Source organism: Rhamphochromis sp. 'chilingali' (assembly GCF_963969265.1).
Source record: "Rhamphochromis sp. 'chilingali' genome assembly, chromosome: 10".
Classification (NCBI taxonomy): Eukaryota; Metazoa; Chordata; class Actinopteri; order Cichliformes; family Cichlidae; genus Rhamphochromis; species Rhamphochromis sp. 'chilingali'.
Genome location: NC_137937.1, coordinates 8,138,544 through 8,426,901, shown reverse-complemented (window position 1 = coordinate 8,426,901; position 288,358 = coordinate 8,138,544). Strand labels below are relative to the sequence as shown.

The following is a 288,358-nucleotide window of genomic DNA, read 5'->3' as shown; positions in this document are numbered from 1 at the left end:
TCTCCCACACAATTAAACAACCAGCAGCCTGAACCACTGATACAAAGGACAGTTTATACAAAATTGCTGTTTATATTATCTTCTGTTGAACAGCTTCCCATTCTTAGCTGATAATATAGCACCTGGTGTGGTCTTCTGCTTCTGCATGTTTACTTTAGTTACTGTTGTCTTCCTTTTAGCTCAAAACAGTCTGTCTATTCTCCTCTGACCTCTGGCATCAACAAAACATTTTCACTGAGAGACCTGTCACTCTGGATATTTTATGTTTTTCAGACCATTCTCTGTAAACTCTAATGGTGATATGTGAAAATCAAAGTAGAAACACTTTAGCCAGTCCAACATTTACAATCATGCCACATTCAAAATCACTTAAATGCCCTTTCTTCCCCATTCTGATACTTGTTTAGAACTTTATCAGACTTTAATGTACTACATGCCTAAATGAATTAAGTTATTGGCATGTGATTGGCTCACTGGGTACAGATATAGCAGTTGAACAGGTGTACCTCTGAATGTTTTGAGTATTTTCAGCATTGAACTGTGTTGAAATGTATGTTCTATTAATTTCAGAAAAAAGTAAATATGGCAGCACTATTGATGTTGATGTTTATAATCTGATAATAAAGCATTTATAACAAATAAATGACGACAAAGGACTTTAACCCAGGGCTGTTTTAAATTCTTATTTCTGCTGTGGTCAGAGTAAGAAATCTAAACCTCTCTGATGTAGTCCACATGTTGTATCATTTGTTTCTGCAAGGCACACTCTCTAATAAGTGATTCAGCATTGAGCTTTCTTATACCTATTAGAATTCTTTTTCTTCTTATTAGGCGATCACATTTTGTAGGGGATAAAGATGCTTGAAAACTCTGATGAAGCTTGGTGCGTAGTCACTCCAGAAGCCCTTTGGAGCCTGTGCAGTAGTAAACAACTGCATTCTTTGTAATAATTATCGTGGGTTGGCATGTCTTCATCATAAGCATAAACTGAGTAAATTATGTTGGACCAGAGGCAAACATAGAACAAGTTATTTTTGTGCAGATAAGAATAAAGACATAGAAAACTGACTGAAATAGGGATGGTCAGAGCTATGAAAACCAGGAAACATGACATATCTGCACCTCTCTATCTAAACCCAAACACAGTTGTTGAGGTCTGCCTCGTCAGGATATATAGTTTTGTTTCTGGAAACGTGCATGTCAGGGATAAACTTGTTTTATTTCCTGGACCACATACAGCCCAATTTAATCAGAAGCAAGCCAGACCAATAAAACGACTTTGCTTAAAAAATAGGAATGTAAAGTACATTCTGAAGATATTCACCAGGGCCAGAGCCAAGAGCCAAAGACACTCCTTAGTTCATCTGTTTAAAAAATTACCAGACAGCAGGAAGTATTATTTCTTGAGAAGTTAATCTCCTTGTTTAATGAAGGATTTTATGATAAAAAATAAAACGTTAAAAAAGTTCAATGTCACAAATATAACCAAGCTTTTCCTTACATTACAGTTATCATTTGCAGCTCACAGGCACAAAAGCTCCACATGTAGGTTTTCACAACTTGACAACTCACTACACTAAATACTAATTTGTGTAAATACAAATTTTCTAGTTCTACAAATACATCCATACATTTTCACTTCTTTGTAGTAATTTTGACATCACCACAAAATAAATGGCAATTTAATTCTTTTAAGTAATGATAATGAAGTTCCTGTAATCTTTACACTTTGCAAAGCCAAGTGAACTAAATATGACACTTTGAAGTAACACTACTGGCCCCAGAGCCAGTTGTTTGACGTCACCAGCATGGAGTATAAGGACCCTGTACTTTAAATCAAGCTTAAAGAGTCTCTGAAGAGTGCAGTTCTTCAACCATTGCTTACCCCATGCCTAATCCAAACACATCCAGTGGTTGAGGAATGGCCAACATTTGATTGAGGAATGCTCTTTTATGTTCTTCAGAGACCTCTGCTTGGTGCAGGATACATGAAGCACTGGAGACAGCTTGTCTGAACAACAGGTGGCCAGCAGCAGTTTGAATACCACTTTGCCCATGGATGTATCAAGCACCACCAATTCTGCCTCACAGCCATTTTTCCATTGTGTCGCAAGTAGAAGAAAAACTACTGCAACCCAAAAAGCATTTTTCCATAGACCACTGTTATAAAACAGCAGGAACAATCAAGTTGAAGCAAAATCCTTTTGACTCTTGCACTTGATCAGTACCATGTCCAGCTTTCACTAATGGATTGACCCTCTGAGGTCTAAGTCATCACACGTGGTCAGCCTTACCCTATATTGTGAAGAAAACCCAAATGGACTCCCTGATGGCAACTTAGGCCTCAGAGCATTAAAGGCTTGTATTCAAGTACTGAACAGTAGTGCATACAGCTAAAGTCAAACAAAAACACGTAGCTCACAGCTTGGTGAGAGACGTAAGTCATCCTGCTTTCCAAAATTAGGATAGATATGCCATTAGGATAGACAACTGATGCCACGTTCCTGGATACCGAAGATCAGTCTTTCATTACTGTTTATGCTTATCTGGAGTCACCAAAGTGCAAAAGTTGCCAAGTGCAGCTTTAGACCTTTGAAATGTTTGGCTGATTGAACCCAAGGCCGAGTGAGCTGAGGATAATTACCCAATTGGAAATTAATACCATAAATTATGATGATGAATGGAACGCTGCCGGGGCTGCAAACAAGTCTATGTAATTGTACACAGATGGATGACTTTTAGCTGAAGTCCTCATCTTCTGACCACATGCACAGCTGCAGCACTTCACTCGCACAGCTTTTAATACTCAGTGTCTTACAGCATGATTATTTCTGATAGTTTTCTCCTGGACCTTTTGGCTAGAAGGTTGGGGAGCACAGATTTAACACTGATGAAACTTTCATTGCTATAGTGACATAAGTGCTGCAGACATGGTCAGCATCAGAAAAACAAGGCTGGCTCAGAACATGAAGGAGGGATGCACAGCTTTAAAGTGGGCTGGCCTCGTCTGCTTTCTGAGTCGTGCGGTTTAACAGAAATGCAGATGGTGCATGTGTATATTGTGGGAAATGGATAAGAAAAATGCAAGGACGTGTCTATTCGGTAGAATCTTTTTTCTGCTTATATCAATCTGTCATTTTTTGGCTTACAGATGTGGGTAAATGTGTGTTGAGAGCGAAGAAAAACACCACATATTAGCATGAGCCCTCATCTGGTGGATGGAGGTAGGGGTGAGGAGGCAGATTAACCGTTTAACATCCACCGGGTTGGTTTGTGATGTTAGAGTTAAGCTGCATTTTAGCCAGAAGGTTCCAAAGAACAGAAGCTATTTGCTTTCAAATTAATTCTCTTACATATATTGTGGCCTTATAGTTCCATCATGTCCACACAGGCACATATGAACCTAACCCTCATTTTAAACGAGCAGCTAGAGATTTGATGGAACTTTGTAGAGGTAACTTGAACTATCATAAGGTAAAGATTGCATAATATTATAGATGTCTAAGCATGTACAGTGATCCTGCAATCTCATTTTAGATAGCTGCAAATTCTGGATTTTAAAACTGGAGAAGTGGAAGGATATTTTGATGAGTATCTGCCAGGAGGCTCAGTTAGTAAAGCTTAGACACTAAAAACTACCTGGTCAAGATTAGGAAATGATTTTCACTCCTCAGCAGTAAGCTTTCCCACTCACAAACTGTCTTTTTGGGAGTGAAAGATCAATCTCATCAATGCCATAACCTGTTATGTCAGGGCACAGACGCCAAATGAGCCACACCAGTGGTTTTAACAAAACTGCACCAGTTGATGCCCTGGGGATGAGAACGAGCTGGAGAACCCCAACAATTAGATGATTTCATGTAGACAAGTACTTGGTGGTGCTAGAGAGGAAGAACTCTATACATCATGGGATGACCACAGCGGCCTGAGCCTAGATGTGTTTTACTGCTAATTTTTAACAAACAAAAGCACACCAGTGCAAACCTACAATGATCTACCTTGGAGTGGGTATATCTGTGGGCCAGAAAAGCATTCACTTCCCACTCCTGCTGAGCAATAATGCTGGCACCAAAGTGCAGGGTATGACTTATGTAGGAGGTATTTTGGCATGTTTTGAAACACACAGAAGCATCATTAAGCCGAAGTAACTGCCACGTTTTTTGTTTTTTTCCCCCCTTTCCTTCTCGCCTCTATTCTCTCCTGCATCTAAATGTCACAAATTGCCTGGATTAGTCATGGCGAGAGCAGTACATCCAGGCAAGTCATCACAGGCAGCTGTACAATGTGTTGCGAAACTCCCTCACAGAGTGTTGTTTGCTTTGATTTTCGAAATCACAAGTGGTAGCTGTACAGCAATACAAGGGGCATTCCAACAGACATCTCATATGGATTAACATACAAATTAATAGACTGTTGACTTAACATTTATCAACTACGTTTTCCTCTAAAGATAAGAACAACCTGGATGATGAATGACCTGCTTTTGACTGTTTTAGTTTCATTGAATTGCTGTTATCATGTTATCACTTCAGTCTATCACTCCCATAGATAGGGCCCATGGGCGCCCTGCTGGTAGTCCAGATAGTAGTTTATCTTCTAATTTAATCCATGATAAGAAGAAAGTAATTCAGACTATGTGGGAGGCTTCTTACGTTTGTCTGAATAATAACATCAAAGTTCAAACATTATAGCAGTTAGTAAAAAGCAAATCCAAGTAAAGCTTAAATCCAAGAGCCAGGTCTCGAGCATCAAAGTTAAGCATCACAGTCTAGAGTTATGTAACAAAAGTCTAAACAGAAAAATCAGGGGCTGACGAGTGAAGCACAGGTAGTCCCAAAAGCTGCAGTTTCACAAGTAGCCACTTGAGGCTGGCTCCAAAAGCAGGTCAATAATTAGACTTCAGTGTTAAAATTAACAGCAGAAATAAGCATGTTTACAGTCTGGTACAAAAATGATTTTGCTCTTTCTTTCATAAAATCAGCACAACACTAAAATGTCTTTACATTTTTTATTAAGGCTTCAAGTTTGCATTATTCGGTGTTGCTATCATTTACTGGACCTCTTGACTGTTTCTTGTGTTGTCTGTCTTTGCAATGCAATTACCTGGCAAACAGCACCACTTACTATGTGTTTAATTGTTCCAACACTTTGTACTCTCCAGCTTTGGTGTGTAAAATTCTAATTAACATTGGTATGTTACCAACATCCTTGTAGAAATAGGTCTTTTGGTAACTCAGTAGTGAGGGAGTAGTGCCATCTATATAGGAGGGAAAAAAATATAATTTATTAGCTGGAAAACTGCCAAGCTAACTCATGATACAGATAATATTAGCCAAGAGAAGGAAGTATATGTAAAGTACACTTATCTAAAATGTTACTACAAGAAAAAGCTACCGCATCATGTAATTGAAACTATAACAATCTATATCAGTAAAACAGCAGGACTAGCTCATTTATTTTACAGTTCACCTAATGGCAGGAGGGCACAGCCTCAAATTCTCCCATGGATTTTAACTAAGAATTCACAAAGTGTTCTCGGTCTTCCTAACATTGCTAATGTTAGTTTTACTAAATAGCACATGTTAGCTGATAATTGTTATCCCTCATCAAATCCTCTCAGATATGGTCATGTCAGGCTCCAAACCTCCCTCCCTCCACCAAAGAACAACAAAAAAACAAACAAAACCAAAAAAATGGACATAGCAATTCATAGTTTTTATGTGACAACAGGGTACTGGGTCCAAGTCCTTTACCCTCCAGGTATCCTCTGAATGTCTTTGAATTTGCCTTAGCCTAAATGCCAGATAGCTACTGTGCTATCAGAATAAATCATCTCTGTTTACTGAATGTGTATCCAGAATGGTGTAGATTATGGCACCGACATGTGATCACACCTTCTTCTATCCCTGCCATACAGACGAAAATCACAGCTATCCCTGCTTCTCTTCAGCAACCCAGGCTTTCAGTGGAAGCTCATTTAAACTGTGGGAATAATTTAACTGACACTAGAAACATAGTCAGTCAACTTTACTGTTATGACATGACACTAATGTGACCAGAACTTTTCTGGGCCTAGACTGCAAATTTCTGAGTAAACAAAGCATAAGATTTACGTGTGGTAATAATTGAAAAATAGGAATAGGTGATTTTACGGTGGTTAGAGCCATCTGTTACGGTCTATGTGTATGCTCCCACTGCTCCTTCCTCCTTCATGGTGTCCCATTGTTGTCTTTAAATGAAAAGCTTATCATTTTTCATTTAGCAGCCTACTAAGGGGAGGAGTAAATGTGGAGGTGATGTCTAAGGAGGTCATTACAACTGATAAAGGCTATTCAGCAGGCAAATATAATTTGAAATGGTTGGCTGGATAAACTGTAAGATGTTTTTTTTTTCTGATTTGCACAGATTATATGGTATGGTATTTTCTCTTTCTTAAAGCAAAGCCAGTTAAAAGTCAGATTCTGTTCCTGACATAGGTTTGATCTTTTTAAAATAAAAATTGTAAAATTATTATTCTAGGTCTCTTGACAGCAGGAAGCAAAAAAAAAAAGTTATGTTTTTCACCTCATGGCAAGAAATTTCATGTTCATTTTGGGGAAATTGTGCTTAGCAGTGATCTGGGTGACTCCATGGTGTAGTGAAAAGGCATCTTGTGTAAAATCTGTGCCAACTCAAATATGCAGGTCCATCCACTGTGGTGACCATTTGGAAAATAAGGGAGTAGTCAAAAGTACCTTTCTATGGTAAAGATCAACTAGAGGTCTTCACAAGGCAAGTACAGGCATCTGATTAGAGCATTCCATTTGTGTAGTCCCTGGTTTGATTCCCAGCTGGTCAGACCATTTGCTCCATGGGGAAAGAGTTGCTCTTTTCCCCATGTTTCATTTCTTACTCCCCACCGACTAATAAAACCATGAAATAATATTTTTTTAAATTGTAGTCTAGACACGAAAGGCCAGTAACACCCCTGCTGACATAATTAATGACATTTTACAACTTGACAAAGATCCTCCAGAGTCACAGAAGACAGTATATAACTGTTTTCACTGGATGAGCTGATCTCTGGATGGTAAATAAACTGAGCTTGATGTACTAAAAATAACTGTAATCTGCTTCTCAGCTAACCATCTGGGGCAATTACTAATGAAATGCAGAGAACAACAAAAAAGCAAAAGGCACGCATATCTAATTGGCTCCATGACCATGTTCTGTTTTAAGTCCCTCTCCAGCAGTATCATCCAACACATCGGCCTATTGCTCCACTGTTCAATAAGTGCTGAAAGCATATACTGACATACAAGCATGTTGAAATAATAAAGTAATAAAGTTGTAATAAATGCATGTACTAGTTTTTCAGCATCACTCTGAGACAGGATGTTTGTAATTTTAGAGATATTGAGCAAATGGAATAAAAAAAGTCCTACATATTTGTTTAATACATGCATTGAAGGACATATCCTGGTCACAAAACAACTCCAAAATTCCTCATAGTTCCTTGGGGACAATTTCATCCATAGTAAGCATCTGGTTAGATACCAGATTTATAAGGTTATCAGGACCAAGTACAATAACATTGGTTACATCTGAATTTAGAAGCAGAAATGTCATCCAGGTCTTTATGTCTTTAAGACATTCCTGAAGTTTAACTAATTGGTTTGTGTTATCTGACTTCATGGATAGATAAAGTTGGGTGGCATCTGCATAGCAGTGAAAATGTATGCTATGCCTTCGAATTATACTGCCTAAGGGAACCATGTATAATGTAAACAGGACTGGTCCTACCACGGAACCCTGCGGAACTCCATAGTTAACTTTAGTGTGTGAAGAGGACTCTCTATTTACATGATCACATTGGAGTCTGTTAGCTAGACATGATCAAACCACTGCAGTGCAGTACCTTTAACACCTACAGCATCCACTAATCTCTGTAATAAAATATTATAGTCAACAGTATTGAATGCTGCACAGTCCAGCGAGTCATGTCAGAGGCCATAAGAAGGTCATTTGTAAGCTTCACTAATGTTGTTTCTGTAAAGTGATGAGCTTTGAAACCAAATAGACCAAATAAACCATTCCTGTGCAGATGATCAGTTAGCATTTTTCAATATTTTTTTTAACTAAAAGGTTGGAGATTGGCCTATAATTAGAAAAGAGGCCTGGGTCAAGTGATGGCTTTGGGGTTTTTTTACAAAGCAAATCATACACTACTCAAAAACTGAGAGGAACACAGATCCCAATGGTGAAAATATGCTGTGTATCTATACTGATATGGACAGAGAAATGTCTTAGGAATGAAAGAATGCCACATCATCTGGAAATGAAAATGATCAATCTAAAAAGGACTGAATTCAAAGACACCCAAAAATCAAAGTGAAAAAAATAATGTGGCGGGCTAGTCCATTTTGCGGAAATTTCTTTGCAGAAACTCAAAATGATCCTCAGTAATTTGTATGGCCTCAACGTGCTTGTGCGTATGTCTGACAATGTTAGTCAGACAATGATATCAGTTTCTTTATCCTCCATAAATTGCCTGCATAATATTGTCACATGAGGCAGGGCATTTTTGTGCACCAGGAGACACCCAGGACCAACCAGCGTAGGGTCTGACAGTGAGTCCAAGGATCTCATTCTGATATTTATTGACAGTCAGGGTGCTGTTGCCTAGCCTGTAGAAGCCTATATTGTCACGGACCCGGCTCTGGGGACTCGGGGTCCGTGGGCAGTGGGGACTGTGACTATTATTGTTATTGTTATTATTATTATTTGGTGTGTTGTCTGCACTGCCCCTATGCACATCTGTATGTAGGCAGGTATGTGTGTGTGTTTTGCCTTTCTGCTGTGGCCAAGTTACAGGCACCTTCAGCCCTGGGGGCGTGGTCTAACTTGAGGGCTGGCCACACCCGAAGTCCTGGCCGCACACCTGCTCCTCATCTGGGCTCGTCGGGGGAGCTATTTAGATGAGCGATGGAGCTTCCACCGACGCTGGATTATTGCGTTTGACTACACGTCAGTCTTCAAACAAGTCAAGTGTGAGTGTATGCCTGCTGGGATAAGTGTTAACGGCTGCCTCTATTGTTTTCCCCTCAGGAGGAGTGTGGGACGAGAAGGAGCAGTGAGCACGGGGAGTGCAGGGACACTGGGGCAGAGAGCACTACACGGGGACTTATGGGAAGAAGACACTACACGGGAGTCTGGGAAACTGGGGATTTATTGTTGTTTACTTCACCACCTTGGAAATAAACACTGTTGCACTGAAGAGTCCGGCGTTTGGGTCCTATTTCCCCATCTCCCCACGGTCTGCCAGCCTCAATATGCTATTGAGATGCATGCTCAATCATCTATCCAATCATCATGCTCTTGACACGATGCTGGAAGACACAGCAAACTATCTGGCAATGGTATATAATGACGTGCCATCCTGGAGGAGTTGGATTTCCTGTGGAACCTATGTACGGGGTCCTCGAGTCCAGGTAGTTCCAAAGTCGCTGAAACTGATTAACAACCTCCTCTGCTGTTTAACCAACTAGATTAGTGTCCCGGAGGTTTTATTGGTTTGATGGTACACTCTGATTAAAAGATGTTCCTTTAATGTTTCTTTTCTTTTTTAGTAGTGTATAACCTCTGGCAATACAGTATAAAGTTATGCAAAATCTTTATATTACCTTTATATTTACCTTTACCTTTTTATTTAATCCTTCATATAATAACTAAATAAATACATTTTTATTTATATAGCACCTTTCAAGACAGAATCACAAAGTGCTGCACATAAGATTACAAGTCATAAAAAGATTTAAAAAGAGAAAATAAAACAGGCAAAAATTAACCAAAAGCAGTTTTAAAAAGGTGAGTTTTGAGTTGTTTTTTAAAAACAGCTACTGAGTCTGCAGTTCTTAATGTTTGGGGGAGAGAGTTCCACAGTCTAGGGGCCACAGTGGCAAAAGCTCTATCACCCTTAGTCCTCCTCTTAGTATTTTTTAAAGCAAGTAAGCCCTGATCAGATGACCTCAAAGACCTGCTAGGGACATAGGGCTGTAGCAGATCAAAGATGTAGGCTGGTGCTAGTCCGTGCACAGCTCTGTAAGTCAAGATCAGGATCTTAAAATTGACTCTAAATTTAACAGGAAGCCAGTGTAACTGAGATAACAACGGTGTCGCATGTGAGTACTTGGAGGATTTTGTCAAAAGTCATATTTCATATGGAGGATATCTGCATGCATGAGCCAAGTCCTCCAGCAAGACAATCATATTGGATGTTTGGCAGCCCAACAATGCAGTGGTTATCCTCACATTAAGACAGTTCCTGGTTCAAACCTCTTGGAACATTTGCATGTTCTCCTTATGCCTGTGTGGGCTACTCTGAGTACTCTGGCTTCTTCCCACAGTCCCACAAAGAGATGCTTCTTAAGTAACTGGTGATGCTAAATAATGTCATAAATAATTATTCCTTTATGGAGTTAAGAGGAAGAGGCCTGGTTTTTTTACTTCAAACCAAACAGAAGTTGGAAATTATGATGCAGATACTACATGGAGGGATGGCTGTGGCTCTGGAGGAAGAGCAGGTCATCTAATTGTGTGTTGGACCCAGGCAGTAATTATGATCCATCCAACATTAAAAGCCAGAACGTCAGTTTCAGTGATTATTGGGATCATGCACAGACTGATTGCACAGAATCACCAGTCAAATCTGATAGAAACCACTTCATAAACTCTGACTTTGCCCCAAAATATGGTTTAGAAAACTTTTCCCCCCATGCAGGTTATACTTCCACTGCAAATGCACAAAGTTACACAACATTATGACTTCATTAGCAGCTTAGTCAATTCAGTCCCATGTCCATGTTAATTCATGTTATTGTTTTATTGTCTTTGCTTGCAGTATCCTAGCAGACCAGCAGATACAGGATACAGCTGAAACTGGCACGAAACTCTGCTGTTTTGCATATTTTAGAGCAACACGTGGTTCGTATATTTCCAGATTTGGCTGTCGATCAGCTCTATGGGGGCAGGACAACCACTGTCTTTAGCATTGTGGAATTTCTCCCAATGATTTCTATCCAGAATTCATGCAGTGCCATGTCTCCTCCTTCCAATGTTTCTGATATAATACAGCTCCAAAAATGCAAAGAGCGCTATCCATCTTCGTCAGAAACACTGTAAAGAAAAGGTCATAAATAAGATACGCCACTTTCAGTTCTTGGAAGTCTACACACACACACACACACACACACACACACACGCACACACACACACACACACACACACACACACACACACACACACACACAATCATTCTCCAATCACCGATTGGTGCAGCAATTATGATTTTTCCAAGACAATCTTTCTAAAGCTCTGCTCATGGAAAAGTCAAGCACACCTCATCCATCATAAAGGACTTCTCATGAGACTTTGGGCAAAGCTAAATGAAACCTTGCAGGCCGTTGCTAAATAAAATGATGCCAAATCAAGAAGCTCTCCACTCTCTCCCAGTGTTACCTGACAAAAAGCAGGTGTGCTTGTTTCTCCAAACCTTGACAGTGTTATAATGAAGCTTTTTTTTTTTCAGCGTCCGTCATGCACCTCATCAGCGCACGGCTGACGTCGTGTTCTGGAGCAGATCCATTGTTTAGCCAGGGCTCGCTGGTGACAGATGACTCTAAATGAACATATATGTTCATTCTGCCAGGGCCAAAAATGCCCTTTCAAGGCAATACATGCACATTCACCCCCAGATGCAGACTGTGGCTTTAAACCCTGGTGAATATAGATGGATTGGTGGTCTTTAAGAAACTCTGTTCTCCTGCAGGCCTATAAGTCCAAATATTTAGTCTTTCTTGTGTAAGTCACACGCTGTTAAAGCACCAGAGCCTAATGGGCCAAAATGCTCTTGTTTGTAGGACCTTTTTTTTTTTAGTATCCATTTCTCTGCTCTGTTCTCAAATGGAAAGTCACTGTAGACCTCTCCTCTTGCAGCCTTTCTTTTGTCTCGCTCAGTTTTGTTGGCTTGCTGCTGTGCTGACGGTAGTTTTTAGCAGGCCCGTCACGCTGGATGGGAGGCTTCCCCATGCATTTGAGCAAAGCCAGGTCTCGTCTGGAGAAGAAAAAGAAAACAAGCCTCCTGTCTCCAAAATTTGGAATTTGCTTTAGCAACCACCTATGCACAAACTGTTGTTGGATGCCATCAGCCCATAAAGCAGTCTGTACAGCATCGCCTCAAACACAGCCCTGCTTGTTAAACCTTCACCATTAATTTAAAATGTTAACTGAGGTGTCATCTTTAAAGTGCTTCAGAGAATCACTTGGCCTTCTTTTGAGCACACATCACCACTCTGGCATGCAGATTGCAGCACAGAGGTCTGAGTTAATGGATAATTTAACTCATGAGCAATCTGAAGTTGGATTATTTCTGATTTGATTATAACTCTGAGATGATTTACAGTTTTCTTTCAACATCTTTATTTTTCATTTCAGCTTTTGCACCCAGTAAATCGTGTTTTTTCTTTAAAGTGGTACCATCTGTCACTGTCCATCCATCCTGCACATGATGTACTAAACATTCTGCGTGCTGTTGCAGAACATTTTCTCTTGGCCTCAGTTCAATGAGAGGAAAATGTCTAGGTGAGCGGCGTCTCTTGCAGCAGAGACAGCTGTAAAACACATTTATTCTATAAGTTCAACTAGGCCGTTCCTCTCAAAGGCCTCTGTTTGCTATGTGCACACTTAAAATCAAATTAAATCCTCTGTTTTCTTTTTCCTCTTGCTCTACAAGGGCTGTTAACATCACAATGGAATGTAAATTGACCTCCATTTAAATAGAGGGATTTCACACCTTTGCCCTTATCATTGGATATGGGCAGGCTGGGAGGAGGGAGGAGATGGACACTTGGGGCTCAGCAAATTGACTTTAGCCTCAAGTGTTAATCTGAGCTGGATAAGGAAAGTGTTCCCCAGCAGGTTGCAAGTACAACAAGCACAAACAGAGCAGTATTAAATCATCAGCTCCCCATTTGATAAGTTAATGTACCCAAGAACTCCCAGAGGCAGCTTATCGGGTATTTTCCTTCAGAACCTTTCTCCTGCAGAGATAATTATTATGAATGAAAACACTATTTCCTGTCTTTACTTGGGAGGCTTCTTATCCTCTGTGTCTCGGCGTGTTCCCTGCAGGACATTTTAGAAGCAGTGGAATTAAAAGAAAACCTCTAAATAAGTGTTATTATTATCATTATTATTACTCACTAAGTCTTGGCTCAGACTCTTAAATTCAAAATCCTCAAAGAAACTTCAACCTTCAAGGAAATAAAGTGATATAAAGTAAGAATAAAGTGATATAAAGTAATAATAATAATAATGTTATTTTTTACTGAGTTTTTTGCTGAGTTTTTGCTGAGTCAAAGATGACACCCAAAACTGTCATGTTTCTTCAATAAAGTTATAAAAGTCGATTTTTTTTTATTTGTCTATCATATTTTCTGAACCAAATAATGTGTGCATCAGGCAGGCATTACAGTGGATATGCTTTAGGAGATGATCTGGGTTTGTGCTCCATTATATGGAAGAACATAAATTGCCAAAAGAATAAATGAGTTAAAAAGAATACAACAATGAATACGTAAATATGTACAGGTGTAAAAATGAAAGGAAAATAACAATAGATGAAAATAAAAGAAAGGAAATGCATTTGGAGTTGTTTCTGCGTTTAGGCTGTTTCAGGCCTCCGTACAGTAACAGCTGATGGCAACAAGCTTATAGAGCTGCTTTATTTAATATGAATGAAATCAGGATTTCCTCACATTCGGGGATGCGAGGGGCTCGTGTTGTTCCCTGCACCACGTTCTTGTTACAGGCATAAAACAAACCCAGTGTCACACTTTAAAGCTTATTCCTACACCCCAGTCAGTCTGAAAGTATTCCCAGTTTATGCGCACATATCCAAATATATTTATTATTATTATTACTTTATATCGACAAATGAAGCGCAAAGGGAACGCTGGGGAGTCTCCCGGAGAGTTTTTACACACGCGGTCATTAAGCGCTTTGACTGACAGCCGAGTGCCAAAAGGCGCAGACGCGCTCCGATTGGTCAGAGCGCACTTTACAACCCCCTCTTGTTTCCGAGCACCGCACAGTCTCAGCGCATTACCTCCCCAAACTCTCGCAGGAGCCGCACGCAGCCCAGCAGCGGGACTACAGCCAGAGGAGATAGTGGACTTATTGCAGAGCGCCTTTCTCCTGCGTCGCTGTCGCTGTGCGTTTCTTCATGAACTGAGTGTTGCCTGGCACTCCGGTTAGCAATCATTCAGTGGCTGCAAAGACACATCATGAGCTCTACTTGTGAGTGCTTCTGCAGGATGTTCCGGCTGCTGGTGACGGTGGCACTCCTGTCAGGGTGCAGGGCGTCAGAGTACGAGTACTTGCCCTGGAATACGCCCGTCTACGGCAAGTCGCCCCAGTGCGTGGACATTCCGGACGACCTGCGGCTCTGTCACAACGTGGGCTACAACCGGATGATGCTGCCCAACCTGCTGGAGCACGAGACCATGGCCGAGGTGAAGCAGCAGGCCAGCAGCTGGGTGCCTCTGGTGCACAAGAACTGCCACCCGGACACGCAGGTCTTCCTGTGCTCGCTCTTTGCTCCCGTGTGCCTGGAGCGGCCGATCTACCCGTGCCGCTGGATGTGCGAGGCCGTGAGGGACGGCTGCGCCCCCATCATGGAGGCCTTCGGCTTCCCCTGGCCGGAGATGCTCACCTGTGACAAGTTTCCCGAAGGTGAAGTGTGCATTGCCATGACGACACCCAACGCCACGGAGGTTACAAAACCCACAGGTAACTCACCTAACAGCAACTTCAAAAGGTCAAACACACACACACACACACAGACACACACACACTGTATATTTGTGAATAAATGTTTGACAAGGAAATATGCAAATTAATAGCTGAATATTTCCTGGGCATAAACCTGCCATTTAAAAGGTTTATTAACATGTTGTCTATATGATGTATATTTTTATTTATTTATTTATTTATTTATTTATTTATTTATTTATTTATTTATTTTTGTTAAATAAACAAACTTTCTCAAGGTGAAATTTAAATGTAGAAATTTGAAGTCAAACTTCAATATAAAGTTGAAAACCTTTTAAGAGAATTATACTTTTTATATATATATTTATATATTCTGTATAAATAATATATTACCCCTGCAACCCTGATAAGGAAAAGCGGAAGAGGACGGATGTTTAAATAAAGAGTTCAGGTGAGGGGTTTATATTAAAATTTTTTAAAGGCATTCCCTTAAAATTCCAGTGAAAGAAAACAATCTTCAAGTTGTCTCATAAGGAAGAAGTTGAAAACGAGATATTTTGCAGTGTAGCTTGATGAATAAATATTCATTCTTTGAATCAGTTCCAATTTCTTAATATAGTATTAACTACCTAACCCTGACTAACTTGCTCACTTAGAAAACAAACAGCCAGCACTTTTGCCACCGTGTAAAAGACGACACCCGTGCAGTTAAATGGGCATGCAACTGTTGTTTCAGGGGTGAAAAGTGTGTTTGCAGATGCAAATCCGAGCACAAACAAAGCAAATGCGACCTTTTGGGGGAGCAAATTCAGCCATGAAAACCTGGATTTGATCCTGTTTTAACACCCACCACCCCTCGTGTTTTTTAAAGAAAGTCTATCACGTTTACGTTTTCCTTTCACTCTATAATCCCCTGGCTTTAATGTGCAGGTGAAGTTGCTTGCTATTGACAACGAGTGATGTTGTAATATTGCAAAAGCTCAAACAGATGTTAGTCATTTATTTCAAGGTGTTCGCTGAGCTGGAGGACAATGCTGGGAGGAAGTCAAGTAGCAAAAAAACAAAGAATAAAAAGGTTGGAGGAAAAAAATGTGAATACCTTAATATATTTAAGCCCTGTGCTCTGGCAAATGTTGTGCATCTGATGAAAAGATGGAGATCTGGAAAATCGGCGTCCAAGTTGACGTCGGGAGGGCGGTTTGTAAACAGAGCTCCCAAGGACATTCTTTTACCCCTATCATCTATCACTAATGGGTGCTTTGGTGCAGATTCCCCAAGACGCTGCATCAGCAAATGGGGTTGTAGAGGGCAATAGCATTAGTCCAGCAAAACTGTCTTCCAGCACTAACCTCTGCAAGCCAAGTTGAGAAATGCCAGAGAAGCCCATAAAAATCGCAGAAAATAACAATTCTCTGGATGATAAAGCTGAGAGCAAGGCTGCAGTGCCAGGTTCTCTATCGGTTGCTCAGGCGAGGTGAGGTGTACGCCGAGGGGTGGGGGTGGAGGGACTACAACTGCCTCATTCACTTGAACCATAAAGTTAAAGGGGTGGGGCCTCTACTTATATTTCAATCTAAAGCCCCTTACTGAACATGTTGGCCATAAATGGAGGGACTGTGGATCTTCCTGCGATAACACAGAGCTCACTGTATCTTTGGGGGAGAAGGGACGTGTTTGTGAGTGTGTGTTTTGTCGGGGGGGGGTTGTTGCTGACTGACATAGTGGTATGGATGGAGGCCTGTTTTTCTGAAAAAGACTCCTTTTTCAAGGTAAGACGAAGGGACCACACAGAGCTCCATGCTCTCCAGACTTCACCTGTTATCATTTGTCAGCACTGGGGTTAAATAAAGCCAGCCTGTTCCCACAGGTCGGCTGAAGCTCGGCTACTCAGAGTTTTGTTTTCTGGAGAGTCTCTCAGTATCTGATCTTCAGGGTGATAAACATTAACAGAGGCAAGCTAATCTCCTCAGCTGTTAATGATTGTTAATAGAGGCCAGCTAACAGTGCTTGAATACTGCAGCATAGGGACCCGTGATAAGTGATTTAAAGATGAACCAGGCGCTCAGAGGCAAAGGGACCCAGTGACTCTGTAAACATTGTCTGTTTTCACAAGCTCTTCACACCCGAGCGATGCTTTCACAAGCATTCGTTAAACACATGTAAATGGACAACTGGAAGAGAGTAGAGTGCTGTTACCTTCCCCTTTGGTTGATCGATCCAGGCCCACAGTGGGACACCGCAGTGTAGTCGGGGTTAATGTTGCAAGGACGCTGCGATCGCAATGCAGGTCCAAGTTTGTTTGGAAGGTCGGCTCAGCTGTTTGGCATGAAACGATCGTTTGTGGTATTCAAAAGAATTGAAAAATTGTGTCAGTAAAAAGTTCGCAGATATGCCTCAACTGAGTTACTTTTTGGCAAAAACACTTTTTGGCTCTTTTGGGATTTTTGTCTTTGAGCTGGCTATTATACACCTCTACACTCAAAGCCCCCTTTTAAACTCTGGAATCTCAGAACATTCTTTTAAGGTTGAATTGAATATCTTTACCATTTATTCCTTCCATATTTCTAATACTTTTTTAAAGGTGTATAGATGAGTGTTGAGCAGATGCATTTTGAAAACTGCCTTAGTGTAGCAAAAAGTAAAGAAGAGCGGCTCTTAGTTACAGCTGGCTATAAAAGCTTAAGGCATTCCTCACTGACATCAGGTCATCAGAGTGTACGAAACCCAAGGGAGTAGGTGACTGACTACTGACAGTAAACAGGATCTGTGCATCCTCAGAGATGTTAAGATGCGTAGAAGTCTGCAGGATAACTGACTGAAGTTGAATATGAGCACACCTGACCTGGTCACCAAACGGGCAACATAAATTCCATTTGACATTTTGTCTTCTATTTGCACCGATTTCTTGTCCAATTGTTTCTTTGTTTTTTGTGTGTGTGTGTTTTCATCCACAGGTTACTCTCCCATCTGCCCTCCATGTGACAACGAAATGAAAACAGACACCATTCTTGAGCACATGTGTGCCAGCGAGTTTGGTAAGCGGCGTCCCAACACCCACAAAACACAGACAGTTGGATGCACTGCATAAAATCAAAAGAACTCTTTACTGTATTTCCCATCTTCAAAGTTCATAAAGTTTTATAAAGTGTGCAACTTTTATTTTTCCCCCCATAGTACACTGTGTCCTGGCGGTACTTGGTCATATTTGGCAGTTCAATTTAATGTGACGTTTTATCTCTTGGTTAGATATACTATCCCTGTCTGGTCTGGTGGACCATGATGTTCTGTGACTAATGAATTGGGGTCATTGAAGTCTTTAAGTGGCAGATCTTTGCAGTTGTAAACTGGGATGTTTGTTCTGTTGTCTGGGCTGACTGATGTTACAGATTACCTTCTTCATATCCTAAATGGAAAAAAAAGTTAATGATAAACCATCTCCAAAAACAATTCTTAAATGCTAATACCATTTCTTCATGGAACAAGATAAGAATTTGTTTCTCATTGTGTTGACATTGGGTGTTTGACTTGTGTTAATATTCTGCAACTGTTATCTTGTAATATAAAGAGCCGAGGTAGCTGTTCTAGTGAACTGGTTCTATGGTAATAAAATCTAACTGAGCTGGAAGGTCTTTGAGTGAAATAGTTCATACATCTAAGCTAATATAGGCTAATAAATATTCTATTTAATACGTGGTATCACTTTCAACAAGAAATTTCCACTCAGAAGCACAACTAATATCCTGGTTAGCATTCAAGAGTGATAGGTGTTCTGAAAACTTGCTCTCCAACATTTGTCTGTTTGTTTGTTTTGTTTTTTTTAATAGAATTTTAGCGTTCTATTCATCTATAGCTTTTTCTCAAACTGTTATTTTAAATCTACAAATGGTCAACTGGAAGGGTAGGCTAACAAGAACCATTAGCAAGCTTAATTGCTGTAGTTGTAAAACTCCAGTGCACAGGCCACAACTTAATACAATGCAGGAAACCCTGCTGGGTTATTGTTGGAGAATTGCAACACAGAATTATTGGGTAAATGAGAATTAACACACGTAATTATTTGCTACATGCAAGGCATTGGATTTTATTCAGATGTTAAAAAAAATGCTCGTGTTTACTTTAGTGTTAGCTTTATGGATTTAAAATTTTTAGTTCAGGTTGTTAGGTGATTTCCCAAATACAAACCTGTTTCCAACAAAAATGGGACGCTCCTTAAATGTCATTCCTAGTAGTGCATGGGTTTTTTATGTTTTTTTCCATAAACATGAAGTGAGTAGAAGCCTGATTGGTATCACCGTTTTTGGTCAGAATAAGATCTGAGTGAAAACAGAATGCAGAGAATTACTAGCTAGTTTCAACTTGCATTTATGGACACAGTGACGGACTGTGTTTCCTTACAAAGGTTTTCAGAAATGAGCCTGTGTGGTGATTTCTGCCAGAGAACTTGCTGTTTTAAATGCATTGCTTCTCGAGGATCTAAAATTCACGGCTATTCTCAACTGAATGGCTGACGAATAGCTCAACTGCCAATTTTTGGCCTTGTTTATTGGGATTCTTCTAGATACTTTTAATCTTTCAATCATATTGCATACCAAAGATATGAAACCTCCAAATGTTTCACAATGTTAGGTTGAGAAAATTTTAAATTGTGGAGCTATTTTTCCCATGAATCTAATCTTTTAAGGGAGAAGTACTCTCCGTCTTCCCATCTGAATTTCAAGAAACCCATTCTGGGATGTTCTTTCTTACGCCAACTGAATCTAGTATTGACAGTTAAGTCAGTGTCTCATGTTCCACCTTGAGGGTTCTTTGCCATTACACAACTTTTCCAGTCTTTCGTTGACCTTTTCTCAACTTTGTAAAACATGTTTCCTGCTGAAAGACAACACAATTTCTTATTTTCTGCAGTTAATATGTCAACTTTTTACTTTAAGAGTAGTTGTAAGATCAAAAGCTTGGTGATGATCAGAAGATCAGTTTTAGAAGGATGTTGTTCATTTTGAAAGGCCATTCTTCAGCTCTGCAGTCATGTTCTGAGGTCGTACCAGAAATGTTCTTTTGGAACATTATCAAATCTAAAGACATATTCTGAAGGGGATTTGGAAGTGGGTTTTGAACACGTCAGAGCCTATTTGGAAATATTAAGAGATGGCTCAGAATCTGCTGCAGCCAGCTTCACACATTCTTTTCATTAGAGGATCCTCAGTCCAACTTGAATGGAAAACAACATTAAAAAAAAAACAGGAAGGAAGGACGATCTTAAGCTGAGTAGGGCACTTGTTTTAATTGTGGAAATTTGGAGGTCTTACATGAGGAATCCAGTATAAACCATATGTACTTAAAAAAAGGAAATTGAAAGCTTTGAGTTCAATTAATAACACAAACACAGATTGAACTGCAGACATGAGAACGTTCAGAAATAATACACACATGATGCACACAAGATGCAAGTTGTTCTACTTTCATCTTTTATTCACCAAAGCTTGTGGCAGCACGAATTCCAGGTGCCAGGCTAAGCAAACATAGACTGGACGCACATTGAAAACACACATTCTTCCAGTTCTCAAGAAAAAGTTTAAAGTTACATTTGTTTAACAAATTGCATCGGTGTTTATGCTGCGGTGATGAGACTTGCCCCTTTGAGTCTGCGTCCCGGTTTGCCAAGGGAGCGGGCTGCATTATTGGCTTGTTTCATCTTGGATGAAGACAGATGTTGTTTTGCTTGCTTGTCATAAGTCACCTAACCAGCTGACATATGAGGATACACAGACAGATTTAGTGTCAGGCTGAGGATGAGACCTTGTTGCTTGTGTTGACCCTGCGAGGGAGGGACATAGTCTGGAATGCAACAAACTTCTCTATTGCTTCAGTATGGCTCGATTGTGGCGGGTAAACGACTAATGCGTAGCCTGACACGACACAGCGCTGCAGCTTGCCAAAGATTTGTTTGTTAATTTTTTTTTTCAGCAGACCGACGGAATTCAGTTTTGGTCTGGAGAGAAATGCTATAAATACATCCAACAGCAGCTAAACAGCAGAAGCTAAACATGAGTTAATGCCTTGTCTTGAGCAAAAAGGAAAATGTGCAGATGGAAATATCCCACGCTTTAATCATTATGTGTTTTATCCCACAAGGTCATCCCGATATCTTTCTTGAGTTCCAAAAAAAATATTTGGACAGTAAACTTTAACAAGGCAGCATCTTAAATCCAAGCCTGTTTTGTTTGGAGAAGACTGCAAAAATAGATGTGATGGATTTCTTTGCTTTTCTCAGTGGAACACAGGGATGGAAAACCATAGAGGGGCTTGAGGGATGAACCAGAGACTGAAGCCTTTGTTAATCTGCGTGGACCAATCATGTGTTCATTAAAAAAAAAAAAAAAAACTCAACCTAGCAGTGAATTAGAATTTTTGTCCATCTCATTTACTTGAAGCTGCAAAATGAAAGATGCCAAAAATAGTGTCTATCATGCATTGCACTGCAGTGCTTCCCAGCATTTAAATTGAGCATGTTTGATTTTTCCATGTGGTTTGATAAAAGTGGAGAATTCTGTGGTGAAACTTTTGACTTGTGTCCCCTGGATGTGGAGTTTTTCTGGCACAGGAGGAAGGATGGCTGTAAGTTGTGTGTTGTTGAGCTAATGCATCAGAGTTAGAAGAACGAGTAACAGGTTTCCCTGGTGAGGACAAATATCGCTTATTTCCCTGAAATCCTCATGATTAATATAGCTGTTGGGCATGTATTTATGCACACACGTCCTATTTGCCGCACTCAGCTGTAAATGATTTCAAACATCATCACAACATCAGCTTTTTCTTCCCACTGCAATTTTTCTCCGTGCTTAAGGTTTTATGGTACCTCATTGTCCCAAAACCTCCAGAAGCCCTTCAATTAAATCTCCTCGGCTTCCAACTGTTCACTTTGTCCTTTTCCGAATTGCTCCCTCCCTTTGCAACAACAGGGCATTCCTGTGCTGGATGACTGTTCAGTCTAGCTTGGACCACTTGCCATTATTGTGAATGAGGAGCACTGCTCGCCCTCCTGCTGGGTTTATGACACGTTGGGCACTTAAGGATCCCATTAATACATCTGACCCAGCAGAGGTAATCGAGTCAGGTTTCAGAGACAACATCACAAAAAGAAATCTTACAATAGAAGTCATTTTATTTTAGTGTGCTGGCATGCGTAAAAGCATCCAAATCACTGACAGTATATCTTCCTTTTAACTTTTGTACTGTAACAAAGGTGCAGCATGCACATATATTTGATTCCACTGAAGACGTTCCCATTTTATTTAAAGAATCGTCTATTTTTGACTCCTAAAAATGAAAACCCTTGTTATAAGCTGCATATATGTACTAGTTCTGACCTTTTGGGGTTTTTTTTACACTGTAAAACTGGTGGGTTAATACCTTGACACTGGAGTAGGAAAATAATTAGTGACAGTAACTTTAATCTCTTAACATCCAACTAATTGACAGTGGACTTTTACCCAAAAGTCTTACTCAAATAAATATCTTGTCACAGGAAAACTGTAAGGCCCAAATGCATCTAAGAGCATTGTTTGATCTTCTGATCCAGGAAGGGCTTCTGAAAACACGGTCACGTCAGTGTGAACATATTCATAGCTGTTTTACAGTTAATATGCTAATGTTATAGGTTATGACATAAGAATTAAGTGGGCAGATTTGAGAAATGCTTTCTCACAGAAAGGCTATCTTCTCTTTTCTTTTCTTTCTTTTGCTCACTGTATAAGATGAATTTATTTTTTTGTTTGGTAACTTTAAAAATTGAAAATATTTTAAAAACTAATGTAGGAAGAAACACAAACAAGGGCAGTTTCACTGACCATGAGAAAAGAAACACTGTTGTCAGTTATTTGATCATTTGAACGTCTTATTGTATTCTGCTGCTGAAGAGATTAAGCCCTCAAACAACGCGAGGTGCAAAGAAAGTTCAGGGCGTTAAAGGATTATCGAGGTTGGAGGATTTATCAAGATGAAGTCCTTTCAGTGGTGGGCCAGACCTTTTCTTTTATTACACACTAATTATGACCGCTGCATTTTGACTTCTCTGAACACTAAGCCCCCTCACAGAGACTGTTTGACGGGGGATAAGTCTTAATCCGTACCATGTGCACTGTTAATACAGGGGGAGGCTCTTTATTTATTTATTTTTCAACACTTTAATTAGCAATTAGCAATACGAGTGCAACTGGAGAGCAAGGATCCAGTACAGGTTTTTCTGTCTACTATAATTCTGTAAAAAAGCAAGTGATCTGGTGTTTAAAATCGTGGAGAAAATTAGATTGAAGCCTAAGTTTGTTCTCTTCTTACTGGAGTGGGGAAATGCTTGGTCAGGCTGTTCCGCTACTGAAGGTCACAAGGCTTTATTCCCAGCTTGATCGTGATTTATCCTGACACAAATGTCAGTTAAGTCAGACATAATGCACCTAGATATACTATATGACAGGTCATAATGTGTGTGTGTGTGTGTGTGTGTGTGTGTGGGGGGGGGGGGTAATGGACATTTGGACCACCAAAGTCCAACTCGTGCTCTGTTTCAGAGGAAACTTAGAAATTAGAAGGTTAAATAGAGTTTAGTGAAAGATCAGGGGTATTTTGGTCAATCTGAAAAACATACTTGGACTTAAATGAAGGTGAAAAAAAATTATATTGCATTGCTAATTGTGATAAAGATATATGCTTTGTCTATATTTACACCTTAACCTCGTAACATCCGCCAGGTCACTAGTGATGTGTTTGTGATGCGCAGGTAAGAGGCTGGATTTTAAGGGAACATTTAGTTTCTGAAACATTGGTTGTTCACCATGTGGCTAAAATATAGCCTAACCCTAACCCTATGTGGTTCACTATTGACAAGCTGGAAGCCCAGCGCAGTATTCCTGAGAATTTATTTGTGCTTTGTTTGTTTGTTTGTTATGTCGTGAAAAGCAGAAAAATTAAGTGGCTTTGTCCATAATTGGATTTGGTCTTTGAACATCAGAAGTCACTGAAAAAACATACCGCATTATTTATTAGTATTAGGCTAAACCCCAGAATTAAGAGGATCATGGATAAGTTCTTTTGCATGAACAGGATTTGCAACAATGCACTGTTTGTGGGAAAATGAGTTTCAGTCTATGTTAATTAAATTACTTATGTATTATTAATAAACGGTGATCCAATTTTTAATCAAACATGAGTAAACAGCAAATTGTATAAGGCGGTATCTTGGCTAGCTATTCGTCATTAATCCATGTTATTGTGCAATACTGTTGACCTGAGCCACCAATAGTATTAAGATTATGAATGTACTTTGATTGTGTATGCATTCTGAAATAAAACACACATTTTTGTGCTTTAGCAGTCGTGCGCTTCACACGACTTTTTAACCTCATTCTTACTGATTATTCCCATTATTAGACTTACTGCCACACTGTTCAATAGTTGATTTGAATAATGGGCCCATGATGTACATAGACCACTTTTACTTAGCAAGTATGTTATAAGTGCTACTACTAAAATAAACATTGCTACTTTGGCAATGTTAAGAGTGTGGTAATGTACTTCATATTGTATTAAGTATGGCAGCGATTGAGACTATAACTGATTCAACAAGAGTTTTTTATTAATGTCAAATAAAAAGTATTTTCCCATATACTTCTATACAACAGGAAGTCATGTTTTGCAAATTGAAAATGCAAGTTTAAAGCACCAAAAACATTCTCTTAAAGTTTAATATTACACTCATTCTATCATTGTACTGTAAAGAGTACAATGATATATTTTTTTATGGGTTTGATTCCTTGAATTTTAATGGTTCTCATTTGGAAAAATTAGTTGTGTATATGAGGTAAAAATGATTAAGAATCATCTGTAAAGGATGGGGAACCATAGTGGCATGTTTCCTTATATCTGATCTAGTATATCTATATCTATTATTGTGTTATTGTTTTATTTATATTTTGATATTGCTAGGGATGATGCAATGATCGGGGACCATTCTTAATTTCGTTGTTCTCATGAGATTGACAATAAAGTTTCTGATTCTGATTCTGATTCTGATCACGGGAGACTGACCTGCCTAATATCCTTCATGATGATTAATTTTACTAGTGCACTACACTACCAGGAGCTGTCAGACGCAGCACTGTACAACACGTTGAGTTCAAAATGACATTCACATTTTAGAGTAAACTCATCTTTCTGTTGTTCCTCCGCCCACAGCTTTCAAGGCCAAGATCAAGGAGGTAAAGCGAGAAAACACGGACCGTAAGGTGATCCTGCAGAAGAAGAAGAAGATGTTGAAACCGGGAAACCTGAAGAAGAAGGACACAAAGAAGTTAGTGTTGTACTTGAAGAATGGTGCTGACTGCCCCTGCCAGCAGCTGGACAACTTGGGAAACCAGTATCTAATCATGGGCCGCAAGGTTGATAAGCAGTACCTCCTCACAGGCATCCACAAGTGGAACAAGTCCAGCAGAGAGTTCAAAAATGCCATCAAGAAAATGAAGACCTACAAATGTCCCGTATTTGAGAATGTTTTCAAATAATGTGACCTACCCCTTCATCACTGGTTGCATCTCATCATACATATGAACTTGCACAAGCATTCACAAACTTTCTGTTGTTCTCTTAATATATCTTTATGTCTTTGTACATTTGCAGATAGCCGATACTGTGGACTGTCTGTCGTGTTATGTTGAAGATGTGACGACAGGGTTGGGTTTTCTTTTTTTCCCCGCTTCAACTTAAAAGGACATTGTAGTAAAAGCCCTACCTTGCTGAAATCATTTCCAGTATATAGATACTTCATTCACATGCTTTCTCAAAAGGTCTGTGGATTTGTTGTGCATTTTGGGAAAATATACATACTTCTTTTTTTTTTTGCTAGCAATTAGAGGAGATGTCTAACACCACTTTCCAAGAATGTGTTTTTGTGTGTGTAAATTTGAAGCTAAAGCCAGTAAACTGTTAGCTTACCCTTTTTTTCTGAAAAAGGAAGAAGAAAAAGTGTTAGCTCAGCAAGAAGGAAACTGCTAGCTTGTCTCTGTCTAAACCTTTTAATAAAAGAAAGCATAAACTGTCATTTTACATTGAGTTTTCTGTGTATTACAAATAAAATGTATTATTTTAAACAGGGGTAGAGTCAAGCTAGCTGTTCCCTTTTACTTTAAGGCTTTGTATTAATGTAGGCTAACAATCTGCTGGCTAACTGTTATAAATACATCCAACAGCCTTTTATAAAATGGCTCTTTCTGATCATAAAGAAACTCTTAAAATCAGTGTATTTTAAACTTTAAAAGCCAATAAAGGTTTGTTGTAGAATAACTTATTGACAGAAGTCTGAATATGCTGCCATGATTATTCTGTCTAACTGAAGACTGCACTATCAGCAGTTATGAACATTTCTCTGAAGCTCATTCATTTCATCATTAAACATTGTTGTTTGAAATCCATAAGAGAAGCATTAACACCAATCACAGAGTAATTTGTAAGCCTGGGTGGCAGATTACTTGATTTTGCCTTTTTTAAATATTTCTTTTTATGTTGGTATACGTTTAGTCTGCAGTATTCATTATTCTTTGGTCATGGAATACGCCTTGTAGTCGTACAGTTTTGCAAAACTTATCAAAGAGCAAGTATTGGCAATTCTGTTTTTCTCGTTTGTTCTGCTCATGTTTCATTTTCAGCACTCTATTATTGCAAATTGGAATGTCAGCAGTACATTGTTGCCTATTACATGTACATACAAATTTTACATAAATGTATAAAAAAAAAAAACAAACTAAATGTGTTGCCGAGATTATTTTCTTGATTGTTTTTTGTCATTCATTTTCTTTCTGGTGGTTGGACCAAAACTTGGTTCAGTAAAATATCTTTAAAATTGAAATTCTTGGTTTCACGTTGTTACTAAAATATGAATACTGACATTCCTCCAGTGTTATCATCCAGTGAAAGATTTAGGTTAAATTTGTTTAAAATTTGAGTCTCTCAAGAAACAGATTATTTAAATCGCATTGCCACCCCAGCCAAGTTGGCTAAGTAGTTATTAAGTGAAATTAACAGGTAACCTTTTTGTATTTTCAGATAGATTTTCTTTCTTCTTACAGAAAAGTTGCTGTCTATCATGCAAACTAGAGGTGACTAAGGCAATCTGCTAGTGACAAAAGCAATCACAAAAAGGGCTAAGATTAAGCACCTTTTTTGTAACTATTTCACCTAGCAACAACCAGCAGCCAGTTGGGAAATACAGTTTTTTTTTTCAAAATGACCAGAAGCTGTATTATATCTAACATGTCAGCCAACTCACAAGCAATGTGCACATGACATCATGCACAGCGTCTATAGTGAATTTGTTAAGTGAGTTACAATCGTAAAAAAAAAGAGAGCATATGAAAGACTGGCAGTGGAGACAGCAGAGCCGTATTTGCTATCGAATGAAATTTCACGGACTCAAAGATGTTGTAATTCTTGCTTAAAGCACCTCTTGCATGGAACGTATGTGTAAAATTACTGTGTTACAGCCTTCTAGTTTCAGTTATTTAGGTAATCCAATTATGATACAGTAACTGATGAGTAACGAACCTGCTGGGGCAAAGTAGACAGTCTTGTTTTTGTCCCCAGTGACAGCTTCATACATTGCAAAATGCTTTTATATAATACCAAATAGAACACTGTCAGTCATACCACTAAGTGAAGTGTAAATAAATATAACCAAAGTCTGAGTGAAAATCTAAAATATTGGGGAAAAAATTACTTTCTCAAAGCTACATCTTTACTACATGTAAACACTTGTTGTTTTTAAAACTTTCTTTCAGATACACAACAGTCTCATATCTTTATGTAAGATGTTATTTTGCTCTTTGTACACGATGTGTGACACTGCCAGAACAACTGGCTTCTGCCTTGACATGTCAAACAGGGCCGTGTCAATCTAACATTTGCATGCTTTATGGAAAGATAAAGCATGCGTTGCCAGATCTCCATGCCAGAGGATCTCTGACGCATGCATGTTTTTACTCCCACCACTTCTCCAGTGATGTTAAACTCTTGTCTGGGTGGCTTTGAATCCAGGTTTATTGTGGTTTCATGGGCTGTTGGTGCGTTGGTATGTTGAGTGTAAATGCCAGTCCCGAGTTATGCATCATTAAAAGCTCATGTTGATGGTGAACTGTAATGCTTTCTTAACCAAAGGGCAGCACTGTCTAATCAAGTGTCTGTAGTTGAACAGCTATGACTTTCTAATGCAAGAGTCACAGAAGCTGCCCCCAAGATAAGCAGTAGATCTCAGCAGCCCATTGATAAATATTTTAATATAAATGCTTTTCAGAATTGAAATTCATCGTGTCAGTACAACATGTATAAACTGCAAAACATGAAACCATTCTGTTAATAAAAACGCTTGTTAAAAACAAGGCGGTATCAAACAGACCAGTGTCTTGCCCATCTGGTTTCAGCAATGGCTTTGGTAGTGGAAAATATATCTCAGATGTTGACTTTGCTTTCTAATCATCACTTCAGCTGCCTTCAAAAGAGCGCCAGAAAACTAGGGGCCAAAATGCAGCTTTGTCCTATTAAGAGATGATCTGCAAAAAATATCCTGTTGGATTCATCCTTTTACTGAAAACCTCAAATTGACAAAGCTGATGAAGTATTATTTTGATTTGTTCCACGTCACAGTCAGGCACTGTATTTATTTATCCCTCCAGTATTAATACCGCACACTTGATTTCAGTCACCAAGTTGACAGCTGGATTGAGAGCTTAGGGTTAGACACTGTGTGCATCAGATCTTGTGAAATACCTTGGCAAATTTGGTTTGGGCTTAATTATATAACGTTCTTTCACAACAGCAGAACCCCAGGTATCAGATGATCCTTTATGATCAAGCATTTGGCAACCGTGGGAAGGAAGAACTCCTCTTTAACAAGAAAAAGAACCATGTGCCTTCACCAGTTGGGTGGAGGGTGGGGTGGGGGGCTATATTCTTGTTGTGTAAATAGTTTGCTTTTAATTTCCACTGCACATTGGGAAAACATTTTGTGTGATTTCCAACTATAGAAAAATCATTTTAAGTTGGGCAAAAACTGAAAACTGTGTTGTACTGAGACATTTTCTATACAGTTGTGTATAGTTTAAAGTTTGTTATTTCGAACAACCGCATAGCAGAAGAGGCTCCAGTCTTCCTCTCCTCTGTGATTTAAAGAAACATCTGGAGAACTCTTGGGCACCACTGTCTGTTTAAGATGCAACTCCACATCCTCACATTAACAGGAGGAAACAATAAAGTGCTATTAAGACTTATAGCTTAAATATTTGGCAGCAAATAAGCTATCGTAACATGTTTTGTTTTTTTTCTTTCACCATGTCCAAATGTTTCATTTTATGGATCCCTGAGCCTGGAGGTTTTAAAAAGTGAGGCCCTTCTCTGTTCGTAATCCATGTTTGTGCCTTCAAAGCTGCTGCCACTTCCCCCCACCTGCTATAAAACCATCCTTTGTATTTAAAGGTATAGCTATATACTCTGTTTTATGATCCACAGTCAGTAGCCAGCAATTTAAAAGGAACATTTTGGACGATTTTGTTTTGGCATTTCACGCAGCCATTATGTGCGGTGTCATAAAGCTAGAACAGGAATACAAATCATTTTTAGATGTAACATTAAAATGATTTCCTATAGCTACAAATAAGAAATATATCCTCTTTAACACAGTTTGGACTGAAGTTTTACAATTTAAAAGACAACATTAGCCTTTTTTCTAGAACTTCAGTGTGTGAGAGTGTATAAATTTCCAGTTATTTAAATGCAGAAGTGGTGTTTTGGCTCCCTTGTTGACCCTGAGCTACAGAGCTATAACCTCTAATGTCTTTGGCTTGTATGCAGGATTCAGGAGGGATGAGTCTGCACACAGCACTGCAGACCTGGTTCCTCTGGAATTCTGGGACTGCAGTCAAATTGGCAGACTATTCACATCAATCTTCTGGTTACACCTCAGGCTGTTTGCCTCCCGCTAGCTGCGCTTGCAGCATGTGATATAACTATAACAGTCACTGAAATCCTGGCAGAAAAGTGGACAACCTGCAAAGAAAATAGAACAGAGAAACAATTGTTTTCTGTTTCACGCAGGTCGACAAGGGAGCTGGGGGAGGTGTGCGTGCGTGTGTGTGCGTGTGTGGGGTTGTGTGTATGAGTGTTTGAGAGAGAGAGGGAGACTACATACGTGGCCAGCGGCCATATTTTTTTGAATAATAGCCATTAGTTTTAAGAGGATGATGTCACTGTAGGTTTGCTGTTCCAGTAACTATATTCTCACAGTCCTGGATCTGATCCCTTAAATGACTCCTGCCATGAATGATTCTTAATCCTCACTGAGAAACATGAAGAGCTATTTGCACTGGACTGATTGGTAAGTATGTTTCCAGAGTTTGACATGTGTAGATTTAAATCAAATTAGGTTTTGGTTACATTAGAAATAAAGGCAATATATATATACTTATACTTGCAGTTGTGCTGGATTTTAGATTCACTCTAATGTTAAATCATAGCTTTCAGCAAGCAGTTAAAAGTCTTCCTCTTAAGAAACCTCTCAGAGAGGCTTATCCTCTTTGCCTGTGGACTTGGGTGAAGATGTGAGCAATTACAAGTCTATGGATAAGACGTAGTGCCAGCGTCAACATGGCTGTTCTCTTTTGGGAGCACTTTAGTGACTATCAATCAGCGGTGACCAGCCCCAGGTTGTAAAAACATGTGGTGAAAAAAATGAAGATTTATGATTAGTCATTAAAAACCATGAAGACCTGTCAGAAACAGCCACAGAAAGTATTTAGAAGTTGTCCTGCAATGCAAGCAGCTAGGTCGGTGTTATAGACCTGATGTTAAAATTTCTCAGATGATTGATTATTGAAGAGTATTGACTCTTGTTACTCACTGCTTTTAACAAGAATCACATACTGAAATGAATCTGTAATAAGTTTGTAACCGGTTTTGACTAGATTCCTGGTTTTACGGTTATTCAAACCATTTAGCATTAATTGGTGTCATCATTGCTCACAAAACAATAAATCTGCATAATATAAATTTTTTAAATTTACCTCTTACTAGATTTTTAAAAAGTACCGTAAACTATTCTGCAAATAAAATTGTGGCATGTTTTTTCTATTTGTACCCCACATACAAAGCACACTGACAGCAACAGAGTTTTAGCTGAAGCATGAAAAGAGAGCTTTGCGACTGAATCCATCATCAGGGGCTGTTTAAATTCAGTTGTTGCTCAATAATGACTTTACTGCTTCTAAAGCCAACAATCTAAGGTGAATTTCATAAATTGTTCCTCCAATAAACCACATGTGGTTGTTACTTTGAAAAATTCTGACTAGGGGAGCATAGGGGAGGATAAAACCCACCTAAACCCATTTTCTCTGAACAAAGGAGTATACTCAGAACTGTGACATGCATCTTCATTACCAAAGCAATTTAACTAAAACCACACATACAGTAATATATTGGTCCTTGATGAGGACCCATACTAAGTGCAATTCAAAAGACATCTGTGATGATGGATTCATGGAACCCTTGCCAGAGCCAGTAATATTAGGGCCTTCCATGGTTAAGGGAGGCTTAAGTCTATGTTTAACCATATTCCACACCTCCACTGCCGAAACCTGCTGCCTCGTATGTTGGTTGATGCCAAGCCCCAAACCACATGGTGAACACCAGATATAAAGTGAGCCATCAAACTGAAGAATTATCAAGCTTTAACAGGTACGTTAGCCCAAGTGGAAAGTGGCTGAAACAGAAATTCACTTGGAACAAGATGTTCAATTGGCCTCAAAGTGATTCTGGCAAACCCCCAGTTGACTCAGGATTAGTAAGCAGTTTCCTGCCCACTCTGTTTAAAATAGGGATGGGGTGCTTACCTCAAATGAGGATTTTGTCAGGCAGTGGAAGAAATAATTTGAGGTTCTTCTCAACCTCTGTAAAGAAAGCAGAGTCTGGGGATTGGTGGATAGCTTACCCATTACTGTTACTTCAAAAGCTCTCTGTGGGCTGTAGTGATGTGTCGGTCGCGAATGAAACGGCTCTTAGAGCCGGATCTTTGACGTGAGCGACGTGAGCCGACTCCTTATCGCGAGCCGTGGGGGATTTTTTTCTTTCTCTCACCCTCTCTCTCGTACGGAGCCCCTCTGATGACATGGTCCAAAAAATAAATAAATTGTGGCCACAAAATACTACTTCGTGGGCACAAAAATGGGTATAACGTGCCCATAAAATACTTATTTGTGCCCACGAAATACTATTTCAAGGGCACGAAATAGGTATAACGTGCACACGAAATGTTAATTTGTGGGCACGAAACACTTGACAATAAAATCTATCCTGGCGTCCAGGTCCTACTGACGTCTGTAGAGCAGTAGGCTCTCAATATCCTGTTTAAATGTTTCTCCGTAATAATGGTTCCTTGCATTGCCAGGCTTTTCAAAATGCATTTGTTGCTCATTCCCAGCCTAAAATAAAACTCAATCATACTGTCTCTATGGTTTAGCCTACTCTTATGCTTATGTCTCTACGCAGCTGTCCAGGAATTGTATCAATATGATGTGCGCACGTTCTCTGTTTCGTTGCCACAAATGCGTAATTCGTTGCGACGTTATTCCCATTTCGTGCCCTCGAAATAGTATTTCATGGCCACAAATAAGTATTTCGTGGGCACGTTATACTATTTTGATGGCACAAAGTAGTATTTTGTGGCCACAATTTATTTAATCTTTGGACCATGTCATCAGAGGGGCTCCGTACTCTCGCACTTTTTTCTGCTTCACTCCGCATGCGAGCCTTGTGCTTGCGCTGGGAAGAGGGGGGAGGGGCGGTAGTTACACTAGCAGTAGCACAGGAACAGAGCGGGAGGGAGAGACAGAGAAAGAGAGCCAGGGACAACAACGTCACATTAGAAAGGTATAGTAATCATCCACAACTATTTTCAGTTGCAGATGATAAAGGATTCAGAAAGTTTAATCATGCAGGTCCATATGACAGAGAATATGCATGTTCTTTTTGTTTTCATATTTTAATTTATATTTAATTGTGTTGTGGTTTGCAGTGTTTTCTGTTGTTTCACTTAAAATTTGTTTAAAAGGAAAAAGCTGAAAATTTAAATAGTTAAAAGTTGAACTGTGACTAGTTGGTTTTTGTATTATATGATGTATTTATTACATTTTATGTGGAGTGAATAAATAAAAGTATGCTCTGAATGTTGTAGGACTGCCCTGGTAGACAATTATACAACATCATGTGGAATTCAGGGACAGTGTCCCTGGAATGGCAAACTATTATGGTGGTACCCCTTTTTATTAAGAGGGTACTGTCAGGGGGGTCACACTCTTCTGACTCCCTGGGAAAATGTATACCAATAGTGGACAGAACAATACTTTAGTTGAACCTCACATTCAGGAGGAGGAATGCAGTTTGAACTGTTGCATGCTTTTTTGTCTCTGTACAACCATAATCAGAGCTTGTTTCTCATTGTCCTTCCTTACCAGGGCTGCCCTTTGTCACCAATTCTGTTCAGAATTCTTATGGAAGGAGTTTCTCCTTTAAAATGATAAAGAGAGTACTGGATAAGGAGGTTTCAGTACCTTATCTGTGCTTTGACATTGCTCTGTTTGCTTCACTGAGTGATGACCTCCACTCTCTGTGGGCTGGGGCGGTTTGTTGTCCACTGTAAAATTGGTACAATGAGAATTAGCACATTCAAGTATGAGGCCATGGTTCTTACCCAGAAAAGTGTGAAGTGCCCCAAGCAATAATACAGGTCTGTGTTCCTACTTATGCTTCTGACTTTGGGTAGTCGCCAAAAGGATGAGATCCCAGATATCAGCAGCAGAACTTAGCTTGGTTTGGACATCTAACCAGGATGCCTCCTCTGTGTGATGGGAGAAAACCTGGGAGCAGACCTAGGACACAGTCGAGATATGGAGATGGCAAAGCCATCAAAGAGCTAGATGGGATAACAAGAAAAAAGAGGTAATCTCTGCTAAGACTGATATACCTACAACCCAGACCCCAACAAGCAGTAATCACTGGATCTGATACACAATTCAGCTGATTTATACATATATATATAAACTGGTAAAGGGTCATGTCTTTTGTTTTGACGGTTTGTTGTTCCTCATTGTGTACACATACTGGCTCTGCATCATTTCCACCTTAATGCCCCCCCCCCAAGTGTTGCTTAGATTTTGTTTATTTTTGGTAAGACTGAAAGATCTCCAATTATTTATCTGCCAGCTAAACAATTTTGTTAGCAGTTTTGATATTTTTTAAAACACAATTTTGATTCTGACTTATTAAATGTGATTATAAATGACTCTCATTTGTTATCTGTGTTACTGATTACTCAAAACAAAACTCTGCTATGAAGAAATGTCTTTTACTGAATGGAAATTTGTAATGTAAAAGGGAAAAAGCAGGACAAGTACACGAAAATGAACACAGATGGATGAGAAACTGAAGACATGAACACCTGCCAATCTCAGAAGAACTACAGAGCAATCCAAACTTTTTTAAACTTCTTTCCCGATAGTTCCCATGTGTCATCACACCTCTCCCTGCAATAATCGTATAATTTTAAAGAAAAAGGCTGCAGTTGTCATTTTCTAAAAGTTTTGCAGCACTATTTGTTCTTTGCATGATATGAAATGTCTTTTACAACTTTTAGTCTATGCGCAATAAATAGAAGATTTGGGCAGTGCACATGGCCAGTAATCACAATCAGGTCTCAAAGAACAGCACTAATGGTAATGAGTTTATGAAGCTAAAATGCTCTCAGATGACAGGAATTATTAAGCTTTTGTAACAAGTGATCATGCTACTTTAAATGACCATTATGTCTTATCTTATCTAAAATCTTATCTTAAGGTAGATTTGAATGTGAGGTTCATTTTAAGAGGAAAAAATCCAATAGTATTCATTTAAAATCATTCAAATTTAACTCTGATATCAGATCTATATCAGTAGATCATCAGAGACAGCGAAATCCATCTATTTATCATGTTCTTAACCACTTATGAAAAATCTGATTTTCTGTGGGGGCACTGTAGAGGAAAACCCAGATCACCAGAGGCTCTAGGAGCCATGTTCCGGATACTAAGAGTGTCTTAGAAAATATATAAATGTATTGAATATTCTGTAAAGGTAGGTGGCACAAGGTTTTATACTGACAGACTGATACAGAAGCAGCATTGTCTCTTTTCCTACACTGTTCTGTAAAATGAGTAATTTTCCCAGTCATATGTAGGTGAAATAATACCATACATTCAGATGCAGCAGCATAACCAAATATATATCTCTGTTTTGGACTCCAGTGTCTCCAGGAAGGGTACTGTCTACTGGAAAATTAACAGTGTATCTATCCAAAGGTATTTAATCGTTTATAATGACAGCCTTCACTGAATAATAGCTCTCTTTGGTTAGTTCCATCATGCTCTTTGTAACGCCCGTACATAAGTCATTATGTCCCCGGCTGACTTTCTCTCCTCACTCTTATGGGCGGCTTTGAACCGTGGCTGCTTAGTTATTATGTTATCATGGTATATTTAGGGGGGGAAAATTACTTCTTTGGGGGGTTTCCACCTGAATTGAATGAACAAGGCATATTTAGTTTTCCTGGCAGAGTTCCCCTTGGAAAATGCTGAAGGTTAAGTCTTTAGAAAAAACATGTGCTTCTTATTTTTAATTATGAATATCTCCCTAGAAAACAATGAAAAGTAGAGCCACTCAGAAAATGTTAGCTACATCTTTCTATGTGTTTAGATGCTGCATGGCAAGAAAAATGACCTGGGAACAAAGGTTTCGTTAAAGCTGCCGTAAAAACCACAATTACTGTGAAACACGTGGGCACGTTGACAATTCAGAGACATATGAAAAGACAAATTTATGCTTGTAACGCTCAGATAATTCTAAATTATGGTTGATGGTGGCTGCAGGTGATGTGGAAAAACAGTCTAGTGTCTGTTTGCTTAATGGCCTGCAATTGAGACTTTTTTCGAAGCCTATAATTTTCATTGCTGAGGCAAATTAAAGTTAACTCTGATTTGGTACATGAATTGGATCAGCCCCGTGAGTCATTATGTGCATTGCACTACTAAACAGGTGCCTTTGAAACTATATGGAAACTCATATCTGCAAGGGGGAAAAATAATTTTGAATAACTATGCCTTGATCATGACTCAGTAAATCAAAGTGTTGGCATAAGATCTCATAAGTCTCATTCTGTCCATCTGTTTTTCCCCTGGTAGACATCAGCTTCCATACAAACCTCTCTCTAACCCATTTATGATCTAACCCATTTACTCTGCTCACTAAAGTTTAAAAAAGAAAGCAAAAAAAATCTATTCTACAAAACCAGCTGTAAAAAGGAGGTGAAAGATTACAGCTATAAACATAACATAGCCTAATGGAGTGTTTACTGTGTGTGACAGGAAATGAAAATGGTGGCTTAACAAGCATGATGTAATTGGTTGTTTTAGCTGGCTGTATAAGCAGTTCAGCCCCCTGCCCCGTAGAACTGTACATCTCTTTAAGAGCAGAAAATAATACTGGCATCATGTCTGTAAGCTAGCTGTTGTTTTCATGAGCATTAGCTACATTTTCAATTGAATTTAAAATATTAAATCCATCTTAGAACAAGTGTGTGCCTGCTGCAGCTGCTGGCTATTAGAAGTTTAAAAGCCTCAATCAACCTTAAAAGATTAAACAACAATTTGTGTGTTTAAATTATGTATTTAACAATTTTATGTGTTAGCATGCTTTAGTGAAAATTTACTTTCATTGGAGCACTCATGTTACAGCTGTTTCCATATATTCCAGTAACCAACTTAATTCAAAAATCCTGTTCCTAACGTTGTGCAGTTCTCTTGAACTATGTCTAGTCCACAGCAGCTTAGTGCTTGTACAGTGTTAGGGTATAGACATGCAGGCCTAGAGATCTCTCATTACACCAGCGACCCGCTGATAACCAGTAATCACTAGTAAAAATGTGCACTCCCCAACCAGTTACCGAGTGGTTGCCGGAGGTGGTTTACTGTTGCTAGGTGAAATTGGTCACGCAAAGGTGTACAGTCCTGCACCAAAAGCATCTTTGCAATTATTGTGGCCGTTATTACATTGGAGCATTCACCTCTAGTTTGTATGGGAAACACCGTTGTCAGCAAGCAGTCATAAACTTAATGACCTTGTAGTACCATATCACCCTATTAGATCACTTCGCTCTCGCACTGCAGGTCTACTTGTTGTTCCTAGTGTTTAAAATGGGAGGGAGAGCCTTCAGTTTTCAGGCCCCTCTTCTGTGGAACCAGCTTCCAGTTTGGATTCGGGAGACAGACACTATCTCTACTTTCAAGATTAGGCTTAAAACTTTCCTTTTTGCTAAAGCATATAGTTAGGGCTGGACCAGGTGACCCTGAATCCTCCCTTAGTTATGCTGCAATAGACGTAGGCTGCCGGGGATTCCCATGATGCATTGAGTTTTTCCTTTCCAGTCACCTTTCTCACTCACTATGTGTTAATAGACCTCTCTGCATTGAATCATATTTGTTATTAACCTCTGTCTCTCTTCCACAGCATGTCTTTATTCATATAAAGCACCTTGAGGCGACTTTTGTTGTGATTTGGCGCTATATAAATAAAATTGAATTGATCTGAATTGAATTGAATCAACTACTCACTGAGCAGTAGTGAAACTATGAATGCACCACAAGCTGAAAGTTGAGAACTTTCAAAATAAATGTTGTGCCTTTTAAAATATGTTGAGTTCAGTAAATAACTTCAGTAACCAAAAAGAGAGAAGAAAGGCACAACTTTTCTCTTCCTGGTTTATGTTGCACTCTTCTCACTTTCACAACTGCCTAGTGGTTAGTTTACAGATGATGTCATCTTTCATGCAAATGACAGGTGACCACAGCAATCTACCAGTGGCCAAAGTGATTGCAAAGAGGTTTTTGGTGAAACCGCTTCCAACCTGCAAAAGCCAGCAACTACTTGTATAACAATATGCATTTTTTCCTAGAGACCTCAGGTTGCCAGGCGTTTGCAGACCTGTCTCCAGGTCTGTGTTTTGGGGGCCTAAAGTAGTTTAAAAAATCATAACTAGCAGCCTTTATTCATTATGTTGATGATAAATGAGTGATGTTTAAAGTGAAAACATTCAGACAAGTGTCAGAGATCACCCAACCTCTACGTATTAAATTATGTTGTGGTGGCACACAATAGGCTCAATAAATATGTCAACGCCCAGGAAAGAGATACGTTTATTTTTCGTTGTCTTGGTTACCATGATCAGGAGACACACACTAAATGGTCGCAATGGCACAATTGTCTTACTGAAAAACATCAGCTGTGTTGACATCCTTAATCCATTCATTGTGCTCAAATCTAAGCAATCAGTGATAAAATGTAAACCATAAATTGCAACGAAACAGTGATGGAAAATTCAAGGAACTTGAAAGAAATAATTACCAATGGTCAGCACAGACAGGACACAAAGCCAGTCTCTTGGGTGAAAGTCTTGGGTGTGATCTTTTCCCTCCTCTTTCTAAAAAGCACATTTATCATTTATTCTGCTTCATGTGAATCAGAAGAGTTGTATCTCCATAGTCGAAAATCCCCAACCACATAATGCATGAAAGGGTTCACACTCTCTCACTTTTTCTTACTATTTCACACAGAATCTGCCGTCTTGTCAGTCTACATCACAAAAAACACATCTTGTTTTTGTCTAGTCTGTTTGTTCACTACCACATTTGACACTGAAAGCTGCTGCCAAGTCACAGCTCATCAAAAAAAGAAAAAAAAAGACCAGAGGCTGCTCGGCACCCCATAATGAGCCTATCAAGCCTGGGCACGGCTTTTGACAGTGGTTTGTTAACAACATGCCGAATGGTTTGTCCCTTTGTGATCGCACTGATTAAATAAACTTGAAATCACAAGCTGCTAGGAAAAACATAAATCTGATTGTAGACTGATATTCCAGTGGGAGGATTTTTCCAGCTCTATCTGTTTATATAACTCACTTAAGGGAAACAAAAAGATCTCCCCGAGGGCCTCTGTTTCATGTTGTTAGGTGTGCACACATACTCACGCCCACATACTCAAGTGGAAGTCATGCCTCATCAACACATTTTTCTACACTTATCTCTCAGTCAAGTGTGGTCTAACAGTCATGGTGTGGTACACTTTCCCCACCTGTTTTTTCTTCTTTATATTCAACAAACTTTTGTTATAAAAGGAATCGCAATCAAAACCTCAGTGCTAAGCATTTTCAAGGCTTTAATATTAGCTTGTGAATTATGTCACATGCTACGACTCTATGAACAACAATTTCAAATCTCTGCATGACTACATCGAAGTCTTCATACTTTAACCATTTAAGAATGGTTATTGTTTCCATTACAGTTGTATTCCAATTCAAGAATGATGAAGGTAAGGAAATGCATCATCACAAGTGTGACTATCTTGGTCATTGCTTCAGACTTACTGGATATTGTACTCTCCTCCACAAATAATTCTGCATCTCATTGCTTTCATTCCTTTATCCAGTCTTTTAGTTTTCTTATCACCTGCCGATAAGGGGCAGGCCTTATCAAGGATTTGATAACACACTTTCTTAACAGTAGATTCCTGGAACTCCAAATGACTTCTTGGCCCAAAAGCAGATGCTGGGAAGTATCACTGTCTTCAAGTTTGGTCAGGGCACGCTGAACATTGGATAATTGTAGATATTTATACTGCAGTCCTGAACATTCCTATAACAGTGCCTACATTTCCCAAACAGTTTGATCAGGTATTGTATGCTAACCTGCCAATTTCCCAATCACTAGTAGAAATTTGATATGTTGTTCCACTGAATATGTTTGAAAAGCACAAACTTGTGCACTTACCATTAGTGAGTGTAAATCTCTCTCTATAAATTATAGGCAGTGTTCTGTTAATGCCAGTATCTTTTACTTCATCCGCAATATTGTTATGTATTGTAAGATCTATCATCAGGTCAAAATTGGATGTTTCCCAGTACTTTGTTTGTGAAAAATTACATTCCTGTTAAGTCTTGCTTACTGATAGGGCTTACAGTATCAAACAAAGAACATCAGCTGATAATTTCAGTTCAGTAAGCAGAGATCATTTGAAGGTTTGAACATGACTTAGTGATATACAGAATTTAATTAAGACTTAATTAGACTCTCATGACCCATCACAGCAGAACAGAATCCCAGCATTTATAGGGATTTGGGCCGGACCCCCCAGAGTCTAGACGCTGGTGTTAGAGATGAAGATAGCGCCTTGGAGCCTGAGTGATATGGGAGAGCTGGAGATTGTGAGGAGGTGGGTTGCAGGAAGGCATCTGCAATGGAAAATGACATATGAGCACTGATATTTAAAGTATGCAGAGCGGAGCCTGATTGGTCTAAAGAAGATGGTCAGACCAGTGATGTCGCAATGAGCTGGGGAAATGGAACTGATGTAAAGCATAGATTTGCTACCAACTGGGAAGCAGACAGAAATTTAAAAGCATTTGTCATCATTGTAAAGTCCCAAGTAATGTGTGTTTTCTGTTAGAAATCCATCTGAGATAATTAGGTTTCTCAAATGGCCTTCCTACCAGAATAAAACACTAAATAAGTGAATCATCTCCTAATTTAAAGATTAATTGACCAAACCCTAGCACCTCCAAACCACATGAATGAATGTGGCTTGAATTTGTACGTGTTTTGAGTGGTTATTCAGAGTAGAAAAGTACCAATCCAATTACCATTCACCATAAGAAGATATTTCAGGAGCCTAGTTCTTTAATTTGATGTAAGAATACTGTTTAATCCTCAGAAGTCTGACTGAGTACTGGTGATAAGCTGAACACCAGACCTGAACCCCAACCCTGAAATTGGAACAAGCAAAAATTACTTGCTATGATAAAATGTAAATAGATTTTGACATATCAGTTAGAATTAATATTTTCTTTTTCCCTTTAAAGCCAAGACTTGAGAGAACGTACAGTTTTTTCAAGTCTGGCAAAGGGTTAGGGTTAGATCTCAGTGAGCCAAGGTATAACAAGACTCAAAACTCTCCATACGTCAATGATGGACTTTTCACAACGGTGTAATGACAGCCTTTTTCAATGAATTCAGGCTGTGCTCCATACTTTAAAAACACATTTCCCTTCCACCAAAGGACAAAATGAAAGAGTTGTTGAGAAATAAGCAGTTTGGCATTGAAATGAAAGCAAGGTTGAGGAGGTTGGATGGACGCATTTACTCCAAGCCCTGAAGATCTGCTTTTAATTCCAACCTTATGCCAAGATGTTTTCTTCTGTGAGAGGAGTTTACAGTTTTTGGTGGGTGTTATTCTGTTGTTGTTGTTTTTTCTCCATTTAACCACAACCAGAAGCACACAGCTAATTTTAAATGTACTTGTCAAAATATCGACCACGGTTCTTAAGCTAATCCTAAAGCTATTTCAACAAAAATTGCTCCGAACAAGACATCTTATAGACTTTCCAGTATTAGGACTCTTAGAATGACATTGTAAGTCTATCAGCTCAGGTCTCTACCCTTTTTTAGGCTGAAATACTCTAAAACGTGTTAACTTTGGCACAACAAACTCTAAATTTGTGATTGTCAAGTTTCTGTATCTTTCCACATTGCCTTCAGAGTAGTGGGAGAAGAAACTGGGGGATTTATCCTATGTAGTACCCTTATTTTCTTATTTTACTTATAGACTATTTATAGTCCCTGCGCCTTAGGGTCGGGGAACGGGTCCTGACTGTCATCTGCGCTTGTGCGCCGAGTGGCAGTTCAGAGTACCCAGCCTTCTTAGAGTCCCTGGGGGGGTGCTGGAGGGTGCTCCACCTGGAGACTCTGTTGTCCTGCTGGGAGACTTCAATGCTCACGTGGGTAACGACAGCGAGACCTGGAGGGGCGTGATTGGGAGGAACGGCCTCCCTGATCTGAACCCGAGCGGTGGTCTGTTATTGGACTTCTGTGCTAACCACAGTTTGGCCATAACGAACACCCTGTTCGAACATAAGAGTGTCCATAAGTGCACGTGGCACCAGGACGCTCTAGGCCGTAGGTCGATGATCGATTTTGTAATCGTATCAGCAGACCTGCGACCATATGTTCTGGACACTCGGGTAAAGAGAGGGGCTGAGCTGTCAACTGATCACCACCTGGTGGTGAGTTGGATCAGGTGGCGGGGGATCAGACCTGGTGCACCTAAACGCGTAGTGAGGGTGTGCTGGGAACGTCTAGCAGAGGCCCCAGTCCGCGAGATCTTCAACGCACACCTCCGGCAGAGCTTCAACAGCATTCCGAGGGAGACTGGGGACATTGAGTCCGAATGGACCATGTTCAGCGTCTCCATTGCCGAAGCTGCTGCATTGAGCTGCGGCCGCAAGGTGGTGGGTGCCTGCCGTGGTGGTAATCCCCGAACCAAATGGTGGACACCAGAGGTGAAGGGAGCCACCAGGCTGAAGAAGGAGTCCTATCGGGCTTGGTTAGCCTGTGGGACTCCGGAGGCAGCCGACAGGTATCGACAGGCCAAGCGGAATGCGGCTCGGGCAGTGGCTGAAGCAAAAACTCGGGTGTGGGAGGAGTTCGGAGAGGCCATGGAAAAAGACTTTCGGACTGCCTCGAAGAGATTCTGGCAAACCGTCAGACGTCTCAGGAGGGGAAAGCAGGGCTCTACCTGCACTGTGTATAGTGCTGGCGGAGCGCTGCTGACGTCGACTGAGAAATTTCAGGTGGTGGAAGGAATACTTCGAGGACCTCCTTAATCCCACTGACACGTCTTCCGAGGAGGAAGCAGAGTCTGGGGATGAGGGGAATGACCCGCCAATTTCCGGGGGCGAGGTCACTGAGGCAGTTAAACAACTCCTTGGTGGCAGAGCCCCTGGTGTTGATGAGGTCCGCCCCGAGTTCCTGAAGGCTCTGGACGTTGTAGGGCTGTCCTGGTTGACACGCCTCTGCAATGTTGCGTGGAGATCAGGGGCAGTACCTGTGGACTGGCAGACCGGGGTGGTGGTCCCCATCTTTAAGAAAGGGGACCGGAGGGTGTGTTCCAACTACAGGGGGATCACACTCCTCAGCCTCCCTGGGAAAGTCTATGCCAGGGTGCTGGAAAGGAGAGTTCGTCCGTTAGTCGAACCTCGGATACAGGAGGAACAATGCGGTTTTCGTCCTGGTCGCGGAACACTGGACCAGCTCTTTATCCTCTCCAGGATACTTGAGGGTGCATGGGAGTTTGCCCAACCAGTCTACATGTGTTTTGTGGACTTGGAGAAGGCATTCGACCGTGTCCCTCGGGGTGTCCTGTGGGAGGTGTTGCGGGAATATGGGGTGTCTGGCCCATTGCTACGGGCCATTCGATCCCTATACAACCGTTGCAAGAGCTTGGTTCGCATTGCCGGCAATAAGTCAGACTCGTTCCCGGTGGGTGATGGGCTTCACCAGGGCTGCCCTTTGTCTCCGGTTCTGTTCATAATTTTTATGGACAGGATTTCTAGGCGCAGCCAAGTGGCGGAGGGCTTTCGCTTTGGTGGCCTCAGAATCTCATCTCTGATTTTTGCAGACGATGTGGTTCTGTTGGCTTCATCGGGTGAAGGCCTCCAGCTCGCACTGGAACGGTTCGCAGCCGAGTGTGAAGCAGCGGGAATGAGGATCAGCACCTCCAAATCTGAGGCCATGGTTCTCAGCCGGAAAAGGGTGGAGTGCCCACTCCGGGTCGGGGATGAGTTCCTGCCCCAAGTGGAGGAGTTCAAGTATCTTGGGGTCTTGTTCGCGAGTGATGGGAGAAGGGAGCCGGAGATCGACAGACGGATTGGGGCTGCAGCTGCAGTAATGCGGACGCTGCACCGGTCCGTCGTGGTGAAGAGGGAGATGAGTGTAAAAGCGAAGCTCTCAATTTAATAATAATAATAATAATAATAATAATAATAATGGATACTTTATTGATCCCCATGGGGAAATTACTTGTTTTTCTCTGCATTTGACCCACTCACTCAGTGAAGCAGTGGGCAGCCCACTAAGCAGGCGCCCGGGGAGCAGTGTGTAGGGACGGTACCTTGCTCAGGGGTACCTCAGGGTAGCCGTTAAGTGGATTCGAACCGCCGACCTTCCGATCATGGGGCGACCACTTTACCTACTGAGCTATCCCTGCCCCGGTTTTTTTACCGGTCGATCTACGTCCCTACCCTCACCTATGGCCACGAGCTGTGGGTAGTGACCGAAAGAACAAGATCGCGGATACAAGCGGCAGAAATGAGCTTCCTCCGAAGGGTGGCTGGCCTCTCCCTTAGAGATAGGGTGAGAAGTTCGGCCATCCGGGAGGGGCTCAGAGTAGAGCAGCTGCTGCTCCACATCGAAAGGAGCCAGCTGAGGTGGTTCGGGCATCTGACAAGGATGCCCCCTGGGCGCCTCCTGGGTGAGGTGTTCCAGGCATGTCCCACAGGGAGGAGGCCCCGGGGCAGACCCAGGACACGCTGGAGAGATTATATCTCTCGGCTGGCCTGGGAACGCCTTGGTATTCCCCCGGACAAGCTGGAGGAGGTGGCTGGGGAGAGGGAGGTCTGGGCCTCTTTGCTTAGGCTGCTGCCCCCGCGACCCGGCCCCGGACAAAGCGGATGAAGATGGATGGATGGACTATTTATAGAATATTCAATGCTTTTTATCATTGGCTGGTTAAAAAGGAAGGACTGTAGGAAATCAAGAACACTCTCGTCTGTGAAGGTTCTCAGTCATCTAGGTCATTGTAGTCTAAGGAGCTTGGAAAGAAAAGCGAAGTCCAGACGCTTTCCAAGCTCCTTATACCAAGAATACTCTCATTACAATAAGATTTGTGAAAAAAAAGTTACAAAAAAAGTCCTTTCTGTAAACCTTATTGAGAATACAGATGAGTTCTAAAATGTAAATGCCTGCTGTCTGCCATGCTTTGCTGAGACCTTTAATGGAACTAAGCCATTGCAGGCAACGAACTTAGTTTCACTGTTGCTTTTTCTGTTACATCAAGTCAAAATATCTGCATTGTGACAGGTGACATATTGACACCACATAATTTATGTGAGGAAGCACTTTGGACTTTAATTTTTCTAAAGCCATACTGTGCTTTAGTAGAGCTGCATGGGAAGGAAATTGAAATTCAAATAACAAACATGAGATCCTTCACTGAGTCCCAGATTTTAAATGTATTTTCAAGACAAGGCTTCTTGATTGATTGGACTGAAAATGAATCTGTCCTATAACTCACTAGTTTTGAGCTTCACATAAGGATATAAGCTTTGTGAAACTTCAGAGAGGATGATAAATGAGTGATTGAATGACATCTTTCTAAGGAAATGATACAACGCAGAAAGATTTTCATCATTCAACTTATCATCTGCGTCTTCCAAAGATGAATAACTACCCATGAACAGTGACACTGGTTTCCTGCTTGCTGAAATAATGCACACCTTGTGCTGCATTACCCATTATTAGCTAGGTTACAGTCGAAATAGAGGAATGCCTGTGCTAACCTTGGACAGAAGGATAATCTGAAGAAATGAGTCTGGAGAAAGGCCTGACTCATATTTCACTGATCCTGAATGGGAGACTGAATTGCTATTTGCCCATGCCTGCAGGGCTCATAATGACCTACATGGTGTTTCTGTTAGAGCAATGGTATCAGGTTATATTTCAAAAGTGTCAGCAAAAAACAATACTGCCTGGACTTCAACTGAGATGGGTTTGTTTCTGAAAGCTGAATCTGAGGGGTATCTTTGCACAAAAGCTGCTTATAAGAAAATGTTAAATGAAGAGGTTAGGGGGCTGTCATTTATTGAAAGGTCATTACTGAGATACCATTAAAAACCTAGATCAGATGGTCTGGAAACAACCTCTGAGATCCAAATGTATCTGTAGGTGGATTCTGTGTCAATAAGGTGACAAACTAAATTACAGCAGGGGAAAACAAAAACTCTGTTAACCGCCGTGGATAGCCCTGCACACAGCCTCCATGTATCTCTAGTTCAAACTCTTCAATCTCTCCTTTTCAAGGGTCATTTCAGCAAATATTTTTCTTTGCCTCCATATACTATATAGGCTGACGTAGGAGAGGGAAACCCCACATAAAATCACTGTTCCTGCCTCCAAGGCTGACATAAATCTTAATTATGGGAAGGCATAGCACACATCACAGTAAGTAGTAAGTCAAAGGGATAGAGGCGATGTTTTTTCATGGAAAAAACATCATGTCTTTCCAAGAAGGCAAAAGATTATACATAACATACTTACATAACTATTAATTATTAACTATAAACAAATCAACAGGTGGTAAATAAAACAAACATAGTAGGCCTTAAATTTGCAGGTTAAAAGAAAACTTTATAGAATAGTCTGCTTGAAATTACTATTGCGTGCTATTTATATAACATTTTGAAAACAAAACATAACGTGAAGAAGCAACAAAATTTTCGAGTTTAGTTTTACCTATCCTTATTTTACCCAACTTAGCTGGTTTACAAACTCTACTTGTGCCTCTTGTTCTTTAACAACTGGGATTTGACATTGAACTGGATAGGTAGCAGAAAATGGATGAGTGGATTAAAGTTTAGATTAAAGTGTACAACATCAGTTTTTACTTCAGATAATCAAATGAAAGTTAAAGTAATAAAGTTCTCTATGTCCATGCTTTTTTATATTTTTGAGCCCAAGGTACACTAGGACCAAAAGAAAAGCACACCTATATTCACATGTGCACATTTGATTTGGAAATCCAGATAGTGAACTTATATATGCCTTTGCAACAGTAACATGGTAACATGGAAACATGGAGGATGCATGTAGAGAAAGCATTCCTATGGAGAAGAAGGCTGGATGCCAAAATCAAGGAGCCCAGAAGGATGTTGGTTGGTTAACTGAGGTGCAGAAGGGTGTCATTAAAGATAGGTCCCAGATAAATAAGAAGTACAGCAAGATGGCATAACTAAGGCTGTAGAAAATGCAAAACAAAGATTCACAGCTCTGGTCACTTGGTTGAAGAAATATACCAGAAAAGCATAGACCACGAGAATAAATGCCCTGTTCTCCAAAGATCTATCCAGGATTTTCTCTCAGCTACAAGGGAAAAATAATACAAGGGCAAACACAACCAGAACTCAACAAAGCAATACTTGAAGAACATCATGGAGAAAGAGACAGGAGACAACACCAAGACCACAGTGGCTAGTGGCCCTAAATGTAACCCACAGCAACCTCCCAGAGCAAAAACCAGTCAACATCAAGGGTACTGCAGTATCAAACTATCAGCTGAGCACCTGCCTCTCCAAAAGATGGAAGCTCCTCTCAGGCATCACAGCAACCAAACTGAGTAGGCACATGAGTCAATACATGATTCACAACGCAGGAAGGCAGTGGAAATAACACTACAGGACTAGCTCCTGGTTGATAGAGCAGTATGCAAGACTTTAAGACCAGGTAGACTAACCTGAGCACCTGGACTCACCTAACCAAGGTCATCCACTGTCCATGCTGTTGTTCTGCATAGGCCTCAACCCCCTAAGATGCAAGAGTTGACATGGATTTAGATTCAGAAGTGCAGTAACCCTCAGCCTTGACTCACTAATACAGCTCACCAGGATCTACAACAAGGATATCGAGATGTCAGTCAGATTGGATAATTGTGGCCTAATGGTTGCAACGAGAGGGAACGTGACCCACATACATTCAGAGGACAAGATAGGTGGTTAGAAGCCAGTAGGAATAAGATCCAGACCATGGATCTACTGGTCATGGAATTATAAGCTGGTAACAGGAGGAAACACATAAACTCACAATACATGGAGGTCTCCACCCAAAGACTAGAACCTTAAGGCTCTATGAGCAATGGAAAGAGGGAGGGTGAGGATTAGTGACTGTTAGAGCCACAAACCAGGATAAAGGAGCCTCCGCGAATACAACAGGAAGATGGTCCACCAATATGAGTTGCTCTAAGAGTGCCTTGGGCAAACACTCAGTGAGGAAGAACTATCAACCCAACAATCAACAAATTGATTTACTCTGCCTTACAGAAACCTGGCTGCAGCAGGATGATTATGTTAGTTTAAATGAATCAACACCCCCGAATCATTCTAACTACCAGAAATCTCGAAGCACAGGCCGAGGGGGAGGTGGGACAGCAATGTTTCACACCAGCCTATTAATTAATGAAAGACCAAGACAGACTTTTAATTCATTTGAAAGCCTGATGCTTAGCCTCGTCCACCCCAGCTGTAAAACTCAGAAACCAGTCTTACTTGTTATCATCTATCGTCCACCTGGGCCTTACACAGAGTTTCTGTCTGATTTCTCAGGCTTTATATCTAATTTAGTTCTGAGCTCAGATAAAATAATTATTGTGGGTGATTTTAACATCCATGTAGATGCTAAAAATGACAGCCTCAACATGGCATTTAATCTGTTATTAGACTCAATTGGCTTCTCTCAAAATGTAAAAGAACCCACCCACCACTTTAATCACACTCTAGATCTTGTTTTAACATATGGAATAGAAACTGAACATTTAACAGTGTTTCCTGAAAACCCTCTCCTGTCTGATCATTTCCTGATAACATTTACATTTACAATAATTGATTACACAGCGGTGGAGAGTAGACTTTATCAAAGTAGATGTCTTTCGGAAAATGCTGTAACTAAGTTTAAGAATATAATCCAGCCACTGTTATCATCTTCAATGCCCTGTACCAACACAGAGCAGAGCAGCTATCTGAACGCTACCCCAACAAAAGTCGATTATCTTGTTGATAATTTCACCTCCTCACTACGTACGACTCTGGATACTGTAGCTCCAGTGAAAACTAAGGTCTCTAATCAGAAGTATCTGACTCCGTTGTATAATTCTCAAACACGTACCCTAAAGCAGATGACTCGTAATCTGGAGAGGAAATGGCGTGTTACAAATTTAGAGGATCATCATTTAGCCTGGAGAAATAGTTTGTTGCTTTATAAGAAAGCCCTCCGCAAAGCCAGAACATCTTACTATTCATCACTGATTGAAGTAAATAAGAATAACCCCAGGTTTCTCTTCAGCACTGTAGCCAGGCTGACAAAAAGTCAGAGCTCTTTTGAGCCAACAATCCCTTTAACGTTAACTAGTAATGACTTCATGAACTTCTTCACAAATAAAATTTTTATCATTAGAGAAAAAATTACCAATAATCATCCCACAGATGTATTATTATCTACAGCTACTCTTAGTACCATTGATGTTAAGTTAGACTCTTTTTCTCCAATTGATCTTTCTGAGTTAACTTCAATAATTACTTCCTCCAAACCATCAACGTGTCTTTTAGACCCCATTCCTACAAAACTGCTCAAAGAAGTCCTGCCATTAATTAATCCTTCAATCTTAAATATGATCAACCTCTCTAATAATCGGCTATGTACCATAGGCCTTCAAGCTAGCTGTAGTTAAACCTTTACTCAAAAAGCCATCTCTAGACCCAGCAGTCTTAGCTAATTATAGGCCAATCTCCAACCTTCCTTTCATATCAAAAATCCTTGAAAGAGTAGTTGTCAAACAGCTAACAGACCATCTGCAGAGGAATGGCTTATTTGAAGAGTTTCAGTCAGGTTTCAGAGCTCATCACAGCACAGAAACAGCTTTAGTGAAGGTTACAAATGATCTTCTTATGGCCTCTGACAGTGGACTCATCTCTGTGCTTGTCCTGCTAGACCTTAGTGCAGCATTCGATACTGTCGACCATAATATCCTATTAGAGCGATTAGAACATTAGAACAGCAGCACACGCCTTTAGCATCCTAGGACAAGGTGTGTCCTAGGATGCTAAAGGCGTGTGCTGCTGAACTTGGGGAGCCGCTACAACGAGTCTTCAACCTCAGTCTGCGACTGGGGAGAGTGCCCGCCCTATGGAAGACATCCTGCATCGTCCCGGTCCCCAAAAAGAACCGGCCCAATGAGCTGAATGACTTCCGACCGGTGGCACTGACGTCACATCTTATGAAGACTCTAGAGCAGCTCTTCCTCAACCTCCTCCGACCACAGGTACAACATGCCCAGGACCCACTACAGTTTGCATACAAGGCGGGTGTCGGAGTGGAGGATGCCATCCTGTACCTCCTACACAGAGCCCACTCACACCTGGATGGGGGAAAAGGCACGGTCAGGATCCTGTTTCTCGACTTTTCCAGTGCCTTTAATACCATCCGGCCCTGTATGCTTCAGGAAAAACTGAACAGGATGGAGGTGGACCCCTGCCTGGTCGCTTGGATCTCCGACTACCTCACCGACAGACCACAGTACGTCAGGCTGAAGGACATCACGTCTGACACAGTGGTCAGCAGCACAGGAGCACCACAGGGAACTGTGCTGTCCCCTCTTCTCTTCACCCTGTACACCTCTGACTTCTGCTACAACTCTGAATTATGCCACATTCAGAAGTTTGCAGACGACACAGCCATCATGGGGTGTATCTGGGATGATCAGGAAGAGGAGTACAGAAGTCTGGTGAGGAACTTTGTCGCATGGAGTCACACAAACCACCTGCAACTCAACACCTCAAAGACTAAGGAACTGGTTGTGGACTTCGGGAGGTCTAGAGCAGGTCCACTGCCGGTTCAGATAGAGGGGGAGGAGGTGGAGGTGGTCAACAAGTACAAGTACCTCGGGCTGTGGGTGGACAATAAACTGGACTGGTCATGCAACACAGAGCACCTGTATAAAAAAGCCCAAAGCCGACTGTACTTCCTCAGGAGGCTGAGGTCTTTTAACATCTGCAGGAAGCTCCTGAGGATGTTTTACCAGTCAGTGGTTGCTGGAGTACTTTTCTATGCTGTGGTGTGCTGGGGGAGCAGCACAGCAAAGAAGGACTCATCCAGGCTGGAAAAACTGATCAGGAGGGCTAGCTCTGTGGTCGGCATGAAGCTGGACACTCTGGTGACAGTGGCAGAGAAAAGGACACTAAAGAAACTGATGGACATTATGGACAATGCCAGGCATCCTCTGCACACGGCCATTAACAACCAGAAGAGTCTGTTCAGTGACAGGTTGCTTCTCCCCAAGACAAGAACTAACAGACTTAAAAACTCCTTTGTCCCACACGCCATCAAACTGTTTAACTCCTCTCTGGAGGGGAGAGGGAGGGGAAACAGGAGGACAAAGGAGGGGGGAACAACTAAGCTGTAGTGCCTCTTCACCTCACTGTACAATACCTTTTGTGCAATACTTTTGTAAATAGTCAACAGTGCAATAGACTCAATACTTGAAATGTGCAATTCATTCACTTGTATTTTTATTTTTTATTCCTATTTATTCTATTTATCCCCTTCGTATATTTTATTTATATTGTCTCTGTATTTATATATGTGTGTGTGTGTGTGTGTGTGTGTGTGTGTGTGTGTGTGTGTGTGTGTGTGTGTGTGTGTGTGTGTGTGTATATATATATATATATATATATATATATATATATATATATATATATATATATATATAATATTCTGTAACTCTGAAACTTCTGTCGGTGCTGTGCTTTTTGGAAATCGAATTTCCCAGAGGAACCCACCCGAGGGATTAATAAAGTTCTATCTAATCTAATCTAACATGCTGTAGGTATTACAGGTACTGTGCTGCAGTGGTTTGTATCATATCTATCTAATAGACTCCAATTTGTGCATGTAAATGGGGAGTCCTCTTCACACACTGAGGTTAATTATGGAGTTCCACAGGGTTCAGTGCTTGGACCAATTCTGTTTAATAATAATAATAATAATGGATAGGATTTATATAGCGCTTTTCAAGGCACCCAAAGCGCTTTACAATGCCACTATTCATTCACTCTCACATTCACACACACACATTTACATTTTACATGCTTCCCTTAGGCAGCATCATTAGAAGACATAGCATACATTTTCACTGCTATGCTGATGACACCCAGCTCTATCTATCCATGAAGCCAGATAACACACACCAATAAGTTAAACTGCAGGAATGTCTTAAAGACATAAAGACCTGGATGGCCGCTAACTTTCTGCTTCTTAATTCAGATAAAACTGAGGTTATTGTACTCGGCCCTGAAAATCTTAGAAATATGATATCTAACCAGATTCTTACTCTGGATGGCATTACCTTGGCCTCCAGTAACGCTGTGAGGAACCTTGGAGTCATTTTTGACCAGGACATGTCCTTCAATGCACATATTAAACAAATATGTAAGACTGCTTTCTTCCATTTGCGCAACATCTCTAAAATTAGAAATATCCTGTCTCAGAGTGACGCTGAAAAACTAGTTCACGCATTTATTACTTCCAGGCTGGACTACTGTAATTCATTATTATCAGGATGTCCAAAAAACTCACTGAAAAGCCTTCAGTTAATCCAAAATGCTGCAGCAAGAGTCCTGACAGGGACTAGAAAGAGAGAGCATATTTCTCCTGTTTTGGCTTCCCTTCATTGGCTTCCTGTTAAATCCAGAATTGAATTCAAAATCCTGCTCCTCACATACAAGGTCTTAAATAATAAGGCCCCATCTTATCTTAATGACCTTGTAGTACCATATCACCCTATTAGAGCACTTCGCTCTCGCTCTGCAGGCCTACTTGTTGTTCCTAGAGTATTTAAAAGTAGAATGGGAGGGAGAGCCTTCAGTTTTCAGGCCCCTCTTCTGTGGAACCAGCTTCCAGTTTGGATTCAGGAGACAGACACTATCTCTACTTTTAAGATTAAGCTTAAAACTTTCCTTTTTGCTAAAGCATATAGTTAGGGCTGGAGCAGGTGACCCTAAATCCTCCCTTAGTTATGCTGCAATAGACGTAGGCTGCCGGGGGATTCCCATGATGCATTGAGTTTTTCCTTTCCAGTCACCTTTCTCACTCACTATGTATTAACAGACCTCTCTGCATTGAATCATATCTGTTATTAACCTCTGTCTCTCTTCCACAGCATGTCTTTTATCCTGTCTTCCTTCTCTCATCCCAACCGGTCGCAGCAGATGGCCACCCCTCCCTGAGCCTGGTTCTGCCGGAGGTTTCTTCCTGTTAAAAGGGAGTTTTTCCTTCCCACTGTCGCCAAAGTGCTTGCTCATAGGGGGTCATATGATTGTTGGGTTTTTCTCTGTACCTATGAAGCGCCTTGAGGCGACTTTTGTTGTGATTTGGCGCTATATAAATAAAATTGAATTGAATTGAATTATCATGGATGACCAAGCTCCTGCGTGGGCTGTACCATTGACAGATAGATTAAGTGGCTGACATCAAGACATCCTGCTAGCAGCTAGAAAAACCCAGCCAAAAGGACAAGACAGAGGGTCTGATCATGGCAGCACAAGAACAGGCCCTAAGCACTAGAGCCATAGAGTTGCAAAGTCTGCAAAGGTGCACAAGAAACTATCCAACATACAGAAAAAAAATGCAAGCTTGTACAATGAAAGTGGCTGGGAAATTGTATACTACACAGGAGAATTTGTGCCACATTTGGAGTTGAATTCCCCATGTCCCAATGGGAGACACCAACAAAGGTAGTTGAAAACAAGATGAGATTGAGACGGATAAGCAGCAGCAATTGGTATTGGAAAGAAGACCGACAGACAGACAGGCAGAAAGACAGGCAGGCAGACAGACAGACAGACAGACAGACAGACAGATTATTAATCCTTCCCAGCAGCCATAGGGTGAGAAGTGAACATTGAAACAATACAGGTCACCGGTCTGTCACGAGGCTAACAGACAACCAGTCAACAACAGTTAATTTAACATTGCCAATTACTGTAATAAATTACCCAGCATGCACATCTCTGGATCATGGTAGGAAGCCAGAGTACACACATAGAACTCATACAGGCACAGGGAGACTTGAGTATTTAGTATTTATTTATTTATTGTCATTGTCAAGAACAATGAAATTGCGTTTGGGGCTTCCATACAACCCAAAAAAAAAAGAAGAAAATAATAAATACCCCTTAAAACCCAAGTGTACATATTTAACCCAGTGTGACTCCAATGCAATAAGACAATCCTTAGCAATAATGTTCGTAGAAATTCAGACAAAGACCTGAGAAACATGACAAAATACAACAATGCAACCCATTCAATATTATTGTACTGTGAGATATGATATCAGATATGATAGTTATCTATTTAAGAAAGGGGGGGGGGGGGCAGGAGGGGGAAGAGAATAAAGATATGATGCACCAATGCAGACCAGTTCATTGCTATTAAGAAGTTGGATATGGTTATTGTCCGTGAGAGGGGGGCAGAGAGTTCAGGAGCCTCACAGCCTGTGGATACAGGCTGTTGGCCAGTCTGGATGTTCTGGCCTGTATAGACCTGTACCTTCTCCCTGAGGGCAGCAGATGGAAAAGGTGGCGCGCAGGGTGATGTTGGTCCCGCAGGATACTGTGCACCCTCCTCAGACAGCGAGTGGGGAAGATATTACTGATCTCTGGCAGACTTGTTCCAATAATTCTGCCAGCTTCTTTCACCACCCGCTGGAGTGCTTGCTGATCGGCCTTGGTGCAGCTGGGGAACCACACTAGAAATCCATACGTCAGAATGCTGCTGATGGCACAGTTGTAGAAGTTCAACATCAGAGATCTGGGAATGTGTGCGCTCCGCAGTCTCCTCAGGTAGTAGAGGCGCTGTTGGGCCTTCCGTACAACTGAGGTGATATGGTTGCCCCAGGACAGGTCCTCGGTCACAGTTACCCCCAAGAATTTAAAACTGCTCACCCTCTCCACCGCCTCACTGCCAATGAAGAGAGGCAGATGGTTGTTATGACCCCTCTTCCGGAAATCTACAATGATCTCCTTGGTCTTTTTGGTGTTTAAGACCAAGTTGAGACAGAAAGACCCAGCCAGTGAGTTCAAACCTTGGGTTCTCTTGTCCTAACCATTTTTTAATAATGTAGGTATTAGTACTTTTAGTCCTCCCAAATGAATAAAAGGCAACATTTGCTAAGGAATCTCAAGGCAATGAGTTTGTGTTGCCATTTGCACATGCATCAGACAACTGGCAAGACGCAGGCTAATTCAAATGTTCACATAGCATTAACATGGCTTTTTCTTTTGCTTTCTTAATGTTCTCATTCTATCCTGTAAGCATGTTTTGATTAAGTTATCCATGTAGCCCTGTGCCTTCTTTAGGTCTGTTTGACCTCTGAATATGCTCCCCACCTCTGAGTTAAGGAATAAATTTCACAATACATGCCTTGGGACGACACTAAATAGTGATATGCTTTTGTTTAAATGTTTTCAACTGTTTCTCTAATGTAACTCAACAGAGGGGTATGACAGGCTGGCACGGGGCTCCCTCTAGTGTTACACGAGCGCAAATTCACAACAAAACACAGCTTAGACTGAGTGCAGAATAACGGGGTTTTTTAATGGTGATTTAGGACATGTAGTTTTGGGGTTTTTTTTTGGGGGGGGGGGGGGGGGGGGGGGGTTGTTTGTCTTGGTAATTTTTAAGGTAAAGTTAATTTAGCAAATACTACTACAAGTTATTTATTTAGTGCAAGTGCCTAAATAAGCACTCTGGCTGGGGAGTTGACAAGTCTTCATCTAGAAGCCCTCTGAATATTTATTTATATGTAAATGCAATTTCATATTTCCTCCCACATTCTCTTTCTTTCTTTTTTTGCTTTTTCTCCACATTTTCTAAATGGCTATTACATCAGCCACTGATTTTGACTGAAAACATACCATTTGAAAATGTCAAAGATTATTTACTTAAAAACCTTATTCTTAAAAGATTAAGGATAGTGCTAGAGCCACAAATTTGACAGCATTTTAAATTTATTATCCCTTTCTGGCTGAAAGCTGAGTCCACTAAATCCAACCAAACAGGGCTTCCAAGTAGTTTAAACCAAGTTGATAAAGTGATTCTCGCATACCGCATGACCTCAGGTCTGGTCTCTGGAAACTGGCTTCTTCTCTCTTCTGGCCTGGACAAGATGAAGTGAGAGATGCTGTTGGACATTTACACCGATATTCAATCCTTGTCCTTGGCAGCGCAGGGGGTTCCTTATTCTCCATTCGCACCACGTCTGAATGCAAGACAAACATGCAGCTGCCTGACAGTGCTTCATCTCTGTGGTCACAAGTAGTGAGTACCCACTCCCCTCACCCCAGTGATTTACCCTAACTCTATTTTTTTTTTTCAAACTCTCTGGAATCCTGTTCTTAAATGGAAACAGTCCTAATTGCCTGTTTGTGGCTGCTGGAGCGGGATGGCAGTGGTTTACGTTAAAATGCTATTAAATGAGGTGTGGAAGGGTGAACCCTTATATGTTTCCCCTCATGCACCATTTTCTTCCTCTACTTGCTTCCTTTCAGCTGTGAAATAGGGAAATTTAAAAATTAAAGATTAATTGGACCTATAAAAACAGAAATAATCAGAATTAAAGCTGCAAGCAGCGTTACGAGGGCCCTCGCACCCCCGGCGCGTCGAGCCAAGCCCAACACCTAAAACCAGCACCTCCGATCTGATGTCACATTGATGGAATTCATGCATTTAACCACCAGCTAACATTTCAACTCATTCATTCATGATTAGTTAGTCGTTCCACTAGGTGGCGCTCTAACCATTATGTACAAATGGCATAACAAACATTTCCGAGCTCGAGTCTCATCACGCCTATGAGCTTTGGGAGAGATTGGACATTGTGTTTTGGAGTGACAGCAGATTACTGCTTTTTGGCGAGTGATTCAAACTCTAAGTGCCACCATAACCACCCCGTTTCACTGAACGTAAAAAGCTTCGCAATTTAACATCACAAAGGTCTTTAGATTCCACACACTGGAGATTGGTTCAATATGATGAAATCCCTTGGAGGAGTTCGTCAAAGAACGGTGCCTGGAAAGAGGGGAAAATGTTGCCAAAATTACACATTAATTTTAAAATGGCTGACTTCCTGTTGGATTTGGGATATTGCACCAAGAGACTTTTTTGTACATCTTTATATCTCCTATAAGCTTACCAGGTTTCAGAATCATACATAGAACACAGAGCAGGGGCTGTGGTTTTGAAATTTTGTAGGGGGCGCTGTGGAGCAATTTCGCGCTATTTAATGAAAATGATCACATGCCAACAAAGCCTTCATCCATTTGGAGGTGTGTGCCAAATTTCAAGCCTCTATAAACTTGCCAAGACCCTCAAAAGCCACTTCATCTTTCATGTTGAACAGCGTTGCCACCAGGGTGCGCCGTTCAGTTTAAAGTCACAATTTTTGCACTGAAGCATCACGAGGGACTGATGGTGATATTCACCGCTTTTGAGGTGGCCAAGATGAACCTGTGAAAATCAGTACAACAAAATTAAAGCCATGACATTTCCTGTTGCCACTAGGTGGCGCTGTCCGTATTTCCGACAATGGGCACATCAATCTGTTCAGGGCGGGTCTGACATCATGCCTGTAAAGTCTGGTACTGATCAGACTGGATTTCATTGAGTTATACTAATTTGTTTCTTCATGGCGTGACATCAAAGTTCGCCATGCTGCTGGGGTCACACCCTTTCGCGAAAACTCACAGTTTTCACTGTAACCCAAGACCAACTCCTTAAGGCTTTCCTGGAGAAATTTGAGGCTGCAGATGTCACCCATCACTATACTGTACCCCAAAGTGTAAAACATGACATTTCCTGTTCCCACTAGGTGGCGCTGTCCTTGATGTCAAATATGGCAGTTGAAATATGTTCAGGGGTGGAGCCTTATCATATGTGTGCTCTTTGGTCCAGATCGGAACATGTATGACAGAATGAGAGGCAATAAGATTTTCATGGCGAGTCATCAAAATTCGCCATGGCGCCACGGCCTCATACTATTGTGAAAACTCAAAAGCTCCGCAATTTAACATGGCACAAGGGTGTAGTTGACACTGTCCAAATTTGAAGCTTATAGGACCAAATCCCAAGGAGGAGTTCGTTAAAGTTCGAGGCATGGAAATGGCAAAATTAGAGCCAAAATGTCACCTTCTCTTCCAAATGGCGGACTTCCTGTTGGGTTTGCGTCAATGGGCCCACAGACTTTTTTGTTCGTCTTGGCATGATACACATGTGTGCCAAATTTCATACATGTAGCTCAAACGATGTGGTCGTAGGGCTGCATTTAACAAGGCATAGGTGGCGCTGTAGAGCCATTTCCCAGTGCTCATATGTAAAACCATTAAAATACAAAATTTTTCACCAAACCTGGCATGTGTGCAAAATTTCATGAGTTTTTGAGCATGTTTAGGCCCTCAAAAAGGCCCTTGTTTGGGGTGAATAATAATAATAATAAGAAACGGAGCAGATACAATAGGGCCTTCGCACTCTCAGTGCTCGGGCCCTAATAAACCAGATATGTTTTTAAAGCTGCAGATATTTTTTAAACAATTAACCTGCACTTTAGAGTGCCCATATTTACAAGAACCAACAAATGTATCACTCAGACACATTTCGTAATCATATGTGTTTGGTTTGACACTGGGCCATTTTAAATTCTGAAAGTGAAGCTTTACCCTGATTTCACCTTATTGCAGTCCAGTGATCATTTCCAATTTGCTTTGGGATTTGGCCATGAGCATTAAATAAACAGCATATTTGCATAAGATCCATAATTTCTCAGTCCTGGGAGAAAAACTTGATGTGCTTTTAAGAATTTTTTAATGTGGAAAATGTAGAGAGAAAGAAAACACGAGACAATAATTTGTTTTTCATTGCAGTCATTTTAAATGTCTCAATGCGTGACTGCCTTTAAAGGGGCCATCTGTTATCCAAGTGAAAATAATAAGCATAAATAACTTTCTTTTACAGCCTATGATGACTTACAGCCTATGATGACTTACAGCCTATGATGACTTACAGCCTATTTCAGTAACCCCCCCCACCACCACCATTTTTTTCCCCACTTATTTTTCAGAAGTTGTAAATATTGGACAACAGCTCTATAATCACAATGCATATTTCCGTAAACACCAGCAGTAATATAAACAGCTCATTTTGAGTATGAATTGTAATTGTGGAAATATTTCTGTCAGAAAAAGGGCAATTCTCTTGAGTGGAAATGTTTTTGGTGTTTGATTAATCAGTTATACTCAAGCAAACATCAGACATTATACTTGTCAGAAAGGCCACAGAAATTCTGAGCAAACTATAAATTCTTCATGTTCTGCATGTCTAATTTATTGTAGACAACTATAGCTTTTCATTTAGAACACACTCAGACTGTGCTGTGTAATTGTCCTTGGCTATGATAGGTAGCTTTACTAACGACTGATTAAATGTAATCAGCTACAGGGATCTTTCTTTCAGTGTCTTCATGAGGTAGATGATGTGAGGTGAGAGCAGTGAGAGAGTAAGTCTCGGCTGGATAACAGAAGAGTACACTAGTAGCATCCCAGTGTTTCTTCATATTATAACTACTGTGATTCAGATCAGAAATGGTCAGTGATTCATCTCTGAACATTAAACTGATCATATTTTATTTTCAGTGCTCACTTTGGTGACGGCACACAGGGAAAAGTGAGAAAAGGAACTAATTGTGATGTAACAATGTTATATGGAACAGTGGAACTTTAACAAATCAGGTGGAAGGCTGAATGTTACAGGAAAAATGATTCTATGTTTCTTTACCTTCTTTTAAATGTACAAAGATGCCTTTTGTCTGCCCTTTGCCTATGGTTAGATTAGTTTAGAATTATCTTTTTAGACTTTCCCAGCAAAGACATCTTGCTTCTGGGACATATTGTTTTAGATTGTTTTATCTTCCCTAGCTCTCTGCTGACGAGACTAGCACCATATATGGAGTTGTTTTATTTTATCTGTTTATTATTTGTTATCCTGTTCTCACTGTCTCTGTGCTCTGTGCCTATAAAAATTACCAAGCCACTGTGCATGGTGTGAGTTGTTCTTAGCAGCTCACCCGTGTACACGTTTGATAAAGAAAGTAACTTTGTCTCATTGTGTCTTTATTTCTCCTGGGTTTTTTACAGAGTTTTCCCCCAACATTTCTTGGTCCTTCGACAGCCGGAGCGCCTCCATCGTGTCCCATCTCCGTGACCAGTCCACGTTGTTCGTCTGTCGACAGCTCACACACCAGGTGTGTGATAAAAGTCCAAGAGCGTTTAAATTCGGGTCTTGGCCAACGTCTTAGAAAGCGACCCACGGTGGTGGGACCCGATCGAGGTGGACCAGACCCGGCGACACCGACCAGGTAGATACAGACACACTGACACAATCTTGCGTAAAAGCGCATTTTGAATTCAGGGAATTTAAAATAGCGGAAGTAGCTCGTCGACTGGTAGCTCTGGGAGCTCGTCGACTGGTAGCTTTGGAGCTCTGGGTAGCTCCCCCAGCTGGGTCTAGACTGGGTCTAGGGAGTAAGTAGCTCTGGGAGCTCCCCTTATTATAAGGGTTCCGGTCGCGCGCGTCGAAGCTGTGAATGTGAATGTGTGTGTGTATTGTTTTAATTAACGGAGCAAGCTGAATTTTCACGGTCCAATAAGAGACTGAGCTGCTCCTGTGTTTTTCTTTTACTGCTGTTCACTGACGTGCTGGTGAGTTGAGAGAACGGTCGAGTTCCGTCTCGTAAAGTTCACACCGCTTTTGGAAATAGTCCGAAAGTAGAAGGGCGTGTGAGCAACCACTCTCGTCTCTAATACCAGTGAAGGTGATAGCAGCTGTATTGTGTATTACTTAAACAAAAAATAAGTAAATACATAAATAAGATGGGTAATCAAGCAAGTGAAATTAAAACTCACTCCTGCTGACGAGCAGTGGTGAGAAAAGAAAAGTCCAGACGCCGGACAAAACAATGTCTGTAAACTGAGAGATTTAAGAAAACAAAATATAAACAGTCAGGAGAACAGAATCCAACTGCCAGTTTAGTAAAACCAGAAGACGAGACACTGTGCAGTTCCCACAATCCTTTTAGTAAACCATCACTCATTCCTGCAGCCGCATCTGCAGCAACACCCATATCAGGAAGAACATAATAATCCCTTAATAAGTGAAAACTAGAGATCACAGTAGTTTTGTAGTAGTTTAAAAGGGTTGAAAACAGACCCCACTGAGTAGATATAAATATAAAAAGTACGAAATAAAGATGAACAAAGGGAAAGTTACAGTAGAAATTATCTTTAGAGTATTTGAAATTAATAATAGCAAGGATAACAACCTGTAAAGTGATATTAACAATGAAACACAGTTGGCATGATGACCATGCCCAGCATGTATAAAATGAATATAAAGCAAATAATTCACACGAAAATATTTTAATAAAATAAATAAGGTATATTAAGGCTGTGTCATTGTTCAGCCAAGGACAGTGTGTGAAAAGGTAACTGTCTCCACCCTGGGAAAAGGATGATTCTGCAGGTCATCTGAAGCCCTTGATGGATACAAAATAAAATATAAATAATATATTATAATAGAACTGCCTGGTCCGCCATGCAACAGAGAGAACAAATGTGACCGCAGATTGGATGAATTCTAAATTATCTGTTTGCTGAATAAGATGATCCTAACTAACAAATTGGCTCAGGAGTAGTATAGTGGTACACACTGATAAAATATTATAATATGCTATTGCTGTCATATAAGACAAAGAGGATAATATTAACAATGACATAATATTAATATGAAGAGGCACCTTAATCGGTTATGATGTAAGGTGGATAATTGTTAAGCAGTAGTCTGCATCAAGCTTAAGGTTTGCTGAAACTCAGTGTAATGACATGTGAGATGAAGACAATACAGAGAATAACTAAACTAATGAAGTGCATAGAGGCACTTGACCAGCTTGAAACCTATCATCCTAGAATGACACATTGCTGAGATATAGAGCACACCTATAATAACAACCAATAAGCAAAACCCTGTAGACAACAGCTACAACTACAGGATTGAGAAGCTGAATTAAATATGTAGACACTGCTAAGCTGATGAGCATGTTCCACATTTTCTTTTCTTTTTATTTATTTGTTTCTTTTAGAGCAGAAGCTGCTGTAACACACCCAAAGAAAGACTCTAGGTCTGACCAACCGTTTCAGTCATGGGCAAAAAGATGTCTGTCAATAAAATTCTAAAAGATAATTTATTGACAAAAAATATATCAAGAGATAAAAGATAAAACAGTCCAGTGTCCCACTTAAGAATTGTATAAAAACACACAGTCCTAAGGCCAGAGCCAGCTATGCCACACAGCCAAGTTGCACTCCACATGTTGCCTTTAACAGGGTTAGAAGTTGTCCTTGGAGACCCACCACCCTGCAAGCATATAGTCAGTGGTCACTCAAGCCTCTGCAACCCTGCTGCCTTTAGGCTGTGGCATATAATAGGCCCTGGACTGCACAGAGAGACAAAACAACACAGCAGTGTTTGTAGTGTGGGCTATAAGTAGACCAGTGTGTCAGTGCAATCAAGTACACCTGCCTCTAATTAGTCCAACCCCATTCCAGCCATTGGCTCACCAAAAATGTGACACACACAAAACCACTCCCAACCCAGTGCAACTTCACACAATAATATGGAGCTGAATTAACACAGGCACATTAGTCTACCATGTTACAAGCTGCATGCTATTAAAAGCCAACATATGCAGACTTCTGCCTTGTTCGGGTGGCAGCATTTTTATTTTTCTTTTGTGTCCTGACACGTTTATGTTTTTGTTTTTCTTTGATTATTTTGTTGGTTTTGGAAACGAATTTAAACGAACTTGTGACCATACTTGAGAATCACAGTGACACATAGTGATTAGGCATATGATTGAAAAATGCCTAGGTTTAGAGCTGTGAGCTATGAGCTGTGAGCAATGCAAAGTTAAATATATATATATATATTTGTATAAATGGGAAACAACCCTAACTTGAAAGTTTGAAATGTGTGAGATCCATGACTTGTTTGAAGAACTAGAAATTATCTAAAAATGCCTTAAGTGAAAATGTAGAGTTGCATCTATTCTCCCAAACCAAGACAAACAAAAAAGAAGAAGCTTTCTGTAACTTCAAAATAAGGCTGACTGTTGACAATAGACTAAAACACTAATCCGTAGGTGGCTATCAGGAACAGAGAGGCGAGCAAAGTCACAAACACCAAGGCTGCAGACAGCCATGCAGAAACAGCAGATAACATAGAGACAACGCCTGCTAGAACCGTGGAGAGGAAGGTCACTTCCCACGAGATTGTAGGAGTAGAGGACAAATTAGTTGTAAAGTCAGCTTCAGGCCACACAACTGTACAACAATTAACTGCCCTTTTAGAACTAGTACACACAGCAAGTGGCCGCAGGTGCTTTATTAAATGCATATATGACCCGTCGTGTCCAGTAAATTTGCTAGGTAGAGACGCTCTGACAAAACTTAAGATAGCAGTCATGCCATTCTTTTCTGGTATTACACCTGAGTGCATGCTAAATGACACCCGCCACATCCACTTTCCAGAAACCGACCGAGTATCACAACATTCTGAGATTTAAACAAACCCCAGGCCCAGATCCACCTTATGATCAGCAAGTGTGGAAGCTAGGAGAACAGCATTTGACCTTACAGCACAGGCCGAAATTGTGTAGGTTACGCAGTAACCACAGATAGTAAAATAATAGAAGCAAAACCCCTTTCTTCTTCATGTTCTGCACAGAGCGCTGAGCTGATAGCTGTGATACGCGAAAGCTAAATACACAAAGACAAACTAATGAACATACATACAGACAGCCAGTATGTTTTCTCTGCTGTGCATCATTTTGCAAAAAATTTGGCATAACAGAGGAATGCTTACACCAACTGGAAAACCGGTTCACCATGCCAACCTCTTACAACGCCTACTGACTCTTTCATTACTACAGGCAACAATTTTGCTGACAGAGCAGCAAAATAGGCGGCACAAAAGACAAACATCACATTGATGGCAGTGAACACACATCAGATTCCACTGGATGTGTTGAAAAATGAACAAAAGCAGCAAGCACAGCAGAGCAGGCAAAATGGCTAAAACACGGTGCAGTTCTGACAAACGACTTAATGATGTGTTATGGCAAGCTAGTGTTGCCAAAATTCCTCCACAAAATGGCGGCATTAGTGACTCATGGCTGTACGCATTTGTCAACGGGGGGACTGACCAGTATTGTCAACTCTCATTTTTACACTGTAAATTTTGAAACCTCAGCAAAACAATTTGTCAGAACGTGCATGACGTGTCAAAAATATAATGCTCAGGAAAACCTGAGACCACACAATCCATATGGACTTTATTGAGCTAAATGAATGCCAAGGGTAAAAATACACCCTAGTGGTTATAGATGTATTCTCAAAGTGGCCAGAAATCTACCCAGTGAAAAAGGCAGATACAATTTCAGTAGCAAAATGTATGTCTAAGTTGTAGGAAAATAAAGAGATGATTGTAAATGACGAAGAATGTAATGATGTCTATCAAGTGTCTTGCAGATCACAGCCCGGTGACTGGGTTCTGATCAAAGTGCTCCAAAGGAAAAACTGGAGCTTGCAAAATAGCGGAACGACCATCTTGCATCCATCAGAGCCAGTAAGTGAAGCCATCTAAACACAGCTGACAGCAGGCTTGCCCACTTGTTGTGATCTCGCCCGGTGGAGGGGTCAGCTTTCCTGGCCGGGGGGTCTACTCGCGACAGGAGGGTGTGTCCCGTCGTCATGAGGTGGTGGCTCTTAATAACTGCAGTGGCCCTGACCATGGCCGGGCTCCTCATCTTTGCTTCCGTGAGGGACAACAAGTCACGCAATATGAAAAAAAGGCAGACACTGTATGACAAAGGACAGTACACCAAGTTTCCCCATGGCTATGCCACTAATTTCTGGTGGCAGTTTATGAACACTACAGCTTACTTGAATAATAAAACTGACTGCTATGCAAATACATATACACTTTCTGCCCACCAAGGAACGAGAGGAAGTGTATGGACTGTTCACTCAACGAAACCTGTGCCAGTAACGCGACACTGATGAGCCTCAACTGTCGCTCCAACTACAGCTACCGAATGATACTACAAACAAAGACTCATTACCAGACAGGATGTGCACGGACGGCACCAAGCAGTAAAGGAACCAGAGTTTCGCATCTGAGGAGGAGTGAAATTCTTACAGAGCTTGATCCCCGGCATTGGAGTTGCCGAGGTGCGGGATCACGTGGAAATCAACCGATATGCTCTGCTACGACACATCAACTTAACTAAGGCCCTGGGAACGGCCTTAGCAGGAGAACAGCAGGCCATCAGAACGATGGTGCTGCAGAACAGACTGACACTAGACCTGCTAACAGCATCACAAGGAGGAGTTTGCAAGCTGATCGGGGAGACATTTTGCACTTTTATCCCTGATGGATACGAAACTGGAGGAGACATTTATGAAGCTTTGCAGAATTTGACCGCTCTGCAAAAATATGTCACTGACCACACACCTGGAGCAGCTACAGCACAAGGCTGGCTTGACTGGCTGTTCAGCGGTTCATGGCTGGCTGCTGTAGCAAAGCCATTTTTCCTTCTAGGTCTCATCATGATAGCACTGCTCATATTAGTGTTGTGTGTGTTGCCATGCCTAAGAGTAATGATTTCAAAGATGATAACAACTACAATGACTGCTTATGTTGCCGTGCCTCAAGAAGAACAACATCCCGTTGCAATTCTGTTAGAGGAGAACTTGTACTAGCTGCTAATAAATGACGTGGTGATTAAAAATGACTTGTCAAGTGATCATGCACTGATTAACACATTAGTAGTTTATGCAGGTACAATATAAGGTTTTCACCCTTTTATTTTTTGAAGTTCTCATCCTTTATTTTTTGAAGTTTTCATTTTAAATATGAAGTTTTCATTATTTTACATATAAAGTTTTCAATTTAAGGTTTGCATCATTTTAAATATAAGGTTTTCATCCTTGTATTTTTTGAAGTTTTCATTTTACCTATTAGGTTTTCATCATTTTTAAATACAAAGTTTTCATTTTAGTTTTCATCCTTTTATTTTTTGTAGTTTTCGTTTTAAAATATAAGGTTTTTATCCTTTATTTTTTGTAGCTTTAGTTTTATTATTTTTTCTTGTTTATTCCACTTGTTATTTCATTTACTATGATTTTCATTTACTATATTTTTCTTTTTATTATTTTCTTTTGTTTTATTCTTTAGACCAAATGACTTCCATTTCTGCTATGCTGACATTTTGAAAATTAAAAAATTGCTTAAGATACTTAATAAATAACCTTCACAGACAATTGTTGTATACATTTAAAATAAGTTAAAACAGGAGGGAATGTTACAGGAAAAATGATTCTATGTTTCTTTACCTTCTTTTAAATGTACAAAGATGCCTTTTGTCTGCCCTTTGCCTATGGTTAGATTAGTTTAGAATTATCTTTTTAGACTTTCCCAGCAAAGACATCTTGCTTCTGGGACATATTGTTTTAGATTGTTTTATCTTCCCTAGCTCTCTGCTGACGAGACTAGCACCATATATGGAGTTGTTTTATTTTATCTGTTTATTATTTGTTATCCTGTTCTCACTGTCTCTGTGCTCTGTGCCTATAAAAATTACCAAGCCACTGTGCATGGTGTGAGTTGTTCTTAGCAGCTCACCCGTGTACACGTTTGATAAAGAAAGTAACTTTGTCTCATTGTGTCTTTATTTCTCCTGGGTTTTTTACAGAGTTTTCCCCCAACACTGATTTATTAGCTTTATGCAGATGATAAATGATGGACATTGTCATGCTTTTCAGCACACTTTGCTAAGAACATTAGTTTTATTTTGTTTGTTGTCATTTATTTTTCTTTATAATCTATGCAAAGCCTTCTCTGCAGTAGTAGAAAATGTTTCACATTTGCCTGCATGGTACATTTACTTCATTACATTACTTCAAAGGAACCCATATATTTATGCAAAAAAGGGTGAAAAAAAAACATTATGATGCAACAGATTCAGACCCCTGAAAAAATGTAGGCCATGCAGATGTCCTTTATCCAAATTACCTGAAGATGGTGCTGTTCTCCAATGTTACTGAAAGGCAGCCAGCGCCACACATCTACTGAAAGGAACCTTCTAATATTTCTTATGCTATCCTATTGTACATTGAAGATTGAGAACAGATTCCTTTGAGGTTTGGCTAGATTGCCCCAGGAGTCATGGTTTATTCATCATCATGAATGAGGGTATGAGGCAATGTGCCTCAGGGTCCCATGTGTCTGTGTGATTGATTGGTTCAGCTGTGCACTATTGATCAGTTACTACACGTAGATGTGCTTTCCCGTCCTCTGTATCATCTCCAGAGAGCCAATGATCCTCTAACAAGAGGCCATTCTGCTGGCTGAACAGTTAATCAGCAGCTGTGTGGCCCATGCTCACCACAAGCATAGGAAATCTCCCAATGACTGTTTTAGTGGATGGTGGGAGAAAAATGAAGTGGATGATTTAACTCCCAGCTTTGTGGTTAAATGAGACCTGTAGAAATGTTTGTCAATGTTAATTGTAGCAACACTTCTGTGGTTATTAATTTCATTTCATACATTTGTCAAATCTGGAAAAATAAATATTTGCATATGCAGTAAAAAGCTGCCGTCTGCTCCCTTCTAAAACCTTCATTGAGAGAACTGAAGGTCCGTGATGCTGATAAGGAATGATCAGCTCTCTGTCATGACTGAGAGCTGGGGGATTTTCTCTTTCTGCCTCAGTTATCTCTCTTTGAGGTTATAATGAGTTTAGCAAAGGATTTACTGAGTGGTTTACTGCTTGGCATTGTTTTCCTCTCTTTCCTGTCACCCTAGCAGAGGTACTGAGCTTTAATCCTCTAGTGTCGGTTTTTTTTTTTTCCTCTTTCCCCCTGTGTCTGTATGTCTGTCTGGTAAGCTGAGGACAAGTGCAAGGTAACAACTTGGGAGTGATTTCGAGTAAATGTGATCCACTATCTCCTCTAACAGCAACTGTTATGTGAATACATAATGGACAACTTTTTTAACATTTCTTTGGTTTGATCTAAAAATCCTCAAAGACGACATCCGTGGCTAATAGCTCTTGAAGCGCTATTTGCTAAATATCTGGGCATGGTTTAAAGTGTGTCAAGCGATTTGAAAGAACTGGAAAAGTGGAGTGCAAAAGAGGAACTGGAGGGCCTAAAAAAAGAAAACAAAAAAAACAAAACAAAAAAAAAAACAAAACACCTATCTGGATCAGACAAACATGTATGGTTTTATGGAGATCTTAAGGAGTAATGAATCCAAATGTCAAATCCGGGGTGACTTGAGCACAGTATTGTACATACTGTGTGTCTCTTTGTTCGACCCACCCTATAAAGAAACATCCTGATGCACATGTCTGTCAGATTTCTCATGCTCATATTTTGAATATGATAAACAGAAGGAAATTAAACAAATTGGACAGCTTTTACAATAACTCAGATAACCACAGCTGTCAGATGCATAAAATCATGCTTTGTTTCTTCCCCTGTGTGGAGACAGTACTTATTTATTCTAACCAATATGACGATTTTTGCACAAAACAAATGGAGCAGAATACAAATATACAAACCACACAAGCCATGTCGTTTGTGTCCAACTTTAAGTATATCAGAAGGAGACTTTCTCCTTTTTTCCTGCAAATGATTTTGCAATACCTGTATTGCTCCAAAAGCATTAACATATGACCCTAACACTACACACCTACACTGTACTTGAGGTGAAGTAACTAAAGCTAAAACTGGTGTTATGTTCCAAGGCTTGGTTTAAAATCTGGTGGAAGTGCCACATGTTCATTGGGTCTTATTTATTCAGTTCAATTCAATTTTATTTATACAGGGCCAAATCACAACAACAGTTGCCTCAAGACGATTGTGTAAAGTAGACCCTATACATATAGAGAAAAACCCAACAATCTTTTGACCCCCTATGAGCAAGCACTTTGGCGACAGTGGGAAGGAAAAACTCCCTTTTAACAGGAAGAAACCTCCGGCAGAACCAGGCTCAGGGAGGGGCGGGGCCATCTGCCGTGACCGGTTGGGGAGAGAGAAGGAAGACAGGATAAAAGACAAAGCATGTTTAAGTGCAAAATAAATGATCTACTGGGGGTGTTTTGGAGGAAGGTTCAGAGAAGGTTGGAGATCATCGGGTCAGGATGAGAATGAACAGTCAGTAGTCACTTGCAGGGTTTTTCGTTTTGTTGAATAATGAGCAAAAGGAAAGACACATGGACTGCTATCTCTGAAAGGAAATAAAGTATGATTTAAGTAACTCAAAATAACAGATGAACTCAGGAGAGCAAACAGAAACTCACCTCAGCTGTGGGAGTGAAGAAAGAATGAGCTGTAGGTGAGTGCAGTCCTTATATAATGGGTGACAGGTGAGTGCAATTAAAGGCAAGCACCACACCCAATCAAAGGTGAGGAAAAGAAACAAGGTGCATCTGGTGAAGTGAGTGTGCTGAAAGGTGAGCCTTTACAACAGGGGAATACACTTCATATGTGCAGCTTGTTAAGCCATACCTTTCACTTTGTATTCATTTGGCTGCAGAAAAATATGTTTTACTTACTTGCCTCTAATCTGCTGCTAAGTCTCTTTTACATTGCTGGAAACACTGCTACAAAAACACCGAACACACGGAGGGAATAAATGTTCAGCTATTTCCACCTCTCCTTCATTTGGCTGTGGGACTGTAACCTTTGATGTTTAAATGCATCCAGTTTAAAGCTTCAGAGCTCTAATGGGCAGCTGTAACTTTGGAATTAAACAGCAGCACTGAGAACACGCTCAGCAATGAATTAATTGAATTAAGATGTTTGTATGAACTTGAATTAAGGTATGTGTCGGGGGAAAAGCATTTTGAACTTTAGACTTTGTTTTTAAAAGCATGAAGTCATGCATAACCTTTTCACATTACACATATATGATTTAACAAAAAACTGTAATCAACAAGTTATACTTTCAGGATTTATGACAGTTCATTATAAAGAATAATTGGACTTTAGAAATTACATCATCCATTGTCATCTGCTTCTCCTTAGTACAGGATATTTTTATGGTTGAAGGTGAGTGTGATCAAGGGGCTGCTACTATAAATTCTCTACTGCTGATCACTTCATTCCTGAAATTAAACTGACTGAGCCACTGTAGTTTAGTAATCCTATTTCAGTGAGTAAGTAAATTGCCTTATAAGGCACTATAGTAAAGTAAAAACAAAACTCTGCTAAATTAAGGACAGGTTTAACCAGACATTTTCTAAATGTCTGTAGAGCTCATGCATTCGTCTACAATTCCACAATAGGTGTAAAGTGAAACTCTGATAATAAGTCAGCTTTAGTTTATGTCGATCAATAAAGAGGCAAAATATGTTGAGCATAAAATTTATTGTTGATTCTGGTTGCTACCATTTAATTATGATGTATTTTTTGTACAGTGTACTTTCCCTCTCTATCCTCGTCAAAATGCAAGTTTCGACTCTGGATAAGGCTCATAACAGGAGGCTAGCGGCAGGTTTAACTTGTGGCTGGCTGTACAACATAGAGCACAAGCATCCAGCAGGATTCACAGTATATTGTCTCAGAGCCAACAGACTGGCTGATCAGCACTCGATTACCTGCTCCCAATTTCACAGGGACTTGACCATTTCACACCAGCACAGAGAACCCCTGAAAAATAGCACTGAGATGGGTTTCCATTGATCACAGCACCTGTGCAGATGAAAACATCACGGTCTGTAACTCTAAAAATCTTCCATACCAATCCAACAACTCTGTTGGTGGCTGTTTTAAATAGAATAGAATAGAATAGAATAGAATAGAATAGAATAGGCTTTATTGTCATTGTACAGAGTACAACGAAATTGGAGTGCCACTCCCTTGGTGCAAGATTCAATAATAAATATAAATGTAAAATATAAAAAGTACAATAAAACAATCGCAAGTATTCAAACAATAGTAAGTAAGATATATACAGGATAGCAGCATTAATATAATGACAGTATGAATAGCAGCATAATATAATGGCAGTGACGTATGGTATAGCTGGTATAGCTAAGCAGGTTCAATTGTTTTTGTGCTTATTTACTACGGTGATAGCTCTGGGAAAGAAGCTATTCCTGAATCTGTTTGTCCTGGTTTTATGTGACCTGTACCGTCGGCCTGACGGTAATAGTTCAAACAGTTGATTGCTGGGGTGAGAGTGATCCTTGAATATATTGCCAGCTCTGCTGAGGTACCGAGAGTTTGCAGTGACCTCCAGGCTGGGCAGAGAGCAGCCAGTGATCTTCTGGGCTGTGTTGATGACCCTCTGCAGTACTTTCCTGTCAAACATAAAGGAGTTTGAATTGAGAAGAAATGAACTGAAGAATGCCGTTCTGTGAAAAGGCAATAAAATGTGCAATGGATGGAGGAGGCTTGTAAAGCCTTTGCATTATAAGGCATAAAGGTGCTAATAATACTGCTTTTCATCTGTCATGCAAGCCCAATAGAGTCACTTATGCCTAACCTGTCTGTAGTGTAAAACACAAAACTTTGTCTCCACTGCAGCAAACTATCATTCAAAATTTTGGGGCAGCCAAGCACATGTACAACATGTACATGTAAGTACATTTAAGCATATTAACTTTCAGTTGACTTTATAGGCGTTTAATGTACACTTCTGAGCAGTATTCGGTGCATTTCTGAATGCCATTTCAACAGGCTCCTAATGAATACCATCAACAAAGGCTGAATCTAAAAAGGTGCCATCAGGCAGCTCTGCCACGCCACGAGATGAGTGTCAGAGGCTTGATTGGATTTTCAGTGCTGGTTCATAATTGCTGGCCAGTGTTAATTTCCCTCCCTCTGTTTGAGTAGAAGAGGGTGGTGGGTGGGATGATGAATGAGATTTGCAAACAGAATCCACAGCCAGCAGTACAGGTCCATGTAGTGCTCCCGGGAGCTGATCTAGCATGTATTTCCTAATAAATCACCCCGTTGGACTGAAAGCCCTTTGTGGCTGAGAGTCTGCAGATACGGTGCAGATGGTAACAGCACAGAGCCAGAGATGAGGCAGGTAATTAATCGAGAAGCCTAATATTTGATCGATCCATATCATTCCTTATTCCATACAACAAAGAGCACATTGTAAAATGGCATTTGAAATCCAGCTTACCGGTAGTTACTTACTTCTGGCAAAAAAACCCAACAAAAACCAGACAGCCAACAGAGCAGAAATTCATGGCATCATAAAACAAAAGAACATTAAACAGAACTTGTGCAGACTGTTTCACTTACCACTTACCATATTCATTCATTTTAAATATTTGACCTTCATCGTGTACATGGACAACATTCCTGCACCCACGTATAAGGAATGCTTCAATCTAATACAAGCGCGTTCATGCTCACAGGTGTACACACAGGTGCTCACAAACTACACCCTTTTTGGCTGCTACCTCAAAGTACACTGTGCGCTGTCAATCTTACGTGCTGCACAATAATCTTTAATATTTAGTATTTACTGTTATATTCACATAGATCATCGCGATGATGTTGTTTATTATATTTCTCTCTTTTTCTTTGCTTGTTTTCTCTTTTTCTTTCTCAACAGGTGATCCAGGTGATTGTTATGTATTTTTTGTCTGTTTGTTTTTTTTGTTTTTTGCCCCTTATCCTCGTCCCTCTTCCCCGCTCTTTTTCTTTCCCTCTTTCTTTCTCCCTTTTCTTTTCCCCAGTCAAGTCTGTCCCGTGTTCAGCAAATGAAAATAAAATAAACAATAAAAGCAAAGGTGAATCAAATAGACCAGCAAGGCTGGGATGGTCCATTGGGTAAAGTAAATCCGTTGGGCATCTTTCTTTGCCTTTAGACAACAATTCTGATGGCAAAAGAGCCAAACGGGACAGGCAAAAAAAAAAAGGTCTAATGAGAACAGTCTGACAAATGGCCACCTTGCAAGTAAGAGTTCCAGGACTGAGCCTGTATTATTAATGGGGTCATTAATGGGACAACACTAGTTTCTTACAACATCTGTAAAGGTTCAAAACTTCATATAAAAAATAAAATTAGAATAAAAGATAGTAGCTCTAAATCAAAACATTGCAGACCACATTCCACAGATCCTGGACTCAGATCAGATCATTTGGAGTTGTACGGCAATGCATTTGCTGTTATTTTAAAGATAGCATTTATTGAATACCATTGTTACAAGTTATTGATAATACACCCTGATTATTTCTGTGTCATTTTGCCATTTCAGTTTGCAATCCACTATATGATTGTGAGAGTAACAGTTTTAGTTATGTTTATTCCATTCACTCACATGTGTTGCACATTGAAAATTAAAATACATAAAGAGCTGGTATTTCTGATTTGTGTAAGCAAATAAACAGTAAGCAAAAGCTTGTGGGAGCTCTATTTTATTGTTTTTATGAAGCACTTTTTCAGCACCCCTGTTGCTCATTCAGTTGTGCAGAGATTTCACATTCAAATTTCATGACTGGCATGGAAAGAAATAAAAAATAACCTGCAAGTTGTTATGGAATTGTTGGTTCAAGTAAAAGCCATGAGACACCATATTAGCAGAAGTACCAGCACTAGCAGGGATAGGAGTTGCAGTATTATCTGTTCAACTGCCAGGAAGCACTGATGGCAGAAGCCCTCCGTTCTTTGTACCTCATAGATTTTAGTTCCCTACAATATTCCAGGTAGATGTTGATGGTTGATACATACTGATGATTTGTGTGGCAAATTTAACTTCAAGCAATCCACTTTTCACTGTCTGCAATGGTAATAAAAGCTGGTTGAGCTTTTATGTTAGTCGATTAGCACGTGCCTGAGAATGCGCCATTGCATTTTATGAGTGCACCTAAGTGGAATGTCTTTGCGTGTGTGTGTGTTATCATGCAAACAGCTGCACTTGATATGTTACATATACCAAAGCAGCGTAATGACTGGAGGCTTTTAAGGCTTAAAATAAGGAACTGAGTTGCTTTTCTATAAACCGAGACAAAGACATATATTCCAGAACAACAGCAGTGAAAAGAAATCTACAAAAGACTGTGCAGCTCAGAAACTCATTCTTTTGTCTTTTAGAGACCCTGAGAAAAAAACTCTAGATGAATAAGCAGAGACAAAAGGCGGCATGAGATTAGAGTCATCTTGAACACAGGACAAGGCCGTTCCCTGTCACATACCCTTGTAGCACAATGGAGTCATAGTTCCTTCAGTAGTAGCTGCCAGCATCAAATAACGATGCCTGTGATGACCCTGAGATTTTCAGCCTTTGGGCATTGAGATGTGAAGACAGCATACTGCCAAGGGATCCTTGACTCAGAGCTGCATGTTTGGGCTGGCAGTATTATTTTGGACTCAGAGAGCCTGTCTGCCAGATAGCAGACGTGCTTGACTCAGACTGGAGAGTCTGCATGACAGGATTAAAAAAAATCCATCCTCATCCTGGTGACACCCTTTTCTGTCACTGTTGAACATGTCCTAAAAGTCCTAGTTTTATTCTGTTTCAGCATTTTCATCAAACATGTTTCCAGGGCATCAGGCAGCTTTGAAACAGTGTTCATTTTGATCTCAAGTTTTGATTTAGCTATAGTCCTTTGACTAAGATTTCATTTAGTTTTAGTCATAAGTTTAAATGTTTGTTGTTTTTTTGTCAGTTGCTCCACACAGTGTATAAAGCATCTTATTTTATTTAAATGCAAAATGTGTCCATATGTCTGAGGAAACAGCAACAGCACACTTAGGCTTATTGTGTTTCACTTCCTGGTCTCAGAATTGCTAACATTATTTAGCTATTCTATCTTTTCCTCTTTACCAGTGTATTCATATCTTGCAAATGACATGGACTGATATTATCACTGCAAGATGAATGAGTGGGAAATTACAAATCAAAAGGCCATAACTCCATCAACAGCTGCAGACCTCCAGCATGGGCATGCTTTATTCATTTGTGAGCATGTAGTACTAAATCTCTGTAAAGTGCACTGTTTTCTCACTCAACCCCAAGTTCTTTTGCCTGCCAACCTATACTGTGCCATAATTGCAATGTGTGTGAGTAATTGCCTCGTGTGCTCCAGCGATGCACCAAGCAATTTCAATCAAGCCCTCAACAATGGCGCACTAGAGTATGTCCAGCCTTCTATGCCCGCTTACCATATCTACCCATTTACCCATTTGCCTGTCCAGAATATAAATCAGGAGGTCTGCATTATTTAGAGAGTGAGCAACAAATAAGAAAAGACAGACAGGGACGGAGAAGGATAAAATCAAACTCGCTAGTCAGCTGTGACCCCATGTGATCAGTCAGGCATTGTTATATTAAGATGCCTCAAAGGGGGGGAACTTGCTCACTTGCTTCGATCTGACTACATTTTACCTGTGTAGTCCAGGAATCTTGGGACGGGCCTAACTTGCTGAAACCTACAAAACATAAACAAGCAACTCATAAAATTACAAAGTAATTTTTGGAATATGCCCATAAATCCAGTTTTGTACTTGTGCTTCAGCGATTTGTGCTGGATCTCTTCCAGTGATTGTTCTACGTTATCTTCATTTTGGGGAAGTGGACTAAATTGCAGAGAGCCAAATCTGTCAGGTGGTCCGAGGAATTACTTGTTTTAATGAACTGTGCTGGTATACTGTAGCACACTGCTAATGTACTCCACAGTGACAGTAGTCTGGGAGGAAAATTCATGGTGCAGAACTTTAATCCTTATTATCTAAAAAAAAGTTTTAAAAAGCTCAGAATGGCTTTGGTCAGTTTAAACTAAAAGTAGCAGATGTGCTGTAAGTCTGGGAAGATGGCTTTGAACTGTGGATTTAATCTGGTAAGGTTTTTGATTTTAATGTTTCAATAAACAAAACTTTATGATGACACCTTGTAGTGTTCACCAAATATTTGGCTACACATCAACACTATCTGTACTAAATAGCGAATTGAACAGTACTGTTAGTAATGCTGTAGAGAGGCAGGACTTGGTTAGAGTTAGCTTTCGGTACAGCTTGGAGTTTACTGTAACAGGATGGAAATTTTAACAGAATAAGGCTGATGTGATTTTATTGCACTTTTAATGATATTTAACCAAAACTATTGCCTTTCCCTGACCTTAGGCTTAGGTTAAGGCACTTGTTGCTTACATGTAATGATCATCAGCCTTGTACACTTAACATTTATCTGAACCACTTAATGATCATTCTGTTATAGTACATAAATTTGACATTATTTTCAGGGACATGAAAATAAAAAAGATGACTTTTCAGTGAACAGTGAGCAATTACATTAGCACTATAATGTAAGTAGGAAAGTGATTTGGTTGTTAATGGTTGTAATTACTAGGAGAAAGAATATTGTTTAAGAGGACCCATATTAAATAGTTAGGTCTATAAATTGTTGCATAATGATACAGTTTTGTTATTTTGCTAACTGCACACAATCACAGTGGATTTTAAATCATACAGCCAAGATGAGACTGAAGTGCAGACTTTCAGCTTTAATTCAATGGGTTTATTATTTGTGTACATGGTTCCCTGTTATCAAAGAACCCAAAATAATTGGACAATTCACAAGTGGTTTCATGAGCAGGTAGGCGGCGACCACCAGCTGTGATTTTTGTACAAAGCTTACGTCAACGCTATTCTCTGCCAGGACAAAACTTTAAACTATGCTTCCATGATAACGTATGCAAAACTGCTCATGTAAATGTATAATGTTCAAAAACATTACATATTTATTTTAGATATTCTTCAAGGTTTTATTTATTTTACATTTGTTTTAGATTGCATGGGATTGGAGGGGGTTAGTAAGCTCCATTTTTGTCCCAGGAGCTTGTTCCTCTGACTACTGATTGTGACGTTATCAAGAACCAACCCTCCCCTCCACTTGAGAGCAGGTGATGTCTGTAGGTATGCGATGATCTATTTATGAAAGAAGAATGACTCAATGTTCCTCTATATTTGAGACTTCGCGGCAGCGTATGAGAGCTCTGAGCGAAAGAAAGAATGGGATTTGTAAGGGTGAGTTTAGATGTGTGCCAGAGAACCCCCGGTGGCTTATTCCCCTGCTCACTGCATCAGTGGAACTCATATTTCACCTGTCAGGATCTGTCATCTCCACTGCTGTCTTCCCCGTCCCCAAGCTTCCTCTGCCTGGCCTGTTGGCTTTTTTTTAGCTGATGCGTGCGTGTGCATGCATGTGTGTCTGTCTTCATCTTTTTATTAAAACCCTAATAATATCACCCAGTCAATCTAACTTAAGGTTCCCCTGTGATCTGGTTCCCTATTATCATTATTATTATTTCATTAGATTACTCTTGTGTATAATGTGCAGTAAAATTCTTTCATTAAACATTTATGAATCTTTACCTCGTGAAGGCTTTTCATTGTAACCATGCATTACATTTTAATAAAAGCAGCGCCTTTGCTCTGAAGCTGTGCCAGCAGTTGCGTCAGGTTTACCCCTGACTGAGTGAGAACATCCAAATTCAAAGTATAAAATTATGTTTAATTCTGAGGAGATAATTTAGGGCTGTCGATGCCGGCGGGGGTTTTGGCAGCAATATCTTGTCAGAGTGTGATGTAACAGATGCTGTCATTTTTTCCGGTTAAACAGATACAGCAGGTTGCAGTCCAGCAACCTCTGCAGCTGAATCACACAACAAACACTCCGTCTTCTCAGAGAGGAAACAAATGAATTAACGTGGAGAAATAAAGTAGAAAGAAACACATGAGAAATTAGAAGTCACTGAACCAGGTTGGGCTTTTGCGCTGCTGTGTTAGTGAATGTGCATGATGGCCAGTCTGCAGCTTCTTGTTGCTGTGCTAAAACACCATGTATGTGCTAAATAAGCCCCACGAACAAAGGGAATAGAGCAACAGAATGAGCGGTCGAATGAGCCACAGGCCCTGAAGAAATGAAAGCAGTTTCACACTTTTCCTTCTTTAATCTCAATATTATCAATATAAGGAACCCCAGAAAGAACATCCAGAGAGATACACTGGCATATGGTTACCGATGAAATCTAATCTGCTGTCCTCTGGTGACCAGTTGTTACAAACCCCTACAAAGCAGTGATAGGCAACAAGCAAGTCATATTATATATTGATGAAGGCCAAATGTGCAACTACAAGAATGCTGAGCTTTTAGTTTTCGTTAGCAACAGTGCAGTGCTTCCTGCAGGTTTACATTCTGTAGGAAATACTGTGCTATTGCTGCCATTGACAGTAGTCCTTGTTCTGCTCTGTGGCCTCTGTGGCCTCTGTGAGATCGGTGTAGTGGTACATGAACCAGCCCTCCATGTGCTGCAGTTCCTTCAGCTCGAGGCAGATTTCCAGAGCAAAACTACAACTACAGTTGCCAGCTGGCAGGTCAACTTCAAAAACGAGTAGAGACAGACAGCGAGTCCTTCACATGCTGATCCTCTGGCATTCTTCAGGCAACGTCCATGGGTCATCAGCACCGTGCACACAGAGAACTATACACCCAGTAATGTTGAAAAAGCCTGCAAAATCACTATTAAAACTATAAGAATATTTAAAATTCAAATTCAACATGGAGGACAATGCAGAAAAAGTACTACAAAAAATATGAAAGGTGCAGCCCAAATTAAAGTGAAGCCTAAAATCCCAATGTTGACTGTTAAAATTTACTTAGTAGAAAAAATAAAAACAGAGTTGACCACAGAAATGGTCAAGCTATTCTAAAAAGTAGTCAGAGGCCTGAAAGCATCTGTTTCGGTCATTCGAAACAGATGCTTGAATTACAGGGCTGTGAAAAGGTTTTTGCATCTTGTTTAATCTCCAATTCTTTTGCATATTTATCACACTATGTGATCAATATATATCAACAAAAGAACAAGCAATTAGAAAAGGAGCAAATACTTTTCCACAGCAATGTAAACGCTTATGAGACTGTTCCATTTGGAGTTAGGACATCCACGTCTGGTATCTGGGCTGACAGTTGAAACTTGGAGTATATTGCTATTCAGTATAATCAGTATGTAAGCTAACAGGTAAAGTATATTGTACCTGTTTTTAAAATTGCATATAAAATGTAATGAAACAGCAAACCAGCATTTTAAAAGTCACTGAATAACTTTCCCCCTTTTTAATGCTTCAGATATCTTTTCAGTCACTACATATAAACTCTTAACCCTCTCAGGCTCAAATTAAGTTTTTGTTGCTAATGCACAAAAGAATACTTGCAGTGGTACTTCTGAGTAAAAAAAAACCTCATAAAATATGTATGTGGGGTAATCAGGTTGTTAGCTTTTAACTGTTGCAAATCTGCAACGCTTGCCTTGAGAGGGTTAACACCCACCAGAGTCGCGTAGAGAATTAGGGATGGGATATGGGTTAAGTTTATGTCCATGCCTTTTTTTTTTAATTGTCCATAAAATGTGCTTATTTAGCATGCTAAGACAAAGCCCAACCCTAACTCCTACTCTCGGTTGGTTCCCTAATGACCTGCTGGATGTGAGGAAGTTAATGACATGTGACATCACTCTGGCATACAGGGCATATTTAAATAGCCTGGGATGTCCTAACATCTCATTACATCTGGACACTGATAAGGTCCTTAGCCTTCTATTCTAAGGTTTACGACCTTATTTTCTCTGAGCACATAATAGATTTTTTTTCCAGACGTTTTTCACACCAAGTAATAACAGCTTACCTTTTGCTCTCGTCTCACAAAATGATGAACCAAAAGTTCAAGTTTATGACCAAAGCTTCCTTTTATAGTGTTTGTCCGTCATTTATGTACTAGAAATAAAATCTAAAAGACATCTGAGGATTACCTGCAGAACATTCAACCTCCTGAGGTCTAACCCATCCTCCGTGATGATGACATGAACTCAATCCTGACCCTTTGTTTTGCAGATAAAAAAAAAAAGCTGATTTCTTTTTCAGAAATTGGAAAACAATTGTTGGCAAATAGAAGACACACAGATTTGGAGAACTTAAAAAAAGAGAAAGAGAAGCAGAAATAAATACATATTCTGGGAGGGCTAGGGTTATCACCTGTGATGAGGTAAAGCCCAGTAAGCCCAGTAAGCTGGAGAAAATACAGCATCTATTCCTCAAAGCATCCTGTTTCCAGTTCCACACCGCTGTTCTTAGATATTCACCATCATACAATCCTTTCCATTCCGGACACGTGTGGCTTTAGCTATTTTCTCCTTCTCTGTGTAAGATCTTTGGTTTTGCCACTGTCTCCTAAACCAAGCGACTGACTGCAAGAACAGGCTGTTCAGTCTCTTTCTCATATGTTCCAGATCTCGGCATATTCCTTTTAAAAAAGTAATCAAAATATTTGTTTCATCTGTGAATGATCATCATGACCCCCACCAGCGTTTGCATGCATGGTGTTCTTTTATTCTGTAAACACAATAGCTCGAAAACCTTTGAATAAATTCTGATAAAACTTTGTAGGTATGTAGAGTGGAGTCATGTTAACTATCCCTTTAAATTTGGCCTACATCCACCAAGGCCTTCAAGGTCGACTCAGTGATTTGTTGGTCGACAACTGACAAAAAGCCTTTTAACTTAAACACTACTATGCACTATGAAATGTGCTGTATGTTGTCAATATGCAAAAAGTATAAAGATTTATCATGTCACATTTGACCTCTGACCCCTCCATCAAAGTCAATAGATTGATCTGAAAGTCAAAGTGATAATAATGCCATATGGAGCTTTTTAAAACTATCTTTATTATTTATTGTTTGTTTGGAAATCAAAATAGAATTCAAAAACTTTTTCACTTGCTATTTATTACTAAACATTTAAAAAGGATTTTCATCATCAAGACTTGTTTTTGACTCTGACAGCGAGGTCCAGTTCACTATTTCAACAAGTCTTTATTTTTAAAGGTTCTTTTCAACCCTGAATGTTATTAACCTTACTTATCATATTGTCATACAGTATTTTTGCATTTTTGTGCAGTACAAATAACCCCAAATACATCACTTGGTCACATTTTACCTTTTCAGCCATAGTGCATGACAGTTACAACAGTTGCTTGTTTTAAGGATAAAATATGACTACGAGCACCGGCTGGTTTTTCTTTCACTGTGCTCCCAGCCACAGCCACTCTGGTGGCTATGGGGTTTGCTTTTTATGGGCTAGCCGGCTGTGACTGACTGATGGTGGCATTCCCTCTCTTTGTGTGGCAGCTCCAGCTGGAAAACATAAATAAAACGGAGGCAGACAAGGAGCCAAAAGCAATGTGCCAGCCACAGACAGGCATGTGTGCTACAGACTTACAGCATGGCTCCTCACAACAAACTGGGCCAGGTTTGAAAGGCTTAATTGCAGCTGCCTGCTTACAGTAGTTTATGATAATATGAAGTCTTGCAGGCGCACTTGTTTGAAATTCTAGTGAGAATCCTCTCTCTGTCTTTGGTAAAATGGTTCCTGCTTCTGCCCACAGGGAGCCCAGTGAGATTTGTATTTTGTTACTAGAGGCAGAGACTCTACCCAGAATTCCACCAAATTTAGAAGTGGCCTATATTTTGCCTATCAGGCCTCATAATGCATCTGAGTGTTAGCACTTTTTGTGCTCGGGGGGTGCGTCTCAAACGCTGCAGTTTATGACAAATCATATTAAAGATGCACTCTAAATGGCGTAATGCAAATATCTGCCTAATGTGCTAAGCCTGTAAAGGAGGATGGGATGTGATTTTGGAAATGATGTGGGGGGAAAAAAGGGTAGAATTAATATTCAGCGCTCAGTTACAACCACTCCTCCATAATGCATGTCGTGAATACATTTGGCTACAGAGTACTGAGTAATGAGAAGCAAAGGAATCCAGAAATGAGCAAAAATCATCTGGCTCTGACACACTTTCAACTTAGAGCTCCGTTCGGTTGCGAACATGCGGCGGCGATCAAAGAACGCTTCTCCAGAGGGAGCTGTGTGGCCTGGCAGTGAGGCGGGCTCCAGAAGTTCACAGGTCTGATTCCTGCAGCAGTTCTACATCAGTTGCTGGTTGTGTATCCTCCTACCTACAGTAAAGGCAAGTTAACTGTATGACAGCTTCAATAAACACACTGAATGAAAATGTGGTGAAATAAGGCCTCTGGCAACGTGACACATTTCCTGTTTCGAACCTCGCTTGTTGTGACATACTAACCATCTGGACCCGTTGGCAGATGAAAGACTTTTTCCACCTCTAACCTTTTTTTTTTGGTCTCCCTCTCTAACAAATGAAACTGTTCTGACCTGGTATTCTGACCTAGTTGGAAGCAGTGGAGATGTTTTTTTCAAATTGCAGTGCTGACCCTGTTTGCACATAAATGTAGTCCTGCAGCTATGCACCGCCTTTAGACCTTAACCCACATTCTGAAACAGAGCTGGACCATTTCCAAGAGCTTACCCTATCAATGTCTAAATAGCACCCTAGTATGTGCAGGTAGTGCCACAGCTGCATTGCCATATAAACAGTGTGACTCAGAAACACCATCAGCCTAACACAGCTGCATGAGACACACATGGTTCCCCTCTACACAGACTGTTTTACTGCAACGCAAACAAAGCTTGTTCAGCTGAAGTTGGTCAATTGTTGGACAACAAAGAGTAAACAGCACCAGAACATGTGCCTAGAGAAGCCACAGTAAAAAAGGAAGATGACGTTTTTGATTTGCTACAGCAGGTTGATTTAAACAGCAGGTAGGTGGGCGTGATAACTATGTCATTGTCATCATCACATAGAGCAGAAGTGCCAAACATAAGGCACGGGGGCCAGAAATGGCCTGGCAAAGACTCCAATCTGCTGCTGCTGATACAGACCTCCCAACAGTTCAGTTCAATTCAATTCAATTCAATTTTATTTATATACCGCCGAATCACAACAAAAGTCGCCTCAAGGCGCTTCATAGATACAGAGAAAAACCCAACAATCATATGACCCTCTGAGCAAGCACTTTGGCGACAGTGGGAAGGAAAAACTCCCTTTTAACAGGAAGAAACCTTCGGCAGAACCAGGCTCAGGGAGGGGCGGGGCCATCTGCTGCGACCAGTTGGAGTGAGAGAAGGAAGACAGGATAAAAGACATGCTGTGGAAGAGAGACAGAGGTTAATAACAGATATGATTCAATGCAGAGGTCTATTAACACATAGTGAGTGAGAAAGGTGACTGGAAAGGAAAAACTCAATGCATCATGGGAATCCCCCGGCAGCCTACGTCTATTGCTGCATGCTCTCTCTTTCTAGTCCCTGTCAGGACTCTTGCTGCAGCATTTTGGATTAACCTAAGGCTTTTCAACGAGTTTTTTGGACACCCTGATAATAATGAATTACAGTAGTCCAGCCTGGAAGTAATAAATGCATGAACTAGTTTTTCAGCGTCACTCTGAGACAGGATATTTCTAATTTTAGAGATGTTGCGCAAATGGAGGAAAGCAGTCTTACATATTTGTTTAATATGTGCATTGAAGGACATATCCTGGTCAAAAATGACTCCAAGGTTCCTCACAGCGTTACTGGAGGCCAAGGTAATGCCATCCAGAGTAAGAATCTGGTTAGATACCATATTTCTAAGATTTTCAGGGCCGAGTACAATAACCTCAGTTTTATCTGAATTAAGAAGCAGAAAGTTAGCGGCCATCCAGGTCTTTGTGTCTTTAAGACATTCCTGCAGTTTAACTTATTGGTGTGTGTTACCTGGCTTCATGGATAGATAGAGCTGGGTGTCATCTGCATAGCAGTGAAAATGTATGCTATGTCTTCTAATGATGCTGCCTAAGGGAAGCATGTATAATGTAAACAGAATTGGTCCTAGCACTGAACCCTGTGGAACTCCATAATTAACCTCAGTGTGTGAAGAGGACTCTCCATTTACATGCACAAATTGGTGTCTATTAGATAGATATGATACAAACCACTGCAGCACAGTACCTGTAATACCTACAGCATGTTCTAATCGCTCTAATAGGATATTATGGTCGACAGTATCGAATGCTGCACTAAGGTCTAGCAGGAAAAGCACAGAGATGAGTCCACTGTCAGAGGCCATAAGAAGATCATTTGTAACCTTCACTAAAGCTGTTTCTGTGCTGTGATGAGCTCTGAAACCTGACTGAAACTCTTCAAATAAGCCATTCCTCTGCAGATGGTCTGTTAGCTGTTTGACAACTACTCTTTCAAGGATTTTTGATATGAAAGGAAGGTTGGAGATTGGCCTATAATTAGCTAAGACTGCTGGGTCTAGAGATGGCTTTTTGAGTAAAGGTTTAACTACAGCTAGCTTGAAGGCCTATGGTACATAGCCGATTATTAGAGAGGTTGATCATATTTAAGATTGAAGGATTAATTAATGGCAGGACTTCTTTGAGCAGTTTTGTAGGAATGGGGGTCTAAAAGACACGTTGATGGTTTGGAGGAAGTAATTATTGAAGTTAACTCAGAAAGATCAATTGGAGAAAAAGAGCCTTAACTTAACATCAATGGTAATAAGAGTAACTGTAGATAATAATACATCTGTGGGATGATTATTGGTAATTTTTTCTCTAATGATAAAAATTTTATTTGTGAAGAAGTTCATGAAGTCATTACTAGTTAACGTTAAAGGGATGGTTGGCTCAAAAGAGCTCTGACTTTTTGTCAGCCTGGCTACAGTGCTGAAGAGCAACCTGGGGTTGTTCTTATTTTCTTCAATCAGTGACGAATAGTAAGATGTTCTGGCTTTGCGGAGGGCTTTCTTATAAAGCAGCAAACTATTTCTCCAGGCTAAATGATGATCCTCTAAATTTGTGACACGCCATTTCCTCTCCAGCTTACGAGTCATCTGCTTTAGGCTACGTGTTTGAGAATTATACCACGGAGTCAGGTACTTCTGATTTGAGACCTTAGTTTTCACAGGAGCTACAGTATCCAGAGTCGTACGCAGTGAGGAGGTGAAATTATTAACAAGATAATCGACCTCTGTTGGGGTAGCATTCAGATAGCTGCTCTGCTCTGTGTTGGTACAGGGCATTGAAGATGATAGCAGTGGGTGGATTATATTCTTAAACTTAGTTACAGCGCTTTCAGAAAGACATCTACTTTGATAAAGTCTACTCTCCACCACTGTGTAATCAATTATTGTAAATGTAAATGTTATCAGGAAATGATCAGACAGGAGAGGGTTTTCAGGAAACACTGTTAAATGTTCAGTTTCTATTCCATATGTTAAAACAAGATCTAGAGTGTGATTAAAGTGGTGGGTGGGTTCTTTTACATTTTGAGAGAAGCCAATTGAGTCTAATAACAGATTAAATGCCATGTTGAGGCTGTCATTTTTAGCATCTACATGGATGTTAAAATCACCCACAATAATTATTTTATCTGAGATCAGAACTAAATTAGATATAAAGCCTGAGAAATCAGACAGAAACTCTGTGTAAGGCCCAGGTGGACGATAGATGATAACAAGTAAGACTGGTGTCTGAGTTTTACAGCTGGGGTGGACGAGGCTAAGCATCAGGCTTTCAAATGAATTAAAAGTCTGTCTTGGTCTTTCATTGATTGACAGGCTGGTGTGAAAAATTGCTGCCACACCGCCCCCTCGGCCTGTGCTTCGAGGTTTCTGGTAGTTAGAATGACTCGGGGGTGTTGATTCATTTAAACTAACATAATCATCCTGCTGCAACCAGGTTTCTGTAAGACAGAGTAAATCGATTTGTTGATCAATTATTAAGTCATGTACTAACAGAGACTTGGAGGAGAGAGACCTAATATTTAATAATCCACATTTCACTGTTTTACTCTTTGGTTCAGATGTGGATACTGTATTGTTCTTTCTTTGTGATTGTTTATGTTTATTGCTGGTTTTTAGTTTGTTTTTTGGCTCTTTGGGAGCTGACACAGTCTCTATGGAGATGGGGTTTTTTTTGGAGGGGGGGGGGGGGGTAGCAGGAGGAGAGAAGCTGCAGAGAGGCGTGTAAGACTGCACAGACTCACAACAGCCATTCATACTAAACGAAAGTACTTAAGTAATAAACAGTTCAATGATAGAACAGGTCTTGATGCATTCTCAATCATCCAGGAAAGTAAATCTCCAAAAGTTGATTCTGTTCATCTGGACGTATCGTTTTCAGTTGGAGAAATGTTTCATCACTCATCTAAGCCATAACTTTATAATTTGAAAGCAAAACAAATCTGTTAAGTCCATATTTCCAAAAAAAAGAGAAAAGAAAATTCGTGCAAAGCGAATTATTGACTTCCTACCATAACAAGAAAGAAAGAATTTGCAAAGATTTTTTTTTAATCCAGTCTACTTTCAGCATGTTGTGCAAATGGGAATAAATATTAGTGCTTGGTGAATCTCAAATAATAATGATGAGACAGACATAGAAGCACCTAATATCTCATTGTTACATTCTAATTTGTGTTGTACAGTTATTTTATTTTCAACTTTAATTTATATATTTTATCTTATTCTTTCCCAGTTAAATTTACCCTTCATTCTAATTTGTGTTGTACAGTTATTTCATTTTTAACCTTAATTTATATTTTATTCCTTCCTAGTTAAATTTAACCTTTTTAATTTTTCATATTTATTTCCTATCTTATTCATAGCCTTTTCCTTTTTTGTTTTCTTTAGGTCACGAGCAGTTGTCCAAGCATTTCACTACATATCGTACTGTGTATGACTGTGTACGTGACAAATAAAATTTGAATTTGAATTTGAATTTTTATCTTTCCCTAAAACATTCTCTAACATTAAGCTGAGCTTTATACATGAATGAGATTTAAGTTATTCTACATAACAAGGTTGTTTTCACATGTTTACATAGTTTTGAGTTTCCCCTAATTTGACTACCAAAGAGGATTTTTATTCATTTATTATTTACTGATACACAGCCACACTGAAGTGTTTAGTCAGCATAATCATAGTTAGAATCAAATATTACACATAATCAAAAGTTAACAGTGGTAACAAAATATGTCTGATCATGTTGTCACGGGCAAAATAACTCAATTTGATTTGATGGCAACTGAACTATAAGCCTACATCATATATCCAACTACTGAAAGCGTTATACAGACTCTGAATTTTGAGAAGCTGCTTGAGGATACTGATCAAACAAGTGAGGGGGAGTTTGTGCCTTGCGAGAGAACTTTCCAAACCTCCAGCTGATCTTAAGGTTTGGGAAGGCCTCTGTATATAGCTGAATACAGCTGAGGATTGCCTGGCTCTGCTGCAAATTTGCAAAACATTTTTTTAAAATTTGATTTGATTTTATTATCCTTTGTTTCTTTTTTTTCATTATACACCAGCTTATTTTTCAGTCATCAGTAAAAAATGAGTTTCACAGAATTCTAACAGGCTCTGAGCAAAGTAGTAATTCAAATCAAATAGTGATTCATTCTGTATTTCTGCATTAGTTACGGTTGACTAAGCCTTCATTCACTATTGCCATTTCTTCTTCTGCAAGCACTAAATAAAGCTCAAAAGTTTGGAGTTGAAGTAAATGTTTCATAGCCTTGTTGTCTAGTTGCCTAGTTGTCACCACTCAGACAATACCTCCACCTCAGCACTGACATAGACAGAGAAGAAGTCAAAACAGGAAGCAAAGACATTGCAGTGTTTTCTTTTTCTTTTTTTTCAAATTTCTATCCACAAAGTCTCAAGTTTTCAAACTGTTGCAGCACCTCCCTCTGTGTAATCTCTGAATCTCTGAGTTTCTGCACAGACACATCATTAAAACAGCTGCAAAAGCCGAAATGATCATATACTCGTGTCTTCCAGTTGGCAACCCATCAGGTTACAAAATCAAGAGACGCAAAACAGCACCAACTTTAACACCACTTATGGTCATGTGACAGGGTCTTTAATTATTCTGACCTGGAAGCTATGTCCATGTTTTATACAGTCTGTGACCATTACGCATGTTTTTGACACTGTCCCCTAGTGGCAGTAGACAGCTACAGCATGCTGTGTAGGTTCTGGATAGCACCCTTTAAGGACCCTTTACTTTGCAGGGCACAAATGTCCTTTACCTCTGCTTTTTAAACTTACTCTGCTGAGTTGTCCAACAGGCTAATCTCAGCACTTAAATGCTAAGGCTGAATGTAATGTCAGGTTAACGATGTATACATGAAATAAAAACTAAAAATGAGATAAAATGAAAAGCTTTTGCCACACAGAATGTCCACTGCTCATGTCAGTAATAACGATACTCCCACATGAATCATAAAAGGCTCTTTACAGACCGTTTCATCCCCAGCCCCGGCTCCTGCCTGCACATCACAAACGACTGAGCTGATGACATTTGCTAATGGGAGATGCGCTGCCTACCTGCTGCCTCAAAGTCAACTGACGTGGCTGATGAGCGGCGCGCGGCCAATGGGAGCGCAGCGGGGCGGAGAGCACGCTTAGATTGTACTACAGTGTAGTACCGCTGCCAGCAGCAGACGCGTCTCCTGCTCACTACCGCTCTTCAGCATCTTCTTCTGGTTCATGGATTATACAGTTTCCCTCCAAGTGCAACATCAGCTGGCGGTGTTCCCGACGCATTTCCATCAGGGCTACAGCGTGGAGTTACAGGTATGATCTGCACGCGTTACCGCTCTTGTCTGCTTTCTTCTTCTTTCTTTCTTCGCTCGGTTTTTTCTAGACTGTGATGAGAGACGTGCACGCGAGTTTAGGAGTGAATGAGTGTGACTTTATGTAGATGCCTTGCTGCAGGGGACAAGCATGGTTGTGGTGTTGCATGCTGATATCTTTAACACCGAGGTCCTTGTTGCACGGAGGATCCTGTCAGAAGGAGCGCAGCGCAGCTGTGCTGCTGCCGGCGCGCTGCGGCGCACACCGGGGTGAAAAAGTGAGCAGAGCAGCCTGGTTGCTTTAGGTTGACCTTATGTCTCGTGTAATGTTCCTGCGTGCTGAAAAGGTGACAGTCCCTGGTCGATCCCCGAGGGAGTCCCTCTCGATAAGCTATAAATGAAGACATATTCAGAAACAATCTCAGTGTATTAGTCCATTCAGAGATTTAACTTTAAATAATTCAACACGCGGTCCAGTACTGTACACACAATGCTGCAAACACTCTTCTACCCCGGGGGCAAAATCCTCCAATAACCTTTGGAGAGTGTGTGTCACTCTTCACATTAAGCTTTCTCCTGCAGTCTGTAGCTTCTTCATCCAGTGCAGGACAAACTGTAATCATTAAGCGATCAGCTGCCCCCCATAGAGCAGCCCAGGTTGCTCGTAACATGCATAATAACGCCCTTTCTGATTCTTAAAGATGACAAGTAAGATGGATTGGAAGGAGCTGAAGACACCTGTGTCAGCCTCAGGGAAGAGTTTCAAAAGTATTGACTGACCTGAATGGTTCCCAACACCAGATTTAAAAACAGAAGAACTTTTTCTTTAGTTGTGTTTGGTGGTGAATGGAACTGAAGCTGTTCGCTTAGTGTCTGTACAGCATCAGAAGTGGAATGACCAAGTTACCCACTGTAAATGCACTTGTCAACATATAACCCCCATCCTCCCCATCGAAACACACAATTAAATTGCATCATACATTTTTAAGTAATAAAAACAAAACAAAAATGCTGTAGGAATGTAGCAAATCACTCATATATGGTCATATATGCAAATTAATATTTAATTAATTTAAAGAAAGATTCAATAAACATTCAATTTTCAAACTAATGTGAAATTTCTAGCAACTACTTCATGTTTTATACTTTAAAAGGATAAAGAGGATGAATAGAAATCATAAATTATTATGATGATGATGATTATTATTATTAATAATAATAATAATAAATTAATGAAACTGCACTTGGTGAAATTTTGTTGCATAACTTCCTTCGTGTTTCTTTGTGGTGATATGTACTCTTTGTGCTCTTATTGAAATTACTGTTATTCCACAGATAATGATAACTTATAATTGTTTGTTTGTTGTGCAGCACAATGCAGCGACTGATACATACGTTCTCACAATGCTCTACACTCGGCTTTTTAATGTTTTTTTTTTCCAATTGTATCAAAAGTTGTGTTGACCATCAATATTTTTCAGTGTATTGTGTATCATTTAGAAATACTTGGATTGGGACTGGCATATGTGGATGACTATAGGAGCCCTTTTTTCATACATAGATAACTTGCTGACAGTTCTAGCATTCGTATCGGGCGCTGGTGATGGCGATGTTTTTTGCCTTAGCCGACATCGACACATCAGTGGGCTGTCAGTGAAAGTTATGTGAGAAGAGTGGACACACACACGCACGCACACACACACACACACACACACACACACACACACACACACACACACACACACACACACACACACACACACACACACACACACACACACACACACACAAAACATGTCCCCAAGTACTCCAAAACAGGGAAAAAGGCATTTTCCTTTTTAATGCTGTTCCAGCCGCTGACAGTTGCCCTTTTCTCAGTAGCTGCCAGTTCCACTAGTAACAACTGATCTCTGGATGGATATCTGGAGGGTTACACTGTGGCACCACAATACAACACATTCACATCAGTTTAATAAAAATAGCTGGCTTAAATGGCATTAAAATGCAGTATTTCTAACTACAGCAACACCTTGATGCTGCGCAAACCTGGCTCTGCACTGGCAGAAGGCTCTGCGTATTAGCCAGTAGTACACTATATTCCCAAAAGAATTTGTTTGTTTGCCTTCACACGCATAAAAACTTAGTTGCATCCTATTATTAATACATAGGGTTTAATATGATGTCAGCCCACCCTTTGCAGCTATAACAGCTTCAACTCTTCTGGGAAGGCTTTCCACAGGTTTAGAAGTGTGTTTATAGGAATTTTTGACCTTTCTCACAGAAGACATTTTTGAGGTCAGACATGTTGGATGAGAAGGACTGGCCCAAAACTGTTGGGAAACAAAGTTGGGAGCATGTCCAACATGTTTTGGTATGCTCAACCATTAAGAGTTCCTTTCACTGGAACTAAGGGGCTGAGCCCAAGTTAGGAAAAAACACCACATTCCCCCCTCCACCAAATTAGACTTGGCACAATGCAGTCAGACAAGTAATGTTTTCTTGGCAACTGCCATACCCAGACTTGTCCTTCAGATTCCTAGACAGATAAGCACGAGTCCTCACTCCAGAGAAAATGTCTCCACTGCTTTAGAGTCCAGTGGTGTGGTGCTTTAAACCACTGCATCCGACATATTGCATTGTGCTCGGTGATGTAAGGCATGGATGCAGCTGCTCGGCCATGGAAACCCCTTCCATGAAGCTCTCTACGCATTGTTCTTGAGCTAATATGAAGGCCACATGAAGTCTTGAATCTGCCGAAAGCTGCTGTTATTTTACTTGCCCTACCACTTCATGGAGTTGCAGTCATTCCCAGTGGCTTCCATCCATCCATCCATCTTCATCCGCTTTGTCCGGGGCTGGGTCGCGGGGGCAGCAGCCTAAGCAAAGAGGCCCAGACCTCCCTCTCCCCAGCCACCTCCTCCAGCTTATCCGGGGGAATACCAAGGCGTTCCCAGGCCAGCCGAGAGATATAATCTCTCCAGCGTGTCCTGGGTCTGCCCCGGGGCCTCCTCCCGGTGGGACATGCCTGGAACACCTCACCCAGGAGGCGCCCAGGCCCAGGCAAAGTGGCTTCCACTTTGTTATAATACCACTAAAATGTTTAGTGAGAAAATTTCATGACTCTACTTGCACAGGTGGCATCTTATCACGGTAATATGCTGGAATTCACTGAGATCTAGAGAAAGAGAGCTATTCTTTAACAAATGTTTGTAGATTCTATACACCTGTGTTCATGATCGGAACGCCTGAACTCAATGATTTGGCACTATAGTGTATATGGCCGCTGATATTTAATGCCTCCCTTTGTAAAACAAGAAAAAAGTAAGGAGGAAACCCATGCAGATCAATAGAAAGGAAACTTTTTTCAAGGCTGTTTGCTTTCATGTTCTATATGAGTATTGTACGTGTTTTCTTACCTAAGGCTCTTGCAGCATCATTTCAACACATACTTAAGGATCCCAGACACATCCCAGGTGTGTTTTATTCTGCAGCCCCCAGCAAGATGAGAAAAGGAATAAAAGAATTATGCACCATTTTACCAAGTGGGTGCTCAAAGTGCCATCTGCCTTATTTAAAGTAATACGAACGTTTAAAGTTATATCATCAAGTTTCCCCTCGTGCGGAACAATAGATGGCACTGTTGAAGGCTTCCAAGTTTTCCCTGGGACACAAACATTTCTCTTTTAAAGCTCAGCAGTAAGGTTCTGCACCAAAACAGCAACATGTTATAAAGTGTGTCAGATAATAAAGCTCCTTCAACCCTATCTTTAATATTCCAGTGATTTTTTTCAACCACCAAGGATGACTACAATCCTTTCTGTTTGTGAAAACCTTCAATTGAAGAAAAGAGCACTTCCATTCCCCCGCATGCTGTCTGTAATTTGTGATGCCTATAAATAAGAGGCTTTGAAGCTCTGCACTTCCACATCATCAATAATGTGTTTGTTTTGCAGAGTTAAAATTGCTCTGCTTCTTTGTTGCTTTCCATTGCATCCTTCCCAAAGTTGTTTCCATTCTCTCTCCGTTATTCCTTTCACAGAAGGTCAACTGAGATGGGGCTTGAGATTTTTATAAATAGCACACAAAGTAACCAAGTGCTCCAACCATTGGCACTGAGCACATTTATTACACAGAGCTTGGAAGTTGTTTTGAAGGAAACAACTAAGAAAACTCAGCTGCATCACAGAAGATAATGTGTGCTTTATCAAAGGTGTGGAATCTTCTCTCAGCTTCCAGACAAGCTCCAGCTCAAATATGCAGAACCACTTGTATCTGCTTATAAAAATGCAGTTACTGAATAAGATGTTAAACAAAGCATCCAAAAAGTGCCCCTGTTTATAAAGAATAAAACAAAGCATGGTTCTTTTTACCTCTTAACCAGGTCATCGGCTATCCATCTAATGTTAGAGTTGTGTATTTAGTTTGTGCTTAACAGGCATATTTTCAGAAATTCAAAATACTCAAAAGCCATTTTATTCAGTGCACCCATTCAGCTGCTTGTTAATGCAAATATTTAATCACAGCCAGACTGCTTTAAGGAGGCAGGAAGGCCACAGTAATTACAAATAATCGCTCGGTACAACCAAGGTATGCAGAAGAGCATCTGTGAATGCACATCACGTCAAATCTTACAGCAGCAGAAGACCACACCAGCAGGATTGGAAAAACACTGCCTGATGTGATGTGTGTCATTAAGATGTTAGGGTCAGAATTAAGTGTGGACAACATGAAAACATGGATCCAAGTTGTTGTTGGTTGTATAATGGTGTGGATGATATTTTCTTGATATACTTTCGTCCCCTTAGTATCAGCTGAGCATTGTTTAAACACCACAGACTACCTGAGTATTGCTCCTTAACCATGTTCACCCCTTTATCACCACACTAAATCCATCTTCTGATGGCCACTTCCAGCAGGATAAAGCATGTCACAAAGCTCAATTTATCTCAAACTGATTTTGCAAACATGACAGTGAGTTCATTATACGCAGATGGCCTTCACGGTCAGCAGATCTCAATCCAGTAGAGATAGTTGATGCAATGGAACAGGAAATTTGCATAATGGGTATGCAGCATATGTGGAATGCTTTTATGACAATATGGAATAAAATCTCAGAGGGATGTTTTCAGGAATTTTTTAAATAGTCCATGCTGTGAAGAATTAAAACAGTTCTAAAGGCAAAAGGGTGTTCAGCCCAGCAGTACTAAGGTGTACCTAACAAAATGACCAGTGAGTGTAGAATGTTAGATTACAGGGTTTTTTTTGTTAAGGCCTCCTCCCTTTATGTGTTTTTAAAGACATTATCTATCTTAACCCTAAACCCAGATGTTAAAGGGTTAAGGACTTTAGTGAAATCAAGCCAGTAGATGGAAAAATAATTATCCATGTATTTACTAAGGCATTGGTCAAACACAACGCTTGTTTCACCTTGCTTGCAAACACTTCTGGTGTCCCAAAAGAGTCTTTTAAATCTTAGATGCATGGATATGTCACCTTGTAGTTAAGTGCTTTTGTGTAAGCTGTTATGGATGTAATTTCCAAGTTACTTTAACTACAGGATCATCCAACAGGTTTGTGCTGTCATGTCCCAAGCCACGCTATGTCTCTGACAGCATATTATTTGATTATTTGAGTTTGAATCCTCCTTGATCTCATGCCCACGCTGGGAAGAATTAATCTCATCAGACCGACCAGTGTCACTATTTTATTGTTGCACCGACTCAACATTTGCCCTAAATGTCTGTTCTGGCTGAACACCAAGCTGATTATATTACTGAAGTGCAGGCAGTATGCCCAGTGTGAGTGCTAATGTTTTCACTCAGCAGATCTGTGGATGCCGCTTGGGTCACACTGCATGGGAATAGGCCACTTAGCAGCAAACACAAAGCAAATGCTCATTGTTTCGACCTCAAGGCATGACATTACAATTTGGCCAGCCTTTGCCTCCCCAAAGCCAGAGCAGCAGAATAATAGAGACAGAATGGGAGGCAGATCAGTGCACAGGTCTGTGGAATAGGATGTAAAGTGTCTTTGCAGCCTCGCTCAACCAGTCCGGCTAATTTGCCCCCCTGAGAGCAATGTTAGAATCTCTCACATGGCCCCGGAGCACCAGCTGGACAAAATGCTGCCGATGATAGAGTAGGCAGATTCTATAGAGCTTACAGCTCAAAGTGTGCACGGAGAAGTGAGACAGCTGCTCTTATTATATATGTACTTTCCTTTGTTCCTTCCTTACTAAATCCTTGACCAGCACCAAGTTGCTTCAGTCCCATGTATTTTTAGATGATTTCCTTTTTTTTTAGCTGCATTTCCTAAAAGACACTATATTTTCTTTCAAACATGCACTGCTTTTCAGTAATCTGAAGGTGTCTGAACTTGTCAACTTTAGAGTTAAACTTTTGCAAAGAAAAAGCGTTAATAGTCTTACTTGGCTGGACCTAGCAACATTGGCATCTAACATTTATTGCAGTCTCCGAGAGCAGTTGCATTAATGGAAAAGTATGCACAAGATACTGACTGTGCGTGTCTGTTGTGTATCTAAGCTAGTTGTTCTGCTTGCTTAAGAGCAAATGCATGCACATATGTGATATTAACTCTTACCAACTATCTACAAGTTGCTATAAAAGAAAATTATCTCTCTGTGGACTTTTACTTCAGCCAATCAGGAAGAGAGACTTGTGTAGGAGGGTACAAATTTTTAGCAGCACTGTGCCATGCACACGAAGATGCAGACATGCACACAGAAACAGGCAGAGAGAGAGAGAGCCTGCTCTTAGTGACAGTGGTGGCGAGAGTGAGAGTGTGTACTGTGACAAACAATGGCACTAGTATGTCTGAATAATAACGTAAAAGTGACATGTATGACAGAATTAAATCATTTTGTCAAAGTTTAAAAATGGTCTTATATGACATTTAGCAAACCCAAAATCATCCTTCAGTTTCCCATGAAGCAGTGATGGTGTGTAACTGGGCCAAAACATTGTGTGTCATGTTCTCAGTAAAGGTGAAAATTGAAAATAAAAGTATGTGACATTAAATTGCATAAAGAATTTGACTGAAAGCGCTTGATTTGAACCAAAAGAAAAAAATTATGCAGGCTTGGTATTTTTAATTGCAAATTGTTAAGGAAAGGGAATTACTACTTACCTAGCAAATACCCAGACAGTTAAATATGATATCATCTTAAGTATCTTAAGTGACTGACTGTCAGTTTAGAGCCTTTATTGCCTTTTTCAGATAAAGTCTCATCCAGTTATTTTGGTATCATGTTTTTTCTGTTAAAACCTTCTACAAATGGGCAATAAAATAGGTGAACATTAACTAAACTCAAACACTACCACTAACCCCAGATGTGTCACTGATGACCCTCTTAGATATAAGGATAAGACAATGCTTGTATTTCATGGGTTGTTGCCTCTCATTGTGGTGTCTGCAGAGATTGAAGCTCATGTCTTTTGGGATATGTAAGCAGCAGACCACCCATTACATTGGCTAACAAGACTTGCAATTAGGCCAAACATGAGACCTCTACTGAGACTGAGAGTGAAGTCCTTTGCAATCAAGTTGTGGGGTAATCAACATTCAGAGAGTGGCAGGAACAGTGATTACTACAGACATCCTGCTTGGATTTGATGATGATGCCAGAGATGGTGATAAAGAGGACAATGAAGATGAGGATGGTGACGACGATAGTTATTGTATGTAAAATGGATTCAGTTTTGTCATATGTATATATCAGTGTTATTGGATTTCAGTTCAGGATAACTTCAGTCGTATACAGACAGTCCTGGTCAGGTACAGATTGATTTACCACTAACTGATTTCTTCTTCTTTTTTTGTGTGTCAAAACTGTCAGAGTTCAGTTTTACAGATGAGATTTAGTTCAAATGATTTGAGTGAGAACTGAGAATGAATTTCAAATGATTTTTTATCCATCTCTGAATAAGCTAAAGGAACAATGCATGCTAGAAAGCAACGTCACCAGTGTAGCTATTTAGATACTGATTCCTTCATTAATACCGTATCAAGATCTAAGGCTTTTGCTCTGATCCAGATTAAAATTCTACTCAAACTAGTCAATCACAGTTTAACTAAGAAGAAAGTTTGTAAATCATTGTCATCAATCTTTGAAGCAAAAATGTCAGATATTTATTATCTGGGTTTTCTGTGTTTTACTAAAAAAGCAACCTGCTATTTTCCTTTTTTATTCTGTCTTGGTGAACACCAATAATAGATATTTCCAACCCTGGGAGTTTTTAGTGTCCAGTCAAACCCTAAAAAGTCAAAGTCCAGTGTCCTCGCTGTCCCTGAAAGAAGGAAGCTTAACTCTTTACATATGTGCAGTTAACAGGTAGTTGTGAATGTAAAACCATGCTTAAAAGAAAGTACACCTTCTTTCAGTAGCCTACCTCCTTCTTATTGTGTTGTCTAATCTCAACAAAACATTGTACGATCATCTTCACACAAAGAGAAATGATTAACATCTAGATGTTTGTTTGTTTTTCTAAAGATTTATTATAAATCCCAGTTCTGTGGGTTTTCATGTTCATTGTCCTCTTGGACTGATGACCTCACAGTTGACCCTACAATACTTGATGGTTGACTCAAAGATGGCAAGTTGCCAGATTCTGTGGCTGGAAAACAAGCCCAGCTCATTACCCCTCACCACCACTGTGACTGACAGTTGGTTATTGGAGGTGTTTAAGCTGATATGCTGTGTTTGCCTTTCACTAAATGTAGCTGAATAAAAATAGATTCCAAATACACAAAATCAGTAGTAGCCCAGTTAATACTAGTGGGGTATAAATATTGTGTTTACGTATGCGTAAATAGCTTTACAAGGGATACTGATAGTGAGAATTACTACAAAAGGTCATATTAGTCATACTGTGATTTAATTGATACGTTCTACATCTGTGTGCTAGTGAGTGTGTAAGTAACTGAAACAAAAATCAGTGTAGATCTGATTAACAAGAAGAATTATTGCCATTTTATTCTGTAATGCTTTGCTTTTATTTAGTTATGGCATTGATCCAGGAGTTCTCTGCACCATCTCTGTCTTCCACTCAGCATAGATTGAGCTATGGGACTTTCAGATGGCGTTTTCTTAGTCAGAGGATTATTGCCCACGTTGGATTTTACACCAATATCTGGCCCCAGAGAACAGTGCTGGAGGCCCTCCAAAACTGGTGACCGACAAGCTCACTTTATTCCTTATAATAATTCATTGTCAGCAACAGGTGAGCAAAGATAACTATAGTCCCATTTATTCACACAGTAGAATACTGGCCATTGTACCATATCACTGATTGATTATTTCTGCTGTGCTGGACATTTAGCACCCATTTGTTTCACTTGCAAAGTCAGGCAAAATGAGAAAAATGGAGGTGCTGTGGAGAGGACTTAGGGTGAATGCGAATAAATAGTGGACCATGAGGTCTATACCTTTTGAAAATTTCGTCATTGCAAGCTGCTCAGATTGCAATTTTGTTCATTTTCTATGCATCAATTTTCAGACAAAAGTGGATAATGTAGGTTTCAGAGTAATGCATCAAAATCTAAAAAGCTGAGTTTTTGCGTTTTTGAATAAAGCTTGCTCTTTCATCATGAGGGTTTCAGAGACTAGGAAAGCTGAAAAATCATTTAACATGATTCATGCCATCATAGAACTGTAAAAGTCTGCAGTGATCAGAATTATTGCATTCTTCAACAACTTCAGCAACTGTTCCAAGTGACTTAGAGAGTCATACTTAAAGACAATCACTGTGGATATGTAATAAATTGATCAATTTATTACATATCTACAGCACATGTATTACTACAGCACATCTTGTCTATATCTAAACACAAATGTAACAAAAGCTCTAACAATGGTTGGCTGGTGATCTCACATGAAAGCTTAGCCCATGGTCAGTGTTGGCCCAATGTTGTCAGTATGTACTGGCTGCAAATTCTGCTGGTTTGACCATTATCCTAAACAGTGCTGGCAAAGGGTTTCACTTTACTCATGGCATTTCTTCATAGTGTTCATTGGGGTTGGACAGTCAGTTGTTAGTTCACTTATTTTTACAAGTAGGTGGTCCACTTGTGCAAAACTTAGTTTCAGACCAAGATTCTGCATATGGAAACTACTCGCCACCCGCCACACTTTGACTTGGTTATCAGAAGTACTTTACAAGTCTACACACACCCAAACACTGGTTCTCCTCAGACCTGGTATCGTCAGCTCTAGTTGCACTTCACTGTGCCAAGTCATGAATACATGCATTTCCACTACACTGTTGTTTCCCTGGTGGTCTGCATGGGTCACTGGAACTAATCAGTCAAGATCTTAACCAAAACAAAGCTGTTTTGTGCTTATTATTAAGCACAAAAACAGTTATTGTAACTGTTGGCGATTTAACTTTAATCTTTCTAATTTAGAGATCACCTTGATTTTATTTTTCCTGTTAGAATTGCTTACAGAGTGGGATTTGGCGATTGTCCCATTGTCATTTGGTAAAAATGTTTGCCATCACTGGGCTGTATGTTTAACATGCAGATTTTTTGGATATGAATGAATAGATCTGACCACTGGGACCATTACATTCGGCAACAACATGCACCAGTGCTGAATATATAGGTTGCACAATAATACTGTTTTACCTCAGACATATAAACTTTGCTATGGGTCATTCGACTTTGAAGTTATTACTCTGCCTCCTCAGATGTGGTCCCAACTCTGCCAGCAAGAGTTCAAAATGCCCCACTAACATCTTGAAATATGTACGAAAGCAGTCATGATACAGCCTCAACTCCTGGATCAAACCATGAAATTCTCCCTGCTGCTGCCTTCGTTTGAGAACTGGATGAATCCAGAATCTCAGTTTCTTCCTTTTCTTGTTTAGAAAGATCAGGATCAGCTCAACATCAACTTCTTTTTGAGGATGGATTTTCTGCATATGAAATGAAATACAATACTTTTGGTGTATGTATCAACCTAGTATTATGGCAAAAGGTGTAATAGACACTCCGGTCCACCGTGTCCATTTCACGCTTCGCCTCTCCAAAACATGAAATGTACACGCACGCAGAAGATGCAGTAATCCGAAGTACCAGCACAGGGAAATATTTTATTTCAAGCCAGCATGAAGATAATCACAAGAAAGCATTTAAACAGACATTATTAGCACCTTTACATGTATATACATATTAGCTGCCTAGGTTCATTGTTTCTGATGACGAAGGACCCTTGATTGTACTTAATACGTTTTCTGCTCACTACCAACTTTGTAGCTTTAAATATATTATCTCCCCTACTGGTAATGTAACGTCTCCATGCATTTAGATTTCACATTTTAGAGAGGCAAAGCGTGAAATGAACACGGTTGACTGGCGTGTCTATTACGCGCTTTGCCGTGATATCAGGTTGTGTATATATGGTACAGTTCACATTTGAAAAAAAAAGATTTTTCCACTACATGCTCAGTGTTTAATATACTGCTACTGGTTAGAGGAAGAGAAAGAGAGATTTGACAGTTTCATCCTCCAGGCCCAAAAGAGAATAACATATTTACCAGTAGGCTAGTCTAACTTTCCTAAATGATGGATGATTTAGCCTAGAGTAATAGGTAAATACAAGTGGAAGGATGCACAGCCAAAACAGCAATATTTCATAAAAGTCACATTGGCTCTTTTCAAGAAAAAAGAAAACCTTTTTCCACCGTTGAGGCCTGTTGTTCAATTCGTTTTTATGTGTATAACATGGTTTACCTGTCTCGCCTCGACTGTGGACTGTGCCCTCTTCACACACAGAAGAGTCCTTCACAGACACACTCACGTACTACCGTCTCTTTAAAAGCACTATTACAGTAAGCTCTAAATTAAAACCAGCACTCCTTCTGTTTTTACTCATTTTAAAATGAAGATGGTGAAGCTCCTCCCTGCATGCAGAGAAACATGTTCTTATTGAAAGTCAAACACAAGTCAAACACATAAAACCGATCAATATATATGAAAACCGTGATCAATATGTAATATATTTATATAAATCTCCTAATAATCCATATAATTAGGCTACAGTCAGACTTCGGAAAACAGTGGTTGGAGACCGTTGGAGACGGTGTGCAATGAACTTGGAGTCTTGTTGCATTAGAAATGGTTGCTTTGAAGATGGGGACCAAGTCTGCGACCAGTTGTACTCTGATTCAAACCCTTGCCTATCCGTCCGAGAGTAATTGCAATCAGTCTGAGTCGCACGACAATGACTTGGAGACAAGTTGCCTTCCACCAGGTGATCTGTGCAACTGCCTTGCAGTTGAAAGGGTGCTGCACTCCTAACCTCTGGGTTTCCATTTTTGAAGTTGTACCATGATAGTGTGATACATGCTGACTGTAGTTTTGCATTGTTTTTTGGATGTTGTTTCAAAATATGTAAATATTATATAGTCAGTTATTCATGCCATGCACATTAATGCTCCCTCCATGCCATCAGTGCTGTGTGCTGACAGCCAGTTTCATAGTCCCTCTCCTCTGTAGCCTGGAGGATGCAGCTTTCATTATTTCCAAAAGGAATTTCAAATTGTGAACGGTCACACCACAGGAATGCTTTTCACTTCAACTCTTAAAAGAGCTCAAATTCAGAGGACTGTCAGAATTGCATTTTTAATGTTTGTGGAGGCAGTAATCAACTATGTTTTTCAGAAGTTTTCTTGTGCCCAGGGACTGATTTACAGATCAGATCAGAATTCAGTTTTCCATGAATTTAGATTCTTATTTCCAATGCAGGAGGTAAGAGTGTTGAATATGCACCCAATTAAAAATTCCCTTAGCAATTATGTTATTTGGCAAGCACTTTGATAAAATTACATAACTTAAAAATACAATGAAGTGTGCCATTAGTGGAGTGTCTCATCCTTCAGATGAACTCTTGGAAAGCTGCTGGTTAGTGGTTCTGCTCTGCAGCGTCTCTGATCGTGCCACAAACAGCACTCTGCCTCCTGCAGGTTCTGGAGACCGTCCCACCCATGGACCAGATTCTTTTTGAGGAAGTAGTAGGATGATATCAAGAACTTCCATAACAGCAGTATGGCCAGTAAGCCATCGTGTAGTGAAATAGTACTAGAGGCTGAGGTCCTGTAGCTCCTGTTAGAACAGGCTCTCCAGTAATCACAAGGTTGGTGGTTCAATCAATCTACTCAAGTAGAGTAGAACAGCATGATGTAAGAAACAGTGCATTTAGAGACTAGAAAAGTCACTGGTTGGCATGACTGAATTTCAAAATAGAAGCTAGTAAATTGATTGCTGGTGGTAGACAATAAAAAAAAGCCAAAACCAGACGGTCACCAAATATTTCTGCGTATCCGTTAGTCTTTGTGTGGGAAGTAGGGCTGCCACGATTTGTCGACTAGTCACGATTATGTCGACTATCAAAATCGTCGACGACTGATTTAATAGTCGACGCGTCGTTTGAAGCTTTGTAAGATCACAAAAGACGCAGGAATAAGTAGCAGGATTTAAGAGTGTAATAACGGACTGAAACAGAAGATGGCAGCACTGCATGTACAAGGATGCCAGCTGCCGTTAAACCCCGAAGAAGAAGAAGAAGCAGCTGTGTCCCAGAAATCATAGCGCGGCCCAGCTTAGTTTCCAACAATGGCGGCAGCTAGTTAGTTTTAATGTTACTCTTATTATTCTTTCTGGGTCAGAAAATAAACGTTTAACGTATTTTCAGGCGAGAATGTAGCTGTGTAAACCTCAAATATCGGCTCAGTTTATCAGGACACCACATATTTTCAAAAGCGCTCCGACGTTTTCGGAGACGTCTGTTACCCACCAGCTCGATAGCTAGCCGGGGGCTAGGTCACTAGCGCGGTGAGAACACCGGACTCCCGGCAAATTGTTTTCTAACCCACCGCCATCTTTCGCTACTCAGGTTAAATATATATGAGTCACTTAGATAAATTAAAAATGTTGTTGTTTGGCTTTTTTTTTTTGTATTTTATTTGTTCCTGAGTAAATCGGTTTGTCTGAGATTAAAGTTATAGTTTTTACACAGCTGAATAAACGTCAAGCAGACAGCTGATTATCAAAAGTGTGAGATGCTGGAGAATATACTCCGTTGTCCTGTTATATTTTAGATAGCAAGGAGTTCATTAAACTTCACCGAAACAATCTGCAAATTTCATTAAAATTGAATAAACTATCATCTTGTCTTTATTTTTAGTTAGCACCTTAAACACTTAAAGCTGTAAGCTAATGATAGTTATATAAGAGCAGATGCTGCTGGTGCAATAAGCTGTACGTTTTACGTCCAGTGGATGATGATCTGATTAGTCGACTAATCGCATAAATAATCGGTGACTAGTCGACTATCAAAATAATCGTTTGTGGCAGCCCTAGTGGGAAGCAGCGGAATTGTGCTTCCTCAGGGCCATGAGAGAGTAGACATACAGATTAAATGACTGCATTTTGTGTTTATTTACATTTTGCACAATGTTCTAACTGCTGTGGAAACTGGGCTGTATAACTACACTAGCGCTTGCTTTCTACAATTTGTCATAGTCAGCGTCATAGTTAAGCGTAGTGAGAAATTTGCATACTGTGAACTTTTTTAAGAAAAGACCTTATTATGATTTTACGTGATCAACGCTTCAGCAGTTCTTTGTGGCACGAGCTCACTCAGGGCTCTGCAGCCCCTCTCTTTCTCATGCTGCTACTCTTAATGTGTGGAGCTACTATGATTAATTGGCAGTTTTACTACTTGCTATACTACATATGGAATAAATGACCAACTTCTAATTTATGGGTTTCTACAGTCCTCCATGTGTAGTCATAATTCTTCATTAAATAGCTCACAATTTATTGGTGAAGCTTACTTTATGTTAGGAGTTGAGGGTTACTGTCTACTGTCTACAGTCTGGTTCATTATTTTGCCAATAGATTATTATTTTGGCTGAAGGCACATTAAAAATTATTTCAATGAGCATCCCTCTTTCTGCAGAAATACAATAATATACAACTGAGCACTAACTGAAAGTGTCTCATTCTTGTGTACATTTTGGTATTATTTAGATGGCTTGAATTCACTGGGAGGATTGTAGTCTCATTTTAAAATCAGTTAGTAATAATAATAATAGTTTGCTAATTATGAAACATCTTCAGGCCACCCATAAAGAGAAAAATATATACTTAATTTAAATTTGGCCATCTCCTTGTGCAATGCTGCACAACGTCCACCCCAGCTGCTTTTGTTAGGTCAATGCCTAGAACTCCTATTCTGACCATTTAGACCTGTGTCTTTGGTAAGTGCTGGATTTCCTCCACTGTACCAGAACTGTGAGCCTTCAACATGAATTTTTATTTGTAGTAGAGAACAAAGTTGAAAGGAGACAAATCTGGTAAGGTGTGTGCTGAGTGAAGATCGTGTTAGTGTATCTGAACAGATCCTGCTCTGTGAACAAGTGTGTATTGGCACGATAGCATGTGTCACACTTGAAGTTGTTTGCTGCAGCAAATGGTCTCCTTGAGACCTTTAGGAATTTTCAGGAAAAACAAAAATTTGCAGTCACATCTGTGGTTTCACTAGTGGAGAGAGTGGTGAGTGGACCAGCAGGGACTGGCAGCAAGAAGGTGGCTGGTTTAGGGTTGAAGTAGCTGGTCGGGACATGTGGGAAATCTGGAGTGCACACTTTGGTGTTTACAGTGCTGGAAAACAGCAAGGAAAATAGAAATCCGAAAGGATAACAGTAATGGAGTCTGAATTTTTATAACACCATGGCTAACAGACAATCTGGCAGATAGTGGGTGGTGAGAGCTCATTTATAAATACTGCAGCAACGTGATTAGGTAATTGTCCTGGTGTGCCAGCCAGCCAGAATCCTACAAGAACCAAAGCCCAGCCAAGAGGGAGAAAGAGAAAGAAAGGGAGAGTAAGAGTGAGAGTAGAGGAAAAACCAAACAAATGGACATGTTGGCACTGGAGGCATATAAAGATCACGATAAGGACATGTAAAGTGATCTGCTGTATGAGGAGTTAAATGACATTAAATCACAATGGATTCTTTTTACATTGTATTATTATAAAGTGTGACTTTTTATCCAGGAACTTTGCTTTTGTAACTCCAGTACAGCAACTGGATCTGATCGTCGCAGCTCAAAACAATGCTTACAGTTCCCCAGACACTGCTCATCACACTGTATACCTAAAAATAGCAGCGGGTCGTTTTTTTTCTTCTTCTTTTTTTCAATTTTCAAGATATCAGAGTTTGTGCAGCTCTTCCAGTCCTAAAAGCTGCCAGTATGATCTGTATCATGGATGGAACAGCACGCAAAAGTAAATTATCAACTGAAAAGGTGCAACATGTTCCTTTTAGATGTATTGTTTACACATAACAGGGCCATGTGGTACATGCTTCATTTAAGGATGCCTTTACATCTGCTGAGGTAATATTTGAAGCTAGAGGGCAACATGGAGATCAAAGAATATATAGCCTCTTTTCAACTAGTTCCTTGAATCTACTCAGTTTCTGTCCTTTTCCATTTTTAAGGAATCACTCACATGACTCATCAAGTGATGCCACTGATTGGCCAATTTGTGGCATGCAGTCTGTTGATGTCATATTTTCAGACTCAGCTTGCGTCGAACCCCAGCTGAGCAGGTACTACCAGTACCATGTACTACCACCTAATGGAAAACCCTAAAAACTGAATTGAGTCGAGTCAAGCTGAGCTGAGTAGGTACAAGTGGAAAAGAGCCATATGACGGAGCAACTGGTAAGTGGTAAGGACAGAGACAGAAAAAGTCTTTGAACTTTAACATCAAATTTGTCAGGGTTCCTGGGTCGTTGACCCAGTGATTTCAGTTTGTTCATGTTCAGTTTGGTTCGCCACATTAATGTTCTCACTTCCTGTCTTTTCCCGTGTCAGCTTGTCTCCCGTGTCATTAGTCAGATTATGTTCAGCCCTGTACTCACCTGTTTCCAATCATTGTCATCATTCAACCTGTGTATTTAAGTTCCTCGGTTTCACCAGTTCTCTGTCGTGTCATTGATGTTAATGATGTATGTCTGATGTCAATATCGTCTGTATGTCCAGTCAGTCAGTCCTTTGTTCGTTCAGTCAGCCAGCCAGCCGTTTCCTCCCTCTGTACTGTTTGCTCACTCCTTCGGCAATAAACATCCACCTTCACCTACCTGCCTGTGAGTCCAGCGTTTGGGTCCTCCTTCTCTCATCCACGACACTGCCCTTGACAGAATGACACGACCACGCGTTGTGGACCCAGCGGACCCTGAACTTTTCGAGCGGCAGGAGGCAGCGCTCCTTCGCTGGACGGAGGGGCTTCGGGGAAAACAGCGGCTCTTCGCGGAGAGAGAGCACGTCTTCGAGGGGACTCGCCTGGCTCTGGGCGGGCCTCGGAGACGCCACGTTCCCCCACCTGCTGCCTCAGCTGCACCGGAGCATTCGCCGCGGAGAGTGGGCGTCACAGCCCAAGCTTCGGCCGCTCGCTCTCCCGCCGCTTCGCTCCTCGCTCGCCCGCCAGCCTATTCACTCTCCAGCCTTTCCGCCTCGCCACGGCGCAACGGCTACACCTCCCATCTCGGCTCAGCGGAGGCTACCGCGCCAGAGGCTCAGCCGTTTACCCGGCCCGCTTCCTCTTCCCGGGGAAAGCGGCGCACACGCCGCCATAAAACGGACTCTGTTCAGCAACTCCCGGTGGTGAGTTCCAGTGACTGTTTTCCACACCCCTCATCTGATTATCCACTTAAAACACACAACAGACTCTTTTCTGATTCATGGGGAGTTTCCCTCCTTGAGGATGATGTGGACTGGGAAGATCTTTTCTGCTCTGGCTCCCCAAAGACTGTTCAGTCAAAAACTGTAAATAGTGATGGCAGAAAGACCAGAATACAACCCGATAGACCTGTCAGTGTCACTCACCCGGTCGTTATTTCCACTCCTATCAGTCAGCCTACACCCACTCCAGTGCCAGCTCCCAGGAGGAGGGCAGCTGCGACCCAGTCCACCTCCACACCCGCTCCTGTTTCTCGGGTGGGGGTGACTGGTGTCCAGCCACCTTCTGTGCCTGTCCCAGCGCCCAGGCTGAGGGCAGCCAGAACCCAGCCTGACCTCCCTGGAGGCTTGGAAGAGCTAACCGGTCCACCTACTACTTCACCCTTTCATCCACCTCCTGATCCAGCTTTTCACGCCCTCGCAGTATCACTGGTTAGACTAGCTGAACTGTCCCCTGCCCAGGCACCAGCCTTACGAGCCCAAGCTGTAATTTTATCTCCGTCACTAGCTCACTCTTTAGCTCAGCCATTAGCCTCACCGGCCTCTGTTTATCCGTCAGTCTCCTTAGTCCAATCAGTTCCCTCACCTGCTGTCCAGTCTCCTGCTGCCCTCCAGTCAGTTCAGCCACCTGTAGCCCAGTCTCCACCTGTCCTCCAGTCACCTGTAGCCCAGTCTCCACCTGTCCTCCAGTCACCTGTAGCCCAGTCTCCACCTGTCCTCCAGTCACCTGTAGTCCAGTCTCCACCTGTCCTCCACTCTTCCGTAGTCCAGTCTGCCGCCCAGTGCCCTGTAGTCCAGTCGCCTCCTGTTTCCCAGTCACCTGTCCACCATCCCGTCCAGTTCCCGGACCTGCAGCCACAGCACCCAGAGCCAGCTGTGAGCCTTCCTGCTTCTCAGCCAGGGGTTTCCGCACCCGCTGGCCCGGCCGCTCCTCAGCCAGGGGTTTCCGCACCCGCTGGCCCGGCCGCTCCTCAGCCAGGGGCCTCCGCGCCTACTGGCCCTGCCTGTCTCCGGCCAGAGGCCTCTGCCTCAGCTGCACCCACGCCCGGCCCGGCCTCTGCCTCAGCTGCACCCACGCCCGGCCCGGCCTCTGCCTCAGCTGCACCCACGCCCGGCCCGGCCTCTGCCTCAGCTGCACCCACGCCCGGCCCGGCCTCTGCCTCAGCTGCACCCACGCCCGGCCCGGCCTCTGCCTCAGCTGCACCCACGCCCGGCCCGGCCTCTGCCTCAGCTGCACCCACGCCCGGCCCGGCCTCTGCCTCAGCTGCACCCACGCCCGGCCCGGCCTCTGCCTCAGCTGCACCCACGCCCGGCCCGGCCTCTGCCTCAGCTGCACCCACGCCCGGCCCGGCCTCTGCCTCAGAGCCTTCGTCCGCTGCAGCCTCAGAGCCTTCGTCCGCTGCAGCCTCAGAGCCTTCAGCCTCAGAGCCTTCAGCCTCAGAGCCTTCAGCCTCAGAGCCTTCAGCCTCAGAGCCTTCAGCCTCAGAGCCTTCAGCCTCAGAGCCTTCAGCCTCAGAGCCTTCAGCCTCAGAGCCTTCAGCCTCAGAGCCTTCAGCCTCAGAGCCTTCAGCCTCAGAGCCTTCAGCCTCAGAGCCTTCAGCCTCAGAGCCTTCAGCCTCAGAGCCTTCAGCCTCAGAGCCTTCAGCCTCAGAGCCTTCAGCCTCAGAGCCTTCAGCCTCAGAGCCTTCAGCCTCAGAGCCTTCAGCCTCAGAGCCTTCAGCCTCAGAGCCTTCAGCCTCAGAGCCTTCAGCCTCAGAGCCTTCAGCCTCAGAGCCTTCAGCCTCAGTGCCTTCAGCCTCAGTGCCTTCAGCCTCGCCTGGCCCAGCCTCCGTGCCTTCAGCCTCGCCTGGCCCAGCCTCGTTTGGGTCTGGAGCTGAACGACCATTTTCTAGACCGCTGGCTGGGCCACTGGCCGGGCGCCATCGCCGTCGTGGGCGGCCCGCAGACCCTCTTCGCCTGAGTGGCCGCCGTCGCCTTCCGCACGGCCGGCCCCCGGACCCTCTTCGCCTGAGTGGCCGCCGTCGCCTTCCGCACGGCCGGCCCCCGGACCCTCTTCGCCTGAGTGGCCGCCGTCGCCTTCCGCACGGCCGGCCCCCGGACCCTCTTCGCCTGAGTGGCCGCCGTCGCCTTCCGCACGGCCGGCCCCCGGACCCTCTTCGCCTGAGTGGCCGCCGTCGCCTTCCGCACGGCCGGCCCCCCGACCGCCTTCGCCTGAGTGGCCGCCGTCGCCTTCCGCACGGCCGGCCCCCCGACCGCCTTCGCCTGAGTGGCCGCCGTCGCCTTCCGCACGGCCGGCCCCCCGAACTGTGCCCACGTCACCGCCGTTGCTTTCCACGCGGTCGGCCCCCGGACCAGTGCTGTCGCCGTTGCCGTCCGCACGGTCGGCCACCTGAACTGTCTCGTCTCGGCCACGGGCCACGGGGGCGCCCACCTGAACTGTCTTGGTGTGGACTCCGTCCCTCCGTCCTGGGCCCCCTCCGCCCACCCTGTTCTGGGTTTTTTTTTCTTTCTCTTTTGGCCGTCGGGTGCCGGCCTTTGAAGGGGGGGGTACTGTCAGGGTTCCTGGGTCGTTGACCCAGTGATTTCAGTTTGTTCATGTTCAGTTTGGTTCGCCACATTAATGTTCTCACTTCCTGTCTTTTCCCGTGTCAGCTTGTCTCCCGTGTCATTAGTCAGATTATGTTCAGCCCTGTACTCACCTGTTTCCAATCATTGTCATCATTCAACCTGTGTATTTAAGTTCCTCGGTTTCACCAGTTCTCTGTCGTGTCATTGATGTTAATGATGTATGTCTGATGTCAATATCGTCTGTATGTCCAGTCAGTCAGTCCTTTGTTCGTTCAGTCAGCCAGCCAGCCGTTTCCTCCCTCTGTACTGTTTGCTCACTCCTTCGGCAATAAACATCCACCTTCACCTACCTGCCTGTGAGTCCAGCGTTTGGGTCCTCCTTCTCTCATCCACGACACTGCCCTTGACAAATTAAAACATCAAGTAAAAGAGAAATCACTGGTGGACTGTGAGATTTAAAAAGAAATGTTCAAAAACAAAAGCAGCCGCTGAATTCCTTGTTTTAGGAGCCTTGAAGAATAATCCCAAATAACAAGTCAATAGAAAGAGTGAGTGAAAGCATCTAAATCAGCAATTTGTGGAAGCAGGAGCTGTACTTAAAGTTGCTAATTTCTTGTTAGCAGCAGAAATCCAAAGGCAAGATTTAACGAAAAGTCAGAAAGGGCATGACAGCAGAATGACCTCTCACCAAACGTAAAGCCAAAGGTATGGCATAAGACAGGAGGAACTTAGAAAAGTGTGAAATTTATGGGGCATCTGTATATCTGTTCCAGACAGTGTCTCCAGCATGAGTCTCACAGTAGCCAAGTCTGTTTATTACTGATTTAAAGAAAAAAAGAGTAAATGTTGAGTACTGTCACATATACTTACTGAATCAAAGAAATGTTATTTCCTTTGACATCAGTTAACTTTTACTCTACATCTGAAAAAAACCCTGTACAAACACCATTAAAGTCAGTCTTTATATATGATGACAAAACGTGTGCACTTATAAATAGAAATAAAAGCTAAAACATGACAAAGATTCTACCTTTTCCTCTTTGTAATGTTGGCTGATGCCAGGGCTGTGCAGAGATGTTTGAAGGGGCGGGTGCTCAAAGTTAAAAAGGGGCACATAGAAACAGGCTGAATAACAACAACCCACATTCATCAAAAATCTAATATGAAATCACATCATACTGTATCACTGTCATCAGGTGTGGACAACACAAACCAAATGTAGCCCGTGTTTTTAACTGAAGGGGTACAATGTTCTGTTGAGGGGTTGCTGCTGCTCCTGGTGGTGTTAGAGGACAGGGCTGTGTGATCTGAGACGGTAGACATTTAAAAAATCCATAGGAAAGATGGTAGCTGATTAAAGACGTGTTATGAGATAATAATAAAAAAATACAAAGATTGGTGACAGCGCTTGGAATCATAAGGCAAGAGGTTAAAAAAACTGTGGGAAATAAACTGAAACCAGAACATTAGTAGGGCAAAAGAGCGGGGTTGTCGTGGTAGTGTAAGAATGTAACAAAAAAATCTATACACATAAAACACACACACATGCACATGCAGTGACATTTTATACCTTCTCCAGAGTACTGTATATACTATACCACAAGTTTGCGTCATGGTGCTGATCCAGAATCCTCATTGTTTATTCTTAATGGTATAATAATAAAGTAATAATAATTAACTTACTTTAAAGCAAACTATGTTCCCTAAAACGGTGGACAGAGCTACAGACCCATGACGACTTTACACAGTAAGCTAGCAGCTAATGACCAGCACTTCTTGTGCAGTTAATAATAGGACAGTTAATGTTATGAATTTGAATTGAACTTGCAAGCCAAAAATTCAGTAAAGACCAAATGGACTGTGCGGGTTTTAGGATGACTGCAGTTCACTGGAATGTTTCCTAGATTGTAGCCTTGTTGGTGTTGTATTTCAGCCTTTGCAAATGCAAACTTAAAGGTATTGTAAGTCATTTTTGCACTAATAAATATATATTAATTGATGTGTATTTAAAACAACAAATTCACATAAACAGAAATAATTAAACAGAAATAATTGATTACAACTTAATCAACTTTAAAATTCCACTAACGTCAGCTAGCAGCAATTAACAACAGCGCTTATAAGAAAAGTTTAGGATATTCTCAACAACTCACCTCAGTATCGCTGTAGTCGGTCAGAAGTGCGCTACACAGTCTCATCGAATCATATCAGTCTCCTTTTACAGAGTTTTACAATCTCCTCTAAAGTAAATAGATGTGAACACCCGAGCTGAGCTAAGCTGTCAACATAGCTGAGCTGAAGTAAACAGAAGACTGACAGCATCTACTCACTACATATGAGTAGAAGCCAAAGTTGTTTGTCCTGGAGTGGCTACTGTAGCTGGGATGCACTTGAAATGGGAGGGGTAAGAAATAAGAATTGTACTGATATCAATCTGCAATGTACTGAAATCTAGTGATGAAATTTTACTTATAGTACCTTTAATTTTTAATGGCTTCATTTTGTGATATCATCATATTGCTTCCCAAATATGTTTCCATAGTTTTGTCGTGTTTGCCATTTTTAGAGTTGGAGAAAAAAAAGCAAAAAAAAGCTTTGCTCCATTTTTACAGTAAAGTTTTACAGTCTGGTTGAGACAACATTGATGATGATGATGATGATGATTTTTGTTTTTATTAATGTTATTTGACTTGCTGACTGTCATTTTGGCTGTTAACGTTTAACCTGGTATGTATCAAAAAATCCAACACAAATATAAGTAGACAGTATACAAGAATAATAATGTCTGCCCAAATAAGTCTGGCAACTCATTTTAGCATTTTTATATGTAAATCTTTTTATCCATCTGAGGACAACTCAAACTGTGGTTGACTTAATGGTAAACAATCCTCTCCTTCCTATTTAGAAAGTTCAAATGGTACAAATGAGCTGGACCTCAACTCGATTAAAATGCTTCCTTAAAATATTAAGAGAGCATTGCATAAAGGAATCGTCACAAACTTTGATGAACTGAAGCAATGTTAAAGAAAAAAGGGGCAGAAATTCACTCAACTATTAGAGAGACTGATAAAGTCACAAAAAGAGAAAAAGAAAGAAAATACATAATACATATATGACTTTAGTGTTTAGTATATAGTATTAGTATAACATGGCTGCACACTGAAATAAAGTCTCTTTGTGTCGGAACTCTGTTTTTGTGTATTATTTGTGTATTTGGTATGCCACAAATGTAGCAAGACTTAGTACGTCTGCAGGACACAGAGAAACACAGTGATACTGTTGAAAGCTGATATCAGCTACAGCTTTTTAAATGCCTCTTCTCTCTTTTTAAAGCACTCTGCTGTGTGTTACATCTCTCTGACAGTTCAAGGATGGGGGAAACAATCTGGGGCAGCTAGTCACTAAAGCTCCTCACTGGAGGAATTTGAGGCCTGTGTGTGGGAAGTGCAGAATCGCCCCATGTGAATACAGTGGAATTCTAAAATCACTTAGTTAAGGATGAGACAACACATTTGGTATTTATGTGGCTTTACTTCTAAGACATGATTGCTCAGTGTAATCTAAGATTTACTGATATTATTCCGAACCAGACAATCAAACAACGTACCCCAGTTGTTGTTATCAGCTAGTCTCCAGTGTGATGATGCATTATTGAGCAGGGCTAGTGTTGAAGGCTGGTTTAACATGTGTGACATATTAACTTACATTACATGTTCTTAAACCTTCAAAACCTGCAACTTCCATTTGCTCTCACTTCTGTCCAATTCCGATCAATCTTTTATTGAAATCTGATAAATTCATTCCAACAATGAATGTCAGTGAATGATTAACTAATAATTTTTCTGACCTCCTGACTTCTAAGAGTCTTTCAAGAATTGATTGTCATAAAAAAAGTCACTGATATAGATATTCAAGTTTGATAGCAAACAAAAAAGTCTCAGGTGTTGTTTGATCCACTGTCTGTCTAGGAACACATTCCCACTGTATTTTTGGATTTCAGTGGGTTATCGCAACAGCTCTGAGTTGCTATAAAATTTGCCGCATACATTTGTTGTGTACATTTCTAATTGTGATTTTTCGTCTTTAGTTTTCTACCTGAACAGATTAGCCCAAAATCAATACTCAGATAACTTTGGGGATTTCATGACGTTCATCTGCAGTTCCTGGTATGTTGGCATTGATTCAGAAAAAGAGAAAAGTCCACTGAGGATAAAATGTAGTACTGATACAAGTGTAACAGAGTAATGCCATGCTGTTCAGACAGCTCATTTTTAACCTATTGGCAGCGTCTGATCAAAAGAAGCATTTGTCCCGTACTCACTGACATTCTCATGTGGCCTACAAAAAATAATTTAAGATCTAATTAAAAGCTGGCAGAGAACTGGATATTTTCTGGGTGTGTGCACTCTCCAGAGGTCTTTCCGTGTTGTGTTTCCTGTTCATGCACTTTTATTTTCATTCACAGTGTAACCAATACAGGCCTAACCCGTCCAAAGAATAGGCCTGGGACATTCTGATAGTCAAGTCAGAATGTCTGTTCATATGATAGGCAATGACAAGGCGATAGAATTGTGTATTAAAATGTTTCCTACCTGACATTGGGATCAAAGCTGGAATTTTTATGTTGTGACAGCAGCAGTGCCCATTTAGCTGGTTATCATTATTTGTTATCTGAACTATTCTTAGCCAAAGGGTCATCTGCCACTAAGGCCAGCACGAGTACAGCTCATCTGCATGGGCATTCATCCAGCTTCCCAGCTTAACACACTCCATAACGATTTACAACTGACCTTTTTAGCAGCAGCATCTGCTGGGCACTCGCCACTGTAACCTTCTTTTCATCTCTGAACTCTTTCTCTCCCTCTGTTTCGTCAGCTTTTTTCTTTTTTTCTATCCCCAGCCTCACTTTTCCAGCTCTACGGAGCTTGCCTCCGTTGATGTGCTAACACTTTGTCGTAGTCAAAGAAGGTCGGTAAGCAGGAAAGCTGGCTTTCTGCTAATTTGATCATTGGTGTGAAATGTGCTGGTTTGTTTCTTCTGACTTCTCTGGTGAAGGAGAAACAAGGGACAGAGTGGCAACATAACTTCCGTAATGAGCTCACGGAGCTGTGCTGAGAGAGCTTGCCTGTAATGTTGTTAACAACAGCTGCTCTGATCAGATATTGATGATTGAATTGTGTAAAGGACCCCCTGTTGGTTTACAAGTGCGATGCCTCCCCTTATCCAATTACACGGGGTAAAAATTAATATTTTTCTCATTTAGAAGAGAGTCAACCTCTTGCAATTATAGCAATGTATCTGACAGTAAAATCCATTAGCTTAATGAATTGAACACCAAGGAGAGGCACATGTTAATTTGGTGAGAAGCTGTTGCTCTTTGGAGCGCTGTGCTTAATACTCAGCAGGACGTTTCCTGCTTTCTCTCTTGTGCCTTTGTGTGATAGACACACTCACGAACAAGTTCTCTTCTCAGGTAAAAAATAATTATTTTTTTTCTATTTTTGCCCATCCACCACTTCTCATTAAGTTAATCTTTACAGGAATGAAACATGAGCTGACCACTAGGTTCAGACCTAACAACAAGGGGCTTTATTTCTCAGGACCTCTTCAGCTTACTTGGCACCACGTTAGCACAGGGGTGGCTGTAACTCAGGAGGTAGAACAGGTCACCTACTGATCGGAAGGTTGGCGGTTCGATCCCTGGCTCCTCCAGTCTGCATGTCAAGTATCCTTGGCCAAGATACTAACCCCAAGTTGCTCTCCGATGCATCCATCGGAGTGTGAATGTAGTTGGTAGAGCTTGAACTCTCTACTAATGGCCGACCATTAGCTATATAACACATAGTTGTATATGTACACAGGGCTTAACAAGCTTTTGACTGGAACTATTAGCATAGGTGTACTCTTTGGGCTATAACTGAGAATATCAAGTATGAAACACAGAGTTGGTGACCTTTGAAGGGTTGGAAGTAGACTTATGGTTTGGTTTAATGCTATCCCTTCCATCTATTTTCTGACAGACCCAAACCAAACCCAATCTTATAACAGAAGATCTGTTAGGTCGAAATTCAGTTCAGTTAAATCCAATTATATAGCGCCCAATCACAACAATAGTCACCTCAAGGTGCTTATAAACCCCAGAGAAAACCCCAACAATCAGATGACCCCCTATGAGCAAGCACCTGGCGACAGTGGGAAGGAAAAACTAACTAAAAAGGCTCAGGGAGGGGCAACCATTTGACCGATTGAGGGTAAGGATACATGTAAGAGACTGGACTTGAAAAGCAATGTTTTGTATTTTTTCAGAATCCTTCTTACGCATAAGTAGAATCATACATAAAATGCTACCTAAACCTAACCCCTAAGTGATTCACTAGCCACTTTGTGGACATTATGAGGTTTTGAGGGAACAATTTGGCAAATTAGCCAAATTCTAGTTATGTAAATTGTCTGGGTACACCTCTGACTCACAATGAGATACAGATTTAAAGTACATGAATCTAATGTTTGTCTAATGGCAAACAGAAGATGCACAAGGGTGGTTTCAGAGTTTCAGAGAACAGGACAAAAGAGGAAAAAAGCCTAACGAAGGTGTTACAAGGGGTCTCGCTTCTTAGTGAAATAGGTCAATACAGCATTACCCAAAATCAAAACCACTAACAACAAATAACTTTTTAAGAGGCCTTGTTTTACTGTTATTTATTAGGCGGTGTTGAGATTTTTACAGTAAACTCCCACCATTGCTGACCTTAAATGCAGACAAAATATAGGGTCAGAGCTCACATCCTAACAATAAATCCAGCTGAATGATTTTTCGTGTCTCGCGGGATTATGCATTGTGGAGAGAGATAACAGAAAAAATATTTACTTATTTCTCTGTTTACTCCACATTGTAGGGTTTTGGCCATTTAGTCCAAACTAAGATGAATATGCAGACTTTACAATGGCAGAAATAGAACTGAGACCTCCTTCTAACTATGGAAAATGAAGTCAGAGATAAGAGTTGCTTTCATTCCCAGGCTTCTGCAGAAGTTACCCCTGATGCCTCTGCTTCTTAACAGAATTTAGGCAGATTAATTATTCATTTTGCACATCTGTGCACCCTTGCTAAAATAGTGAGTGGCTCCAACTGGCACAGGCTGATAGAGCTCTCAAAGATGCTTATTTATGTTGTTTGTCCTCTAGAATCTGAACTAGAAGTGACGGTGCTCTCGACTGATTACAAGACTTTGGAAGAGAGTGGCAGTGCTGACTTATTTATGTTTCTCTTCTTCTCTTGCTGTTTATCTGCAGACACATACACTCCTGACATGTTTTGCCCCTGTTTTCTCAGTCTGACCATAATGTCTTTGCTGCCAGAGGGTAGGGTAGTGTAGGGCCTACCTTACAATATAAAGCACCTTAAGGCGACTGTTGTTGTGACTGTTTGGTGCTGTATAGATAAAACTGAATTAAACTGAATTGAATGATAGTGCAAATATTTCATACTTGAATAACATGCAAGTTTATTCTTCTGTTCTGTTGCTGGTGCTTCATATTCCAAGAATCCAACATTTTCTCTGATGCTGAAACTACTGTAGGCTGAATTTCTTTTCCACACACAAAATTTATCATGAATCATTAGGGCAATAAACAAAGATTCAGGTCTAGAAACAGAATTAGTGTAAAATCATTTTGTCAATAAATTTCCATCCTCCTACCTTGCCTAAAGACGACCACCAAATTTCTGTGTGTCTCTTTCTTTTGCTGTATCAGTCAATATAATTTTTTATGTTCTAAGTAGATATTCTCTGGCCAGTGGATGTAAATTTAGCCACTTGGTTTGTTGGCATGATGAACTATCAATTAGTAATAACAAGGAAAAAGATTTTTTTTCATCTTTCTGCCAATGAAAATGTAAAATCCGACCCCAAATAAGCCATGCAAATTATACATTACCACAAGCTAAGTGGTACTCTCTGTGAATATTAAAGAGTACACTTATGGGAAGCTTGTAAAACCACACAGACTGGATGTAAAAGGCAGAGGAAACCTCTAGGTCTAAAACATTATGGCCAACAGGGGTGAATTTAATGATGACTTTGAGACAGTGATCTTACTTCTGATTTGTGAGCTCAGTCTCTTTTTGCGTACTCTGTTGCTGCTTAAGAGCATTTTTCTGTTCACTGTGACACTAATTTTTTTTATAGAATGTTATCTCCTTAACAAAAAACAAATGTTAAAGTAGGGTATAATTTAAGGTTTGTCTGCCTTGAGATTGACAAGTCTCTAATGAGCCCTTTGCCTTGGCATTTTCCAGCTCTCTGTCAGAATATTTGTGTTTCCTGCTTGTGCTTGACAAACCAGAGGACACCTGGTGCAGTTTTTAAGACCAAACTCATCCTCACCATGGCCCTACTAAGTGATTTGAGGAGGATTAAAACTTTGATGATCATATGCTGTGCAATGATTCCTTGAGTAGAGATTTTGAATCTAAAACCAATACCAAGATGCATCTTCTTGTTATTAATGCATCTTAGTATTGCTTGACAATCTTGAGCTGAATGTGTGTAAGACCAACAAAGAGATAACAGTGGACATTACCAGAAAACTAGCAAAGAACCTTCATCCTCTCAGCATGAATGGGATCCAGCCGGAGAGGGAAGACCAGTTATTACCTCAGGTGACTGAAGGACTTATGATTTTGCACTACAGAGAATCCTGTACTGCAAAATCCCCACCCGGATGGGAAACTGCATCCAATGCATCCAATCTTTAAGACTTCTTAAAACTTGTTACAATTTTCCTACTTTTGCTAATAGCACAGAGCTATTAGCTATCAAATTTGTAAATTGAAACAAGTTTGAGATACGTTCCTCCTAAGTTCCCTCTGTCCCGTGGCTCCAAATGAAGCTGCACCTTTGTAAATGAGGATGAGTTAAGCCTGACTGCTTCCAAATATGAAATGCGAGCTTCTGTTGTAAACTAGGCTGAATTAGTAATAGAAAGCAGAGAGGGCTCAGCTATGAAAATAAAAGGTTTTTGCAGCCATGTCACCTAGAATACATTTTTTTCTCCAACAACACACAGCCTGGAGTTCAATTTTATACTTTAATGAATTCCCAGGAACAGCTCGTCTTTGATCTCTTGTTATTTATTCATTAACAAATAACATTTTAGCTTCATGTCTTAAGTGGGATATTTTGTATAGTTTTTCTGACTCATTGCTTGCAAAAGCTGCTCAGCATCTGTCACTAAGTTAATAAAATATTGATTAACTGTGTTGAAAATATGAGTTTGTTGTTTACTTGCTCTATTACATCTTGGTTGGTTTGTCACAGCTCCCTGTAGACCTACAAAACAAGGCTGCCTGATAGTACCAATGGAAATCAGACAGCTTTCTGTGTTTGTGTGAATGTACAGTGGACATATTATGTCATTTTGTCAAAACTGTTAGTCAGAGAGGTCCAGTTTGATTCGGACTTGCCGTTTAAATAAAAAAACATTTTCCCTAACTTCTTTTGACTCATCCTGTCTGAAATGGGCTTTTTCTTTCAAAAACAGTCAGCATTATGTGTGCAGTTCTTAAAAACACCTGCCAAAAACGGAACTCCAGTCAGTAAACTCATTTTCTCCTTCTCCAGATGAAGTCAACAGAGGTGGACCAAGGGCTTTTCACAGACAGCTACTGCAAAGTGTGCAGCGCTCAGCTCATTTCCGAGTCCCAGCGGGTCGCCCATTATGAGGTGAGAGTCACATGACCCTGATATACTATACTACTCTATTGGAGCTAATGACAAGATTTGTGCTGTTTAGGCACTGCCCCCAGAGACACTTGGAAAATCTATCCACCTGAGCCCTGCAGCTCCACACTGACATACACCTGAGTTCACCCAGTTGTTTGTTCTTTCATTTAGCCTCAGTTGAATGCAAACCTAGAAATACAGATATAACCAAAAGAGAAACTGAACTTTGAGATTTTCCACAGCTCATACTTTAAGGGGTATTCATCCACACTACCTAACATTTTAACCCCAAGAGATCATTGCTGAATTCAAACTTTGACAGCACAGTTGCAGTAAACAAGAAAAGCCATTACTGAAAAGCTACAAAGCATTTTAAAGTTACAAATAAGTCTCTAATCTCTCATTTTGTATTTAAGTATTGCAAAGTGATACAACTAACTACTGCAAAATAAATTTAGGACTGGTGTTAGATTGGTAATCAAAGCCAAGTATTGTATCCAAATAAATCCCCCAAATTTTCCCTTCATTAACCTTACTGTTCACAAACTGAATTGCCCTTTGTTTCTAATGGTTAATATAGTTCCTGACATGGAAGCCCACTAATTAATGATATTCTATCAATAGGATTATTGAATAATCTCAGTAAAGCCCTATTATTTTGATATTTTGGTGGCTAGCTTTGGAGCTGGCTAGTAACTACCAAAATAGAGAGATGGACTAAAGAAACCACAAAATTTGTCTGCAGTATGCCAAATACCATCTCACGTCCACTTTAATGTTCTTGCAAGTGAGTTTTAAGGAGTTTCTGACAAGATAAAATAAAAAATGTAGTAAATCTATGTAAACACATCTGTACCTGTCCTTTAACCCGACGCGCTGAAACTGGCGATGCCCCAATCAGTCAACTCAAGGTCAAATTGAGGAAGGCAGCCAGTTGGTTTCCTCCTGCCTGAGCATCATCAGGTAGTGGACCTCTATCTCTCTGCAGATGCCACCGCTCACTCACTGTCAAACTGAGTTTCAAGACCAGTGAGTCTGATGGCTAGCCTGCCGCTACAGGACATCTGCAGTAACAGGAGTTGAAGGGACTCATATGAACACTACCATCCAGGCAATATTATCAAAGACTGGCCAGCTGACTTTCATTCTTTGAGAGGCTGAAAGAAAACAGTTTGAGACCTTGAGTCAATTAAGCATGTTATTGATTTCCTGTTGTTGTGCATCAGTTTGCTGAGGTAAAATCTCAAAAACGAAAACGAAATGTTTTTTTTGTTTGTTTGTTTTTTTTACATTTTTCTGACAGTGTTACTTTGTCCTAACTTTGCCTCGTCCTAAGCTTGCTTTCCTTGACTTTGAGTCAACTTTTCTTTTGCAACTCTTAACTCAGACTCTGTTTCCTGCAGGGCATAGTGCTCGCTGTGCTGCTGCTGCGGAGTGCTATTTAAAGTAGCCCTAACTGCCTATGGGAAACAGGAGAACTATTGTGTTCTTCAGGCTGTTGCAGGAGACAGAAAGTTGCTGTACCAATCCGAATCAAATATTAATTTTGTTATTGTGTGGTGAATGCAGAATACAGCACTTGGCCTGTTGCCTCCTGGAGATAGAGTGTATTTGGCTTCTATTTTAGCACAGTTAGGGTCTAATGCATGGTGACGTGTTTGGGTCATGTTGACGACAGTAAGAAAAAAGGGAAGTGCCACAACAAAGTAAACTTTTGAATCGAGATGGCAGTTTTGCATTTGAAAAGGTGAAGTGTTTGCATTTTGTTTTTGTCGATTTGATTCCAGCAGTGCTGCATTTGAAGATTTACAGTTGCTGTATATCAGACTGTAGAGCTTCAAATCTTCTAACTTGCATCTGAAACTCATGACCTCTTTCATTAAAAATATGAACATATGTATAAATCATAATAATGGTCATTAATAATGAAAAAGTGCATTTGCCAAAGAAAGAAGGAAGCCAGAAGATTTTACGTCTATGCTTCAGGTGAAGCGCTGGGCCAGTTGTGTATCTGTAGTTGAAAACTCCTTTTGACGGGGGATGCAGACCAATTTTTTTAAGCTTTTTGCAACAGATAATATGTTATTGTTATTGCCATTTCACATTTTTGGCCTTAAGGGTCTGACTTCATCACCCCTTGGAGATTCCCCCCACTCAAGGAATCTCCAAGGGAGACAGGCAATAATGATTTCCTCCCTTGGCCTCAAGCCCTACAGGTGGATTTTGAGGTGAAAGTAGGTCCTAAGGCATATTGTTCTAGATGTACTGGCAACACCACCAGTGTCAGGAAGTGTGGGGTGAGCTTTCAGGCAAATGTCATGGTTTTCCTCCGCAACTGTATAAGGTATAGTGGGAAGAGTGTGCAGACTTCAAGTTCGACTCTGCAAAAACAAGAGAGATCAGAGGCAATAGGAGACAGACATGTAAAGGGCTTTCAGGGTAGGAATAAATAATTAAATAACTAACTGAAAAAGAATTCATAGTTAAAACTTCCTGGACCATAGTAGGGACTTTTTTATCAAATGGAGAACTTTTTCTGTATCCCCCCTTCAGATGAAATCTTTTTGACAGACTGGTCATCTAACTCACTCAAATATGATGATCTGTGATCGAGTCAGTGTTACTTTGAATTTTTAAACTCCAAAGTTAAATCAGTCTTTGGGGTGACAGTAGACATGTAATTGATCTTTAAACCTCCTTTTCAAATACATCAAAGCAAGAGCTCCCCTGCAGAGTGGATCAGAGTGGCCTTTGGTTCTCAGTTCAAAGATATGAGTGTGGCGCATGTTAATTTATGCATCTGTCTCGTTGCATGTTTTCTGATTTGGGCGTGTACTACAGCCTCTCTTGACAAGCTGCCCTCTTGCAAGCAGTGCAAGAGAACCTCTTTTAAACTAGATGCCTATTACGTTTTAATGTATTTTCCCTAGCAGTGTTGAGTAACTGCTCTTGAAGAAATATAACACAGCTCGTTAAATGTCTGATTGTTCAACGTGTCTTTCACTTACTGAGTCAACAGCAGTTTATTAGTACTTGCTTGAGTGTGGCATGTTTTAGGGGTGATCTAAGGCACTGTTTTATGGCATCACACGGATGAGAAGCAAAAAAAGGCCCATCAGGTGCTAAAAATGAACCTTAGACTCAAACGTTAGAACAGGCTTTTCCCCGCAGCACGCCGTGTAATAAATACTCACAAAGAAAATGGCGGCCGTTACAACTTATGTCTAAAAATGTATCGTTTCATGCATCTGTTAAAACACTCGACTCCAGGTACGCGACGCCCAGCTGGAAACACTTCAGCCAAGTCGAGCTGCCCGAGATTCACAGAATTTACAGAAAATGTTAAATTTTTGTGATTTATATCGTTATCGGGACGATAGATGTCTTATATTGGGATATGAGATTTTGGTCATATCGCACAGCCCTACTTCAGAGAGACCTTAAAGTCAAGCTCAGATAGAGTTCTGACAGATCAGCTGAATGCTTACCTAATAGCTTTCTTCACATCCAACTGCCAAATCTCATATTGATGTGTTATATAAGCTGCATCAGCCTGTCCACAGTTGGCGCTCATCTGCAAGTCGCTTTGCAACCCACCTCCACACCAGTTTCTCTCTTTTTTTAGAATGTAGTTAAGTCTTATATAATATATTCTCTTTTAACAAATTAAATCTAAGCAGCAGTCTGTTAGTCTGTTATTTGAGATGTGGCAATGCATAGCTTCCATTGTGCCATACCTTAATGACAGGACCTGTTATGGACATCAGACTGCTACATAATGACCTCATAGTTGTGGTCAGTTATTACTTAATATAGTCTGAAACAGGTGTACATTTCTGCCTTGCTTCAGTTCTTTTGTGTTATCAGAACATGGCCTTTGTTTAAAAATTAATTAATCATAACATTAATTAACATAAGGATAATATATACAGATTATATACATGATAGCATCTAGGACTGGGTGATATATTGAGTTTTTAAATATATCAATATATTTTTATACGAAATAAGAGATGTGACAATATCGTTTATATCGATATAGTCTATGTTACGTTATAATTATACTTGTGGAACCACAAGTTTGCCTCTCTTTCGTCCACTTTTGTCTCTACGCTGCGTTACTCTGCCTTGCCTCTCTCCTTCACTGAACACAACTCCCCCTCCCCCATCGCTTCACCTGCAGTTAACGACAAGATGGACACGGTAGCTATCAAAGAGGAGCTGGTCGGTAAAAAGAAAACATTTAGAGATTACTATTTTAGTGCTGCAGCATTACTCTCGTTAAAATGACGTTAACGCCATAACTGTATTAACGCGGCAAATCTCCGTTAACGAGTTACTGCGGATTGCCCCGTGCGTGGGGCTGCACGGCGTCAACGCGTTAACGGTTACCTCGTTAACGTGTTGACGCCGTGCAGCTAGCATTACTAGTATTTTCACCATTTACAACAGCGCCATAAAGTGCAAAATGAAGAGCGTGTGAAAATGTGTGCTGTATCCCAGACCACGAAGTCTCCCAGCCTCCTGCCCTGAAACAAAGTACCTTACATATAACCTAGGGCTGCACGATTAATCGTTAGAAAATCGCGATCTCGATTCATACTTATGTCCGATCTCATTTCCGAATGACAACTATTTAAAAAAAAAAAAAAGAAAAAGAAAAAAAAGACGACGATTGTACCGCATTTTGATCCGGGACGTAATCTGCATGAAAACAAGCGCTCACTCTTCCTGATCAACAAATGACAAGGGCGGAGCCTTATACCACGTGATACAGAAGCTGGCTGCTAAAATTAGCAGGGAAAAAACAACGGAGAGCACGTCAGGGATGACGAGAAAGTGACAGGAGAAAATCCGTCCCGGTCAACCACCCAAACATCAATAACGGGAACCTTATACAGCGCTTCACGTCGAACTCCCGCAGGCACAAAGAAATTACGGAGGCTATCACTTATCACCTGACCAAAGATATGGCTTCCATCAACACTGTGCAAAACGAGGGATTTAGGAAATGATCAACACCCTAGACAAACGCTACACAGTGCCGTCCCGCAACTATTTTTCTATTGTTGCACTACCTGCTCTATACACGCAGTGTCGAGCAACGGTGGAGACGGAATTTCAAGCAGTACAACATTTTGCGGCAACAACAAAATGTGAGACTTTTGTTGTTTTTATGTTTATTTATTGTTTTTATGTTCAGTCTCAACTGTTGCGAAGTTGATGTGCAGTTAATAAGTGCAATAAATATTTATACTGGAAAAGAATATCGTGAGAGAATCGTGATCTCAATTCTAAGCCAAAAAAATCGTGATTCTCATTTTATGCAAAATCGTGCAGCCCTAATATAACCTTACACTAAAATCCTTTCATTTTCTCAAAAATGTATGAGTTCTGGTTGTGCTTACTGACCGCGAACCGATTTTATGTGGTACAAAGGGCTGAGCAATCTGTCAAAAATGCTTTAGTACGACTTTGGTAAGCTACGAAGCTGCACCGCTTGATGGATTGTTGGAGCATTACGGCTAGCGGAGTCTGGAGCCTCGTGGAGTAATGCATACTGTGCTTCAATATAATATTACCGTATTGTGTGCGCATAACGAGCACAAATGGCACCTGTAAGAGACACGCTTACGAAGCGGATTTCAAACTCCAGGCTGTCAGTCACGCAGTAGAACTTGGGAACAGAGCAGCGGTGAAATCTGTCTGTCTTTGTTATGCTCAGCGTCTTTTAGTTTACATTTTGACTGCACAGTTGTGAGCGTTTTGTTATGCACAAAAACAACATTGTTTTATTTTATTTATGGAGAATTATTATTTAATAAATGCTGATAATTTATCTCTGAGTAATTTTTTCATGTACATCTACGCTGTATGTTAATAAAAGTGCCTGTGTGAGATCTGGGACACAGTGTGACTAAGAATTCTCTTTTAGTTCTTACTTTATGGCTTTAAAAAATATCGAGATATATATTGTATATCGCCATCTAGCTAAAGAATATTGAGATATGAATTTTAGGCCATATCGCCCAGCCCTAATAACATCATGTAAATACTTAGTGCTTCCAGTCCACACATCCCCAAGGTAATATTACACTGAAATCTGATTAAAGGTATTATTATATTGAGTACAGAGAAAAGAGATAGTTTAAGATGATCCGAGCTTTGTGACATGTTACAGCTTTGTGATATTCTGCTGGAAGCAGCATCAGAAGGCCGATCCAATGTGGTCATAAAGAGATGGACACAGTCAACAACAATGCTCAGTTGATACTAGGGGCCCAACCTGTGCAAGGAAAATACCCCCCACACCATTGTGTCACCACCAGCAGCCTAAACTGGTGCTGGTGGTGTTGGCGGGATGGATCAGTCCTTTTTTAAATTCTGGCCCTGACATTTTGATATCACCGCAGAAATTGAGAGTTGTCAAACCAGACAACATTTTTCCAGTCTTCCTCTGTCCAATTTTGTCAGCTCATGAGAATTGTAATTTCAGTTTCCTCTTAGCTGACATTGGTGACATCTGCTGTGGTCTTGGTCTCCACTATCTACGGATGGAAATATTTGAATACTTGTTAAACGCCTCACTATTTTACCTAGCTGTTATTTCTGTCTGTCTGCTGTGTGGTAAATTGCAGGGTTTATCAGATCATTATACCCTAAAATAGCTTGTATTATGGAACTGAGGTTAATCTTATTATGATTCAGTTTTGAAATAATTCTCTGTAGGTTTATGAGTAGGAGAGAAATGAACACGAGATCCATTGTTATGTAATTTTTTATTTAATCTTTAGATACAAAATGAAGTTTGGAGCTTTCACCTATACAGGAAAATCTGGTTTCAAGGATTCGATCTTTCCAGTCAGAGGGAAGTCCTGGAAAACGATGTAAAATCGTATATTTCAGCAGCATGAGCTAAACATGCCACAGCAGACTACCTTTTGCACAGTTTCATAAATCTAAGGCAATGTGTATTTCAGCCACTTCAAGCTGAATAATCTCATTCCCCACATCCAGGAACAATGCCTGTCAAATGCTATTTGTCAGCACTGCAGAGTCATTTTCAAAATGCCACCACACTAATCCAGCAGCTGCAGCATGTATGACTTTTTCCGTGAAAGCTGTATCAAGCTCACATTTTGCATTTTCACTCCACTACATTGTGATTCTCCTCTCAGTACATAACATGATCGAACAAGAGCAGAATTCAACTGCATTGGGGACACTCTTAAAGTTCGAGTAGCTCACTATTGGCTGCTTGTGTTGTTCTGTTCACTGCTATGCTCTTTGTGCACTTCATGTCCTCACTAATAGGTTTCTATTATCTCGGAGAGATTACAAAATGAGTTTGCCTTTCAACATTTTATGCTATGCTTTATGCTTTATACAGCAAATGACTCACTTGGCTTGTAAAGAAGAGGAGAAGGGTTTAGGAGCTCAGCTAATATACAGTGTAATACTACAGTACATAATTAAATATAATGCATGTGTGTGTTAGGCTAGATTTGGTTACATTTATTAAAGCTTAAGGTTGAAAAGAAACCATGATGGTAAAATAGTCCATTGAGCTAGTATAGTGGTGTAGGGGGCAAACAGAGCCAATAAACCAGTTATTCCCACCACCCATCCCCCTACCACGGCCCTACAACATCTTAATGAGCAGCTGTTTACTGTGCTGAGAAGAGACCAGACTAAAACATACCATTTATGACTCTGTACTGCCTTTCTTTCCCGTGCTGAATGTCTTTTTCGGAAGTGCTCTCTGGCTGAACAAGTGTTTAATATATAATAGTGTTTTTTTTTCTTTCCTACTTTTGTGTTCTTTTCGAATTGAATTGAATATCTTTATTGTAATTGTCGCTTGAACAATGAAATTAAAAGAATTGTCTTCGATCGGTGCTGAAAACCTTAAAATAAAACAATAAAAAAACAGAACATTTACATTCATTCCAATACATATGCCTCAATTAGTTGCAAGTTATTCCACAGCATGGTTGGTAATGCTGATGTTCAAATACGATATTGCTGTTGGGTAGAAGCTGTGTTTAAATCTGTTTGTTCTTGCTTTGATTGTCCTATACCTGCCCGAGGGCAGCAGTTTTACCAGGAAATGGCTGAGGTGAGAAGTGTCTTTCATGATGTTCTGAATATTTCACTGTTTATTTGATCTGACACTAAATATTTAAAATATACAACAAAGAGGAAAAGCATCTACCAATACAGGAGTATTCATAACGTGTGTACTCAAACTACAACAAAAAAATCTGCTTCCGATACATGCAGTAGTTGCTATTCATGCTAGCTTGTGTAGATAATGCCAAATTTGGTCACAAGAGGACCGTAAATCACAGTGTGCACAGACAATAAAACATAATTTATAGTACAGAACATTGTTCTGAGACAGAGATCGCTTTCATGTTGGTTTCACGCTAATTAAGTTTATTTTATTGATTTGACTAGTCAAGCACTGATTGACTTGCCTGTCCTGATAACCGATCCATGAGATAACATACTGTAAATTGTAGTTGGCTAAATTTGACAAAGAGCAGTGAACTTAAGATCTACAATGTAAAATTAGTTGAACATCTAGCTTGTACACAAAAAAAGTACAGTCCACTGGAGCTCACGGTATAAATCGGTTTATCAAAGTTATTTTCACACAGTGTCCCAACTTGAACTCCACCGCCAGGGCCTCTGCCCTTGACTTCCACCCGACACAAAGATTTTCTCTATTTCTGTCAAACATGCTGCCCACCACAGCTGTAGCTGCTTATGTCACGGTCATGTCATGCACCTGGCCTCTACAGCGCCTCTTGTAGGTTGTGAGCCCACAGAAGAAAAGAGTCAGTTAGGATCTGACTAGGATGTTTCCTGGACGCCTGGGTGAGGTGTTCCGTGCAATCTATCAGGAGAACATGGGACCAGAACATGCAGGAGAGATTATGACTTTCAGCTGACCTGAGAACACCTCAGTGTTTCGCCAGATAAGCTGGAGGAGGTGGATGGGGAGAGGGAGGTTTGGGCTAGTCAGTTAGTCTGCTGCCCTTGCAGCCTGGCCCCAGTTAAGCAGAAAAAAATTGATGGATGGATATTTTCATACTATTTATTTTTCTCCGTTGGGTCTTAGGGTTTTTCAATGTGCCAAATCCCAGGTTTATCCCATGGTGGAAAGACTATTTTGTGATGCTTTAGTTTTTGTTACTATTTTACCGGATTCAGAGCAGATAGTTTATTATATTTTCTGATTTTATGATCTAAGTTATCAAGGAGTTATCAGGGAGTCCATAAAACAGACTGGTGGGTGTCTTAGTGTTGCCTATGTTTTCATGTTGACAGTTTGGAAAAGATTTTACCAAGATAGGAACACAAACAAGGCTAAATCATATCTTAATATGATTTTACTTTAATGCAACATTGCACTACACTGCTCCTCTTCCATTCTCTCCACTGCATGTAAGTCCCTGTCTCATTCATGAGCTTAGTGTTGTGTCTGCTGTATTCGCACATTCAGCACTCCAATCAGACTGCTGAATATGTCTGAAGCGTTAGATGTCTAGAGAAGACCACAGGGCCTAATAACTGCGACTGGCTCAGACGATATCATGTGCCCTCAGGGGTGCTGCCATTGCTGTCTCATCCCGGGATGTCCTCGTTTTCCAACGCTTGCATGTCTTTTGTGATTTTCATGGTGTGAACTAAATATACCTGTTCAGTTGCATGTTAACACAGATATATCTAATCAGTCAATCGTATGGCAGCAGCTCAGGCATGCAGACACTGTCTGTGATGTCCAGATGGTAGGGCCAGAATTTGGCATGAACAACATAAAAGCATGGATCTATCCTGCCTTGTATCTACAGTTTAGACTGGTGGTGATGTGATAGTGTGGCGGATATTTCTTTGACACACATTGGGCCAGCTGAGCATCATGTAAAGTTACCAGAGATATTGTTGCTGACCATATGCATCGCATTTGAAATTCAGCTTTTCTCACTTTTTAAAACAAATTTCTCCCAAAACAACCTAAGAAAGCGTGAAATCAACATTTTATAAATCCTGAGCAGTTACTCCTCCTTTCACTGACACAGGCTCATCACTAAACTGTAGCATGTGAGTGTGTAGGAGAGTGTGTCAGCTATTGACGAGGTAATCTGCATTTTCCATGCAGCTCAGTTTGACCTCTACAAGTATTGATTTTTTGAGGGAGAGGATTAGTAAATCACTGTAGTTCAGTGTGAGTACTAGTTGTTTCTATCACTCCAAAGAGGCACAAAGGAAGGATCTCTACCAGCTGCTATCATGAGTGAGAATATGCATTCTTGGAGACACGTATGGTAGCAGTAACTACCACCAAGGTTTTTATCTTTGGTAGTCCATGAACAGATTTTTATGCAGTCAGTGGAGTCACATAGAATTGCCTTTCACTCATGAATTCCTGGTGTCTCATACACTAGCAGTTTCTGTGCAGCCCTGGCCCTGGCCCACGTGTTTGTCTGATAAAGAAAGAAACTAATTTCCGTGATCCCTTTGTAATTACCTCCCATGCATCATTAGCCGAATGTCGAGGTCTGCTAATACCTGCAGCAGGTGCGTCAGAGAGTTTATAGATGCTCTTGTCTGCATCTGGAAGACTGATGTCCACATGGCCCCCATCTGCCATCTCCTGTCATTTTCACAGGCTTTGGAGTTAGTGGCATGGAAATATTAGCCATTTCTAGTGCTGGCAGAAACTAATCTACAGTAGAGAAATGAGACTGAAAAGTGCTGTTCCACTCAACCTGAAGTGTGATCACTGGAAAACATAATCAACAGTAGAGCGACTTTGCTTCATTATCAGTCTCTGTTATTAAATTAAAGAGTAAAAGACAATTGTAAGCTCCTCAGGAGTCTGTCTCTCCGTGCCATGCGATAACAGCACAAACAAGAAGAAGATTAAAAACGCTTCCAAACATGTTGGCACAATGAAAAGTGGCCCAAAGCTTCCCTGGTAAGCAAAAAACACTAATGCAGCAGCGTTTACACAGTTTAATTATGAGGCTGTCTCACTGGGAAACAGAGGAGTGAAGGAGTGGTTATTAATAGAAAGAGTCCTGCGAGATCAGTTGTTAGCCCGTCCTTAAAGCAGAGAGAGGGAGAGAGAGGCAGAGAGAGAGAGGTAGGTGAAACAGTCCTTTTGGCTCTTGAAAGATGATTAAACGAGTTCCAAACAGCCCAGAATCTTCCTGACAGGGAGGCGTTTAGCCCATGATGCGCGTCAAATTAAAAGAGCGCGAAATGCATATTCCACTTGCAAATAGATTGAATTCCCTCACAGTTTCGCTGTGACTCAGCTCATAATCCCAGGCAAGGTTTTCAACCCTCCCAACATACACACACACATGTGCTTCTGGCTCTGTGAGGCACAAATTCCAAACAACAAGCCCAATTTTCAACATTGCATCTCGCCTTTGGTGGTTTGGTACAATTTGTTTGTTGTGTGCCATGAAAGTTTTGTGCTCTGCGGCTGCTGTGACACTGCTGCAGTGTACCAATACAGAGGATGCTGAGAATCATTAGCATAAAGAGAGAAAATTACAATCATGATTATAGTCAATAGCAATTATGGAGTCTTGACAGGGACTTCCAGTCAATCCAGTCTCTTTTATTTAGCAGGATCACAGGAGGGGGTTGGGGCCTATTCCAGCTACCATAGGGCGAGAGACAGGGTACATGCTGGACAGGCCACCAGTAGGGCTAACACAAAGAGCCAGACAACGATTCACACCCATGGGCAATTTAGATTCAACAACTGAAAACCATGAGAGAGAGAAACTTGGAGAGAAACCATGTGATAGAGTCCCAGGAGAGGAACTTTGGTAATCTATGAGTTGATCAGGAGTGGCAGAGAAGTATGTGAATGTGGTCCAGGATAAGTATGAAGACACCAAGACCGTGGCGAGGTGTGCAGTAGGAGCAACAGATTCAAGGTGGGATTGGATTACATCAGGTATCGGCTCTTAACCCCATCTTGTTTGCAATAGTGATCGACCGACTGACTGATGAGGTCAGGCCTATAATGTTTGCAGATGACATTGTAATCTGTAGTGAGAGTAGTGAATAGAGGAAAGAGAACCTGGAGAGGTGGAGGCATTATTTGGAGAAAAAAGTAAAGGAAGTTAGTAAAAGCAATACAATTCAATTCAAACCTAGGGATGGGTACCGGTATCCAGTGCCATCATGGCAGCGGTTCTGACATATACGGTAGTAACCAGACCGAAAAGCAGCGCACATTTTGGTGCTTTATTTCGGTGCTTTTTTTTCCTGAGCCAATCATTTTACGTTTCCGAGGATAGTAGGCGGGTCCAGGTACGTACGTTCTTTTAGAGCAGAGCTACAGATTAAAAATGCCCAAGGCGAAGCGGTCAAAAGTCTGGCTGTACTTCACAGCAAAATATGCAAACTCAGCAGCCTGCAACAACTGCTTTAAGCTGATACTGTGATACTGTCAAAGGAAGTAACACCTCAAATCTGATGAAACACCTGGCAACGCATAGCGTTTTTTTAAAAAGCCGAGAAATGCGCCGTATTTGATAGCTTGCTGCGAGACCTCACACCGAGCGCATCTACTGCGGGTGTGGTGCCTGTTATCGGACCCGGAGTTAGCAACATCCCCCAAAAACCCGAAGAGGAGAGTCCTGGCCCCTAGCCCTGCCAGTGTAGCAGAAATGATGACGGATGATGATGGCAGCAGCATCCGTTCTTCTCTGCGTGAGTAGCTTAATGTTGTACGTGTGTAATTTATGTTGAGTAGGCTAACCAATGCATGTAAGGTGAACTAGCAAACATCATCGTAGTTACATGCAGCTGTCCTCTTGTTTGATGGCAGATGCTCCCTTCACCCTGGCCAAAAAGGCTATAATGACCAAAGAAAAAGTGGAAAACAGTTAAACATGAGAGGTTTTTGGACAAAGTTTGTGTTTTTTCCATTGTTTAAGCACTGCTTCCAGCCAAGAGTGATACCATGTATGCCCTATAGCTGCAGAAAAGGCTAACATTGTTATCTTTTTACAAAAAAACAGCTGAACATGAGAGGTTTTTGGACCAATTTTGTGTTCTCCATTCTTTAAGCACCAGTTTGAGCACCGTTTAAGCACCGGCACCGTTTCAAAAGTACCGGTTTGGCACCGGTATCGGATAAAACCTAAACGATACCCATCCCTATTCAAACCCCGAGAGTAAGAAGACCACCTATGAGCAGGGACAGTGGGAAGGAACAACTCCCTTTTAACAGGAAGAAACCTCCGACAGAACCAGGCTCAGGGAGGGGACAAAAGACACATTGTGGAGTAGAGCCAAAAAATAAAATTAGTTAATGATTAAATCCAGAGTGGTGTATAAACATACAGAGTTAAAATAGGTGAGTGAAGAAGAAATACTCAGTGCATCATGGGATATCCTCAGCAGCCTAGACCTATTGCAGCATAACTAAGGGAGGCTTCAGGGTCACCTGATCCAGCCCTGACTAAAAGCAAGACCAAATATGTATGTGAATGAGAGCAGGGCTGGTTTAACAGTGAAAATGCAAGGTAGCTAAATTGTAATACCTGAAGTACAACATACAACGTACATGAGAGGTGATGAAGAGAGTGAAGGCAGGATGGAGTGGGTGGAGAGTGTCAGGGGTGATTTGTGACAGAAGGATAGCAGTGAGAGTGAAAGGAGAGCTTTACAAGATGATAATGAGACCTGTAGTTCTTCTTGCTTTGCAGCAGTGGTGCATTATTACCTCTCTGCGCTTCAGTTGAGTTCTTATGGAAGTTTCTTTTATGGATTAGTCATTTAGTGAGTAAAAACGACTACAACAACAAAAAAGGCAACACTTTCACTGCAGCCCTCATATGCAAGTTAAAGTCCAGCTTTTGGGAAAAATTGTCTTGAAATTCTTGGAAAGAGGAACAAAAGCTTTGTAAGCTCAGGGGAATTTGAATGAGATATAATATTAGTAGCTGTCAAAAATAGAATCAGCAGAGTGAAGAGTCCTCAGGCTTAAAGGAAGATGCTGGACTTGCACATTGTACCGCCTAACAGTCCAATGTTTCCTTGAAACACCCCTTTCCCCCCCAAAAAGACATTAAAACATAACCGAAGCTTTCATGGCATTTTCAACAGACTTCAGCTTTTATACTGGATGGCCCATTAAGCCGACAAGCTTGTTCTCTTTGATCTCACAGGGTTTTGTTTGTGGTTGATACTGCGTTTTTAGTGGGAACTTGAGAATTGACTGCATGGCCTACTTTGACAGCGTTGACAGTGTTCTCTCGGCAGCCTCAGGGTTTGCTCCCAGTATTGTCTACCGATCTCTGCAAACCAGCCTTTGGCTTGCTGCCAAGCGAGCTTTAGTCAATCAGCTTTCAGTGTGAAAGCATTAAATAAAAGAAATCAGAATCAGAATCAGAATCAGAATACTTTATTGATCCCTGGGGGAAATTATTTTTTGTTACAGTGCTCCATTTTAAACCAACATTAAGACAAGACAGACAATACGCTAACTAAGAATAGTACAATATATACATATATATACATACATACATACATAAGTCACTTATAAATAAATATTTGGAAAAGAAACATGTGTAGTTGTAGCAGCAAACAGTGTGTTAAGTGGATGCGTTGTACAGGGAGATGGCCACAGGCAGGAATGATTTCCTGTGTCGTTCAGTGGTGCTTTTCGGTAATCTCAGTCTCTCACTGAACGAGCTCCTGTGACTGACCAACATGTCATGGAGTGGGTGGGAGGTGTTATCCAACATTGTCTTTATCTTGGACAGCATCCGCCTCTCCGACACCACCTTGAGGGAGTCCAGCTCCATCCCCACAACATTGCTGGCCTTACGGATCAGTTTATTAAGTCTGTTGGCATCTGCGACCCTCAGCCTGCTCCCCCAGCATGCAACAGCATAGAGGATCGCACTGGCCACCACAGACTCATAGAAAATCCTCAGCATTTTCTGGCAGATGTTGAAGGACCTCAGTCGCCTCAAAAAATAGAGACGACTCTGGCCCTTCCTGTAAAGTGCTGTGGTGTTTTTAGCCCAGTCCAGTTTATTGTCAATGTGTACTCCAAGGTATTTATAGTCCTCCACAATGTCAACACTGACCCCCTGGATTGAAACAGGGGTCAAGTGTTTCCTGGTCTTCCTGAAGTCCACGATCAGTTCCTTGGTCTTTGCCACGCTGAGCTGCAGATGATTCTGCTCACACCACGTGACAAAGGAGTCGACCACAGCCCGGTACTCTGTCTCATCATCCCTGCTGATGCATCCAACCACCGCAGAGTCATCAGAAAACTTCTGAAGATGGCAGGTCTCTGTGCAGTGGCTGAAGTCTGTGGTGTAGAGGGTGAAGAGGAAGGGGGAGAGGACAGTCCCCTGTGGTGCCCCTGTGTTGCTAATCACCTTGTCAGACACACACTGTGGGAGACGTACATATTGTGGTCTTCCTGTCAGGTAATCAACAATCCAGGACACCAGAGAAGCATCCACCTGCATCGCTGCTAACTTATCACCCAGGAGGGTCGGCCTGATGGTGTTGAAAGCACTGGAAAAGTCAAAAAACATGACCCTCACAGTGCTCGCCGGCTGGTCCAGATGGGTGTAGACACGATTGAGCAGGTAGATGATGGCGTCCTCTGTTCCGAGACGAGGCTGATAAGGCTCTAAATGATCTAAATGAATCCATCTAGTAATCATCTGAGGTGTCAAGTTGGTTATCAAAGCAATGAGGTGGCGTGGCTGCTGCTAATTCACATCAGACTGTCAGCAGTGAAGAATGAAGTTGCTTCCTGTCCTGAGAACAAATTGAACTCCTGCTGTGGTTTATGCTCTGATTGCAATTGCTTGTGTCGGTATGAGCTATCTGAAGTGAGGTTTATTTTCCTGCAGTGGATAAGTTGGCAGGTATTACAGTGACAAATGCGAGAGGACAGGTGAAATGATTTGAAATGAGAGTGTTGGACCAATATATTCGACCTCTCTCAGTGATACTGATGTAGGTTGTGCTGATGAATAGGTTTATTCCAAGTGAAGCTCAGCAGGTGCTCCCATAACCACCAACTTCTATTAGTTCTCCACCATTTCTCATTATACGTACACAGACTCCTTATGAAGCCACGTATCACTTGTGGGTAGTCAGTCAATGTATTTTCTTTCCTGCAAATTCAGAATTTTAAAAAATTGTCTGTAAATATATTTTTTTAAATTGAATCTTGTACAAATCCTAAAAGATGTTTCCTGCTGTTTATTCCAGATGCTCTGTTCTGATTTTTCACAGACGTTTCAAAAAGAAATGATACAGCTCCAGAACTCATGCACTTTTATGGACATAGTATTCCACCAAATACTCCACAAGAGCAGAGATTATTTTGCAGACTCTCAAGAAGGAGCTCAAGTTATAACCACTAATTTTTATCAGTGTATTGTGAATGCACACCTTATAAAGCTACAAGTTCAAAACCAACAAAACTTACTAAGAACTGTTTCACCCTGGAAACACTGAAAAACAGGGCCTATAGAAACAGCATAAAAAATGACCAAGTCCAACTATAAGTAGCCCGTACATGGAGGTCATCAACAAGGACATCAACAATAGACGTTCAGTAGACGTTAAAAAAAGACGTTGCCTGGCATCACAAAACAACCCCATCAGTGGACCAAAATTGCATGTCCAAAAGTGACATATAAAGATGTCACTCCGATGTCACTTTGTGCATAGCGTAGTCGTTGTGCAGTTGATCACAACCATTTCAAAACCAAATAGAATCGTTTTCAAATGTTGCATAAAAAACCCCAAAGACACATGGGTTTACTTCATAGCAAGCAGTGCACGCTACATTGGTAGTTACTGCACTACTAGGCTGAGGGAATAGCCCATAATTTGCATTGCATTGGATTGCACTGTGTTGGGTCTGCGCTTCCACAGGCCCCGCTGGTTTAGAGACTTATTCCCGTTAACGAAGCAAGGAAGCAAGACGAAGAGCTTTAACCTGTTTTTACTTCCTAGCAAGAGAGGCTGGTCGGAACCAGGCTTTTGGAGCTGAGCGCTCCTCACCTGTCTCCTAGCCAACTTCAAATAAACAGCCTTCCTTGCTGCCTTTTTATTGAATACAGTGAATACAAGCACCACCCATTGTAAAACCCCCTATGGTCACAAAAGGTTAAAACAGTGTGTGTGTGTGTGTGTGTGTGTGTGTGTGTGTGTGTGTGTGTGTGTGTGTGTGTGTGTGTGCGTGTGCGTGTGTGTGTGAGTGTGAGTGTGTGTGTGTGTGTGTGTATTTGGGGGTTCGTTTGTGTGACCTCCTGCTCACCAAAGGGTAATCTCCCCCACCCTGTATATGGCTTAACCCCTCTAACGGTTTCACCATACACAAACACAGGTGAGGTCATAAAGGCAGGAAGTAAAACATCCTCACTATTCTGTTTTATATTGATGATTCATGCATGGTGGTGTTGGCATTTCATATAAGCAAGCAATAAAAGTGCTTTACAAAGCCAGTGTGCAGCATACCAAAGTGAAAATAACTGTAATACAAAATGAAAATAAATAAAAAGAAAAGTAATGGAAGGAAAAGTATAAATCCTCAAAGTGATTGTGGAAATGCTTCAAGTTATTTCTTCATGAGTTATTTCTCGCTCTGTGAGAACAGTGAGGAATTTTGATTAATGATCAGACTGGGAAAACAAGGAAGCGCACTGCCTGACAGCACCAACTATGCTTCAGCCTTAGTGTCCATATTTTCCTCATCCAAAGGATTAAAGATTTTTATTCCGCTCACACTGATTTCTCTGATCTATCTGGGACTATGAACATGTTCGACATTCAGCTATACTATCCATTAAACATCAAGAAAGTTTTAAAAAATGGTAGTTTTTCCAAGTACAGTAGTCTCACATATATCTCTAAACCCAAGAGATAATGGTAGAAGAAGCTATTTGTGTGAGGTGATGGTGCTAACCACTGTACCACTTGTTAGCAACAAGGTCAATTTAAGTATCATATAGAAGGATGGGGTCCTTTGTATCGTTTTAGAAGTACACTGAAGAACCTGTACATATACACGGAACTGAGGAGCTTCTTCGTTTTAGTTTTAGTCTGGACTGTGAACACTATTTTCCTCACAGCTGTGTCTGAAATTAAAGGAAGCCAATTATGTTTGGCAGCTACAGTTTTTCTATTTATTTATTTTTTAGGTTAATGTGTTGCAGCAGTTGAACCACTCTGTGCATTTTGCTGTTTTGAAGAAAACTTTCTTTCATTCTCTGTTTAAGCCCTCTGTGGTGTTTCCGAGTAAACACACTGTAATCCCTCCACAAAACCCTGCATGGACCCAGTGTTTTGATGTAAACAAAATGATTCATGAATTTTTGCCTGTGTGAGTGTGGCCTGCAGTGTTGTTCCCCACAGCGAAAGGGTTTGTATTAGACCTGAGGGGTCCAGCAGCAGTCAGAAACCCTCTGCCTAAATAATCCAGGGGATGGCTACCAGGTACGTAACACAACTCAGTTCAGAGTGTCCTAAGACCTGTGTCACAACATTTTCGTCTGATTTGCTATAATTAGAAGGGCCCAGTGAGGCAAGCACACAGCCACTGGTCTAGTGCAAGTCATGAAACACTCAAGGTTACATTTGGGTAAAAGCTTCCAAACATGACCTGAGAGGCAACGAGGGTTGTTGTTGTTGTTAACCAAGTTATGTAACAGGTGTCGACAGGAGGCACTGAGTGCTGTGATGATGCTGCAATAATGGTGCAGGCTGGTCCTTTTAGGCAAGGAATGGGCAAGTTCTTGAAGTTGGAATAGAAATACTCTACAACGTTATATTTTTGGAAGTTATAAAAGCTCTTCTTATTTGAGAGCAAAATGACAAAAATGGAACAATGATGTGGAAAAAGTTGAGGTGCTTCAGCTGTCAAGATTTTTACCCATCATGCCGAGGTCTTTCATTTGTCCCAAATTTGTTTTATAGGAAAAAACAAGCCCAAACATGCAGAAAGAGTCATGAAAAATTATTTTCAGCCACTGGAAAAACAAGGAGCCCTGCAACAGATGGTGCAGTCCCCACAGAGTCCCCGTCTCAGCTTCACAGAGTCAGTCTGGGATTACATAAAGAGACAGCAGACAGTCAGAAACCCTAAATCCACATATGAGCTGTGGCAAGTTCTCCAGTCTCTCTTGAAAACTGCTTTGAGGAGAAACAATGAAACAATAAATCAAACTAGTCAAGCATCCTTGCTTTACAATCAGTGCAGTTTTGGTAAAACTATATGAAGCTATATAGGGATTTCGAACAGATATCAAATGTGATCTGCTCATTGAATGGTTTTTATCAGTTATCAGTCCCATGCATATCAGCAGTAGGTGGCTTTCTTTGCTCATAAAGCAAAAGTGTTTTTATCTTCAAAAACCTCTGGTTGCAAGGTAAAAAGTGGTATGCTCTTCTGCTGCTCTACCTCCTGGTTGAGCTTTGCGCTATGGCTTTGAATACTCTGGCGGAGTAGAAAAGCACCATATAAGAATCAGCCCGTTTAACATTTAAATGAAATAAATATTTGATCCCAAAGGAAAATTTACTTAATACTTGTAGAAACCTTGTTGGCAACCACAGCGGTAAGACAATAATTGTAGTTTTTTACTAGGGTTTCATATATCTGAGGAGGGATTTTGGCCCACATCTCTTTAGAGAAACTCTCTAAATCCTTTAGGTTTCCTGGCTGCTGCTTTGCAACTCAAGGTTTTAGCTTCTTCCTGGACGTCTGGAGACTGGCTTAATTGATAAAGATAGTCCTGACTGATTGGTTGGTTGGTTGGTTGCAATTTGTCTGCAACGTGGGCACACAGTAAATCTGCAGAAGCCAGAATTTGAGATTAAATATTTATTTCACAATCATATACAAATGATTTTGTTCATAATTTAATATGTTTTTTCTGGAAACTACCATAAATATTATAGACTGTTAATTTTTGTCAACAGGGGATCAAATATTTTCTTCACTCTATTTATTTTCTGTTCAATCATCCAATTTGTCTCAGTATCTTATGACAAATGACACACTTTGATTAGGGACTAGTGACCAGGACAGAAATATTGTAATTGTAATTGTTATCTTGCCCTTATCTTCTCCTGTGAAGGACAAGCAACAGGACAGGACTAAATGCTTGATGTACTATAATAACCCTACTTTAAAAATGTGAGATTCATCATATTTTCTCCTGACAATCTGCCCTGGCGAGTTAGCTGCTTTGCAGTCTACATGGTGCACTACTGCAGCTGACTGTGTCAGATTTATAACAGCTACAACTAACCTGAAAGAAATGATAATTATACTGCAGTTGTTCTGCTGAGGGACCAACAATGCCACAATTTTTGGTCTAAGGAATTAGACAAATGGGATGTTTTGGCAGCTAATGCTCCGTAAACACCCAGGGATGAGAATGCTGTCAACCTAATTTATCTTGTGGATGAAATGAAAAAAACTAACTCTCCAGGTATGACTTAAAATGAAAGGAGCTAAATCACATTACTAAAACTTTTATAGTGAAAATTCTTAAGTAAAAGCATCATTTGTTGGCAACGTGTCAACTAACACACTGTACTAATGTATTAATGGAAGGACGTGTGATGGAGACAGCCATTGGTTGTTGGTATAAATATATGTAAACTGGACTAAAGCACTCAATTTATGTCAGACGTGGTCTGAATTTGTACACCTCACCATAGGACTGATTTATAGTTCCCTGCATCTCGTACAGAATTACTGTTAGTTTATAGGGAACAAAAAACAACATTCTGTTTATTGGTGTTCACTTAAAATAGTGTTAAAATAAGCAGAATTTATGAGAAGTGATTTCCTCTCAAACATGAGAAGAATGATGAGGTTTCACAGCTGTCCTGTGGGAATTCCACATTGATCCGTGCTCATCTGACAAACACAGGCACACTGGAATGCCTCAAATGATGCTCCACCACAACCTTTTCGATTCAACACCTTGGCTCTGTTATGCGTTTTACTACCTTCATGGGAAGGATCACTGGATATCAATGCAAAGTTCTCACTTTTATTAATATGATGAAACATTTCTATCCTGATAGGAGTGGCCTTTTCTAGGATGACAATGCCCCTGTCCATTGGGCACAACATCTCACTGAATTGTTTGATGAGTGTGAAATGATGTGAATCATATGTTGTGGCCTTCACAGTCACTGCATCTCATTGTGATCGAACAACTGTCGGACATTTTAGACTAGCATGTTAGACGGCTCTCTCTACCACCTTCTTCAAAACACCAACTAAAGTAAATGTTTTGATAGAGTGATCTTCTATCCCTCCCATTTACATTTGTTGTTTTATTTTGGTGCATATATATGCACTCACCTCACAGGAAATTGAATTTAAACTCTAGTTGATTGTCTTGCTGCTGTGCCCTCAGTGTGGAATAGGATTTCTCCCATAATCAGCATTCATTATTACATGGCCTGCCCAGGCCCGTAGCTGAATGTGAGACAGCTACATGTGGCCACGGCACCAAACGCAGGATTTTAACAAAACAAAGTCTGCATAAAAAACATTTAAAGTCAACCTAGCATTTTTCGATTCAGCTTTATTCTCAGATCTGTGATTTTTAATTTGCAGTGGGTAGTGTTTTCCAGACTTTTCCCAGTCTTACAGCCTGGGAACAGGTTAGGTTATGTGCTTTTCCTCCCTCATCACTCTCTGAAGATGCCACATTCCTCTGTGGTGCTGCTTCCATACCAGACGATACTGCAGCGCTGCTCTCAGTGGAGCTACCTCAGAAAGACCAGAAAATGCTGTGGCTCACTCTACATTTCTACAGGCACCAGAGATTGTACAGGCGTTGTTGGACAATCCTCACCTATTGGTGTGTGTGGACCATATAAAGTCCTCTATGATGATCATGAAGAAGAATTTAAACTTCCTGCCCTGCTCATCTGGGATTGCATTAGTCTCTCCTTGTCCTCATCAAAGCCACAATCAGCTCCTTGATCTGTTTGATATTTAGGTTAAGATTGTTGTCCCAGCACTATCATCTGTGTTAGATAATTTATCTCCAAAAAGGAGAGCAAAAAGGAAGATTGGTTTTGTAAGATGTGATTGATCTATCTATCGTACCAATGCTAGCTAGCACAAATTTAGTGTTTTGTACACTTTGCCAGTTTTTATTTACATTTTTCTTCCTCGGTATATATTTATTGAAGTCTTGGTAGCTGGGGATCGGGAGTCCGCCAGGGCCTCAGCTCCTGGCAGCCGCCCGGCACACAATGCACCCGACCCCTATGATGCCTCCTGCAGGCGTTGGGCCTGCAGGAAGATGGGCCCATGTCCTTTTTTCAGGCTGTGCCCCACCGGGCCCCATGAACTAAGGCCCGGCCACCAGATGCTCACCCTCAGACACCCTCCACGGGACTGGCTCCAGGGCAAGGCCCTGGTAACCTTATTCCGGGCAGGGTGAACTGTCCCCTAGGTGTTCTTCTTATAAGGGTCTTCTGAATTGCTCTTGGTTCAGGCATGTGACATGGATGCCTCCTCGGCGTATCCTGGGTGAGGTGTTCCAGGCGGATGATCTGATATCCTCATGTCGGTGTTGTTCCCGCACGATCTGGTATCCTCGTGTTGGTGTTGTTCCCAGATCATCATACTAAATGTTGTTCCAGGATCAACATTGCAAGTGACCAATCAGAATGTTGTGACGTCATACTTTTGCGACTTCGGGAAAAACCGGCGTAAAACAAAAAACTGTACTTAAGCTGCGAGAAACCGCCTCTGTCCGCCGATCAACGGACCCTGACCCTAACCCTAACCCTTTAATAAACAGTAAGCAGAATTGATATTGTCCTTGCAACATTGGAATTTCATAAATGCACGAATGGCTTGGCGTGCAAAAGAATAACGTCACAACAATGTGATTGGTCACTTGCAATGTTGAACCTGGAACAACATTTTCATGATGATCTGGGAACAACACCAACACGAGGATATCAGATCATCCGTTGTTCCCACATCATCATAATAAATGTTGTTCCAGGTTCAACATTGCAAGTGACCAATCACATTGTTGTGACGTCCCCCTTTTGTGCCTTTGAAAAATACCGCCTTAAAAAAATCTACTTCACTTGCGACAAGAGAAACCGCTTCTGTCCGCCGATCCAGGAACTTGAATTCTTTGCATTTCAGGATACTTTCCTTTAACAAACGGTAAGCATTATACATATTGTCCTTACAGAGGCGGTTTCTCTTCTCGCAAGTGAAATAGATTTTTTGAAGGCGTTTGTTTTTTTTGAGGTCGCGGATGACGTCAGCAGAAGGTGATTGGTCACTTGCAATGTTGAACCTGGAACAACATTATTTATAATGACGAGGGAACAACACAAACACGAGGATATCAGATCGTCCGTTCCGGGCATGTCTCACCGGGGGGAGGCCCTGGGGCAGACCTGGGACATGCTGGAAAGATTGTATCTCTCGACTGGCCTGGGAACACCTCGGTATTCCCCCGGATAAGCTGGAGGACATGGCTGGGGAGAGGGAGGTCTGGGCTTCTCTGCTTAGGCTGCTTCCCCTGCAACCCAGCCCCAGATAAACGGAAAAAGATGGATGAATGGACAATATATATTTAGATTATTCTTTACATGTTTTTTATGAAATAGTGAATGGCCAAATTCATTTTTAGAGATTTTTGTACAACGTGTAACAAGAAAGAAGAAATTCGACACATAAGTCAAAGAACCAAAAGAAGAAAGAAAGAAAAATAATCTTGTCACATTTTAAAGCCTTTATTGTGAAAGCAACACATTTTGTGTGGTGTACCAACTTTTATGCAGTGTCATGTGAGACTCTTTTGGCATACAGATCAAAAATATATCTTCACACATCATCAAACTGCTTGAACAAAACCACACTGCCTGGTTCTGCCAAAGAATAAATCATTTTATTTTAGCCAGTTTATCGGTAAGTTTGGGAAAAAATTTGAATTTCAAATAGTCAAATTTCCGTCCTTCTTTCAGTTTGAAACATTCCCTTGTTGCTCTAAAGAGTAAAACATCATGCACAGATCAAGACCAGAGTTTTATATAACACTAGAATGCTTTGTTTGTATTTATTTGAGCTAAAAGTTGAAAATTCTTTTTTTCATGCAGATATAATATAAAACGTACGTGATCAAACCGGCTCAGATTTTAATGATAAGTGCGGAGTGAATATTCATGAGCCCTTCCTGCTTTTCAAGCTCTGTTTGTTTTCTTTTTAAAGAAGCAGCAGAGCTCATGTTGCTGTGTCTCTGCCAGGAGACCAGACAGGCAAGACAGATATATTCACGCAGGCTTGCTCTCCCCACGCTGCCCAGGCAGGATGAGTTTGCCCTTGTAAAGAAATGCATACACATGGATGTCTCTGATACCCCTGTCCGCTGGAGTAAGGCATCAGGCCCTGTTAACGCTGCTACTATACATGCTTCACTAGACTTATTTTGTAGCTATCACTCCTCTGTGGCATTCTTTAAAAAGAAAAATTGCAGTATCCAAGGATGTTTTCCTTCACCTCCTACTTCCTCCTCCTACCTTGTGTCATTCCCCTTGACTTCTAAAGCATTACATCCTTAAGCAGAGTCATTTTCAGATGAACTAATCTGCCCTCCCAAATCCCGTCTTTCTCCTGTCATGGCTGTGCTATCAGATCCTGGGGGATTGATGGGCTGCCGGTAAGAAGACTCCTGCTTCAACCTCAGTAAACCGAGCACTAGTTATCAATTCAGTCCAGTATCAGGGATCGGAAGAGTGCACCTCATTTGACGGCCTTCACCTATTTTTAATGGGTCCTCTAACCTAAGCCAGTAATTTGAAACAAGAGGGAGAACTAAAGGGTAGAAGAGTTGTTCTGAAAGTTTTTCTTTTTTGTTTGAACAACATCATTTTTTTTTTTCAAATAAGCTCCAGCAAATACTGATGTAAAATTTAGTATTTTGGTCTAGACAGCCCTAAAATGTGATGTCCACATATGTGGAGGCTAGGTCCTAGGAGGTTAATGCAATATCTCTCAGGCTTTTCCTGTAAAAGCATATTTTAAAAGCAAACTGCCTTATTAGAAACACAGGAACTTAACAGGGCAGTTTTTCAACATGATATTTATCATCTGTACAAGCACAGGCTTTATAAATGGCAGATCAAAAATATATAAGGAAAGTTTATATTGCAGTTTTAAATAGGTCAGTAGCAGTGGTTCAGGCATGAACAGGGTGTCTCTTAGTACCGTGGCAGAGAAGATATGTTGCAGGGGCATCCGATGTTCCAAATATATCTTCTGTTCCCGACACTCTGTGTCCCAATAGGCCTCACAATAACTTGGGATCTCTGATCACTGATGGAACAATAACATTCTTACCATTCTCAGGTGAAACATAATTTCTCCTGTAACAGAGTTGGATGTCAAAGTTTTGTATATATATAGTATTTGTTGATAAGGGAACAGTCGGTTCTCATAGTCAACTTGTTGGAGACCAGAGCAACTTGGACAAGGTTTTCAGTGATTATTACCAAGTGGTTTGCCTGGATTGGCAAAGCAAGAGTCTCCTTCATCCAGATCAAGAACATTTGGGCATCCAGAAAGATGACCCTGACTACCAAGATCCAACTGTTCAACTCCAAAATGAAGTACTGCTGTACAGGGCTGAAAGCTGGAAGACAAATAAAACCTCAAAATGCAAAATCCAGAAATCCCTCAACAGCTGTCTCAGAACAACACGTTCTCACTCCCAAAGCGTAACATTTTACGCTAGGTGACAAATCGTCAACATATTACGTTTTCGGCTACCCACCACGTTCCTAAATGACGACCTCGGAAAAAAGAGGAAATATGAGAACCGTCTGGACTCCATCTACACATGTTCGCTCTTTTTCTTCAAATCGCTTAGAAACACGCTATTTAACATCATTATAGTCCTGGTTAAGATCAGGAATAAGGTTATGGTCAGGGCTAGGGATAAGGTTAGGTTTAGGGCTGGAATACAGGGCTGGAACGTCTATTACAGCAGGAACGTCATTGCACTGGATTCCAACCATAACCCGCTGCGTACCATAAGAACGCCGAAGGTCTCCTTTTGCGTTCCTCAGGAACGCCGCGGGATGTGACAAAACGTCGACATGTTACACCTCGGGAGTGAGAACGGGCTGCTCAGAAAGTTTCTTCACATTCGAAGGCCAGATACAATCAGTAACATCAAACTAGGGGAAAGAACCTGTCAACTCCCAGTAGGGGAAGAAATGAGGAAGAGAAGATGGTGCTAGGTAGGGTACACTTTGCGCAAACCGCCAACCAACATCACCAGGCAGGTTCTCAGGTGGAACCCCAAGGCAAAAAAGCAAAAGCGGGGCTACCCAAGAAACACCTGGCGACAAGACTTCGTGGCAAAATCAAAAATGATGGGCTTACACCTGGAACCATCTAGAAAGAATGGCCCAGGACAGAAAACTCTACCTTTGGCGGCCCATACCCTGGGAGGGGTGACAGGCAGTAGTAGTAGTTGCCTGAAGCGGAGAAATCTCTATGGTTTCATCCTTACCCCTTTCGTATTGCCATTTCATTGTGAAAATGTCTTTTTCTTGTTTCTGCAGTGTTATCAACGGTTTGTAGCCTTGAAATATTTGCAATTAATAGGACATTTACTAAGCCTCTGTGTTATTTTGCACTCAAATTACCATCTTGCTGCAACTACTTGAACATTTATGTAGACGTTTCTGAATTTCTGTTTCAAATGTACGAATTTCTGACTGGACTCTGAATATAAGTTGTTAATGTAAATTTCTCTGTAAGCAGACAACTGCAGATTTGTGATTTTCAGGGATTTATCATAGTTAATCGCTGTGCTGTCATAGATTGCATGTAATTGTCAATTTGTTCAATGATAAGCTGATAGCAAGTTGACTCCATTGTATTCTCATTTTATTGCGATCTTGACACACCTATGTATTGAGGCCTGACGACAGCAATTGATTGCAAGTCTTTGTAGACAACAAGATCACAAGTTTGTTGCAAAAGATTGCAATAATTTGTTCGTGTAATGGTCTCCAACCACTGTGTGACTGTCTGGGACAAAGCCTGGGACAATGGGATTTAGCCTTCTTTTTATTCTGATCCACACATTTGGGTGATGTTTTTAAACTCAACCAAATACATGTATTTTGTCTTGTTGTTTACTGTTGAATTTATATGCATGTATTTATTTGACAAGAATATATTTGATGTATATGCCTATTTACATTTTAGATTTGAGTCATTTCCTCTTTTTTCTCTTGCAGAGTCGGAAACATGCCAACAAAGTGCGACTGTATTACATGCTACATCCTGTGGATGGAGGTTGCCCTGCCAAGAAGCTCAGATCAGACAATGTGAGTCCTGTGTGAATTCTCTTCATCCTGCTGTGTGTTTGCCCACAGCCTTGGTAATCACCGAGAAACACACACACACACACCTCAGCCCCAGTCCACCCCTGCTGGTCTCATATGGAAACCTTTAATGGATTTTTCACAACAACAGCCGTGAGACTCGCTGGCCCCTTGTGCTTCAGAATAGGTGACTGATAAACAGCGTTGCCACATTTTTAGACCAATGAACAATGCGATTGTGATGGCACTGCTGGCGATGCCAGAGGACGTCAACCTTGCATCAAACACAAAGGCGCATTGTTTGGTGTCCGGCCCTCACAGCCATTACTGTCATGTAAATTTGAAGCATGCGATGTGTCTGACAGACACAATTATGTGTGACTTTTGTTCCTCTTTTTCTGCACTGAGGAAGGGTGAAAACACGCTTCTAACATCCTCTTTGCAGCTCTGCCAGCACACAGATAAGCATCACAGTGTGGAAATTTCATGGTGGGTGCTGATATTTGATGTAAGCGTCATGGTGAAAGGTGCATTTCCAATCCAAGTCAAGTTTACAGTTGGAGTGTGGTGGTGAAAGACTTGAATGTAGAAGTGGACAGACTTTGATGAAGAGACAGGGAGAGGTCTGTGCTTTGATTACTGAGGGTTTGCCAGCTATCAGTAAAGAAATCTGGGTTTCTGAACCAGATAAGGACATGTCAAGGGATGCTATTGCATTCGCTTGCTGCCTCAGCTTGTCATCTAATCCTGCTGCTCTTGTTCTTTCTCCTCTTGTATCCATCTACACGGGTTGGGAAGATGTCACACGCCTCCATTCTCTGTGTTCTCTAGTTTTGGATAAGTTCCTTTCCTCTACCTTCCAAGCATTCCTTTCCTGTTTCCTTTGTTTTCTCTTATTTTACTTTCCTATGTTTTTTTTATTCATTCCTCTTCTACTTGAATTTCTTGACCCTATCTCCTTTTTGGTCCTAGTCTATGTTTTTCTACTTTTTTGTTTCTCTTCCACTGATTTCTTTCCTTTGTGTTTCTCACTTACTTATTACTGTTTTTGGTTTTGATGCATTTCTTATTTCATACTCCTTCCTTGCTTCCTTTTTAACCTTCTTTCTTTCCCTTCCTGTGTTGCTATTTTTACATTAGATATTTTCTCTTCTTGCTTTATAAGTTTTTTTCTCCTCTGTTCTTTTCATTCTTTACCCAAAACTTTTATTCCCCTCTTTTTTTGCCTTTACTTTTCCTGTCATCTGTTTTCTTTTATTTAATTCTCAGATCATTTTCTTTCCTCTCTTCATTTCCTCTGCACTCGTTTTGGGCTTCATTTTCTGGTCCACTTTTCATTTTCCCTCTCTCTTTCTCTTTTCTCTTTTCTCATTATCTCTGTTTCTTGTTTCTTATTTATCTTTGTTTAATATGTATTTTCCTCTTTGATCTTTTGCTTTATCATTTGTTCCTTCTTTCCCTCCAACAAATGTCACTATATTCAGAGTTTTGTTTATAATAGATTTTCTTCTCTTTCCTGTTTCCTTTCCTTTCCGTACTTGCAGACACCATTACCTCTTATACCTTTAGTGTAGTTTTCTCCCCCCCTCCCTTCCATCACAGTATAACTTTTTATGTGATTTTTATGTGATGATGTGATAAGAACATTGTACACTCTGACAAGCAGAAATGTGTGTTACCCATTAGCATAGTTCAGTCATGACTACTATAGACAAAAGGAAACTCTTACTTTCATATGCGGTATGATTGTTTTAGGTTCTCTTCATTTTTAAATGGACGTATTGAAAACGGTAGATAAAAGCGTCATCAGAACAGAACAGACTACCAATAACAACAGACATGACTCTGCTTAAAGTTATCAACTGAGCCATCAGCTGATATGGGCTGGAAGTCAGACTAATGGGATAATGGGCAACCACGCTAAATATAAAGAGTATGAATCAGGTGGAACCTGATAGTCACCCTGTTTGCTGCCTGAGTCAACTGGCTTCTTGTCCAGTTCCAACTCTGACAGTTTTCTCTTTTCTTGGGAACCTGACTGGCTTTCAAGATGACACCCAACAAGAAAGCAAGGCTTTCCATGTTGTGGAGAAGTATTGTAGTCCAACTTTGACTTTTTTTTTTATCCTGCTAGACTTCCTCGTACCATTGTGTTCCTCAGCTGCCTGTGTCATTGTTCTCATCGCTGCCCAGTTCCTCAGCCTCAAAGTGGCCCAGAGTCAGGCAACACCATGCCTAAACTGGAGTCAGCTGATGTCCTCTCTTAGAGCTCAAACCAATATCAGAGTCATTTCTTGAAGTAAACCCCCTGGATCCAGAGAAGCATTTATGGACCTGCAGTCCAAATATCAAAGCTGTTAGAATTTTGTGTGTAGCTGTCAGAGTTTGTGTCTGTATTGCAATGGCTTTGTCACCACCCACAGCCAGAAGATGGCTTCTACATGGACCTTGTTGTATTACTACAACATCCTTCCATTCTGTAGCATTAACATGGAGGGGGAGTTCAAATCAGAGGAGCTTGACAAGTTTTTCTGCTGAGCTGACATTGTAGGCTGCTTCATATGAGGGAAGTTTGTGGTATGTAGTGATGTGTCGGTCGCAAACGAAACAGCTCTTAGAGCCGACTCTTTGAAGTGAACGACGCCAGCCGTGGGTGTTTTTTTTTTTCTTTCTCTCAGCTTCTCTCTCGCATTTTTTTCCGCTTCACTCGCACGCGAGCCTTGTGCTTGCTCTGGGAAGAGGGGGGAGGGGCGGTAGTTACACTCGCAGTAGCACAGGAACAGAGCGAGAGGGAAATAGAGAGAAAGAGAGCCAGGAACAACAATGTCACATTAGAAAGGTATAGTAATCATCCACAACTATTTTCAGTTGCGGATGATAAAGGATTCAGAAAGTTAATTCATGCAGGCCCATATGACAGAGAATCTTCCTTTTATTTTCATATTTTAATTTATATTTAATTGTGTTGTGGTTTGCAGTGTTTTGTGTTGTTTCACTTTAAATTTGTTTAAAAGGAAAAAGCTGAAAATTTAAATAGTTAAAAGGTGAAATGTAAACAGGTGTTTTTTTTATTATATGATTTATTTATTACATTTTATGTGGAGTGAATAAATAAAAGTATATTTACGGTGGCCCCTAGAGACAAAGCACATACAAACTCCAAAACACGTACAAAACACAACAGAAGTGCTCCAGGATGCTAGGCGCAGTGTTGAGCTTTTGTTACCTAGTGGCTACATAGGCCAGGAAGTACCAACAACCAGATTTGGTATGTGGTAGTAACAGGTAAATTAACATTTTTTTAAATTATTTGAATATATATGAGTGCTTGTGTATAAATACACAAACAATACACATATGCTTTCAATTGTGTAATTTAAGTGATGTAGGTAGCTCTGTTTTGGAAGTTCAGTTAACGCTAGAAATGTGCTTTGGAGTTTGTACGTGATTTGTCTCTAGGGGCCACCGCATATATTTATATATATAAATAAAACCACATTTTTTTTAAAGTAATTCCTTTTGTGCATAATTTTATATTGTTGTTAATAATAAATTAATTAAAGCAACAAAACAACCTGAAGAGCCGGTTGGGAGCCAAGCCGAAAGAGCCAGTTCTCTAAAAAGAGCCGGAATTCCCATCACTAGTGGTATGTGTGATCACACATGTGATGCAACTTATAGTAGGTGAGGTCTGGTGCTGGTGTGGTATGGAAGAGTAAGAGTCAGGATGAAGACAAGTAAAGGAGAGATGAGGCTTTGTTCAGTCTTCATATACACAGATATGTCCATATATGTAGCTTGCTATCGCCAGTGTGTGAATGGGTGAATGACTGAATGTAGTGTAAAGCGCTTTGGGGTCCTTAAGGACTAGAAAAGCGCTATACAAATGCAGGCAGGCCATATAAAATGAACGATAAGAAAATGAAATATCGCGATAGAATATGGGTAAAATGCGCATGCGCAGTGCCTTTGTTTTCATACGCACATGGCAGAAAAAGCATGGCGGCAATGAGAAGGGCGAAAGCGGATCGTTGAATGAAACGGATGAAAATGCTGCAACTTCAGTGGTGTGGAACTGGTTTAGCTTTCGTCCGTCAGATACACAACAAAGCACTGTTTTTGGTAGAGCATGCTAGCGGGCCGTCGTTATTACCGTGTTTTTTGGAAAATACAGCACACTGAATTCTGGTTGTGTTTACTGACTTCGAAACGATTTTATGTCGTACACGGCATTCGAAAATCTGTCAAATATTTTAGTACGACTTTGCTAAGCTACGAAGCCGCACCGCTTGATGGATTGTCGGAGCATTACGGGTATTGTAGGCACGAGTCTTGTGGAGTGATACGTACTGTGCTTCAACATAATATTACCGTATTGCGTGTGTATAACCTCTTTTTAAGTTTTGTGGATATTGTACATGGTTATGCTGAGGATATATTGGCCAATTTCCACTGGAAATGCCTTTTGGTTAAACTGTCAGCAAGGAATTTGCATTTGCACCGTAAAATTTTTATATAACTTTAATGCACATAAAAAACAGCTGCTTGTTTAAGGGAAAAATACATTGATGGTTTTTTTTTTGCACTAATAAAGTTGTAGAGTTGTAAAGTATTTTGTTTAGTGTCAATTATATCATTATATCGTTATCGCAAAATTTCAAATGTATATCGTGATAAGTATTTTTGGTCATATCGCCCTGAAGACATTCTTTTGATTGAGAAGAGAAAAAAAATATTATATATATATATATTTGTAAACTGGGTGAACAGAGTTGAGTTTTTAGGGGCTTCATTGATGCCTGCAGAGGAACAGAAAAGTTTCTGCCTACCTTTGATTAAATTCAAAGTTCTGAAGATGCTTCACTGTGCTTGTGTGTGTTGCTCGGTTCCAAATAGAAAAGTAACATTTCACATTTATTTTTTGTTACTACAGTTGTACAGTAAAAACAAAAATGATTAGGCATCAATCAAATTTGAATTCATAGTACAGTAGATTACATTCCAGGTGGCACCCACTGCTGACAGTGATTTTATTGCTTGTAACGAGATGCCATCCACAGGGAAAGCACCATCAAACCTGTCTATAGAGACAGGCTCCCTCCCCATCGGCATTTTACGGATCAACTAATAGGCACATGGACCTCTGTAGAGGGGACAGAAGGATCTCTAGTTCATGTGGTTTGATGCAGAATCCTTTCATTAGTCTAGAATGAGAGCCAAGGGACCCATTTGGACCTGACAGAACAACTCCTCTGAGCCTTCCTGCGATTCAAATTAAATCAACCTCCGGGTTAATGTCTGCTCCAGGAGGGAGAGCTCCTGTTTTACTGTTAGAGAGCGATGGGGATGATGGGGAGTGAAGGGTTCACTCATTTCTGCAGCAAATTCTCAGCCTTGCTTTGATAGTTTACTTTCTGCACCCTCTTGTCTCATCACTAATACTGTATGTTTGGACCAATGTTTGCACCACATTCATTAAATTTTGAAATCACATGAGAGAAGAGGGCTTTGTAGTCAAATGACTTTCTAAAATAGATCTGAAATATTCTTTGTTAAACTTGTTTCTACAGAAATAATTTCAGTCACAAAGGGTTTTGCTTCCCTTTTGGAGCATATTGGTCTTTTGATCATCGTGTTCTCAATATGTATGTATGTATGTATGCAATATGTATTTGGTTCTGGGTATCCCTTGATGTAAAAGTAGAGACTACTGACTGATACTTTAAATACCTGTATTCTTTACCAGTCATCTGAGCAAACCAAATTTGAAAATTACACTGTTATTATTACAGTGATTAGAAAGATAGTGTATAACTATAACATATTTTATTTTAGTGTATCCTCAAAAGGTTCAAGACACAAGCCTGTCTATAGGCATGTGCCATCTATCTTTACAGTTCCTTGAAATTTATTCAATATCTTCAGTGGCAGTATTTCGGATGTCTGAAGCCTAAGATTAAAACGATTTTTTCTTTTAGTATGTGTGCATGGCAGTTGCATGATTTTAAAGACTTGTGGTGCAGATAAATTAGGGCAGAATCTGAGGTTTAATAAAACAAGTCAACCAAACAACCAAAATAGATGGTCTGATCCATAAAATGTACTCCTCTTTTTGTACATACAAAATACAAAATAAATAATTCACTAGATTTAATTCCTGACACTTGACATACATTTTGGGGTACACACTGGGCTGGACAGGGAGAAGGAAAGATTAAGCTCTACAGTCACCTGTTTATTCATTTAAAATTTAAACTTTTTTAAAAATGGAGCCACTGGACAATTTGAACACTCTACCTGTCATCTTAGGTTAGAACTACAGGCTTTAAGGCTGTTACATTGATTTGTGTTTTTTGTTGTTATGGAACACTGACTGCATTGTAAAATGCAAATTTACAGTTTTGCATGTGCGTTACTTTATTCTGTTGTTGTTTTTATTCTCTTAAAGCAAGGCACATTTGCTAACTTTCAGTGGTGTTGATCTCCCAAAGGGTGATTCACTCCTGGACCTTTCAGCTAGCATTAGAACTTTCATTGGTCCATTAAAAGCTATCTGAAAATGTCTCATAAGAGTAGTCTCTTCACGGTTTGCTGTAGTTACACAGCATCGCCAAAATTATTTTACATTTTTCAAGCAAATCTACACCAACTTTTTTGTGTATTTCTTTTTAAGCTGGTTGAAAAAATCTATGACCAAACCAGGACTAGCTTCACACATTGCTTCATCTTTGCTTTTTTAAATGTCACAGTAAATCTGTGTTTGGTCTGTAGTCTGACCTTAGGCCCTTGGTAAAAGGGCACATTGCCTTGATGGGAAAGGCTCCACTTAAACTACACAGATGTGATGCGACCAGGCTGTGCTTATAAGGTGGCACTATCTAAAAATACACTCGCCAGCACAGCCTCCAGAGACTGTGGGAGTGCGTACGGCCTGGCGTGACCCGATGTCTGGACCCGGTTGAGCTGATGGCATCTGACAACTGTACACGCTCCTGGTCATGCTAGTCCCGGTGATAACCTGCTCTCATGTAAAGGAGGAGGGGGTGTCAGTCAATGCTTGCTTTGTGGATGGAGATTGTAAAATGGCATGTTTGGGATTGTGGCTTCATTTGTTCAGATTTTTTGTACCAGTCAGATTAGTTTTGCGATCACTGACGTTTTACTCTGTTAAAGCCAGACAGACTCTCATAAATAAGATTAAATTGTTTATTAAAAGAAACGTTGAAAACCTGTGAAACTGCAAAGCAGTTATTGATGCTACAGTTTTATCAGGCAGACGTGAGTTCAGCACCCATAGTTTGACTCTACTGCATTTTCATTTCTGTGTTGGCTGGTTAGTCAGCCTTCTGTTCTGACATTTAAACAGAACAGTATGAAGAAAAATTAGGATTCAGATAGCCCTATGAGATCTGCACATTCAGCTCTGATAATGCTTTGATATCGCAAAAATATTTTCCTTGAGCCAGCAAGGCTTTCAGTCGATAACAGGATTGGAAATGCCTGTGTTGTACAAGTACAGAAGGTTGAGCGGTATAAATTAATATATAAAATGTACATTTGATAGACTATTTTACTGCAAGCTAGACATTTGTTGACTGCTGATTTTCACATTCGCATCATTATTTTACATGACTTTTTAATGGTAATCAAATTCATCTTTTTTATCAATAACTGGAAAAATGCTTAATTTATCGTTTTTTCCACATCATAGCACTGTGTCTATTAATTCTGTTTCAAGAAGAGAACCTCCAGCAGAACAGTGCTTAAGGAGAGGCAGACATCTGGTTGACCTGTGAATATCTGTTCACTTTTAAAAGTGAAGACAGTTTTACAGCTAAGTTTAGAAATAGGTTTTGCTACAGTTAGTATTTACCGCAGTGGTCAAATCCAGTAGTCGAGTACCAGAAAACAGATGTTGTCTTTGCTTTCCTTTCTTAGGTGGTCATGATTCTGCGGGTTAATGAATAGAATAGAATTCAACTTTATTGTCATTGCACATGCACAGGTACAGGGCAATGAAATGCAGTTTGCATCCATCCAGAAGTGCTTTAGTGATATAGATATATTACAATATATATTAGCAATAATATAGATATGTAAGTATATTACAGAAATGGGTCTATTATGTTATAATGTACACGGTATGAGGTATGTTGTGAATATTCTATAACTATAAGTATGTACAGGCTGTAGTGAGTACAAGCTATGAACAGGCTATGAACAGGATATAAATATGAAAAACTATACAGAATATGAAATAAATAACTTTACAGAATCTGAGATATACAGTTATACAGAAATGGGAACTATGCAAGTTGTAAACAGTTGTAGGATTAAAAATTATCGAATGTACAGAATGATTATTTACACAGAGCTATACAGTAGTGCAGTTAAGATAAGTGAGATATAATTCCTAGAGAGGCTATATAAAGTGTTAGTGGTTGTGAGTGGTGGTTCAGTCCATGTTATTATTGTGTGTTTGAGGGTACGGTTGTCCATTGTGGGTGTGTGTATGTTCAGTCCATGAGTTAACGTGGGTCAGATGTCAGGAGGCAGAGTTCAGGAGTCTGACGGCTGTGGGGAATAAGCTGTTCCGGTACCTGGTGGTCTTAGTCCGGTGGCTCCTGTAGCGCCTCCCAGAGGGCAGGAGGGTGAAGAGTCCATGTGATGGGTGACTGGGGTCTTTGATGATTTTCCCAGCCCTTTTCAGACACCGCTTCCTGTAGATGTCTTTTATGGCAGGAAGTGGTGCTCCGGCGATGCGCTGGGCAGTTTTCACGACCCTCTGCAACGCCTTCCGGTCCGAGGCAGAGCAGTTCCCGTACCAGACTGTTATACAGTTGGTCAAGATGCTCTCGATGGTGCAACGATAGAAGTTCACCAGGATGTCTGAGGACAGGTGGTTCTTCCTCAGAGTCCTCAAGAAGAAGAGGGGCTGGTGAGCCTTCTTGACCAGCTTGGAGCAGTGATGAAATGAAATGCTGACCCTGAACTCTCTAGCCATTATGTCAATATTTGAACTTCTATCCATCCATACATCTGTTTTTTAAAACCACTTATCCAGTTAAGACCAGTTTTGAATCACCAATAAACATCACAAGCTTGTCTTTGGAATATGGAAGGAAGTAGCCAGAGAGTTCACAAAAGCACAGAAATACAGAACATACAGTACTGACTTCATACAGAAATGCCCCAGCCAGCTGGTGGATTCAAACCCGCAGCCTCCTTTCTGTGAAGCACCACCACTACTGCATTACTGTGCCAGTCACTCGTCCATCTATTTAAATTTAATTTAAGGAATAAATGTGGTTCCACTGCTAGTAACATGTAAGCATCTTGATGTTGGATGAAACCACTCTCGCAGAAATGCAGCATGAGGTGCCACTATTTCTCAGGATGTTATATAAAAGCTTTGCTCTTGACACCCGATAATAGGACAAATTCACTATGTTCTTCCCATATCAATATGAACATAGTCATCATATAACAACTACACAGGAGAAAACATTTTTCCACAATACCTCAGGGATGGCTACATATTGTTGTGTTGATGTGTTTGCCATGCCTCATGGTGCCACTTCTTAACACCAGGGTAGGTTTCATTTATGCCTATTAAAGGCTGTTAAAATAAAGCCACTAATGTTTATGCTGTACCACTAATGCATAGGCAATACTGTTTTTATCCAGTTCCACATTTTGAAGCAATACACAGTGATCAAGAGAAGAAATAATGCAATAAACAAACCCACTCTCTATATATGTTGTACTGGAAAAAATGTAGCTAATTCTCATTCTCACAGAAGGCTGACGGAAAACAAAACAAACAAAAAAACTTTTAATTCTGCTCTGATGTGAAAAACTGTTTTCTCTATTTTTCTGGTTGTTAGCATTTTTGTGTGCCTACAATGCTAACAGCACTATGATGTCAGCTAAATGCTAATTTTAGCGCGCTAACTTAAATTTTATGACCCTGGCTTGTTGGTTTTTAGCAAGCTTTGTGCTAACTAACTAAAAATAGCTAAACAGCAGTAAGCACAAAATACTGGCCACTCCTCGAAGGTTCACCAGTGTGCAAAGTTTTCATCCAGTGTGGCTAATGGTTCTCACCGTGGTTTACTGGCATCCCAAAGTTCTGGAACCCTTTCTAGGATGATATATGTCAATGATTTTGTTTCTAAACAACCCTTAAGTTTCTGTAGATTATGGCATGATGTGTTGCGTTTTGAGATATTTTAACCTACTTCATGTTGCCAGACAGGGTCTATGAAAATGATTTCTTGATTCATCGGGTCTGGCAGTAATCAGGCCTGGGTGTGAAACTCAGCTTTCAGCTTTCAATATGGTTAATTCATGATTTAACAAGGGGGAGGGATAACGTTTTCATACAGGGCCAGGTTGATTTGTATAGCTTGTTTCCCTTAATATACAAAAGCTTAATTTAAAAACTGCATTTTGTATATAATTGTCTTATCTTTGTCTAATAATAACATTTATTTTTATGATCAGAAACATAAGAGTGGAGAATGTGGAAAAAATAAGAAATCAGGAAAGGGACCAATTCTGCATAAATAATGCACTGTAATAATTAAACTACTGTAGACTAAAAATGGCTGTACCTTGAACAAAGTATGTACCCATGGATATAAAAATGTGTTTCACAGCCTGGTGGACTGACAGGCACACTTACAACCATTCCGTTCCATAAAATTTCCACCACTTTACTTTGTCAAACACAGCCAATATTCATTATACACATTCATGTGCGCAGAGTTTTGCAATTGGTTGGACGGTTCTGGTGTAAGCCTGCCAGTTTATTCAACTGCCAGTTTCCATTAAATCAGGCCTCAAGCATTCCCACCATATCCTGGTGGGTAGATGGAGCAGTCACACTGGAGATGGCACAGGTGTCCAGCGTTGCCTTGACTGAACAAGAAGTGACTGCAGTCTTATGCTTCATTGCCTTGACCTCTCCTTGGGCAATGTGCAGCAGATTGCACTCTTGCACACATTTCTAATAGTGTATACATACACTACATCAGCTGCATGGCGAGGAAGCACCAGGGACAGAAAAAAAGGCCTCTGGAGGTTTAAGTTCATAGTGGGATCACATGGACAATAGCAGAACTCCATTCTGCTAATTTGTTGCAGCTTAAAAAAAATAAGATGGCATATGTACAGCATGTAGTTTATTAAAATAAGTAGGTATCAATGCAGAAACAGAATTGTAAAAATAATAAAAGTTACATTCTAGTCAAGAGCCAAGAACTTATTTGTGTTAATGAGCAGCTGAAATGTAAAATGTATTAGAACGCACAGCATAACATGAGAAAAGCATAAGAATAATTAAAGTATTTCAGACCGTGCATTAGAAATCTGCTTCACATGCCAATAATACAAGAGCATAATGTTCTTATTTGCATATTTTGATTAGTACATATTCACCTTAGCTAAACAGCAGGTGGAGCACCACTTGCACAGAATATATTATTTATTGTCTGTAATGTTTGCTTCCAAGTATTTGAAATAAATACCAGGTTGCTCCTAAATGTCAGTCACTACTTAATGTAAAGTTATGCTATTATGAATAAGAGGAGCAGATATCATAATTTGAAAACATTCTCTCATAATATAAAAAAAAAAAGCTGAAAAGAGAAATGTTAAAAAGAACTATGATCCGAATTAGAGAACATTTCAGGATGCCTCTCAGTGTTGCTGCTAATCTGGCAGCTTGTGCAGAAATCGTCAGTTGTCTCACCAACTCTGTAAATCTGTCAATAATAACTTTGCAAGATGGTGAGTTGGTGGTTCCTGATGGCAGCTAAAGAGGTAACCCATCACAGTGGAAGATAGGAAACGTCATCAAGCATGCTGGACTTCCTGTACAGTTGCATGGCAAGTTATCAGAAGCTCCTTCATTGATCTTCCCCTTCCATGAGCTTCAAATCAAGCTTGTTTATATTTTAAGACTATTTTTTTCTGCTGCAGTTAGTTTTCTCTAAATTGAGTCACTCCAATCCACAATGTTAGTAATAAAGATGATTGTGACCTCATGTTTTGTTTTGCTTCTGATTCTGAGTCACCACTGTGCTTTTATTTTATTACTACTGTGATGTGGAAACACAAAGCTTCATACAGTTATGAAGAAAATCAAGATTCAGTTGCAGATGCCAGATTCACGTCTTGGTTTACAGTGGAAGCTGTGCAGCTGTCATTTGTGCCTTTTCTTATGTTTTTGTAGATGAATAACATTTGGACACACAGTATTTTTTCTCTAATTTTATGGAACAATGATGCAGCACTTTTAACCTCTTCTGTCTGGAAACAGTATTCTAAATCATACCTGTACTTGGAAACACTTCAGAAAGAGCAGTTAGATATCACTTTACTGCTTAGCACAAAAGGATAAATGCACACAGGCTATGGAACACAAAGCTGAGTAAACAAAAGGGCACCTCAGTGTTAGGAATCTATCAAGCCTGAAAAGTGATATGTCAATCTTCTGCTGTTTGAAGAATGAAATGAGTAGAGGATGATGCCTTTTCACCTGCCTAAATGTATTTGCAGCTCCCCTCAGTGTGGAACCGAGACTAGACTCCTCCATTTCTCTCCCTAAACTGCTTCCACATTTTAAACATCCTCAGTGCTTCTTTGGAAAAGGGATGAGTGTGAATTTCTGCTCTGTAAGGGGGGTGGTCTATTATGCCCAGTGACGGGGAGGGATTTAGCAAAAACCCCTCACCGTGCAGAAAGCAGAGCCCAGCAGAATGAAGGCTAGAACCAAGAGGTGAGAGCAGTGAACTATCTGAACCTCCAAAAAGACGGAAAACAATGGTTGTAAAAAAAAAAACAAAAGGGGGGGGGGGGGGGGGGGGGAAGCGTTTCTGTTCCACAGGAAGGTGTAAGAGAGCTGACAGTGTTGACTAGAACCGCATAACATCTCTGCACCAGACCCCTGTGCAAAGCTCTTTTCTAAGAAAGCAGGAAGGGAAGAATACCTGAAAAGTAGGTTTCAAACTGGAGACGGTTCAACCCTTTTTAAATTAGCTCAGATAATTGGCCACACAAGTTGTGGAACAGTAAAGTCTCCTGAAAGTACTGTTCCAAATTCCAACACTTATTGGCCGCTCTTGGCAAGCTGCACAATTGTGCGTACAGCAAAAGGAAAACTTTTTTAAGTGTTTTGACTTTACTGGACTTTGAGCACAACAAGCTGCTTCGGTGGCCTGTGAGGAGTTCTGCTGAAGGATTCCAAAGAACGTTAAAGAGAACAGAGATAGCAGAAACAGATTTACACAGTTTTCACACATGCGGTGCAGCCTGAACTTTTCTAAGACTTTCTGGAAAGAGGTATGTGTGAGAACGCACAAAGTCTGTGTGATGGTGGATACAGCAGCGTGCAGATCAGGCTTATTACAATTAAGACCTGCTTAATCTGTTTAGAATTTGTCTGGACCTCATCAGTGATATGACAGACTTAACAGTGGACGCTTTCTGGGTAAATAAGTCACTTCATTTAAAGCATTAGCCATGCAATCATCACAGCAGAGCTTGTGTAACTAATCAGAATATCCTCCAAGTCCCTCTGCTGGGTCCTTCACAGTGTGAACCTGCTGTTCACAATTACATTACACTGTGAAAAGCTTGGGCAAGGATAAGGAGCGAATCATTTAACCTTGTGAAGAGACGGTGAAGGCTGCAGATGATGGAGCTTGTCAAACGTGTCAATCAATAAGCTTTATGGAAGACCATTCAGATTGTTATATTAAATCTCTAGAGTTGTTTTTTTTTTGTGTGTGTCATACAAAACCTTGTCTGAATTAGGATGTAAAGTGATGATCCATAATGTTAACTTCCGTGCCTAATATGAGACTGGAAACTTGCATTCCACGAGTTGAGCTGCAGTTGATAAGATTTTTTCTAACTCTTCCCTCAGTCCCTTTCCAGATCAGTTATTTTCGTGGCTGGAGTTGCTCGTTTTTTTCTTGACAGGCTTTGGGGATCAACACTTCTGGAGCCAGCTTCGGGTAGCCATTAGAAGAGCGTTATAGCTCCCAGTTATCTAGTCTGAGAGAGCTGAGCCACAAAAAGCTACAGGATTCAGGACTGAGGCTTCTTTCTGTTTAACTAGAATGTGGAGACTGTGAATTGGAAAGCTGCTGCTCATTTCTGATATGCTGTGATGCATTCGTCATGTCCTAACAGTTTTCCCTTTGTCAAAGTTTTGAATGCAGTTAAATCTGCATCCAGTACAGTACACCTGGATCTCTTGTAAATGAGACATTGAGTCTCAATGGGACTAACCTGTATAGAAAAGGTGTATAGATTAGTTAGGAAACTGCAAGCAACACTTGCTTTGCTATAAAATCTAATTATTTGAATGAATTATGTGATAGTTTAATAATGTTTTCACTTTGAGTTTAACAGACTTTAATACCTGAGTTTGTGCTATTGACCAACATTAAACTACTCTTCCAGTGCTGACCTTTGAAGGAATGAAGAGCTCAAGAATTTAAAACACATACACTCGTGTGCTTCTACCGATTTAACTACTTAACCCTTCTCTGTCTATATGTGACCTTCTCCATTAACAGTCACCACCTGGCATGGCTACATAAAAGAGATGTCAGCTAGGCAAATGACAGTTATCCTTAGATGCTGTTTTTGCTGTCACAGAGGTGCAGTCCACTGTTGCCTTGCAGCAAGAAAGTCAGATTCACAGGGTTTACTGGATGGGCTTTTCCTCTGGATTTCAAATTGGTCCTGAGTCCATATGTCCATATTATACCAATGACAGTTGAGAGAAAAGCAACACACAAACCTGCTGTAAAACGTGGAGATAATTCAGTGTTGGTTGCTTTTTTGCTGATGTTTTTTACTGTCTGCATAGTTCTGATTTAAGTGTAGCTGCTCTGGTGTTGGTCATGATGTGTCATGATGTGGTCTTATTCCTGGGTAATTCACGGTTGATGTAATAGATCAATGCTGATGTGTTTTAGTTGGTTAAAAAAAAGTACTAAGTTTACTCACTAATGTCAGAGACTTTCCTCCTCTTGCATATTTTTCTGACTTGCTGTATGAACTGAGACGATCTTGCACCCTATACGAGTGTGTGTGTGTGTGTGGTGTGTGTGTGTGTGTGTGTGTGTGTGGGGGGGGGGGGTCTGAAATCAGCAGAGGGGGAAAAAGTTTCTTGCGGCAACTAGTCTAAAAGTGTAGCTCCATGAGCAGTCTTGCTGACCCTCAGCAGATTTATTGAGGGATTTTACTTTTTTTTATTTGTGCTCTGTCAAACTAATGCTCACCATCTGACTGCCCATGTTTAATTGTGTATGCTAGTAATTATGGGTGTGCGTGTGTTTTGATGGTCTCGTACGACTACGATACTAGAGTTTAAAACTTTATACCGACACACAGGAAAATACTTAAAACTCATTTTTGATATAGAGAAGATCTTTACTCCATCCTGCAACAACAGAAGTAATGCCAAAGAAGTCACTGCTTGAAAAAGCTGTTTATTTGAAACTATTTTTCCCTATTATAAGTTAGGTTTCATGAAGATTTTAGATTTAAGAATTTAAGTTATATATAATTCACATTTTATGTGATTGAATTAATGTAGAAAATATAGCATTATTGAAAAGTTACAAAATAACTTTGAATAATAATCACACTTAAACTCACAAAATCACAAACTCTACAACTAAATGAGAAGCAGATTTTAATAAATGATCATACAAGTTGAAACGTTAAAGTTTATCATCCTTTCCACATCTGCCTGCCGTCTCGCTCTCATCCAGCGTTCACACTGCTCCACCTTACTCTCCAGCTCTTTACCTCCTCAGTTCTGCTCGTCTGATTCAGCTGCTCTGGTCCGGATGTCAGTCTATATTTGCTCAGATTGGGTCTCCACACTCGGGGCTCTCTGCTCAGTTCAGCCACGGTTCCCCCGCTGTTCGGCCCAACCAGAAACCCTCCCGGTTCTTCATTGGTCTGTAATGTCACAGCTCAATTATTACTCTGTTCTCTAGCTACAGTCCTCTTGCCATTAATGATACATTGATGATAACAGGTGACTAATGTGTTAAATGGCTAATGTTAAAATTAGGTTTTATGATTTATGATAACTTCTTAATAGAGTCAGCTGGAGGAGACAAAGACGGCAGAGTTGGGATCGATGTTGTTGGAGTGTCATAATTCAGTAGTAATTTGAGGATTGATTAATATCATGTATCAGTATTTTTTTTTTAAAAACCCTACTAACCATATTTTGTATATTTTGTTTACTCATTGATTATTTGTGTGTTTATTTTAATTGTATGTGAACTAGCAATATATCTGGACTGAATCCTCCTGTGTGTGTGTGTGTGTGTGTGTGTGTGTGTGTGTGTGTGTGTGTGTGTGTGTGTGTGTGTGTGCGTGTGTGTGTGTGCGTGTGTGTGAGTAACTTTGTTACTCTCAGATACGCTAACTGCAGATCTTGACTCCTGCCGCGGCTTTCGGTCTTCAGCCTGTGACAAAATAGCAACATAACAGCTGCTACACAGGGACTGGCACTCATTCGTGTTTTTTAATAATCATATCGTCAAGTTGTTTAAGTTTAAGTTTATGTATAAGCCTGTTTTTGTAAGGGATTGTGTATAAAAGTGCCATTCTGCATGTGTTTCTCATAAATTTCTTTTTTAAAAAAAACACAGCTTGGGAGCCAGTTTGTTTCTGATTTCGACCAAATCAAACATGTTTCATTTTATAGCATGTTTTTTCATGGGAGGTTCAAATACGAGGTTATTGTCAAAAACAATAGGTACACATTCTAAAGGAGCTGTCTGTTCTTTTTCTTTTTGGCAGTTTTGTTTCTAACACACCATTGCACACACAAAGAAAGCAGTGGCCAAATGATCCTGCTGTTTCTGTTCTGCTGTTCTCCACTGGAAGGGAAATAACCTCAAAAGGAATCTAGTTGTAGTTTAGCAAACAGTGACCTAGTAAGATCCAGAGGCTTTGCAAAATCATAATATGTGAGTAAAATTTAAAGAGAGCAAACCAGACTTTTTTCATGTTATCTTCTCATGTGTACTGTTAGTGGATTGGGGACATTTTTGAAGGCACTTTTAATCATTAATCATAATTTTGCATAACTAAATTAAGAAAAACGCTACTATATGCAGAATAGACTGGTTAATTTAAGACCCATCCGCAGCCTCGTTTGTGATAATTATCAGTGCAAATGATGCTCACAAATTCAATTCTATATTTAGAGATGTTGATCTTGTTCACACAAAAAACCTCCAATGAGTAAGAATAACTGCTTCGTGCCGACGTGCACAATATGCTCTTGCAGTAAAAAGTGAGGCCCCAAAACTCGAATTCTCGTTGCTGCCTCGTGATGCATCGTCCAGTGAAGACCAGTCAGGGTTTATTCTCAGCTCCTGCTGGCCCTGCCTGCTGTTTAATGTGAAGGTCATTTTATCATGTGCAGCAGAGACTACTGTGTCAGCCCAGCTTAGTGCTCCCCTGTATGCTCCGCTTGGCAGCAATAGACTGCATTGTCCACAGCTATGTTGGGAGCAATTCCTTTTTTTAATCCTTTTTTTTTTTTAGCTGGGATACCCTTGTACTTGGCTGCCCTATTTCTTCTGTGCGCGCCTTAGGGGAGATGCACATGAACAGTGAGTGTTCCCTGACCTCCAGATTTAGCTCAGGCATTATACGGTGTTTATCCGCACCAGAATCACGCCAATCCAGTCCAGGTTTCCCAGAGCTCAAGGCTATCGCCTCAAGGATTGGTGCAGCTTGTTGACTCCATGCATCTGAGACAGAGTCTCTGTGAGGCTGAGCGTGTTGCAGCCTTGGCATTTGTGATATAGCGACAGTAGTAAACAACACAAGTCCAGTGCTCCAAGACAAGACAGGGGCAGTGCTTCCCCTAAACCAAGATGAAAATGTGCAGCACAGCACTGACAGCGGAGAGAGGATTTACTGCTTGCAAATCAAAAAGATTATTTTATTATGCCTTACATGAATAGGAATGAGGCAGCCCCATCCCTTCCTCCCTCTATCTCTCCTCCTGGCCCCATCAGTTACATATTCAGAGGAGTGCAGCACAGCCCTCTATTCTGCCAATGCAGAACTCCAATTATTTCTCACTGTTGAGTTAAGATTTTACACACACACACACACACGCACAGAAAGATTTTCACTCTACATGGCTGCTGAAATATGGCATTCGTCAGGCTTCAGGTGGCTAATTTTATTATATTTTTTAAGAAAAGAAATACAAAAAAAGGAGATATTTTAAACTATGTCGTTGACCTTATCCACATTCCCCAAGTTTATGTCACATCACCATTACTACTTCATACCTGAAACAACAGTTTCTCAGCCAGGTCTCCACTGTGATTGGGAGCCTGCAACATACACCTACCTACTGCTTAATTAATTACATTTCCCTGCAATTAGCTTCTCGTTTATCCAGTTTTAATTAACCATGAAATTATAGATCTTTCCAGTCTGGAAGAGGCATCCCATCCGGTGGTGCATTTTTGCTTCTTCTTGAATATATTTGCTCATTATGTCTATAAAATACTGTGTATTAAGTGCAGTAGTGGCTCTGCTGCTGCTACCTTGGTAGCTGAGGGAAGGTTCTGTGTGTTGTGTGTGCCAATGTACATGTGTGTGCTGAGTGTGCTGAGTGTGTGTGTGTGTGTGTGTGTCAGAATGACTCAGAGTGCAGCAGTGTTTCTGTGTTATCACACACTGTGGGAGGAAGAGCTGTGTTTTTGTCTTATCCTCTCACACACGCGCAGTTGTGATCTGTGCTACATTAGAGCTCGCCACAAATAGTATTTCAGTAAAAACAGAAGCCCATGTTCATGTACTCAGAGGTTAGGTATGAAGCCACTGATGCATTCAAAAAAATCGATAGAAAAGCAGGTCCTACCTGACCAGAAGGTCTGAGATTGGCCTTTTTAATATATCCTTCATTTATCTAGTTGAAGGTCTCATTGAGAAAAAAAATGCAACCCTGGCCAAGGAGGCAACAGAAATGACAACACATAAAACACATATAATATAAGAAGTAAACAAATACAACCGACATTCAGTACTGACAGGTGAACACATGACCTTATGAATAACAGACCATTACAAGAGGAACATCAAAAGCAGTCGCATTGACTCATTCATTGAAAAAAGTCAAATATTGTGAGCATGTAGACTGTACTGGTTGTGGTTTTTACACATACAGACACACAAATGAGAGCAGTGATTTATACAGAACAAACAGCCAGTGGAAAGTCTGCGGACACACAGCGACAGCAAGAACTCCAACATGGGGTTATTTACGAGGAACTTCTGATGATGTATTGAGAATTTCTTCTCCACTCTCTTATTTCTCTCTTGATGTTTTTATGTGCCATTACAGCATGTCAGTAACTTCTGTCTGCTCTCTCCTGAAATCTGTTTGTTTATTTTTTGTGTCTCTGTGCTCATTTTTTCTCTCTTCTCTTTCTCCTCACCCCCCAGCTGCTGGCAGTAGGGAGTTCGTCCTCCCCACTCTCTCTAAATGCTTGCAGACAGGGAATGGTTGCTGTGTTTTGTGTCTCATATTGTAGAGGTTTATCTACAGTAACAATACCTTAGACCTGGTTTAGAAATCTAATTGTCCCAATGACTACATGTCAAATCAGAAATGCAGCCCAGTTTAGACTTTTTTTTAACATAATTTCTGATGTTTCAGATGTTTCTACTTGCAAATGTTTTAGAAATCCCTTTCAAAAATTGTATGTATTTACAGATTAACTTCAAAATGTAAAACTTCTATACAAAGTTTCTACTTTGTGCACTTATGTATCGTGCCTAAAAAGCAACACAATTCACTGTTGGTAAGTCTTTTCTTAGTCTGTTCGACCACGCACATCAATTTCTGATGCAGTTGTGACATCATTTGTGGCTGTGACAATAATGACAATAAAGTCAGCTTTACTTAGATCATATGCACCTGCAGTAGATACAACATTCCTTTTCCAAATGATTCTACACCTTCCCACAACTGGCTGTACGCTATGCTTTGTGCAGCAACATTATGACATCACAACTTGTCCTTATAAAGACAAAGTGGCACTTTGAGTATGCCGAGGCCACAAACTATTTGTGGCAGTGTTTATTCTCCACCAGGTGCAGTGTTTCATAGGATATGATTTGGCCGAGCAGTTCTCTAAAAAGCTGCAATTGCTTTCTTTCAGCCAGGCTTATTTTGACTGGACTTTCCTCTATCGCCCTGTAAATTTAGAGCGTAAAACAATCTCATGACTCAGTGAGCCACTGTTAGTGAGATAGTGTTTAAGTGGCATACAGTAGGTTTTCCTCTAAAAATAGCAGTGTACAGAGAATAGTATCGATGGCAGTGGAATTATTGAGCTCTAAAACCAAAATTAGAAGATATAGGAAGCTAAAACTCTATCTAGAGTTAAAGGGAAATACAGATTCAGGTGTTTACTCAGTGGCTTTATTTGCAATTTGTCAGATACATTAAAAGACCATCCCACTGTTAACCCCTCTTTGGCCCTGGGACCAAAAATGGTCCCAGGGCCAAAGAGGGGTTAAGAAGGTGGGGTGTTCGATCAAAGCATTTAAGAGAGTTTAAAAAAAACCCCAAAGAGCATGATTTATTAAATTCAAAATGTGCTTTCAATTATATTTTTACACTCTGTACTCACTTCCACTTAGATATCTTTGCTTGATCACTTGTGAATGTGTACGAGCAGTCATGCAGTCTGGAATCGATATTAGTCTTTAACCATAAGACTCCAAGGGTCACAAGTCTTCGATACTTGCCCTTTCTGTAACCTCAATGTTGTGTAATTTTTGGATAAGAGTATGGTGGTGAAATGTCTTTAGGTGGCTCAGCATAAATGGGATTGTGCATGAGATTGGCTTAACTTGACAGATGCATTGGATTCTGCTTTTCCTGATTTGAGGGTCATAAAAAAACTTTTTTTCAGTACTTTTTACACCATTTTTTTCCTTTTTTTTTTTTTTTTTTTGCATAATCAGCATATCACATTTCTTAAGTGCCTATACCCAGTAGAAGACAAACTTACATCTTTAACATTAAAGATCCGTTTAGGTATAAGGCGTGCTTTCTTGTTATTCTTCCTACCCTATTCAGCACATCCGTTTGTGTTTAATGCATCAGCCATTTCAAATATGGCACAATCACAAACCCAAATTAACCGGTGGCACCTTCTTCTCCTGAGCTGTTTTAATGTTCTGCCCTCAGCTTATTTAGATCGCTGTATGTTTGTCTACTGCAATTCAGAACCTCCCACTCAATGACATTAGTTTCCTCTCAGGCGAAGCTTTTGTGTCTGAGCCACACACCTCTCTTTCATCATAAAAACAACAAAAAAGAAAACAGGGCACGATGATGTGGAACTCAACTCTTTTAAAATGAGGGCATGAGATGATTTTAACAGTCTGTGCAGAAGCTGCTGTTGCATATCTGTTTTCATCATTAAGCAATTAATTAGCTTCATTACTAGCCTTATTAATGTGAGTGTTGTGTGAATCAATTTGTACAGTCATGTTGGCACAAGCTTAATGTTAATGTGGGTGGTGAGTGTTGTTGAAAAGTTATGACCTTCAACTGATATTTCTGGGTATCTAATGGTGTGGAAACCAGTGGATGTTTTTTTTCTGATAAAGATTGTCAAATTCAAAATATCACATGTATGTTAATGTAATGTTGCAGACTCAACAGATTGTATGCAAATGCTTCCAAACTGATCAAACATTTTGGAACACTGGAGTATAATTATGAGTCGTATGTCATCCTTGGTGAGTAACTCAGACAGTGTTGCTTTGTAGCTGTGCATTTCCATAGCATATATCTGTAATTTATGCTCAGTGTCTACTTTGTGGGATTTCGGTTGGTCAGTGGCTTGGCTGTTTCGCTTTGTGAAGTAGACCAGAGCAGTGACTTTACAATTTGCAAACATGTGAGTCCAAGTCCGAATTTTTTGAAAGAGGAGTTGTAAATGTCAATGAAAGATTGTTGACTATTAGACTTGGAGGCGATGTCCAACAGAAAACAAAACAGAAAACAAGTCAAATCATGAAAAAAATATATAATTTTGAATTTGGTGACAGCAGAGCAAAAGTTGGAATGGGGCAACAAAACGCTGGATATTAAGTGGTGCTATGAAGAAAGCAGCCCAGATCTAATTAGGCTGGTGGTGGGTCAGTGTAAAAAGAGCATCTTATAAAGTTTCTCAGAAGTAAAGATGATCCTCAGCCCTTCCCATGAGGGTGGCACGGATGCCCCTCCGGTGGTCCTCCTTGGGCTCTCGCACTCTGGGGCCTCTGGATGTCTGGGGCCTGGATCTCCTCCATGCCTGCTTCATGCCCTGGGGGACGGGGCTATGGCTCTCTACATCCTCTTGCAGACCATTACATGTGGAAACCATTTGAATACAAGCGTGCTGATCCACACAGGTGTGCACACGGGTGTTCACTGTTCGTAGACTTAAATTACACCTTTCTTGGCTGCTACTTCAAAGCACATTGTGCGCTGTCGGTCCTGGTGCTGCACAACAACATTGAATATTTAGTATTTACTGCTGTTTACACTTAGCTAGATTAATGCGATGGTGTTGTGTTTAGTATGTTGCTTTGCATTTTTTTTTTTTTGCTTGTTTTCTATTCTTTCTCTCTCAACAGGTGATCCAGGAGATTTTATTTTATTTATTTATTTTTTTCCCCTTTCTCACTGTCCCTCTCCCCTTCTGTTTTTCTTTTCCTTCCTCTTTCTTTCTCCCTTTCCTATCCCTCACTTATGTCTGTCCCGTCTGTAACAACTGAAAATAAAATAAAATAAATAATAAAAACAAAGGTCGATCAAATGGACCAATACGGCAATGCCACGATGATCCATTTGGCAAAATAAATCCATTGGGTATCCTTGTTGGTCTTCAGACAACAATTCAGACGGCTAAAGAACCAAATGGGACAGGCAAAAAAAAAAAGAAAAAAAGTAAAGATGAGCAGAGATTACTAATCTGGTAAACACTGTGCTTGAATTTTGGACAGCACAGTGATTAGTTCTGATAGCTCCCAGCAAGAAGGTCCTGGGTTCAATCCACCATCTGTCTGGACCTTTCTGTGTGGCGTTACCATGTTCCTCCCCAAAACAATCAAGTTGTTGGTTTAGCTTAATTGGTAGTTCTAAAGTACTGCCAATGTGAATGGTTATCAGCCCTGTGATGTCTTATAACAAGAATGGGATGACATTCATTTCCGAAAAGTTGAGCAGCTGGCCTCATCAGTTCCCAAATATTTATGTACTATTAAAAGAACACAGGATGCTACACAGTTGTAAACACGGCCCTGTCCCAATTTTTTTTTAGGCATTCTGCTGCCATCAAATCCAATGAGTTAATATTTTTGTAAAAAATTTACATTTTGTCAGTGTAAACACTGGATGTGTTTTCTGTGTTCTATTGTGAATAAAATATTTTGTTTTTGTTTGGAGCATTCGGGCAGGGGTGGCAATCGTACAGATGTTCTGTACTGAAGTAGTACGTATACTACTGTTAGAAAATACTGCAGGGAAAGTTTATTAAACTTCTTTGCTCAAGTAAAAGTGAAAAAAAAAACAGCTGTGAAATGTACTCAAAGTAAGAAAGCAAAAGTAGCTCCTAGAAGAACAGGTAAACTAAACCTTGTGCTACATTAAGGTAATAATAAAATAATATTAGAAACTTTATTTCAGTCAATTAAAAAAAAGATTTTGGCTCTAGACTATAATACTCTGACTGGATAGGAAAACTTACTTCGCTACAGATTTTCAGATTGCCCTGAACATGTCATGTGGCTAGCTATTGAATTTAGGCCATGAGGGGCTAAATTGGGGCAAAATTGCTATTAAGAAGAAATAAATAAAACACACACAATGAATAGTGACAGATTTCAACCCAACTCTGTGCAATTGAGGGGCCATAAACTCAGAAATCATAGTATGACAGTAAAATTTTACACAACCTTAAATGTACTAAAGTTGTATAAATAAAATCAGGAAAGTTTGACGAGGTCAGATGGACTCACTAACTTTTCATGGAATGACCCAGCATCATTTTTAAATATTTAACTAAACATCTCACATTGTCCACTTGAAATGCGACGGAAATGTACTTTCAGGAGTTTTAACAAGCAAAGACAAAATAAAGAGTAGCTTGATTACAGGCTGAAAAATAATCTTCAGATTTCTGATTTTGAGTTGGTTCAGTCACTCTTTACCTGTCCAGTGTCGTGCTCATATTTAAATTTCTGAATGAACCTAGCAACTCATTATAACTTTTAACTGGAAACGTTTGAGTACACAAAGTTAAAGTTAGAATTCTTCCCATGAAAAGAATAAAGAGTTGTGAAATTAAATACACAATCCAGTGTACATACAATATTTGCATAGAAAGCCTCGTCTGAACATACCTTACATTTATTTATTTTTTCAAAAACTAAATTCAATAATGTATTCCAATACTGTTGAATAGTTGAAGTGAAAGGTGCAGTTATTGACAAATGTAAAAAACTTTTTCTGCCTACCGTCTGTTAATGATTACAGCCCATTCCATTTATGCACCGTGCCTTCGTCTAGACAGAAAAGACATTTCTCTGTATACAACCGGCTAATGCAGTGAATACAAGAGTCCTTCGGCTGGCTGATTGAAATTGATTGAGTGGTGCTGAAGGTAATTGAATACTGCTGAAATAGCCTACTGGTTCCTTTGAGAGTAACAAGGAAATACTGTTTAACGGCTCTAAAGCAAAGACAGAACAAATGGCATCTGTTGTATCCCGACTCATATCCAACATTCTTAATGAGTACAAAGTTTGTGTACATGCCTTATATTATAACTTTGCATTGGGAATGAGGTTGCCTATTATCCAAATTATTTTTTAAAAGAAAATAAAAAAGTATGCCAATAGCAGAATAGACCACTCTAACATATCAAATGAGGTAAGGCATTGATTTTATTTTACTTGAATATAACTAACGTTAATTCTAAGCTAAGTGCATCTGCCATTTTTTTCAGGTTTGCAGAGCTCTTTAACTAAATACAGAAGTAACAGTAAACACAAAATCTGTTTTTCATTGTTATGGCATCGCCAAAGACATTCAGATTCATTTGTATACAGTCTTTTAATTCAGTAGTCGATATTACAACCCGATATCACAGCAAAGAGTGTAACAGACATGTCGCTCCACCATGTTCATTTCACACTGCCTCTCCAAAGCGTGAAATGCACACACCATTATACTACTGCAAGAGAACAAGTTGGTAGTTGGTAATTGCCAGAAATTATAAAGCTAGACATTATTTTTATTTACATGTAAAATGTTAATAATTTCTGTTTAAATGCTTCACATTTTCTTGAAATAAAATATCTTCCTCTGCTGTTACTGCAGATTACTGCAACTTCTGCATGTGTGTACATGTCATGCTTTGGAGAGGCAACGTGTGAAATGTACACTGTAGATTGGTGTGTCTGTTATGCATTTTCCCTCAACTGGTAGCAGAGCACTCATTGTTTGATAGCATTAATAGGGATTGAGGCCTTATACTTTCCAAGAAAGACTACACATTTTGTATTTGTACATGAGATGGTTTCAAGATATAAATTAGAAAATGTATAATAATTTCATACTGTTCTCACCCGCCACAGGGTGAGAACAGTATGGAATGTCACAATAGGACCTTACATAGGACCACAGTAACCTTACAATGTCACAATAGACACCAACACTTCCTGGGATGCTAAATTGAATAAATGGAAGAAAATGGAAAAATGGATGTGTGCAGTTTCGTACTGTATACTTTAATATGTCTCCATGAGCGAGGTTAGCTGTGTGCTGTCAGCAGTTTTACACTACCTTGCATTTGCGAAGCATCATGCTCTTTATTTGCATTTTGGACACCAACGGCTGGCTGAATATAATGGTCTCTCTGTATCTTTCACCAGAAAACAATGGGACTTGAAGTATTTTTTTAACAAGACACTTATTGTATTGAATGTGGCAAACTCAAAAATTGGTGACTGGTTAATTTTAGCAATAAATTTACCCTGAAGAATGAGAGGGTTGCTGATATTGTATTATTTTCTGTTATTAGATATTCCTTTCACATTCCCTGAAATTCAGATTTTAGTTTAAATATTACCATATATGCTCCAGACTAAAACCTGAACCACCAGTCGCAATCCAAACGCTTTTCTTCTCTACCTGACTGAACTCTTGGAAGTAAATTTATCATGAAGGTGAGTGAGCTCATTATCTCGCTTCATCTCAGACTGAGACAGTTGAACTGAAAAGACACACACACACACTCAGATTCATTGTTCACGCATTGCGTCTGGTAGAGTGCACCATGCACCGGAGCAGACATTTGAGAGATGTCATGAAGTTCACCCTCTTCTCTCCTCTTCCTCCTGTATGAATATCAGCCTTTCGGTGACCTGGCCTGACTGGCAACACACTATCTTCTTCTTCTTCCTCATTTCTCTGTAAAAAAAAAAAAGTAGCACAACCTTGGTGAACAATACTGCTAGGATCGTTCTACATATGGGTGGCTGTAGCTCAGGTGGCAGAGCAGGTCAGCCACTAATCAGAAGGTCGGTGGTTCGATCCCAGGCTGCCTCCGGGCTGCATGTCAAATATCCTTGGGCAAGATACTAACCCCATGTTTGCCTACTAGTGGTGGTCAGAGGGCCCGGTGGCGCCTGTGTCCGGCAGCCTCGCCTCTGTCAGTGCGCCCCAGGGCAGCTGTGGCTACAACGTAGCTTGCCATCGCCAGTGTGTGAATGTGTGTGTGAATGGGTGAATGACTGAATGTAGTGTAAAGCGCTTTGGGGTCCTATGGACTAGAAAAGCGCTATACAAATGCAGGCCATTTACATTTTTTGATAATAATGGGTTTTTGGTGCAGTTTGTAAAGATGGAGTGTGCATATAACTAACGATATAATTGACGCGAGACAAAATACAACTCCACAACTGTACTAGCGCAAAAAAAACCCATTCATGTATTTTCACTTAAACAAGCAGCTGTTTATGTGTATTAAAGCTATATAAAAATTTAACTGTGCAAATGCAAATTCCTTGCTGAAAGTTTAACCAAAAGGCATTTCCAGTAGAAATGGGCTGACATATCCTGAGCATAACCATGTATAATATCCACTGAAGTTAAAAAGAGGTGCTTTGCAACATTAAACTGCAGTGTGCCAAATAAAAAAGTCAAATACGTATTTTTCAGACCATAAGGTGCATGGGATTATGAGGCACATTAAGCTAAACAAAGCAGTCAGATAAATGAAACTTTATTCAACTCATACTTCTTGCTTCTTCCACTTCTGTACCATTGATTCATTAATGCTGTATTCTATCACAGCTGCTCTATTCCCGTGTTGTTGCAGTATATTAATGACTAACCTCGTATTGTGGATGGATTGTCTCAGTTGTTCTCCTGACTGAAGTTTGGTCCGTTTACAGCATCCTGCCATGCAATTGCATTTGTCTCTAACCATCAGGAACCTTCACGTTAACTTTTATGGAGTGGAAAAATGTTAGCGTTGATTCCTCCAGATTCACCGTTTATGTTATGCTAACATAGCTGTGTCGCTAGCGATCACGTAGCACATCATTATAAACCAGCTAGCCCAACTTCAGTAACCTTACAAACGTCACTGCTGTTTAGTTTCCTGTCTTCATTTATGTTGGAAGTGATAGCAGAGCTGTACGTTTGAATTTTTCAGAAATCTCTCAGTCAGAACATGCTATATCATGCTCAGGTAACTAGTGAAACTAGCGAGCTAACTTCCGCTAGCTTCTAACTCCGTTAAGTGTAATAAATTCTGTTTTCATGGGTGCCTGGATGTTAAACTTCATAGTTACACCCGGTAAAGCAGCAATGCTGATCGTTTTATTAAAGATGAAAGAATTTAGACATTTTAACTCTCAGTGATCCTGCAGGGTTTGTTTGACTTTGGGACCTGAAGAGACGGAGTTTAGGACCCAGATTACTCCCAGATTTACGAGCGCCTTAGTCCCACAAATACGGCAATAACGACGGCCCGCTTGCATGTTCTACAAAAAACTGCTTTGTTTTGTATCTGACGGACAAACACCAAACCAGTTCCACATCACTGAAGTGGCAAAATTTTTACAAACTAATTCTGGTTCATTCGCTTCACTCAACGATCCGCTTTCTCCCTTCTCATTCTCCGTTGCCGCCATGCTTTTTTTGGCCATGTGCGTATGAAAACAAAGGCACTACACATGCGCGTTTTACCCATCTTCTATCGCGATATTTCATTTTCTTATCGTTGCCTAACATTGTGCCGGTATTACTGTGAACGGTATAATGTGGCCCAGCCCTACACCCAATCTCTTAGTTTCTCAGACGCCCAACCGAACTGAAATCTTCTGTTACTAGTTGCTTGATCTGGTCTTTATGGTTCTTAGAATTGGTTGTTATTTGTACTTTTTTTGACCTTTTGTTTACTGCTTCTTCTTTAGGTTTGCTTTTTTTTTTTTTTCACTTAATCTATCAGGCTTCAGTTGTCTGCTTTTTGGGTCCTGTATTGGATAGAGTTGACTCTATTTGCATTCTGCCAGGATCCTATCCTTCAGACAGGAAATGTTAGAATTATCTTCTAAGTTGAGTCAGCCAAAGTAAAGCCATTCAGTGTTAAAGTGCTAAAATGATATGCTGTTCTTCCTTTGTTATGCATATTACATGTTTGAACCCTATTTTTAAAGCTCTCAAAAATAAATAAATGTGGTTCTCAATCATGCATTTTTCTTTTCTAGGGCAGTGACGACGGCGATGTGGACAAGAATAAATGCTGCACACTGTGTAACATGTCCTTCACCTCAGCGGTTGTGGCACAGTCACACTACCAGGGTAAAATCCACGCAAAGAGGCTAAAACTACTACTGGGAGAGCAGCCTGCCATCACAACCAAAGGTATATCCCCTGTTAAAAATTCATCATGGGTATCAATGATGGAAGAGCTACATGTGTTCAAAGGGGATTTATAATTGAGAAGAAAATAATTAAGGAATGAGAGACAAGTTATAGTACTTAAGGCTACCATCAAGATATGTGTTGGCAGTCTCGTAGATGTATATGTGAAATTAAATATGTGACAGATCGGGTTTTCTGTTCTCCCTATATTTCCATACCTACTGTATCTGAGCTTAGGAGCAATGCAATAGGACAGACTCTTAGATCAGTGATCCAAAATGTCACAAATAAAAAAGGGGTGCTGTATGGTCAGTATATACTGCGGGAGCCCATAGGCTAGACCAGGGGTAGGGAAATCCAGGCCTCGAGAGCCGGTGTCCTGAAGGTTTTAGATGTGTCCTTGATCCAACACAGCTGATTTAAATGGCTAAATTAGCTCCTCAACATGTCTTGAAGTTCTCCAGAGGCCTGGTAATGAAATAATCATTTGATTCAGGTGTGTTGACCCAGGGTGAGATCTAAAACCTGCGGGACACTGGCTCTCGAGGCCTGGAGTTCCCTACCCCTGGCTAGACCTGTAGCATACTCAGGGAGATGAGGAACAAATTATAATTATATTTATATAATTATAATTATATATATATCATTTTATGTTGTTTTTCTGCCTACCTTTGTGCTGAGTTTTGAAGTACACAATACTTTATCTACAGAGACTTCATAACAAATAAATCATAAGACTTATGAAACTGTGTTATGTCATGGAAGCAACTCAGAATTAAAGAAAATGGTCTTTGTTTAGAACACTTGATTCCTGTTTTCTTACTTTTTTGCATATTTGTCACAGTTAAATATTTTAGATCATCAAATGCTAAGGATGTTATGACGAGATATTAGGTTTGAATATCTTTTTCCCTTAATAAATGAATTCATCAATTAAAAACATCATTGTACTTTGTATTTACTCAGGTTATCTTTGTCTCATCTTAAAATTTGTTTGATAATCTGAAGCATTTAAATATGACTAATATGCAAAAAACTCCATCCATCCATCTATTGTCTTCCGCTTATCTGGGGCCGGGTCGCGGGGGCAGCAGCCCAAGCAGAGAAGCCCAGACCTCCCTCTCCCCAGCCACCTCCTCCAGCTTTTCCGTGGGGACACCATGGCGTTCCCAGGCCAGCCGAGAGATATAATCTCTCCAGCGTGTCCTGGGTCTGCCCTGGGGCCTCCTCCCTGTGGGACATGCCCGGAACACCTCACCGAGGAGGTGCCTACGAGGCATCCTTGTCAGATGCCAGAACCACCTCAACTGACTCCTTTCAATGTGGAGGAGCAGCTGCTCTACTCTGAGCCCCTCCCAAATGGCCGAACTTCTCACCCTATCTCTAAGGGAGAGGCCAGCCACCCTTCGGAGGAAGCCCATTTCCGCCGCTTGTATTCGCAATCTCGTTCTTTCGGTCACTACCCACAGCTCGTGGCCATAGGTGAGGGTAGGGACGTAGATCGACCGGTAAATTGAGAGCTTCGCTTTTACACTCAGCTCTCTCTTCACCACAACAGACCGGTACGGCGTCCGCATCACTGCGCCCGCTGCACTAATCCATCTGTCGATCTCCCGCTCCCTTCTCCCATCACTTGTGAACATGACCCCAAGGTACTTAAACTCCTCCACTTGGGTCAGGAACTCGTTCCTGACCCAGAGTGGGCACTCCACCCTTTTCCGGCTGATGGCCATGGCCTCACATTTGCAGGTGTTGATTCTCATTCCCAAAAAACTCAAGAAGGGGAAATCAGGAGCAGTATTTACTTACATATACTATACATACATACACACACACATATGAGCCACATTAGATTCCAAAAATTTATTTGTGTTATATTTTAATAAAATTGCTTTCAACATCCATACATCAATGTTTTAACTGCTTATCCAGTCTTGCTGTCATTGCTCTGAATATGTATCTGTTAAATCTTTGTTTCAAATTATTACATTATCACAAAATATGGAACTTTTTATGTGGACATTTTACACACGATTTGTCCTGTGGTTATCTGCCCCTCAGCAAGAGCAACAAAGATACAGTTGAGTACCACCTGAAAAGGGTACAAAAGGTACGCATGATGGTCTGTGGTTAGTACTGTTGCCTGACAGCAATAAGGTCCTGCCTTCAATTCCACCATCAGATCAGCCTTTCTGTGTGGAGTTTGCATGTTCTTTCCGTGGGTTCTCTCCAGGTCCCACAGTCCAAAGACATTTAGTTAGTTAGGCAGTTAGTAGGTTTGGGTAAATTGATGATTCCAAATTGCCCATAGGTGTGAATGTGTGAAGCGAATGGTTGTCTGTGTCTATGTGTTTGCCCTGCGACAGACTGGCAACCCGTCCAGGGTGCGCCCTGCCTCTCACCCTAAGACAGCTTAGATAGGCTCCAACCACCCCGCTGAATTGGATAAGTGGAAGAGAATGAATGGATGCACCATGGGATTGGATCACGGTCTGATCTTGTATCAGCTGATGGAAAGATGTCATACTTATATCTGATAATCGTGATAAAATGTATTTTACCTGGTATAATTCAGGGTCTAATTACGTGCCAACAGCAGGTCACGAGTTGGTGTGTTTGCATGTTTCCTTATTTCATGAGTCTGTGTGCGTGTTATTTAGAGTTAATCACCAGCTGCTCTTTACCTCAGGGTGATCAAAGTCTGCTGCCGTTGTAATTTGCTGAGAGCTACTTACCTTGAAATCACGTACATATTAGCAGTTGCGAAAATAATGAGCAAAGGTCACAGAGGAAATACGGCAAACATAATTTTAGATCATTTTAAAGCCCAACACCTGAGTCCACAGTGAGCAGCGTGGATGTGGGTAACTGAGCTTTGTTTGTTTCCTGTGGTTTGTTGGTGCTCCAGTTGACCAGGTCATTGATATGCACTGCAGAGCTTTGTGTTTTACTTTGTGCTCTCACTGCTACATTTCTTTTAATTTGTTGGATGCGTTCAGCTGGCTGATAAGGCAGTAAATTTTTATAGTGGTATTATCTGAAGCCTCACATTGTTGGACCATCCTGAGTTTATCCAGCATTAGTGCTGCCTCAGGCACTGCAGCCTTTTTCCCCTTCCAAAGTGGGAGGATTGAATCCGTAGATTGGCACAGAAACCTCTTGTCTTTGAGTTTATGTTTGACTTAACCTTCTGGCTGAAAAACCTGAATAGAATAATTTCTTTCACCACAGCAGTTCTAGAACAGCATTTACACTTGAAAGTAATGGAAAGGTCCTCTGTTTTACTTCAGGCCAACGGCAAGTTGCGTTTTCTTTGTATTGTGTTTGTGAACTGAAAAAATAGCAGGACAGATTATGATTTAAGTGAGGTCGAAATATTAAAGCTCTCGAAACTGTGGTAGTGATCACCAAATGCTGCTGCATAGTGGCACTTCCCTCTGGTGCATTGACAGCCCAGTTTCCACATGTGGTCTCTGTGCTTTTTTATTCTCGGGATCTAAATTGATCTCTTGCTGCTCATGCTTAGCTGGTTCAAATATTAAGGATCTGAGGCAGTCACTGAAAAAAAGCTTGATGCCAAACAGAGTTTTTGTAAATTCTCAGTGCAGTTTTCCTGTCAAGTTCACAGTTATACTGCTAAAGAATAACTTTTCATTCTGTCTCACATAAGTCATTTGTATTACACTTTTCTCAGCATTCTAAGCCTTTTTAAGCATAACTTAAAAATAACAAGTTACATTAACATCAGATTTCTGGAAATATGATCTGTTTAGGATGTGCTTTTCTTTTGTTCTGCAATAATTCAGCAAAGATGGCATGAACTTCACCTCTCAGGATGCTGGGATGCAGATTGTGATCACAGAGTCCATACATGGCATTTCCCTATGTTCATATATAGTCAATCTAATTGTATTGTCTGTTTACAGTAAATACCACTGAAGTGTGTTTTGTCTCTCGTCCTTACTGCTGTTCACATCTCCATGGTGCTGAAATGCAAGAAACAGTATCTGAAATGAACTTTTTGACTCACCGCCCAAGGGTACTGAAAAAATCCACTTGTTAAGCTCATTTCTTTATTAGGCAAACTGTTAAGTCAGCTTTTTGTGTCTTATACATTTGTTTATATATATTTCATTGGGGGTAATATGATATAATGCTGAATTCAGCCATAAAGAAGCCAATATGTGAAGCATATTTCTAAATATGTTAATGAAATCAGGCCTCAAGAAGTCTTGATCTTCACCATCATCATCATCATCATCCACTCTGCTGTCTACAGCCTTTATAGATTTAACTTTCCAAATAGAAAATCTACCTAACGTGTGGTGCTTGATGGGTTGTAACATGTAACATGTATGCAGTATGTTATTTCTGACATCTTCTTAGACACTTAAATGAAAAGAATGGAAATAAATAAATAATTAGACTTTTGGTTAAAATCCATTTACAAAAATATAAATGTTTTGTTTGGAAATGTCTGGTATATTTATAGAGGACGTTATTTCCCTCCTGCTATTGTAAAACTGATTAAAGTAGAATAGTGTGAACCCAAATGCACTAAGAGCTCAGATTGAATAAAGAACAAAAAGTCTGAATGAAAACTTACAGGGGGTAGCAAAGCCTCACAGATGAAGAAAAACAGTGTTGCTGAACAAAAAAGGAAAATAAAAACAAAAAAAGTCCCAGGGAAAGTTTCCAGGGAAAAAAAACAGAAGAAGATTAAAAATGCATGAGGACACAAAAATCCAAGAAAATCAGACAACTGGGGACAGTTAGGACAGGCTACTGGCTGGAAAACTGGGAAGAAGACCTCAGGCACAAAGCCTATCAAGACAAGTCAGGCAAGTCCAAAGGCAGAGCAGACTAGCTGAACTGTTCCAGAGGGCACTGTGACTGAAGGGCAGACTGGCAAGACTGGTTAGTGGGGGACAGGTTGAGCAGACAGATGGGACTAAAAGCTACAATCCAGTGACAAACACAGAATGACTCTGTGGGCTGGGTAAAGAGCATTCAGCAAAGTTCTGCACAGACTTTTCAGATAACATTACACGATAGCATGGTGCCTAAATGTTCAGATCCTAAAGGTTTAAATTTAATCCTGATTTGGATCTAATCTTGTTGGTCATTATTGGCTGTTTTCACTCCTTTATATCTCGCCAGCAGGTAGCTCAGTCTATCTTCTAATCTCTCATTTACTGTGATGAGTGATAAACAGAGAACAGCCGTGTTTATTTAAGGAAATATCTACCAGTTGTATTAAGAAGTTCATGTAAAGCAAAGGGCTTTTTGTTGAAAAATTGTGTATTTTATCTCAGACTGTGATGTTTTCTAACCTTAAATAGCCTACATCTAACATTAACTAAACAGTATAATAAAACAAAATTAGCAGTTGTAATGCAGTGGAGATGAAGATGTATGTCTATGTCTAGCATCTACTATGCTGTTAATATACATTACACACTGACTGCAGACAGCTGATTAATGATGTAAAAAACTGGGGATAGACATGATTTTAGTTTGGTGGTTTAATTTGAATGATTCAGGTTTAACAGGAAACATTTGGAAACATCCATCCATACTCTTATTCACTTCAGGGTCATTGGGAGGGTGGAGCCTATCCCAGCATGCAGACCAGAGTCAGACCAGATGGTGGATTTGAACCTTCTTGCTGTTGAGGCAATACTTCTAACCACCATGCAAAAAAAAACCCCAGACAGTTCAAAATGGCATAATTATATCTGTTTAGACTTGAATAGCCCAAACATCCAAAGAAATAAAGAGATACCTTGACTTTAGTTTCAGAGGACTTCATGACTGTTTGGTTGTAGTTGTACTTTAGAGATATTGTGACTGCTGAGAAATTCTGATGTAGTGTTCAGACAGCACCCTTTGCTTTTCTTTCTGCCACATGTCAGTGACAGACATAGCCATTAACGAGGCCATCTGTGGCCAATGGTTCAGAACAGAGGCAGAATCGTCTCAGCCAAAAGAGGGGGAGGCACAGCTATCAATCGCACTGACATCCAACAAAGTACCAGGACACCATGGAACCTCTTCTCCACCTGACAGACACATTAAGTTTTGTTGACTGAAGTTGCTGACATCCATCTTTGGGGAATCATTTGTATCACTGAAAAAAATCACTTATTCAGTGCTTCTCTTGCATTTCTTTTAGTGTGAAAATGACAGAAATGAAATTGAAACTGCTCCATTAACATTAGACTCATATATTACCCTGAAGCACAGTGAATTTGTTTTTTATTTGTGTCTGTTTCATTACAGAGGGGTTCAAACCATCAGAAGAAAAAGAAACTATTAGTAAAATGTTGAGTTTTCATTACCCAAAAAACTCCAGTCCTGCTGAAATAAAAGAAATGTTAGCTTAGGTTATTTTATCCTGTGGAAGTGTAATTTAAATCCTCTCAGATCTGTCACAAATACATAATGTCATAAAGATAAATCCAGGGTGCCGAGAGGCCCCAGCTATTGATTTCTGCATAAGTCACATCAGCCGACTCTGTTGATCCAGTTGCCTCTCGGGATGCGTTGTTGTTCTGCCGACTGTCAGCCAGCATACAGCTGCAAAAACTTCTAGCTCTCCAAGCACTGACTTTGGTGTCCACACAGGACATGCTGTGAAAAAAAGCCTCCAATAACACTAATGAGAATTTATAGCATCATGGGAGAGCATCATAAACTTTACTTGATGTTATTTTTGCCTTTGAACAGATATTGTACATCATCTTCTTGTGCCCAAAATGCCTATTCAAAACCCACGATGAACATTCGAGAAATGCACTGTCATCAATCTCTAGTCACAGACACACACACACGGAAAAGTCCTGCGTAAGCGATTGTTCTCAATTTCAAACTTTTTGAAGATGCGAGAATTTCATCTGACAGTTGAAATTAATCTTTAATGCTTTACCTGCAGGCACAAAATTACACAAAGCTTCTATAAGCTAACCAGTAACCCTTGCTTGCCCTTTTACTTGGGCACCGTTGTGTTAAATTTGAATATTTCCACTGACCCACATAGATCATGCTCAGCTGCACACATTTTCTGTTGAATGAACTGCTGGTGTTGCAATGTATTGCAATACGCTTTCTATTTTAGAGCGGAGGCAGGCTAAACGAGCGTTGATCTGTCATTAGTACTTTTATATAATCACAGCCACGTTTATTTTTGTATTTCTTCAGTCGCTATTTCCAAATTCTGGCTTGTTTCCCATCGTCTGTGTCGTAAGCACAATAGCTTGCATGAGCTGCATTTCCTTTAACATCTGCAGCTTAATGTGGGGCTGTTTTGCTCCTGCACTGATTTACCGAGAAGTGATTTAGAGAAATCTGGAGTTAAATTGTTCATATTGTAAAATAGCTGTTCCCCTTCCATTACGTTTAACTGGGGACATTATCTTAAGACTTTAAATGTCTTTGTCTGTTAACATATAATCAACAGCAAGCCTGCATGAATCATAACAGCAACATTTAAAGCTCCTGTATTTTTATATTGCCTTGTGGTTCCCTGCTGTTTCTATCTAATGGGACACTTTAAGCATTTGCAGCATTTTAGACATTCACACATTTGCATTTGATGGATTTCACTTTCATTGTGTTGCAGCAGCTCTGCTTTGAGAGCAAAATGAAAGTGGAGCAATTAGAATGGAACACGTGAAGAGAGCCGTATTATGTGGTCATAATTATTAAGTCCTGAATGACTGTAATCAGCACTAGAACAAAAGATTTTCATTACATTTGATTAACTAAATTGTATTTTCATACATACATCTTTTTCTTGCATGGAGTTTGAAACAACCATTTCAGCAACAACGTTTATGAATTAACTATTATAACTTTCGTCATATGCAGACCTTTTATCTAGTGCCAAAACCCAGATTATTTTTCTGTGTTGTTAGGTTTTTAGGGGTGGGAGTTGGGGACAAGATGGCAATTTATTAAAACTCTTGATAAATGCCAGTAGTGTTATTGTGAGCATGTTAGAAAGTCACTGTGGTAAAGTATTGTGTGAGCGCAAATCCCCAGACAGCGCTGACAGGTGTGATTAGTTTTGCGGGTGATTTACAGAAATAATGCTGTTTTCTAACACATGTGCTGTCAGTTCATTTGAATATAACATACCCAATCTACCAAGAGCAGAGCAATTTTGAGCAAGGTCGCAAACTAAGCAATGATATTCAGCTCCCAGTAAACTAACCGGACAGGTGCAGAAAAGCATATAAATATAGGGCGTACAGTGTACGGTAGAGTCATTATAATCAAAACAGGCTTTGGTAATTGTCTGTAGCTCACTTACTGTCAAAGTGCATGAAGCCTAATGCAAAACCCTTGTGCGCTGTCCATGGTCCTGGATTTCTAACGGTTAAATTTGACTGTAATAAAAACTTAGTTAAAGAAAAGTGTGTTTTTAGAGTTTGTTCATGTAAATGCATTGATCAATCGACGTCCATCCAGGGCTTGGCTATTTTCGGTATTGGGTACAAAGTCAACGTCACCATTCCTCCTTTCTCTCCGCACTTCAGCAATTTTGTGGTGAACCCATTGCACGGGCTGTGAAATTCCTGCTGCTGAATCACAGTATGTTGGAAAGAACCCGGCACTAAAAGTTGAAGAGTTACAAGAAGTAATTGTTTTTAAACCAGTTTGTGCTGGTGCAACCCGTTGGTAAATCTGGTTAGTTACCTCGCCATCTGCTAGGCATACTTCTTAAATGTGACCTAGTCATTCTGTTTGGACTGCCCTACAAGATGTATTAACTTTAATAAATAGAACAACATCAGCAACTTTAACAAAGGCAATAAAAAAAAGAAAACATCCTGCAAGGGTTACTCAAAAACTTAATTTTCCATCCTGAAGCCTTTCTCATTCTGCTGAACTAACTAAACCAGAGGTGGACTCAGCAGCACACTGGGTTTATAGTGCTGACATCGAGAGACAGAGCGGTGATGTCAGTAATGTGAAGTCACCATGAAACAAAAGTTACCTGTAAATAAATGTAAAGGGCTTACAGTGGTTGTTTAAATTTGCTCTATATGCTGACACAAACAAACACACACATATTTTTTCCCCATGTCTTTGCTCTACCCTATTCTGCTTATTCGCTGTTATCTGTGTGTTATCTATAGCTGATATCTGTGCAATATCAGATGTAATGCCTGCCAGATATAAACTGCTGTCACGACTTATAGAGTCAAGGATGATAAACTCCTAGAATATCCTGATTTTAAACTATGTGAATATAATCTCATATAACCCCAAGCCTTGCTTTAATCAGGTCAGATATCTGTGGCATCTTATTACAGATCAAATGACAGATATGATGAAGATATTTATAGGCCCAAGCAATCATCCTCACATGCAAGTTTGCAGTCTAGAGTAGAGATGGAGTGAAGAATTGTTGTGGGTTTAATGTATATAAATATATACAGAAAAGCTGAATAGAAAATCCGCTATATGCTTTAAACAATTTACACTTGTAATTATGTTTGCTGTCCATAGAATGTCAGAGAAGTGGCACTGATGGTAATTGCCTGTTTCATTTCATGCGGCACACATTTTAAAGTGCCCCTCTTTAAAGCGCAGACTGTGGGAGAAAGGAAAGATTTCTGTATCTTCAAACAGCCAAATAGCAATGCAACACCGAGTCGGATCATTTGTCCGGTCTGTTACCTTCTGTGGCCTCCTGCTTTACTTTGCCTGACTTCAAATGTTTCACAGCAGCTGCAGGACGATGTGATAAAACTTAAGCAGCTGTATTCACATATTCTTTTACTTTAGTTATAAAAATAATCTTGCCCAGAGAATATTTTGCATTTTTCATAGCTAATTTAAGCATCAGCTTTAGGCTGCAGTAAAGTTTACTGCAGTTTATTGTTTGTTGCATTTAAAGCAGGGATGTCACTCATTTTACATTGTGGCCCACATACAGCCCACACTGGTCTTTAATCCTTAAGATGTCTTAAATGTCTTAATTTTTAAAAAAAAATGCAATTTCAACAGTGTCTCCGTTTTTGTATATGGCAAATGTAAAATTACATGAATAAAAAAACGTGGTTAATTCACAGAAAATGATCTTTTTTAAAACTGTGAACACACTTCAGAAACAAACATAACACAATTCTGTAGTAGATAGTAAAAAAAGTAATTTTTCTACCATTTAATTTTTATGTTTTATCTGTTAAATACTTTGGTGTTATATGAGTGACCATACGGGAGGTATTTCAAAGTGGAAAATCTGTAAAACATATAAAAGTACAGTTAAAAGCTCAAAATGTATGCACTCTACTACATTTCATATTCAAAGCCTTTGAGTGGGACAGTGGGCTGATTCAGGCCCCCAGGTCTTATTTTTGACACCCCTTAGTTAAAGGATGTCTTTGGTTCCGCCTGTATTCCAAGTGCAATGGGAACCAAGCCTCCTTTCCAAACACATGGACCAAGCTTTGAATTGCACAAACTGCAGCTTTGCCCTCAAGTCTTCTGTGTTTATTACTCAGAATTGTCTCAAATGCAGCAGGCTTAGTACACTTGTGCCCCCCCCCCCTCCCCTCCCCTCCACTTTAAAGCATTTTAAAGTACAAATTGTCCGCAGTGCACAGAGGGTGATAATTAACTTCAAGTATGAAGATGTGTTGTTTGCTTTCCATTCAGAGATTTCTCTTTGAAGACAAAAGGAAAATCTGAGAAAACATTTTATAAGTGGTACATGTCAGCAGGGTTTATATTCCGAGAGGGTGGAGGGGTGAAGGAAAGCACAGCAGGGATCCTCATTGTAGGAAAGGGTCAGTGAATGGATTTGGAGCACTTTGGTCCCGTCTTCTCACAGAAGCGGAATCTCTTTAGATTTATGACTCTGTTTTAAGAGTTAGAAGATTTCTACACTGCCCTGATTCTCTGTCTGCTTATAAGAAATGCCATGGGGGGCAAAATGAGACACTCTGCTTCAGCTGAAAGTAAATTGTTGCATTAGTGAAAACACGGAAGTGTGTTTCTCTTCGACTTTGAGCAGATGAAAGGATTGCCTTGCTGTGCTGTACATTTTATTTTTAATGGATTCTTGGTATTCTCTTACTAAGCTGGTCAGTAATGAAAGAAGTGTTCACACAAACAGCAGCAGAAGAGCTGCATAAATAAATCCAAATTAGTTTGAAACTGGAAGCTGACACAGCCAGCATCAAACAGCAAAAGCCTTAACTGTGGTGTCAAAACCTCAAAAACCAAAACCTCCCAGCTCTTCCTACATGTTTGAAAAAATCCCGAACAAATTACGATGTATAATGTATGAATTGTATTTATATTAGTGTCCAAAAATGGCTGCTTAGAGCAAACTGCTGTTCATAATGCAGGCTGAGCACAATGTGTGACTCTTTTTTTCCCGCCTGTCCCGTTTGGTTCTTTTGCCATCAGAATTATTGTCCAAAGGCAAAGAAAGATGTCCAACGGATTTACTTTACCAAATGGACCATCCCTTGCCGTATTGGTCTATTTGATTCACCTTTGCTTTTATTGTTTATTTTATTTTATTTTCACTTGCTGCACACGGGACAGACATGACTGGGGGAAAGAAAAGGGAGAAAGAAAGAGGGAAAGAAAAACAGTGGGGAAGAGGAACGGTGATACAATGTGTGACTCTTGAATGTGACTAAATTAGAATAATGTGACTAAAAATGACTCATGAGTGTGTCCACAGAAAAGCCTGCATGGAGGTGTCTGTTTTCCTCAGGTGTTTTATTTTGAGCTTTGTGCTTTCCATTCGGTTTTAAGCTGCTGTTTTTTCACTGTTTGAATCACTTTTTACATTTGATTTGCTTTTTTTGTTTACACCCACTTCACAGGATTTACCCTGCACACTGAAAATGGTGCTTGAGCTTAACTGGGGTTAAAGTCCAATCGGTCCTTCGCATGTGACAACTTAGGAGTGAGAACCGACTCTCACTGTTGTCTAAATGAACACCAGAGGAGCTCATATGATTTTTGGCTAGTTTTCTCCCTTGATCTCTGGTTAATCCAACACCTCAACTCTATCTATTCATTTTCTTAAAAGCTTATCTCATTGAGGGTGGCAGTGGGCTGGAGTATATGGTGTGAGGTCACTACAGTCACTCTCACATCCACAGCAGGCTAGAATCTGGACTGTAGGAGGAAATCAGAGTATGAGGCGAGAACCTGAACGATTGCACACGTACCCTGTGCAGTCGTGAAAACATGCAAACCTCACACAGGTATATCCCAGCTGATGAGCTGAGGTCTTTCTGTGCATTTCTGTGCAAGCTTGTGCTAACAGCTGCACTTCTATACCAAAATCTGACCCTACCATCACAATGTTGCAGCAGAAATCATAACTCATCACACCAGGCATGTTCCAGTCTTCTGTCATCCAATTTTTTAGGAGAGCATAGTCTCATTTTCCTTTTTCTGAGCTGAAAGGAGTTGAAACTGCCATGGTCTTCTGCTGCTGTAGCCCACCTACTTTAAAGTTGCATGGCTTGTGGATTCAGAGATGCTTTTGCATAACTTAGTTATAACAAGTGGTTATGTGAGTTACTGTTCCTGTCCTATAAACGCAAAGCACTTTTGCCATTGTCCTGTTACCGTTGGTATTAACAAGGCATTTTCCATCCAGAGAACTGCCGCTCACTGGATATTTTCGCGGACTATACTCTGTAAAACTTAGAGATAGTTTTACAGGAAAATCCCAGCAGATCAGCACTTTCTGAGATACTCAGACCAGTCTGGCAACAACAACCATGCTGCGTTCAGAGTCACTTACTTTTCTTGAACATTCTGATGCTCCGTTTGAATTCCAGCAGATCAACTTAACCATGTCTACATGGCTAAATGTAGACATGGTCAAGTGCCGGGTGATTGGCTGATTTGATATTTGCACTGATGAACAGTTACACATGCGCACATAATAAAGTGGCTGGTGAGTGCATATTCGTGGTGCCCAGAGGATTGATTCTATTAATTTGGTGAGATCAGCAGTTTGCCTCTATTGTTATCAGGAGTTTGACATTAAAAGCATCTGTCAAGCATTGAATCCAACTGTACTTTGGGTTTATCTAACATCTTGGTATCAGTGTTATAGGTTTACATGACTGATAGCCCACTTGCTCTTTTATCTGTCCTTATCTGTTGTACACAGCCCCTTAATAACTGTTTTCCCAAAACCTATTTACCTGCCTATTTGAGTTTGGCAACGGCTCGTGTCTTGAGTCTTTAAATAACTGGTTGATTCAGTTCGGTTCGATTCTCCATTCAGTTTTATTTATATAGCACCAAATCACAACAACAGTCACCTCAAGGTGCTTTATGTTGTCAGGTTGTAAGAACAATCAAACAACTCCCTATGAGCAGGCACTTTGTGATCATGGGAAGGAAAAACTCCCTTTTAACAGGAAGAAACCTCCTGCAGAACAGGCTCAGGGAGGGGCGGGGCCATCTGCTGTCATTGGTTGGGATTGAGAGAAACACAGACACAGAGAAGAGTGGATTTGAGAGCTAAATTCTGTGTTTGCAGGGTGAGTAAACCTGCAAAACTAGACCCTGCAGAGCTCTGCCACATCCTGCTTTACTGTCAAGCTTCTTAAGTACAGTTTTTCTAGCATAAAACTTCAATTAGAAAAACTGTACAAGTTAACAGCTGACACTGAAAATGCTTCTGTAAACCTGCGTGCTCGTTTTAACAATCTGAACCTACAAACTACAAACTACAAAATCTGAAAAAGTTAGGACAGAAAAAGCACAGGGACTTGCAAATCTCACAAACCCACATTTCATTTACAATAGAGCATAAAAAACATATCGAATGCGTAAACTGAGAGAACATACCATTTTAAGAAAACTATATCATTTTGAATTTAATGCCAACAAGTCTCAAAAATGTTGGGCCAGAGTCATGTTTACCACTGTGTAGCATCCCCTCTTGTGGATCTGCAGACAGCAGAGGGTCTATCAGGCCAATAAACAGCTGCTGTGTGTGCGTGTGTGTTTGCGTGTGTGTGTGTGTGTGTGTGTGTGTGTGTGTGTGTGTGTGTGTGTGTGTGTGTGTGTGTGTGTGTGTGTCGTTGGACTAAACAGCTACGAGGCTGCTAGTATGAAATGTGGCATGTGTACTGTCTGTTTGACTTGATACAGCAAGACCATCAGGCTCAGATGATTCACTCGGTTGTCTCTTAAAAAAATGTTCTTTTCAGACATCATTGTCAAAATCATTAAGTCTCTACAAAAAATAGGCTACTTTCCCAGATAGTAGTTTTTACTGCGCTCTCTGTGCGCAATGTTTCAGCTCTCGATTTTATCTCTGCGGAAAAAAACTTTCCATATTTATCCAGATGATACTTAAACCTGTAACATTGAGAAGCAGGGCCCTTTTCATTGAGTTTAAAGTGTCCTTTACACAGCAGGTGCCACATCAAGCTGAAGCCATCTGTCTCTTAGTGATGGTGACGACCCCTGCCTTCTGAAGTGAACTGAATCCTCAATCAAAGCACAGAGGGGTGTTTGACAGTGTGGATTTAATGATGCTCTAAATGGGAGGAAAGGCTTTCAGTCCTTTATGTGCCTGCTGGGTTATTTGATGCCAAAGACCCATCCTGTAATAACACAGTGTGTTATGAGTCAGGAGCCACATATGGAAAGTAAAGACTTTAGGTAAAACTGGTGGGCTGCTAGACAAATGGCCTGGACACTCTGTCATAAAGCCTACTAGAAAGAATATTAAATCAGAGTGTGATTATGCTTTGCTGGAGGAAGATACTATATGGAGAGGCTGCACTGATGATGATAAATACTCTTTGCTTAGGCCATATAATCATGCCCCTCTAATTCCTGACTATTTGCAGCAAATTATTTTTCCAGAGTCTCTCCTCTTTTGGGAATTTTTCACATGCGATAAATTTAATCGAATAATCAACACTGTTTGACGTGCAACAGAAATCTAAGAGCCACTTACCAGAAATCTGTCAAGACCACTATAGTCAAAACAAGGCTGACATTTCTATCTGCGATAATTTGTATCTGGTGGTACGGCCCAGTGCTGGGAGGTGTGAAAGGAGGAGGTGGGTTGAAAAGCAGCTTGCAGATGAGCAGCAACTGTGGGCAGATTGAAGCACTGTAAATTCACTCCTGCATCTAAATCAGATGTTAATTCAGATGTGGCAATCATCTCCATGGCCACAGGTGTATAAAATGCAGACTGCTTCTACAAACATTTTTGAAAGAACGGCTCGCTCTCAGGAGTGGTATTATAATAAGATGCTACCTGTGCAAAAGTCCAGTTTTGAATTTCCTTACTACTAAATTTTCCATGTTCAACTGTTAGTGGTAAGTCGTGATAGAGTGGGGTCAGCAGATCCTGAGGCTTTCTGCAGAGTCATTAGCTACATACAGGTGTTCAATTAAATATGTGTGCACTGCTTCTCATGGACTTTTTATTTTGTTCTCCATTTAAATGATAAAACAACTTGAGAGATGTTGACAGCATTGTAGTGATAATTAACATGTTTACCAAAAATGCTGTATTAACTTTAAAACAATATTTGAGATGCTGCCTTTCTTTGAACAGTCTGGAGTGCAGAAGTGTACTGTGAGGATAATTAACCTTCTTTCTGTTCTCTCACGTCTTTATCTCAGCAAACAGTAAACATTTAACCTCTTTTGAGTTCCCATTCGCTCTAACTTCTTTCATTCTGTCATCACTGTGTCTGGAAATCGCCTGAATGTTATGATACCAGGAGCTGTGCTTTTGGGGGAGTGTTGCATCTGAGTATTACGCTTTTAGTTCTTCGTAAATTTAGAGCTTTTTTTCCTGCTTTAATCCGAGGCTGCATTAGTCTGCCTATAGATTTCCTAGTAGTCTTTATATTTGGGTTGCAGAAATGCAATCCCCTCTCTTTGAGCAAGGCGTTACATTTCTCTCAGCTCCAGGGTTGCTGTTATGCTGCTGACCTCTGACCTGCTTGCAAAAGCAGCTGCAGGGATTAAATTGAGTCTGACAGTTTACATTGGCCTATTATAGTGGGGGTCATTCTATAACCGTAAAGTCCAACATTTAAATCCTACATAACATCCTTTTGCTGTGGAGGGGCGAATGAGCCAAGCACTGAATGTAAAGTGTGATGCAAACGGCCTCACTGAGGGCCAGCTGTGCTCAGCAGACAGCGAGTCCTGACACTTCAGGCTCCATACATCCTCTCTCCCGCCATGTTTTTCACTGGACTTTGCTATTTTGAAATGTTGACTGGTGTAATGGAAGCTAATGGGACAAAACTAAATGTTGACTTAGGGTGAGCTGTGCAGTGGAGCGTTAAAACTGATTAAGCTGATAGGGCTTCTTCGTGTTGGGGAGTGCTCGTTGCAGCACGTTGCTCGTTCGGGGGTTAATGCCGTCATCCATGCGTGAAGGCACAAGTGGGCAGCCCCAAGAAGAGCTGGCTTCTCTTCCGTTTGCCAAGTAGAATTTAGGTTTTCCTCTTTAGGCATCTAATGGAGATAACAGCTTGTTATTCAGAGGGCTACACTTGCACAGCCACAGTTACGTTGCCGCTGATGAGTGCTCATTAAAGCCGTCCCATTGTGCTCTGTCTGCCAGCTACAAATCTTTTCTTTAAAAAAGCTGGCAAAGTGTTGCTAATGTAGCTCATTTTAAAGTATTTTTTTCCTGGGCAGTGTTTTTCCTGAGCATTTATAGTTTCTCACATTTGTCTTAGCAAAAATGTGACATTTTGGGTTATTATATCACCATTATGTTCACAGCACCTTTTCAGGACTTATACATTGTGTTTACTGTTTGACATAAGCCAAAAAGACATGAAGTGTCATGATCATACAGAACCCAAGTAAATTAGCTGGATTTCAAAAGCATTAAAAGTCATGTCAGACATTAAAATCAAGTTATGGTTTAGAAACACAGAGAACACCTTGTTCTTATTATTTGTGTCCTTAAATTTTGTTGTTTTGTTTTGCTATCAGTTATGTCAGTCCATGACAACTAATGTCAAAAGTCTGTTTGTATCCATACAGGTACAGTGTACCCAGTGTTAAAAAGGTAAATATATACCCAAGAAGTTAAAAGGTGTTTCTTGGTTTAAATAATTGCAGTTTGAGGAGACAGTCTGTTTGGGGTCTAGTAAACAAACAAGTTAGCATATTGATTTAACTCTTAGACTTGATAAAAAGCATTTGGGCAAAATTCAGGAAGAAGGTTTTAGGTTCAGTCTTTGCTTTGCTGTCTGCTTGTCTGAGGCAGATATGAGAGAAAGATGATTCAAGGGTTCAGTAAGAACAAGCAAGTATTTTACAAATGCCTCCCTGTTTCAACTTATTAAATAATAATATTTCAAAAAAATAGTCATTCTTTAACTTTATACTAAAAAATGTTGCCAGGAATCAGAAGTGGTCCTTGAATCAAAACCACATGGGTACAAATTAGCACCCATTGTCGAATGGCAATACCTTAGAGTACTGTTTAAGCTGTAGTACCTCTTCATGCCTCTTCTTCATCTGAGACAAAAATGCATGAATAATAAAGATGAAAATTTGACTGTGAGGCCAGATCAGGTTAGTAGTTAGCCCACAAGCTACCAATGGTTTGAGAGTTAAGCCTAACATAATGGTCCCATTTTAATAAACCATAAAATCCCCCATAGTGTTTTAGATTCTCCTGAAGTAAGAGAGTGAATTCATGCAAGTCAGAGTGTGCTTTTCCCCTGAACAATCACAAGCTTTTTCATTTCGTAACCACTGGAAATGATTTCATATTACTGACAGCTTAGTTAGATAGTTCAGATCTGCTTCTTACGTTTATGAGTCTCAGTTAGAAGATAATTTGATATGTGGTTATGTATTTATTTTGTTTTGTTGTTTGAGTTTTACACTCATTTTTATTTATTTTTTCCAAACGTTTAAAGCTGTTACACACACAAAAAAGTTGACCTGGTGTTTCAATCTTTTACTCAAGTCACTGTGATTGCTTTTGCTTTGTATTTGTTTCTTCAAAATATGAAATTAAAGCTCATTGTTAGTTTTTTTTCTAACAATGAGCAACAATACTTCTTTCTCTGAAATTTGAGGTTAACTTAGTGTAAGAAAGTCTAAGGAGCTTGGAAAGGAAAAGGAAAAGCGTCTGGTTTTCTTTAAGTTTCCTTGAAGACATTTCACCTCTCATCCGAAAAGCTTCTTCGGTTCAAAAGAGTAATTGGTGGAGAGTTTAAAATCCTTCCCAGACGCCTTACTGCCCACTCACATCCCGGGCCATATGACCTCAGTAAATCACATGATAGGGTGCGGCTAGGTTTCACAATGGGTAACCTGAAACTTTGGCTAGTTGTAACCCACACCTGTTTTCACACTTTAGCCCGTGTGATTAGGTAGAGGATCAATAGGGGGTCCATGACCCTCTTGCGGACACTCCCATAGGGCTTCAAATCTGGGACTCTCCACCAATGGCTCTTAGAACTGAAGAAGCTTCTCGGATGAGAGGTGAAACGTCTTCAAGGAAACTTGAAGAAGTCCAGACGCTTTTCTTTCCAAGCGCCTTAGACTCTGATGACCTGGATGACTGAGAACCTTCACAGACTTAGTGTAAGAAAGTATTTATAGTAATTTTATGCAGCTTATCTGCGTGAAGAGCCAAATATGGAAAGTAAAGACTGTAGGTAAAACTGGTGGGCTGCTAGACAAATGTCCTGGACACTCTATCATAAAGCATCCTAGAAATAATATTAAATCAGAGTGTGATTATGCTTTACTGGAGGCGGATACTGTGGAGACTGATCAATATATTATTTTTCAAACTGATACCAACCCTGAAATGCCAATTTATTAGCCTTAAAAAAAAAAAGCACAATCAAATTTCCCTAACACTTAAGTCAAGTGTAGTTACTTTTTTACTTGTTTATGTCTTGTCTGACTTTATTCACGTCATCTGGTTACTTTGTTTGTGGCACTCAAATATTTGTTTGCAAAGTGCCCTCTGGTGGACAAGATATGCAGCATCAACACTCATGGCTGAGCGTTGTTTCTCTCTTCTCTATAAATCATTCTTAACGTCGTTACCGATAGATCAGCGAGTTGTTAATATTGGCTGAAAAAATTGACGCAACAATAAATTTGCTGGGCTCTATCTCTGTCAAGTCGCGTACTGTGGTCATGTCAAATATGTAAATTTTCTGCTTTGTATAAGGCAAGGGGTTCCCAGATTACGTAAAATGCTGTAAAGGAGATTATTTAAAAAGTAGTAGTGTCTTAGCAGATTTGTTTTGTTTACAAAACTATCACTAGATCACCAAGAGACATCTGTATCATTCTTGTTTTACCTTCAGAGGCATCCCCCAGTCCTGTTAAGACCTCCCCAGAAGCATCTCCTATGACCTCCCCACGACAGCGCCGTGACTCAGACCGCTACTGCCAGCTATGCAACGCCTGGTTCAACAACCCTGGCATGGCTCAGCAACATTATGATGGCAAAAAGCACAAGAAGAACGCTGCCAGAGCAGATCTCCTGGAGCAGCTGGGAAAGACCCTGGACATGGGAGTGATGAAAGGTAATATGAATACATTTTCAGTACATCAGTTCATTTTTAAACTATGTTCATGCATTTGTGAAGGTGCATTATCAGATACAGTTTATAAACGAAGTTCAAAAAAAGTTTTCCAGCCTTTTTAAGGGTAAAAAATTCTTATACTGAATACTGTACAATCTTATTGTACAGTATATACAGTTCTAATTTCTTTTGAGGTGACACATACCACCACTCACAATAAAAAAAATCACAATGAAATAACTGTAAGCCAATAGCAGAGTTGCATTACTGTGAAAGGTAATTTCACAATTTGCATTATTGCATTATCAAACAATATAACTATGTATCAGCCGATAGCAAGTCAGCACATTTAGCCATTTAGTTCAAACTGAGCCTCTGAATAGCGATGACAGGGACTGGCTTTGGCTGTGGTGCCAGATCAGCCTGCCTTACAATTTCAAAAACTGCTGGGGTTTCCCTGCATAACCATGTGAAGACTAAGGGGACAGAAAATATCCAGTAATCAGCAGGTCTCTGGCTGAAAATGGCTTTTTGATGCCACAGATCAGAAAGACAAGACTAAGTCAAATAATCACAACCAAAGTAAGCAGAAGAGCATCTTCGAACGCACAGCCTAACAAAGCTTGAACTAGAACTGCTACAGCAGCAGAACAACAATTCCAGCTTTCAGTCCTATCTGTGAGGGGAATAGAAGATTGAGAAAACTTAGCCTAGTTTGATGAAATCTTTAGTTTTGCTGTGAAATTTGGATGGTAGGGTCAAAATTAAATGTAAAAAGCATGAAAACAGTGACCCATCCAGCTTTGTATCAAAGGTTCAGGCTGCTGGTGGTGGGTGCGCAGTGTTGTGGGGCATATTTTCTTATCATGGTTTGTGCCCCTCAATACCAGCTAAGCACCATCTAAATACCACGGCCTATGTAAGCATTGGTGCTGCCCACATCCATCTTTTATCACCACAGTGAACTCATCTTCCTATGACTGAATCCAGCATGTCATAAAGCTCAAACTGGTTTCTTGGACGTGTATTTCACTGCAAAATAAATGACTTCACTAAGATCTGGTGACTGATCTCAATTCGATAGAACACCTTTGTGATACGGTGAAACAGGAGATTGTGCCATATTGACTGTCATGTCAATACGTACCATAGTTTCTGAGGAATTTTTTCAGCACCTTCTTAAATCTGTGCCACAAAGACTTTTGGTAGTTATGAAAGCAAAAATGGGATCCAACTAGGTAGGGATAAGTAATGTCTCGTTTAACGCTGCAGGTAATAAATGTGACTTGCATAGCTTAATATTGATGAGCAACAGAGAGCAGTATTACATTTGTTAATAGCTGTGACTATTTCTAAGCCCTGCTCTGTGGAGCTGAAAAGTAACCCTCTTGACTTCAGCTGTCAGCTTGACTCTTCATGGAGCCCACCAGCATGTCACAAGCTGTTAATTTTACAGAGGAGGAGGGGAGAACTTTCTTGCTTATCATTTCCCAGTTACAATATGTCAATAACAATTACATAATATTATTCCAGCTGGCAGAGTGCTGGCTGCCAGAAGAGCACACGGAGCCCAGAAGTGTTGTAAAGGGCAGCAGAGTGTGACTGCACCAAATGGGAGAAACAAGTCTTCACAGCTGATTGGCCATGGACCTTCTAACTCAGAGCCTGATTGGCTACTTTTGCTAGTTGAGGGCAAACTGGTTGGTTCTGCTTTGTTCAGCTTTGTTATGCTGCCCAAGCTTTTGAGTCCACGATGTTTGTTTCAGGAACATTATACATGGTGTGTTTGACTGCCGATGTTTGCAACTTCAGTTACCAGTACCGCATTTAAACCTATAAACAGGGACATAAATACACTTATGATTCAAAGAAGAAATTCACCATTGTTTTGGACAATAAGCAGATAATAACAGTATTAACATAGATATTGTGCTGTAATGTGTGTTGGTGGGGATGGTGGTTCTGTACTCTGTGGGTTACATGTTGGCTTGGGGGAGATTGGGCCATATTAAAATTAGTAGGTTTACAGTTTATTTTGAGAATCTTTTACCAGGTGACATTGAATGGTGACCACTGGCTGGGAGAGTGGCTAAGGGGGTAGAGCAGGTCATCTACTTATCAGAAGGCTGGTGGTTTGATCCCTTGCTGCTCCAGTCTGCATGCTACGATATCCTTTGGCAAGATACTACCCCATTGTGTTCACTGGAGTGTGAAATTTAGAAAGTGCTTGTATGAATGGGTGAATGAGACATGCTGTATAAAGTGCTTGAGTGGATATATCAGTATGTATATAAGAACCTGTGCATTAAGGATACATAAGTTAAACTGACTGGTTTCAGACTACGAATATACTAAGAGGCTGCATAAAGAGTCAGTATAAGACAAAGGTGAACTTTATTAACTCTACAGGGGAGACAGAATAAATAAAGGGTTGGAACTTAGCATTTTTAGCTCTTTTCTAAATAAGTATTTTTGGTATACAAAGAGATGTTTTCACACCTTTGTATAAATTGGTGAGGTTCAAATCAGGAGATTATGGCAGTCAATTCGAACATTCATGCCAGTTTTTAAGGAGGATCATTGTCCTCCTGTAGAACTTTTTCTCAGTTCCAGTTCTCAACGAATTGCCTGAAGTCTACGTCCAGAATTTGATTATTCTTAGCCAGATCCACTCTTCCCTCTATCTATTGTTATGTTACTTGAACTATTGGCTGCCACTCAACTCCAAAGCAGAATATTTCTGCTACTCTGCTTAACAGCTAGCAAGATTTTCATTTCTGCTCCTGAATTTCTCAAACACATGGCTCGGAAAGTGTGACCAATGAGCTCAGTGTGATTTTTTTGTTGTAATCTTACTTTAAGTCATTTGTAGACTTTCATGATTCCAATGAATCGTTCATGTAGGCTGTGTTTGCGCATCAGTGCTAGGTTAAATGCTGCACAGTTAAATGCTGCATCTTGTGTGTCAGCTAAATGTTTCTACAAAACTTGTTTGAAGTTTGACAGATAATGGCAGAAGAAGCTAATGAATAAAATATGATAGAAGGTACTTTTTAGAGTTATCAAAAATCATTATTGGCCTATATTGGGCCTATTAACTGATATATGCATGTCTTGTGGCAGATTGCTGACCCTTCTTTAGCCTGGTCTGTTGGAGGTATCTTCCTGTTAGAAGAGAGTTTTTCCTTCCCACTGTTGCCAAATACTTGCTCAAAAGGTGTTTCTGATTGTCCCAACATACCCAAGAAACATGTCCTGGCTCTGCCCCTGTGTCTCCTTCCATTAGGAAATGTCAAAACCAACTCTTCTAGGAGGTATACAGGATGTATCCTAGTCAGATGGCTGAAAGATTATCTCCCTACTCTCACCCCCAACCAGTTGTGGCTGATAGTTGCACTTTGAGACAACTTGTGATTTTTCATTTATGTAAATAAAATTGAATTAAACTAAATCAAATTGAATTGACCAATAATCTTGTGCTGGGAAAAAGTGCAGTGAAGAGTTGGAAGGAGAGATATTTTTTGTTGCAAGATTCCTTTGTTTCCTTTACACGGGGTGTGAAATAAAGCATCAGCATTGGTTACTGGCCATTTTTGAAACAATGTTTCAGTCCAAAGTTTTGCATCACAGGGTGTTTGAAAAGTATGACTAAGGTTTCTAAAGCGACTGAAAAGGAAAGATTTCTAAATGAAGACGTAGTTTGTTAACGGGTTCAGTGTTTTGCAAGTGAATCAAAGAATGCACTGCTTCCACAATCCTCTTATAACAAGTGTTGATCTCAATGAATAATTCATTAGAGATTTGCATGTAAAAATGAAAAACAGTTTAATCCCTTTATATCTTTACCCTCATCTGTTCTGCACGGCGCCTGTTTTTACAGTGCATTAAGAGGAGATAAATTTGCCGGCTTCAACAGAGTCATTATGGAGCAACAGAAAATGTCAGCACACTAGCTGTACTATTCAGCACTTGGAATAATGAGCATTACTCTCTGGCGATTATCAATTAGTAATGAAGTGGCAAATTGTCCTATCAGGCAAAACCAGCAGTGTGAGCCCACAGAGAGGAGAATGGGACCGCAGCAGGCCTTGCAGGCGGTCGGGATGCTGCTGCTTCTTTCTGCTTCCTCTCTGCATTTTATCCTTTCATCTTTCCCCCTTTTTTCCTCCCCTCTACCTGACCTTGTGCACTTCTCAACCTGTTAAGAAAATGTGGAGTCTGACTCTGAAGATTGTCCTGTGATGAAATATTCAAAAGCTCTAATAAAATGGGAGGGAGCATCATCCAGTGGTCTTGTTTGTTGTTGTTGTTGTGTGTACAGAGCTGTGCAGCATTGAAAAGCTGATGGCAAAGACATAAGGTTGAAGATGGATAAAGAGATGGGCAAGCCATTAGCACTTTTAGCACAAGTGTAGAGACCCTCCAGATGTGTCTAACCTCATGATAAAAGCCTTTGTTTTATAAGTGGTGTACATACAAAAGAGTGCAGGTTAACCGCATGAGCATAGTGTAAAACCGAGGTCCCTGCTCACCTGTCCTCTTTGGCTTAGTTGATTTAAGTTGTTTTGGTAAAACTCCATCTTTGCGCTCTAGTAGTCTACTTGATCCTCTGGTCTTTTGTCTGGTGCTCATTCTGTTCAAAGCTAACAGGGAGTAGTATTGAGATGGTGATATAACTGTGAGGACTGTAATGTTTGCATAAATGTAAATGGGATGGAAAATGAATTTGTGGTTGATAGTCCATTAAGACACTAATGGGAACAGATTGTGTAAGCACTTTTGCCCAGTTATCGCTGCAGCAAGTTTAAAACAGATGATCTCTTTTTTCCAGGTTTGTTTTCTTCTTCTTTTTTTATTAAAGTAAAGATGTGTTGGATTTTATCTCAGAAATAGCTAAACTTGTATTTGTGGTGAACTTTCTTATTCGTGCTGAACTCTCCCCATTCCAGCACTGCTGCTCAGGAATCATGTGTTTACTCTTGTCAGTGTTTACAGACTGTGCCTGTAACTGTGTGGAAATCTATCCATCCATGTTCATGACTGGTTATCCAAGCCACAGTTTCGGGAAATCACTTTCCCAGCTGTCATAAGGTGAGATGCAGGGTACACTGAGGGCAGGCCGTCAGTCTAGCTTAATGTTTCAGTTTAAATATAGATTAGATAAACTAAAAAAATAAAATCTTTCAAAAATGCCCCCTTTTATGACTTTTACATCAGAACACATCAAATCAACAGATGACTGCTTTTAAGCTTTCTTTTGCTTTCTTGTACTGGCACATAATGGACTTCATGAGAGAGACTGAAATAACACACATGCTATAGACTCCTTTGTTGTCCCACATTCAGTGTTCATAGAGTGGCTAAACGAAACATGAGCTGCATCCCAGGTTTAGTGACTCACAACCAGACAATGTGAAGAGAGACACAGCAAACAGCTTGGTTCATCTGACCACCAGCCAGCAGTTCATGTAACTATCTAAGTGCCTGCCAAATGCTTTTTATAGTACTCATAAGACACCTGCTGTCACAGAGATGTGAGCATCAGCAAAGGTAGAAGTCACGGTAAGTGGTAAAGCTCTGTTATATGAGATAAGCATCACCTTTGCGTTGAAGTGGCGTTGTACAAGTTTGATCTAATTTAGAACCATTTGCCATCATCATCACAGAGTTGTAAACACTGCCTGCGTGCTGTCATTTTTCTTTATTTATTATGCCCATTTGGGCAATGTACTTTAGCTAATGTGATTTCCAACACCAGCAGACATAAGATACAGTTTGTAATCATCTTGTGCCATGTCAGAGAGAAAAAATATTATAAATGTAATAATGGAATCGATGAAGGACGATGCACAGGAGCTAAAAAAAAAGGATGAACTACTGCACCACTGTGATCTGTGATTTCCATCTCAGTAGGTTTTCAGCTTTCATATGAGATGAATGATGAATTTGTCCTATCAGTACTGGATATGCAGTAATTGTTCTCATTATTTGTTCAATAAAAATGTTTTGAGACTAAAAAAATGTAATACAAATGTTTTTAAAAAATCTTCGTGGTTTAAATTTGGTGATCTCCCTCTTCTTGTGTAACCCAGATCTGTTTTCTGGGCGGCTGCTATATTTAATCTAGTTTGTCCCTTTGTCCCACTTTTTCCCAATGCCTGTTGGATTTCTTCCTGTGCATCAACAAGCAAAACTTCATCTTTATTTTTATGTTTGCGGAAGTGAACAATGAGTGGTCAGAGTCCCATCATAATCAGTTCCATTTTTGGCAGTGGAGGTTTAGCAGTCCTCAAAGAGTCGTGCTGTACAACGTTATGGCAGTGCTCTTACAAAACATCAGATCTATTATTCTCCAGTCTCACAGTTTTTTAAATAAGTAAAATGATACTTAAGTAAACTTCAGAATGCATTTTCTAAAGAAAATGCAGTGTGAGCACTGCTAGCCGAATGGTTTGAGTTCAATTTTTATAATTGCTGAATCTTTGTTGAAAAAAATGTTTAATAAGCTAAAATACACCAAATCATTGACCTGAAAGCCGGAGTGCAGAACTGTTGGAAGCTGAAGTTTACACAGAAGTTGGAATGTAGTGTGTGTGTGTGTGTGTGTGTGTGTGTGTGTGTGTGTGTGTGTGTGTGTGTGTGTGTGTGTGTGTGTCCTTATCAGCGAGTGAGTGACATACAGAGAAAGAGGGGAACTGGCATCAAATTAGGAGGTAAAATAGTTTTAAATCTTTAACTGTTTTGTGCATCTTATTTTAGACTTTATGTTAGTGGGGAGAAAAGCTATACAGACTAAAAACAGAGACATTAAATGAGGTTAGACGACTTGATATGTGGGAGAATCCACTAGAATCCACAGGCAGGCACATAGTTTCAGTTCTAATGATCCAGTCACAAAATATGATTCCTAATGTCATCAACTGACTCCAACTACCCAGATTTGAACCGCCTGTCTGCTGAAGACAAATCCACCCATGAAAATTTGGCCGCAAGTTAATGTGCCAATCAGAACGCTCTATCATTCCCATAGATTTAAATTCACCAACTGAAAGTAACTGCCAATAGCTTTCAGTTGGACTGAAGTAAATACTGACATACTGTTACACATACTGTTACACAAAGGTACTCCCTGTACCTGGATCCACACAGTTGAATATTTTAAAAACTAAAGTTAGAAATGAGAAAAATACAAGCTCACATGTCCAAAAGAATCTAATACGTTGAACAGTGTTGAAGGAAGTTGACGAAAAAATATAATGAATGTACTCAACACTTAATCAGCGTTTACACTAATAAACTTCGGTCTTTTTATCCAGAGCCAATTTCCTGGGCTGAATATTCTTACATGTTTGGTCGCCCATCCTATGTCCCTTTTAGTCCAGGAGAATCCCTGTATGTAAGTCAGTCGTGCTATTTGATAAGGACACAAGATGAAGTGTTTGTTTCAACATCATTTCCAAGAAATATTATTTGGAGTTATTATCACTGCCTGATAACACACACATAGCTGACCAAATACTCTAATCTTTGTTTTACCTGACCAGCTGCCTTTGCTTCTCAAGGTTTAAGAGTCCATCAGAACATTTACCTTTTTCTAAAAGGCTGTCATGTACCTTTTAGTAAAAAGTAGCTTCCATCTACCCACTTTACCATAAAGCCCTTTAGCAGAGTGTTTGACCGATGGTTGTCCTTCCTAAAGTCTCTCCTGTCACCACAAAGGACTCAAAGCTCTCATTTACAGTATAAACGATGCACCACGACTCAGCTGCAAGTGCCACTACAAAGGATCTCAGTGCTTTTGAAATGAAATGCTTCAACAACATTTCTTTTTACATGAAAAAATGAGAACTCTTTAAATAAAAATGGGAAACTTTAAACGTCATTTTTATATAAATAAACTGTTTGCTCACCCTTTTATGTAGCATGAATCACAATGTTTTTTTCCTTTTTTGAGTGTAGCTGACAGCGTGAGAAGATGAATAATAGTAGCAGGAAGACAGCAGAACTCACTTTAAGTCCATGCTGTGCCACAGCTGGTGTTTGCACTCCTATCACTTACCATGTCTCTGAAGAACAGTCCTCGCGTCTGCTCTGCCTCTGTTGAGTATCTTGTTTGAACCGGCCCTAAAGATGATTTCAGGCGGAGCAGCCCATATTCACTAAGTGCTTTTCATATTGTGGCTGCTTCTCTGAAGTGTGGGGGAGAAAGCTGTTCACATGGAGAGAAGCAGACTGCGTTTGTGTTAAGAGCAGTTGAAAGAGAAGTGGAAAGTAGACTGCAGAAATATTCGAATTTACCTGTTTTTATCTTTTTTTTGTTGCACACCAGCTTTCAGATGCTACGTCTTTAACACCGAGTGATGTCATCTCTTCCAAACCTTATTGGCTGTGAAAATAAGCTGCTCTTAAGTCTGCATGGAAACATTTGAACCCCCCCCACCCCACCTCATTTCAATCCCTCTCCTTGCTTTTCAGTCAACTACATCCTTTTTTCAGAATAAAATGGCAGCTAGTGAAGTGGCCACTCTCCCAAAGCATGTTATTACCTAACTGTCACACAGTCAGACTGTGTGTCGAAGCTAAGAAATCACACTAAGGTTTGACAGGTACGTGGTTGGAACCATCATCCTCATTTTAATACTTCTATGGCACACTGATGAGCAGGTACGAGAAAAGTTTATGGAGCTTAGCGTGAGTAATTCTGTACTAAGAGAACGTGATTAATCCTTAAGTACTCCACTGTGTACTCTGGGCAGTGATGTATTGTTCTTTCTAAGCACAGTTGGAGACTCAGTTTGTAGACAAATCTAAGAGTGACTTTAAAACACAGTTAATATTAAATGTAGGCGATAATATAACATTTACATTCTAAAGAGGTAGTGCTTAGTAAAGCAGTACAGCACACAATTATTTAATTAAAGAGGACCTAATATGATTGGTTTTATTGTTTGTTCTATTACTGCTGTTCAGTGTATACAGAAGTGTTTGCTCTGAGCCAATAGAACTCAGTTCTTTGCCATTTTTCTACTCTTGGGTGTGTATGATGGCAGAAGAAGGGCTTAACCTCTCCAAGGTCATCTTAGGTATGCAGCTGTGACTGTAACAGCTCCACCCATTTACTCTTAAAATCTTTTGTTTTGAGGGGCAGCCAATAAGAAGGCATTTGCCGTTAAGGCAACGAAAGCAGCTTGTTTCAGACAAATAAAGAAGTGAGGGGCTGTACCAGAACCAGCACGAGCTAAATGAGGATTAATTTGGACTGTGAATCATGCAAAGCTAGAACAGGTCATCTAATAATCGGAGGTTGGTGGTTCGATTTCTGGCTGCTTCAGTGTGCATGCCAAACATCACATCCTCCGTTTAACCTTTTATCTTTTTCGGTAATGCTACAGTCTACAAACCATACACCCAACTTTCACTAGTATCTTGTAAACCTTCCCATTCACTCTTGCAGCTATCCTTCTATGATAATTGTCTTCACCCACTCCACCCTGCTTGCACTCTCTTCTTCACCTCTCTAACCTCTCTTTCTCTCTCTCTCTGTCTGCTTTGGACTGTTGATGTTTAAATGTATCTACCTTCACTATCTCTATTGTTTGCATATCCACCTTTCCACCTGTCTCCTTCTCCTTCACATACATATTCTGTCTTGCTTGTACTGACTTTAATTCATCTTCTCTAAAATTATATTCTATTATTTTTTTCATCGCTCAAAATAAGCGTCACACTCGCGAAAGCCGGTGTACCCACCGAAATGCCGTGCATTTATCGAGACTTTCAACCCCAGGTAGGCCAATTATGGATCTTCGGATCCACATTATATCAGCAGCTGTTCTCCACCGTGAACTATGTTAAAAACAAACACCTCACGCCTCACAGATGACAGCTTACAGTCCTGCGTAAAGATGAAAGTTCAGGAGCAGAAGTCCCATTGTAAACGTACCACAGCAGACCCGACGATGTTTCCATGAACATGCTTTTCAGCATCTCTTTATTGACCACTTTTCACACGGTTGCTGTACGCACACAGCCGGCTGTAGCTTTTCAGCTCACCACCCAACACATACCAACAACAACACAACAGCATAGATAGCACACAGACGTTAAGGCGGCAAGGCGTGATTGCGGGCGCCGCTCGGGCGCGTCCACCTCCCCTGCAGTGGCGCTGCAGACCACGCCCCGCCACGCACATTAACCAGGTAAAATACATATTTAGGCAGAATTTTGCAAATATCTATTTTTCATTTTTTAGCAGCATAGTGCTTTTTTTCCAATTATTTTTCAAAAGTCAGGTCAAGGCTCCAAAAGCCCAAAGGCAATATCAGGGTGGCGGTCTTAAAGGTTGCTGACCCCTCACCTAGACAAACAGTCCTTTCCTCTTCCTTAGTGTTCAGTATTGCATACAACTCGTAATAACAGTAAGCTTGAAAATAAGAAAGAAAATTGCGTTTAAAAAAGTAATGAATGATCAAGATGAGAATTGTTTCAACCTGGCCATGAAACCAAAAAAACATTCATAAATGTGTTTCTGCAACCTGTTGTCAGTTTTGTTCTCATAGGTCAAGTAAGGGCCGTCTCTGTCTTTGCCATCTTAATGGTCCCTCTCAGTGTATTTTGATGTCAAATCTCAACCAGAAACCACTAAATTTAGACCACAGGCTAGCTAGCCTGTCAACACCCAGCAGACAAATTGTGTTGGGTCAGACTATCACAGCTGTTAATCAGGGATGCTTATCTGGAAGATATAATTTAGCATGTGGTCTCCTCATTCTCTCACTTTTTAGCTCTTTTTCAACAGAGGCTTGCAGTCACTGTTCTCAAGCTGTTGCTTTCAGCTGTATGTTGTATTCTCCACTCTTGTATTCCCCAGCCTAAAATAGATCCATTATACTGTTAACAACAGGCTCAGAGACGGGGAAATTACACCAAGCTGATCTAGGTCCTTTTCAACAAAGTGTAATGCTGAACCCTAATTTAAAACTCTAGATTGGACGAGTTCTCCTCAAGATATTACGCCTCTTCTTACCCCACATTTTTGAACCGTCCAATTTAAGAAACTTTCAGTCAATGCTTCGGTGGGATGAAAACATTTTTGAGTAATGATTTTATTCTGTCAGTTTTGCAAAGCAATTCATTATACTAAATCTCACAGTTGCAACTTAGCACCCAATTGATTTCATAGAAACAGTGATTAAGTGTATGCTCTTTCAGCCTGGGCTCAATGCTACAGTGAGGGAGAGAATGAGCTAAAGTTACCAGATCTGAGTGGGGCAGATGCTTGCTGGTTAATTTAGCATGAATCCTGGACCAGTACCACCTTTTTCTTTGCTTATAAACAATCGACAAAGAATGTTGCACTGCTGATCAGTCATACTGCCAACAGTATCTCTTCCAAAGCTTCAGGCAATAGGTCTCAATAAGCTAAGAGAAAGCAAAAGATTCACTGCAAAACAAATTGATCTTGCTCAGGTTCAGAATCTGTTTGAGTGGTGCAAGCACGTACGGTTAGTCTATACGTTTGTGGACAAATAGTCTTCTCACTTTTATTTTTGTAGTTTTCTCTCTGTACGCTATGACAGAGGATTTAAAATAAATAAAAATGTAATTAAAGTACAAAATCCCAGCTTTATTTCAGTGGAATTGACAAAAATGTTGCATCAACTGTTTGTGAATTATAGGCTTGAGGCTTGAAAGTAACTGGACAAGCTAAACAAGTCAATGGCCCATGCATATCTGCAAATGTTGTGTGTTCTCCTTTGAGAAGTAACCTTAGACCCTGATGCTAGCATCGTGTTACATCTGTGGTGTTGTGTGCTCTGTATAAATTGCTTTTTAAAAAGTTTTACTAAGGCTTTGCTTGTATCTGTGGGTATTTTTTGACATACAATTACTTGATACCAGAAAAATCTCTCAGCTTCATAGCTTTCACAGACCAGCATGCATTTCATCTGTTTTTACAGCTAAAATGCTGCATGAGTTGTTTTTACACTAAAAACTGAGCTGAGCTCCTCTTAGCTTAAATATGTTTTTGGATATTTGACCTGAAGTTAAAACTAAATAGGCAGCTGATATGAATCTCATTACACCCACTAAAACATCTTTTTTTAACCTTTTTGGGTTTAGTAGTTTACCTCCTGGCAACTTCTTTTTTAGAGGTATACTTCTTATACGGTGAGATCGAATAAAGATCGAAGACATCAGTCTGTGTTTTTTTTTTCTCTGCATGCATCAGCTCCACAACCTGTTATTTTATTTAACAGTTACCAAATTCCTAAGTTAACTCAAACAAATGAGACTGCAGAGCACATTTTTCTTCTGCTGCAACCACTCATCGGCTGCTCCCCACACCCTCGTTTTTCTCAGCAAAGGGACAGGTTAACCAAAACAAACGAGTCTCCAGTGCCTCAGAAAGTAGGAAGCAAAGTTGATGAAGGGGAGGAATTGCAGAAGCCTAAAGCTTCTGATGCTTCATCGCTCATGCACCATAGCGCCATGTGGGAAGAGCCGCAGGTGGCTGCCAATGATGGATACCGAAGTCACAGTATAATCTTTCACCCTTTCAAAAATAGTTTGAGAGGCAGGCTGTCAAAGGGGCACTGCAAGGCAGAGCTTCTCCGCCTGCTGCAGAAATTTAATGTCGATTCATGACTGCGTCTGGGGACGATGGTGCAAAATTGAAATCTCAGTCATGGTGGCGACCAGCTGACAGAGTGGTTATTGTACAGCTTATCAGCGGGGAAGTGAAAGGGAGGGATTTGCCGCTCTCTGTGGGGAATATTGCCCTCCATCAAAATGGTAGAAGGGAAACAGCTGACATCAACACCCGAGACCAAGCCCACTGCAGATTTTCACCTTCCGCAACCCTGAAAGCAGAAAAACAAGAAGACTTTCAAAGTTTCGGCAGCGCTTTCCTCACCGCAGCGATTTAACAAACAATCATTCAGTGAGGAAATTTGATTGAGGAGGATATGGAAATGTGATTCAATGAGTGCAGGGTGGCATTTATTTTCTCTTGGCCTTTTGCTCTGAGGCATATTTATAGAGGAGCTAACTCAATTGCGAGAGCGAGGAAATCAAGACGGCCATTTTTCACACCACAATAAGATTAGTGCAACATGAAGGCGATTACACAGGATGCTTATAATTTGCAGCAACAGGGCGCTGATTCAATACAGCCATTATCACCCCAAGGGCATTGCTGTCGCTATTTAGAAAAAAAAATAGGCAACTCATTAAATGTTGTAGATTCCAAATGATTCAGACATCTCAAGGTCTCAGCTGCTATGGATTTACTATAAAGATCTTTGAGCTATGACTGCTGCACAAAGAGTCTTCTCCTTCAGTGCAGTTATGGGAGTCTTCTTTAGCAAACACCAGTTTGTTAAGGCAAAGTCACATGAATGCTCATCTGCTGCAGGACTGAGACCCGTCTGCGTGAAGGCAGACATGCCTTCTCACTGTGATGGATTGATTCATATTGGCCACGTGCAGCAGAGCAAAAATTGTATTACTGAATCAAGTTTTGAAAAATTCACTGGAGTAAAGCATTTGTTCAGTTGCCAGATTCGTTTCTGTAATGTGCGCTATTCTGTTTGATTCCAGGTCTGAAGCGAAGCTACTCCTGTGAAGTCTGCAGCGTCACACTCAACTCAGTGGCACAGTACCATGCACATCTGCAGGGCTCAAAGCACCAAAACAAGTGAGTGGATCCCACTAATGTTCATTTACAGCTCCTTTACACATCAAACTACTTATGCTGCTCTGGCAAAAGCCAACATGTTGTTTTCTTTGCTTTCACTTGCATTTTTCTTTCTACTTCTCAACAAAGAACCAGACATGCTACACTAATAATAAGAATGTTGCAGTGAGTGCCATTGCTGAGCTTTTGCTGGAGGCAAGCAGTGAGATTTTTCTCTGAATTAATTTCAGTCAACAAATTAAAGGACAGTCTATTATGGGAATTAACTCTCTAATTTAGCCTTGTTTGTCTTTTAGGTTGTTGCTAACTTATTGATGTTCAGCTTAAAGTGTCTACGAGTTAATCAGTCTGGCTGACTGGGCAGAGTGTCAATTTAAAATTGTGGGCTGAATTTGGTTTTTGTAGTTAGTTGTGGGAACGTACATCTCTCTTTTTCCCAAATCTGCAAAAAACTGCAGCCAGTTACAAGAGAAATATAGCTCTAGACTAGAGATGGACCGATCCGATATTACATATCGGTATCGGTCCGATACTGACCTAAATTACTGGATCGGATATCGGAGAAAAATAAAAAATGTAATCCGATCCATTAAATATCACGAAAGCACCTCACAAAACTTGCAACACGCCGTAACTCACCTCAGAACGTTAGCACGTCGGAGCAGTATGCATCACGTGATAGAGCGGCTGTGGCATGCGGGACCTGTCGGTGGTCTGGATAGCATGTGGAGCTTTGCTAGCAACCCTGCATTTCATCTCCGACAAAGTTATCCCCGAGAGAAGTAAAGCAAGTGTGTAAGTCCATCTCTGAATGTTTGTAAAGCATTCCTGCGTTAAGCTTAACAAACGATATATGGAGCGACTGCCTCTTCTGGCTGCTACTTCAATCATGAAACTGCTTAATGATCAGCTGATCGGCTTTTCTGTCGCGAGTCCATCGCTCTGGTTTGTTTTTGGCCCACTTTGCACCAGAAAGAGGAAACCAGCGGCTGAACAACAGCAGCACGTTTAAGCTTGATCAGCTGTTGTTAGAATTTATTTATTATTACTTTCTACTCGAGGATCTTTTTCTACGTAGCTGACGGCTGGTAACTGTGCAGGGGCGGATCTAGCAAAGTTTAGCCAGGGGGGCCGATAGGGCATTAACAGGGAAAAGGGGCACAAAGACATACTTTTCTTTCTTATTCTCATTTAAAATGTCTAGCTTTTAATAAATAATTATCCGAATCTTACACCCAAAGTTTTAATTTGATGTAAAATGAATAGAAGTCAATTACTGTATATAGTAACTATTAAGTCTAACATACCCTAGTAAGCTATAGTACTTTTTCCTTTGGGAAGGTACCATCTGTGCAGTCTGCAATTTTGTTGAAGAAAGATGTTGAATCTATTTAATATTTCTTGAAAAATAATTGATTTCTGTGCATTTTTTTTTCACACTGCATCAAATTAAGGTTGATTACGTTGATTAAGCATCATAAGGTGAAGCGTGAGGGGTGGTTCCCTATTTTTTATTTATTTATTTTTGTTGTTGCTGGGAGTTGGAACCCTATTAGTTAGGTTGCTTAATATTTACGCTAAGTACTCTTTAAAATACCAGAATAGGGAGGATGGTGCAGGTTTAAGTTTATTAGATTGATCAGTATTGCTGAACTATGAAATATTTTTTTTTTGCATACAGGTATAACAGAATAGCTTTAGTGTAGTTGTTGTTTTAAACTTGAGTATGAACTTATACAAAATGCAGCAAGATATTTAAAAAAAACAGTTTTGTTGATTAAAAAACATTATATCGGATTCATATCGGTATCGGCAGATATCCAAATTTGTGATATCGGTATCGGACATAAAAAAGTGGTATCGTGCCATCTCTACTCTAGACAATAAGTCCTCATGGCTAAACCTTACCACAGCTTTTTATAATCTATATCCACACATATCCTGTTTACATTACCACAAAATATATTCCTGCTAAGATATATGGCATCACGAGATTCATGACATCGCCTGTTTCCTGCTTCAAACTACCATCATTACCATTTTAAACAAACGGCAACCTCCTATGCAGAAAAAAAAAATACATTTCTAAAAAAACCCTTCAGGCTGGCTCCATATTAACTGTAAGATAAGATAAGATAAGATAAGATAAGATAACCTTTATTAGTCCCACACGTGGGAAATTTGTTTTGTCACAGCAGGAAGTGGACAGTGCAAAAGTTATGAGGCAAAAATTAGAATACAATAAGAATAAATACAGTACACAACTGTACAGAATAGAATAAAATAAAATACTATATACAGTAGAATAAAATAAAATAAATATACAATAAGATAAAAATAGAATACAAATACAAATACAATATACAACTGAGTAAAAATACAACGATGACAGAAAGGATTATTGCACTTAGTATTATTGCATATGTATGGATGTGTGTGCTTGATCAGTTAAAGTCTTTATTATGGAGTCTGACAGCAGTGGGGAGGAAAGACCTGCGAAATCTCTCCGTCCCACACCGTGGGTGCCGCAGTCTCCCACTGAAGGAGCTGCTCAGTGCTGTCACAGTCTGCTGCATGGGGTGGGAGATGTTGTCCATCAGGGATGACAGCTTAGCCGCCGTTCTCCTGTCACTCACCACCTCCACTGGGTCCAGAGGGCATCCTAGAACAGAGCTGGCCCTTCGGATCACCCTGTTCAGTCTCTTCCTGTCCCCAGCAGAGATGCTGCCGCCCCAGCAGACCACGCCATAAAAGATAGCAGAAGCCACAACAGAGTCATAGAATTTCTTCAGGAGTGGGCCCTCCACTCCAAACGACCTGAGTCTCCGCAGCAGGTACAGCCTGCTCTGCCCTTTCCTGTAGAGGGCGTCTGAGTTATGAGTCCAGTCCAGTCTATTGTTCAGATGAACACCAAGGTACCTGTAGCTGTCCACAGCCTCAATGTCCATACCTTGGATGTTCAGTGGTTGCAGTGGAGAATGCTTGTGCCTGCGGAAGTCTACCACCAGTTCCTTGGTTTTACTGGCGTTGATCTGGAGGTAGTTCTGCTGGCACCAGTCCACAAAGTCTTGGGTCAGACCTCTGTACTCCTTGTCGTCCCCATCAGTGATGAGGCCGACTATTGCAGAGTCATCAGAGAACTTTTGCAGGAAGCACTGGGTGGAATTGTGGGAGAAGTCTGCAGTGTAGATGGTGAAGAGGAACGGAGCCAGAACCGTTCCCTGTGGGGCCCCCGTACTGCAGACGACCCTGTCCGACACACAGCCCTGAGTCCTCACATACTGTGGTCGGTCGATGAGGTAGTCCAGGATCCAGGTAGTGAGGTGATGGTCCACTCCAGAGTTCACCAGCTTGTCCTTTAGAACCGAGGGAAGAATGGTGTTGAAGGCACTGGAGAAATCAAAGAACATGATTCTCACAGTGCTTCCAGCGGTCTCCAGGTGAGCGAGGGAACGATGTAGGAGGTGAATGACGGCATCATCCGCTCCAATGCCAGGCTGGTAGGCAAACTGAAGTGGGTCCAGTGATGAGCTTATTAGGCGCCGAAGCTGAGCCAGGACCAACCGCTCCAGGGTCTTCATCAGGTGGGATGTCAGAGCCACCGGCCTGTAGCTGTTGAGGTCCTTGGGGTGTGAAGTCTTTGGCACTGGTACAACACAGGAGGTTTTCCAGAGCTGTGGGACTCTTCCCAACCTCAGGCTCAGGTTGAAGAGGTGCTCCATCACCCCACACAGTTGGTCCGCGCAGGACCTGACGACCCTCGAGCTGATGCCATCTGGACCCGCTGCCTTCTTGCCATTAATCCTCCTCAGTTCCCTCCTAACCTGGGTGGTTGAGAGAGACAGGCTGGAGCCTTGTGTTGAGTGTGTATTGGATGCTGTTGTTGGGGGTGGGGGGGAGTGAGCAGGGTGAATAGAGGAGGTGTGAAGTGTCTGAGGTGGAACAGCAGCAGTGGGGGTGGGTGAGTCTGCAGCCGATGTTGCAGACTGCCTCATGGCTGAGTCAAATCTGTTGAAGAAATGATTCAGTTCATTTGCCCATCTCACATCCCTCCCAGGCAGAGAGTTCTGCTGTTTGTGGCCCGAGATGGTTCTGAGGCCTCTCCAGTAGGGATGAAATTAACGTGTTTACTGTCTGCCAAATAAAACAGCTTTTAATCTCTATACTTGGCTAATTTACAGGAAGCAGGGTTGGTTTTTTATTTGGCTGCTCCCTGTAGAGTTCCATCTCACTGGGGATACTGGAGATGTCACACTTTTACATCTTTACCTGTTTTAAATTTCTAAAACACATTAAAGAAAGACACAGCAGCAGAAACGTGTAGTTAAAGGGAACTTTGTCCTGGAAACATCCGGAAAGACTGTAGAGTAACTGAATTATTAGAAAAATAAACAGAGAAATATTTGCTACAGTCTAATGGGAAGCATCCCTCTCCCGTCTTTAGGGAAAGGGGTAACATAGTGTTAAGTCATAGGAAGCTTAGATTTATGTTGACTGAAAGCTCAGACTTAAAGCTCTGTAACAATAACACGTGCTTGTGTCATGACACTGAATTCAGGGGTAACGATGTACTTGTGACTTGTAAGGCGTAAACTTTGTTTTCCCTTCCGACCTCAAATTAACAACTATCTGTGTATTTGTTTATTATTCTGGGGGATTCTCCTTTGCTCAGATTACGTGACTTAAAGCAGTTTTAGGACTGCACACTGTGTGGGATTCCACATGGACCTTTGGCAGCCGCTGTGAATTAATGGGGCTTACATGGTGCATGTCCTAGAATTAATTCCCCCTGTTGGCCAGCTCTGCCAGAACACCTCCATGGGGATGCTAGCATCAGGAGACGTGACGTGCCGTTTAACAGCCTCTTTGCTTTATTAATGGATGAAAACTCCACCTTGTCAGAGCCGCTGGGTTTCTGTGGCACACAAACCTTTCATCCCACCTCACACTCTGAGCAGGGCAGAGGACTGGCACATCAGACCACTCGTCTAACCACCCCACCCCATCGTTGCCATCCAACCAGCCTGATTTTATCCACATAGTCCACAACTTTGCCTCAGGTCTATTTAGGTCATTTGCCTAATGCTGTTTCACATGGAGTGAATCAAAGGCTTCTCTGCTCTCCAAAACTACAGAGTGAGGCTAAGGATAATATCGGAGCTGTTTCACATGAATAACACCGTAATACAAAAGCTAATGAAAGTGGAAACCATTCATTTCACTATGGCTAATGGGACTTATATTCATCCATTTTGTTAATTGATTGTCCAGTTCAGGCTTATACGGGTGGGATGGGGAGTGGGAAGGCTGGAGCCGAGGCACAGTCCATCCTTGACAGCTTGTCAGGGCTAACTCAGAGACAGAGTCACGCTCACATTCACACCTAGGACTTATTTAAAACCAACAGGTAACCTAGCATGCATGTCTTTGCACTGTGGGAAGAAGTTGGAGTACCTCAGAGAATCCACTCAGGCACAGGGAAATAAGCGAACTCCACACAGAAAGGCCCCAGTCAGGAGTAGAACCCAGGACCTGCTTGCTGCGAGGCGTTAGAGCTAAACACTGTATCGATCAGTGGTAACATAATGAGGTCCTTGTATGTGTGAGTAATCTGTTAAATCTGTAATCTGGTGGAGCTGTAAAACTTAATTAGGCCATAATTACATTACACAGAAGTCATCTATTAACTTTATTTTTACCATTTGATGCTGGTTTGATTACATTTATGCACAAACAACTAGGTTTGTTGTTTATGCCTTATACAAAGAAGATCTGTGAGACCAGCCCAAACTGGATTTTGCTTTCTGAGAAACCAGTGTGTTCTACTTTTCTGTGTAGCGTGAATGAGCGAGAGCAGCTCAAACACTTTTAGTGTCTGTAAGTCTGTATCTGCTGTTATTGATGCCACTCCATTAGTGGGTACTCTTTGCATGGTTCACCGAGTCAGGTGAGGCTGGGATCTGTGTGCGGGTCGATACAAGGAGAGTCACGTTGTGGTGCAAAACGGGAAACAAAGCCCACAGGCTTCGGGGCTATATGGGCCTTTATTGCTTCAATGAACTAAGGTCAGAAAAGCAAAGAGGAAATTCAATTTTGACTCAGGAAAGGGGACTAATTACACCATGATAGGTGCACTAATGAGAAGTGTGATCTATACTCCTCTATTGAGAGCGCTAAAAGAGTACAACAATCCTGGTGTTTAAACTATCTGATTTGCTGCCGGCACCTAAAGCAGGAATCTCTAATCTAATGTGGGCTTTTATTAGGTGAACTTGGCTTTATGGCCTGTTTTAGTTTCTTTTTTCCCCCCTTGTCTTTCAGTTTTCTTTCTGCCGCTGTTTTGCCTCCTCTGTTTCCAAACTGGAAAATAGCTTGGAAAATCAGGTGCTGAAGCCACTTTCTGTGGCCAATAAGCAAGTAGTGCATAGCAACCATTTAAAAAATCAATGTGGAGATATGTGTTGATATTTTTGAGCACTGACCTTTGCAGTGCTTTGACCTCAAGGCTCTTTAGTGGGATTAATCTTTAGCCACCGCACTGAAGACATCAGCATGGGGAGGTAAATGTTATAGTCCACATTGTTGAATTATGAAGCAGAACTTTACTTGCAGCATATTTTATGGTGGTTTGTTCAAAAACGCAACAAAAGAACTGTGTCCTTTTTTTCTTTTTGTTTTCCTTCCCTGATTGCAAAGACCTGCTGAGAAAACAACAAAATATATATAAAGCATCAGGGTCCTTTAAGTCTTCACTGGTGATGACTGAGAAGAAATAAAGCCAGTGGAATGAGTTCCTGAGGTAGAGCAGGGCGATATGACCAAAAATACTTATCACGATATACATTTGAAAATTTGCAATAACGATATAATTGACGATATAATTGACACGAGACAAAATACTTCACAACTCCACAACTGTATTAGTGCAAAAAAACAAAACATCAATGATTTTCACTTATTTATTTTTTTTTTGTTTATTTTATTTTCACTTACTGAATACAGGACAGACTTGACTGGGGGAAAGAAGGGGAGAAAGAAAGAGGGAAAGAGAAACAGCTGAGAAGAGGGAAGGGGGACAAGGGCAAAAGACAAAAACCAACAGAATGAGCAGAAAAAAAAAGATTTTCACTTAAATGAGCAGCTGTTTTTTATGTGCATTAAAGTTATATAAAAATTTAACGGTGCAAATGCAAATTCCTTGCTGACAGTTTAACCAAAAGGCATTTCCAGTGGAAATTGGCTGACATATCCTCAGCATAACCATGTAGAATATCCACAACACTTGAAAAGAAGTTATACACACACAATACGGTAATATTATGTTGAAGCACAGTACGTATCACACGGCCAGGCTCCTGCCTATGATAGCTGTAATGCTCCGACAATCCATCAAGCGGTGCGGGTTCGTAGCTTAGCAAAGTCGTACTAAAACATTTGACAGATTTTCCAGCGCCGTGTACGACATAAAATCGTTTCGAGGTCAGTAAACACAACCAGAATTCATACATAAGGCACACGGGATTATAAGGGGCACTGCCAGTTTTCTTAAAATCAAAGGATTGATTTTAAGTGTGCCGTATTTTCCAAAAAACACTGTAATAACGACGGCCCGCTAGCATGCTCTACCAAAAATAGTGCTTTGTTGTGTATCTGACGGACGAACGCTAAACCAGTTCCACACCACTGAAGTTGCAGCATTTTTACAAACCAATTCTGATTCATCAGTTTCATTCAACGGTCCACTTTCGCCCTTCTCATTCTCCGTCGCTGCCATGCTTTTTCCGCCATGTGCATATGAAAACAAGGGCACTGCGCATGTGCATTTTACCCATATTCTATTGTGATATTTCATTTTCTTATCGTTGCCCAACATTATACCGGTATTACTGTGAACGGTATGATATGGCCCAGCCCTATCCTGAGGTCTGTTTCTCAAACAAAGATGGATAAAATGATCCATGACTCACGAACAAAAGGTCTGCCTGTGGAAGTAGTGCAGCGTTCCGTCTTTTAGCAAGAATATAGTGACAGAAAATTGAATCATATTCTTCACCGCAGACATCTGTTTCATAAGGGATTTTAAATCACTTGTTTTTTTGTTTTGTTTTCTGGAGTGTAATATCAGTTTTTAATACTGTGACAAATAATGTTTATCTTTATGTGTTTTGAGATGTTTTTAAGCTTCAGTTAGGTCAGCAGAATGCAGATGGAATCATTTGTACAGCTTCTCTTCCTGCTTATTATTTCACTTGAATTATCTTCATTCTACAAGACAAATTGCTTGTTAATTGCTGCATTTCTGCAACATAGATGGGACTGCACTGTCATCAGTTGGTCAGCTCAGGCTGACACCATAATTATTGTACCATTACATCGTCCTAGGACATCTATCCATCAGTGGCCATTATGTGTGTATGAGTGTGTATTTAGCCTGAATGTATAAGCACACATGTGTTTGCATACAAATAGACTTTTAAGAATGCTAATAGGCTGCAGAAACACATTAGATGTGAAGGTCCTTTTGCTGATGCCTTTGAAATTTAAACAGGTCATTAAAATGGGGCTCTCCTTTTTCATTTGCGCTTTCTTGAAAGATTGAGGTTGGGATTTTTTTTAGCCATTTATGCTAATTTTTTGATAATGGAGAGATAGAAAACTATAGAGTGGTGACACACATAAAAACTAGCATAGAAATGCTTTTATCAATTAAATTGGTTTCGTTGTTAATCAGTTCTTATGTAGTGCTTTTATACTCTAATTTCCCACTCAAAGTATTTTATCCCTCATTCACACACATTTTGTTCTTCTTTTAAGTGTTTTCTGTCTAACATTCTCACGGTTCAGTAACCTGCATAAAGATAGTTTGGCATGCAGCCTGGGGCAGCCAGGGATCAAACCACCAACCTTCTGATTAGCAGATGACCTTCTCTACCTCTTGTGCCACAGCCAACCTTCAGTCGTTTCTCTGTATGGAAAGGGAGCATGCAATAAGATTTATATCATCTCTATGCAAAAGAAACATGAATCAGATACTTTTTTTAATGGCAAGTTCTTTTTGGATGATACTGAATGGAAACATTTTAACTCTGAGGCTACTAATAAATAAAGAGAATAAAACTTCTCCGTAAGGTCAAATTAACACTATTTCAGAGACCCAATGACAATGCAGGTGCTTCTTTTAGTCAACACAACCAGTGCTGTGTTGGCAGCTGGCAGTGAGGAGCTGTCCAAGGACAACTTTACAGGGAGCAACAGATTGAAGCCCACAGGTTACAATAAGAGTAAGTAATGGATAATAAAGGATAATCAGCCTCTCTGACTGATTTCCACACAATAACCTAATGCTGTATCTGGTAACTGTAAATCCATTGCTTCAAACTGAGACTTAATCATCTCTGCTTTATCCAGTGTGACCTACAAGTCTTTTGATAGTACGAGCAGAAGTGAGAAGAGTGACAGCTCTGTGAGCTAGGACTTGGAAACCATTGTGCTTTGAGCTACATAAATATCATGAGACATCTGTAAAACATAAACATTTGAAGGCGATGGGGGAGTTGTTGAGTGTTTGTACGCTAGCAAAGCAACCAAACACATTTACGTTGTCATTTGGCACGCAGGTGTTTTGCATAATGTGTAATGCAGGCTACAACATGCAGTATGTAGTTAAGACCTCTACAAGGAGGCTGTATTATTATTGTTATTTATTATTATAATTGTTACTGAGGCAGCCTCTAAGGGATGGTGTACTGTTACACAACAACAACATGCGAACAAGTGTGACATTCTGATTAAATTATAAACATAATTAAATATAAACATAATTAAAAACTGCTCACATATTTACTTTGTCACCTTTTAAACTTTGTTATGCTAAAACATTAAATACAACTTTAACTTCAAACACAGGTGCAGCCTTACAGGTTCAAAGTTGGGTGTGGACACCCAACTTTGTGACAAATAACATAGTTGCATCTACCAAAAATTTCCAATGAGTCCAAATCTCAGAGCTGCAAAGTTTTCTGAAAATCTTGTGAACATTATAACTCAAGAAGGATGTCGGCTGGGATTTTCAAATTGATATCATAAGTGTATCTATTAGAGAAGGGCGAATCGCTCAAAACAGTGATCGTATCGGTACCCACACTAGTGTTGGTATCACATTGGTACTAGTCCGGTTGGATTGATACTTTTTTGTTGCTATCCTCTTAACTTCAGTACGTAGCCTGGCCTGCTGAAATGTATTAAATTAATTGGGGCTTTTTTGGATATTGAAAAATATGACTCACACATGAACTATGAAAAATGTTTGAAACCTTTTGTGCATGTGTCCAAAAACAGAAAACTGCTCTCACCTACATAAGAGACCTTTAAAGGTTAAAAGTATCCACATTAGTATTGGTATTGATATTGGCAGTAGAGGCCCTCAAAATTTTCAGTAGCACATAGCACTGCTATTTATTAAAAGTTAGAATCTCAGTGACCTCTGCTTCAAGGTAGAAGGTAACCCTAACCCCAAGGTCAAGTTTAGAGGTCATTTTTCTGAAAATCTTGTGACTGCACTAACTAACAACAAGGAAGTCAACTAGGATTTTCAAATTTAAACCAGGAGTACAACTACTAGGAGGCTGAAGGGCAACACTAGTTACCTGCTATTTTTTAACTATTTAATAATTGCCATAAAAATGTTTATTAAACCTTCAGTTAAATAAAAAAAAAAATCAAAAAGAAAATCTGTTTGCATATATGGATTTTACTTTGTGTCACTTTTGCTACATTTGAAATTTGTTGCTTCCGGTTTAACTAAAACAAACAAAAGCATATAAGAAGGTTATAGTGTTAAAAAAAATCACATTGAAATGTAGAGCATGTGGATGGCTGTGTGGTAACAAATTGTGGACCCAGATGCTGGATGCAACACACTGATGTACATGAACATCAAAGATTTAATACTGATAAAAGGTAAAAGGAAACAAAAAGCACAAACAATAATTTGCTGAACAGGAACAAGGTGACTGAAGGCTGAAACAGAAGGCTGAACATTTGCACACTATGAGGGAGGACACGACTAAAAACAGAGGGAGAAGTGAACAATATATACCCAGAAAGGCAGAGTGGACACACCTGGGAACATAGCTAAACAAAATCTAACAGTGGAAGCAAAATTGAAAATGACATACAAAATAAAACAGGAAGTGACTAACACAGAGACCAGGCCAAGAACATACAAAGTTGACAGAACACAGGGAACCCAGGGAGGCTATAATGAGACATAATACATGACCAAGGAAATTAACAATTTAGTAATATTAACAAAAACAGACTAAAAGAAAGGAAACCAAAGACTACAAAAAAGTTAAAATACTGTGAGGTCTCAAAAACTCATGTATCAAATAAGTTGCACTTGGCATTGGAAGGTTAAGCCACATTTTTTTAAACTCTTCAGTCAAACTATAATAAACAGCCTGGTGTTGTGTTATACTGTTGTTCTGTTGTTATATTATTGTCTGTTTTTTAATGTTTGTGCCAGTCAGTGCTTATCATGGAATTTCACATAAACTCCATGGCCTAATAATTATAAAAGTATGAAAACTGCATGTTATTTTTGAATGACTTGCCACCCATTGATTATAAACCGCAGCAGTCTGATGACAAAGAATTCTTCTGGTTGGCACTGACAGGTCTATCCACAGTCTCTCTTTAGTGTGCTCTCAGTCGATGCAATAGGCTAGCCTGGGGAGCAATCAGCCCCTTGAGGCTCAATCCAGCCTGTCACCAATCACCATCAGCACCTGCATGATACTTCCCCCCTTCCCTTCTATTCAGTCAGTTTCAAAGAAGTAAAACGTGTGCATACAAATGATCACATCTTCAAAGCATAAAAGAGCTATCACTAATAAGCCTTGACACTTTTCCTTATTGCAATTCAGATAGCATATTTACCCGGTGTGTTCAAACGAAAGAACGTTCCAGCTGGTAGCATTTGTTTTCTGTACAGTGTACGCAGGCTGGTAAAGCTATCTCTGCAGGGAAATAAACTTCTGCTTATTTAGACACAAAAACAAAATGGCCTTTGAGACAAACTTGGGAAACATCAGTCACCCGAGATAGTGTACCCATTTGAAATTCTGCCTCCATCTAAATTAGCATTTCAGGAAGGAACAGACTTTATTCCATTTGACAGGCTAGTTATACAATATGGGATCAACAAGAAAATATTTTTAGAATATCAACAAATTAAATCCATAGTAAAAAAGAAATTTAACCTCAGTCAAGTTGAATTGCAAACACCACCAAGCGCGGTACATTTTCTTACTCTTAAATCCCCCAAATTATTGTCTAAAATATACAGAACACTTTCTAAAATAGATGAATCAATATCCCTTCCTATTGCAAAGTGGGAAGCAGATTTATCAGTCGGCTTAGACCAAAACTTCTGGTCTCAGATATGCTTAAAAACCTTTAAATTGATTAGAAATCCCAGTCTGCAATTAATACAGCACAAAATACTACATAGAGTGCACTATACAGGTCATCGGATGTTCTAGATGGGCTTTACATCTTCCAACAACTGCTCACACTGTCAAGGCAATACACCAGACAATTACATCCACGCTCTTTGGTTCTGTCCACTAGTGCAGAAGTTTTGGCGCGAGATATGTGAAGACTTATCAAAGTGTCTGAAATTCCAACCTCCCCTTTAGTGTGCTTGTTGGGCAAATTGGATGATGTCACTACAGAAACTAATACAGTCCACATGGTTTTTACTGCCCTATGCATCGCCAAGAAAACGGTCCTCATGAACTGGAAAAATAAAAATAATCTTAATTCTAGCCAATATAGAAACCATCTAATAGATCACATTAGTCTCGAGACAGCCTCTGCCACCACATTAGATCAATCCCTCTGGGCTCCTTTGATCGGCTCCATCACCTAGCGGGGGTGGGGGATCGTGGTTTGGTCCCACCTTCGCCATTGTGGTTGATGTGGAGGTAGGGACAGGCTTAGGGTGTCTGGAGAATCCCTAGGGACGTTATCCCTGGAGGGCTTAACCCAGGGGTTGTGGTCATAACCTGGTTAGTGGCTCTGGTCGCTCTTAGAGGGTGTTCTCCTTGTGGCTGCGTGCAGCAGGGCTGGGGGAGGGTCTGTGCTGGCGGACGTAGGTTACTGGCCTGGTAGCCTGGCTGCCCCTGAGTGGATCCGGGCAGGCGTGGGGGCTTGGGATTTGGGGGTGCTCTGTGCTAGGGCTCTGGCTGGGCCTTGGGGGCTTCGGTCCTCCTTGGTGTGTTGCAGAGGTTGTGGGCGGGTGGGTGCACGGGGGCTCAGCCCTGGCGCAGGGGGCCTCTGGTGCATCAGCCTAACTGGGGGGCTCTTCAACTAGCAGGGAGTTTGTTCCATCCTTGCAGGAGTCCACTCTGCAGGTGGGGGAGAGTCATAGGAGAGGATGAGAATAAACTTAACCTGGGTGTCTACTGTCTTGTGCTGTCTGGGAGATGATTGAATGTTAGGGTGGGTACAGTTTCCTCTGCGGTGGGGTCGGGTGGGCTGCCCCGGGTCCTGTGGGGCTGGGCGGTCCTGATGCCGTAGGCCCCGGTCTGGATGGGCCTGGGCTCCCTTGCCTTGGTGGGTGCCAGGCAAGGGAGTGATCCAGGAGATTTTTTTTTCTCTTCTTTCTCTTTTTAAGCGCCTTTTCTCACTGTCCCTCTTCCCTTCTGTTTTTCTTTTCCTTCATCTTTCTCTCTCCCTTTCCTATCCCTCAGTCATGTCTGTCCCATCTATAACAACTGAAATTAAAATAAATAATAAAAAAATAAAAATAAAAAAATAAATTAGCATTTCAGGGCCGAAAACACACACACAAAAGTCTATTTTCCTGCACTGTTCCAGTTATCAGCCGTGTTGGGGCTGTTTATTCAATAAGTCATAATTACTCTTTTCTAATGTAGTGTTATACTTAATATATTCACACATGCAGTTACACAGCGCTTTGTAATCAGGAAAGCGGGGTTGTTCATGTCCAAGTCATGACTGGTGACCCCAACCCTACTCTTAACTCTGAGCCTATACTTTTTTTTTGTTGTTTTGTTTTGTTAGTTAGTTAGTTAGTTAGTTAGTTAGTTTGTTTTTCTCTTCTTTTCTTTTCTTTTTCGTTGTTTTGTTTTTTTGGGGGGGTAGATGATAATTCATCAGAATTATCATTGTTTTGGTTTTTGATTTAAAAAGCATAATAACATATCCTTATTAGCTGTTTAATGATGGAAAGCATTAGCTGCTTGATGCACGGCATGGCGTAGGGTGAACTAAAGACAAAGGATTAGGTTTTGGTTCAAAATAGTATCTGACTGCAGGACCAAGCAGACAGAAATCAGAACCAAGCAGCCAGCAGTATCAGACTGTAAACACTAGAGAGGCGGAAGCTAGAAACAGAGAGGCGCATCAGCTGAAAAAAGCCCACAAGTAATTAAAAAAAATAAAACAGAAAACAAATTTCATAGAGAAACAAAACACATTCAGTAACACTAAGACAGGAAAGCAGCGAGGAAAAAACACTTTAAAACACGAAAGAGAAACAAAAGAGGAGTCAAGGACAGGGCAGGAATCTTGACACAAGATACAAAAGCTCTTTCCACTTTACTGTCACATTCTTATCCTTTGAAAATGTGAACTCAAAGTAATTTGCATACCCTTATCTCTCAAAGTTGCATACCTTTACGCTGCTAGGTGTGCCCAAACTGACAGCTGTGAGTATAGCTTTCTTTTAAAAACATGCATCCATTCCTCAGTGCTATGAAAAAATTCATAGATTTCAATTCTGTTTCCTAGTTTCTTTATTTTCTTTCTCCACTTTCCTTTGCAAGTTCAAAAATATGAAGCTCCCTCCAATATGCCACAGATAACAAAACTTACTTATCACCATGTTGAATGTGATCTGTCATTGTCTTGTAGTCAGTAAAAAACACCAACAGCCTGCCATCACACGGTGATATTTACTATGCCATATTTATCTTTCTGCTTCATGAACCAAGCAGGACAGCCAAGTGCATTATTAATTTTGGTCTCTGGTGAGGTTTGTCCCAGGAGCTGTTGGGATAATTTGACTGGAAAAATGACTGATTGTGTGTCCTGTGTGTTTCTGAGTGATGATCTTCAGCTATAACAACTTCATCTGATATGAAAAATGAAGAAAGAATGAAAAGAAAACTGTTTTTGTAATGGTCTTGGAGCACCTGTGGTTCGGAGTGCATTGTGTCCTGAAGCACAAAATAGCCGGGACCAAGGCAGGGGGGGATTTTTCACTGCCCATATTTTCCCTGCACTCATCTCCCGTGTAATGGCTCTGCGATTTACAACAGCGCACGATGGGAAGCTCTGAAAGGGACCGGGCCTTTTTACACCTCACACCTATTAGCTGCTCAGTAGAGGGATTTTTCAAAACCACTTTATGTGCACGTAGCAGGCGGATATGGATGAAAAGAGCAGCTTCCAGGACTGGCAGTCATCATGAGCTGGGAAGGACAAAGGCGAAAGAGAGCAATACCACAGAAAGTGCTCGTCAAGGTTTTTATTATTCAGCCTCATTTCTCCCGATCATCAAGCCCCTAATTAATTCCCCTGTGCACAGGGAGATAACACAGGGATGCAGTTGGCTACAGAGGAGCAATTGTCAACCTCCAAGTGGGGCAAGTGCCTGTCAGATCACCTGTTTTTGTTTTGTTTTTTTGCTTCTCTCTTAGGCTGATAGTCCCCCAGGGGCCTCCTGTTAGATGAGATGCAAACCCTCATTAATTTAATTCCCTGTCATTCACTGGAGTGTAATCAAGTATTCACTTTGTTCCTTGTTGTTTGTTATTGAAAACCATCTATCACTGTTGAAGAAGGCCAGACTCCGTGTGGTGGATGGGAGCCAGTTCAAATGATGAAGAAAACAATGTCTCCTGTAATAAAACCTCTCTGAAACAGTAGTTCTGCCTAACAGGATAATGTATGATTAGTGCTGTTAACAAGGTTCTCAAGCCTCTCTTTGCTCTGAGCTTTGTTTGTGGTCAGCGTCAGCATTATGGACAGGGCTCTGTGCTCCAGATCTGCCCACTAAAAGTCGCTGTGCCCCCACAGTTAAATTCTCCTGGTACATTTTGAATATAAGTTACACTCATTTCATATAATTTTGGTAATGAAAATCATAAACACCCATATCTGTGATAACAGTGCAAACACAATTTAATGTTTTGTTAGCAGAAGTTTCTGCAGAAATCATGGTAACTGATTTATAAATGTGTTGAGGATTTTGTCTCCTCACAGTCAGCTGCCCTTGTTTTCATTGATCCACCAGTCAACTTTGGTCCAGATCAAATAATTTCCACAGTTGTTGGGTGAAGATCAAGTAAGTGGCATGTGTGGTCATGACAGGAGAAATGGTGCTCACTTTTTATGGGACATTCCTAACCCGCAGCAGCAGTTTAGCCCATAAATTTTGTCAAGATATCAGCGGTTCATAGAGTTGGATCCAAGTGATTTTGACAGTCTAATCTGTCCACCGCTTCTGCCGTGACGTTCACATTTGCGGCTGATTGTAAGCAATCCTTGAATAACGTCTATAATTATAGTCAAATGGCAGCAGCACAGTGGTCAAGGAACCGAGCAAAGGAATGAGGCGAGATGATTTAAAGGACTTTGAATGTGACACGGTAGTTGGTGTCAGACTGAGCATTTCAGAAACTGCTGATCAGCTGGGATTTTGCTGCATATCCATCTCTAGGGTTTACAAAGGATGGGACAACAAAGATGACACGAGGTCAGAGAATAATGACCAGACTGTTTTGAGCTGATAGGAGGGCAAGAGTAACTAAACTTTGATGCTAGAATTCACACAGGATAACCATAAGTGGACATTCGATGACTTGAAAAAAAAAACATTATCTGTACTGATGAATCTCAGTTTCTGCTGTGACATTTCGAACGTTGGGTCAGAATTTGTCATAAGGACCAGGAAAGCATGTATCCATCCTGACGTGTATCATTGGTTCAGTTTGGAGGTGGTGGTGTAATGGTGTGTTTCTTGGCACACTTTAGGCTCCTGTTGTACCAACTGAGCATTGTTTAAATACCACAGCCTACCTCATCCTCTGATGGCTACTTTCAGCAGGGTAACGTGCAAGTCACAAAGCTTAAATAATCTGAAACTGGTTTCTTAAACATGACATGAGTTAACTGTGCTCAAATGGCATCCAGCATCACTAGATCCCTATCCAAAAAGGCACCTTTGGGATGTGTTGAGTATAGTTACTTTCTATATAATTATTGCACTATCATCAGGATAGAACAGTCAAAATGCGGTTCTACACTTGGTTCTGGTTGTGGTTCTTTAAAATGCTTAATAACCTCACATTTAGTACAGACCCCAAAAATACACAGAATTGAAAAGTAGCTGTGTTTGGGCTCTCAGCCTCCCTTTTTCTTCAGCTGACTTAAACATATTATAAGATGTGCATGCACTATTTCTTTCAAAACTGACATTCCTATCCACGGAGTCCTGATGAAACAATTTATGATTCAAGAAACACGCCTGCTTTTATTATATCTTTATGCTAACACAAAGTCATTACAGTAAAATGCCAGCTGCGGTCACCGTACGTCGAAATATATCAAATTTTGAAGATAATTTATGAATTAGTCCTAAGTTTAGTAGTATGGCAGATGACACCTGCCAGCTATGGTATGGCAGCCAATCTGAACTGCCTGTGGTCTGTTTGTTTCATGCAGAACATTATATTGAGTGCTGAGCTGAATCCACCATGCACTATTTCTATATACCTGTCATTAGGGCATGCAGTGTACTGTGTAAAGGTACACAAAAGGGTTATACATAATCTCCTGTTTGTTCTGTTTGTTTTATGTAGAACAAAACTAGTTCAGTGCTCAATTAACTGTAAATCATGCAGCATTAAGTCCTCCTGTCATTTTGATCAGGCACAGATCATTTTCCCACAGTGAATTATTAGATGTAAACCTCTTGTATTGTGAAATTGCTTGGGACAGGTGATTTCTCCCAGCACAGACCACACTGACAATCGTGACCCGCACAGCCACAGCGAGGGAGGCTGTTTATCATGAAGAGAGAATTAACTTCAAAGGGATTTGAAAATGTCCATGTGGAATGTAGGCTGGAGAATGAATTATGCATGAAAAATGCTTCACTAGAGCAACGTCCTGATACAATTTGTCACACACCACAGGAATACATAAGTTGCAGAGTTGCCATGTGGGAGGGTTGGATGCAGTCAGGTTGTGCTGTTGCTCTCGGCCATTGAAGGTTGTGAAGCAGTGTAACCTACGCCGACTGTACTGTGAATTACTTAAGAGACCCTTCTCCACCTTAAGAAGTTAGCTGGGGGGCTTTTTATGCAGTAGTAGCGTGAAAAATTTTACTCTTGACTTAAATCTGTGAAAGTATGATTGTGCAGAGCAGCACATTGCTTCGGGCAGTGTTTGAGGCCATGTATCATCCTCAAGCTCCTTAAAGTCTAAGCCACGTCTTCATATTTTCTAGGAATTCTATATAATTCTTGTATAACTTTAGCCCTAATGCACAATCATATTATACAGATCTTTTATTTTTCCCAGGATAAACTGGTGCAGTGATGTCACATGACTGCATCAAAAGTTATATAACCATAAGAACAAAAGCAAAATAAATCAAACTAAACCACACAGAATTTGATTCTTATCATTCAGTGAAAGGTAATGAACAAGTTTTTTGGCCTGGATAATTGTTTTCCCAAGTCTTGGCAATCCTGTGGAATACAGAGGGTGGACTGGCTCACCCTGCCTACAGCACAACTAGATTGCCAGCTCTTCCTAGAAGGCTTCCTCTTGCTTCTTTGAATTTATTTTCCACATGTTTTATGACACAGTCCAGCTAATTTAAAAGCCAGTCATCGGTCTGCAGAAGAAGGGTTTTTACATACAAGACTGCTGACTGAATCTGTTGATGAGAAAATTTCTTTGCAGTCATTTGAAGCATACATCTCGTATAAGTGCTCAGCAGTGATGTGTGAAATATGAGGCTGTGCTGGAGAGAAATGCATCAAATTGCAGATACTTTCACATGCTAATTAAGTGGTCAATAGGTAGCCACAGCACTCACTGTGCTAAGGGTGCTTCAGGAGCTCTGCACTTGTCTCTGAGTAGAGACCCCAGTTAGATCAGATGCAAATACCAAACCTGAGAGAACCTGTGACAGAATCAGAACATTTGTAATATTGCAACCTCGGATCAAGTCAGACCAGCTCACAGCTGTATCTGTAAAAGCCAGAGAAGATTAAATCTGCTACATGTTCGACAGAATGATAACCAAAATGCAGAACACTGCAGCAGGATTACTGAACAAAATTCAAGTTTTAATACATGACTTAATGAAGGCAGATAATCTAGAAAAATTAAAAGCAATACAGGTGAAAACAGTCAAGGAATTAGAAGTTGGCAAAAAAGGACATGATGTAAAAAAAACCAAAAACATAAAATAGAACCAAATACCAGAAAAAGAAGAAAACAGGAAGTGACTACAAGTGAGACGCGAAGCACGCAGAGGCAAGAATTATGCAGATTTGGAGTCACATAGTCAAGATTACTAAGGAAGGTTCCTAACTGAGCTAAGTGAAGCATCTGCAGCAGTCATAATAAAAGCTATTCAAATTCTCTTAATACTAAGGAACGATTTAATTGCACCTTATAGGTCATGTGCTTCCTTTTCTTTAAACCTTCAACCTTGGTAAGGAAGTGATATGTTATATATAGTAATACATACAGTAAGAACATGTAAAGCATCTAAGACCAAGGAGTCTTTAAGTGCAGTTAGATTCCGCTGTTCTTTTTTTCTTGCTTCTTATTCATTTTCCATGGCACCTCATGATATTTCACATCAGTGTGAAGGAAAGCTGATTAGGAAAGGTTTGTGTGTGGACTAGTTGGCTAGAAACAAAACTAGCATGAAAATGGTGAGCACAATACTATTTGCTTGTGTGTGCATGTTTATGTAAGCTTAGTGTCATACCATGTATGGTAGCAATACACACATACTAGAAAATAAGCTGTTACCAGCTGTTACCGTAGAAATATAACACCAACCATGAACAAAACAAGTTCCTTCCAAAGGTCCACACAAAGATAATCCATAAACAGTTCTGGCCTGGAAAGATTGTGACAACAAAAATGTTAAATTATGCATAGGAACAGGATGGTGGCTGAATTTGATATTCTGTAACTGCTGGATGTGAACAGGGACAAACATAATGACTGCTATAGAAATCAAACCTCTGTGCACCAGTTTGCCTCACTTACTACCTGCTATGTTGGCCACACAAATGAGAAAACAAATGGTGTAAACAAAAAAAAAAAACAGTAAGCAGTGAGACTGCTCACCGTTGCTGTGTTTGGGTGGCTGTGACTCAGGTCTTAGAGCAGATTTTCTACCAATTGAAGGTCAAGCGTTCAATCCTGGCCTCTCCTCTCCTTCATTGAATATTCTCAGGTAGGATGCTGGACCCTGAGTTGCCCATGACACAGCTGTGCGTGTGAATGTTAATTAAAGTGCTTAGGCATAGATAAAAGCACAGCATGGATACGTGTTACTGTGTGAAGTTTAGGGAGCACTTTGAGTCCTCGCATAGAGTAAAAAGGCACTGAACATACAGCAGTCCATTTACCCGTTAACTGAATTAAACAAACACAAATCTGTTTAAAACTATTTTTTTCTGCTGTATCAGATCAAATGTAACATGACTTAATGTAAGAAGAAATAAATTAGAATGCTTTGAAAGAGAACACTGACTTTGAATGACATAATTTTGTTTTTTGTCTTGGGATCGTTGAAGAAAGGGAGATTCTACCTAATACTGAATCTAATTAACATGGGGTTGTAAAGCATTTGACTCAGTATAGACTTATACATATGAAACCCTCAGATATATAAAGCACCATAGTGCTGAGAAACAATTCTGTTGTCAGAATAAAAAAAGAAAGATCCCTCTGCCCTCCATTCCCCCTCCCTTCTTTCATTGGTCTTAAGGTGTCTTCAGTTCTGTTTGTTTCCTTTTTCCCCATTTTTGGCTTCCTGCCTGTTTCTTTCTCTCTCTTTCACTTTGGAGATGCTCTTATATTCCACTATGCCTTTTCATTTTAATATCACACCATCCCACTCTGCATTTCCATGATAATGAGTGGAGAGACAAAAATATCTCCCCATGTTTGACTCACATTGTGAAAATTATTCAGCGTTAAAATAAGGTTCCCTAGTGTGCTAATTCTTTCATTAATGTGTGAAAATTTATATTTTTACATAAAATGTGATACTTTTCTTTTAGCCACATACACACAATTTTTCATAAAGGGTAGATTTACATGGCTGCCAATAACAGTCAAATACGTGAATGCAAATTAGCCTGTTTATTTTTGGATTTCCATGGAGATTTAATGATGGGTTAAGGCGCAAGTGTTTTTTTTATCACATACGTTGGAGACCTACCTGAAACCAAGCAGAGTAATGAAATGTGTGACATTCAGCGATGGAAATGTGGCATAAAAATTGTGATTGGCCCTTAGAATTTAAAAAGCATTAGCTCACTTCATCAGGGTAAATTTACCATGAACTCAGGAGTTAATTCAAATGATTTCGGGGGAATTGCATATCCCGATGGCTTTGTCTTGAGCACAGCGATTCTTTGTAATTAGTAATTACAGGAGTATCAGGACAATAAACAACCAGAATCTCCAAAAGTTGATTCTGTTCATCTGGACGTAGCATTTTGTGGGAGAAACGTTTCGTCACTCATCCAAGTGACTTCTTCAGTCTCAGCTGCCTGCAGGCTTCCCCAACCTTATAAACAGTACATTTGCATAATGTACGAACCCAGCCCACTGAAGGAACAATGGGCTGGGAGGTCAGTTCCTTAATCTTAATTATGCAAATTCTCATGACCATTGATCAACAACCACTGACCAAAACCCACTGATCAAAGCCCACTGATCAAAGCCCACTGATCAATGGCCATGAGTCCCATTCACAGACAGTTGGGGAATGGCTGCAATCACAGCATTGTAAGATGGCGAAAGATGTACCCTAAGGCCCCCTCCTCGATTCAGAGATGGTCTTTCCCATTTCACGTAAATGGCCTCCTTGACTCCGCGCTCAAACCAGCGTTCCTCCCTGTCCAGGATGTGTACATCCTCATCATTGAAAGAGTGTCCACTGGCCTGTAGGTGTGAATAGACTGCAGAGTCCTGGCCTGACGAGGTAGCTCTTCTGTGTTGGGCCATCCGCTTCGCCAGAGGTTGTTTGGTTTCCCCGGTGTATAAATCCTGGCAATCCGGACAGCATACACTACGTTACTCTGTTTGTGTCGGGGGACCCGATCCTTGGGGTGGACCAATTTTTGGCGCAGCGTGTTTTGGGGTTTAAAAGCTACAGAGACCCGGTGTTTAGAAAAAATGCGTCTCAACTGCTCCGATACTCCTGACACATATGGAATCACTACAGGTTTTCGCTTGGGCAGCGGTTGTCCTTCTCTCCTGGATCAGCTTTCTTTAGGTGCCTTTCCAGCTTTGACAAAAGTCCAGCTGGGAAAACCACATTTACTCAGGGCCTTCTTGATGTGATGTCCTCCTGCCTCCCTGGCCACTGTGTCAGTGGGGATGGTGTTCGCTCTGTGTTATAGCGTCCTAATGACACCCAGTTTGTGCTCCAGTGGATGATGAGAGTCAAACCTTAAATACTGATCCGTATGCGTAGGTTTATGGTACACGTCAGCTTTTAGATGTCCCCCATTACTGATGGAAATCTCACAGTCTAAGAAGGCTAACCTGCCCCTTTTCATATCCTCCCTGGTGAATTTGATGTGTCGGTCCACCAAGTTAATGTGATCCGTGAATTGTGGTACGTACAGAGATTTCATTTTCACCCAGGGTTCATCCACATATGTGAACCAATGGCTTGGTGGTGTTCCAGGGTAAGATAGCAAGGACCTCCCAGCCCATTGTTCCTTCAGTGGGCTGGTTTCAGTCATTATGCAAATGTACTGTTTATAAGATTGGGGAAACCTGCAATCAGCTGAGACTGAAGAAGTCACTTGGATGAGTGACGAAACGTTTCTCCCACAAAACGCTACGTCCAGATGAACAGAATCAACTTTTGGAGATTTGCTTACCTGATTGATTGAGCATGCATCAAGACGTAAACAACCAGAACTTTTTCTGTAAAATGTACAGACCAAAGTGGGCTGTATGTGGCACATAATGTAAAATGAGCCTGACTTCTCTGCTTAAGAAAGTCAAATAATTCAAAGTGATTGCTTATTTAATCGGCACAACAGTTGTTAGCTATGCAAAAAAAATTTTTTTTAAATCAATCAGCCTTTTAGGATGTTAAACCTCTGCCATTAGAATAGAGGAGTGTTTGTTGCTGAATATGGGCAGATATTCCATCAGAAATGATAAATGTTTATTATGAATCATTCATTTCTATCAGTTTTACATTAGATAGAATCACATGTGCTTTTCTTAAAAAAGCAAGGACATTTCTGAGCAACTGAGTGACCAAACTGTCCTTCTTTTTCTACCCAAATACTTGGTGTACGAGGAAGAGGGTTACAAGATCTGTTTGTTAAGAAAGGTTCAGGGTAGTAAGTCAAAACACTTTCTGTGTCGAGGTATAAGTCTGAAGCATTGGTGCATTCTGCCACGTTGAGCTTACCAGTGAAATAAGCACAACAGTTTGTTTTGTGTAGTTGTTTTTGTCTTTGCAAGACAAACACAGCAGGATGCTCTTTTTGCAGAGCAGACTGTGATTACTCTGCTTAGTTCGACTAAGGACAACATGCAATTCCCATTGCACTGACAGAGAAAAAGCCATTTGATTACGTGCAACAAACAACAGAAGCGATGCTAACTGCCAGTCTGTCATGTTCCTGCTCACAATTGTGCAGTTATTGTGTGTCCCCACTGGGGCAAATTGCACGATGCCTCTGAATTTTTTTCCCCATCTGCTCTATCAAACCATGGGCACACTTGTTTGTGCTGTCTGAGGGACAGGCAGCCTTTGGTGTGTCGTGACTGAGTCTTTATTGTGTTGACCGATTGAACCTGGGAGTACATCAGTCCTGCTAATCGAGGAGACGTCAGGACAGCAACTCTGTAATGATAAAGCGATAAGATGAGGCCATCTGTTGGTCTGGGTTGCTGGACCAATGCAGAAAAAGCTTGAAGTCACCTATTCAATCACACAACGATTGTGATTACTTGGCAACTTTTTGACACTGGATGTCAAGAGAAAGAAAAACGATTTCATTGAGTGCATGGAACAAAAAGGAGCAGAATGGTAGACAGGACCAGATCTCTACCTTTTCGATTCTGCAAATCAACTTATTGCTGATATATACTTATCTGATTTTTCAATCAACTGCAATAGCTTTAAGAATTTCCTCCAGGGAACCATGCATCATTAGTCTCTAAAACGGTGCTTAAACTAACCACTTGTATAAACTGAGTCCTGAAACTTATCTGCAGCAGATTATACTTTCAAAAGTTCAAAAGGAATGTTCTCCAGATGTCTCACATTGCACAAGTACAGAAACATGGCTGTTGAAATGAATTGCAGGCCAAGTGTGCATCAGTCATTGACGGTAGTTTGAAAGACATGCAGATTTGTGCAAATTTCAGGGACTGAGCCACAGAAAAAATAAGAATATTTTCTGACCTGACACACTGAACTAGAAAGTTAAGAATATTGTAAATCAAGGTCAGCTTTCTTTCAGAAAACCTACATTTCTATACAGTTATTGTATCTCCATTCCAGATTTTTCAAAGGCAAATATTTTAAAAGAAATAATGCTAAATAATTTATTCTTTAAAAACAAACCACCTGGCCTAATCCTTATGAGGATCTATTTTAAATCATGTTTCATGTTATATGTTTACGTTTACAAAGAAATTACATTTCCATTGAAACATAATTTCAGTTCAAAGTATAAAGTCAGGTGTTCCTGCTGCCTGGTCTTAGGTTTGTTTTTCATTATGTATCACTGAGCTTTCTATCAGCTAAAATGTCTCGGTCTGTCTCTGTCAATTAAATCTTTGGCATGCAAACAATAACTCATTCATGCAGAGGTGTTAGATCCCCTTGACTGCCTTTGGCCCTAGGCCTTGACACATGCAGGCCCTCAGGAAACTGGACATACATTTTAGGCCATGCTGTCATGTTTTGAACTGCATTCAATTCATTGAATCAGGGTCTACAAAAAACCTCCAGTCTTATTGAGGATTAGGTGAGTTCACTCCACCCAACCCACTGAAAACTCCTAGAGGACTTTGTGGAGTGGAAGACTGGCAGGTGCATTGGCTAAATTAAAGTGGATGAGTGTACCCCAGTCTCTTGTGGTGAAGAGACAGCTGAGCTTGAAACCAAAGCCATTCATTTGTTTTTACATTCCCTCCCTCAACTATGGTGACAAGCTCTGGATAGTGACTGAAAGAATAAGGTTGCAGTCTTGGTAGTGCAGGCGTCTTGATTCAAACCCAACTATGGCCTTTCTCCACAAAGAACATCAGCGTCTGTTTTGTCCTTTCTTCCTCCTCTCACCCCTAATCGGTCACGGGAGATAGCAGCCCCTCCCTGAGCCTGGTTCTGCGGAACTTTTTTAAAATGATTTTTTTCCTTCCCACTTTCAGCAAGTGCTTGCTCAGAGGAGGTCATCTATGTGGAGAATAGCCTGTGGGTTCATTCCTGATTCAAACTTGACCATGGTTGTAGATAAAGTGCTTCAAATGCATTGAGTAAACAGCTGTATGGCTGTATTTTTTTACTGGTTGATCTATGATCCCACCCTCACCTATGGCCATACATGCATGTAGTGGATGTTCCTCTTCTTCTGTGGGAGCTTGTCTTGGAAAAGCTCCGTAGTTTAGGACAGGTTATAGTCCTCTTCCACATAACAAGTAGCAAGTTGAAGTGGTTGTGATTTGGATGCCTCATGCACACCTCCTAGATTAAGTCTTGTGGATATGTCCTACTGGTAGGAACTGTGACAGGACAAGGGGCAGAAAGATGGATGAATGAAGTGATTATTAACTGGCATAAAAATCAGAAGGCTACAGACACTTTGGTTATTCTTCTGTCATTTCAGCACACCAAGTTTCTGCATGTAGAACGTACTATACAAAACTGCAATGTGACAAGAGATTCATTAACCTTAATTTGATTCGCATCTGTTTTCTTTTCTTTACTATTTAATGAGAGACATGATTGACTGCAAATACAAGTTGATTACCAAAACCTTTTTAGAATATTTTTTTTCTTCAAATCTTTGCTGCATACTGAGCTGTCATATTTTTCATAATACAAAACCGGCAACATTATTTTGAACAATAACTACCATTATGTCTCAGCAGTTGTGCAGTCATCTCTGGCATTTTAAAACTTCACAATATCAAAACAAACAAAAAAAAAACCCAAGAGAAAAAGAGCTGTGTGTGCAGGTTCAACTTTACAATGTGTGAACGGATTAATTTATGTGTTTAATTCTCCCGTTGCCCCCGATGGCCACTCTGGCACTGGTGTCTCTCTATTTCATTTTGAACAGACCGAATTAATGTTTACTTAGAACACTGGAGGGCCACGCCACAAAAACATGAATGAAGTTTTGTATTTGTAATAAAATAGTAAAACAGAAACTACTATACATCCTGGGATGCTCTGAGGATGGCAGCTGAGGTATGGTTGTATGTTGTGCACAGCAGTTTAAATTTAAATATGTGTGTGGAACTACACACTCATATTGTTTTTGTACAGCATGTGCAGGATTGATGGAGATTCAACACGATATATAAAGGAAAACTGAGGCTGAAGGCGACAGAACATGACAAGAAACACAAGCAGCCAGATTCTCTCATCTGTTTGGAGCATTAAAAGATCTAAAAACTTATTAACTGGATAAGAACAAGTTGGTGTTTTTTTCAGCAGTATTAGTTTAAAAAATAGGAAGAAAACAAACAGGTAAAGCCTCTGCATATCAATTTAAATGATAATCTACATCTACATCCAATAATCTACATCCAAATAACACCTTTATTCTTTTCCTGTATTCTTTTTTCTATTTATTCTGTTCTATTTATTTTAAAATTTCAGCTGAAGAGGAGAAAACACAAACAAAATCTTTTTTTTTTTTGCCCTGTCAGAATATATAACAAACCAAACCCTGCATGGTTTCCATAAACCAATTATTCATATTTACTCTTTTCAATTCAAAACTTTTGCAAAATTCAACAGGAAGCCTAAAACTTTTGAAAGATTTTTGGTTTGTCTTTTGATATATATATATACACTGGTCACTTTGCTAGGCACGCCATATACCTGCTCATTAACATAAATTTCTAAGTAGCCAACCACATGGCAGAAGCCCAATGCATTTAGACTTCCTGCTGAAATTTGAGCATCAGAATGGGGAACAAAGCTAGTCTTAAATTTCAGAGACTTCCCACACAACCACTTTTCGGCTTTACAGAGAATAATTTTAAAAAAAAGAAAGAAAGAAAGAAAATATCCAGTGAGCTCATTTCTCTGGTTGAAAATGTGTTTTTGATAAAAGAGGAGAATGGCTGGACTGGTTTGAAGTGAAAATGTTATGGTGTGGAGATAGGTGCTGGGTGGAACCCACACACACGTGCAGTCAGGGTGAGCTTGAATTGAAAAACTACTAAACTGCATAGCAACAGGGAAATGGGGAGGAGTTTTCTTTTACGGAGAGAAAGATGCCTGATTGGAGGAGACAGAAACTGGAGCAAACACTATCTATGGAAAGCCAAGTCTGAGGCTTCTCACCAAATTTTTAACCAATCATATTCATGTGATATTTCTATGCTATTATTAAAACTTTATTCCCTGAGGAGTGGCACCCTTTCTCTGTCAGGACAGCTGGACAGAGAGAGGTCCGCAGTGCTGTAACTGGAACCTTCGACCATTTAATAAACTTCATTATAAATAAAATTCATCATTGAGTTTGTTCATCCTCTCTCAGAAAACAAACGCGACAACAGTAACTCCGATAATCATTCATTAGAGCCAAAGTATGTAGAAGAGCATCTCTGAAAAAGAAGAAGAGCTTGAAGACTGAATAACTCCAATTTCTACCTATTTATCATATCTTGGTGGTATATGTCATTCCAAGCTCTGCAGTGTGGAAGATGTTGATTTTTTTCAGTCCAGCAACACACGCAGTTCTCAAAGTTGGACATTAAATGACTGGAAAAAACATTAGCTCGTCTGATGAGTCTCAATTTCTTCTGCGACATCTGCAAGGCAGGGTCAGACCCAGGACTAGCAAAGTGGACCTAATAGTGTCCAGTGAGTGTAAGCTTTGACATCGTTTTCTTATCCATTGTGAAACTGATGAGTTTCTTGACATTTTTATGATTCTTAACTGGTGTAAATCAATGGCGACAGCAGCCAGCACCAAAATGTTTCTTTTCCTTTATTTTGCCATGTGCTGCATAAACTGTGTATACAATATCTGAAGTGTATCACTGATGAATCTTTTCCGTCTCTTTCTGTTTTTCTCCAACAGTCTGAAGAATCAGATATGTGTCCAGTGAGCGTGGGATGCCGATTAAAAACAAAAAAAAAACAAAAAAACTACTACTGGATTGATGTCAGACAAGCTGTGTTCAGCTTGCCCTGCTTTTTCTGCCTCCGCCATGCTTTTCGCTCCTCTCAAAACTATTTCAATTTCTCTCCTCATCTCTCCATTTCCATCTCTCTCTGGCTTTTTACTCTGTCTGTTTTGGATTTTTTTTTTCTAACACTAGAACTGCATCAGCTCCCTCACCTTTCAATATAAAGTGCAGTTCCTGCACATTGTTAGCCACTCCCAAACCATAAACCTTCACACTGCGGCTGTATTCTCTGCTTGCTTTTTTTTTTTCCTTTTTCTTGTTTTTAATTATTTGTTTTTTCAGTCCACTGACCATCTGAGAATATTAAAGTGGATCTGATACACAGCAGCCTTTCTAACATGCATGGACTGAATTTAGCTTTATTTTTCACATGTTAAGTACTGTAAGTGGAATTAAGAATATAAGGGTTTGTTTGCGTTTGCTCAGTTTTAATGTAACACATGCATAGTGTCTAACATTGTTAAATCATTGCCCTAAATTATGTAAGGTAACAGTGTAATTTAGTGCATACATTCTGGACCTAAATCCCCTTGTAGCTTTTAAGGGGTTAATGGCAATAATGACACTAGTAGAAGTCTAACAATAAGTTGCATTGGTATTGTCTTCTATTGGCCATACTGAAGACTAAATTGCTCTTTTTTTCTTGGGTTTTGGTTGTGCTGTAAGAAGACCACCAGAACTGGTGAGATTTGTCTGCATCTACACAGGATTACAAGTTTCAAATAGAAGCTTTCAACACTTTTAATTTGCCAGTACTGGGACCATGGTAAGAACTTTGCTTTCACCATGTTAATTGCTGTGATCTGGGAACAACTAACATCACTGTAAAGCAATCAAGTGGGGTAAGAAACTGTCAAACAATCAGACAAGTCAGAAAAAGTTAGCCAAACTTTGCTAAAGGAGAAACAAAGAAGGATTTCCCAAACTCTATCCATGTACCCCAGCATCATCCCAAGCAAAGCAGCACAGATATTTTTCTCCTCGGGTCCTCCAGGATACTTAGCTCATCTGCCCCAAGTTCTCCACCCAGTTAGCTTCGTTTCAGCATGAAAGGATTTGCGTTGCAAGCTCTTGAGGTGGGAGTATTCTTCTGCAGATATACAAAGAAAAGAGCGCTATTACCAGTTGATTCCATTGGTACCAAATCATTTGCATAAACTAGACTTAGAAACAGGAACCGTCTAACTAAAAGAACTCTTTGATGTCTGGAGCACCCTTGTCCTACAGCTTTGCATCATGGGAAGTGAAGGGCTGCCTCAAAGAATTTCTAGAACATTCCAAAAGACTGAAAGTCACACATACACTCAATCTTTTCCATGTATAAGGCCATCCAGACATTATTACCACACTGGTTGTGCCATTGTAATCCGACATCTTCAGCTAACTCTGGGCTTCAAGTTGAGCTACTCTAACTGTCTGGTTGTTTGGGTTTCATGTTTCTTGCCCCTGTAGAAATTTGTCTTTGTTTTAAAGCAGTCCCAGATGACTTCAATAATAAAAAGTTATCTGTTATCATCATTGACAGAAACGATGTCAAAATCAAACAAAAAATTACATTAAAGTTGTTTTTAAGGTGTGAAAAAAGTTCTGGGATTGGGCCTGATATATATAATACACATGCATATGTTTGCGTGCGTTAAAACCTTACCTGATTTCAATTTGGATCAGTTCAAGATCATCTTTTTAGGTTCAGACAGCTTGCAGCGCAGCTATTTTTAGATCCCTCTCTGGAAGTTCTGTTCTGACCATTTACATTTACAAACTTTCACAATGGACCACCTTCAAATTATGTTTGGAAGTGACATAAATTTCAAAGCCTAATGGTAGGTGATGATCGAGACCAGAAGCATGGTTGTTGTTACTCATTCACTGGATTTTGCACCATGACAAAGTGAGACTGTCAACACCATGCTCCTGTGGGATCTGAGGGAGAACACTGACAGAAAATTACCTGTCTTGTGCCACCATACTGTAATTATCTGTCATGTTTGGCCACACAAACACACTGCGCTGGGAGAGCCAGTGGAAATTACAGAGGCACAAGTAGTGGTAGACAAAATGCGACTTCCACAGACTGATCTGAAAAGCTGATCTTGAATTTTTCAGGTATGGTTTAAATTGGGAAAAGTTTTTAATTTTTCTAGGCCTCGTCCAGGAAGTTGTTGATCACACCTGTTACAAAGAACAGCTAGGTTTCTCTTGGTTATAAAAAGATGTCACCAGACATGATCTCTACCGCACGTTGAAAAGAGAGACTTTGTTTTGTTTTAAATTGCTGTCCAATGCAGCATATACAGTCTATTATATATAGTCAGTGTTTCAAAAAATATATATTTCCTTTCATTTCAGTATGGTCTTCATCTCAGGGAGGTGTAACTGGATGCTTTTGTGAAATTTAACAATGCTGTTGAGAGCTGAACATTCAAATGTACTGAATCCATTCCACCATAGAGACTTGTAGAATGTGTTGGTAGATGAGGTAGAAAGGACTGAAGTATAACTGTAATGGTTTCACAGTATTTGATATTGATGTGAAGTGTTTTAAAGGGTAATTCAGCTTTACATATATAGACAGTATATATATTATTCAAAGCTTATGTAGCATTCTTCTTTCTTACATGTCATGTCAAGAAATTAAAGATGTTGACTTAAAAGCCAGTATTGTATAAATGAGCACTATGAGGAAAACTATAGATGAGTAATATATCACTGTTGTGGACCAGATTAAGTTGTAATTGCTATCTGTTTACAATGTAAGAGATTTTATCTACTATCGTTTTCAGTGCTGTGTCAACTGCAGACCTGTGTTTGATTAACATGTAGCTTTGACTGTGTCGTTAAAGCGTTTAATTTTTCAGCCCTCTAAGGTTATTGACAGCTGAAATCACTTAAATATGGAGCTGGAGATTTGTACTGTGGAGGAAAAGAAAAAGATTATCATCTCGATTTGAAAAGTGGAAGAATTGTCGCTGGCTGATGTCAGAGCCGCCAGCTGATGTGTGAGATGCCACCGCCAACGACATTATGAATAATTTCTAGAAATGTGTTTTTTAAATATTGCAAATAAGACATGCACGTATGATTTGTTATTGCAACGAGGGAAAAAAATGAATTGCATTGCTCAGCCTGAGTAATAACGTCTCTGTCCAGGCGTTGCTTTGAATCAGTCATTTCTCCTTCATCACAGGATGTCCTTTGCTCATACACCCCCTAGTCCTGTTGTGCTCTGGGTTATGTGCTTTATTGTGTCTGAGAAACGAATAAAAGACACTTGCAATGATTTCTTCTGTAAGTTGTTTTCTGTTTATTTTATTGTGTTGCTTTTTCATCTTATTTTTAATAATTATAAAAAATCCTATCAGAACACATTAAACTTTTAAGGTAGTGAGTCAGTAGTGTAGAACCACAGTTACCAGTGACAACTTGAAGTAATCGTATTCTGTGTGACTATGAGTCTTTCACATTGTTGAGGAGGACTTATGGCGCACTTTTATTTTGGTCATTTCATTTCATTGATATTTGTCGGCATTTTTTGTGCACAGCTCTCTTAAAACTAGACTATGTAAAATCACATCACTCTGTAGAGTGCAGATTGGTGTTAAGGAATTCTGTTATTTTTACTCCTAGTTCAAGTGCATAATCCTAGCTGTGGTGGCCACTGTAGGACTTTTCTCCATAACAGCTGGTTTGTTTCTACTACTTTTTGCGAATAAAAAGATGGTCACATCTTTTGCTTTCACTTTTTAGCTTCTTGGATGATAAAACATATTTAGCTCAATGTAACGTGAATGCCTATGAGTTCTTTTCTTCTCTGCCTTTGATGTACTATGTGTACGACTAGACTATAACCACATATACAATGTGATTAGGTGGAGTGTCCATCTCTGCACCACGGTGGGTTTAACAAACGGTGCTCACGCTTATGAATTTTTCAGTGGATTAATTCCAATAAAAATGCATAAGGTCGTTAGAAGACATGATTACACACTAATAAATGTATGTTTCCGAGTACAATATTTTATTTTATACTAAATAAAATTACTTACTCTATGATTTTGCAGTTTCTCTGAGCATTTCACCTAACTTTGGGGTGAATTTGATAGGATATCCACTCCTGGCAGGATTGCTTTCTAATCCTTAACACACACCTGAACCTCAGACAAACAAACTGACAAAATGTATGTTTTTATCAATTATTGTATTATTATTACTATTAAAAGATTAGTAGTAGTAGTAGTAATAGTATTGTTGCGTCAAACATCAATTAATCAAGTGCATTTGATTAACATGACCTGGTTGTTTCTTATCCTCGCAATTTTGACATATGGTAAAGTATATTTAGGTGTTCACAGAAATGCATAGAACCCTTTGTTTTTCACATGACTGTATAATCTCTTTGACTGACAAGCTATCATAATCACAATGTTTTTATCCCAATAAAGAACTAGAGTGTCATAATAAAGAGAATTATAATTTTCCTTTATGATTCAAAATGCCTATAGACCCACCTCGGTTGACCAGAAATACCCTTTATGTTACTAAATACCTAAATAGGATATACAGTGGGGCAAAAAAGTATTTAGTCAGCCACCGGTTGTGCAAGTTCCCCCACTTAAAATGATGACAGAGGTCAGTAATTTGCACCAGAGGTACACTTCAACTGTGAGAGACAGAATGTGAAAAAAAAATCCATGAATTCACATGGTAGGATTTGTAAAGAATTTATTCGTAAATTAGGGTGGAAAATAAGTATTTGGTCACCTCAAACAAGGAAAATCTCTGGCTCTCACAGACCTGTAACGTCTTCTGTAAGAAGCTTTTCTGTCCCCCACTCGTTACCTGTATGAATGGCACCTGTTTGAACTCATCATCTGTATAAAAGACACCTGTCCACAGCCTCAAACAGTCAGACTCCAAACTCCGCCATGGCCAAGACCAAAGAGCTTTCGAAGGACACCAGGAAAAGTATTGTAGACCTGCACCAGACTGGGAAGAGTGAATCTACAATAGGCAAGCAGCTTGGTGTGAAAAAATCAACTGTGGGAGCAATCATCAGAAAATGGAAGACATACAAGACCACTGATAATCTCCCTCGATCTGGGGCTCCACGCAAGATCTCATCCCGTGGGGTCAAAATGATCATGAGAACGGTGAGCAAAGATCCCAGAACCACACGGGGGGACCTGGTGAATGACCTGCAGAGAGCTGGGACCAAAGTAACAAAGGTCACCATCAGTAACACACTACAACGGCAGGGAATCAAATCCCGCAGTGCCAGACGTGTTCCGCTGCTGAAGCCAGTGCATGTCCAGGCCCGTCTGAAGTTTGCCAGAGAGCACATGGATGATACAGCAGAGGATTGGGAGAATGTCATGTGGTCAGATGAAACCAAAGTAGAACTTTTTGGTATAAACTCAACTCGTCGTGTTTGGAGGAAGAAGAATACTGAGTTGCATCCCAAGAACACCATACCTACTGTGAAGCATGGGGGTGGAAACATCATGCTATGGGGCTGTTTTTCTGCCAAGGGGACAGGACGACTGATCCGTGTTAAGGACAGATTGAATGGGGCCATGTATCGTGAGATTTTGAGCCAAAACCTCCTTCCATCAGTGAGAACTTTGAAGATGAAACGAGGCTGGGTCTTCCAACATGACAATGATCCAAAACACACCGCCCGGGCAACAAAGGAGTGGCTCCGTAAGAAGCATTTGAAAGTCCTGGAGTGGCCTAGCCAGTCTCCAGACCTCAACCCCATAGAAAATCTGTGGCGGGAGTTGAAAGTCCGTGTTGCTCGGCGACAGCCCCAAAACATCACTGCTCTCGAGAAGATCTGCATGGAGGAATGGGCCAAAATACCAGCTACTGTGTGTGCAAACCTGGTAAAGACCTATAGTAAACGTTTGACCTCTGTTATTGCCAACAAAGGTTATGTTACAAAGTATTGAGTTGTATTTTTGTTATTGACCAAATACTTATTTTCCACCCTGATTTACGAATAAATTCTTTACAAATCCTACCATGTGGATTCATGGATTTTTTTTCACATTCTGTCTCTCACAGTTGAAGTGTACCTCTGGTGCAAATTACTGACCTCTGTCATCATTTTAGGTGGAGGAACTTGCACAATCGGTGGCTGACTAAATACTTTTTTGCCCCACTGTACTTTTAGTAAAAAATGCAACTATTGGTAGGGCACCTGATTGTAATTAGATTGTAATCTAAATTAGATCCTGCATTAAAAGTCTGTACTATATAGATCCATGGTTACATCAATAGGCAAACATTCAGAATGTTTTTTTATGATTTTTGAAAAAATATGTACACAAAGATAAAGACATTCTCATGACGTCATGACGACGAATTTAACGTCCTAGGACCTGGCGTCCACATATGTGGACATCACATTTTGGGTTATTTAGACTAAAATATTAAATTTTGCTCTACATGGGCCTGATATCCACTTACGAGGACAATATACTGCTACTGTTCTATTAAAATTTTAAACGAATATCCTCATATGTCGCTCTTATTTTTCTTAAAAAAAAATAAGGTAAAAAAAAATCTGGTAATTCTTTGATGTTTGTGCATATTGTAAAAACAAAGAGAAATGGAAAATGCATGGCGTGAAAGAGTTCGGGTCTTAGGAGGTTAAAGCAACTTCCTGATGATACACTGAAGACATGCTGGAGCAGAGATAGTGTGTTTGTCTACAGTAGGTGGTATGTACAGCAGCCTTTTTGATAAGGTGTCTAGGCAGATATTACTAGCTAACAAGACTACTACTTATCTAAATTAATGCAGAAACAGATCTAACTTTAAATTTAAAATGTTATGTCTAAAAATATTGAGTGAAACCTCCCTAAATGTTAGTTAGGTTTGCCAAAAAGTTGAGTTTTAAAGGGATTTTCTTTCCTTCACAGATGGTATCTTTGCTACATACTGTATGCGCAAATGTTGTCTGGTCCTTATAACAGCAGATGGGCAGAAGAACTGCCATCTGTGGTGTTATGGAATTTCCACTCACGATTGTTTAAGTGGCAAATATATGCGTTATACAGTGGGTAAAGTAAGCACTGAACACATCACCAATTTTCTAAGTAAATATATTTCTAAAGGTGCCACTGACACAAAATTATCACCAGACGTTGGTAACACCCCATCCAATCTACACATGCAAAGAAAACAAACCATGGACATCCATAAATTTAGTTATGTGTAATAATGAGAAATAACATAGTGAAAAAATATTGAACACATGAAGAAAGGGAGTTGCAAAAAGGCATGGAAAGTCATGACATCATCTGAAATATATAAGTAATTAGATATTATACCAATATTACTAATAATATTAGATTGCTTTCTAATATAAGTAATTAGAAAGCAATCCTCCCACTTAGTTTATCAGCTGGTTCAATCCCAACTGATGGCCTATAAAAATGATTTCATATTACCAAGGTGTCACACAAGAAACATCTCATGATGGGTAAAACCAGTGAGCTCTCTCAAGACCCAAAAATAAAGAAGAAAATAAAGAAAATAAAACACACAAAAAAACATGATGAACATTTTCCTTCATGGTGCAAAGAAACAACTGCTGAGAGAAGATCTGGGATCCGGAAATAATAAATGGACATTACTGTTGTTGACAATTTATCAAGAATTTAAGGCAATATTTAACCACTGTGGCTAGCATACTGTAGCATTCAAATGGGTGTGAGTATGGGTGTTAGCATTAAACCATCATGAAGCCATGCACCTTTGGTGCAAATGAAAGTATCAATGGTTCAGCACAGTCTCAAGAGTGGGGAGGAAATACCAGCAAATGGACAAATATACAAGTACAGCTGAACAGGATTGTACAAGGACATCATCCAATCAGCAGGACCAGTTTATGCTCCTTTGTACGAGGAGGAACTGTGGAAGCACTGCCGAGTCCTACGGTATGACCTTTAGTGAGCTACTCATGTGCATGCTTCTAATCAAATTGTCAGAGACTCCATGAGGGTGGCATGAGGCTCTGCAATCCTTTAGGCCCTGGCCTTGCGCTTACAGCCAAGCACTAAGCAGATCAACTGTCATTCACCAAAGATATGCCTCCCCAGACCATCACAAACCCACTGCTACCATTGGAAGGAAGGAAATCCAAAAAAGTCAATCCAATCACAATCACAAATGAAAGGCTTTGATTAATTTCATATGCGTGATTCATATCCAGTACATACAGATAAAGAAGATTATCAGAAAGGATGGTTCTCTTTGAATCGTCTACATGTATCCTTCATTCTCTACTTTGGAGCTCCTTACATTACATTTTTTTCCTACTGAAATTTTTCGGCAGTGTGGGTTGGTGTGTACTGACCCATGATGATAGATTATTCTAATTAAGCTATGCAGACAACAGCGGCCCATCAAGAGGCAAGACTCATTAATTCATTGCTTTAAAATTTGAATCATAGAATGTAAATGGGAAAAGGTCCCAAATTAGTTTCTGCATGAGGAGGCGTGCCGGGAAGGAAGCCACAGTGTTACCAAAGCATCGTTGCTGACCTCTAACAGTCATTTAAATTATCTTACCACATACATTCATCAATTTGTCAGTATCACTTTTTTATGCCAAGCCATCAATCATTATGCAAAAACATCATAAGACTGCAGGAGTTAGTTGATGACAATCCTTTTTTTCAACAGTTTTACTAAAGCTTTATGAGATTATTTAAATAGCTGAAGCAAGCATTGTCATTTGGATGCTCTTTAACTGGATTCCACACCCTAGCACTATGATACCCAAAGTCACAGCTTATGTGTAGGTATTCTTTTGATTGCTTGAATTGTGATTTTCACTCCTGTACCTGAACATGATGAGAGCAATAAAAAAAAAAAGAGTTGGGGAGGATTGTGCAGTTCTTGCCTTGTTTTTAAAGGAAAAGGAGGATTTTTGAGGACTGTGGATGAGTATGAGATCTGTATTCCTTTTCCCAGAGCTCACCCTCACATGTGTGCCAATTTAAGCTAGGAGACAGAATAAACAGAAGAGAAAGAACTGAGAAAAGAAGCCATATACATCTGGGACAGAACCAAACCAATCCAGTGCAAATCCTTAATGCTATCTGTAGCGATGCATACAAAATATGTGAAATTGCTCTTTTCCTGTAGTGAAGGAATTAGCAAGTGAATTAAGGAGCTTTGCTGAAGAACTATGTGCAAATGACAAAGTGAGTTTAAATTCCAGGAGAAAATAACCAGATTCTTTATATTCCATATACATAGCATCTTCAGTAACTCCAAAGGCATGAATAATGTGTTTAAACACTATTTATGTAATATAGATTGTTTCATAAGGAAGATTTATAGTAGAGTAGCAGAGTGACCCAAGAATAAGGTGAGCCTTTATTGTGGCTCATGAAAAAATTCCCAGTGGAATATTGAAGTTTAACCAAACTGGAATTCAATCATACAGTACAAGGAAAAATCACACAGTAAAAAACAGAGGGGAGCATTCGAGACAGAGGACAAACACTGGTCTACACAACTTCCAGTTGTTGCTGAAAATTGTCTGCTACGCCTCACTTCCACTTATTACAGTCATTTAACTGCACCTCACAACTTTTTAGTGCTGTTAGAATTACCTCACAAACAGTAGGCTATGTCTTCCTATGCAGGTAATTGTACTAACAGCCTCTCCAACAAGTATGGACTCCAGTTTTTGGTGAGTGAAATTCTACTATTTTATCATTCTGTTAGCTAACATACAGTGGGGCAAAAAAGTATTTAGTCAGCCACCGATTGTGCAAGTTCCCCCACCTAAAATGATGACAGAGGTCAGTAATTTGCACCAGAGGTACACTTCAACTGTGAGAGACAGAATGTGAAAAAAAAATCCATGAATCCACATGGTAGGATTTGTAAAGAATTTATTCGTAAATTAGGGTGGAAAATAAGTATTTGGTCAATAACAAAAATACAACTCAATACTTTGTAACATAACCTTTGTTGGCAATAACAGAGGTCAAACGTTTACTATAGGTCTTTACCAGGTTTGCACACACAGTAGCTGGTATTTTGGCCCATTCCTCCATGCAGATCTTCTCGAGAGCAGTGATGTTTTGGGGCTGTCGCCGAGCAACACGGACTTTCAACTCCCGCCACAGATTTTCTATGGGGTTGAGGTCTGGAGACTGGCTAGGCCACTCCAGGACTTTCAAATGCTTCTTACGGAGCCACTCCTTTGTTGCCCGGGCGGTGTGTTTTGGATCATTGTCATGTTGGAAGACCCAGCCTCGTTTCATCTTCAAAGTTCTCACTGATGGAAGGAGGTTTTGGCTCAAAATCTCACGATACATGGCCCCATTCATTCTGTCCTTAACACGGATCAGTCGTCCTGTCCCCTTGGCAGAAAAACAGCCCCATAGCATGATGTTTCCACCCCCATGCTTCACAGTAGGTATGGTGTTCTTGGGATGCAACTCAGTATTCTTCTTCCTCCAAACATGACGAGTTGAGTTTATACCAAAAAGTTCTACTTTGGTTTCATCTGACCACATGACATTCTCCCAATCCTCTGCTGTATCATCCATGTGCTCTCTGGCAAACTTCAGACGGGCCTGGACATGCACTGGCTTCAGCAGTGGAACACGTCTGGCACTGCGGGATTTGATTCCCTGCCGTTGTAGTGTGTTACTGATGGTGACCTTTGTTACTTTGGTCCCAGCTCTCTGCAGGTCATTCACCAGGTCCCCCCGTGTGGTTCTGGGATCTTTGCTCACCGTTCTCATGATCATTTTGACCCCACGGGATGAGATCTTGCGTGGAGCCCCAGATCGAGGGAGATTATCAGTGGTCTTGTATGTCTTCCATTTTCTGATGATTGCTCCCACAGTTGATTTTTTCACACCAAGCTGCTTGCCTATTGTAGATTCACTCTTCCCAGTCTGGTGCAGGTCTACAATACTTTTCCTGGTGTCCTTCGAAAGCTCTTTGGTCTTGGCCATGGCGGAGTTTGGAGTCTGACTGTTTGAGGCTGTGGACAGGTGTCTTTTATACAGATGATGAGTTCAAACAGGTGCCATTCATACAGGTAACGAGTGGGGGACAGAAAAGCTTCTTACAGAAGACGTTACAGGTCTGTGAGAGCCAGAGATTTTCCTTGTTTGAGGTGACCAAATACTTATTTTCCACCCTAATTTACGAATAAATTCTTTACAAATCCTACCATGTGAATTCGTGGATTTTTTTTTCACATTCTGTCTCTCACAGTTGAAGTGTACCTCTGGTGCAAATTACTGACCTCTGTCATCATTTTAAGTGGGGGAACTTGCACAATCAGTGGCTGACTAAATACTTTTTTGCCCCACTGTACTCCATAACCCTGAATTGGATAAGGAGAAGAAAATGGATGCACGAGTTAGCTAACACAAGTTAGCAAGAATTCTGCTAACCTGTAATGCTAACCTTAGCTATTAGCTAGTGACCAAATCTCTGGCTTTAAAGCTTCAAAATATGGAGGGTTATGCTACAGCCTTATCTGCAGTTTGTTGTCGTTTTCCCATTTCTATTCTCAGTCCACACATTTACACTACTAAAACTCATTGACAACAGAATAGCTCAATATGATGAGTCGCAAGCCACCTTTTTTTTTTAGATCAACATGCACTGTCTTTGCTAAAATGAAAGCAGTCCAAAAATAGCTTTTAAACCTTCCCCCAGGAATTTTGTCTTTCTATTATAAGTTAGCACCTTCACTGAAAACATGCACGTTTCTTACTTTCCTGTAAGTGTATGTGTACTGACCCCTACCTTAACCATCTATTGTAAAGAATATTTAGCACTTATCAAACCACTTTCCTCTTCGGAGGAAATTAAATTCCCTCTCTGCATACAAAGTGGATGGAAGTTATCAAAGAAAGTAATGAACATGAATCAATTTTTAATGGTACATTAATAAAAAATTTTTTGCCTCATAATTTCCTGAGGCAGGAACACGGGCTCTTTAACTTTCCCTGAAGCCTTCTGCAAATCTGCTCTCGTTACTGAAGTAAATTTTACACGTGATATACAGGGATGAGGAAGAAGGGGAGATGGCACATACAGACAAATACAGGGAGTGCAGAATTATTAGGCAAATGAGTATTTTGTCCACATCATCCTCTTCATGCATGTTGTCTTACTCCAAGCTGTATAGGCTCGAAAGCCTACTACCAATTAAGCATATTAGGTGATGTGCATCCCTGTAATGAGAAGGGGTGTGGTCTAATGACATCAACACCCTATATCAGGTGTGCATAATTATTAGGCAACTTCCTTTCCTTTGGCAAAATGGGTCAAAAGAAGGACTTGACAGGCTCAGAAAAGTCAAAAATAGTGAGATATCTTGCAGAGGGATGCAGCAGTCTCAAAATTGCAAAGCTTCTGAAGCGTGATCATCGAACAATCAAGTGTTTCATTCAAAATAGTCAACAGGGTCGCAAGAAGCGTGTGGAAAAACCAAGGCGCAAAATAACTGCCCATGAACTGAGAAAAGTCAAGCATGCAGCTGCCAAGATGCCACTTGCCACCAGTTTGGCCATATTTCAGAGCTGCAACATCACTGGAGTGCCCAAAAGCACAACGTGTGCAATACTCAGAGACATGGCCAAGGTAAGAAAGGCTGAAAGACGACCACCACTGAACAAGACACACAAGCTGAAACGTCAAGACTGGGCCAAGAAATATCTCAAGACTGATTCTTCTAAGGTTTTATGGACTGATGAAATGAGAGTGAGTCTTGATGGGCCAGATGGATGGGCCCGTGGCTGGATTGGTAAAGGGCAGAGAGCTCCAGTCCGACTCAGACGCCAGAAAGGTGGAGGTGGAGTACTGGTTTGGGCTGGTATCATCAAAGATGAGCTTGTGGGGCCTTTTCGGGTTGAGGATGGAGTCAAGCTCAACTCCCAGTCCTACTGCCAGTTTCTGGAAGACACCTTCTTCAAGCAGTGGTACAGGAAGAAGTCTGCATCCTTCAAGAAAAACATGATTTTCATGCAGGACAATGCTCCATCACATGCGTCCAAGTACTCCACAGCGTGGCTGGCAAGAAAGGGTATAAAAGAAGAAAAACTAATGACATGGCCTCCTTGTTCACCTGATCTGAACCCCGTTGAGAACCTGTGGTCCATCATCAAATGTGAGATTTACAAGGAGGGAAAACAGTACACCTCTCTGAACAGTGTCTGGGAGGCTGTGGTTGCTGCTGCACGCAATGTTGATGGTGAACAGATCAAAACACTGACAGAATCCATGGATGGCAGGCTTTTGAGTGTCCTTGCAAAGAAAGGTGGCTATATTGGTCGCTGATTTGTTTTTGTTTTGTTTTTGAATGTCAGAAATGTATATTTGTGAATGTAGAGATGTTATATTGGTTTCACTGGTAAAAATAAATAATTGAAATGGGTATATATTTGTTTTTTGTTAAGTTGCCTAATAATTATGCACAGTAATAGTCACCTGCACACACAGATATCCCCCTAAAATAGCTAAAACTAAAAACAAACTAAAAACTACTTCCAAAAACATTCAGCTTTGATATTAATGAGTTTTTTGGGTTCATTGAGAACATGGTTGTTGTTCAATAATAAAATTATTCCTCAAAAATACAACTTGCCTAATAATTCTGCACTCCCTGTATTACAAGACTATAAATTCTTACATGAGTTCAGAAATGTGCATGAACCTATCCGGTCTTTAAGTGATGACATGATGAATCCTGCTTCTGCGTCCAAACTACCCCGTGTTTAATAAGGCTTTTGTGTTTTTAACATGTTTTAATGCTTTGTATCTTGTTCTTTGTATCTTGTCACAGGAGCTCGTTCAGTGAGAGACTGAGATTACCGAAAAGCACCACTGAACGACACAGGAAATCATTCCTGCCTGTGGCCATCTCCCTGTACAACGCATCCACTTAACACACTGTTTGCTGCTACAACTACACATGTTTCTTTTCCAAATATTTATTTATAAGTGACTTATGTATGTATGTATGTATATATATGTAATTTCCCCCAGGGATCAGTAAAGTATTCTGATTCTGATTCTGATTCTATTTAATCTCATCCTCCAGCTTCACTGTGTTTATTATGCTGACATAGCTGTGTTGCTTGCGATCACGTTGCACATCATTATATACCAGGTAGCCAAACTTCAGTAACCCTACAAACATCACTGTTATTTAGTTTTCTGTCTTCATTTATGTCAGAAGTGATAGCAGAGCTGTACATCTTAATTGGTTTCCGAAATCCCTCAGTCAGGACATGCTATGTTGTATTTAGATGGAAGCTAGCGAGCTAACTCCGTGCTAACTTCTAACTCTGTTAAATGTCAGATATTCCGTTTTCATGGATGCCTGGATGTTAAACTTAATTGTTACACCTGGTAGAGCAGAACGCTGATCATTTTATTACAGATTAAAGAATTTAGACAGTTTTTCAACTCTCAGTGATGCCACAGTGATCACTTGACTTATGGACCTGCAGCGGAGTTTGGGCCCAGACACGGCTAATGACCTCAGACTTAAAGACCGTTGTCCGGTCTTTAAGTCTGAGGTCATGGATACACAAAAAAAAGCCTCAGTCACAAAAAGTAAATCACTTCCTTAGCTTATCACACACGAGAAGAAAGCATGCAGTGTAAAATATGATGGTAAATAACCAGCTCCTTGCAATCAGCAAAGCCTGCACCTTTACAGGTTAAGTAATTTGAGCTTGGGTTTCTTTTATAGTAAACTGCTGTGGCTGTAAGTCTGCGTAAGATGGAAAGAGATCAACAGAGAGGTCTGTGGAAACAGTTTTGATTTATTTGCCAGCAATGTTATTAACCTGTGGTTAGCCAGAATGGCTACTATTGTGTTTTACCCAGGTCTCATTTCTCTACATTCTCTGGAGTTACAAAGCAAAAAAAAATTGTGTGTGTAAAGTTTATACAGTCTATAGAATTACAATGGCAAATATGGCTATAGTAAATATACCAAGTTCATATTTACATCAGAGAGTCTAGCCTTGGTAGTGACTCCAGGAGGCTCTACTTAAGCATAACATTTCTTGTGCCAAGTTTCTTCGTTGCATTTCATTTTTTACAAGTATAGAAAGCTACTTCATATCCTTTGCCAGTTGTTGAATCAACAATTAAGCTAATATAAATGTTGGGAAGAACCCGGAGTACTTACTGAAAAGCTGCAGATGATCCACACAGACACACACAAAAGGCTTCAGCCAAAAAGGACATTCAAGCCAAGAACCTTCTTGCTGTGATGCAGCAGTGCTGACCATTGCACCACCAAAATGCATTACTTAATTTCTTAACTTTCTTCTTTTATCCATTTAACTGAAGTATTCCTGAGGGTTGCTTTACCTTGTCCAGAAAAAAATCACCCTCCACTGCAATAGTTGCCACAGTAAAGTGAAATGTGCTTTTTATCCACGTGAAACAAAGAGCTTGTACTGCAGTTATTTATATATCTGTAACTTAGCTGCACTCATGTTCATTAAACTCAAAATTCTCTTTTGTAACTTTTTTTTCATCAAATGTAGACCTTTGACTCGTTGATGGCCTGGCTTCTCTACTGTGACTGTGTTAATGTTAGAAATACCTCTGTTCTTCGGGTGCATTTAGCTGTTTTTAAACACAAACTTCAGATTTTGAACCTTTCTTTTCCATGGCTGTTCTTTCTCATCATCCTTTCTCATAGCACACAGCAGGAAATAGTCCGCTTCAGAATGATTCACAGTATTGGGAATATTTTGTGTGGTTTAGATGGAAAGCTACTTAGAGAGCAAGGTGGCAGCACACATGGCAGCAGTTTATGCATCAGACTATTAGCAACTTTTTTGTTGTGTGTGTGTATTTATGTTGTCATATACACAAATTTTCACCAAGACGCTGGCCAGTGAAATATATAAATGCATTGGATATTTGCATGCACATCGACTTTTGCTGGGTAACATTTATGCCTAAAGTCTGAGGGGGAAAATGCTTACTTATTGGTGTGTTGTGTTTGGACCAAAACCCAGAATGTTGGGTTTCACATCAGCCAGAACAATCCAGCTAAGGATGTTGGGAGTTGCAGGAATTTAACAGAATAACATTTAACAAATAAATCGATACAAATTCATTGGCAATGCATCCAGATAGCTATAACTCTTAAATGTCATCATCATGTTGATGCTGAAGAAAGGGGATTTCCAGTGTCATTGTGAAAGAGCTTCTGGAAGACTGTTAAAAGTGAGACTAACAGAGAAGTCAGGTGTCAACAGCCACAAGGAGTCAACTTCTGGATTTTTTTTTCTTGAAATGATGACTTGATATGTTGACACTAATCAAATCAGTTCTGTCTGTTAACAATCAGATCATTAAAAAAAACTTACCAGGCATTTTTAAGTAGGCCTTCCATAAGCTGCCCAAAAACACGTCGTCTCCTGGAAACAGCATCACCACCATAAATCTGTCAGCTTTTCAAATGTGTTCCTTTATTCAAACAAGTTTTCCTGGATTTGCATATCAAATGTTTGCAATTATCAGAAACAGAAATTGATGCTGGTTACCAACTGGCACTCTGTAATTCAGCCACAATCGCTGCTCATTCATAACTGATGGGCCTGTAGGGCAGCAAGATGGCCTCCCTCCAAATTGCTAACAATCTCAAAGCCCGGGAGAGCTTGAAAACATTTTCACTGTAAGACAGCATGCATTCCCTCAAGATTATTCTAATAGCAGAGAGACGACAACAGAAAGAATCTGACCTTTAGCTGCACATGATTTTTTTGTGCGGTGTCTCATTATGTGTGCTGCTCCTCAGAGATTCAACAAGTGTTTAGTTGGATCACTGCCATTTTCCACATAACTGTGTGGAATGGTTTGTTAAATGTTCCAGTGAGTTAACACTGCTTCTTGTTAAATGTAATCTTTTGCAACAGGGGCATATTTACCATGTGCAATGTTGTTGTGTTGGGCTGTATGTTGCATGTAGAGCGGCACACGTTTATCAGCAGCACCTGCAGGGCATAGAGTAATGTATGCAAATCCAAGCCACGTACTTTTAATTAACGTCTGACCCCCCTAGCATTTAACTCAAATGCTGTGTGTTTATGTGTGTGCATGTGTGCACATTAGGTCCACTTTGTTGTGTTTTCAGGTTGCTCATCTGCATGTTAAGCACACATCAGGGAAACTCCCAGAAAAGATTCCTGACTTAATCAAATCTTCATGAATCACTTCCCTCAGAAGTCTGTTCTTGAAACATTTCACTAAATATGATATATTATTATTATTAGTAGTAGTATCATGCAGTTATCAAATAAACATGTAAGCCTATTTGCACATTTCATTCCACTAATGTTCTTGTTTTATATTAAGGAATCCTTTCCCATTCTTCATATCCTAAATGAGCTTTCTTTGCAATTAGGGTATTATTAAGCATTTGTATCAATAACTGGTAACAATACAAATGTGCACATACAGCGAATAAATTCCATCTTCTCGTGTTGAACTTGATCTGAAACACACTTAGATACTTTAGGACTTAAAATACTTGTGAGCATCAGTGAATTATGCTTCTACCAATAATAAGCAAGGAAGTTTTCTTATTAATGAGCAAACTTCAGTGTATAACATCTGTGTAACATCTATTCATAAGCATTTTTAAAACCATCAGCCGTTGCAGTGCGATACAGCTAAACTGAGTAAAATACATAAAACAATAAAGTGGATTTAAGAAAGAACACAAAATGAGAAAAAACAACTAAAGCAGAAGATATGAAAAGTAATAAAGAATAAAAATGGGTTTTGAAAGTGACTTTCTGGGGAGATTTCTGACAGAAGTAGGTAGTTTAGTCCAAAATTTATTAGCAGCTTAATTAACAAAGGTTTAACCTCCTCTGTGTTTTAAGGTGGATTTCAGGCCAGCAAAAGAGTACTCTGATTACCACTTGCAACCACAGGGACAGACTACCACAACTCACACTGCCACAAATAACCAGTGGATAACTCCATCTTTTCTATACAATCTGTTGCTTTAAGGCTGTGGTTCTCAAACTTCTTTTGGCCTGCCCCACAGTTTTAATCAATCATTCACTCAGTAATAAAAAAGTATTTAAGTGTAATATTTGTGGACTAAAGGGCATGATGGCAACAATAGCAAACCTGCATAGATATTTGAGACTCATTTATTTTTTTTACCACCAAGTTTTGAGTATTAAAAAGAACCTATAATAAAGCGATGAAATGGAACATGCTGCACAGTTTCATAACCCGCCTATCTTCTCGCTTCTGAATGTTGAACGTTATTTAACAACACTATAATTACAGCAGTGCTAATGCTAATCTGTACTGATGACTTAGCAAAATCAGGATGGTGTGTTCACCAAACATTTAACGAAACATTTAACCACGGAGCTTCTCAGTAACCGAGTAGAAAACAGTGCTTACACAGCTCACAGCTTTGTCTAGTTAAATATTACACGGAGCTTGTAATCACTGTTCTCCTATCAGTATTGACTGCTGCCTGTGCTGATGACACCATTATGTGCTCTGGGCCAGAGGCTGGCAGCTTATTGATTTTCAGGCTGGGTGGACAGTACTGCTGGAATTCTCTAATGACAGTTATGGGATTGTCCCAGTGGAGGCTCAAATATGTGTGTATGTGTATAATTCAGTGTTTTCTGCTTTTTCCAGACCTACTGGCTCACATTTCACCTGCATGTCTTCATCTTATTAGGCACTTTCATCTTTTTAGGCTCCCTATTAGCGGGCAACTGTGTGTTGTCAGGATACCACGTTGTGTTGGAACTTGTCAGTGAGATCCTGATGAAATAAGTAACATGAAAGGAATGTGTTGCCATTTAAGGATTAGTTTTTATTGGAAAAATATTTCAAATAAAACAAAAAAATGGTAATGTAACCACAGTTTGATGCAATTGGTACTTAATGTCATGTTGTGCTACTCTCTGCTTGGCAGTTGGTTTGACATTAAGCATGAAGACTTTCTGGTATTGCAATTAAGAATCATTTGAAGGGCAGATTATCTCTAAGTAGATTTGAATGCAGTCTCCATTCGAGATGGGTTGGCTGAAGACTGTCCATCTCTTGACACCCACCATGGGGTAAATGGAACTGTCACTACTAAATCCCAAGGAATAAATGATAGGCCAAAGTGTGTGTGTGTTTGTGTGTGTGTGTGTGTGTGTGTGTGTGTGTGTGTGTGTGTGTGTGTGTGTGTGTGTGTGTGTGTGTGTGTGTGTGAAGCATACCCCTTTAAGAATATTGCCCATCTTTAATGTAACTGGGAACATGCTGGCGATAGAAGATGAATTCCTCCATTTAGTTGTCACCGGTTCGCGGATGGTTTCTGCAAACCTCAAGAATTCTCATTAAAAATTCATGGCACTGTCACCAGTGACATGGCAAAATAAAAAAATAAAAAAATAAATAAAATGTAAAAGAAGGACCACACTACACGACACCATCTCTACCACCCACGGTTTATCCTTCATACCTCGAGATCAGATAAGAATCAAAGTATCTGCATCCCCCAAATGCATAATTGTTTTTTTTTTTTCATTTTTATGTAATTGGGTCACAATTGTGCTTCCTTCAAAAGATGCTTTGTAGTATAGAAATGGCATTTGTATTAAAGGCAGTTTCCATTTGAAGAGTTGTTATCATAAAAGGAGAAAAATGTCTCTATATGAAGTCTGCAGGCTGTACTAAAAGCTATTTTAGGGATAAAGACTTACTAGTAGCAGTGACCCTGGTGGTACTGGCATCTTAGAATGAAAGGTTCTCTGTTTTTTCTCTTAAATAGAGAAAAAAAAGTAAATAATTGCTTTTTTTCCCCATTTTTGCTGGTCAACACTTTGCAACTTGTGCCTTGTTTACCTGGATTATTGGAAATGGATCAAAGTGGCTGTGGTGAACACATACTATAGGAATATATGGTGATGTAAAAGAGTGTATGAAGGTGCACACATGTGGACAACATCCGATGTAGAAGGTACAATCTGAAATAGACAGGAGACTGCAAGGTGGTGTCAGGAGATAATGAAATTAGCCAGCAATGATTGGTAGTCTGTAGGATGCCTTTCAAAACCAAGGGAAACTGCCACAAAGATATTTGGTGTGTTCTGGACAGAGGACAAAGAGACTTGGTGGGGCAATGAGGAAGTACAAGAATGTATTTAACAGAAGATGCTATCAAAGAAAAGGTGGGATAGTTGGGGAGATGAAGAAAGTATTGGGGAGCTATGCATTTAACAAAGAGAAATGTGACAAAGAAAAAGGACGAGGCTTATTTTGAGCTGCATTGTGAGGTTGGATACTAAGGAAGGAGAAAAATAATTGTATCTATTGGGTAGGCAGAGAGATCGAGCTAGAAAGGATGTGCAGCAGGTGACGGTGGCTAAGGATAAAGATGCAAGTATACTAACAAGTGAAGACAGTGTTGAGAAGGTGGAAGGAGTGCTTTCAGGGCCTGATAAATGAAGAAAAAAGAAATACAATGAGAGATGTAGGATAATTGGTGAATCAGGAAGTGCAAAGGGCTTGTAAGGAGGAAGTAAGGGGAAGAGAATGAAGAGTAGAAAGCATCCAACCATCCAAAGGAATGGACAGTGCACAAGAGAGGTGAAGAAGAGAGTGCAGGCAGCGTGGAGTGGGTGGAGATGAGTGTTAGGGGTGATTTGTGAAAAAAAAGGTTGCAGCAACAGTGAACGAGAAGGTACAAGATGAAACCTGCTATGATGTATGGTTTGTAGACATTGACAGTGAAAAAAAAAGAAGACAGGAGACGGAGGTGGCAGAGTTGAAGGTGTTAAGGTTTTCACTGAGAGACACCAGGATGGACGGGATTAGAAATGAGTGAATCAGAAGGACAGCTCTTGTTGAGGCGTTTGAAGACAGAGAAGGAACAGCAAAACTGAGATCCTTTGGAAATTTGCATAGGAGAGAAGATTCATGGATATAATGAAGGAGGACATGCAGAAGATTGGTGTGACAGAAGAGGATGCTAAGGATCGGATCATTTGCTGTGGTGACCCCTACAGGGAGCAGTCGGAAGAAAAACACTATTGAAGTCACTGGATAAACAACACAGTTCACATGTAAATGGAAAGATTAATTTGGAATTCTTTGGCATTTGATGATTCCTTTAGTTTAATGATCAGGACAGGAGAGAGAGTGAAGGAGGAGAGCGTAATAGACACCAAAGCATCAGAGTTTAGCCAGTATCAAAAAAAGGACTGCACCACACATTACTATATAACTGAAATCTGTCCAAGAGAAATGTTTTTCAGATCTCCTGTGTGGCTATACAGATGAGAGGAGTGGATGAATGCCACCGAGGGGACATTTCAGAAAGCAAATACATCTATGTGTGCTTTTGATATATTGGAAGGAAAATTTAAAATTTATGGTGGCAAGAATTCTATATGTACATGGAAACATGGTCTTCTGACATGCTAGATTCAGCTTGTCATATGCTAATCCTCCTTCCTGCTCTTTTTCAAGTGTTTGAGAAAAGATTGAGCAGTGGAAGCAAACATGGAGACAGATGATCAATCTGCAACATATTACCTGGAGTTTGGATTTTTCTAGACAAATGAAATGTCAGTTGCATTAGTGTGAATTTTGATTGGTTTGCCTGGTATAGTAGGGCACAGCGCTGGCTTCAAAAATATGCTGCAGATGATGAGATGCTCTCTCTGTTTGAGAATCTGCCTGTTTTCAGATGTTATTCTATTTTTTGATCATTTAATCCCAGACTAATTTAGGGAAACGTGCTATGAGAACTCAGAGGGAAGAAGAGGTCCGTCTAATTTGATTGATGACTTTGCGTTTGGGACTCTAAGGTCAAAGAAATAATAACCAGCCTGCTGCACAGCTGTAACATTAAATTGGTTTTGACTGCTAGGATTAAATGGCCCAGAAATTTGTTCCAGTCAAATGTCACTCTTTCATCTTCCACTCATGAGGATTCAATTGCAGAGAATTAATTAAAGTTTATATAATATTTATTCCTAAATCTTAAACTTGGGCTTATTTTGAAAAAAATAAGCCATGTAATGTGAGTCTCCAGCTGCCATTCAACACCGAACAAGTAGCTGCCAAGAAACAGCCAACACTTTATGGACCATGTGATAATTAGCACAGATTTGAGACAAATTCATTTGTAAAGACCACCCGAGGGTTTCCGTTTCTCTTAAGCTTATAATGGTTCAATTAGTCTAATGGTTAGTGAAAATACTGCTCTACACAAACAATGCCCCAAGTGTAAAGAGTGCTGCACATTGGGAAAGCTTCAATCCTAAAACAAACCACTTAATTTTTTTTAAAAAAAAAGAGCACTTTTAGAGGCACAAGGAATTACTGCTTTTGACAGTCTGAGACACCTGTGAGTACAACTTTAAGGCACTAGAATCTTTTAGATTCCTTCTTTTGTCACTTCTATAAAAAAGACAAAATAGTGCAAAACAAACTTGTATAAACATGAAGCTTATGCCCAGATTGCTCTACATCTAGAATGGAGGGACAAACTCTGTATTTAAGACGAGGGAAAACTAAATGAGAGAAATGAAAAAGGGGAAAAGACACTTTCATAGACTCAGTAGAGTGGCACGAGAAAAGGTCACAAGGGGTCAGCTGGGTAGCTTAGTAGGAAAGGTCAGACTGCTGTGGTTAATAACAAGAATGTGTTTAACTCTGTTTTAATGATTACCAGGGTCAAATCAAGTCAGTTTTATTTGTGCAGCCAGAAATCTCATTCAAAGGTTGAAAAGGCTTCACAGGTAAAAAAACACATTAAAACAGGGTGAAAAAAATATCATCACTGATATATTTAAAAAGACGTTTATATAAACATGCACACCACCAGCAACACTTAAAAGAGTTAGATATTACATCCAAATAATGATTGGCATCATTTAGTATATTTAGACTGATATTGTAGACTTCTGAGTGAGCTCCAGGCAAGAGACTAAACCCCACTTTGTCCCTGATGCATTCTTTGAGGTGTTGTTATGTATGTGATAGTTAGAAAGGACATATTTTTCTATATTATTTTTATTGTTATTATTATTATTATACACATCAGCTTCTCTTCATAGGCTTTCTATTAAATCCAACTATTGGTTTCTAGGGTATATAGTAGAATAGGAGGTAGACTCCTCCTCTGTGGAACCAGCTCCCAGTTTGGATTCGGAGACAGACACGCTCTCTACTCTAAAGGTGAGATAATTAAAATCAAAACTGTAAAAAAAACAAAAAAACTGTATCAGTTAACTCACTTATTACTATCACTGCCCATCATTACTGCACAGAGATTACAGTTAAATGAAGGTGCTAGTGGCCTATCCTTTGCACATTGTGTGTAGGAACATTTTAGTCCAGTTTTTTCAGCAGCAGCTGCAGTTTTAAATGGTGTGAATGCAAATAAAGATCAAGCAGAATTCAAACTAGTAAGTGGGCAAATTCGGTATAAGGTTAGCAACTTCAAAGTTTCAGATATATTAAATGGTAAATGGACATGTTCTTATGCAACACGTTTCTAATTGAGCACTGAAAAGGCTTTATACAATGTGTAGAGTGCTGCAAAATGTAAATGTAACATTGTACTCTGATTAACTTTGGGAAAAACTTGGGGCTATGTATCATGCTCAGTGATACTTGGGCATGTAGAATGAAGCAGTCAAGGATTAAACTATCAACCTTCTGATTAGTAGCTGACTGCCTCTACCTCCTGTGCCACAGCCACCCAGGATTTAGGTTTGGAGAAGTTATAAAATGATTTGCATTTATAAAATTGGTATTTACTGGAGAATCAGTTGGTCAGCAGACACATGTCCGATCACTCATTGCAATGGTAAGCTGTTTTGGAGCAGCATGAGTTAGTATAGCAACGGAGGAAATGAACCAAAAAACCAAAAAAACCAAACACAGTTACATCAGAGTTTGTGTCACTGTGCTACAAATCCCGTTTTTAAGTACAGGACTGTTATTAACCTTCGTGTTGTTGTGTGTGTGTGCACAAATCAGAAGAAAGCTACCTTAAAGACAGAGTGGTTTCAAAAAGATAAAAAAAAAAAAAGTCTCACTTGAATAGAAGAAGGCTCAGGATTAGATAAAAAGAAATTATTTTGGACTGTAACTCATACAGAAGGAATTAATTAGGATACCAGAAAACTGGTAACAATGTGATCTACCATCATGATTATGTTTCTTGGATCTACTTAAAAGAAAAAAAAACTTTTCTGGTAGAAGTTTGATATCATGGATCTGTCATTTCTGAGCTCTAGAAATACAGGCATACACAAACAAGGGTGTTTGTGTGCTGGGGCAGTGCATGTGCTCCCCAGGAAAAGATATGAAAACCTCTTGTCAATGGGATGTCAGCTCGCTCGCTGTTGGGCTGAGCAGCTGGCTAGCTGATATCAGTCAGCGCCCTCTTAAAGCGTTTGCTGAACCCTATCAGGTTGTGTTCATCAGCTGAAGTAGACGGGATGAGCCAGGAGAGAGTGTCTGTCCCGCTGACGCAGCAGCGTCACCCAGACCTGTCCAAACACTGTCCCGCTCTGGATCCAGTGTCGCTTCAATAGACAGGCAGCCTGTGCTGGCAGCCCAACCGTGACTGCTCCGGTTACGGCTGCTCTCGCTGAATCATATCGTCTTTATTTGATCTTCTTTATTACACTCTCTCCAAAGTGGCACAAACAAAGTGAAATAGTTTAGCGTTTCATTTCTTGAGGACGATGGTGGGAGGTATGAACATTAATAGTGACAACAATACAAAGTGTTAGTAAGTCAGCTTAAATTTAATCATATAACACATCAAATAGAAAAGGACAAAAGATAGTGGGAACAAATCACATTCAAACACATCTTGACCTTTTTGTCTCTTGTCAGTTTGTTTGTCTTTATATGCCAGCTCTTTCCATCTATTTTAGTTTGTTCTAGCTCAAAATATCCATTATTTATCAGTTTTTGTCTTGCTACTTAGTACTGAAGCATTTCTAAAAAAAAATAAATAAAAAAAAAACAGCTGAAAACACTGCAGGATCACACAGAAAGAAACTTAAAGGCACTCTTCCCTCCTAATGAACTGAGCTCAGCAGCGTTTTTGATCTGATCTGACAATACAAGCATCCTCTGATTCAGGCTGTTGAACTTTGTTTTAAACCTTATTTACTCATTTACACTTCCATGTTTTTATTCTTGGGCTAAAGTAGCTTTTTTCAGAATAATCCTTATTTGTCTCATACTGTGTATTGATGCAACTCCTCAGTTAAGCTTTTCACCACCCACAGCTATTTCCGAAGCTCTCTCCCCTGGTGATAGAAGATGAATTCCTCCATTTAGGAAGGAATGGTGGATTGATGGGGCTTCTGTGTTCTCATGATAGATATGAGCATGAGTATAAACCAAACAGTGGGTCCCCTTTAACATGACTGAAGTTAGAGAAACTATTCCTCAAGTGCAGAATCAAATGTCTGTGTTCAGGTCGTTTCTTGAGTTTAAACAGTTGCGATGAAGTCTAAAAGCTGAACAAACTATACTGTGACCAACCTGTATCTTTGATATGAAAAAGGTTCACAAGCTGATACTTTAGAAATATAATGAACCTGAATTTTAATGTTAAATTATGTAGCCATGGCAACATATTCATTTACTGGTATGCTTTTGGTGTACCTTGATAATGTTAAACTGTCATAAAGCTCTGTTAACCTTACAACCTCACTTTATTATTACTTAAATCGCGCAGCTTCTACACTGTAAAGTCTCCGTTTCGTTAAAGGCATTTTTCTGTGACTTCAATTTGAATGTGATTGCACTGCTGATCAAGCACTCATGCAAGGATGCGAGGTCTATGTGCTTGTAATGAATCTCTAATCGTTCAGCTGCTACACTGCATTGTATTAAATAACATTTTGAAGATTTTTCATTATATTAAAAAAAAATTAATTCTCAATGTGTTTATGTACCTTTCATTTTATCATTTCATATAAGTCACATTGACCCTTCCTGTAGCAGAATTTCAGGAAGTGCCCTATAAGTTTATTACAGAACACTTCCTTATTAGGACCTATCAATTTCCAGTGCTTCCCACTCATGCATTGAAACCAGTGTCAAACATCTCCATCTGGAAAAATGAAGAATCTTTATAAAATGGTTTATATATGACTGAGTATGTGAAGGGAATACTGAATTAGGATGACACAGAATCCTGAATCAAAATACAGTGGCTTGCAAAACTTTTCCACATTTTGTCACATTACAGCCACAGACATGAATCAATTTTAGTGGAATTCCACGTGAAAGACCAATACAAAGTGGTGCACACGAGAGAAGTGGAATGAAAATCATACATGATTCCAAACATTATTTATTTGTAGAAAATGTTTGGAATCATGTATGATTTTTGTTCCACTTCTCTCGTGTGCACCACTTTGTATTGGTCTTTCACGTGGAATTCCACTAAAATTGATTCATGTTTGTGGCTGTAATGTGACAAAATGTGGAAAAGTTCAAGGGGGCCAAATACTTTTGCAAGCCACTGTATAGTATTGTCTTTCTCTGCATGATGTAATTGTCAGTGGCTGGGTCTGTGTTTATTTTTGTATTTGTGATTTATGTGAAAGGATGTTAAGGCAAAACAAATAATCCTAGAACTTGAGTTTAGTTTATGTTTCTCCTAGGTCTTCTGTGTCAGGTCATTTATTTCCTGTCTGTGTTTTCATGTTGTCACGCCTGGTTCATGTCTATGTCTCTCCTTGTTTCCAGTTTTATTTTGGAGAGGTCTTTTGTTCCATGTTCATTGTTTTAGTTTTGCTTTCCCTGTGGTGCCATGTCCTTCATTTGTGTTAGCTGTTTCCCCATTTGTTTCCCCGTATCACCTCCTGTGCGTGTGTTTAGTGTTGTCATTAAGTCTTTGTCAGGATGTCTGTTCTACTCGGTTCCCTTCAAGTCATGTACCTCTCGTCACAGTTGTCATAGTTATCATAGTGGTCATAGTTGTTTCTGTTTAGTTTAGTTTTGCCCAAGCTGATCTCACCTTGCACCTTGTTTCTCGTGCATCAATCCAACATAGGCTCGCTTGTGTTTAAACTCCAGTTCTGTTCTCCTGTGTCTGCAATTGGGTCCATATCTAAAACGCACCGGCTGTTCAGCCATGATAGTAATGATGTTATTCTTTATAGATTTCTTTATAGATATATAACATATTAACCTTGGCATCTATTGGCCAGTGTCACACTTCATATATCCCCAAGCATAAATAATCAAGATTAATATTTGTCTTTTTAGATTGATATTTGGCAAAATCAAACTAATGCAGTGATAGGGTTTGTTTCCCTGTGTTATTTCACTTCAGACCTATCTGGAAACAAAAAACACCTTTTCTAATCAGCACTTCATTGCACTGTAAAGCCGATGGCAATCTCCAGAATTTTATTTATTATAGCTCAACTCTTATATCACCAAAGGAATGGGGATAGTATAGTTTATGATGTATAGTGAATAGTTTATGAAGCAACGTCTCAGCTGGCAAATCAATAACAATGCGTCTGAGTGAAAATAATATCTAGATGTGGTCTTCTGGTGCAGTCGCACAGGAATTGCCTCCTCCTTGTATCCCTGCTTGAATTAATTCAGCTCACGTGAATGATATCGATCACATTTTTAGCCAGTTCAATGTTTTGTTAAATGTATTAAACCTAAGGAGGTTGATTTGCTTAGGAAATGTCCTGTTCAATAATGCAGCAGAATTTTTTGCTTAACCCGACTCTTGAAACATTGGAAATTTGTCACACTCTCATAAAAACCAAGCTGTCAAGTGTTTCACTACAGAGTCCTGCTGCAGGATGCTTTTACTAATGCATGCATTTATAAAGTAGATACTGGAGTAAAATAAATATCACACTGAATATGTAACACATTTGATGCTGACTGAGCATTATAATTACTAGAGTTTACTTTATATGCGCAGTGCAATTCAAATAGTTGCAGGTACAGCAGGAATCTACAGAGACAGCTGATATTAACCGTAGAATGTATAAAAAATGTATGCAGCTATGGTGATATCACCCATTGGTTTCTAGAATGCATTTTTAAGCCTCATTCAGTAACTAATCTGCATCTCTTGGAATATTTTAAATAAAATTATATTCGTTTGTTGCTTGGCACGAATTGTCAGAAATCGATATCTGTGCCTTTTCACTGTACTGGTTATGAATTCAACTTATTGACCAACACTGTTAGCATTAACTGATAACTTTTAGGCTTCAAAATGTGAAACTCAAACCAGCTGGTAACATGATAGTGGCATCTTTTATATACAGTAAGTTAGCAGTACCAAGCTTGGCTGGCAGGCGACATCCACAAATGTATGTGTGGAATGCTGAGACACAAATACCTCCTAACTTGTGTAAAGTATCAGACTAATCAAATATAAGAATGTCACCCTGAAGCACTTTTAGTATGATTAACCATTTAGGGGAAAAGTATCTTTCAGATATTTCCAATAAAATCCTATCAAAAGGACTTGCACATCAAACATAGAGGTCCAGTTCAATAAACAGAAGTTAGGTCTAGCTAGCTTGATAGCTACAGCTGTCTCAACCATATCCTGTCACACCTTTAACTTTAAGACATAACAAAATCCAAACAGGAGAGTTACATAAAACACCCCAAAATAGTTGTTATGAGGAGGGAAATGGGTGAATGTGGAAAATGTAACATGGGAATCTACAGAGACTAAATTAACGACAGCTTTAAGCTCCTGTTTTTGGCTCTTCTGTGCTGGATTAATTACTCAGGCCAGATACTGCTACACACATGGCTTAAAGAAAGTAAGAATGCACATTGGAGAACTCACTGTGCACTTTTGTCTTATGGGACTAACTATATATCACATACCATGATTCATGGGCAGTTTGCAAATGGAAAAAATCTTTTTCATTCATCTTTAAGAATTAACCCCCCCACAACATTTGCATTTTTTCACAATGCACATTAATGTTCATACATGGAACCTGTGGCTTTCACTCTGGGGGCCTGCTCCATGGACACGGGAATGTAGAAGACTCACTAACGGCTAGTAGGGAGTTGTGCACAGAAGCCTGACACAGAGCTCATCAGTCAGCTCCTCATTTGAGTGTCACACACATCAATAGATACAATCCTGCAAAGGAACACTAAATTTAATCTGCACAGAACAGAAGAAAAATAAACATTCATCTGGTTGCATTAATTGTCTTATGTACTGTCACTGTTTGATGAAGTGACAAATGATAACAGAAGTGAAGATAAAAAAGCATCGTTCCTTGTTGGTCTGACCTGAATTCATCACTTAGGTGTATATTTAAATTTTGTTTACTGCAGGTCCCAAAGACCACAATGTATTGGAATTATATCTATTAAGTCACAACCAATTCATTTACCACTGTCTAAGTGTGGGAAGGAGTCTGTTTTGAAGACACGCTATTTAGCCCAAGGCAGTTCTATAACCCACATTTTAAGAATAGCTGGTGGCAAATGTAACCTAATTTTACTTGCTTTCTCTAGCAGAAAAGTTGGAGCCCAACACACTCTTGTTAGAGGGTTGACAGACCTTGGCCAAAGTTAGGAAAAACATTTCCACTGCCAGGTATTTGCTGCTGAGATAGCCATAAGTTAATTGTTGAGGTTAGCACTATGCAATGTGAAAACCTCAGGCTGCCATGGCTCAGGCTTTGCCTCTGTTTCAGCTTGTTTTTCCATTTGTCCTCTCATCTCTTTTTCCTTGTAGGATTCCACTTCTCCTGCATGGCACCTCACCTGCACAGTTTTGATCAATCCGCCAATCCTGCTGTATATACACGTGTTAAGTTGGATTTCGTAGCCATATCCAAATGCGCATTCAGTTCTGAAATACAAACAAGCTTTAAAAGTAAAATGCTCCAATTTTTCTGGCTGTTTTCCCAGGCATTCAAGAAAAAAGACAGTTTGTGATGTTGAGAATAACTACAAGTTAGAAGTGAGTTAAAGAGAGAGAGAGAGAGAATATTGGTTCCTGGTTAAATCCAGAATCAAATTTAAAATGCTTTTCTTGTTGATTGTTGGGGTTTCTTTATTATTGTAGGGTTAAATTGAATTGAATTGAATTGAATTGAAAGTTAGCTGGCTAGCTAAAATCTATTCAATTCTACATTTTAGCACTGGGGAGATGTATGATGAGGATTACATTTTTCTTAATGTATCAGTCAGTGAGGCACACAGCTACCATTCGCAGATTGGCACAGATGCCATAATATGGCAGTCGCGTGACACTAAAAGTAGACATGTACAACACTATGTGCAAGATATGTGGGATGTAAAAGCAAGACTTATAATATCATCTTGAGCAAATATCTTTTACTGGAGCCTAAAGTTTCTCAATTTTCTAAAATGAAAATAAAAACAATCAAAGAAAATTGCTGATTTTGTTGAGCTGATAGAAATGTTGCATTTGAAATTACCCTGACACTTAAAAAAAGTAATTCCCTTTAGGGCGAGCTAGATGCTGAAATAGAGCACTGCAGTCATTCCAGTGTTGTGCCAAAAAAAAACCCAAAAAGAAAAAAAACCTGTCCCGCTTTTAACTCCTGACTTTGGCACACGTCATCTCTTTTTATGCGACATCCTCTGGTGATTAATAAACGAACAGGACCGCCTTTCAAGTCATTCTGTTTAGGCTCAAATCGGTTTGATGTTTGAAGGTTTGCAGTGACAAAATGATAACTTGACCCAAATGCGTCAAACTAAAAGTAACAAGCCTGTTTTGAAAATGTAAGGAGTGGAAAGTACAGATATTTGCTTAAAAATGTGGGGAGTAAAAGTAAAACAAAAAATCAAGTAAAGTACACATACCTGAGAATTGTATGTAAGTACAGTAACAAAGTATTTGTACTTTGTTACTTCCCACCTCTGCTCAGTTTTGATTACCTTCTATTTATTTTCCTGAAGAAAAGAAAAAAGGGAAGCAGAGAAGACAAACATAAAAAAATAAATACAACCATGAGAGACCAGAGAAAAACATTATTATCTTTATTTCATATCTGCCATTTTCTCTTTATTATTCAGACTACTGATTCTCTTTGCTGCCCACACCTCCATGTGGGACAGGTTTCCATCTCCTTTATTGTATGTTTTACTTTGCGAAGCTGGAAGTGACACATTAATAATGTATTTGGTTCCCTTTTTTCAGTACAGTACAGACATTTGAATCTCGTCCGCAGGCACGAGATTTGTTGTTGTTTCTCCAACATACTACTGGCAGCAGAAACTGCAGGAAATACATTATGCTAGTGTTGATGTGTCTACTGTATAATTCATTGTGATGTATGAATCTTATGGCTGTTTGGCTGTAAAATGTGGCCAGGACCCTCTATTTAATGTGATTCAAAATATATTTTACTGCAGTTGTTTTGTATGTCTGAAGTAACACTGTTACAGCTTTATGTAAATATGATTTCCAAGAGCATATTTTTGACTTGAAGAATCTGGCATTTTTATGATGCCTCTGAAAGCGTATGTTGGATAATAGCTGACCTCACAGAAACATACATCTGCAGGCGTGAACAAGGCAGCCTTATATTGTGTGTTAGTGGATGGTTCAACAACACTGTCAAACCAGATCACTTGATGCACTTTATTATATGCGACCATATGATAAAAGCCACTACAAAGTGGCAACACATGAGTCAAAGGATCTCTTCTTCAGCCTCCTTCAGTTAAGCAAACACTGAGCTGCACCATATGCCTTGTGGGGTCGGTCAGAATCTGAATTTGAAGCCGAAAGGATGCTTGCAATTTTTTTTTTCAAAATCCAAGCAAATTGAGATGCTGTGTAAAATGTAAATTTAAAAAAATGCTGTGATTTTTAAATCCCATAAACCTTTTTTTTTTTATTCACCTCAGAAGGCTGCTACTCCTGGTGAAAACACAAGACATTACAAGCAGTTTTCCTACAAGGACATTATCACTTGTGGGACATCTGATTAAGGTCAAGGACTAACGAGAACCTACCATGCCTGTCTCAGAGCAGCTGGACATTTTGCAAAGGTTTGGGTTGTTCAGTGAAGATGACTCAGACCCCACAGGACTAAAAACCACTATTTGATGTCCCTTTTCCTACTCATCATTGTCAACCCAGGGCTTGGGCTTGGAGTTGTTGAGTGAAAAAGTGATGATTGCACTTTACAGCAGTCTGCAAACACTACTTTCTGACTTGTATGTGCTGAAACAGGAGGAAAAGTGAGGGAACTCACTAAAGTCAGTAGGAGAGATTAGCTGCAAATCAACATTCCTGCAGTTGTGATGTTAGCTTGGCTAAAAGGGAGAGATGTATTGATAAAAACCAAGACAGTAGCTCTTCTATATTCAGAATTTCTTAAAAAGCAATTCTTAAGTGCATTTGGTTTTATTGATGAAGAAATCTTATAGAGGATTTTTGAGTGTCTGATATTTTGTGGCAAACAACAAGAAATGTTTAGTTTCTTGTTGCTGTTGTTGTTTTTTTAAGCGCTATCCCTGAAGCCAGCTTTGAAGATCCATATTTTGCTGTAGCGCCCTCCATTAGAGTAGTGCTTGTTTATCACAGCTATCCTTGTCAGCTCCACCTCCACAGCCCTCCCCCAGCCTGCAAAATAGTTTTTTCAGCAGAGATTTAGCAAACGTTCTCATAAATATTACAACTGTCTTTTTGGCTATACTTAGCCTGTTGAATCATGCATCTTGTACATCACATGGGATTTCCAGACTGGTAAAATGGATTAGCATTTGTCCTATAAGTTGACTGGAGGCACTGGAAGCCGGTCCAGATATTGTGCTTTGTTATTTTCAAATATTAACCATAAAACTACTATAAAAAGATGGGACACAGATCTCACTGAGCAGGCTTCACTGATGGATTCTAAGGTGGTGGGATATTTCACTGGATGGTGATTTTCTTTTTCTTTTTTTTGTATTTATAAATGTTGAATTTTTAATCGAAACAGATGATTACATGATTGTGCCAACCATGTGAAAATCTGAGAAAATAAACAAGTCATTCTTCATTCGACTCAAAATAACCCTAAGTAATATTTAAATGTTGAATAACTAGCTGAAACTAATTACTCTGAAAATTGTACAATGTTGCAGATGTAAGTTTGACATTGGGTGGATGTTCTTACTGAATAATATATATAACAAAATTTGTGGGGTTTTTATTTGAAAGAGAGAGAATCAAAGACTGCATGTGTTTGGTTCCTGACCAGCCAAACAACTTTCCCATCCCAGCACTAACACAACAGGAAACGGCATCCATCAAAAGATGGTCTGTGTAAATCAATAATGATGTATCTAGATACAGTATATTCACGAGTTGGTCAGAGTCTGCACATGATGCCTGGGTGTTTCAGAAGTAGCCATTATATGGCCAGTGCCAGGAAGTAATGGGAAGTCTCCTGCTTGTACGCATTCCTACTGAGCACATCTCTCATCACACCATGCAGACATAATGGAAACTCATCTCAGAGGGCACATAAATTCAATTCACTTCACACCTCAACCACCACAGTGAGTGAATTCACAGTTGGGCTTCAGACCTTCAAATTATTACTGGTCAAAAGAGGGATGAATTTCTTGTACTTTTGGTTTGGGGTAATTTAGTTCAGTCTAACTATTTTTGTTTAGCTCATCACTTCAGCTCATTTCACTTTCATTTATGAAGCACCAATTCACAAGAACAGTGACTTGAAGGCACTTTATATTGTAAAGTAAAGCCATCATGCAACCTTTTGAGCAAGCACTTGGCAACAGTGGGAAGGAGAAACTCCCTTTTGACAAGAAGAAACCTCTAGCAGAACAAGGCTCAGGTAGGGGTAGCCCTCTGTCGTGGCCAATAATTTGAAGGAGAAAGGGGAAGAGAGTTTAGTAATTGCAAACGATTAAATGCAGTAGAGATGCATTTAGGAAAGAGAAATTTTGCTTTTTATTTTCAAAAGCAAAGGTTTGTTTTAATTGGTTTTAGCTTTAGCCAAATGATGATGCCACTGCAACCCCATTATCATTCATACTGGCTCTGAGGACGCACTATCACTGCAGTCTTCTCTTGAATGATAGGTATCGCCCCTTCAAAACCTCAGCATTAGCAGTCTAATGGGGGTAGAGGACGGTTTCTCCAAAAAAAAAGACATAGTTTAATTCCATTTTTGGCACATCAACATAGATTAATCAGATATTAGATTTATGAGGGTCTCATAAATTTCAAGAGTGAAATCTATGAGACCCTCACACTGCAAATTCCTTGTAGCTTAACAAGATTTATTGTCTTAAACCTTTTCACACTGTGTGAAAAGGTTCTGTGTTTGTCAAAATAACAAGTGAATGTTCATTTAGTCTGCATAATAACATGTTAAGATCGGTGACAGATAATTTACTCTTCCACATCCGGGGGGTATAATTGATATAATGAAAAGCAGGTTTCCTTTTTCTGATTACTGCTGATGAGCTGACGACAAACAAAGAAGTGTGTGTGTGTGTGTGTGTGTGTGTGTGTGTGTGTGTGTGTGTGTGTGTGTGTGTGTGTGTGTGTGTGTGAGAGAGAGAGAGAGAGAGAGAGAGAGAGAGAGAGAGAGAGAGAGAGAGAGAGATCCGGTGAGATTAGCAGTACTTGATGAAAGCTTTCCCGAGGGGTAATCCATATACATAAAAAAAAAGAAAAATTTGTTTTGCACAATAGCAGATAATGAGCGATAACAAAGGCTGCATAGCATCAGTGATTTCATGTCGCACACTAAGGTGCAAGTCAGCACAACAATTCATTCATTTGACTAATAGAGATTTGCACTTATAAAACTAAATTGTGATAGAATGTTGCCATGTAGTCTGTACACACTTCTCTTTGGTTATTGGGCAAAAGTGTGACACTCTTTAGACTGTCGAGTTAGTAAATGTCCAAGAATGAGTTGTCTGAGTTAGTTTCCTTCTAATTGTTACAGTGTTGGTCTTTCCCTCAACAGTCATTGAATCATACTGCAACGGGAGAGGTTAGTAATCACAAACCGTGATGGCGGGGGCATGAAGGTAAAGATGCCACACTGGGGGACAGGGACAATAAATTCATTTTTATCTTGTTTTTTGAATCCTCGGCGAGGGCTAGGGGGCACGACTTGTGTTATCTTATTGTTTAATATTTGGTGAGGTATAAACCATTTTGGAGGGATGTTTTAAACCATTGTTGTAACTCAGGGGTAATAAACTATTATATTAGATAGTTTTATTTAGGGACAATAAATAGCATCGTTGGTAATGTCTCTATTAGCAATCATCCACTCTTGCCCAAAGCCAATCTACCCACAGCAGGGGCATGCTGAAACTTGAGAGCCCACAAGGGGCCAGTTTTGGCCTGTAATCATATAATTTCTCAGGCAATGCAATAAACTGTGCGGTTCCCAAGTCTTAACAGCGCTCTGATGTGCTGCAGAGACAACAGCACACACAGGAGTTTGAGCACTAATGAATGGACTGAGGCGCTTTATTTACGGGGAGATTATTCCATTTTTCATTTCCAGGCTCGGTCCCGTATCAGACAATAACTGAATCATTTAGCATTAGCGCAAGATAAATATAATCACGCGGACAAACAAATTACACGCTGCCGCTTGTCTGCAAAAACATCAGTAGGTATCAAATTAGCAATTCATATCAGGTGACAGTGTCGCTTTCTGATAATGAGATTTTCAGAGCGTTTACAGTTGTTATTCAGTTCTGTCCAACTATTCATCAAGTCTGTCTTATTTAGGAGGACTAGGGTTCTGTTTGCTTTGGCCGTTTTTGTCTTTCAAAGAAGAAATTGTGTTCCACTCCTAACCTTCAGTATTCTCAGAAAAAACGAAGAAATTCGTTGTACATGTTATTAGGTGCTTTCACATGTACACAGTGTGCCTTGAAGCGGTACTGACCAGCTTCTTTGTAGCTATTTTGTCATTTAGACATTACACTAACTCATATTTACAGAAGAGACCTTTGCATGTCATTTAAATGGGGAAATCATGTCCATGTGTATGGTTGCCTCAGCCAGTTTATTAACATGTGCGAATGACTATAGCAGGACATTTTGCACAGTGACTCAAAGTGTGAGAGTGAAGTGGCTGTGAACACTGAAGGCTTCTGACATCTCATCTGACCAAAAGAATACACATTCAAAGGTCAGCTGCACGCAGGAAAACTTGAAGAGTGACGAAATTAACCACAAACTGAAGTTAACTTCCAGAAATGTGACATTTTAAAGCAGGGACTGGACAAATTAAAACTTTTACTAATATTATATCATTCTCGCAAGGTTTTTATTATATCACATCTACAGTGTATTTTAACGAACTGATTCTATATCAGGATCAAGTCATCCATACCAGCGGCATGGATTGAAATAATGCTATTTCTAAATCTAATAGTGACTACATTTACATAAACTAAAACCCTTAAGGGTGACCCCAGCTTGTAAAGTGGCATAAAGTAAAATAACCTTCAAATGACCATTTTATCACAGAGAATGACAGAGAAGGGAAATACAAGAAAGGGGAAGGAGAAAGAATTGACAGAAGGAAAAGCCATTTGAGCCATTAATACTAACTCGGCCAGTGACTGTTAGCGAACCTCACCTCTTATTGCAATATTGTTTTAGCTCTTCATTTCCCCCCCCCCCCCCCCCCCCATAAAAGTACTTTTTATTCATCTCAAAAATATATGGTTAGGGTTCAGGAGTAGGGTTAGGTTCACCAATGATGACTTACTTGCACTTGTTTGTGCTGCATTAATGCATGCTACACCTCAGTCCATCAGAGTTTCTATTATGCAGACAAAGAGCCGACTCTGTAGCAGGATGATATGTGGTAAAAAAAAAAATGAATGGAGAGATGATAAAGCTTAAAAAACATTAGTATCTAAAGAAAACTCAGAAGAACATAATAAGGAATTGCACAAACAATAAAATTTGTACATTTTGCTGATCCCGGCATTGAGAAGGTGTTCAACATCAAACTATATTTTGTTTCATTTTGTAGTAATATATGAATTAACATCATGGGGGAATTTAATAAGAAAATTCATTTACTTTAAATCATAAAAGTGAAAACTCAGCCTTGTCAAAGCTCTTACAGCGCTGGAGAAAATTTATTTTTAAAGACGAAATGAAAATAATCAACAAGGTCAGCAAAAAGTTACAGTGAATGCATGAATGTTATAATTGTAAATGCGCCATATATGACATGTCATTGTCCTTTGACACTGGCAGGCATATGGTGGCCATCACCTGATGATGAATATGGCCCCTCATATATTTCCACATTTTAAAGGTTAAGTAGTAAGATCTTAAAATATTCCCTGTCAAGAGACACGTCTCACTGTCAGGCACTGCTGTGTATGTCAGTGAGTTTTCTCTCTCTGCCCTGTCCTTGTTCAGACATTCAGCATGATCTCATTTGACATTTCAACTTAAAATGACATTTCAACTTCAATTCCTCAGTTCTATTCAGCCATCTCATCAGAAGGTAATTGGATCATGCATCCATGAAGACCAAAGGTATTGCAATATTTCTGAAATGATTTCTCAGTGGTGAGAAATGATGAATAACCCACTGTTTTCTCTGTTCATAAAGTTAACAGAATCATTCTCAGAATTGGGACTGTTTTCTCAGATAGTAAATGGAGCAAAAGTTGCCAGCCACTGGCACAAGGGCATTCACAGCCTTTAGTGGAAAACGAGAAAAACTAGTCTTTGAGTGATATTGGACAGCTTTCCAGGCATTTATCAAGGTGACGTAAAGGGCTTTAGATAGTGCCCGCTACATCTTCAACTTCAACTGCAGTCAGTTTCACTTGCTGGAAGTAATTACTCTTGAAAAACACATTGTCTGCAATCCTGACACTCTGTAGAAGAGTGTAGTAATATATGGGTCATTCTCATCCATTCCCCCACATCAGAAATTATAGCGCTGCCCATTCCAATGCTCTTATAAACCAAATGAAAGCAGTAAATGATGGAAATACCTCCAGCACTGCCACTTACACTGCAGTTATTATGAAAGTGACCTTGCCTCAAAACCCTTTGTGCACTGAATAGCTGTCACTGTTCAAATATAAGTAAAAACATCTGTAATCATATCAAATACGGGCAGTTTTTAGGTTTGTAATTTGTCAAGTGCTCACTGGGTAATTTCAAGTATGGCCTTCTCGGTTTGATGGGTTTATTTGCATGCCTCACACTAGCTGAACATTGTTAATGGACCAGTATTGTCCATTGTTTTTATGAGAATTACAGTGATAATCTGGGTGACATTGCCTAAAGCATATTGCATCAACACAGAACCACCCTAGAGTCTAGAGTTTCAGGGCACCATATGCAACACGGACGCTGTGTACTGTACCACGACATATGGACTGCACAAATATCCTACAGTGAGTCGCCCAGCTGTTACCATAAAGGTGCATCACAAATGAGTCTGAGCTCAGTGGGGTTTGATACAGTAAATGATAAAGATTAAAGCGATTCCTTGTTTTTCTAGTTTATTTTTTTTGTCATTGTTGGTTGTAATGGTCTCATAACCAAGGATAAAACTAGATGTTCTGACTGATTTATAAAAATAAAAAAAATTAAATATGAGATTCTGCTATTAGTTTGAACATAAATCAAGACAGAAACTAAAATGTAGAAATGTTTGTAGGGTTATCAAAGTTGGGTTAGCTGGCCAATGACATGCAAAGACAGACTGGGTTCATACCATTATGTGAAAGAAGGAAGGGGGTCAGATGTTCTGAAGATAGCAAATGGATTGATAAACGCCAGGTACACAGAGAGACGAGGGAGCCGGATTTAAATACAAGCGTGTCGGGAAAAAGTGAAGAAACGAGTGACGTAAAATGATCTAGAATGATCTTTATATCATAAGTCCTGTGCGAGTTATGATATAAAGATCATTCCATATAAGATGCGCAGCATCTGAGTTTCAAGGATATTGGAGACTTCTGAGTGCAGAATTTATAAAATTATGAGCTGGACGAAGTGATTTATTTTCAGCCATTGTCCAGGCCTTAAACCGCTTGTGTGTTGTCCCTAGTAAATATAGTTCCATATCACAACACTAACATCAATGCATTTTATATTATAGGCTAAACAGTGGGAAGGAAAAACGTGCTTTTAACAAGAGAAAACCTCAGGCAGAACCAGGCACAGGGAGGGGCGGCCATCTACTGAGACCTGTTGGTGGTGATGAGAGGAAGGAAGTTAGATTGTAAGGTTTTAAAAACTGAGCTTAAAGACATGCTGCACATTAACAGTGCTAATAAAAACATTTGTACCTTAGTGCCCAGTGTCCCCAATATGAACAGCTTCCAGTCACCTGTCATCATCAGGATCATGTTAATAATAATTGAAGCTGAAGGGGAGAAGCAGTCCCAGCGAATCATGATTGGAGAAAAGGAGTCCTTTGTCTGGCAGCAGATGGAAAAACACTTATTATCCCCAGTGCAAAGATGTGACGTTAAAGCGGGATGTTACTAAATCTCTCCTGCTTATGAATGCAGCAGAAAACTAATTGCCACTGCTGACTGAACTACAGAGACATATTGATTTGAAATCCAACCCTTACTGATACACACGACACCATTTGTCAGAAAATAATTGAATTCTTCCTTTTTGACAGAATTACAGAGATGCATTCAGATGGTGGCCATTCTTTCAGTTGATTCATTGGGGGAATGCAATTCACTCAAGATGCGACGATGTTGTCAACGCATTAAGGCAATAAGCATTTAAGCTGACTGAACTGTAAGAGAAAATGACATTTTTAAGGGTTACTGTGTGTCAGTGTCACAGCAAGGCTGACTTGGCTTTCAGGCAGACTCGACTCATTCACATTTTGTCACTTTCGGATAAGATAAGGCAATTTACTGTGAAGTCACACAACAGACAGTGTATGTAAGACGTGAAGAAGCCAGGGAGCAGCCGTGTCGGTTTGCTTTTCTGTTCGCGGAGGGCATGAAAGTAAAACACAAAGAGGAACAAAATGTTTATTCTCCATGGGTTTATGTCTTCCTTTCATATATGCAACGCCAACTTTAAAGATGGAAATACTTGTTATGGCATAGTAACAATGTTGAGCACCCAAAATATTTTAAGAATTTAAGAAACAGAAGTCCCAAGTGTTTAACTGTTTAAAAAATACATGAAAAGCTGAAAGGTGTATTAACTAATTATTATGGAAAGCAAAAAGCGTGTTCAGAATTTGCAAATTAATGATGATTCATACCATACTGATTAATGACACACTGCTCTCTCCTACAACAGCTGGATTCTGTTCATCTAGATGTAGCATAGAAGTCACTTGGATTAGTGACGAACCATTTCTCCCAATGAAAAGCCTACATCCAAATGAACAAGGTCAACTTTTGAGGATTCCTTACCCGGAAGATTGAGCATGCATCAAGACAATATGTGTGGACATTTTTTTTTTACTAGACAAGAGCATACATTGAAAGGTGCTTTTCATTCTGCTGCCAGTGTTCTGCGCATTACCAAAAAATAAGTGAGATATTGCTTTAATAAAGACACGTGTTCTTTTTTAAGTCTATAAAAGAAAAACAAACAAATTCCCATTCAGCTCACTGATATAAAATTACATCCTATTCATGACAAAGCTATGTGCACAGCTGGATATCAGTAATAGTAATTAAGAAAGTCAGTTTTATGTGACCCTTTGTTTATTAAAGACAACAAATCTCTGTATGAGATGACAGAGGATGTGCACAAGTTCATTGTTCAGTTGTAGAGCTACAGTTGTAACACTAAGCCTCCAATGCAATGACCTTAAGTGTTATAAACTTAATCTAATCTTTAGTAAACTACACAAACGTTATTGGTGACATGCTAGCATGCTGAAGCCGAAAATCTATTGAACACATATAGATTACCTGAACCTCCATATTTATATTTGGGATAATGAGTCATTATCCTTTAACTACAAATCCTAGCCTTAGAAATCCATCATGCCATTGGCTGTTAATCTCTTTTTACTGGAAGCAAGTGAGTAATATGAATATATCTGTCAGTTCTCAGTCATGGTAACGGCAGTCTAAGGAGCTTGGAAAGAAAAGCGTCTGGACTTTTTAAAGTTTCTTCAAGACTTTTCACATCTCATTCGAGAAGCTTCTTCAGTTCAAAGACCAAATGATGGAGAGTCCCTGGTATTTAAGCTCTAGTGGGAGTTTTCCCTTAAGGGGGTCGTTAACCCACTGTTGATCATGTGCTTCATCACACGAGTCAAGGTCATGTGACTTACTAAGATCAGCTGAAGCAAGGTGTGAGTGGGCGTTAAGGTGCATGAGAAGATTATTGCAACCCCCTCTGTTAAAATACATAGACAAATGGCTTCTTTCACTCCTTTTTCAAACCATCTGTCTTCTCTGTCCAAAATGTGAACATTGGCATCCTCGAAAGACTGACCTTTGTCCTTTAGGTGCAAATGGACAGAGTAATATGAGAGTAATGTGAAAATGCAATACTCTTATACTTTCCTTTTTCTTTTTCCAAGCTCAGAGTCTAGCAAGCTGGCAACACACACTTTTGGACTTAACTAGCACATTAATGATACTGCCGTCCCCATTTGCAGCTGATGTGACAGCCACTCTAGCCCTCATACACATGACTAACGGACTCATGAAAAGAAGATTTTGCAGAGTGAAAGGGCTGCAAAAGGCTTAGATCCATATCTACTGTCTTCACTGCAAAAGTGCATTTAAGTAAACTTTCAGTGACCTTTAAATTTTAATTGGTTACAGTTTAGTCTGTACTGTTTTCCATCATCTTGTTTTGTTTAATATTTGCTTGACTTGAAATTTCTGTACCGGCCATCACAAAGACTTTTTGTGTTGTTAATGCTCAAGTCCTTATTTTTAATGTACCAGTGTTGTGACTTAGGGCTGCCACAAATGATTATTTTGATAGTCGACTAGTCAGATCATGCATCCATTGGACGTAAAACGTACAGCTTATTGCACCAGCATGCATCTGCTCTTATATAACTATCATTTGCTTACAGCTTTTAGTGTTTAAGGTATGTGCTAACTAAAAATAAAGACAAGATGATAGTTTATTAAATTTTAATGAAATTTGCAAATTATTTTGGTGGAGTTTAATAAACTCAGTCGTCTGCTCCCTGCTATCTAGCAACGATAAAACTTATCGACACACAGTCCAGCCCTGTGTGTCGTGCCCAGGGCTGGACTGGGGGAAAAAAAAATCAGCCTGGGCATTTTGATTAGAGAGCAGCCCACCGGGTATTATAGGAAAAGCCATAAAGCCTTTGAATGAAAACAGATGCTGCTGTGACAGTGATGTACACTGTCTTGTTCAGATAAAAACTTTGGTTGTAAGATTCAGATAATTATTTATTAAAAACTAGACAGTTTAAATGAGAATAAGAAAGAAAAGTATTTCTTTGTTCCCCGCTTTCCCTGTTAATACCCTACCTGGCCCCCCTGACAAAACTTTGCTAGACCCCTGCACAGTTACCAGCTGTCAGCTACTTAGAAAAGGATCCTGGTGTTATTTATCTCTCAGAAACAGTTCATAACTTCCCTTCAACTCATTCATGTCACCTAAAAGGTAAACCTGTTTCTCCATCACCTGTTCAGCTCTGATGATCCAGTAAGATAACCAAACCGGTATCATGACCAGCAGCTTTTACAGCTGTGGCTCCAGCAAACATCAGCTGATACTAGAAATTAAATTCTAACAACAGCTGATCAACCTTAAACGTGCTGCTGCTGTTTAGCGCGACATCCGCTGGTTTCCTCTTTCTGGCGCAAAGTGGGCCATAAACAAACAAGAGAGACGGGACTTGCGTCAGAAATACTGATCAGGTAACCAATGATCAGTTTCATGATTGGAGTAGCAACAGGAGAGGGAGGGGGAGAGAATGAGAGAAGAAGAGGCAGCTGCAGCGTAAAGACGCAGAATAACTCCAGCTTTGTGTCTTTTTCCTTTGTAGCTGAAGTCCGGGACAAACTGTGTTCCTTTTCAGCTCAATACAAAACGCGTAATATTTTCTCTGAATATGCGACAATTCTGTCTTTTACAGGACGATTGGCAACTCTACTGACTAACCTTACGAATAAAATAAAGTTAATTATCAGTAACATCATAGCACCCATCCAGCAGTATAGAAACTAGCTAGTACGCAGCACAAGTTATTGTAACTGACTGTAAAAAGTTAGCACAACGAAAATAAACTACACCTAAACTTGGTCAAATCTTACCTGAAGTTACAGTTACAGATCATTAGCTTTCAGAGCCATAAGCAGTGATAACGGCGTTACAAGTAACACGTTACAAGTAACGCGTTACTTTTTTCAGTAACAAGCAATCTAATGAATTACTGTTACTAGTAATTACCGTATTACCGTTACTAGGCCACGTAAAACCAGAGTCATGATAAACAATATATACGTGGCGTTTTTTCCTCAATAGTTTTGTCACGTTTAGTGTCTGAGGACAGCGCTAGCAAGCACTCTCTGCTTATGACCAAAAAATGAAAAAACTAAACAAAACACAGCCTGCTCGTGTTGGAGGGCTGTTTTTTGTCGACCAATCGACAAAAAACAGACCAATCAAAAAATGATATGGCAACATGACATTTAGTTGTTTAGGAAGAGGGAGAAGTTTTAGGAGCGACTGCGCGCGCGAGAGAGAGAGAGAGAGAGAGCAGAAAAAGAGAGAGCGAGTTTTGAGATGTGAGAGATTTGTGACGTTCAGCATGTTTGGAGTGTGTAGTTAATGTGTTGTCTTGTGTTGTTAGTGTGTAGTGTTGTGGATCGTTTTGTGTTGTGTGTCAGAACAATGAGGCGACTGCTGTCTCCAGGTAGAGAACAGGATGAGTGATACACCTGCTGCTGTCAGACCTGCAGGTATCAGGCTGTGATGTTCTCCTTTATAGTGGACAGAAATCTTTTTTTTTTTTTTTGGAGTGGCACAAATAATTTGTGTGGCATCTTATTGAATGCAGAACACCTGATTGTTATGTAAATAGTTTGAAATGGTTATAAAAAAAAAGAGTAAAAGGTAAATGGCTGCAAATAACTTTGTTGTTTGTAAAACTTGTGCATATGATTTTAAAATTGACAATTTATATTTGCATTTAAAGTTAGGAAATATGATTCAATAAACATGTTTGTGGTTGTTACAGTAAAAAATATAACTTTCTACTTGGATTTTATGTTTTTTGTCTGATTTCAGATCAATTGTGTTAATAAGGTATGTCAAAATGAAAACATGACTGTAAATTCAGACACAGGAGGTTGTGCTGAAAAGAATGATACCAAACAAGGCAAAGTAAATAGTTTTTAAAGGTGAAATGTAGAGGTCCAATCAAAAGTTGTGAAAAATGGCCAATTATACCCTGGACCCCAGAGGGTTAAACATTTTTTTTTAAAGTAACGCAATAGTTACTTTTCAAGTAATTATTTACTTTTAGAATATTGTAACTCGGCTACTAACTCAGTTACTTTTTTGAAGAAGTAACTAGTAACTATAGTTAATTGCTTTTTCAAAGTAACTTGCCCAACACTGGCCATAAGTCTGCTACCACTTTGCTAGTTACCAGTCAAGGAGCTCATGTACTCAGTTTCCTGTTCTGGGTGAATTGGACTTTACTTTTTGATCACAGTACAGTGGCACATGTAAGAGGGAGTCAGAAGGATGTTACCTATCAATTCAAATATTTTTATAAAGTCATGTTATATACAGTGGGGCAAAAAAGTATTTAGTCAGCCACCGGTTGTGCAAGTTCCCCCACTTAAAATGATGACAGAGGTCAGTAATTTGCACCAGAGGTACACTTCAACTGTGAGAGACAGAATGTGAAAAAAAAATCCACGAATTCACATGGTAGGATTTGTAAAGAATTTATTCGTAAATTAGGGTGGAAAATAAGTATTTGGTCACCTCAAACAAGGAAAATCTCTGGCTCTCACAGACCTGTAACGTCTTCTGTAAGAAGCTTTTCTGTCCCCCACTCGTTACCTGTATGAATGGCACCTGTTTGAACCCATCATCTGTATAAAAGACACCTGTCCACAGCCTCAAACAGCCAGACTCCAAACTCCGCCATGGCCAAGACCAAAGAGCTTTCGAAGGACACCAGGAAAAGTATTGTAGACCTGCACCAGACTGGGAAGAGTGAATCTACAATAGGCAAGCAGCTTGGTGTGAAAAAATCAACTGTGGGAGCAATCATCAGAAAATGGAAGACATACAAGACCACTGATAATCTCCCTCGATCTGGGGCTCCACGCAAGATCTCATCCCGTGGGGTCAAAATGATCATGAGAACGGTGAGCAAAGATCCCAGAACCACACGGGGGGACCTGGTGAATGACCTGCAGAGAGCTGGGACCAAAGTAACAAAGGTCACCATCAGTAACACACTACAACGGCAGGGAATCAAATCCCACAGTGCCAGACGTGTTCCGCTGCTGAAGCCAGTGCATGTCCAGGCCCGTCTGAAGTTTGCCAGAGAGCACATGGATGATACAGCAGAGGATTGGGAGAATGTCATGTGGTCAGATGAAACCAAAGTAGAACTTTTTGGTATAAACTCAACTCGTCGTGTTTGGAGGAAGAAGAATACTGAGTTGCATCCCAAGAACACCATACCTACTGTGAAGCATGGGGGTGGAAACATCATGCTATGGGGCTGTTTTTCTGCCAAGGGGACAGGACGACTGATCCGTGTTAAGGACAGAATGAATGGGGCCATGTATCGTGAGATTTTGAGCCAAAACCTCCTTCCATCAGTGAGAACTTTGAAGATGAAACGAGGCTGGGTCTTCCAACATGACAATGATCCAAAACACACCGCCCGGGCAACAAAGGAGTGGCTCCGTAAGAAGCATTTGAAAGTCCTGGAGTGGCCTAGCCAGTCTCCAGACCTCAACCCCATAGAAAATCTGTGGCGGGAGTTGAAAGTCCGTGTTGCTCGGCGTCAGCCCCAAAACATCACTGCTCTCGAGAAGATCTGCATGGAGGAATGGGCCAAAATACCAGCTGCTGTGTGTGCAAACCTGGTAAAGACCTATAGTAAACGTTTGACCTCTGTTATTGCCAACAAAGGTTATTTTACAAAGTATTGAGTTGTATTTTTGTTATTGACCAAATACTTATTTTCCACCCTGATTTATGAATAAATTCTTTACAAATCCTACCATGTGGATTCATGGATTTTTTTTTTCACATTCTGTCTCTCACAGTTGAAGTGTACCTCTGGTGCAAATTACTGACCTCTGTCATCATTTTAGGTGGAGGAACTTGCACAATCGGTGGCTGACTAAATACTTTTTTGCCCCACTGTAAATCAGCCATTGATTAGATGGTAAATTCTCTTTCACTGTTACATTTACCTGAAGAGGTTAGGGTAAGAAGGAGAGAGAACTAGATAAAGACAGCAAAAGGTAAGAGAGTAAAACAGCTAAGAGTAAACATGTAAACAAAGTCAATAAAAATTAAAAAAATATCATATTTTTTGCCCACATTCATTCACATTCAAATAAACAAGCCTTTACTTTGGTTACTGTTGTCTTCCAGGCCAGCAGTTTCTGAAACACTGAGATCAGCTCATAACCATGCTAATAACCATGTCTAATAACCTGCCATGTGATCGGCTGATCAGCTGTCATTTACCATTTCAAGTCCATTTGTGCTTGCAGTTATTTTGCAAAACATATGAGTAGTTTGAGTCACAAGGAATGAATTAAAGTCAAGGCACCACTGTAGTGAAAAATAATCTCCACTGCAGAAACTGAAGTTGCGTGGCTATTTAGGGATTTAATTAGTTTTTTACAAACAAGAAGACAGTGCAAAAGGTGTTGTTTTACTCATGTTTAAATTCTCTCAGCAGTTTCTAAACAGAGTCCAGAGCTCATCTGTTGGCACAGGCTGAATCATTCTGTCACATTAATTTCTGCAATTTTTCCATCTAGGAAAATGTAAATATTTTTCGAATAGAATAGCTGCAGTGGAAAGGAAAGAAATAAGTGGTGAGTCATAATAAGCAGCTTCTTTGTACTGTATATTCTTCGGCACACTCTCCCAGGGGTGTCATTCAAAAAGATGTGATGCTGAAAAGAGTCCAGACATATTACTTTTCTACAGAGTGATAAGCACAGTTCAGGGAATGGATTGGAAGTCTGCAATGCTTCATTATCCTCAAAAGCTTCTGTCACTTTTTTTGAACTGGTCAGATCTCTATAGTTATAATGAAAGTGCAGCAGTTCCTTAAACATAGGAAGACTGACACTTGTGATTCTGGATTGAAGCTGATAACATTATGTTCTTACAAACTATTCAATATACTGACTGCAGTGTAATCTGCACTGTGAATTCTAGTTAGTCAACCATACTAAAAGAAGCATGCAAACAGATTGCCTTAAAAGAAACATGTTAAAACATATGTTGTACTAACAATGTGTTTTACATACACAAGTTTATGTAATGAAAAAACCTACACCTATTTCAAGTCAGATGTACTCTTGACTTAGTAAAGAATTGTTATTATTTTAAACAATGAATGTTCCTGCAACATACTGTTTCTTAGTTGTAGTTATTATAACAGGAGTAGCAAGTAACTGATTGCCTTAAAAATAAAAGAAAGCAAGTTTTACTGATGTTATTCATGCGCTTCTGAAATCCATCAAGGTAAATTAAAAAGAGGTTCATTCTCGTAAAATTTACTTGGTTGCACAAAGGGGCAACAATCTTCTGCCATGACAACAGTTAACATCTGCAAATAACATCTGCAGAGAAACTACTGTAGATGCACAAAACTCAAAGATCTCTAACTAAAAGGTGGAGCTGTCATAACAGAGCCATGGCCCTCTGATATAAACCATTGTGTCCCCAGCTCCAGTTTTCAGGTATGGCAGTTAAAACAACACCAGCAAAGGAGTACAATTCGTCTCAGAAAATATAGTTTTTGGTGGCCTTAACTCTGAACTTAGTTCTTGGTTCATGAACAGAAGAAAAGCTATTGAAGGAAAATAAAAGGTCACAGAGGATCAACCATAACATTTCAAACAACAAACTATATCAAAGAATCAGGCAAGAGGCAGAAAAAATTAAAACATTGCACAAGAAAAGCAATTTAATTCACATTGTTCTAACTAATAATAAGAACATAATGGGATATCTTAATCTCAGGATTCTATTAGTAAAAAAAAAGATCTCCCACCTAAAAACAGAATAAATTTATTCAGCAGCAACAGCTTAAATTTAAATCAATCTTTGCTACACTTGATATAATCAGACATGACCATGAACACCACAGGCACTCTGCAGCAGTCTTACATGGTCCTTTATTGTAAACTTAACCATTTAATCAAATTATTAAATATAATCCCTCTTCTCCCTCTCCTGTTCTGCCTTTTTTACACCTTTCATCCACCTCTTAGCCACACAGTTTGACAAAATTCACAGATCTTTTCATCTACTTCATCTTGGGCCATGTGCAATAAACACCAGTCATGGATACACCGATAGGGTTGTCTTTTATCCCTGCATTTAGATTCAAATTGGTTTGAGGTCTAAAAGATGTGTTGTGATATGAAATAATAACTCATACATGTTAAATCTAAAGTAATGAACCTGTTTTGAAAATGTACGGAGTAGAGTAGGCCCCATCTTATCTTAATGACCTTGTAGTACCATATCACCCCATTAGAGCACTTCACTCTCGCACTGCAGGCCTACTTGTTGTTCCTAGAGTATTTAAAAGTAGAATGGGAGGGAGAGCCTTCAGTTTTCAGGCCCCTCTTCTGTGGAACCAGCTTCCAGTTTGGATTCGGGAGACAGATACTATCTCTACTTTTAAGATTGGGCTTCAAACTTTCCTTTTTGCTAAAGCATATAGTTAGGGCTGGACAAGGTGACCCTGAATCCTCCCTTAGTTATGCTGCAGTAGGCGTAGGTTGCTGGGGGATTCACATGATGCATTCAGTATTTCTTCTTCAGTCACCTTTCCCACTCACTATGTGTTAATAGACCTCTCTGCACTGAATCATATCTGTTATTAATCTCTGTCTCTCTTCCACAGCATGTCTTTTATCCTGTCTTCCTTCTCTTGCCCAAACCAGTCGCAGCAGATGGCCCCGCCCCTCCCTGAGCCTGGTTCTGCTGGAGGTTTCTTCCTGTTAAAAGGGAGTTTTTCCTTCCCACTGTCGCCAAAGTGCTTGCTCATAGGGGCTCATATGATTGTTGGGTTTTTCTCTGTATGTATTATTGTAGTGCCTACCTTACAATATAAAGTGCCTTGAGGTGACTGTTGTTGTGGTTTGGTGCTGTATAAATTAAATTGAATTGAATAGAAAATAGCGATCACAGTCCTAAAATGTAGGGAGAAAAATCAAAAAATATAAATAATAAACTGAAAATTCAGCTCAAGTACAGTAACACTTTTCACTGCTGCAGAACACAAATAACTAATAATGTGGCTACTTCCCAACAAACTCTAGGTTAGATTCAGCATATCCCCATTTCTGTCTCCCCGGGTGACTGTGAAGACTGACCTTCGGTGTTGTTATGAAAGAGCATCTAATCCGGTTAAAGCTCCATTAGTGGATGGGCTCTTGTTTTTCTGGGTATCATGTCCATGCTGTTTTAAAAGGGATAAAGGTAAAAGCTCCAGAGGCAAACTAGTTCAATACTTCAGCATGACTTTTAAAAAGAATCGTCGTTGTTTCCCTGAAAGCACCACAACAAATCTTTGGAGGGCTGCTGAAGTCGTGTTTTTGTAATGATACATTAAAGGACTGAAAGAGAAGATTAGAAGATTAACCCCAAAAAATAGATGTTTCAGACTCTTCACTCAGGAGACTGTAATCAAACTGACCTTGCTTGTTGTTTGAACCTTGTATAGAAATGCTTTCCACACTCAGAGGAAGGTTGATAGGAGGCGCATCTGAACATACAGTCTTTCAAACAAGAAAAAGACTCCAGTCGTTCATTTGAGAATAAGAGCGTCTGTGTTTCCCTTGAATACTCCTGCAGATGACAGGTGACTTGTTAAAGTCAGTAAGTTCTTCTTTTTAAAGTGATTTTAACTGATATCAATATGAAACACATGCATGAATGTTCACAGTGATGGTGCCACATGCAGGTATATCCTTACAAAATACACAAAATGCATTTTTGAGATTTGATCACACCTGATAAATCTTTGCAGAGCAACTGATTGGCATGTTTTGTTATTTATTCATTCAGTTGTTATAACAAAAAAAAGTCCCCACTAATGCTAAAGGGGATAAACAACTTCAGACCATTAACTACTCTGGTAATTAAGTAATTTGAGAAATTGGTCAAAAATAAACAGATTTAAGAGGCAATTAGAGAATATGCAGATTGCTTATAAGATGGTGTTAGGTGCCGAGGGCAGAAGTACTGTGATTCTCAACTACATCTTTAAATATTTAGAAGGTCTTAGAACACATGCTAAAATCTCATTTGTTGACTTCTCATCTGCTTTTAATATTTTATGTCCACTTATTTTAAAACACTTAAAACATTTAAGTTTGATCATAATATTATGAGTTGGACCTTACAGATCTTTGAGCAAATGTGAGTGTTTCAGTCCCTCGCCTCTGTTTTGTCTCTCATCAGGGCTGCATTTTGACTCCACTTCTTTTTTATGATCTCTAACGATTATAATGATCATGTTTGATACCTACGCATGTGTGGTAGGTGTTAAACTGTGTACTTGACTTACAGTTGAGGTCAGATGTTTACATAAACTTATCATGGACATAAATATCAAGTATTGGGGCAGTAAAAGACTTCTTTGAAAAATTATTTTATCAGGGTGGAATGATTTTACAGCATATATCTTTAACCTCCTAAAACCTGAACTCTTCCACAGCATGCATTTTTAATTTCTCTTTGATATTTGGACTGATTGGGACCTGATAAATGTAAAAACAAAGAATTACCAGATCTTTTTTCTTTACCTTATTTTTGTTTCTAAGAAAAATGACAGCCACATATGAGGATATTCGTTTAAAATTTCAATAGGACAGTAGCAGGATAATGTCCCCGTAAGTGGATATCAGGCCCTTGTAGAGCAAAATTTTGTATTTTGTTCTAAATAACCCAAAATGTGATGTCCACATATGTGGACACCAGGTCCTAGGAGGTTAATTTAGAAAAGAAGAAAAATAGGTGCTCCTCCTTGAATCGCTACCTTATCGTGGTGGAGGGGTTTGTGTGTCACAGGGATCCCAGGGGCTATGTTGTCTGGGGGCTTTTGCCCCCTGGTAGGGTCTCCCATGGCAAATTGGCCCTGGGTGAGGGACCAGACAAAGAGCGATTCATAAGACCCTTATGAAAAGGACACCGAGGGAACAGTTTACCCTGCCCGGGATAGGGTCACCGGGGCCTCGCCCTGGAGCCAGGCCCGGGGAGGGTGCCCGAGGGCGAGCGTCTGGTGGCCGGGCCTTAGTCCATGGGGCCCGGCCGGGCACAGCCCGATGAGGAGAC

The 288,358-nt window shown here is 40.1% G+C and overlaps 2 protein-coding genes across 2 annotated transcripts; both read left to right on the top strand.

The window, feature by feature from the left end:
• The first annotated feature begins 14,125 nt into the window (after nucleotides 1-14,125).
• On the top strand, nucleotides 14,126-26,701 carry sfrp1a (secreted frizzled-related protein 1a). Its single transcript, XM_080895122.1, has 3 exons — nucleotides 14,126-14,826; nucleotides 17,763-17,843; nucleotides 25,036-26,701. The coding sequence occupies exons 1-3, from the start codon at nucleotides 14,322-14,324 to the stop codon at nucleotides 25,359-25,361; spliced, it is 912 nt and encodes a 303-aa protein (XP_080751248.1). The 5' UTR covers nucleotides 14,126-14,321; the 3' UTR covers nucleotides 25,362-26,701.
• Nucleotides 26,702-88,075: 61,374 nt separating this feature from the next.
• zmat4a (zinc finger, matrin-type 4a) lies at nucleotides 88,076-240,100 on the top strand (the record flags this gene model as incomplete). Its single annotated transcript, XM_080894520.1, is given in 8 exon segments — nucleotides 88,076-88,123; nucleotides 88,127-88,294; nucleotides 118,254-118,355; nucleotides 145,695-145,784; nucleotides 174,642-174,798; nucleotides 194,139-194,360; nucleotides 207,963-208,059; nucleotides 236,664-240,100. Coding segments are annotated over 8 exon segments (912 nt in total). The 3' UTR covers nucleotides 236,692-240,100.
• Nucleotides 240,101-288,358: the final 48,258 nt, after the last annotated feature.

Excerpts from the sequence above, each read along its gene's own strand:
- sfrp1a (XM_080895122.1), top strand. The coding sequence starts at position 14,322 with ATGAGCTCTACTTGTGAGTGCTTCTGCAGGATGTTCCGGCTGCTGGTG. Across the intron at positions 14,827-17,762 it reads GGAGGTTACAAAACCCACAG|GTTACTCTCCCATCTGCCCT; the intron begins GTAACTCACCTA and ends TTTCATCCACAG. Across the intron at positions 17,844-25,035 it reads CATGTGTGCCAGCGAGTTTG|CTTTCAAGGCCAAGATCAAG; the intron begins GTAAGCGGCGTC and ends CTCCGCCCACAG.